At 38.4% G+C, this 288,358-nt stretch overlaps 2 protein-coding genes, 2 long non-coding RNA genes and 2 pseudogenes across 8 annotated transcripts; 1 reads left to right on the top strand and 5 right to left on the bottom strand.

Annotated features, from left to right (window-relative positions):
• Positions 1–42,133: 42,133 nt before the first annotated feature.
• On the bottom strand, positions 42,134–42,988 carry LOC309860997 (HIG1 domain family member 1A, mitochondrial pseudogene; annotated as a pseudogene). The gene has a single exon. The product of its transcript is annotated as an HIG1 domain family member 1A, mitochondrial pseudogene (transcript).
• A 45,954-nt stretch (positions 42,989–88,942) lies between these two features.
• Positions 88,943–103,885, bottom strand: LOC309860994 (uncharacterized protein). The gene is made up of 8 exons (XM_082723390.1): positions 103,842–103,885; positions 102,647–102,719; positions 102,157–102,279; positions 97,063–97,212; positions 95,666–95,815; positions 94,269–94,418; positions 92,011–93,029; positions 88,943–90,870 (listed from the first exon to the last, which is right to left on the bottom strand). The coding sequence occupies exons 3-7, from the start codon at positions 102,230–102,232 to the stop codon at positions 92,401–92,403; spliced, it is 1,155 nt and encodes a 384-aa protein (XP_082579516.1). The 5' UTR covers positions 102,233–102,279; positions 102,647–102,719; positions 103,842–103,885; the 3' UTR covers positions 88,943–90,870; positions 92,011–92,400.
• An 11,184-nt stretch (positions 103,886–115,069) lies between these two features.
• LOC309860995 (uncharacterized protein) lies at positions 115,070–181,023 on the bottom strand. Of its 2 annotated transcripts, XM_082723391.1 has the most exons (9): positions 180,737–181,023; positions 175,836–175,937; positions 173,292–173,417; positions 166,021–166,177; positions 158,146–158,305; positions 157,961–158,045; positions 116,131–116,246; positions 115,998–116,051; positions 115,070–115,580 (listed from the first exon to the last, which is right to left on the bottom strand). In XM_082723391.1, the coding sequence occupies exons 1-6, from the start codon at positions 180,807–180,809 to the stop codon at positions 157,980–157,982; spliced, it is 684 nt and encodes a 227-aa protein (XP_082579517.1). In that variant the 5' UTR covers positions 180,810–181,023; the 3' UTR covers positions 115,070–115,580; positions 115,998–116,051; positions 116,131–116,246; positions 157,961–157,979. The 2 variants fall into 2 exon arrangements, with proteins under 2 accessions (XP_082579517.1, XP_082579518.1); XM_082723392.1 differs by lacking the exons at positions 115,998–116,051; positions 157,961–158,045; positions 158,146–158,305; positions 166,021–166,177.
• Positions 181,024–190,531: 9,508 nt separating this feature from the next.
• On the bottom strand, positions 190,532–191,276 carry LOC309860996 (HIG1 domain family member 1A, mitochondrial pseudogene; annotated as a pseudogene). Its single transcript has one exon. The product of its transcript is annotated as an HIG1 domain family member 1A, mitochondrial pseudogene (transcript).
• Positions 191,277–237,069: 45,793 nt separating this feature from the next.
• On the bottom strand, positions 237,070–283,904 carry LOC309860998. The gene is made up of 2 exons (XR_014309718.1): positions 283,607–283,904; positions 237,070–237,359 (listed from the first exon to the last, which is right to left on the bottom strand). It is a non-coding gene; the product is annotated as an uncharacterized lncRNA (long non-coding RNA).
• LOC309860999 lies at positions 283,873–285,478 on the top strand. Of its 2 annotated transcripts, none has more exons than XR_014309719.1 (2): positions 283,873–283,964; positions 284,666–285,478. It is a non-coding gene; the product is annotated as an uncharacterized lncRNA (long non-coding RNA). The 2 variants fall into 2 exon arrangements; XR_014309720.1 differs by lacking the exon at positions 283,873–283,964 and adding an exon at positions 284,003–284,189.
• The last annotated feature ends 2,880 nt before the right edge of the window (positions 285,479–288,358 follow it).

Here is a 288,358-nt window from a genome sequence, read left to right as displayed (position 1 = left end):
AAATAATTGGCATATTCCTGTCATATTTCTATAGATAAGGAATTTTCTATTACATTTTTGAATAAACAATTCTCAATAAATTCGAGTAAACTTGAATTTACTCGAGTAAACTCTACGTATATATATATTAGTGTGTATCTCTCATGTATTTATGTATGTATATCTCATGTATGTAACATATATACACATGAGATTATTTTAGGAAGAGTATGGTAATTCTGCGGAGTAAGTGACCTATCTGAGAAACTCTAAAGGACTCATGTGAGAATTCAGGTATTTTGTACGTTAATATATTGAATGCTGTAGATTTCACTTAGAATTACTTAAGAGTAACATAGAACTAAAATAATACTGATTAAAGCAAGAAAGAATTTTATGGCTTAATAGGTTAGAGGAAAGTGGTAGCTCTCGTCCATGGAGTCCAAGATCCCTTCCCACTCTTTGCTTTATCATCTTTAGGTTGTAGTCCTCATCTTCATGGTTCACAAGGGACGTTAGAACCCCAGGAATCAGGTCTAAGTTTTGGACAGCAAGAATAAAGAGAGGTAAAAAAAAAATGGAGGAAAGAACCAGCTATTACACATTAGGATTCCCAGAAGTTGCCCCATATTTACATTTAGTTATGCAGTCATTCCTGGCTGCAATGAAGGAAGAAAAATGTTCTTTTTATTCTGACATTTGTCTGCTTCTGCTGAAACATGGGCTTTCTGTGATAGGAGACAAGGGGAGAATGGGCAACAGAAGAGCCTCTGCTGTTTTCTGCCACATCATTTGATTAATTGTGTTATTTAAAAATGCTTTGGTAGTATCAAAATAAACTGAAGACCCATTATTTATAGACAGCAAACTAATAAGACAATCCTGCAGAACGGACAAATTGGGAAATAACAAAGGGAAGAATTAAAACCAACCTCCCCAAGATTGAAGTTAGGAGGCAAAGTGGAGGGGAGAAAATAACATGCTCTCAGTGTGGGAAAAGGAAGGAATATATAGATCTTCATCAGCAGGGAAAACAATCAGATAAAATCAAACCCAATTAGAGAAGGAAGCATGCACTGGGAAAGATGTGACCAAGATTCTTAGTGCTCTAGAAAATCCTAGTGCCCAAATAGAGACTGACAAAGTGAAGATTTCATTTGTAAGTCAAGTTAATATTAAAATATATTTTTGGACTTTACTTAATTTAAAATGAGAACAGTGCTAGGGGCCCTAAAAGGTACCCCCCAAATCTTTTTTGTTTAATGCTCCGTTCCATATAAGACTTTAGAACCTCGTGTGGAAAGCAACACTGGCACTTAACAATGCTAATAGCTCTATAATAAATAAGGAAATAATGGAAGACAATGACATAATGAGTAGCTGTAAAGTGAGCTAGATCTTGTAGGAAAATCTAGACAGGCAACATAGAGACTTAAGCTGGGAACAGGAGACAGGAACGAAACAGGAGAAGCCACTGAGCAACTCGTAATTGGTATGAGATAAAAAGATTTATTTCTATAGGAAACACTGTAGCATCCAACCCATCTTAGACTACTCTTATTTCTGTGCTCATTTCCAAAGCCTTTCTCAATTAGATGGACAGGAAGAAATCATCACTGTTTAGTAGCTGGTCACCACCCATCATTGGTTTGTCCTACCTCATACCTGTAACATATTTTAAACCTCACAACTCTTAGTAAAAAATTACAATGTTACAGCAAAATTCAGACCAAGGACTAGAGATGAGTAATACCAAATAAACTGTAAGTGTGTAAGAGCCCTTATATAGAGTTAATCCCAAACTGGAAGACCAATTCCCGGGACTGTGGATGCCAAGGAGGCATCCATCCCCAGGACTCTGAGGGGTAATTTTAAAGTGTAAAGCTATTTTAGTGATTCACAAGGGCTAACAACTATAAAAAAAGGAAATTGGAAATTTATTGTCAAACCTACCAAATTGACAAATGAGCATATTTCCTTGTTTGAAACCATATCATCAATTTAACATAATAAAACTGATTCTGTTGTGATAATACCAAATGTTAGTATTCAGTTTTACATGCCATTGATTAATTAAAAATGGGAAAGTAAACTATTATTCAATAGGGGCTGCAGGGCCAAAACTTTTTCCAAAAATTAAATTTCTTAAGTTAAAAGAAGAAAAGCAACTAAAGAATTCCTTTAACGGTAATAAAATCTGGGATGCCTGGGTGGCTCAGTGGGTTAAGCCTCTGCCTTCAACTTAGGTCATGATCTCAGGGTCCTGGGGTGGAGTCCTGCATAGGGCTCTCTGCTCAGTGGGGAGCCTGCTTCCCCTTCTCTCTCTGCCTGCCTCTCTACCTACTTGTGATCTCTCTCTCTCTCTCTCTGTGCCAAATAAATAAATAAAATCTTTTTTAAAAAGGTGATAAAATTGGGAAACATTGAGCCAATACTGATAAATGATAGAATGTTACATCTTGAAAAAGTTGTTCCGGTTGCAGATCATTACATTCTTGTGAATCTTGTAGATTCTTCTTCTTCTGAATAGTTGAAAAGCCATCTGTCTATTTTTTAAAGATAAGAATTTTAATGTAAAGGTAATAAAAAATGTCCTTCACGATTTTTCAAAGTAGTCAAAAACTATCTTTCTTCTCTCATTATCTCAAATTGTCCAGAGATCTCTAATAGTATCCTAAAACTAAGAAGATACTAAGATTTTTAAAACAAGAGTTACCTTTACACAGTTATTTCAAAACTTAGCCACAGACTGAGGATAAGCTGGTAATAACATACTAGTAATGACATATCATCTGATTTTTTTTATATTCCTGTCAAAATAAGCATAAACTTATTCCATCAAAAAAAATTAAAAAACAGTGTTGGCTGGAATATTTCTGTCATCATGCATAACTTTGATTCCAAAGTCAAATTTTTACTCTTCTATAGGGAATTACAGAGCAAAGCCAAAGAGACTACATTAGAAATCAGTAATGCCAGATCTAGTTTCAGATAAGACACTGTCTTTTGTAATTAGACCACTTAGAGAATACCAAAGCAAGGGGCATACAGTTCCAGAACTGTGCAGCACAATCAACTGAGTATAGGGAGAAAATAATTGAAAATATTTTGCATAAAACATGATCTAACAGAAGTGAAGTTTTACTGGTAGCTAATATATAAACTGATGGTACTATATGTATCAAATACACATGTACTATAAGCAGAAATTCAAAATATTTCTTTTGTTAATTTATATAAGGATTTATTTATTTATTAGAGAAAGAGAGAGCATGGAGGGGGGTGGAGGGAGGAGGCGCTGAGGGAGAGAGAATCTTAAGCAGACTCCAGGCTGAGCATGGAGCCTGATCCAGGGCTTGATCCCACAACCATGAGATCATGATCTAAACTGAAACCCAAGAGTCAGCTGCTCAACCAACTGCACTACCCAGTTACCCCAAAACATTTCTAAAAAGAGACATTTAGAGACTATTAAAAGAGATGGCTGGAGGGCCTTCCTTAATCTGCAGTTTTCTAACTTACAATTTTAACGTTGTTCCTTAACTTCTCTGATTGAAAGAAACTAAGAAACATGAAGGTAGCATGGTGTTAAAATGAGTAGGTAAGGGAAAGATTAAAGACTACCCAGCATAAGGCAGTAAGGAGTAGAGACACACTGAAAAGCATTCACCTCACCCAAGGGGAAGTAGCTACTTCTCAGCTCTAGATGGTTGCTGCTATGTATGTTCAGAGTATATAAGAGAATACAGAAATTTAACACTTATGTAAACTTCCATGAGTTTTAGAAGAGGAAACAACAAAACAAAGCACTATGGTCATGACACAACTTCAGGCTGCCATTTTGTTCTGGGATAGTGGTACAGAGCATGAACCGGGGATTCGGGGAGAGAGAACTCAATGTTCAATATACAGCTCAATTACCAATCATTTGTTTGATGTGCTCGCCTCCATCTCTAATCAAGCTGAACTTGCTTCTCATCTGTAAAGTGGGAGTAACAGTAGAGCTGCCCCACTGGGTTGTTCTGGGGGTTAAATGAGGAAAAGTATGGAAGGTACTATAGCATCACGCCTAATACACAATCAGTACTCTGTCAATCTCAGTTAAAAGAATAACAACTGAGTTTCTATAATGTGCCAAGCACTTTTAATTATATTTGCATCTTTTCACAAACTTGTGAGAATAGTCTAATCTGTTACAAAAGAGAAAAATGAGATTCAGGGTGAAATAGAACACACCCAAGGTCAGGATTTGATTTTTGAATGTAGTTGAAGGGATTCCAACCCCAACCATCTTTCTCAGGCCACAGTTGTGAGCTCTGCCTGTCAACATGTGTCTATCAGACCAGAGGACCATCTGCAGAGTTGGGATCTTCTGTACTGGACAGTCAGTTGGGTCATTTTAGACTGTGATTTCTTAGTTCTATTAAGAAAATAAAAATATATGTTTATAAAAAATAAAAAAATTAAAAAAAAAACACACTCCCTCTATATCCACCATACACACTCCAAATAAACTAACATAATCTAATAAAAAAAATTATGCATTCAAAAAATAAAAATAAAAAAAATAATAAATAAAACCAAAGCGCTTGGTTTTTCTCTGATGGTTTATGATCTGAAAACCCCACATAATAATGATAAAAATGATTATTATCAAAACTTGTCACATGGAGCCTAGGAGCTTTACTTACTCATGAAAGAAAATTAAAATGAGGATTCTCAATGAAGTAAACAGACCATGAGACATAATCATCAATATTGCCAAATTAATTAAATACTCCACCATCCTCTTTTACTATAAATAATCTTTTTATCTATTAATGTTATAATTTCCTTTTGGCATCATTTCAGATGAATTTGATATGTTTTTTTAAAGAGGAAATCAAGTTTATTTGCACAAGTATGAGGTTTGTCATTTATTATCTATGTAACTGATAAATATTTTTAAATTTTTTAGGAAGGTATTATTTTCTTTAAAGCTTACCAGTTCATCATCATGTTAGAAGCAATTCCTTGTAGCATTTTATGTTTGGTCTCTGAGCAAAGAGATGAAGATAAAACAAAGCTATTTGCTCAGTGGAATTCAAACCTGAACACCCAGCATTCAATTTTCTGTTGCATATTCTATGCCAGGAATTCACAAACCACAGCCTGTGGGTCAGTTTGGGCCTCCGACTTGTTTTTGTACATAAAACTTTATTGGAAGCAACAATTGTGCTCATTTCTCTACATAATATCTATGGCTGCTTCTGCGCTATAATGGCAGAACTGAGTAGGTGTAACGGAGACCAGATTTAATCTTATAAAAAATAGGATGGGGGCACCTGGGCAGCTCAGTCCAGGCTCAGTCTGCCTTTTGGCTGAGGTCAAGATCCTCAGGTCCTGGGATGGAGCTCCGTGTCATGGCCTCCAGCTGAGCAAGTGGTCTGCTTCTCTCTCAATCTCTCTCTCTCTGCCCTCCACCCCCGCCCCCCAACCCCGCCCAACTTGTGCTCTCTCTCACTCTCTGAAAAGAATAAATAAAATCCTAAAAAAAAAAAAGAAGAAGAAGAAAAGAAAAGAAACAGGATGAAGTGAACCTGTCCTCTGAAGTGAACTTTATTTTCTAATTTTTGAGCTCATGGAAAGGTCAAGAGAGATTACTGAAAGCCACATCTACATATAGCATTTACTTGTCTTCAAACTATATAAAAATAATGTTCCAATGATACATTTATAAAGAAATAGAAAATGCAGACTTAGCTAAGGAAAGGCTTTCTTTGAAAATATTATTTCAGGGTGCCTGGGTGGCTCAGTGGGTTAAGCCTCTGCCTTTAGCTCAGGTCATGATTCCAGGGTCCTGGGATCGAGCCCTGCATCGGGCTCTCTGCTCAGCAGGGATCCTGCTTCTCCCCCCCTCTCTGTCTGCCTCTCTGCCTACTTGTGATCTCTCTCTGTCAAATAAATAAATAAAATCTTTAAAAATATATATTATTTCCATGGGGGAGGGAGGCAACCGCGATAGGGAGAAAGCTCTGACATAAGGTGAGCAAGATTCTCAAAAGCTAACAGAAAGGGAGGAATCGATTATCCTAGAAAGAACTAGAGAAAGAGAAACAATAGAATGTATAGAGATAAATAAGAGCAAAAGCTGGACACGAGGAAAGGCAGTGGGGTTATTCAGTCTGAATCTGAAAGCCTGAGAATCCAGGGGCCGCTGGTGCAAGTCCAAAGCCCAAGAAACAGGAGCACCTACGTCCAAGGGCAGAACAGGACAACAGTCTTGTCTGAGCTCAAAGACTGAATTCATCCCCATGTTGCCTTTTTGCTCTATTCAGGCCCTCAGGGATTGGATGATGGCCAAGTGCACTGGTGAGGGATGTCTTCTTTATTCAATCTACTGATTTGAGTACTGATTTTCCAGGGACACAGTTGCAGGAACATCCAGAAATAGTGTTTTACCAGCACTCCGGGCATCCCTTAGCACTGTTAAGTTGACACCTACAAGTAGCCATCACATGTAGGATGAGTGCAGGTGGCATGACCTGATTGTAGTTATGACACGATATTACCTTGTGATCAGCCAATTCTCATGAAAGGCTATGTGCTGGCAGGAGCAGAGAGAGGGTCAAAGTTCAAGGGCCTAGGGGAAGGACAGAAATGCGAGGTGTGATGAACAAGCATTTTTCTTGAAGTTATCTTTGGGGACAAAACAGTTGAGCTAATCACATGTCTGGTCTTGTCACAGGGGCATCCCTGAGTCTGACTTAAGCCATCTGGGCTAGGAGGTTTCTTTGCAGTAAGTCATTCCACAGACATAAACATGGTGTGTGTAAGGGGGCTCCCTTAATTATCCCTGTACTCCAAGATTACGGAGCTCTGATCAAATCCAACCTTATCAGAGCATACAGGAAACAGCAGGAACAAAATATTTTAGGTCATGTGGCAATGCATGACTTCAGCAATATTGCCAGTGCGTGTCACAGGAGAACCGGAATTATTTGAGGTATAGGAAAATAATACTAGTAAGGTTTTAGCCTAAAGGAATAACTTCAAAGCTGTTTTAGTAGTAAAGGTATTTCAGAAGTGAAAATGCCCTCTTAAAATAAGGAGATTGCTAAGTTCTTTATAGATTTTGGACACTAGTCCTTTATCTGATATGTCGTTTGCAAATATCTTCTCCCGTTCTGACATTGGGGAGGGTATGTGCTTTGGTGAGTGCTGTGAAGTGTGTAAACCTGGTGATTCACAGACCTGTACCCCTGGGGATAAAAATATATGTTTATAAAAAATTTAAAAATTAAAAAAAATAAGGAGAAGATAAGCTTTATGTTTTGCTGATATAGCAAGAAAACCTGAGCTGACCTCCAGAAATCTGTAATAATAGTCGCACAGAAAAGGTGACAATGGAAAGAAAAGATAGATACTGCCTGAGCAACACCCACTTATTTTAGGTGATGAGCTTGGAACAAGAAACTTCAAAACTTTACATCATTTTCTGATATTTCTTTATTTTTGCAAATCAGGGGATGCAGCAAAGAGAATTTTAGCAAGGCCAGTAATGAGTAAGTCTTTAGAATGTGGGGGAAATCATGTATCATATTTTTACCTAATGAAACAAATAATTTACATGAAAAATAAAGATCATTGAACAAGTGTTCGGAATCAGGCACTAATCACCAATCCCGAGGGGATGGTGCTAGTGTGAAGAAAGACAGATAAAGCCCTGACTTTGCTGTACTTCTTTCCAGGGAAGAAGAGAGGAGAGGAGAGGAGAGGGGAGAGGAGGAAGGAGGAGGGAAGGAAGGAAGGAATCCAAAAGCAAAGAATCAAATGATAGTTATTAGTTGTTATAGATAGTTGATCGTGTGCCCCCAAAATTCATAGGATTCATGCTGGGAATCCTCACCCTCAGTGCCCTATAATGTGACTGTATTTGGATGTAGGGTCTTTAAGAGGTAATTCAGTTAAAATGACATCATTAGGATGTGCCCTAATCCAGTAAGACTGGAATCCTCACAAGAAGAAAGCTGGACACAGACAGACACAGAAGGAACAATATGTGAGAAGATGCCCATCTACAAGTCAAAGAGAGAGCCTCAGAAGAAGCCATCTCAGAACTCTGAGGCTCCAGAAAATATATTTCTATTGTTTAAGCCACCCAGTCCATGGTACTTTGCTAGGGCAGTGCTAGCAAACAGTAATGAGAGGAGTTCTGTGTAAATAAAACCATGATCTGATACCACATGATTGACGGGAAGAAGTCTGGGGGGAGAAGCGCGGCTTGGTTAGAGAAGTCAGTCCAGTGCCATGTGAAGAGATGCCATTGTGATATGAAAAAACGATGCCAGACCCAGGGTAGCCACATGGCTGGGAAAGAAGACAGAATTGTAAAGTCCCAGAGAACAAAAATGAGGCTAATATGGCTGAAGGAGGAGGTTATACTTAAATTTGGATGCCGGGTACTAGGAATATATAAAAGATCAGGAGAATATGCCACGGCCTACAGATCATGGTTCCACTTTCTTCTCACTTTCGGAATCCATACAAACAAATCTTCTAGGCTGCCGAAGCTAGGTACGAGGCAAAAACTGAACTGAGAGCCGGGCGCCTACCCTTTACTTTCAAAGTGTAAATGATAATAAAAACCACACTGAGACTTTGACAGGTTTCATCACCCAAATAGTGCATTCTATTGTCTATCTCAAGTTGATTACCTTTGAAAGATAGAGAAAATAGAGAGCCATATGGAGGAAGCACAAAATAAAACTTGATTTGGGGAAATACAGGAACAAAGTCATAGAAACACTAAATTAGGTAATTCCTGTTCAAAGGCATATTTCCAGAAATTGTGTTTGTCATCTCAAATAGTATAAGAGAATTAATGCTTAAAAGAAGAAAAAGAAAACTATCACACAAAAATGCCTTTTCATCACCTCAACACCCACATAGAGAGAATCAGACACACCATTAAAAGACAGCCTAATGGCATGTCTAGGAAAACTTTCAACCTTAGAAAATATTTCTCAGGGCAGGTGTATCAAACCCCTTAAGATTATCAGAGGAAATGAAACTTACACTGAAATTATACATAAGCTCTATCAAGGATTGAAAATACATGACAGATTTCTCCATCACTTGTCTCTCTCTTTTAAAAAATTTATTTATTTACTTATTTATTATTTATTTGAAAGAGTGAAAAAGCAAGAGCAGGGGGAGGTGCAGAAGGAGAGGGGTAAGCAGGTCCTGGGCTGACTGTAGAGCCTGACTCAGAGCTTGACCTCACGACCTGAGATCATGACCTGTGCCAAAATCAGGGTCCCACGCTCAATCAACTAAGAGAACCAGGCGCACCCTCCCTCATTTATCCCTAGTCATGTTTGACCCTCTTGTAATGTACTATAGTCATCTTAATGGGGGTTGTAAAATGCAGAATATTTTTTTAACTACTTGAATGTTTTCCTCTTTGACATCCCTAACCATGTGACGTGCCTAGAGTTAGCCTGAAGCCTCTGTCCACCTAAATGGGAATGAAAAGAGGGTGACAACTTGTTACAGCAAGAGTATAAAGAGAAAAAATAGATAACCCACTTCTCTCTGCTCTAAGACAATCATTTTGAAAGACCAATTGTGTACAGGAAAAAAAAAAGAATGCTCTAAAATTTCCATACCTGCAATTTTGGAATTGGGATGTAGACATGGTGGCCTCAATATGGGAATTTTATTTTAAAATGTTGGTCAAAGAGCAAGGAGAAGATGGTAAGATTTCTGTCTTTAGAGAAGCAGATACTCAGACTCGTGCCTGATATCCAACCTCATGGCCAAAACCACAAAAAAGAAGAGTTATGTTAAGAAGTTTGAAGAAGAATGCCTGGGTGGCTCAGTTGGTTTAGCGACTGCCTTCGGCTCAGGTCATAATCCTGGAATCCTGGGATCCAGTCCCACATTGAGCTCCCTGTTTGTTGGGGAGTCTGTTTCCTCCTCTGACCCTATCCCTTCTCAAACTCTCTCTCTCATTCTCTCTCTCTCTCTCAAATAAATAAAATCTTAAAAAAATTTTTTTGAAAAAAAATTGAGGATTCTAAAGTCAGTTGTCCTATAAACTACACTGAAGCAAATCTAGGAGCAGCCATTATCAAAATAAACTAAGCAATGAGGGAAACACCAGACCTCCTTTAATCCCCATGCAGCATGATATACAAAAATTTATACACCCAGTGGGTTCCCAGAAGATAGCTGAGTTGGGATGATGGGTCTGCCCCTGGCTGTCTCCTGTACCAAAAGAGAGGGAGATCCCAAGGCAAAATCTAAGAATCCAACAGACCTGTTTAGAGAGGTTATTGTATAACCAAGAGCCAAGGTTAGCTAGGAAAAATCTTGGAAATGCCTTGACACAACATAGAAACAGACTTGCTGTTATTAGGTAGGTCATAATCCAGATTAGCTAGGTTCAGCAAGATTCCATAAACTGCTACATTAATCTGAAGACTCTTCCTGCCCTTCATCACCAAGAAGACACATGTCATTCCCTTTCCCACATGACCAGATGCCAGCTGGAAAAGTTATAGGAAAGAGGATAGAATTCTAAGACTGAGCATTTATCTAAAAGGGTTCTTTCATTACACCATTAGATTAAATTATCAGTTTGCACTTGAATATTTAGTTGACATCCCCATACACATAATTATTCAGCAAGACATTTATGATGAAAGTACAAATGACTAACTTTTTTATATTATCTCTTTTTTTTAAGATTTTATTTATTTATTTGACAGAGAGAGATCACAAGTAGGCAGAGAGGCAGGCAGAGAGAGAGGAAGGGAAGCAGGCTCCCCTCCAAGCAGAGAGCCAAACATGGGGCCCGATCCCAGGACCCTGGGATCATGACCTGAGCCGAAGTCAGAGGCTTAACCTATTAAGCCATCCAGGCACCCCAAATTTCTTAGTTTTGACAAATTAAAAAAAGAAACTTTATAGAGCAGTATTCAAGAACAAATTGCTTAACTCAAGTAGTATGCAACACCACAGTCATTCAAACTGATGAAGTAGAAAGTGCCATAGACCAAGGACCTTTCCTTGGTCTTAGTTCCATTTCTTCAGAGAACCTTGTTATCTTCACTAATGACCATGTAACTGGTCAGCAGTTGAGTGGAAAAATTAGACTCTGAAAGTCCCTTTCCAAGTCTGTAAACCTGTGGCTCACTACTCCAAACTAATTAATAATGGGAAGAACTACCTAAACAGGACTAGGAGAGTTGGTTACAATGCAAGCAAAAAGAGGGCTTTCTTTTCTCATTTGGATTCTACAACTGAACCTATATATTGGGGGGGGGGGGGGACTGATCATGTAGGGGGCCTGCCTGGTGGCTAAGAAGATAGGCAGGTACCCATGTCCTAATCCTTAGAACCCGAGACTATTATCTTAGTTGGAAAAAGGGCCATTGCAGATGTGATTCAGTTAAAATAGTTGAGAGAAGGAGGTTATTCTGGATGGTCCAGCTGGGCTCTGGATACAATCACAGAAGAGAGAGGCAGAGGGAGTTTGGAGAAGGCACAGAAAAGAGGAGGGGGCCATGAGAAAGACACAAAGACTTGAATAATGTGGCCTCAAGACAAAGAAAGCAAGGCAGATGGAAGAAGTAAGAAATGTTTTCTCTAATGGAGCATCGGAAGGGAGTGTGGCTCTGCCCACACCTTGATTCAGGTTCCTGGCCTCCAGAATTATACGCCACCCCCCAGTCTCTAGTGATTTGTTAGAGCAGCCTCAGGAAACTTCCTCAGATCAGTTCCCCATGAGGAAGACGTTCCCCTTGCTTGACCTTCCACATCCCTTAGGACAACATTCTCCTCTAGGAGCCAGGGTGGCATCCAAGTAACTGATACAGCTAGTTTTGGTCCACACTCCCATCTCTCCCTACACTTGTCTCTTTATTTCTGAACCCTCCTTCTTCAGGCTCTGGTTTTATCCACATTAACAGCAGTGACTCTAATTTTTCAAAGGCTTATCATTCCATGATGAGTGAAGAGGCAATAGGGGCACATTCCCCAGTTTTCAGAGAAAACGTTTAGAAAATTAGTTTCATGTTATTATACGTAATGATTCATACGATACAAATTGAGGAGAAGCAAAATGCAGCGTTTTCCAAGTATCTCAGAGAAGATTTTTGAAAGCTATGCTACTTCTGTTGGCTGTCAACTCAACTCTTTTTTTTTTCTTTTCTTATTTTTTTTTAATTTTTTATTTTTTACAAACATATATTTTTATCCCCAGGGGTACAGGTCTGTGAATCACCAGGTTTACACACTTCACAGCACTCACCAAAGCACATACCCTCCCCAATGTCCATAATCTCACCCCCTTCTCCCAAACCCCCTCCCCCCAGCAACCCTCAGTTTGTTTTGTGAGATTAAGAGTCACTTATGGTTTGTCTCCCTCCCAATCCCATCTTGTTTCATTTATTCTTCTCCTACCCACTTAAGCCTCCATGTTGCATCACCGCTTCCTCATATCAGGGAGATCATATGGAACAGAATAGAGAGCCCAGAAATAGACCCTCAACTCTATGGCCAACTAATCTTCGACAAAGCAGGAAAGAATGTCCAATGGAAAAAAGACAGCCTCTTCAATAAATGGTGCTGGGAAAATTGGACAGCCACATGCAGAAAAATGAAATTGGACCATTTCCTTACACCACACACTAAAATAGACTCAAAATGGATGAAGGACCTCAATGTGCGAAAGGAATCCATCAACTCAACTCTTTTAACTGAACTCTCAGATGTGCTTTTATCTTTCATTTCCTAACCCTTACCCTCTAAATGCATAACTGTACTACTTAATCCTGAATAACAGGATTTGTAACATACACGTTAGCCTTCTCATGAATTGGTTCCTCTTATGTGTTGAATATTGATATTGATTATATTTCATTATCTTTCTTCAGTAGTGGCCTAAACCTCATCAATCAACATATAAGAAAATAAAAAGCAAGATATTAAGTTGGGTTTTCCAGGAGGCTCTGTGTAAATTAATTATGTCTATAAAAGAAATTAAAAATACAGCTTCCCTATGATCCTTCAATTGCACTACTGGGTATTTACCCCAAAAATACAGATGTAGTGAAAAGAAGGGCCATCTGTACCCCGATGTTCATGGCAGCAATGGCCATGGCCACCAAACTGTGGAAAGAACCAAGATGACCTTCAACGGATGAATGGATAAGAAAGGTGTGGTCCATATACACTACGGAGTATTATGCCTCCATCAGAAAGGATGAATACCCAACTTTTGTATCAACATGGAGGGGACTGGAAGAGATTATGCTGAGTGAAATAAGTCAAGCAGAGGGAGTCAGTTATCATATGGTTTCACTTATTTGTGGAGCATAAGAAATAACACCGAGGACATGGGGAGATGGAGAGGAGAAGGCAGTTGAGGGAAATTGGAGGGGGGAGATGAACCATGAGAGACTGTGGACTCTGAAAAACAATCTGAGGGTTTTGAAGGGGTGGGAGGTGGGAAGTTGGGCCAGCCTGGTGGTGGATATTAAGGAGGGCATGTATTGCATGCAGCTCTGGATGTGGTGCATAAACAATGAATTCTAGTACACTGAAAAGTAATTTAAAAAATTTAAAAATTAAATCATAATCTATATACTCTCCATTTCAGGAAAAAAAAATAATAATCACAGGGTGGTGATTCTAAGCAGAATGATCCATCCAAACCAAAAAGTATAGATAGGAAGAGCACATTGGGGCTTGAGAAGCACATTGATGGCTCATTTCCTAGAAGCTGTTAGCCTTACGTTGTTTCATTAATAAACCCAGTAATACTTCTTGGGATAACTACCCCACTCACCCCATCACCACATTGTTTTTCTAAGTGCATTCAATATCGTATACATTTTAAAAGGAATTTAAACGGACTTCTCTCCTAAAAATGGAAAAAAGAAAGGCCTTTAAAACACATCAGAGATGATGTGTTTTTCAATTAGTTTGTTTATATTTGGTTTGGATTGGGAAGAACAGAGCAATGTTCACCAACATAATCTCATTAATCTCCAAGTTTTCTATCTGTGAGAGAAAAGCTAAACAGCAGGCTATTTATTTTCTGTTTAGTGAATTCTTGTGCCATTCCCTAGCAGTTTAATGAACAGTTTCTCCAAATCCTGAGAGGTGCTGAAGTGTTTATTTCAGCAAATAATATGTTTGCAGAAGCACACATCATTACAGAAATCTTTCCTGGGAAACTTCCCTGGTGACATATCGTGTCCTCTTAGTCCACTGGGCAAAAGAAGGTCATAGAAAAGCACATGGATATTTTGCCCAATGCTGCAATTTTTCGTCACTAAAAACAGAGTACTGGAATGTACCACAGCATTTATACCTTTAAATTAATAGAGTTCAAAGCTATGAGTTTTATTTCCAGACAACTTAAATTGATTCATTACTCTTTATTGAAATACATATATTCCAAAAATACGTAGGGCACCTGTGGAGCTTTTCAAATGGTACATATTTGTGTTACCAATGCCCAAATCAAGAAACTGACGATGACTGGTGCCCAGGAGATACCCTCCTGCCCCTCATTCCATCACTACCTCTAAGCTCACTACTCTTCTGACTTCTGTCCCTGTGGGTGGATTTGTTGTGTTCAGACTTTATAAAAATAGGATCATATAAGGTACATTTTGTTGTGTATGGTTTCTCTCCTTCGACATGTTTGTGACATAGTTCCCTATTGCTGCACATTATTATAGAACGTTCATTCTCATTCTACACAACAGCATTCCATTGTGTATATACGCTATGATTTATTTATCCATTATACCATTGACAAACACTTGGGTAACTTTAGGTTTGAAACTACTACAAATTGTGCTTTGATGAACATTCTATACATTTTTTGATAATAATTATGTGTTTCTGTTGGATACCTGCCAAGGAGTGAAACTGCTGGGTCATTATATGTAATTTATATCCATATTTTTTAAAATTTCAAATATATATATTCAAGTATATATGTATATTTTTATATATAGGGGCTGTATGTATTTATATATATGGGTTGTTAGATGTAATTTATATTCATACATATATTTGAATTTAGTGACTAACACTAGTTTTACAAATTGGTTGTACCAATTTTCACTCTGAAGTATTTGAGAGTTCCAGTTGCTTCACATACTTATCAATACTTTGTATTGTTTGTGATGTTCATTTTAGCTGTCCTGATAGTTGTGTCCTGTGATGAAATTGGGTTTGATTGGCTTTCCCTTGATAATTGCATTAGGTCACCTTTCATATGTTAATTTGCCATACCTTCATTGTTGTTCAAGTATCTTGTCAATTTTTCTCCTGGGTCCCTCTCCTTTTTCTCTTTTACTTACAATAGTTCTTGAAAAACCTTGGTGATAAGTACTTTATAAATAAATGTATTGTGAATATTTCTCCCACTCTTGAGCATTGCCTTTTCAATCCTTTTAATATGCTGTCTTTTGATGAATAAAAATTCTTCAATTTTACTAAAGACCACTGTATAAATTCTTACTTCCATAATGGGCACTTTTTGTGTGTGTCCAGTTTAAAAAATCTTTACCCACAAAGGATCATGATGGTTTAAAAAAAAAAAATAGTGGCTTGCCCTTTGCATTTAGATTGCAAGCCATGTGGAACTGATTTACTGTGCACAGTATGATACAGGCTTGAAGATACTTTTTTCTCCATATGAAATCCATCCAGCACTATTTATTGAAAATCATCCTTTTTTCTACTATACTTTGAAAATAGATTTTTTTTTAAATCAACCAGCTATCAATCTAGCCTCTTCCTTTTGAACTCATCCAGAATCACAACTTTAAAACTTAATTTGGAAAAATGTAAACCCACTGATATACAATAAATAACACATTCATTACGTTTCAGAATTGGAAACAGGATTTAAAAATGGGAAGAAGTAATAGTTCTCTAATTATTTTACTATTATGCTTTTTAACATATCTTTGGGGCATCTGGGTGGCACAGTCATCTAAGTGTCTGATTTTTGGTTTCAGCTCAGGTCTAGATCTCAGGATTGTGAGCCTGAGCCCTATGTTGGGCTCTAAGCTTGGCATGGCATCTGCTTAAGATTCTTTCTCCCTATCTCTCTGCTCTTCCCACTCATGCTCTCTCTCTAAAATAAAAAAATATGTCTTTTAAAAATATTTTAAAAGGGGCGCCTGGGTGGCTCAGTAGGTTAAGCCTCTGCATTCCGCTTGGGTCATGGTCTCAGGGTCCTGGGATTGAGCCCCACATAGGGCTCTCTGCTAAGCAGGGAGTCTGTTTCCCCCCTCCTTCCCTCCCTGCCTCTTTGCCTACTTGTGATCTCTCCCTGTCAAATAAACAAAAGCAAAATTTTTTAATGTATTTTAAAAAATGAGAAAGTAAAAAAACAAATAAAATAAAGCATGCCGTTGACCTATAAAATCATCATTATGATCAACAACATTCTCCCATTCCCTTTGTCCTGGAGTGCGACCTGTCCTGAGAACACCTGAAAACAGACAAGATCCTGGACCTCACCCAGGAGTACATGAAGCAATTATCACTTCCTTCAACAGGTACATCTTTTTGCTTTCTCTCATCCATCTATTCAAAATTCGTTTTTATTCTCTTATTTCCAAATGTATTGATACTTCCTCCTTTTCCAAATGATCTTTAGCAGTATTTGCCTTAGCCCTGCCAATGGAAATTTAACTAACGTGTATTGAACATCGATTAGGCAATGTGGTAGTTGTCTCTTAAAATACTGTTTCTAATATGTAGAGTCAAACAGTCTGCAAAAGAGATCATTATCTCAATTTTACAACTGTAATAATTATTAATACTTTTAAAGAGATCAGAGACTTTCATGAGAATTTGATAAAAGCTAAGGTTTTTCTTTCCTGAAAATACACATATACACAAAACGATACATAACATTACAAGAGCCCCTAAGACCACAGGTGGAGAACTTTTCAAGGGAGAATTATTATTCTCTGTTATGAGGACGATTCTCCATGAGCATCTTTGACGGTTACAACGTGCTGCTTTATTAAGGATATTTCTGCAGTTGCTCTTAGGGCTTAATAAATGATTCCAACATAAAAACACATTAAACAGAATATAATAGGTATCTGTGTTTTAAATCTAGACAAATTTAAGTTTCTAAAAATCCTTTTAAAAAGAAGTTTCATCAAGAATAGACATTTTCTTTGGCCATATAATGAAACATTTAGTGGTTGCCCTTCATCTTATCTCTCAGCCACTAGCTAAGAGAAAGACAGAATGCCTTATTACCAGCTTTTTTCAAATAAACAGAAGAACAAAATATAATTGCTTTTGTGTAGTTCCAAGACAGCACCACAGGTGGTCCTTTCTTTAAAGAATAACAATGTATTTAATCAATTTGTGTTACAAAAAATGTATCATTTTGTTATGACATTCAGAAAGGCCACATGGAGCACTCTGTGTGTGGGGGGGGCATATATGGGCACTGACACCCACAGAGCCTCCCACGTCTCAACACTAGGCCAGAACACAAAGCCCGCATGTGGTGTCAACAAGCCAGCTGTGTACTGCAATTAACTGCAACTTCAGTCCCTTGTCCTCAACATCTCCTCACCCAAAAACCTGCTGTTTTTATTTCTTCTTACAGCTCCACGGACGTTAAATCTGTCATCTCTGACTTCTATCTAGCAGGAGTATTCTTTGCTTCCTCAAAAGATAATCAAACTCCAGGAAAAAACACCCTGCTTCGATGGGACACCAAAGAACCAGTGGATTGATCTCCATGAGCATGCCATTTCGGTAGCATGATCAAGATGCCTTCAAGAGGTAAGAGTTATTAAAAAAAAAAAAATCAAAATCAAAAATTTTCAGTGTAGAAATTGCATTCCTAGTACTTTCTAAAACAATCCAGTCTCATGAAAAATCCTCATGATTTGTATATTGAATTGAATAGGGCAATTTCTATTTCCTGAGTGACCCTGTCAACACAGAATCATAGGTCTACTGGACATGAGGATGTTGAGCTGAGTTTTCACTCTGGCTCTTTGCTAGTAAGACTACTTACTACTTTTGTTTTCAAAGAACATACATAGAAGGAAATCAATTAGAGGTCTTACAATCATTTGTAATAAACTGGGTAAATACAAATTATGCCACCGTTTTCATTTTACCCGAGTGGCCTACCCACTATCTATCCTTTTACTCTCACTCACCCTCCATTCTCCTACTCTTCTTTTAGATTTCACACCACCTGGACAAGCCCCAGTTAAGATTAAAGCCAACTCTGATTACCTTGACCTGTTCCTGAGAAACTGAATATGGCTAGAACAAAACCAGCCAACCAATTCTGACTTGAAATTAACAGTGATGAACATTGAGTAGGCTCTTAAAATTGCCTTGCCATCTTACTATTTTCCTTGGTCAATCCACACTGCCTCTCTCTGGGTGGATCATTTACATTCTACCTTCTCCTAGACCTGTCATTTTCCAAAACCTCCTCCCTGTCTGCAAATATTGTTTTCAATATTTCAATGAGAAAATATGAAAAATTGAAAGGGAACTTCCAGATCTTTCCTTTTCTAAAACTGACAACCTACTGACAACTACACTCAGATACTTGGATCTCATTTCTGTCACAGAGGTTTAAAAATAAGCCCTCTGGGTCTTATGACTGGTGGCTCAGTCATTAAGCATCTGCCTTCAGCTCAGGTCATGATCTCGGGGTCCTGAGATTGAGCCCCACATTGGGCTCCCTGCTCAGCGGGGAGTCTGCTTCTCCCTCTCCCTCCTCTCCTACTTGTGTTTCCTCTCTCATTGCCTCCCTCTGTCCAGTAAATAAATAAAATTTTTGAAAAAATAAAAAATAATAAAAATAAGCCCTCCATGGGGCAATTGGGTAACTCAATCAGCTGACCACCCAGCGCTTGATTCTGGCTCAGGTCATGATCTTAGAGTCATTAGATTGAGACCTGTTTGGGGCTCTACTCTCAGTGCAGAGTCTGCTTGAGATTCTCTTTCTCTCCCTCCCTCTCCCTTCTCTGTCCCCCAACTCGTGCTCACTCTCACACTCTCTCTCCCAAAAACAAATAAATCTTAAAAAAAAAAAATCCCTACATTTCAGCAGTGGGCCCAATCCTAGTTTGTCTATCAAGGACTTTACTTCTGCAATCACGTACTCTTTTTTCTGCATCATCGCCTTTTCCACTTGAAGAATTATTTCCGTCTTTATATAAACATATTGTAATATAGTATATCTAAAAAAAATTAGTAAACATTCTTGACTGTTTATCCTTTATTAGCTTCTTCTTCATTTGTCTTCCTGTACAGCAAAATTCTGATAAGGAATAATAATGGCTCTGTGCACTTCCTCTACTGCCCTCGTCCAAAGTTGATGTTCATTTTTACTGCTTCATGAAAAGCACTTACCTAGATGACTACTGATCTCCATGTTGGCAAGCTCATGAATATTTATCTACCCCATCTATCTCTCCTTCTCAGGGCTTTTAGCACGCTTGTTCCTCCTTGAAATTGTTTTGTTCAAATGACTTTTGAGACACCACACGCTCTTTATTACCCTCTTAGCCTTATTAGCTGATCCTTTATGGTCCTCCCTTTCTAAGAACTCTCAGCCTTCATCTCTCCTCTCTTCTCTACACTTACTCTCTTTGTGGTTGCAAATATTCCTGGGGTGAATAAGACTTCTGCATTAATACATTATTTTTTTGTCTGGCCCCAGCCTCTCCTCTGAGCTCTGTTCTTGTACATCCAACAGGTTAATTTGGTATTGACTCTTTGATGTCTAATAGGCATAACACACTTAACATCCAACATCAAATTCTTCATTTCCCCTCAAACCTTCTCTTCTCCAAATTTCTCTATTTCAGTAAATGGCAGCAATATTCTTCCAGGTGCCCAGATCAAAGACCCTGGAGTCATCCTTTACTACTCTCTTCCTTGCTTACCAACATACAATCCAAGAGCAGACTGTGTCATATTTTTCTTCAGGATGTAAGCAGAACTGAACCAATTTTGGCGTAGTTTCTACTAATACTACACCACTCTCAGTCCTTATCCATTTTCACATGAAATAATGTAGTAGACTCAAATTCTCTTTCTCTATATGTCACATAAAATCATAAATAAGCATTGGGATTAGAAAATCAATCCAAATAAGTGTTTAAAATTATGTAAGATTATATGATTCCTAGATATAAAGCCTTCCACAGATGCCCTCCACACTTAAAAATCTAAACCCTTAATCTTGATCTACAATATTAGACATGGTCTAGTCCATGGATACCTCTTGGACCTATTATCTGATAGCTCGCTCCCTTGCTCACCACAGTCTAGTCATTGTTTCTTCCAAGAACTCAACAAGCACATCCTTACAGGACCTTTGTCCTTGCTAGCCCCTCTGCCTAGGTTGCTCTTCCTCCAGACATGCACTTAACCCCTTCAGTTCTCTTAGGTATTGTACCTTCTCAGGGAAGTGATCACTTCTACTGTACTTGCAATCATAGAACTTTGATCCCAATCATAGAAATTTGATCCATTCTCTGCCTGTTAATTTACTTCTTTCATATCACTTACTACTACCTGATACTGTTTCACATGATTATTTTACCCATACTTAAAATATAAGCCTTCTGGCACTGGCGTGGTAGAGTTAAGCATTGGACTCTTGATTTTGGCTCAGGTCATGATCTCACAGTTATAAGTTTGAGCCCACATCAAGCTCCACACACAGCGGGGAGTCCACTCGAGATTCTCTCTCCCTCCCCCTCTACCCGACCACCTTGCACATGTACTACCTCTCTCTGACACTCTCTCTCAAAATATATATTTTTTTGTTACATATAAGCTTTTTAAGTGTAGGGATTATGCTAGTTTTATTTATTGCTATGGTTTCAGTGGCTGTAACCGTGCTCCATTGAAAGCTGATAATCATTCAACATTGGTTAAATGTCCAAATGTATCCTGAACCCTAACATGATGAATTCATTAATTATTATTCAGAACCAAGACTATGTATCTATCTATCATCAGAAACAGTGCAGTCAATAAATAATTTCATTTTTTGGCAAGTCAAACAAATATTAAGAGAGTTTTAGAACAAAAGGGAGTTAACTGCGTTCCTGAAACTTAACTCATTCCAATTAAAGAAAGTGCATGCTGAAATAGTGACTTCAGGGGCAACTGCTGTCAGGAAGTAGCCACCTTCTAGAAATAAAATAAATTCCTTTCCCTAAAGCAAACTGCACAACAAGAAGCTACTTCTAGTTCAATTTTGGGAGTTTCTACTTCCTTGGTGTTAGTTGTGATCTCTCCCTTTTCATTCATAATTTTATGAATTTGGATTTTCTCTCTTTTCTTTCGGATTAGTGTGGCCAATGGTTTATCGGTCTTATTGATTCTTTCAAAAAACCAGCTTCTAGTTTCATTGATACGTTCTACTGTATCTCTGGTTTCTACCTCATTGATCTCAGCTTTAATCTTGATGATTTCCCTTCTTATGTGTGGAGTTGGTTTGATTTGTTGTTGATTCTCCAGTTCTTTAAGGTGTAGAGACAGCTGGTGTATTCTAGATTTTTCTATTTTTTTGAGGGAGGCTTGGATGGCTATGTATTTCCCCCTTAGGACCACCTTTGCTGTATCCCATAGGTTTTGGACCGAAGTGTCTTCATTCTCATTGGTTTCCATGAATTGTTTCAGTTTTTCCTTGATCTCCTGGTTGATGAAGCATTCTTAAGCAAGGTGGTCTTTAGCTTCCAGGTGTTTGAGTTCCTTCTGAACTTTTCCTTGTGATTGAGCTCCAGTTTCAAAGCATTGTGATCTGAGAATATGCAGGGAATAATGTCAGTCTTTGGGGATCGGTTGAGTCCTGATTTGTGACCCAGTATGTGGTCTATTCTAGAGAAGGTTCCATGTGCACTTGAGAAAAATGAGTATTCTGTTGTTTTAGGGTGGAATGTTCTGTATATATCTATGAGGTCCATCTGATCCAATGTGTCATTCAATGCTCTTGTTTCTTTATTGATTTTCTGCTTCGATGATCTGTCTATTTCTGAGAGAGGCATGTTAAGATCTCCTACTATTAGTGTATTCATATCAATATGACTATTTATCTTGATTAACAGTTTTCTTAAGTAATTGGCTGCTTCCATATTGGGAGCTTAGATATTTACAATTGTTAGATCATCTTGGCAGATGGTCCCTTTAAGGATTATGTAGTGTCCTTCTGTATCTCTAACTACAGTCTTTAGTTTAAAGTCTAATTTATCTGATATGAGAATCGCTACCCCAGCCTTCTTTTGAGGCCCATTGGCATGAAAGATGCTTCTCCATCCCTTCACTTTCAGTTTACGTGTATCTTTAGGTTCAAAATGGGTCTCTTGTAGACAACATATGGATGGGTCCTGTCGTTTTATCCAATCTGCAAACCTGTACCATTTTATGGGCGCATTTAGGCCATTCACATTGAGAGTGATTATTGATAGATACATTTTTATTGACATCGAGTTACCTTTGAAGTCTTTCTTTCTGTAGACTGTCTCTATATTTCTTGAATAGACTGATATCTAGTAACGAGATTGAAGCAGTGATCAAAAACCTCCCAAAAAACAAGAGCCCAGGACCTGACGGATTCCCTGGGGAATTCTACCAAACTTTCAAAGAAGAAATAACACCTATTCTCCTGAAGCTGTTCAAAAAATTGAAGCAGAAGGAAACTTCCAGACTTTTTCTATGAATCCAGCATTATCCTGATCCCCAAACCAGGCAAAGACCTTACCAAAAAGGAGAATTTCAGATCAATATCACTGATGAATATGGATGCTAAGATTCTCAACAAGATCCTAGCAAACAGGATCCAACAGCATATTAAAAAGATTATCCACCATGATCAGGTGGGATTCATTCCTGGGCTACAAGGATGGTTCAACATTCACAAATCAATCAAAGTGATGCAACAAATTAATATGAGAAGAGAGAAAAACCACATGGTCCTCTCAATTGATGCAGAAAAAGCATTTGAAAAAATCCAGCATCTGTTCCTGATTAAAACACTTCAAAGTATAGGGATGGAGGGAACATTCCTGAACCTCATCAAATCTATCTATGAAAGACCCACAGCAAATATCATCCTCAATGGGAAAAAGCTTGCAGCCTTCCCATTGAGATCAAGAACAAGACAAGGATGCCCACTTTCACCACTCTTGTTCAACATCATATTAGAAGTCCTAGCAACAGCAATCAGACAACAAACAGAAATAAAATGTATCCAAATTGGCAATGAAGAAGTCAAACTCTCTCTATTCGCAGATGACATGATTCTTTATATGGAAAACCCAAAAAGACTCCACCCCCAACTACTAGAACTCATACAGCAATTCAGCAACGTGGCAGGATACAAAGTCAATGTGCAGAAATCAGTGGCTTTCTTATACACTAACAATGAAAATACAGAAAGGGAAATTAGAGAATCGATTCCATTTACTATAGCACCAAGAACCATAAGATACCTGGGAATAAACCTAACCAAAGAGGTAAAGTATCTGTACTCAAGGAACTACAGAACACTCATGGAAGAAGTTGAAGAAGACACAACAAGACAGAAGACCATTCCATGCTCTTGGATCGGAAGAATAAACATTGTTAAAATTTCTATACTACCTAGAGCAATCTATACTTTTAATGCCATTCCTATCAAAATTCCACCGGTATTCTTCAAAGAGCTGGAGCAAATAATCCAAAAATTTGTATGGAATCCGAAGAGACCCCGAATTGCTAAGGAAATGTTGAAGAACAAAACTAAAGCTGGGGGCATCACATTACCTGATTTCAAGCTTTATTACAAAGCTATGATCACCAAGACAGCATGGTACTGGCATAAAAACAGTCACATAGGCCAGTGGAACAGAGTAGAGAGCCCAGATATGGACCCTCAACTCTATGGTCAATTAATCTTCAACAAAACAGGAAAAAATGTGCAGTGGAAAAAAGACAGTCTCTTCAATAAATGGTGCTGGGAAAACTGGACAGCTATAAGGAGAAGAATGAAACTTGACCATTCTCTTACACTGTAAACAAAGATAAACTCAAAATGGATAAAAGACCTCAACGTGAGACAGGAATCCATCAGAATTCTAGAGGAGAACATAGGCAGTAATCTCTTCAATATCAGCCACAGCAACTTCTTTCAAGATATGTCTCCAAATGCAAAGGAAACAAAAGCAAAAATAAACTTTGGGACTTCATCAAAATCAAAAGCTTCTGCACAGTAAAGGAAACAGTCAACAAAACAAAGAGCCAACCCACGGAATGGGAGAAGATATTTGCAAATGACAATACAGACAAAAGGTTGATATCCAGTATCTATAATGAACTCCTCAAACTCAACACACATGAAACAGGCAAACATATAAAAAAATGGGCAGAAGATATGAACAGACAATTCTCCAATCAAGACATACAAATGGCTATCAGACACATGAAAAAATGTTCATCATCACTAGCCCTCAGGGAGATTCAAATTAAAACCACATTGAGATATCACCTTACACCAGTTAGAATGGCCAAAATTAACAAAGCAGGAAACAACTTGTGTTGGAGAGGATGTGGAGAAAGGGGAACCCTCTTCCACTGTTGGTGGGAATGCAAATTGGTGCAGCCTCTTTGAAGAACGGTGTGAAGATTCCTCAAGAAATTAAAAATAGAACTTCCCATGACCCTGCAATTGCACTCCTGGGTATTTACCCCAAAGATACAGATGTCGTGAAAAGAAGGGCCATCTGTACCCCAATTTTTATAGCAGCAATGGCCACGGTCGCCAAACTGTGGAAAGAACCAAGATGCCCTTCAACGGACAAATGGTAAGGAAGATGTGGTCCATATACACTATGGAGTATTATGCCTTCATCAGAAAGGATGAATACCCAACTTTTGTAGCAACATGGACCGGAATGGAAGAGATTATGCTGAGTGAAATAAGTCAAGCAGAGAGAGTCAACTATCATATGGTTTCATTATTTGTGGAGCATAACAAATATCATGGAGGACAAGGGGTCTTAGAGAGGAGAAGGGAGTTGGAGTAAATTGGAAGGGGAGGTGAATCATGAGAGACTATGGACTCTGAAAAACTACTGAGGGGCTCGAAGTGGTGGGGGGGGTGGGAGGTTGGGGTACCAGGTGGTGGGTATTATAGAGGGCACAGATTGCATGGAGCACTGGGTGTGGTAAAAAAATAATGAATACTGTTTTTCTGAAAATAAAAAAATTAATTTAATTTAAAAATAAAAAAAGAAACTATTTCTAAAGTAGGAATAACATTATCAAAACTTACATAGCAATTTTTTAAAATAAATTTAACTTGATCTCTGCTAAGGGCTCATGACTTCATAAAGTAGAAAAGCCTCGTTTCCTAAGCGAACTGTTTGCGCACAGTGGAGTTACATGGTCAGCACTCAACTGTCACCTAGAAGCATCTATTTGATACACTGTGGGTACCAATGGGAACATTACTAGACATGAGTCTAACTCTTCTGGAAATTTTTCATAATGTCCTTGGTTATTATCTTGCCATAATAAGCTAATAATGGCTTATACTTGTTTGAGTTATTTCAACTCATCCATATAATAATAACAGCACTTTTAAGGTAACTCGGAGTTTTTCCATTATGTAAGAATCTCAAGTATTCTGTTGTAGCCTTCAAATAAACAAGTATCAAAAGTAAGTTAATGTCAAATGTTAATTGATTTTCTAATACTCATTAGTGTTCCTTTCTAAATCACTGCTATCTAGGAATACAAAGCTATGGTCCTATGAACTTTTAAGCACTAATGCTACCGGTCATGTATAACAATGAACTTGCATTTGGGACTAACTGAAAATCCCAACAAATAAATTTCTGAGGGTCAGAGTATATATTCTATGCCAGTTAACAGTATTACTTCAAAGTTAAATTAACCTTATTTGGAAATAAACTTTGCATTTCTACTTTTAACTCTTTACTATGGAGTGTGGCTTCAATAAAAGGGAAGACTCTCAGTTTGGCTGAGGGCTAGGAAAATAAAATGGAGCCATGAGTGGAGATAGAGATGAACTTTGTTCTCTTATAATACTTGACTCATGCCAATATATAAATGCAGACTTGAAAAAGTTTATACAAACATTTCCCTAGGTATGTTCTATGAAATTAGTCATAAAAAGAAAAAAAAAAAAGGATTTGGAAGTACTGGGAAGAAAATCTTCAAGGTAGGACTAAGTCAACATGGGTACTGCACAGGAGAAGGAAAGAGGTAGAAGTGTCAGAGGTGAAATGGGGAAGAGCCATGTGTTCTCAATAATTACTGTGGGGTGTGTGATACATTTTCCCTTGTCTTTCTCCTTTGTGCCATTTTAAGTAGAAGACATATTGTTGCTAATAGTGACACCTGCATGGGATGATTCCTTTGGGAAAATGGGACTGACTGTACCACCCTGGTGAATGAGGGATTAACGGAAGAGGTGAAGAAGGAGGAAGTGCTAATGACTGAATTGGGTATTATTTTCGATTCACCCCTACTTTCAGAATTCAGCAAGGCAGTACCACCTTTCACCAAAAAGCTATTGTCCCAACACAAGATAACCCTGGAACAGTTTGAATATCATGTTCATAAAATTTATTTTAAAAATGAACTTAAGGGGCACCTGGGTGGCTCAGTCGGTGAAGTGTCTGCCTTCTGCTCAGGTCATGACCCCAGGGTCCTGGGATGGAGCCTGGCATTAGGCTCCCTGCTCAGTGGAGAGCCAGCTTTTCCCTCTCCTTCTGCTGTTGCTCCCCCTGCTGATGCTTTCTCTGTGTGTGTGTGTCAAATAAATAAAATCTTAAAAAAAAAAAAAAAAACCCAAAACCAACCAACAAACAAACAAAAAACCCTGAACTTAAAAATGGACTTCATTTCTTGGGGAATTAAGCCCACATTGTAACGTTATAATTTATCCAAGACTTAAAATAAGATTCATTTGAACACATTGTTGAAGAAATTCATTAATGATTTAAATGTATGGTGAATTCTAAGCTACATTTCATCCCATTAGGATAACAAATGGATTTCATGCCAAAAGTCCCTCACATATGGAAGGATGCATACTTCCCTTCCACACGATTCACTTTATGAGGATTTCACCCCTCCAATAAAATTGTGCCAATGATTGATGATTTTGTGATCTAGCAGGGTATGTGTTCTCTTACCCAACAATGAAAACTGCTTCATTGTTGGCAAAATAAAGTTAAACAGAAGAGTCATGTGACTCACAAGAGAAGGCATCCACTGTTCTTCCAACAACTGAATGTCCTAGTCTACATGGATTCAAATAAGGAAGCTACGATATTCAGTTAGCCACCCAAATCCAGATCACCAGCTTAATACACACAGGCATAGGTGGCAAAAGTCATACAGAGGATGGTAGAAAACATGTACAAAAGCATTATCATCTCTCAATTCATTTTTTCTGGAAATAGGATTCATTAGGCACAGGGAACAGCTACTGAGAACTAAACAGCACAGACAGAAATAAGGAACATTCGAAGGACTATCTATTAAAAAAAAAGACTGTCCTTTTTATGACTCACTTGTACCATGGTTTGGAGAGGTATTTCTTTGGGGAAAGGGAGAAAGAAATGGAGAGCCAATATGAATATATAGTTTGAGTCATATAGACAATGTATGTGATGGAGAAAGGGTTTAGGAGAGCAAAGAACAGAGAAGAAGCAGAGTCACGCATATGCACAAATGTAACTGACCAGAAGGGGGAATGTTAAGAGTGACCACCATCCAGTTACATGGATAGAAATAGTCGCTCTTCCCATCCTGTGCTTAAGTTCTACACTTAAAACAATCTTTTAACTCTTAATTCAATAATTGGCAGGATACGTGCTGTCTAAAAACGGTCCGGGACTCAGAGGGACAGCTCTTTCTTCTCGGTTTCCCTTTCTCTCAAATGTATCCCAAATGATACATGTAGAAATCCAAACTACTTTGTCAATGAAGATTACTTCTGTCAACAATTTAAAACAGAAATTCTTAGCTTAGGATACATTTTTTAAAAACTCCACAAAACCATTTCATCTTTACCACCTGTAATCAATTTGTTTCCACATTTTATAGGAGAGAATATTGCTATTAATTGTATGACATTTATTATGGTTAACTGCCATGTTTTATGAGTACCAGAGTTCACAGCTACCACAGGGAGGTACAAATAGGAAGAATGACCGAAGTTAAAGGTAAATAATTTATTTCTCCTCCCACAATAGTAAAGGAAATTCTTCAGGGCCTTCTATAGGTTATTTTAAGGTCAACTTCTGTTCCCATTCTTATAAGACTAGATTTTGTGCCAATATACACAGATTTTATAAAAGACTAGGAGTATTTCCCCAGGTATGTTCTATATAATTTTTCTGTGATATATTAGCAAATGTTCTAGAGATAAATGGACCTTGCTCAGCTAAGTTTGCAAGCACTAAATTAAGTTTTGTTTTTGTTTTTGTTTTTACTTCAGATCTTCTCAGAAGATTTGACATGCTCAAACATTTAGTAAATTTCAAAGGCAATACACTGTGTAAAGTTTCATGTCTTACTTGATCAGGAAACCACTGCAGTGAGTATCCATTCTGTGATATTAGTGTGCTGCAGAACACAGTTGGTAAGTGCCATTCTATTTATTCATGAAACAGATAAAACTTGAACAGGTAAATTTATAACTGCAGACATATACACTTTTTATTTCTAGGATGTGTGTTAGCGATCATGAAACAGAGCAGCTCTACTCTTTTAATCATAACACAGAGATCGTTGGTCTGTGCATGTAGAAATGGAGTTATTCTCTGCAAGTTGATGGAAACTAATGAATGGCAGATACTTTCAACGAAGACTTAACTTTTTGCCTGACAGTTTCTATAGACCAATATGAATAAAGTTCATCAGCCCTTTAATCCACACCTTTTTTAAAAAGGAAAGCTAGGACAGATTTTAGATTATAAGCTCGTGTTGGGGGTCATGATGTAATTTAGAGTGAAGGTTATTTGGAAAAATGCAACACAACCTAGTTTACTGTTCACTGTGAAATTATTCCAATCATAAAATGGGAGTCAAGCATTAAATAAGCCAATCGTCACCTCTAATAGATACAAAATTAGTTAACATACAAAGTATAACCTAAGTGATTTGTAAGGTTTGTCTTCCCATTTAGGGAAACTATTGAAGTATTATTTCCTTAGGTAATACTTAAAAATACAGCCTATAAAATATGTTATCTAGGCAAGCACAATGTATCTTCGTATATGAAGCTTCCACTGAAGTAACTTAGAAGTCTGTGACCTTGGATAAAGTGCTTAACTTCAGATGCATCTCAGAGCCCTTAAAAATAAAAAGTGAAAAATAACAAACACACACACACACAAACACACACACAGAGTTATTTCAAAGATTAAAGGAGTTAACATGCATAAAGCCTTTAGGACAAATCTTGGCATGGAGTAAATTTTAAAACTGCTTCAGACATTGTCATCATTCATTATCATTATTACAGCTAAGTCCTATGCTACTTAGTGGGGATGCATACACCAAGAACATGAAAGAAGTTCTCTGCTCTGGTGGCTCAGTGGGTTAAAGCCTCTGCCTTCCGCTCAGGTCAGGATCCCAGGGTCCTCTCTGCTCAGCAGGGAGCCTGCTGCCCCTCCCCACCCCCCACCTGCCTCTCTGCCTACTTGTGATCTCTATCTGATAAATAAATAAAATCTTAAAAAAAAAATGAAACGAAAGAAAGAAAGAACAAACTTAAAGAACGATAGGTGCCAGCCATGCAAAGAATCTTGGAAAGCATATTCCAAGTAGAACAGGACATAGAAGTGCCTTGAAATAGGAAACACTATGGAGAGTCAGGTCCCAGCAGAAACAAGAGACACAACCAAGCTAGGCTAGCTAATAAGGGAGGAATTAATGAAACAACTGCTGACAAAATTGTGAGCAGGGAATTTCAGCAGCATGGGCCTAATAAGAGAGATACTCTATACACTCCAAGCCAAAAAGATGAGAGAAGGCACATGTTACCAGAACCCAGAAGGAAGGAGACTGTCTTGAGAGGCCTTGACCAATTAAAGACGAGAGCCAGCCAGAGGTGAGTGCACAGGGAGGAAACCAAGCAAGAAATAACCTCTTCCTCAGATCTCCTGCCAAGACACTTTACTAGTTAACCCAGGGACCCCCAAGGCAAGGAAACCACTGATGTAGTCTATAAAGGGCAGCCTCCCAAGGCAGAGAGCAGGTTGGAGAAAGAACAGAAGAACAATTGGCGCAAAGATAAGAAAGATATCCAGCACTGTGACTTGGATTAAGGTGGGAACAGCAGAGATGGAGAGAAGTGGGCACATTCAAGTTGAAGGTAGAACTGAGAGGACCTTCTTATGGATAGGATGTTTGAGTAACAGGAAAGGTGAACCAAAGCCAATTACTAACCTCCAGCTTGACCCACAGGCTAAATGCTCCTCAGTGGGCCAGACTGGGCAGCAACAGATTTGGGAGGCGAAAGTCAGGGGTTCCATCTTGGTTATGCTAAACTTGAGATGACTCAGAGACATCAGGTGAAGATGGCAAATAAGCAACAAAATCCCTAAGCCCTCACTCAAGAGAAGTGGCTTCACCTTGCAGTAGGGTCATCAAAATGTGTTGGTGGTTAACAGCACACCAGGAGAATTGATGAGATGACCTAGAGAGAGTGTGTGAGTGATAAAAGGTTGTCTCTGATTTACTCAGATCATCCCCACATATTTCAACTGAGTTTAAGACAGAAATACTTACAATGCTTTGTGCCGCAGACACCTTTGGTGGTACAAAAAAATGAGAGACCCCCATTTCAGAATAAGTTTTCTAGATGCACAAGGTACAATCCATGGGACAAAAAAAGAAACCAATTATTTTTTTAAAATGCTTATTAAAATATAAAAGTCTGTAATAGAATAGGCTACTTATTTTTTATGCACTAGATATCTACAGAGTTGGGTCTTGGAACTATCATAAATTCAAGATAATGATGAGCATAAAGATATTTTCTAATATCTGTAACTGGAACACGCATATGAAAAATACGTTATTTCTGCTAATGACAAAGGCACTGGCATCCCCATCCTATCAGGAGTGGACCTACACTCAAAATGAAGGCAATATGCACTGTTAGTAGGGGACACCCCCTACCCTCAAGGAGGTCACTGTGTTGGTACTGGGAGTGGGGGAGGGTGGAGAAGCTGTGTAAGTTATCAAATCATCGCACTGTGTGGGGAGAACACTGGTGGGGAAGGAGTGCTCGCTGAGTGAAGGGAGACCATGGAGGCTTCAGGAAGTCTTCTCACAGGTGTCTCTCCAGCCTTAATGGTAAGCAAGTGTGTGTCTGACACTGCATACAAAGTAACAAAGACCATGAAAATGCATATGGAACTGGGGACAGAGCAATCAAACACAGCAACGGCAGTTATTCTATGCACTGGCCTTGTTGCATTATTTCTTCTCTCAGAAAGGCAGAGAAATTGCAGGTGTCTCACAGTTGCCATGTCTTTCTCTCTCTCAAACAGCATCCTGACCTGACCAACAGAACCAGAACATAAAGAGTTTTCTGAACTTGCTAATGGCTCTCTGTGGAACTTACTTCACCTAGATCACTGCATGGTTTGGTTCCCTATTAGATCTTGCTACATATCTACATCTATATCTATATATATATCTATAATATCTTGCTATATATTATATTATAATATTAACATCATATTAATATCTTGCTATATATCTATATCTATATATAGATATCTGTAATATATATCTATATCTATATATATCTTGCTATATCTATCTCTTGCTTAAGAATGTATTTATTTGGGGCACCTGGGTGGCTCAGTGGATTAAGCCTCTGCCTTCAGCTTAGGTCCTGATCTCAGGGTCCTGGGATCAAGCCCTGCATTGGGTTCTCTGCTCCGTGGGTAGCCTGCTTCCCCCTCTCTGCCTGCTGCTCTGCCTACTTGTGATCTCTCTCTGTAAAATAAATAAATAAAATCTTTAAAAAAAAAAGAATATGGAGTCTTTACAATATGGATTAGCTAATGTACTCAGCACATTTAGTGAGTCATTACCATGCACCAGTGGCTTGTCCAGGTCCTGTGGAAATAGCTGTGAATAAGAACGCACAGCGGTTATCCACCTTACTTGTAGTAGAGTCTGACAACAAAGTAGAATTCTCTCCTAGGAGTAGAATTTCAAGCAGTGGTAAGTGCTGGGGAAAAAAAGCATGGAGAGAGTGAGAGAGAGGCTGTTTTGTATTGGGCCATAGGGAAGGTCATTGACAAGATCACACTATGCTAAGCAAAATAATTCAATCAGGAAAAAGACAATTATCATGTGATCTCACTGATAAGTGGAATTTAAGAAACAGGACAGAAGATCTTAGAAGAGAGGAAAAATGAAACAAGATGAAACCAGAGAGGGAGACAAACCACAAGAGACAATTGTAGGAAACGAACTGAGGTTGCTAGAGGGGAGGGAGATGAAGGGATGGGACAACCGGGTGATTGATGGACATTGGGGAGCGTATGTGTTGTAATAAGCACTTTATATAATACCCAGTATTATATAAGACTGATGAATCACAGACCTCTACACATAAACAAATAATACCTTATATGTTAATTGAATTTAAATTTTAAAAAATTAAAAAAAAAGAATGTATTTGTTGAGATATAGAGGGATGAGAGGACTCCAGGTAACAGGCTGAGAACGGTAACGTTAAACAGATAAGTAAGAAATACGGAGAAAAATGTCCCATGGTACATAAATTAATGCAGTTTGGGATTTTTAGAATGCTGAGTGACTGTGGTGTAACCACGTAGATGAGTTGAGAAAGCAGCAAAGAATCTCATTCCAAGAAGTCAAGAGTCATGAACGAATAGGAGGGTGTACATTGGGCCAGGGATATGGATTATGTCTCCCAGGAAAATTAAGGCACACATAGCTGTGGGTTGAGTATAGGATGCTAAAAAACACCAACATGTAGAATTATTATGATCTTGTTATTAACAGTCCAAGTTTTATCTACTATCAATGCAGAGATTTCTGGAAAAGAAGAAAAAAAAAAGAAGTTGACTTAAGGGGGTTACAATTACTATATTTTGCTTTCAAGTGTGTTTCTGTGTAATAGGATAGCAACTGAAGTTCTGCAGTACATTTTATTTTTTTAATAGGATCACTCCTCAGTGTGAAGCCCGACGCAGGGCTTGAACTCGTGACCCTAAGATCAACACCTGACCTGAGATCAAGAGTAGGTGCTTAACCAACTAAGCCACGCAGGCATCCCAGTCTCCAGTCCACTTGAAAATAAACTAATGCCTGAGCTGCCATTACAGGACCATAACACATACTCTTAGATAAGGCAAGGAAAATTCCCATGCTTGTCAGCCAAAATTCCATACCAAGGCAGGACATGGATCAAACTGCATTATATCATCAAGTGTTCAGCACTACTTTTTTGCCAAGAGCTACCTTTTCCAGCCTTGCTTTCAACAGGGAACAGTTTCTAGCAAGGTTGTCAAAATTCATGACTGTAGAAGCTCAAGATTCCAAGATTTCCTGGTGCTTCCAGGCTTTTGCACAAAATGTTCTGTCTGCCTGGAATCTTTCCCCTCCATTTGCTCCTCTCCTCACTGCTTAATCTTCCCTGACCTAGAGGGTCTTGTGTTTTCTGCTATCATCTATGAAACTGAAGCAGGCTATTTGTTAGCTGGCAAGTAAAGTAAAACCTCAGTAAAGTAAAGCTGGCAAGTAAAGTAAAACCTTCAAAGACCATAAGAGAAGAAAAGATCAACAAGTCCAAATACCCTAGCAAAATATCTGCCTGCTTTCTGACATCTGATACTCCATTCCATTCTCTGAATTGACTTTGTACCTCGCTAAACTCCAAACAGCCCCAGAGGGAAAAACATGAAAATAATTATCACATAGGAAAAAGGGGGGTGGGGTGATGCTCCCTGGGTGGTTCAGTCAGTTGAGCATCCATCTCTTTATTTTGACTCAGGTCATGATCTCAGGGTCGTGAGATCAAGCCCCATGTCGGGTTCTGCACTGGGTGTGGAGCTTACCTGAGGGTTCTGCTGCACAGCTCTGCGGGACCAGGAGACTCCAGTAGGATCCCCAAAGCTGACTCCAGGCCACAACTCCCAACATTGGGCACAGCTCCCCTCCGAGGAGCTACTGACTGCCAAATGGCTCAGCTGTCACTTGGCCCAGTTGGTGGTGTCACCCTCCTCACATTCCCACACACTATTCTGATTAATTTTTGCATCTATACCCACTATACACATAAGCCTCCTCTAAACCTTACCAGTGAACAGCGAAATTTTCTGCTGTTGGTTATTTCCCTGGTAAAATATGTGTATTTCTAGAATCATCTAGATCTCTGCCATGAATTTAAACATATCATAAAAATCACAGGTTAGTTTTCTTCCTCCTAAACTACATTTCCAAACTCAACTTTCAGGAAATAGGTCAATTTTTGTTCCTTAGAAAATAACTCAAACATATTACATCTCCTCCTGGGTTTAAAAACTTCAGGAAAGCTTATAACTCAATGTTTACTTCACAAAGTGCACCTACTTTGTCTCTTAGGTTGCTGGAGAGTGTCTAATAGGTCATGTTGGTTTAGGAATGAGACAATTCAGTGGGGGTGCTGTATTTTCTAGGGACTTAGTATGTGTGCCATGTTTGTGAACACAGCCTGATGTGTGTATGTGTCTGTCATGTTTCCTCAACAATTTTATGTAGAGAGTGTAGAGATGACATGGCCATTGCATGGGAAGGTAGCATGAGCGTCGTAGGTGACACTGCAGCATCCTTCTAGAGACATACAGCAGTATGTCTTCCCTGTATTACAAGTGATCTGTGTGTCACATAGTACTAAAGTTTAAGTAGTTGCAGAGTATCTATTTGGTTTGTGAGTGAAGTATGGAGCTGGGTGATTTTGTGATAACTGCTGAGATTGGGAAACCAATACACACTGACCACGTGAACGATGGATGCAGTACTTCATGTGAGCTCCTTGATTGTGGAATTACATGGGGGTTCTAGGGGACTGGAAACGGGAGTTTTATAAAATGTTAAATAACTGTATTGGCTTCGTGAATTGTTAATGTAAAATTACAAAGTCCTACAAGTGTGAGATTATTTGTGTGAGTTCAACATTAGAGTGGCTAAGGAAGGACATTAGAGAGAGCAAACTTGAGGAATGCATATGCGGCAAAAGGAGATGTAAATGTTCAACACATGGGAATCTGAGATTATGAGTGTGCCTGAGAGTGCAAGGATACGGAAGGGGAGAATGAGAAATTCAGGGATGAGTGTAAACAGGGGTAATATGAGAGGACACTGGGTTAAGTCCAGCAGTGGGTGTGATGGAATAAAGATTTCTGTGTGTTTATGAGGGTAGGAGATTGCTAGAGGGAGAAACTTAGGACCCTTTCAAATCTCTGCCCCTTCTTCATGCGTGAAAAAACATATGCTAAGGAGAAAAAAGGGAAATCTACTGGTTTGTCCTTACATGCTCTAGCTGGTCCTTGCTGGCCCATTTCACATGAGTTGTCAGAGGTCTGTCTACATTCTGACCAACAGAGCTCATCTTCAAAACACAGGCTACCAAATAAGAATCCTTTAAATAGTCTTACCATTTTATTTTTTTATTTTTTTTTTAAAGATTTTGTTTACTTATTTGAAAGAGAGAGACTACAGGAAAGAGGGAACAGAAGCCAGGGGAGTGGGAATGGGAGAAGCAAGCTTCCTGCTGAACAGGGAGCCCAATGCAGGGTCCGAACCCAGGACCCCGGGATCATGACCTAAGCTGAAGGCAGATGCTTAATGACTGAGCCTCCCAGATGCCCCAGTGTTACCATTTTAAATGAATGAAATGAACCATGTGTTTTTCTCTATTTGGTCCTGAAATTACACTAGAGATTTAAGGGTGAAAAAAAGGGATAAACAAAAAAGACTAGGAATGAGAAAGATAATCACAAACTGAAATGTGAAATCCAGAAGACAGATATATTGGTAGTACATGACACAGACTTGGGAAAGACAGATTCTAAAGTCTCTACAGAAGAATTACAGGGAAAACTATGTCAAAGAATCACAGAAACACCAGGGAGTATTAGGGATTGTAGTTCTCCAAAGCTGGGTTAGAGATCTCTTCCCCTATCCCAGAAGTAAGGAAACAATTTTATCCCTGTCAGGATAAAGTCAGAATTTTCCTCTCTGGAGAGATTTAGCCAGGGAAAAAGGTAGTGGGAAACATATGGCGCCCACTGAGGAGCTGGAACCTTACTGAAGGAGAAAATCCCTCCAAGACAGAATAACTGAGAAAGACCAGAGAAAGAGAGAGAAAGGAAGGAAGTATAGATGGAAGGAAGAATGGAAGGGAAAGGAAGGGGAAGGGAAGGGAAGGGAAGGAAGGAAGGAATGAAGGAAGGAAGAAAGAGAGATTGATTATTCCTCTCAAGGGGTGAGATGTTCTATCCTCCCTCTATCTAACCTAAGAACAATGGCAGCCTCTTAGGTACTAGGTACCTTACCAGCCCCAGAGAAAAACTCAAAGACACTAACAGTAGGGTATCTGACAATAAAAAAAAGTTCTAGCCCTAATATTCTACAATGAAGCCTTGTAATCCATAAGCAACCACATGCACAATAACTTCCAATCAGCTATTTTAGGGCCCCCTGTATTGTTCTGAGGAAAAAAAAAAAAAAAAAGGACGTTGAAGACTAGTGAAGAGCTATGAACAGAACAAAAGCGTCAAAATGGCTACCGAGCTTCAGAAAGAATAAGGAAAATATAACATCTATAAAATTGAGCGGTATAGAAAGATATAAGAAACAAAACACTGGGTTATGGAAAAGAACACATTCAAGTGAAAAATCTGATGGCGAAAAAGTACCATTTAAATAAAATATTTGGAAAATAAATTTGAGAAGACCCGGAATTCCTCTGTCTTTTTTGTTCACTTAACACTATTTAAGGAACTCTTAGGCTGTATCTGGTGCAGGAGATAAAGTAGTAAAAAGACAAAGTTTCTTGAAGGGTTCCTTTCAAGTGGGAAAGACATAATCAAGGTAAAGAAGTCAAATAGTGCAGAGGCAGTGTTAATAACTAAGGAAAAAAAAAAAACAGAAAGGAGATTATGAAATTTTGGAAGAAGACTAAAGTTGTAGAGTGGGTAGAAAGCTTCACCATGACTTTTGAGAAAAAGACCAGAAGCAAGTAAGTGAGACAGCAAGGGGTGTTGACATGTGAGAGGAAAACATTCCAGCAAAAGAGAACAGCCAAGTCTCTCAAGAGCATGCCTGGTAGGTGCCAAGAACACCAAAGAGCAGCATCCTGGAACTGAGAAAATCAGGGGAAGGGAGGAGGAAACTATGTCAATGGAGATCAAGGAAAGCAAGACTGGGTAAGATCTTATAAATCAAGATAAAGTGGGCTTGGAGCAGAGAGATGATCCAAGACTGACAGAAGTTAGACATAAAAAGACACATATCTCGGGGAATTGAAAACAGTATTGGGCAACACATACATGAAACAGTCATTGTGCAAACATAATTTCAAAAGCAACCAAAACCAAACATAATTAAACAACAAAAGGATTACAGACAGAAGAAGCAGTCCTAGATGGAAACAAGGAAAGACCTTTACTTCATCTTCTTGCTTGGACACACCAACTGTACTGTTACCTGTCAAATAACTCCTTCTGAAATAGACCTGAAAACCAGATAAAAAGCACTTCCACAACAAGGGATAAAAGGGCGACATTAAGATAGGGAGAAAAGGAAGAGATGCAGTCTCACCAAAAATGCCACTCCCAGGGCTATAGAGCTCTCGGGAATATGGACAGAGCTTCTCCCTGAGGAGTAAGGGGTTTGTGCCCCACATAAGGCATGCCAACCCTTGCAACCTGAACCAGAGAGATGCAAACCCCAAAACACCTGACTTTTGAAACCAACTGTCTTACATCTCAAAGACAGAAAGGGCTACAAGAAGCTGAGATTCTGATTTCCAAGGGCTCTAGCATCCCAGACCCCACTGCAAAACCAGCTCTTTGAAAAGTGCCTTAGACTATTCATTTGTTAATCTTTAAACTATCTGACTGAGAGATAGGGCCTCTTGGGATTCTGTCTGGAACACAGGCACTGGCAAGCACCATTTCTGCACTCCCTTCCACCTGGCTAGTGCCAGAAGATTCGCACAGTCACAGCTGTTGCCCCACTAAAGCTGGCAGGCATGCCCCACCCCAGAGCTCTACCACTCCCTCACCAAAACCAGTGGATGTGTCTTAACCCTGTGCTCTCCTCCAGCCTCACTAAAGCTAAAATGAGTGGACCTTTCTGGGTCTTGCACTCAACCTGCCTTGCAAAAGCTGGCAGACCCACATGGTGCACAAAGGATTCCCTGGCTCTGGTGGCCAGGGGTGCTTGCCTCTATGGGCCTCACAGGCCTAAAACAACTGAGCAGACAGTTATTGGCAGGCTATCACCACCAGGCACTGCAAAGACAGTAGACCGAAATGTATCCTGAGCCTTCCTATGAAAAAAATCTGTACTTGTCTTAGAGGTTCAACCTAAAGGGCAGGCTTTCAGTTTGGCACATATGAAGAGGCTACAGAGATGCTCTCAGGGAACATAAGCCATGGAAAGTCATCCTTGCACTTTCCCAGGGACTGGCTACAGCATGGCAGTACCTCTCAGAAAAGAGTTTACACACTCATCAGCTCATCGGGAGACCCAAGTTTTGTGAATGTCAAACACCTCCTGATTTCCTGGACAGGAGGTCAGCAGGATTTACCACTGTGTTCCCATGGGGATTGCAAAGATTTTCATACTTTAAAAGCCGCTAAGGGTATGGCTTCCAATCAGCCTGAAATGGGGTGCTAATGGAGATTCCTTCCATTGGAACAATGACAAGTCTTGGCAAACCTTCAACAATTGGGACCACATGGCTTCACTGGTGATTTCTACTAAAATTCAAAATTCAAAGAAGATTCAATATCGATCCTTCCCAAACTCTTCAAAACAAACAAACAAACAAACAAAACCAAAAAAGAAAACAAAGAAACAAACAAAAAAATGAAGAACTTCCTCTTCCTTGAAGAGGTAGGAATGCTGCCAAACTCATTCTACAAGGCTACCAATACTATTACCAAAACTGGACAAGGACACTAAAAAACGAATGAACAAAAATCAAATGAACATACAAACAAACAAAAACCTATAGGCCAATATTCCTGATAAACATAGATTCAAAAGTCCTCAACAAAACACTGGGAAACCAACAATATGTTTAAAGGATCATATACCATGATCAAGGGGGTATTTATCCCAGTCATGGAAGGACAGCTCAACAGCTGCAAGTCAGTCAACCTGATATAGGACATTAACAAAATAAGAGAAATAGTGAAGACGGTCTCCACAGATGCAGAAAAAGTATGTCACAAAGTCCAACATCCATTTAAGATAAAAACCCTCAACAGGGCAGGTACAGAGAGAAGGCATCTCAGCATAATAAAGGCTATGTATGACAAGCCCACAGTAGACATACTCAATGACGAAATGCTAAAAGCTTTTTCTCTAAGATCCAGAACCAGAAAGAGATGCTCACTCTCGCCACTTCTGTTCAGCAGTATTGGAAATGCTAGCCAGGGAAATTATGCAAGAAAAATAAATAAAAGGCATCCAAATAGGAAGGGAAGAAATCAAAGTGTCACTATTTGCAGAAGACATGATTTCATTGATAGAAAACCCTATAGACTCTAACAAAAATCTGTTCTGATAAATAAAATCAGTATAAGGTTACAAAATCTATACACAAAAGCCAATTGCATTACTATATACTAATAATGAGCTATTAGAGAGACAAATTAAGAAAACAATCTCATTTACGAATGCATCAAAAAGAATGAAATGTCAAGGAATAAACTTGTCCAAGAAGGTGAAAGACCTGTACTCTGAAAACTCCAAGATACTGATGAAACAGACAGAAGATGACACAAACAAATGGAAAGATAAACTGTGCTCATGGATTAGAAGGATTAATATTGTTAAAATGGCCATACTACCCAGAGAAAATTTACAGACTCAGTTCAATCTCTATCAAAATTCCAATGATAATTTTCACAGAAATAGAACAAACAATCTTAAAATGTGTGTTGAACCACAAAAGACCCTGAAAAATCTTGAGGAAAAAAAAAGAAAAAGAACAAAGCTAGAGCCACTATGGTCCCTGATTTCAAATTATATTACAAATCTATAGTAATTAAAACAGTATGGTACTACCATAAAAACATACAAAGATAAATAGAACAGAGAGCCCAGAAATAAACCTATCACTGTATGACCAATAAATTTAAAACAAAGGAGCCAAGAATATACAAGGGGGAAAATGCCATCTCTTCAGTAAATATAATGCAGAGAAAATGGATAGTCACTTGCAAAAGAATAAAACTATCATTACTATCTTATGCCATACGCAAAAATTAACTGGAAATGGGTTAAAATTTTGAAGGTAACATCAGGAACCATAAAATTCTTAGAGGAAACAGTTAATGTACTATAATCAATATAGTCAGGATTCAAAGTAAATCAATTACAACTAAAAAATTGAAGGTGTACTAATATATTTAACAATTTCAAGGAAATAATTATAGAAATATAATATTACTATTTTATATCAGGTGGTAGAGAAAAGGAGAATAGAAGGAAAGAAGAAACTTGCTCATTTTAACATTTCTCATTGTATAGAAATAATATTAAAATTTTTTGTGAAAACATAGATCACTTTCACTAAAAGTGAAAAAAATATTTAATATTACCTTCCATACTAAAACATCCTGAATCATAAACTGAATATAGCGGGCTGGGGCGGGGGGGCGGCAGGCAGGAAATGGACTACTGTGTACTATCAAGTCTAACAAAACAACAGAGGAGGGCTTCCCAACCAATATTTCAGAGCACACTAATGTGGTGCTAGTGGTTATAACCACACTAAGATATCAACCTCATTGGCCTTGTGGATTCAAGAAGGGGCTTAAGTGGGTAGAAGAAGAATCAATGAAACAAGATGGAAATGGGAGGGAGACAAACCATAAGTGACTCTTAATCTCACAAAATAAACTGAGGGTTGCTGGGGGGAGGGGGGTTGGGAGAAGAGGGTGGGATTATGGACATTGGGGAGGGTATGTGTTTTGGTGAATGCTGTGAAGTGTGTAAACCTGGCGATTCACAGACCTGTAACCCTGGGGATAAAAATATATGTTTATAAAAAAAATTAAAAATTAAAAAAAAAAGAAGGGGCTGGACTAGCCAGATTCCCCAAGGGGGATCCCAACCAACAGAAACTAGTCTCTTCTGTTTATACTAGTATGTAGTAAAATATAATCATTTTCAATATAATACAGGGTGAAGAAGGGCACTTAACACTACAGCACAGCATGCATATACAGAATTCTTACACTGTTCTTCATTTTGTCTAAGGGTTTTATTTATTTATTCATGAGAGACAGAGAGAGAGAGAGAGACAGAGGCAGAGGGAAAAGCAGGTTCCCAGAACAACAGGGAGCCTGATGAGAGACATGAGCTGAAGGCAGATGCCTAACCGGCTGAGCCAACCATGGGCCCTCCACTGTCCTTTAGTTACACACTCATCTATTATTTTGTTGTCTGGTAATTTAGTTTAAGAAAACCATAGAAAAGCCCTGGAGAGAATGAAAGTGATAGTCACTAGGTAAAAGGAAATTTGGGGAGGAAAAAATTTGGTTATTTAGGTAGAAATGGTCTCTTTTTTTTAAAGTTTGTTAACATTTATGATTCTTACAGAGAAAATAAACAAGCTTCATACATTTAAAAAGTGTTTTTCACTTAACCTTTGCATTAGTACTTAAAATACACATTTCAACATTTAAAAATTATTCTAATACAACAGCAGCATTAATATAACTCTGCAATTACAAAAGAAGCTAAACTGGGATCCAAGTTAGGTTATTCTCATGTTTACAAGTATGATTCTGAAATAAATATTACTTCTAAATAGCTCTTTATTGGCTTTTTAGGTTTGGATTAAATAAATGTATTTTAGGTTGTGGGGAAGCTTACTATATTCCATGCACTGTTCTGAAAGGATTAAGAGCCAACCAGTCCTAAAAACTGAAGTACCCAATCAATCTGCAAAATAGGCAGAAAAAAGTTAAATGGGATTCCTACATAACATCAAAAGCATGTTTTGATACTAGAATCAAATCAGCAACTAGGAGTACTTCAGGACTGGCACAATGTCCTCTTCATAACTGATTTTATCATAAGAGTTTAAGGAGGAGCATATTTTACCACTGTCTAGTCCATTTAAAAGTGACAGGTTTCTTCTTTTGAGCTAATATGACTCCCCTGAATGACCTAGCTAGTTGACTGGTCATTAGTAATTTGGTAACCAGTCAAATCAAGCCTGCAAGAAAGGAAGCCAATTCTTAAACTACCATATTATCTGACCCATTCAAACGATTTATTTTCAACATAAACATATAAACTCAATATGAGATGCCTAAGTAAAGCAAACACCACCAACAAAACTGAGACAGCTTCTCTTTCTCTAAGGTTTAGGCTTTGCCCAGAATTCCTTATACATGGAATACCCCATACCAAGAGACACTGCTCCCACAACAAAGCCTTGGACTGCCACATGCATGTGGATCAAGTGAACAGACATTTTAGTATTTCCCCTGCTCTTCAATTTATATAATCCATATGTAACAATTGCTGCAAACCTGGCCATTGCAATGGGAACAAACGGTGCCTCTCTAGCTTTTCGGATAAGTTTAGATCCCTGATCTTCATCATATGAAGAAAGAGAAATATCTGTGCCAATTGACATAGTGGCTGAAGAATCCTCCTACAGGGACAGGACTCAGTCTCCAACTGGTTTTCAGAAATGGTCTTAATTATACATTTTTTTCAGACCTGCTAGATTGCAAATAAGATGACTATGATATGCATGAGAAGTAATGGCAAAATTTAAAGAAAGAAGGTAGATAAATAAACTCACTGTTTCTGACGTTTGTTCATTAGATAAAAGCTAATACTTAAATTTAGTTCATGTTGCCACCTGTGAAAGCTGGTATACAAATGGACTACTGGGAAAAATAAAATAGTAACACTAGATATTCAACAAGATAGTAAAATTCAGGATGTTTCTTCTTCAAGGGTAATAGATTTAGCATTCTATGTAGAAGATTTACTTCCAGGACAATTAGACTCCATATCCTCTCTCTAAGTGACCCAAATGGTGTCATTACCACAGCCATATCCCCAAAAGTCTTAACCCCAAAAGTCACCATCACATCAATTCACGAGTCTCTAACTGCAGAGAAGAATGCATTCCAAAGTCCAAGGAAGGATTTTTTTCAAAGTCTAAATGATACAAATGGGAGGACCTGATAGCATAAGCTGTATTTAATGGGAATCTGATATCTCAAGCCATTGGCCAGCCACAATCTCTCTAAAAACAAAAACAAACACCAACAATGACAGGATCAGTAAAAAGCTAGAACTTGTTAAACAAGCTCAAGTTCCATGGCTCCAAGAGGTGCCAAGGTAGTTAAGTGCTATTCATTGGCCCTCTTCTGTATCCTGTTCTACATTTCTTTTTCCCTGCCTCATTACTTTTACTGACCTAGGTTGTTTACCCAGTGGAATGGCCTAGATTTAATCTCTGAGAAGTATGAGCCCCTAGTTATCTTGGATTGCTGCAATTGCACATTTACTGTTTTCCCTGATTGTGGACATACCAAAAGGTATCCTAGCGATGTCCAGCCTCCAGACATACTTGATCCTTTCTGGGGGATCTATTAACAGTCTGAGATCCCTAGATCTTCATACTTATCAGGGTTGATTACATCCAAAAGTACAATAACTTCTTTCTCTGCTGCTCTCTAAGAAAGACTAGATTTTTTTTTTAACTCTTAGAGATATAACACTATTCAATAGCCACCAGTTCAATGCTATATCCTCTACCAAATATACTTTCAGGCTCCCACCCAAAACAATCATCCTTCTGTTTAGTAACTTGGCTGAGAGCCAATGTTTTTTTAGGCAGCAGCTTCCAGGTGATGTGATAGGATTACACGCCTGTCCTACCTGCTTATATCTGGCCCTTGGGTCTAAGGCAGTGATATGATAGATCACATGTAAGGTAGATACATAGAAGCTTTACTCTGATCTCCCTTCCAGGAAAAACTCTTGGCTCACTCTGAGAGGTACCATCAACAGACAGTGCCATGTATCAGTTCTCAGAATCTGCTGAGAGTGGTCAGTATTTAGCAACTTAATGAGGAAGGGGTGTAAATCCCCAGGCATTTCTACTTGGTGCAGGACCACTCTGACAAATAATATTTGCTCCAAAGCTCCCCACCAGTTGTCAATTACTGTAAAATTAATTTCACAGTTCAACTTCTCTCTATACCCAACCCTGCTTTCATTTTCCTCTTTTGATAGGTTTAGTAACTAATTAACACCTTATATTCCTCCAGAAAATCCAATCAAGGATAATTTGTGCTGAAGAAGTAAAAAAGGCAAGATGGCAATTTCTTATCTTGCCCACTAGTCCATATACACAAGGAGTCCACAGAAACCAAGTAGCAGCCACAGTTCAGAGTTCAATAGGACTTTCTATGTGCTTCCTAGAAAAAGACTGACCCTTTGTGGAACTGGGATCTCTAATCAGGCACAGTCTAGAATTTCAGAAACAAGAAACAAAATGTCCCCCAGTGGGTCATCAGGAGTGATGCTAACTTTACCTCTTCCACCCCCTCTACTCTTCCCACTAGGGACAAAGTATAGCATTAAAAGGCTTGCTACAACTAATACACTGCATAGCAGAGGTATTTACAGAGGTTCTGTAAACGTGTAGAGTATGCTCATAACTTGGCATTTTAATTGCACCTTTGGTTGGGTATTCCAATATTCTAGCATCTGTGCATCTCCTGAGCGATTCAGTATGTGGTAAAAAGGGGAGGGATCCCAAAGTCCTACACGCAATTCCATACTTCCATTGAGAGAAAAAGGAACTCCTGGTCTGTTTTGATATGTGATGTCCCATGGTGGCAAACCAAGCACAAAACACTCTGTTTGAAAAATGGTACTAATTGGAACCTTGAGAGGATAAAAATCCATTGCACATTCAGGATGTGTCTTTTCTTACTAAACTAAATATATGACCTTTCCAGAACAGAAAGGATTCAATACATCAACTTGCCGCCCAATGAACAGGAATTCCTGAGGAAGAGTGGCATCTGGTGACAGCAATAACTAAAAGAGCCTTGGTAAAAAGGAGTTCATGCTGTTGGGCCTATTGATAGCCTTCTCTGCCATCATGATCACTACAGAGAGTTCTGGGTTAGAAAACTTGCTCTCCTCTGGGAACTGGATTAGTGTTGGGACTTTTGATGGAAAAGCTAGCACTGAACCCTTAAGATGTCCATCTTACCCTCTTCTGCTGGCACTAACTGAACAGTACCCCTATTGGCTACCCAGTTATTCTTCTCCTAGAGGTGACATACTCTGTTAACCACCTCCATAGCACTCTGTAGCCAACCTCCCCTGGCTGCTGCTCCTCCCCTATGGCCCTTCATGATGATTCCATCCACCAGCTTATGGAGGTTAAGTGATCCTAGGCATCCACTTCCCCAAGCCCACCCCAGGATATACCATCATTCTTATTGTATTTGTGAGCCTGTCTTTATCCTCTTGGCCTTTTTGTAAATACCATCATCTGACAGATTTCCACCTCATTCCCACCAAGTGTTACCATAATGCTGCCAATTCTACTTCACCTAGCATGAGCCATCAGTTTTCCCAAAGGTTTTTACCAGGTGTTTAGTCTGATATCCCAGGAGAGTTGTCCCAAATAAATTAAACTGTGATGGGTCCTGACAATTCATGATGGCTATGTTTTGCAATTCTTAAAGGGTTTAGTTATTTTTTTCCTTGTTAGACCCAGAACACCCCTGGATGTCTTGGGTTATAATTTAAGCTCAACTTAAAATCTAGTGGGAAGAAGGAGCAACAGAAACTAATCCTGAGTGCTGTACATGAGTTATAGAAGAGAAGCATTTGCACCATCTTACAAATGGGCAAAAATCTCTTTTAATAGGGAATAATACACTATGTCTGTGGACTCATAGAGGAATATGAGAATTCTTGATTAGGGGGGACATCAATTACTCCCATTTTTATATATCTGGATCCCATGTTTTCCCAGCTAGGGTCCTTATCTTAGCAAGCAGATCCTGCCTTTATTGAGAATTTGACCTCTTGTGGAAATTGTTTTCTAACATTAGGACCTGATCTGATTCTCAGCAATGATATTCTCTCCCAATGCAGGAGAGATGAGCTTCTTTATATGCTACCAAGGAGGAGTTCCAACTTTCTCACTCCACTCATAAAAAGCAATTAATTAATCTCAGTTTTTTTCCAGAAAACAACAACTTTTCTAAAGCTTCAATGAAAGTGGATGTGTGTGCTCACCACAGGCGGCTCCTACCACACCAGGATATCCGACTGTGGTAAATACCTCCTGATTGGTCAAATGTTTTACGGTTTCATATATTTCCTTATCAGGACCTCCACTGTTAATACAGGATGCATTCAAGGCCATGCATCCCATCTACTACTAGGAGCTCTATCACTCTTAGATTCAAATCCTGGACCAAATGTTTGGCATAATCTCTCCTGCTTCAGGAAATGAAAATAGATTTAGATAAGGCCATAGATGTCTTCTAGCTTTTAGAGCATGCTCTGAGGAAAGAGTTCATGCTCTGATGGTATTGTTCTCACTCTTTTTTTTTTTCCAAAAAATTTTCAGCAGTTAACAAAAGCCAGCAAAGAGCAGAGTCCTTTCAGTTGCTGGAGATATTGATTGTATAAACCCCTACATACCCTTGCATCTAAATGTCATCTCAGTTTATCACTCATGGGGCTTATGGCAAGAAAGATGCTACAGTATTCTTTGGTCATTAACACTCATTCCACTTATTACCAAGAAGCATCCCCTGTTGCCATCCAACTAATGAGTAATTCAGTTCCAGACTAATATTCCACTGTTCTGCTTCTCGGGCCATTTCCATTACAACATTTCCATTTCCATTACAACCACCATGATGTTGGAGAAAGCATTTAAGCAAAGATGAAGAAAGATTCAGAAACTTGACGTGGACAGCTACTAGCCTGCAAATTAAATCAGAGTTACTCAGTTACTCAGAGTTGGGCATCAAAAGTGCCTCCTATAATCATTTAATCACTTATTTTTATTTTTAAGTTTATTTATTTATTTAAGTAATGTCTACAACCAATGTGGGACTTGAACTCACAATCCTGAGATCAAGAGATGCATACTATTCTGACTGAGCCAACCAGGGCCCTATTAATTATTTCTTAAAGGATAAATCCAATAAACTTCTTGAACATGCCTCACCTTTCCTGTCCCATAGTTTTTCAAAGAGTACATCTAAAGATAAAATATACCAATGTGAATACATAGTTAACCCATTGTTTATGCCTGGCTTCATCATCAATTCATAGCACAGGCAAATCTGTGTTATTTGAGCTAGCTCATTCAAAAACAAGCAAACAAAAAAAAAATGCTCTACGAAATCATACCTGTTGCAGCTTCTTAAAATGATTTAACCTGATGTACTTTATATTAAAAGGAGTTTTGGAAGTAGTCCTTTTCATTAAAAGCCAATCTACTACCTTTTCCAAAACGCAGTTGGAAAGACAATGTACAATAAGTAACATCTGAATAATTTTTCACATTCCTAAAAGCAAATTAAATAAAATTGAAAACATAATCAGTGAAATCTAAATGACTGTATGTGGGGTGAATGACAGTGAATCTCAGTGATAAAGAAAAGGAAAAGTAAGTGGGCCACATCATTCTTTGCCATTGTTTCAATCTATTCTTTTCGCAAACTTTTTACTCCCTTTTTCAGGATAGATAGAAAAAGTGAAAGTACTCTAAGATTAGTAAGTTTCACTTTAATTTTTTAAAGATTTATTTATTTGATCGCTTCTTGGGCTTTTGGCTAAGATCAACTGTAAAGATTTATTTATTTGAGAGCATGTGCACCAGAGCATAAGCGGGGGTGGGGGGGATAGGGAGAAGCAGACATCTCGCTGAGCAGGGAACCTGGGGAGAACGAAGCTCCATCCAGGTCTCTGGGATCATGACCTGAGCTTACGGCAGATGCTTAAAGAACTAAGCCACACAGGAACCCAAGTAAGTAAATTTTAGAAGAATAACCCTATAAGCAAGATACCTTCTTGTAGGAAGACGATCTGAAATTCACATGCAAATAATAATAAATTTTTCTTTACAATGACTTGATCAGAGACCACATAAGTAAATGTGTGTATCAATACTACAGGATCAGATAACCTTTTTGCAATGATAAGGATGAAGAAGAGCTATCAATATTCTCCACACATTCATGGAGCCACAGCCATATATCTTATACTTTTATGATGAAAAATGGCATATATCTACTTTCCCAATTGATATTCCAACTTAAAGGAAAGTCCATCATTGTCAGTATAAAAAAAAAGTATGTTATATAACCTGTATTTCATAAATTAGTAAGACTGAAAAAATTAGAATTAATAATTTGTGTGTTATCTTAATAGCTGAAGAATATAAATGAAATGGAATATGGCATAGTTAAAATTTAAACCAAAAGGGAAATTCACAAAAGTCCAATAAAAATAAAAACCCAGCTTCCTAAAAATATTTTTCATTAACACAATCTCCACAAACTTATCCTTTCACTTTCTGTAATTTCTTTGCACATTATTCTCTTCTGATTTCCATAGAAACAGCACACATTATCTCATGCTAAGATAATTGTTGTCTCACATTGGCTTTGGTCACTTGTTGATTTTCCACCAATTTCCATCTGGCCAAAACCAGTATTTTCATAAAATTTTAGATAAAAAATAAAATGAAGCTTATTTTAGCACTTCCCAATGATATTTTGCATTCCCATGATTTAGTGAGTTTCCAGCCAAAGGACAAGAGGAAAGGGTATCTGGGTTCAAGTGAAAAGAAAACATGGATTAGAGATGACTCACATTGCATTTAAAAAACAACAACAACAACAACACATTACATTTAATGACAGTTTATGAAGAACTGAGAAATATCTAAAAATGTTAAATATAAATATTTATAGCATAGACAACTCCCCCCAAAGCTTCAACCCTTCCATTGGCCCTCCCATGAGTAATGAATGGTTTGGGACCACTCTTCTCAACTGTGCCTCCCGAAAACACAGAGTAAGTATGATGATCAATCATTATGTGTATAAACCATGACAACAAAGCTATTACCCCTAATTTGTATTTTAAAAAACAGTCAGAAATAGGTGTTAAATAGCTTTCCCCAGAGTTGGGGTTTTCTAATTCTAAATCTTTATGTAATACCATCTTCAATCTTACATTTCGTCTTGCTTCTCATTCATTCATCAACATCAGCTCTTTATCTCATGGGCCCATAAACCTGCCTTTTACTTTCTTTGCCTTGAGTTCATCCTATACTCAGCCGTCTCTACAGGTGTTGCTGCCATCTGAAAACTTCTGTAGTATAGATTTCCTTTGCCTTAAGGGGGAGAGTAACATTGAGTTCGATGTACTAGCATCAATCATTTCTCTTCTTATATTTTTCCCATTTCTAAAGATAAAATAAATGTATCTTTTGAAGCAGTCCCAATACCCTGATAAATTGTTAAGTTTACAGCAAAGAAAGAGAATTATAAGACTTTGTAAGTCTTATATTTATAAGACTTTCCTTTTCAGCATTTGATATAATACTCAACTCTATCCAAAGCATCTCTGCCACTAAGGTCAGTATCTGTGCCATATTGTGTGGATTCAGAAATACAGGTAAAATGTTGGCCTGAGTTTATGGAAATTAAAAAAAGCTGAACCAAATGTCTATCAAAATTCAACTAAAAACATGAAATTATTTTTTAAAAATTCATGCCATACCGGACTAGAAAAAATAAAAGGCTAGAGAAAATTTATGAACGATAAATATATTAGATATGTTTATATCTAATATATTTATAATATAAATATTAGATATAAACATATCTTAATATTAGATATATAAATATATATAAATATATAAATATAAATATTAGATATAAACATATCTTAATATTAGATATATTAGATATATTAGATATAAACATATCTAATATATTTATAATATATCTATATATCTATATTTATAATGTGATAGATTGATTGGATTGATTTTTCAATTTTAAGTTCTTAACTATAACTGACATGGAAATTATTTTCAAATTATCATTTGAAGCCTCTTGTAAATAAAAACCTTAAAAAGAATTGTGATTTCATTTTCCTTGGCTGTATCATTGTGAAACCTGCAAATATTAATGGACAACCCAGGAAAACCTCAGAGAAATCTGCCAAATAAATGCATATTTAGAGCAGGATTGTCAAAGATAAAGCCCTGAAGGAGACCCAAGCATCAGACCTGTACGTTTCCATATTAAACAAGAATTAATGAACACATAAGGACAAATCCATCAAGGTTAATGTGCAGAGTGATAATGGGGAAACAGATTAATCTCATTCCCAGTCTCAGTCCTTTCCAATGATACCATCACTTTGTAATTTGAAAAGGGAAGAATCAGTGGCATTTGTTTTTATGATAAAGTGGAGAATAGGTCATTAGAGTGCTTGCCCCACTGGAGCGTATAATGTTGACACGGTGTATTTAAAAACTCACAACTACATTCTTTTATTGAAAAAAAAATCATGAAGCCAACTAGATAACTGTCATAAAAAGTAATTTCCCAGAATTTACAAAAGAGACTTATATTCAGATGATCTATACAATGAGATTTTAAGCCAGAAGGTAAATTAGTGAAACATGTAATAGTTAACCCAGCCACAGTCCACACAAACATCAAACTTAATACTGGTTTGGTATTTTTTTCCCCCATTGGTTCTGGTCCTTCCATCATTTATGGCTTTGAAAAAATTTTAGAGCAGCAAGGTTCTGAGGATCACTCTATCAGGGAAAATGGAAATAATGAAGAGGCAAGAGAAACTGAGTGCTGATAGAACAATCTTCCCAAAGTGCAAAACAGCAGTCAAGAAAGATGCAGTTTGAAGAGATAGCCAGGCAAAGAGTACAGTGAATCAAAATATCCTCCAGAGGAGAGCAAAAATTTGGAGAAGATTAAGAAAACTTCACAGAGACATGCACTTCTGCATTTTCTGCATAAGAGAGACCTAAATTCAGAAGAGATTTGAGAAATTACAGAACATTATTTTTTTTAATTAATGTTTTATTTTTTATAAACATATATTTTTATCCTCAGGGGTACAGGTCTGTGAATCACCAGGTTTACACACTTCACAGCACTCATTCTTAATAGGGAAAAAAGGATTGAAAGTCAAGAAGAGAGGAATAAAAGAATGTGACAAATGTAAGTTAAAGTAGTTGTTGATTATTAAGATTTTGTGATTTTTTTCTAGTGGAATTACTTTAAAAAGTTATATAATTCAATGGTTTGTTGTGCTGGCAAATGATGAAATAGCTGAGATGAAGTATCAGTGGATCTGAGGGATTACAAAATTTTCATGTTTCTTGGGTCATCAGTGAGGATGCTGCAGTTATCAAGAAGACAAAATATGACTTGGAAGAAATGAACATTTGAGATTGATATGGAAGCCCTTGAGAAAAGAATTTAGGAAAGAAAGGAATGAGTCGATTCCAGAGGAAATTTAGTTTTGAAAGTTTTAGTAATGTGAAATCTACAAATTAATAGGAAATAAGATTAGGTAAATTTCCCTACCTCTTGCTTGAAGCTAGTGTGATATTTGAGGACTCCTCATTTAAGCTCTTACTGTATTTGCAATGGTTTGAGCAGAGTTAAGGGTAATCATGGCTGTGAAATGTAATATTATGTTAATAATGTTCCTATCTAGAAAATTTGGTGAAATACCTAAAGTGGTGTTCTCATGACACATTATGGCTATTCAATATAAAATATTGGGAGGGCACCCTAATTAGGGTGAATGTAATTAAATAAATGATAAAGACCATTAATTATTGGGTTAGGGGTACCCCCTATGTAGGTCCTCCATTGATGACATCAATAGGAATAAAGAAAGGTGGTGAAGGAGAAAGTAGAAGTGGAAGGGGAAGGAGTTCCACATCAGAAAGGAGCTTCTGAAGACAAAGTTGAACCTTTCTCAAAGGGTTAGATGGAAGGATATGTAAGAACAGGCAAGAATAGGAAAGACATGGGTAGAGTTAAGTCTAGAAATGGAAAAAGTACACAGTGAAGGAGAGAGCCAGATAAGAAGTTTGGGGCTAAGGAGAACTAGCAGTTACCTCTTTGGAGTTCCTTTATTTTTGTTTTTGTTTTTTAAGATACTATGTATGTATTTATGTATGTATTTAAAGAGAGAACACAAGCAGGAAAGAGGAGCAGAAGGAGAGAGAATCTCAAGCAGACTCTGTGCTGAGTGCAGAGGGGCTGACGTGGGGGCTCAATCTCATGACCCAATATCAAGACCTGAGTTGAAACCAAGAGTTGGACACTCAACTGACAGCCATCCTGGCATGCTGATTCATCTTTAATATAAAATTTGACAGTCCTTGCTTAGAATTTATGAAAAATCAATTGGTAATGTTCGATAAAGCATTTAAATTTTGCAATATTTCAAAATACTTCCTGCAAAAGAATTTTTTGTGAAAATATAGTCTTGATTCTGTTACTGAAAATACTTGTATAAAGCCAAATCATTGAGTTTATAGAGCATATAAGTAATTTTCATCCATTTCTCTCACACACACAAACACAAACACAGAAAAGTAAGTAAACAAATTTTTCAATGCCATGATTCTCAGGAAGAATCTTGTGTCTATAGTAATGTATGTATTTTTGAAAGTTGATCGAAAATGTTTCTCTACTTAACAACTTCTAAGAAACATCACACTACATTTCTAAACATCACATTACATGTAAGCAAGATACACTGTGTTCCAGCTTTGATGATGCCTCTATCAAAACACTTTAGAAACAGAAAGTGTGAATTTTATTTAAATAGATTAGTGCAGCTTGAATGGTGCCATGATTTTTCTTTGTGACACTTCTTGCAAATTATCACCTTTTTCTGAGACATGTGGATTAGTAACCAGAGTTCACTTCCTAAGAATGGTGGCTGGAGGGTGCAGACAGGAAGCAGAAATAATAGTCCTGGAAATATCAACTAAACCCAGAGAAACGTACAGCAGATGCTACATATGAAAAAGCTTCAGAAAATTATTTCCATAGTTCTTAGTGTCCTATTTCAAAAACAAACAAACAAAAACCCTTGGTTTTCCATAAAATATTACCAAAGTATAAATATCCAGATTCAGACTCTCTAGCACTGCTCAATTTCCTAAAAATCTAAAACTACTCTAAAATACAAAGTATATTAATTTTTTAAAAATGTATAGAAATAAATGATGCCCCTAGTTTTTATATATTTCTTTTTATGAATCAACAAATAGTTCTGAAAGTGGTTAATGAATTGTAGTTTACATAAATCATTATATAAATATGCTTCCTCTACAGTTTTCAGTAGGACTGGGTATTTAGAAAGAAGCAGAAAAGATTTTTGTTTTACATTATTTTCCAAAAGAGTTTTCAGGTTCCACTGATCTTTTAACCTATTTTTTTTCTGTTTAAAATTTAAAATATTTGGGGGGAGGAGTCAAGATGGCGGAGAAGTAGCAGGCTGAGACTACCTCAGCTAGCCAGAGATCAGCTAGATAGCTTATCTAAAGATTGCAAACACCTGAAAATCCATCGGCAGATCGAAGAGAAGAACAGCAGCAATTCTGGAAACAGAAAAACAACCACTTTCTGAAAGGTAGGACCGGCGGAGAAGTGAATCCAAAGCAACGGGAAGATAGACTCCGGGGGGAGGGGCCGGCTCCCGGCAAGCGGCAGAGCAACCGCGCACAAAATCAGGACTTTTAAAAGTCTGTTCCGCTGAGGGACATTGCTCCAGAGGCTAAACCGGGGCAAAGCCCACACGGGGTCAGTGTGGCCTCAGGTCCCGCAGGGTCACAGAAGGATCGGGGGTGTCTAAGTGTCGCAGAGCTTGCGGGTATTGGAACAGGAAAGCCGGCTACAGAGACAGAGCCGACAGTAAGCTCACAGCTCGGTGTTACCTTGAAGCGGTGGCAGGCTCAGTGAGCTCAGAGCGCGGCCGGAGGTCAGGCAGACGGGAGTAACTGGGCGCTGTTCTCTGAGGGCGCACTGAGGAGTGGGGCCCTGGGCTCTCGGCTCCTCCGGCCCTAGACCAGGAGGCCGCCATTTGTATTCCCGTCCTCCGGAACTCTACGGAAAGCGCTCAGGGAACAAAAGCTCCTGAAAGCAAACCCGAGCGGATTACTCACCCCGGCCATGGGTAAAGGCTGTGTAATTCGGCCTGGGGCGGACACTTGAGAATCACTGCAACAGGCCCCTCCCCCAGAAGATCAACAAGAAATCCAGGCGAGACCAAGTTCCAGTACCAAGGAGTGCGGTTTCAATACCAAGGAGAGCAGCAGAATTCCAGAGGAGGAGAAAGCCAAGCAAGGAACTCATGGCTTTTTCCCTGTGATTTTTTTTAGTCTTGTAGTTAATTTAATTTTTTTTTCATTTTTTGTTTTTTTTTCTCGCCTTTGGGTAAATTTTTTTTTTTAAACTGTTACGTTTTTCTTTTTTAACGATTTTTTACTAGTTTATCTAATATATATATTTTTTCTTTTTTATATTTTTTTAGGTGTTTTCTTTTTTAAAAATTTTTTTCTTTTTTTTTTTTTCTTTCTTTCTTCCTTTTTGAACCTTTTTTTATCCCTTTCTCCCCCCTCACGATTTTGGATCTCTTCTAATTTGGTTAAAGCATATTTTCCTGGGGTTGTTGCCAAACTTTTAGTATTTTACTTGCCCCTTCATATACTCTTATCTGGACAAAATGACAAGACAGAAAAATTCAACACAAAAAAAAGAACAAGAGGCAGTACCGAAGGCTAGGGACCTAATCAATACAGACATTGGTAATATGTCAGTTCTAGAGTTCAGAATGACAATTCTCAAGGTTCTAGCCGGGCTCGAAAAAGGCATGGAAGATGTTAGAGAAACCCTCTCAAGAGATATAAAAGCCCTTTCTGGAGAAATAAAAGAACTAAAATCTAACCAAGTTGAAATCAAAAAAGCTATTAATGAGGTGCAATCAAAAATGGAGGCTCTCACTGCTAGGATAAATGAGGCAGAAGAAAGAATTAGTGATATAGAAGACCAAATGACAGAGAATAAAGAAGCTGAGCAAAAGAGGGACAAAAAGCTACTGGACCACGAGGGGAGAATTTGAGAGATAAGTGACACCATAAGACGAAACAACATTAGAATAATTGGGATTCCAGAAGAAGAAGAAAGAGAGAATGGAGCAGAAGGTATACTGGAGAGAATTATTGGGGAGAATTTCACCAATATGGCAAAGGGAACGAGCATCAAAATTCAGGACGTTCAGAGAATGCCCCTCAAAATCAATAAGAATAGGCCCACACCCCGTTACCTAATAGTAAAATTTACAAGTCTCAGTGACAAAGAGAAAATCCTGAAAGCAGCCCGGGAAAAGAAGTCTGTAACATACAAGGGTAAAAATATTAGATTGGCAGCTGACTTATCCACAGAGACCTGGCAGGCCAGAAAGAGCTGGCATGATATATTCAGAGCACTAAACGAGAAAAATATGCAGCCAAGAATACTATATCCAGCTAGGCTATCATTGAAAATAGAAGGAGAGATTAAAAGCTTCCAGGACAAACAAAAACTGAAAGAATTTGCAAACGCCAAACCAGGTCTACAGGAAATCTTGAAAGGGGTCCTCTAAGCAAAGAGAGAGCCTACAAGTGGTAGATCAGAAAAAAACAGAGACCATATACAGTAACAGTCACCTTACAGGCAATACAATGGCCCTAAATTCATATCTCTCAATAGTTACCCTGAATGTTAATGGGCTAAATGCCCCTGTCAAAAGACACAGGCTATCAGAATGGATAAAAAAACAAAACCCATCTATATGTTGCCTCCAAGAAACTCATTTTAAGCCCGAAGACACCTCCAGATTTAAAGTGAAGGGATGGAAAAGAATTTACCATGCTAATGGACATTAGAAGAAAGCAGGAGTGGCAATCCTTATATCAGATCAATTAGATTTTAAGCCAAAAGCTATAATAAGAGATGAGGAAGGACACTATATCATACTCAAAGGGTCTGTCCAACAAGAAGATTTAACAATTTTAAATATCTATGCCCCCAATGTGGGAGCAGCCATCTATATAAACCAATTAATAACAAAATCAAAGAAACACATCAACAATAATACAATAATAGTAGGGGACTTTAACACTCCCCTCACTGAAATGGACAGATCATCCAAGCAAAAGATCAGCAAGGAAATAAAGGCCTTAAGCGACACACTGGACCAGATGAACATCACAGATATATTCAGAACATTTTATCCCAAAGCAACAGAATACACATTCTTCTCTAGTGCACATGGAACATTCTCCAGAATAGATCACATCCTCGGTCCTAAATCAGGACTCAACCGGTATCAAAAGATTGGGATCATTCCCTGCATATTTTCAGACCACAATGCTCTAAAGCTAGAACTCAACCACAAAAGGAAGTTTGAAAAGAACCAAAATACATGGAGACTAAACAGCATCCTTCTAAAGAATGAATGGGTCAACTGGGAAATTAAAGAAGAATTGAAAAAAATCATGGAAACAAATGATAATGAAAATACAACGGTTCAAAATCAGTGGGACACAACAAAGGCAGTCCTGAGAGGAAAATATATAGCGGTACAAGCCTTTCTCAAGAAACAAGAAAGGTCTCAGGTACACAACCTAACCCTACACCTAAAGGAGCTGGAGAAAGAACAAGAAAGAAACCCTAAGCCCAGCAGGAGAAGAGAAATCATAAAGATCAGAGCAGAAATCAATGAAATAGAAACCAAAAAAACAATAGAACAAATCAACGAAAGTAGGAGCTGGTTCTTTGAAAGAATTAATAAAATTGATAAACCCCTGGCCCGACTTATCAAAAAGAAAAGAGAAAGGACCCAAATAAATAAAATCATCAATGAAAGAGGAGAGATCAAAACTAACACCAAAGAAATACAAACTATTATAAGAACATAGTATGAGCAACTCTACGGCAATAAATTTGACAATCTGGAAGAAATAGATGCATTCCTAGAAACATATAAACTACCACAACTGAACCAGGAAGAAATAGAAAGCCTGAACAGACCCATAACCAGTAAGGAGATTGAAACAGTCATTAAAAATCTCCAAACAAACAAAAGCCCAGGGCCAGACGGCTTCCCGGGGGAATTCTACCAAATATTTAAAGAAGAACTAATTCCTATTCTCCGGAAACTGTTCCAAAAAATAGAATTGGAAGGAAAACTTCCAAACTCATTTTATGAGGCCAGCATCACCTTGATCCCAAAACCAGACAAGGATCCCACCAAAAAAGAGAGCTATAAACCAATATCCTTGATGAACACAGACGCGAAAATACTCAACAAAATACTAGCCAATAGGATTCAACAGTACATTAAAAAGATTATTCACCATGACCAAGTGGGATTTATTCCAGGCCTGCAAAGTTGGTTCAACATCCGCAAATCAGTCAATGTGATACAACGCATCAATAAAAGAAAGAACAAGAACCATATGATACTCTCAATAGATGCTGAAAAAGCATTTGACAAAGTACAGCATCCCTTCCTGATCAAAACTCTTCAAAGTGTATGGATAGAGGGCACATACCTCAATATCATCAAAGCCATCTATGAAAAACCAATCGCAAACATCATTCTCAATGGAGAAAAACTGAAAGCTTTTCCGCTAAGGTCAGGAACATGGCGGGATGTCCATTATCACCCCTGCTATTCAACATAGTACTAGAGGTCCTAGCCTCAGCAATCAGACAACAAAAGGAAATTAAAGGCATCAAAATCGGCAAAGAAGTAGTCAAATTATCACTCTTCGCAGATGATATGATACTATATGTGGAAAACCCAAAAGACTCCACTCCAAAACTGCTAGAACTTATACAGGAATTCAGTAAAGTGTCAGAATATAAAATCAATGCACAGAAATTAGTTGCATTTCTCTACACCAACTGCAAGACAGAAGAAAGAGAAATTAAGGAGTCAATCCCATTTACAATTGCACCCAAAACCATAAGATACCTAGGAATAAACCTAACCAAAGAGACACAGAATCTATACTCAGAAAACTAGAAAGTACTCATGAAAGAAATTGAGGAAGACACAAAGAAATGGAAAAATGTTCCATGCACCTGGATTGGAAGAATAAATATGTCTATGCTACCTAAAGCAATCTACACATTTAATGCAATTCCTATCAAAGTACCATCCATCTTTTTCAAAGAAATGGAACAAATAATCCTAAAATTTATATGGAACCAGAAAAGACCTCGAATAGCCAAAAGGATATGGAAAAAGAAAGCCAACGTTGGTGGCATCACAATTCCGGACTTCAAGCTCTATTACAAAGCTGTCATCATCAAGACAGCATGGTACTGGCACAAAAACAGACACATAGATCAATGGAACAGAATAGAGAGCCCAGAAATAGACCCTCAACTCTGTGGTCAACTAATCTTCGACAAAGCAGGAAAGAATGTCCAATGGAAAAAAGACAGCCTCTTTAATAAATGGTGCTGGGAAAATTGGACAGACACATGCAGAAAAATGAAATTGGACCATTTCCTTACACCACACACAAAAATAGACTCAGAATGGATGAAGGACCTCAATGTGCGAAAGGAATCCATCAAAATCCTTGAGGAGAACACAGGCAGCAACCTCTTCGACCTCAGCCGCAGCAACATCTTCCTAGGAACAACGCCAAAGGCAAGGGAAGCAAGGGCAAAAATGAACTTTTGGGATTTCATCAAGATCAATACTTATTCGTAGGTATCTTATGGTTTTGGGTGCTATTGTAAATGGGATTGACTCCAGTTAACAAAATCAAAAGACAACTGACAGAATGGGAGAAAATATTTGCAAACGACATATCACATAAAGGACTAGTGTCCAGAATCTATAAAGAACTTAGCAAACTCAACACCCAAAGAACAAATAATCCAATCAAGAAATGGGCAGAGGACATGAACAGACATTTCTGCAAAGAAGACATCCAGATGGCCAACAGACACATGAAAAAGTGCTCCATATCACTCAGCATCAGGGAAATACAAATCAAAACCACAATGCGATATCACCTCACACCAGTCAGAATGGCTAAAATCAACAAGTCAAGAAATGACAGATGCTGGCGAGGATGCGGAGAAAGGGGAACCCTCCTACACTGTTGGTGGGAATGCAAGCTGGTGCAGCCACTCTGGAAAACAGCATGGAGGTTCCTCAAAATGTTGAAAATAGAACTGCCCTATGACCCAGCAATTGCACTATTGGGTATTTACCCTAAAGATACAAACGTAGTGATCCAAAGGGGCACGTGCACCCAAATGTTTATAGCAGCAATGTCCACAATAGCCAAACTATGGAAAGAACCTAGATGTCCATCAACAGATGAATGGATCAAGAAGATGTGGTATATATACACAATGGAATACTATGCAGCCATCAAAAGAAATGAAATCTTGCCATTTGCGACAACATGGGTGGAACTAGAGCGTATCATGCTTAGCGAAATAAGTCAAACAGAGAAAGACAACTATCATATGATCTCCCTGATATGAGGAAGTGGTGATGCAACATGGGGGCTTAAGTGGGTAGAAGAAGAATAAATGAAACAAGATGGGATTGGGAGGGAGACAAACCATAAGTGACTCTTAATCTCACAAAGCAAACTGAGGGTTGCTGGGGGGAGGGGTTTTGGGAGAAGGGGGTGGGATTATGGACATTGGGGAGGGTATGTGCTTTGGTGAGTGCTGTGAAGTGTGTAAACCTGGTGATTCACAGACCTGTACCCCTGGGGATAAAAATATATGTTTATAAAATTTAAAATATTTATTGAAATTGCTCCAAGGTAACAGACATCACTTCACATGGCTTTTGGTATTTTCTAAGCAATTTATTTAAGAGAGTCAATGATACTTATTGCTCATATCATGAGACAAACATGATTCCATCCAAGTTTTCAGTAAGAAAAAGTCAGATGAATTAAGAAAAGATGGTGTATTTTTATCCAGTCTGTTTTTTTTTTTTAATTCAATTAGTCAAGCACCTGGGTGGCTCAGTTGGTTAAGCATCTGCCTTCAGTTCAGGTCATGGTCCCAGGGCCCTGGGATCAAGTCCTGTGACAGGCTCCCTACTTAGCAGGGTTTCTACATCTCCCTCTACCTCTGCCGCTCCCCCCTTCTCATGCTCTGCTCTTCCCACACACACATTCTCTCTCTCTCAAATAAAATCTTTTAAAAATAAATTCAGTTACCCAACATATCCTACCTCATATTTCAGATGTACTGTTCAATAATTCATCAGATGCATATGATACCCACTGCTGATCAAATTACATGCCCTCCTTAATGCCCATCACCCAATTACCCCTTCCCCTCACCCACCTCCACTCCAGCAATCCTCAGTTTGTTTCCTATAGTTAAAAGTCTCTCATGGTTTGTCCCCTTCTCTAATGACTTCTCTGATTCACTTTCCCCTCCCTTCCCTATGATCTTCTGCACTTTTTCTTATATTCCACAAATGAGTGAAAGTATATGATAATCTTTCTCTGAATGACTTATTTTGCTCAGCATAATACCCTCCAGTTCCAACGACCTAGATGTAAATGGTAATTATTCATCCATTCTGATGGTGGAGTAATATCCCAATGTAGATATATATATACATAGACATATATAGACATATATATGTCTACATATACATATATACATATACATATATAGACATATATGTCTATATATTCCAATGTAGATATATATATATACATAGATAGACATATATGTATATGTAGACATATATATGTCTATATATGTATCTATCTATGTATATACATATATATCTATATATGTATCTATTTATCTATATATAAAACATCTTTATCCATTCATCTATTGATTGACACCTAGGCTCTTTCTAGTTTGGCTACTGTGGGCATCACTCCCAAAAATGTTGGGGTACAGGTGCCCCTTTAGATCACTGCATTTGTATCTTTAAGGTAAATACCTAGTAGGACAATTGTTGGGTTATAGAGTAGCTCTATTTTTAACTTCTTGAGGAACCTCCATACTGTTTTCCAGAGTGGCTGCACCAGTTTGCATTCCCACCCACAGTGTAAGAGGGTTCCCTTTTCTCCACATCCTCACCAACATGTGCTGTTTCCTGTCTTGTTAATTTTCGCCATTCTGACCGGTGTGAGGTGGTATCTCATTGCGGTTTTGATTTGTATTTTTTACAAGCCAAGTGATGTGGAGAATTTTTGTGTGTCTATTGGTCATTTGCATGTCTTATTTGCAGAAATGTCTGTTCATGTCTTCCACCCATTTCTTGACTGGATTATTTGTTTTTTGGGTGTTGCTTTTGGTACATTCTTTATAGGTCTTGGATTCCAGCATTTGATCTGTTATTTGCAAATACCTTCTCCCATTCCATAGGTTGCCTTTTAGTTTTGTTGATAGTTACCTTTGCTGTGCACAAGCCTTTTATTTTGATGAAGTCCCAACAGTTCATTTTTGCTTCAGTTTCCCTTTCCTTTGGAGACATTTCTAGCAAGAAGTTGCTGCAGCCAAGATCACAGAGGTTTCTGCCTGTGATCTCCTCTAGGATTTTGAGGGATTCAAAAGACCCTCATATTGAGGTCTTTAATCCCTTGGATATCTTTCTGTATGGTGTAAGAATATGGTCCAGTTTTGTTCTTTTATATGTGGCTGTGCAGTTTTTCCAGAACCATTTATTGAAGAGACTGTTCTTTTTCCATTGGATATTCTTTCCTGCTTTGTAGAAGATTAGTTGACTACAGAATTGAGGGTCCTTTTCTGGATTCTCTATTCTGCTCCATTGATCCATGTAGTCTGTTTCTGTGCCACTACCATAATGTCTTGATGATTACCTCAAGCTCTATTTTAAAAGAGAGCTTGAGGTCCAGCATTGTGATGTCCTCATCTTTCGTTCTCTTTTTCAACATTCCTCTGGCTATTCAGGATCATTTTTGGTTGCATACAAAGTTTAGGATTATTTGTTAAAGCTCTGTGAAAAAAGCTGATGGTATGTTGATAGGGATTGCACTGAATATATAGACTGTTAGGAAACACAGGCATTTTAATAATATTTGTTCTCCCAATCCATGAGCATTGAATGCTTTTCCATTTCTTTGTGTCTTCCTCAATTTCTTTCATAAGTGTAGTGTTTAGAGTACAGATCCTTTGCCCCTTTGGTCAGGTTTATTTCTAGGTATCATGGTTTTTGGTACAATTGTAAATGGGATTAATTCCTTCATTTCTCTTTCTTCTGTCTCAGTGTTAGTGTATGGAAATGGAACTGACTTCTGTTCATTGATTTTCTATCCTGCCACATTGCTGAATTTCTGTACAAGTTCTAGGAATTTTGGGGTAGAGTCTTCTGGGTTTTCTGCATAGAATATCATATGGTCTGCAAAGACAGAGAGAGAGAGTTTGACTTCTTGTTGGCCAATATGACTGCCTTTTATTATTTTTTTGTTGTCTGATTGTTGATGCTGGGACTTCTACTACTATATTGAGTAATAGTGGTGAAAGTAGACATAGCCGCCATATTCCTGACCTCAGGGGAAAAGCTCTCAGGATTTCCCCACTGAGAATGATATTCACTGTGGGCTTTTCAAAGATGGCTTTTATGCTATTGAGCTATGTTCTGTTTATCCCAACACTGGAAAGTTGTTTTTTTTTTTTTTTTTTCAAGATTTTACTTATTTAATTGACAGACAGAGATCACAAGCAGGAAGAGAGGCAGGCAAAGAGAGAGGAGGAAGCAGGCTCCCTGCTGAGCAGAGAGCCTGACTTGGGGCTCAATCCATGGGATCCCTGGGATCACAACCTGAGCCGAAGGCAGAGGCTTTAACCCACTGAGCCATCCAGGCGCTCCAACACAGGAAAGTTTTAATCAAGAAAGGATGTTGTACTTTGTCAAATGCCTTTTCTGCATTAATTGAGAGGATCCTAAGGTTCCTGTCTGTTGCTCTCGACCCGCAAGAACGACCCGCAGACGAGGTGAGTGGCAAGCTTCTTTATTGATAATCACGCCGGGACCACGCACTAGTCTAAGACCCCCAGTATATACCCACCGAGTGCAAACTATACCAATCAGTGTACACCACGACTAACATAACTACCAATCAGAAGGGCTACCTATGACCTTATTCGTGTGCATGCGGCACGCTCGTGAGCACCTACGTGACTCCATAGGTTTCCATGGCTCCCCAGACCATGTGCCTATCCTCGGACTCCTGGTATCCATCAAACGTCACCCGTGAATGCACTTACATTCCTAAGGTTAATCTTATATAGCCCTCACTCCTCAGGCCTTGCCTGGTGCCTGGTACGAGACTCCTGCATTTCTTGAGTTAATCTATTACATTCCTCGCTCCTCAGGCCTAGTTTAGTACGTGATTCCTTGCTTCTGCTGCATGGCTCTCCACACCTGTCCTCCTATTAATGACATGTATCACATTGGTTGATTTGCAAATGTTGAACCAACCTTGCAGCTCAGGAATAAATCCTACTTGGTTGTGGTGAATAATCCTTTGAATGTATTGCTGGATCCTACTGGCTAGTAACTTGGCGAGAATGTTGGCATCCATGTTTATCAGAAATACTGGTCTGTAATTCTCCTTTTTGGTGGGATCTTTCTCTGGTTTGGCCCCATAGAAAGAATTTGGAAGTTTTCCTTCCATTTCTATTTTTTGAAATAATTTCAGAACAACAGGTGTTAGTTTTTCTTTAAATGTTTAGTAGAATTCCCCTGGCAAGTCAACCAGCTCTGGACTCATATTTATTGGGAAATTTTTGATTACTGATTCAATTTCCTTGTGGGTTATCAGTTTGTTCAGGTTTTCCATTTCTGCCTGTCTCTGCTTTAATAGTTTATAAGTTTCTAGTAATGCATCCATTCCTTCCACATTGCCTAATCTGTTAACATACAGTTGTTCATAATGTGTCCTTAAAACCATTTTTATTTTTCTGGTGTTGATAGTTTAGGGTTCACAAATTCTTTTAGTTTCTCTTTGTCCTTAAAGCTCTTCATCTCTCCTGCCATTCTGAATGACAGTTTTACTGAATAAAGTATTCTTGGCAGAATTTTTTTCTCATTTAGTACCTTGAATATATCATTCCAGCCCTATCTGACCTGCCAGGTCTCTGTGGATAGGTCTGCTGACAGTTGACTGCTTCTACCCTTGTAACTTAAAGACCTCTTGTCCAAAACTGCCTTCAGGATTTTCTCTTTATCTCTGAAACTGATAAAGTTTCACTATTATATGTCAGGGTGTTGATCTATTCTTATTGATTATGAGGAGGGTTCTCTGTAACTTGAATGCCTATTTCCTTCCCCAGAGTAGGAAAGCTCTCAGCTATGATATGGTCAATTAACCTTTTCTTTCTCTTTCTTCTTCCTCTGGGACCCCAGTAATTCTAATATTGTTTCACTTTATGGTAGCACTGATTTCTTGAAGCCTCCTCTCATGGCTATCTAGTTGTTTTTCTCTCTTTTCCTCGGCTTCCTTCCTTTCCAGCACCTTCTTTTCTTATATGACTGACTGTTCTGCCTCATTTACCCTAGCTGTTAGAGGATCCAGTTTAGACTGCATCTCATTTAAAACATTTTTAATTTAGGACTGGTTAGATTTTTTTTTTCTGCACTAAAAGATTCTCTAGTGTCTTTATGGTTTTTTTTCAGGCCCAGACAGTAACTTTATAATCATTATCCTGAATTCCAGCTCTGATATTTTGCTTATGTGCATATTGATTAGATCTGTGGCCTAGAGTATATTTTTAAAAATTTTTTTTTTTAATCTGATAGAGCAGAGGAAGAGGGAGAAACGGGCTCCTCACTGAGCATGGAGTCTGATATGGAGCTCAAACCTAGGACCCTAGGATCATGACCTAATGTGGCAGGAAGAATTACCACTGGCTCTTTCCTTTGCGGTGAATTCCATTTTGCCCAGAGAAGAATGGATCACTGAGAGAGCAAAATCAAAAATATATGTCACAACCTAATCAAAATACACACTAGACAAGAGGTCAGAAACCAAAAAAGAAAAGAAAAAGAAAAAAGGAGAGGGGGAGAATATAATCTCCTAGGTAGACAAAACAGGATGATCTACATAGTTCTGGGTATATTTTCATTTGTTGTTAGAAGATACTAAATCCCCAAATTGTAAAGAAAGTAAAACTTATACATTACAAAAATAAAATTGAATAGAGTGAACAAAAGCCAAAAATAAAGAATATGTCTATTAAATGTAAATGTAAAAATTAAAGTAAACAAAACTTCCATTAAAATAGTACCTTTTCTTGATGGGGAATTATTTACATCAGTCACTAACAGACCCAATTTTTCAAAGACTATTATCTTATCTACTCATTTTTTTAATAGTGTGTTAGCATAAATATTAATCCAATGAAGTTGAGATTATATTTACATTTTTGATGAGTATATTATTGCTATTCTTGGCATTTACAGAGTGATAATTCTTATGGTGCCAACTTCTTGACTTATATATAATAATTTATATCCAAAAGAAGCTAGAGTTTATTTGAAAATCACAGTTTTTGAACTAGAAGGTAAGTTTCAGTGTGTAATACGTTTTAATGCTTCACCTCATTTCTTCAGAGTATTTAAGATATTCCCCTAAGGAATAGTATTCTGAGATATATATAAAATTTAAAAGCCTTGACTGTGAGACAACATCATTTCAAACACTCTGTATGCCTTTAAGAAATAATAGGATAAGAAAGCATTCTTTGTAAGTGTCAGAATTAATTGAATCCATTTTCCTCTAACATATTCAATAGCTATTAGGTACAATTTCTTCTTTCTGCATCCCCAGTCTCATTTCCTCCCTTTCCCACTTAAATATCCAGAGGCTCTTCTGGCTTCTCACTCCAGAGCTTTGGCCAGCCTTGACTACAATGTGAACTGGCCACTCTCTTCTCAAGTGTAGATGCATCCTCCTCTGTTATTTGTGTACAGAAGACATGCTGTAATCACAATTGCTAGAGAAACCTCATAATAAATGGGAGATAGCAGTAGGAAAGAAAAGCAGAGAAAGGCTTAGACCCATGGTGGGGAAATTATTCCCACCCACCCCCACCCACACACACAGCTTTTCTTCCCTTTAGAAGTCACTGGCAGGAACCATCTCTAGTGATTTCATGTCCTGTGAACATCTGTCTCCTAGACCCTCAGCATGTAGACAGTGCTGGCATCCCAACTGTAAAGATGCATTGCAGCCTGTAGCAGTTAACATTGCCCAACTCTAAAGGTAGACTATGATGCAAACTGGTTTTTGAGAAATATTCTGAAACTAAAGACATATAACTGCATCGATGAGAAGAAAAATCCAAGCCCAAACATATGGCATATAAAACAAACTGCTGTTCATATAGTAACACAGGATTATAAGAGAATCTGTATATTTTAAAACATTCTGCTTTTATAATTGTCAAAACTTGGAAGCAACTGAGATGTCCTTCAGTAGAAGAATGGATCGATATGAATGGTGCATCCAGAAAATGGAATATTAGTCAAGGCTAAAAAGAAATGAACTATTAAGCCACAACAAGACACAGAAGAAACTTAAATGCATATTGCCAAGTGAAAGAAGCCAATCTGAAAAGGCTACATCCAGTATAATTCTAACTATAGGACATTCTGAAGAAGGCAAAATCACAGAGATAATGAAAAAGATCAGTGGCTCCTGGGGAGCCAGTGGGATGGGGGAGAATTGTGAAGTGAGAATATGCAGAGTACAAAGATTTTTAGGGCAGTGAAATAGTCTGTGTCAGAATGGATATATGTCATTAAACATTTGTCCAAATCCATAGAATGTACAACACCAAAAGTGAACCCTAAGGTAAATTATGGACTTTGGGTGATTATAATGTATCACTGTATGTATTCACCCTTGGTAAAAGATCTACCACTCTGGTGGGGGATGCTGATAATAGGTAAGACTACATGTGTAGGGGTGGGAAAGGGAGTATATTGAAAATCTCTGTACCTTCTACTCAATTTTGTGGTAAGTCTAAAAAAAAAAAGTCTTTTAAATTATGTTTTAGGGGTGTCTGGGTGGCTCAGTGGGTTAAAGCCTCTGCCTTCAAATCAGGCTATGATCTTGGCATCCTGGGATCAAGCCCCACATCAGGCTCTCTGCTCAGCAGGGAGCCTGCTTCCTCTTCTCTCTCTGCCTGCTTGTGATCTCTGTCAAATAAATAAATAGAATCTTAAAAAAATTTTAAATAAAAAATATGGTTTAAAATATGTTTTAAAGACTATTTATTTGAGAAAAAGAGAGCATGAGCAGGGGAAGGGCAGAGGGACACGGAGAGAGAATCCTAGAGCAAACTCCCCCACTGAGTACAGAGCCCGATGCAAGGCTTGATCCCAGGACCCCAAGATCATGAACTGAGCCGAAAACAAGAATCACCCGCTCAACCAACAGAGCCATCCAGGTGCCCTCCAAATTTATTTATTTATTTATTTATTTATTTATTTATTTATGAAAACATTTTATTTATTTATTTGACAGACAGAGATCACAAGTAGGCAGAGAGGCAGGCAGAGAGAGAGGGAAGCAGGTTCCCTGCTGAGCAGAGACCCTGATGCGGGGCTCCATCCCAGAATCCTGGGATCATGACCTGAGCTGAAGGCAGAGGTTTAACCCACTGAACCACCCAGGTGCCCCAAAATAACATCATTTTTTAAAAGATACTGCTAAGACTTTTGTCAGAAATTGAAGATGTAAGTTGAGGTAATTTGACATAAGACCTTCAGGTGATTTCTTATTCAAACTATTTTCACTGTTTAATGAAAAGAAAAGTCATCTACTTGGATTCCTTTCCAACCTTTAGAAAAAAGATACAAGCATGTGAAGAATTATCCAGCATGGGGTCGGGGGGTTCACTACACACTTGGACACTGATCAGCTGAGGAGAAAACAACTTTACATCTAGTGTTGAAGGAATTGGTGAAGATATATTGGAAGAGCTAAGTGAAGGAACTCAGCTAAAAGATAAGAAGTTGTTCTTGCAAAGCATAAAGAAAACCAAACAAAAAACCGCAATAACACCACGGTGCATAGGTTCTCAATCAGGCAATATTTTCTCTTCAAGGGCACATCTGGCAATGTACAACAATATTTTTTAAAGATTGTATTTATTTATTTGACAGAGCTCAAGCAGGGAAATGGCAGGGGAGGCAGAAGCAGACTCCCCACTGAGCAGAGATCCTGACTTGATGCTCAATCCCAGGACCTTGAGATCATGACCTGAGCTGAAAGCAGTCACTCAGCTGACTGAGCCACCCAGGCACCCTTGTATTGCACTATTTTTTATCATTGTAACTAGGGCAGTGAGGGAAAGGGAGCACTACTTTCAAGTACTGGTTAGAGGCTAGGGACGCAAACATTCTATAGTGGACAAAAGAGCTCCCCACTGCCCACCCCAACAAAAAATTATTTGGTCCAAAATACTCAAAGTGCCAAAATTGAAAAAAATCTTCTATAGAGGAATAAAACTTCATTAGAGAATAGCAGATGCACATGGCCGTATACCAAGGCCAAAGACAGGATGATGCTTCAAGTCAGAACCTGAAGTGTAATTCACATTAACAGAGGATATGGTGGAGAAAAACGTACTTAGTAGTTGAAGTCAAGAACCAAGGTGTGAGTTCACTGTGGCACAAATAAAGGTAAGAGATCTAAGGACACTGCATATGTTACAAGGTTTTTTTTTTTTAACCCAGTTGTTCACCAAAGATTAACTCCGGTTTCTTGAGAAAGGCTCAAGTGGAAATAAAAGCTAAACAGATAAACTATAAAACTAATGGTATTAAATATGACCAATCCCTAAATTTACCTGGAGACAGAGGAAGTAAAAGAAGGTACACTGAGGTGTCATTGAACATTTTCTTTCTCCTTCTACGTTCTCCAAAGCTATTGTTTTATTATCTTTTTCTGAGTAAAAACAAAAACAAAAACAAAAACAAAAACAAAACGGATTTTTCCCTTACTTTACAAGTGTGAATCATGAATCATGGGCCCTGTTAGCCAGTGTATCTCATCAAAGAATTAAATTTCAACAGAGAAAAAGAACATGACAGATTATTAATGGGGGAAGGGGTTTCAGAAGTAGTTTTGTCATAAGCAAAATAATTTTTCTTGTAAAAGTCAAAACACAGACATCACACCATCTTCTCTTTTTATAAAACTCTAAGTCTTTGTTATTTGGGGAAATATCTGTCTTTGAGTAGATGAAGAAAATCAAGATGTCATGAGAGGGACATCAAAAGGCAGTGGTGAACTATTATGGGAATGACAGCACAGGAAAATGATTATAATGGAGCAAAATAAGCAAGTACAGAGATCACAGCACCTGTATGTTGTATTTAAATTTTAACAAGCCATTATATCCCATATTTTAAACCACTGCCTCTCTGGTCATTTCAACTAAGGAATGAGCAGATGACTGTTATTTTGGGAAAGCAGTGATTTACTGTGCCTGAAATCACACCAACAAGCTATCCTGTACTAATGCAGAAAGGCCATGCTGTGCTCACAAGGGATTATAGCAACAGCATGAATATTTCCAGATCACTAATGGCACTGCATTATTTCTACTGTTCTTGACTATCAGGAAGATTTGCTTCACTATTTTCAACTCTAAGTCTAATTTCATAGATATTAAAGTTTAAAAGAAATCAGAATAAACTGTAACCAGTATTTTTGGCTATCAAAAATATACTATCAAAGTCATATATACAAATAACCCCTATTTTAATCACATCTGAGCACAAAAGATTTAAAAAGTAAGTATTGATATATACTTGTAGAAACTTACGCTTCAAAGAACATAAAGACATATATACATGTGTATGTGTGTGTATACATATATATGTCATGACTTGTGTTTTAAAATTTCATGCTATAGGGAGAGTATTTTTGAAAAGACCATTGGAGACACCTGGATGGTTCAGTTGGTTAAGCATCTGCCTTCTACTCAGGTGAAGATCCCAGGGTCCGAGATCCAGTCCTGCATCAGGTTGCCTGCTCAGCAGGGAGTCTGCTTTTCTCTCTCCCTTTGCTATTCCTGCTGCTTGTGCTCTGTCTCTCAAATAAATAAGGAAAATCTTTAAAAAAAAAAAAAAAGACCACCATTAATGCTACAACAAATGGATAATATAACTTTTTTTACCAGCATTAAAAAAATTATCAAAACCTATGGAAGTTCTGAGTTTTGCATCACTTGAAAGCCAGAAAGTTAACTGCCAGTTCCACTTTCTTTTTAAAATTTTATTATTATATTTTATATTTTTAATTTGACAGAGCAGGAAGCATGCAAGAGCAGGGAGTAGGGAAAGGGAGAGCGAGAAGCAGAATTGTCACTGAGCAGGGAGCCCAATGAAGGGCTGAATCCCAGGACCCCCAGGGATCATGACCAGAGCCAAAGGCAGACCCTTAACACCACCGAGCCACCCAGGCACCCCTCGCCAGTTTCATGAAAGATGGCAGAAGATACAAGACCTGTGGGATAGCAACAAAGGATTTTATTACCGACAAGCAGAGAAGACAACAGGGTTCTGATATTCACATTTGGCCCCCCGGCTCCTTATGTGCTACATGGCTGAGGCACAGCTGCTCAGCTGGATGCTGTGATGGCTAAAAGTTTGCTTTAGGCTAAGTCAACCTGGAATCCCAAATTCAATTACTAGTCACACAAGTTTATCCATAATGATAAGGAAAAGGCTGATGATCTGTTGATGACAAGCAGCCCAGTGGAAGCCCGCTGTGGGCCAGGCTCTGCTCTAAATGTTCATCATTTATCATCTAAAGAAATCTTCACAATCACACCAAGATTTACGATCTATTGAGCTATTCCCAGAATGGATGGCACAAGTTTAGCAGTAGGTTTAATTAGCTTATGTTTATAGAAAACGAATCCTAGAAGCCTGTTGCCAGAGCTCAGATTTGTGATCACTCCACTAAGGTCCCTTTTTGCATGAAGATGTGACCTCTGGCTTGGAATCTGGAACTCTGAGAGACAACTGGTCAAATTTCCCTTTCAAAGACTTAAACCCACCCCAACAGGTAATGGCCCCTCGTTGGAACACATGGGGTGGACAAATTTTGCTACTGTATTTTAATAACACATACTGAGAAACACATGCAAAAGAAATTTTACATTTGTAGGGAAAGAACAGGTAACATTTGCAAGTTTTGTGTAGAGCTGTTTTTCTCCGAATGCAGTCCTTCCACCAGCAACATCAACAGGATGCAAGTTTCAGGTCCCATTACTATTGAATCACAAACTCTGGAAATGTGTCCCTGCTAACTAGGTTATGCACTCGGGATGTTTGTGATGCATGCTAATATTTAAGAACCACTGTTGGAGAACACCCTAGCTGGCTTCCAAAATAGAAAAACCAAAAATAGGACGAATGGGGAGGGAAACATACATTATGAAAATGGGAAAATTGATTAAACTACTTCAGACAGAATTGTTCTTCTTTCTTTTCTTTCAATAATTTGGTTTCAAGAATATTCTGGTAAGCACACATTTTCCCAAGCTGGAAATTTTAAGGTTTTTTTTTGTTTTTTGTTTTTTTGTTTTGTTTTGTTTTTTGTTTTTTCCCACCCTCCTCAAGAAGTGAAATGACACCAAGTGAAATTGCACATCGGTGAAATTGCAAATGGCCAGTACTTTCTCATTTACTCCACGGTCAAGCCATGAGATAGCAAGTCCCGCCTAGAGTCACAGCAGTTACAGCCAACCTTCTAGGCTTTGCTCTAAAACATTTTACAAACCAAACCCTGAGTGACACACAAGTAATAAAGGCATTTGCAGACTTTGAAGTTCTCCACTCTTTTTCTTAGAAAATTCCTGTAAGTTTTACTCCACTAAAGCAATAGAATAGACCCAAAGACAGACAGACCAGGGATCCATCAAGCCTAACTTCCACTAAGAGCACTGAAAATATATCCCATGAGTATATTCATGCAGATATGGCAAGTAACTATTCCAGATTGTTTCTCAGAAAGAAAGGACAGTAGTTGGAATGCCTCAAAGGAAAACATGAGGTTGTTCATCTGATGTTTCAGAATATGTGAAGAGTGGCATTCAGAGAGATTTTTAGATCTGTTGAATAGTCACACAAGAATTCCTGAACAAGAAATGGAAAAAAATGCCAGAAAAAAACAAGTTGTAAACAGAAGACATGTAATTGTAATAATTACATGTTTTCTTAGGGAAGAAAAATTATGGAGCTGTAATAAAGTAAATAATCCTGATTTAGTCAAATCAAGCCTTCAAAGCAAAAGATTAGAGAATTTAAGTTTGCAAAAATGGAACTAAAAGAAATCTGGGAATTTTGTGCATGCATATGTACACATAAAAAGCTTAAGCAAATATTATAAATAATGGATGTTCAAACATGGATGAGTTAATTTATCTATTAACCTAAAATTTTATAAAGATCTGCAAAAGCATATTATCCCAACATATGGCAGCAAGTACCCAAAAAAGCTAAAAGGATTGAAAACAATTGCTTTTTTAGAATAAAATATTATTACTTTCATAATTTTATATAAGATAATTGTTTGTTTTTTTAAAGAGCGGGACTGGAAGGAACATAAAGGAAAGATGGCAGAGGACTAGGGGACTGAAATGACATCAGGTTGCAGGAGTTCAGCTAGATAGTTATCAAACCACTCTGAACACGTACAAACTCAACAGGAGATAGAAGAGAAGAAGAGAAGCAATTCTAGGAACAGAAAATTGACCACTTTCTGAAAGGCAGGACATGTGGAGAAGTGAATCCGAAGGGATGGGAAGACAGACTGTGGGGGGAGGGGCCAGCTCCCAGCAAGCAGTGAAGCAGTGGAGCACAAAATGGGAACTTTTACAAGTCTGCTCTGCTAAGGGACATTGCTCCAGAGGCTCAGTGGGGGTGGTGCCCTCACGGGGACAGTGTGATCTCAGGACCTGTAGGTCACAGAAAGACCAGGGGTGTCTGAGTGTGGCAGAGCTCCCAGGTATTGGAGTAGGGAAGCCGACTACAGAGGCGGAGCCAAGGAGGGGGTTCTCAGCTTGGGGTTACCTTAAACCATGATCTGAGCCACAGTTGGGTCACTGCTCTTTGAGCAGGAACCCCACAAGTGGCAAAGTGGCAGATCCGGGGAGACTCACCTTCCTCTAGAGGTGTAGCATGGCAGGGATCAGCTTGGTTTGGAGACAGCAAAGAGGGCCATGCACCAGAAAGAAATGCTCGGACATAGGCTGGTAAACCCAGAGTGGGGCCGGAGACCAGGGAGATGGAAGGGATTGACTGTTTTTTTCTGAGGGCTTACTGAGAAGTGGGGTCTTGAGCTCTCAGCTCCTCCAGACCAGAGATTGGGAGGCTGCCACATTCATTCCTGTCCTACAAAGCTGTAAGGAAAGTGTTCAGGGAGCAAAAGTTCCTGAGAGTGAACTCTAGTAGATTACTCAGCCCGGCCCCTGGGAAGGGCGGCACAATTCTGCCTCCAGCAAAGACATTAGAGAATCAAGGCAACAGGCCCCTCCTGCAGAATATCCACAAGGACAACCAGCCAAGACCAAGTTCACACATTAACAAGAACTGCAGAACTTCAGAGCTAGGGAAAAGCAATGCATGGAAGAAATGGCTTTCTCCCCATGATCCTTTAATCTTGCAAAGTTACATTAATTTTTTTTAATTTTATTTTTTTCTTATTCTAAACTTTTCCTCTTCCCTCTTTTAATGTTTCTTAACTAGTTTATCTTAACAATACCTTTATTAAAATTTTTTAAACCATTATTATAAACACATTTTATCTTTCATTATATTTAACCTTATCTTTTGTATACTCACAGGGTCTTTTTTTTCTAAAAAATTGGGATACCACTATTTCTAATAGATCAAAATATACCCTAAATCTAGCACAGGGCATATTTCTAGTCTCCAGCCTGAGCACATTCTTTTTTTTCTTTTTCCAAGCAAATTATCAATTCCTTTTTCAGAATTTTTAAAAATTTTTCATCTTTACTATCATATTTCGTCCCTTCATCATGTTTATCCTTATTGTTGTATGTATATATGTTTCTATTTCTTTAAAACTTTGCTATGTAGTTTCTTCTAAGAGACCAAATACACACAAAATCAAATGATCAAATGGGTGGCTCTGTTCTATTCACCAGTCATGTATGTGTGTGTGTGTATGTATATATATATATATATATATATATATATATATATACTCTATTCTTTTCCCCCCAGTTTGGTGTCTCTTCTGATTTGGTTAGCATACATTTTTCTGGGGTCTTTCCCACACATTTTGTATTTTATTCTCTCATTCATATATTCTTATCTGGATAAAATGACAAGGTAGAAAAACTCACCACAAAAAAAAAAAAAAAAAAAAAAAAAAGAACAAGAGGTAATACCAAAGGCTAGGGACCTAATCAATATGGACATTGGTAATGCAGTCCATATCAAAATACCATCAATTTTTTTCAAGCAATAGAATGTATAATCCTAAAATTTATATAGAAAGAGAAAAGACCCCAAATAGCCAGAGGAATGGTGAAAAAAAAAAGCCAAAGTTAGTGGCATCACACTTCCAGTCTTCAAGCTCTATCACAAGGCTATAATCATCAGGACAGTATGGTACTGGCAAAAAACAGACATATAGATCAATGAAACAGAATAAAGAGCCTGGAAATGGACTCTCAACTCTATGGTCAACTGATCTTTGACATAGCAAGAAAGAATGCCCAATGGAAAAAAAGACAGTCTCTTCAACAAATGATGTTGGGAAAATTGGACAGCCACATGCAGAAGAATGAAACTGGACCATTTCCTTATACCACACACCAAAATAGATGAAAGACCTCAATGTGAGACAGGAATCCATCAAAATCCTTGAGGAGAACACAGGCAACAACCTCTTTGACCTCATCCACAGCAACTTCTTCCTAGATACATTGCCAAAGGCAAGGGAAGCAAGGGCAAAAATGAACTATTGGAAATTCATTGAGATCAAAAGCTTTTGCAGAGTAAAGGAAACAGTTAAGAAAACTGAAAGACAACTGACAGAACGGGAGAAGATATTTGCAAATGACATATCAGATAAAGGGCTAGTATCCAAAATCTATAACTTATCAAACTCAACACCCAAGGAACAAATAATCCAGTCAAGAAATGGGCAGAGAACATGAACAGACATTTCTGCAAAGACATCCAGGTGGCCAGCCAGACACATCAAAAAGTGCTCTACATCACTCGGCATCAGGGAAATACAAATCAAAACCACAATGAGATATTACCTCACACCAGTTAGAATGGCTAAAATTAAGTCATGAAATGACAGATGTTGGAGAAGATGTGGAGAAAGTTCCTCAAAAAGCTGAAAATAGAGCTACCCTGTGACCCAGCAATTGCACAATTTACTCTAAAGATATAAATGTAGTGATCCAAAGGGGCACGTACACCTGAATGTTTGTAGCAGCAATGTCCACAATAGCAAAGTTATGAAAAGAAACTAGATGTCCAACAGCAGAAGATAGGATAAAAAAGAGTGGTATATATATACAATGGAATACTATGCAACTATCAAAAGAAATGAAATCTTGCCATTTGCAACAATGTGGATGGAATTAGACGGTATTATGCTGAGTTAAATAAGTCAATCAGAGAAAGACAATTATCAACTGATCTCTCTGATATGAGGAATTTAAGAGTTAGAGTGGGGTTTCTGGGGTATGAAAAAACAGTTGAAACAAGATGGGATCAAAAGTGAGGTAAACTATAAGAGACTCTTAATCTTACCAAACAAACTGAGGGTTGCTGGGTTGTGGGGGGTAGGGAGAGGGTCATTGGGTTTTGGACATTGGGGAATCTATGTGACAAGGTGTGTGCTGTGAAATGTGTAAGCCTGATGATTCACAGACCTGTAGTCCTAGAGCAAAGAATACATTATGTGTTAATAAAAATAATTTTTAAAAAGGGGGGGGAGAGAGAGTAAGGGAAGGAGAGAGATAGGGAAAGAATCTTAAGCAGACTTTATACCCATCGCAGAAACCCACTTGGGGCTGGATCTCACAGCCCTGAGATCAAACCCCGTGGCAGAGCCCAACTGTGGAGCTCGATCTCATAGCCCTGAGATCAGGAAGTGATCGAAATCTCAGCAGGATGCTTAGCTGACTGAGCCACCCAGGCAAACCTTTTCTTTTCTTTTCTTTTCTTTTTAAGAAAGTTATTTTAAATTACTATGGTTTACTTTGATAAAAATAAAATTTACAGTTAAAGTAAGGATTAAAGCAGCCAGATCTCTCATTAAAACAATAATAAAGGGGCAAAATATTTAACAGAGCTTAAAATATCAGGCAGTGTGAATCAGAGATACTTGACAGGAAATTAATTAAGGAAACCCTAAAACTGCTCCAGCCTACATTCTAGAGGAAATTTCAAGGGCAAGGCAATGGGAGGGAAACTCTAGGCAGAGTCTTCTGAAGTCCCTGAAGTTGAGGCAGGATTGGGAGTGAAAGGAATCCAGCGAACCAAGAGTTTGTAAAATATAAGAACAAGAGAAGAGAGCTGCACAGAGAGGGGAGTCTGAATTTATTCAGAAAGTCCCATTCAAATACTGAGCTGAGTACAAATAAGGGAATATATGTGATGAACTTAAACAAGATTAGCAAAAAGAAAAAAAAAATTGCTCTGAAAGTATTAGAGGGAGGAAAGTTTGTAGTTGACACAGCATTGCAAACAATTCCTATACCTAAAAGCTATAGTAGAATATTCTTCCTATACCTAAAAGCTATAGTGAAATATTCATCAATATATGGGCAATGATTGGAGTATAAACTTGTCTTTCCTTAATAGTAGGAAGGGGATAATTTAACCCTACAACCCTACAACAAATGTTGCTTTGGTTCCACCTAACAAAGTTTAAAGGTTAAGCCAAACAGATCAAAGTGTTTCCAGGTAATCTAATCTTATCCTAGAAAAACATTCTACAACATGTATAATATTGATTTAAATATTCAACAGTCAATGTATAATATTTACAATGCCTGATCTTCAAACAAAAATTATCAGGCATGCTGCGATGCAAGAAAATAAAACACATATTAATCAACACTGACCCAAAAATCACACCACACTGAAGGTAGATTAGTAGATAAGGACATTAAAATAATTATACTAGTAATATTCCATATGTTCAAGAAAATAAACAAAATATTGAACAAAGTAGAGACATAGAAGATTTAAGACTAAAAAATCACACATGTTGAGATAAAATCTAAAAAAAAAATACACTGGATGGGATTTACAGCAGTTAGACATAGCAGAGTTCTTTGAATTTTAATTTAACTTTTTAAAAACTTTTTAAAGGTTTTATTTATTTATTTTACAAAGAGAGAAAGAGAGAGAGAGAGATCACAAGTAGGCAGAGAGGCAGGAGAGAGAGAGGTAAAAGCAGACTCCCCACTGAGTGGAGTGCTGGATGTGGGACTAACTTCCAGGACCCTGAGATCATGACCTGAGCCAAAGGTAGAGGATTAACCCACAGAGCCACCCAAGCACCCTGGATTTTTAATTTTAAAGATAAAAATGAAGCAAACTCTTCCTAAGTCATGCTATCAGCAATGGCAAACATTTTTAAAAATCCATGCCACATAAAGAAAAGTTACATGGTGTAAAAAATAGTGTGGACTTCAAATGAAGATATGATACTATAATACAAATAAGTGTTTTATAAGTGAACACAATTTTCACCATGCAGGAAAACTAAAGAGCTCTCCCTATTACACCAAACAGAAATTTTCCATACTTAAGTCACTCTGTGGTAGCCATTGTAGAAAGTAGTAGACTTTAAAAAAAATTATTTTGTTCTGTACTTAACATTAAGTATACTGGAAGTGAGGGGGAAAATAAAGATAAGCATGAGGAGGATTTTTAATTTCAGAACCAAATATAAGTACACTTTTATAAGCAAACGGGAAAAAATCAAGTTGATATAATCTAAATACATATTAGAATTATTAGTCATTGTAAAGGAAATAATAAATAGTAGATGTCAAAAATGGACTTGGGAGCATATAAGAAATTTTTTTTCTTTGCCCATTTAACAAAATCTACTATGGAACTCTAATATTTATGACTTTGCAGAATGCATGCTATGTTCCAGTTGCTAAAGAAATATGCCAGTTGGTTGCAAAGATCAGATTGATAAAAATGGTATATTTTTAAACATCTAAGAATCCTTTAAAATCTACTATTTCCATATGATTTAGCTTCAAATAAGCTGTACTAAAAATTGAAAATGAATGAAAAATATTTTGAATATTTTGTGCCAAGTCCCTAACCCGAGTGGTGCATGTCCCTCAAGAGGGAATAGAGGGAGCATAGCAAAAGCTTTGAAAACTGAACTGACATTGAAACCATCACCCACATATAATGATACAAAACTTGCACTCTGAACTTAGCATTTGCACACAAGAAATATAAAATACATTTACCAGAGAACTTTAATAGCCCTGAGAATCTTTCTCTGTAATACTGAAAATATATCAGATACATCCTAAATTACCCAATAAACAAAGACCAAAGAATATGATCAGCTGTCAAGAGAATGGGTATCCAACAGATGCCCATCTAAGGATGACAGTGATGCTGGAATTTTCAGGAAAAGACTTTACTCCATCTACTATTAACTGTGGTTAATGAGGTAAAGATTAACTTGGAAGGAGTGGAAAATGACAGTATTTAAAAGACTGACAAGCAATAAGAGCCAACTGGAAATTTTAGAACTGAAAATTACCATATTCTAAATTATAAAAATTATGAATGGAGCCAAAGAGCAGGATGGCAATGACAAAGGAAAGAGTCAATGAATGTGAGGGCAGATAAACAAAAATTCAATCCGAAAAAGGGAAAGAACAAAATTTTAAAAGAGTGAACAGAGCCTCTGACAACTGTCAAATAATGTCAATAGCTCTAATATTCAAGCCATTGGTGTCCCAGAAGGAAATAAGAGATTAGTGCAGTAAATATCTCAAGAAATAAGGGCTAAAGATTTTTCAAATTGTGTAAAAGACAAATTTACCAATTCAAGGAGCTTGTGCATGAAACATTTAAAACATGCACAGGATCTGTATAATGAAAAGTACAAGTGCTGATAAAAAAAAAAAAAAAAAAAAAAAACCCTCAAGGGAGGATTCAAGATGGCAGAGTAGTAGCAGACTGATATGAGATCAGGTTGAAAGATAGGGGTCAGTCCTCGGCAAGTGGAGGAGGAAACAGAGCACAAAATTCTAACTTTTAAAAGTCTGCACCACTGAGGGACATTGCTCCAGAGGCCTGGGGGGGTGGAGCCCTTGTGGGGACATTGTGGTCTCAGGTCCCATGGGGTCACAGAAAGATTAGGGTTGTCTGAATATGGCAGAGCTGGCAGGTATCAGAGCAGGGAAGCCGGCTACAGAGACAGAGCTGAGGAGTGAGCTCTCAACTCAGGGTTACCTTAAACTGTGATCGGCACAATCAGGCCACTGCTCTTTGAGCAGGGAAACCACAAGTGGCAGATCCAGGGGAGACTTACCTTCCTTCTCTGAAGGCAGGAATCTGCTGGGTTTGGAGACTCCAAATGGGGCTGTGTGCCACAGATGGAGGAACTCAGTCATAGGCCGGGTCAGCTTGGAGCACGACCAGAGACCAGGGAGACAGGAGTGATTGAGGATTGAGCGCTTTTCCTGAGGGTGCATGCACTGAAGAGTGTCATCTGGGGCTCTCGGCTATTCCAGGCCAGAGATTAAGAGGATGCCATTTTCATTTCCCTTCTCCAGAGCTCTATGTAAAGCGTTCAGGGAACAAAAGCTCCCAAGAGCTAACTCGAGCACATAACGTAGCCCGGCCCCTGGCAGGGGTGGCACAATTCTGCCTCAGGCAAAGACATTTGAGAATCACTACAACAGGCCCCTTCCCAGAAGAACCTCAAGAACACTCAGCTAAGACCAAGCTCACTGATCAAGGAGAACAGAAGGAATTCCAGAGGAGGGGAAAGCAAAGCATGGAATTCATGGGTTTCTCCCCATGAACCTTTAGTCTTGCAAAGTTTATATATTTTTTTTCTTATTCTAATTTATTAAACTTTCCTCTTTCCTCTTTTAATGTTTACCTTGTTTAACTTAACAATACACTCTAAAAATATATTTTTAAACCTTCACTATTATAGTCATTTTTATCCTTCATTGTATCTAACTTTTTCATATACATATTGGGTTTTTCCTTTAAAAAAAATTTGGGATACAATTCTCCTAATAGATCAAAATATAGCCTAAATCTAGCACAAGGTGTTCTAGTTTCCAGACTGAGCAAATTCTCTCCACCTTTTATTTCTTTTCTGAACCAACTTATCAATTCCATTTTAGATTTTTTTAATTTTTTAATTTTCATCTTTACAGTCATATTCCATCCCTTCATCGTGTTTATCCTTTTTATTTTTTTGTATACAATTAAATTTTCCTTTCTTTAAAATTTTGGTATGTAGTTTCTTCTAGGAGACCAAAATACACCCAAAATCAAGTGAGTGACTCTGTTCTATTCACCAGTCTAATATATATATATATATATATATATATATATATATATATACACACAGTTAATTTAAAAAAAAATTTTTTTAGACTTCTTTGTACCCCCTTTCTTCTACCCCCAGTTTGGCAACTCTTCTGATTTGCTTAGCGTACCATTTTCTGTGGTCTTTGCCACCCTTTTAGTATTTTACTCTCTCGTTTATATATTCTTATCTGGATACAATGACAAGGTGGAAAAACTCACCACAAAAAATAAAAAAAAAGAACAAGAGGCAGTACTGAAGTCTAGGGAGCTAATCAATATGGACATTGGTAACATGTTAGATCTAGGGTTCAGAATGATGATTCTCAAGGTGGTAACTGGGCTCAAAAAAGGCATGGGAGATATTAGAGGAACCTGTCTGAAGAAATAAAATCCCTTTTTGGAGAAATAAAAGAACTAAAATCTAATCAAGCTGGAATCAAAAAAGGTATTAATGAGGTGCAATAAAAAATGGAGGCTCTTACTGCTAGGATAAATGAGGCAAAAGAGAATTAGTGATATAGAAGAACAAATAACAGGGAATAAAGCTTAGCAAAAGAGAGACAATTACTGGACCACAAGGGGAGAATTCGAGAGATAAGTGATAGTATAAGAGGAACCAATAACAGAATAATTGGGATCCCAGAAGAAGAGGGAGCAGCACAGAATGTATATTGGAGCTAATTATAGTAGAGAATTTCCCTAATATGATAAAGAGAACAACCATCAAAATCTGGGAAGTACAAAGAACCCCTCCCCAAAATCAACAAAAATAGGCCCACACCCTGTCATCTAATAGTAAAACTTATGTCTTAGCGAAAAAGAGAAAATCCTGAAAGGAGCTCAGGACAAGAGGTCTGTAACATACAATGGTAAAAATATTAGTTGGTATCAGACTTAGCCACAGAGATCTGGCAGGCCAGAAAGAACTGGCATGATATATTCAGAGCACTAAACAAGAAAAACATGCAGCCAAGAATACTATATACAGCTAGGCTATCATTGAAAATAGAAAGAGAGATAAAAACCTTCCAGAACATATAAAAAAAAAAAAAAAAGAATTTGTAAACACCAAACCAGCCCTACAGGAAGTGTTGAAAGGGTTCCTCTAAGCAAAGAGAGAGCCTAAAAGTAGTAGACCAGAAAGGAACATAAACAATATGCAGTAATAGTCACCTTAAAGACAATACAATATCACTAAATTCATATCTTTCAATAGTTACCCTAAATGGAAATGGGCTAAATGCCCCCAATCAGAAGACATAGGGTATTGGGATGGATTAAAACAACAACAACAACAACAACACAACAACAACAACAGAACATCAATATGCTCTCTACGAGAAATTCATTTTAGACCCCAAGTCACCTCCAGATTTAAAGTAAGGGGGTGGATAACAATTTACCACGCTAATGGACATCAAAAGAAAGCTGGGGTGGCAAGCCTTATATCAAATAAATTGGATTTTAAGCTGAAGACTATAATAAGAGACAAGGAAGGACACTATATCATACTCAAAATATCAATTGAACAACAAGATCTAGCAATTTTAAATATCTATGCCCCTAACATGGGAGCAGTCAATTATATAAACCAATTAATAACAAAATCAAAGAAATACATCAACAATAATATGATAATAGTCGGGGATTTTAATACTCCCCTCACTGAAATGGACAGATTATCCAAGCGAAAGATCAGCAAGGAAAGAAAGGCCTTAAATAGCACACTGGACCACATGGACATCACAGATATATTCAGTACATTCCATCCCAAAGCAACAGAATACACATTCTCTCTAGTGCACATGGTATATCGTCCAGGATAGATAACATCCTGGGTCACAAATCAGGTCCTAAGCAGTAAGATCTTCATATTTCGGACCACAATACTCTGAAGCTGGAACTCAATTACAAGAGGAAAATTGGAAACAACCCAAATACACGCAGGCTAAAGAGCATCCTACTAAAGAGTGAGTGGGTAAACCAGGAAATTAAGGAAGAATTGAAAAAAATTCATGGAAACAAATGATAATGAAAACACAATGGTTCAAAATCTGTGGGACACAGCAAAGGCAGTCCTGAGAGGAAAATACATAGCGATACAAGCCTTCCTCAAGAAACAAGAATGGTCTCAAGTACACAACCTAACCCTATACCTAAAGAGGCTGGAGAAAGAACAGCCAAAAAAGCCTAAACCCAGTAGGAGAAGAGAAGTAATAAACATCAGAGCAGAGATCAATGAAATAGAAACAAACAAACAACAACAAAACGGTAGAATAAATCAACAAAACTAGGAGCTAGTTCTTTGAAAGAATTAATAAGATTGATAAACCCCTGGCCAGACTTATCAAAAAGAAAAGAGAAAGGACCCAAACAAATAAAATCATGAACGAAAGAAGAGAGATCACAACCAACACCAAAGAAACACAAACAATTATAAGAACATATTATGAGCAACTCTACACCAGCAAATCTGACAATCTGGAAGAAATGGATGCATCCCTGGATATGTATAAACTACCAAAATTGAACCAGAAAGAAATAGAAAACCTGAACAGACCCATAACCAGTAAGGAGATTGAAGCAGTCATCAGAAATCTCCCAACAAACAAGAGCCCAGGGCCAGAAGGCTTCCCAGGGGAATTCTACCAAACATTTAAAGAAGAACTAATTCCTATTCTCCTGAAAATGTTCCAAAAAATAGAAATGGAAGGAAAACTTCCAAACTCATTTTATGAAGCCAGCATCACCTTGATCCTAAAGCCAGAAAAAGACCCCATCAAAAAAGAGAATTATAGACCCATATCCTTGATGAACATGACATGAAAATTCTCACCAAAATACTAACCAATAGGATCCAACAGTACATTAAAAGGATTATTCACCACAACCAAGCGGGATTTATCCCAGAACTGCAAGGTTCGTTCAACATCTGCAAATCAATCAATGTGATACAATACAAAAATGAAAGAAAGAACAAGAACCATATGATACTCTCAATAGATGCTGTAAAAGCATTTGATAAAGTACAGCATCCTTTCTTGATCAAAACTCTCCACAGTGTAGGAATAGAGGGTACATACCTCAATATCATCAAAGCCATCTCTGAGCAACCCACAGTGAATATCATTCTCAATGGAAAGAAACTGAGAGCTTTTCCACTAAGGTCAATAACACGGCAGGGATGTCCGTTATCACCACTGCTATTCAGCATAGTACTAGAAGTCCTAGCCTCAGCATTCAGACAACAAAAAGAAATTAAGGGCATCCAAATCAGCAAAGAAGTAGTCAAACGATCACTCTTTGCAGGTGATATGATACTTTATGTGGAAAACCCAAATGACTCCACTCCAAAACTGCTAGAACTCATACAGGAATTTAGTACAGTGTCAGGATATAGAATCAATGGACAGTAATCAGTTGCGATTCTATACAGCAACGACAAGACAGAAGAAAGAGAAATTAAGGAGTCGATCCCATTTACAATTGTACCCAAAACCACAAGATACCTAGGAAAAAACCTAATCAAAGAGGCAAAGAATCTGTATGCAGTAAATTATAAAGTATTCCTGAAAGGAATTGAAGAAGACACAAAGAAATGGAAAAATGGTCCACGCTTATGGATTGGAAGAATAATTATTGGGAAGATGTCTATGCTACCTAAAGCAACCTACACATTTAAAGCAATCTGTATCAAAATACCATCAATTTTTTCAATGAAATGGAACATATGATCCTAAAATTTATATGGAACCAGAAAGGACCTGAAATAGTCAGAGGGAATGTTGAAAAAGAAAGCCAAAGTTGGTGGCACCACAATTCCAGACTTTAAGCTCTATTACAAAGCTGTCGTCATCAAGATAGCATGGCACTGGCACAAAAACAGATATATATCAATGTAACAGAATAGAGAGCCTGGAAATGGACCCTAAACTCTATGGTCAACTAATCTTTGACAAAGCAGGAAAGAATGTCCATTGGAAAAAAGACAGTCTCTTCAACAAATGGTGTTGGTAAAATTGGACAGCCACTTGTAGAAGAATGAAACTGTACCATTTCCTTATACCACACATGAAAATAGACTCAAAATGGATGAAAAGAGCTCAGTGTGAGAAAAGAATCCATCAAAATCCTTGAGGACAACACAGGCAGCAACCTCTTTGATGTCAGACGCAGCAACTTCTTCCTAGAAACACTGCCAAAGGCAATGCAAGCAAGGGCAGAAAGGAGCTATTGGGACTTCCTCAAGATCAAAAGCTTTTGCACAGCAAAGGAAACAGTCAAGAAAACGAAAAGACAACTGAGAGTATGGGAGAAGGTGCTTGCAAACACCATATCAGATAAAGGGCTAGTATCCAAAATCTGTAACAAACTTATCAAACTCAACACCCAAGGAACAAATAATCCAATCAAGAAATGGGCAGAGGACATGAACAGATATTTCTGCAAAGACATCCAGACGGCCAGCCAGACACATGAAAAAGTGTTCCACATCACCTGGCATCAGGGAAATACAAATCAAAACCATAAGGAGAAACCACTTCACACCAGTCAGAATGGCTAAAATTATCAAGTCAGGAAACAACAGATGCTAATGAGGATGCAGAGAAAGGGGAAGCCTCCTAAACTCTTTTTGGGAAAGCAAGCTGGTACAACCACTCTGGAAAACAGCGTGGAGGTTTCTCAAAAAGTTGAAAATAGAGCTACCTTATGACCCAGCAATTGCACTGGGTATTTACCCTAAATATTCAAACATAGTGATCCAAAGGGGCACGTGCACCTGAATGTTTATAGCAGCAATATCCACAATAGACAAATTATGGGAAAAAACCTAGATGTCCATCAACAGTGAATGGATAAAGAAACAGTGGTATATATATATAGAATGGAATACTATGTAGCCATTAAAATAAATGAAATCTTGCCATTTGTAATGACATGGATGGAACTAGAGGGTATTATGCTGAGTGAAGTCAGTCAATCAGAGAAAGACAGTTATCATATGATTTCCCTGATATGAGGAATTTGAGAGCAAAGTGGGGGTCTGGGGGGTAGTGAAAGGAAGAGATGAACAAGATGGGATTGGGAGGGAGACAAACTATAAGAGACTCTTAATCTCACAAAACAAACTGAGGGTTTCTGGGGGAGGTGGGAAGGGAGGGGGCATTGGGTTATGGACATTGGAGAGGGTATGTGCTATGGTGAGTGATGGGAAGTGTGTAAGCCTCACGATTCACAGACCTGTACCCTTGGGGTTACTGATACATTATATGTTAATAAGTGGGGGGAAAAGGAAATTTTTTTTAAAAAGCTCAAAGGAGACCGAAATATAATAAGTATAAATGGAGTCACATATAATATTCATGGTTTGGAATGCCTAGCATATTAAAGATGTCAGTTCTTTGATCTACAGATTCAATATAAACCCAAGATTTTTGTGTATATATGTACTGGCTTATGTTAAAATTTACGTGGAAACACAAAAGGACTTAGAATGGCTAAAACAGTTTCAGAAAGAAACATCAAACTGGAAGAACCATACTGTCCATTTTTTTAAAAAGATTTTATTTATTTATTTGAGAGAGATTTATTGAGAGAGATCACAAGCAGGCAGAGAGAGAGGAGGAAGCAGGCTCCCTGCTGAGCAGAGAGCCCAAAGCGGGGCTCGATCCCAGGACCCTGAGATCATGACCTGAGTCGAAGACAGAGGCTTTAACCCACTGAGCCACCCAGGCGCCCCATACTGTCCATTTTTAAGACTTATTCAATATATATAGCAATCAATACAGTAGCAAATCAATATCTAGACACTCCGATCAATGGAACCTGAAATAGGGAACATAGAAAAAGATCCACACAAATGTGATTAGATCATTTGGGGGCAAGATTACAAAATCAATTCTGTGTTGGAATAACATCCCTTTAAAAAAAAATTAAAGATTTTATTTGAGAGAAAGCAAGCATAAGCAGGGGGAGGGGGAGGGCAAAGTGAGAAGCAGGTTCCCTGCTGAGCAGGGGGCAGGATGTGGGGCTGGATCTGAACGTTGGCATCATGACTTGAGATGAAGGCAGGCACTTAACCAAATGAGACACCCATGTGCCCCAAGGAAAAGCTCTTTTTATAAAACAGTATTGGAAAAAATGGACATCAGGGACCATAAATTATCCATCTAAACCTCATACGTTGTATAAGAATGAACTCAACTAGATCATAAATATACATGAAAAATGGAAAGGCCTAAAAATTTTGCAAGAAACACAGAAAATCTTTGGGACTTAGATTTAGAGAACAAGTTTTCAGACATGACACCAAAAGTGTTATCCATAATAAAAAATAGTTGATATATTTGGCTTCCTAAAAATTGGAATTTTTGCTAGGCCTAAGACCCTGTTAAGAGGACAAAAAGACAAGCCACCAGAAGAGAGAGATTTGCAAACCACATAACCCACATACAAATCATTCTCCAAATAATAAAGCAACCTAATTTAAAAAGAAGTAAAAGACCTACACACACAGTTCAAAAAAGGGAATTTGCAAATGTCAATTACATGAACAGAGATAGTCAACATCCTTAGTCACAAGAAAACATGAATTCAAACCACAAATAACTACTGCATATCTCTTAAAATGGCTTAAAAATACTTATATCTATACTTATAATTATATTAATATATTATACTAATACTTGTAATGTATAACACATTATACTAATATTTATACTGTAACACCTTTAGGCATTACACTAGGAGGAAGCAACCTGATACCCACATAAAAACCTTTGCACGAATGTCACAGCAGCTTTTTAGTCATGAATGGCCAAGGACTTTAGAACATGGGATGTGTCGCAATGCTCTACAGAGTTAAATGGAATACTCCTCAGCAATAAAGTAATGAAGTATAGTGTATTCAAACAATTTGGCTGGATCTTAAGAAAATTATGCTTAGTGGAAAATGCCAGTCTCAGAAGTTGACATATAGTATGATTACATTTCCATAAAATCTGTGAAATGAAAACACTACAGAGATGGAGAACAGAAGTGGCGGTCAGGAGTTGGGGCAAGGGACAATTGGGAGGTGGGGGGATGGTGTCCATAAAGACCAGCCTCAGAGAAGTGCTTTGGGATGACAGAACGTTTCTGTATTGTCACTGCAGTGATATGTATATTATAATTCTATACAGGGCATAAGATGGCATGGAATTATAAAAAGACAAAATATAAGCACACACAAAAACAGTAACATCTGAGTAAGGTCTGCAATGTGCTTAGTTGTTTTGTTCCAGTCAATTTCCTTTGTTTGGTAATGAACTATAACTATGCTGAAGAAAAGGGGGTGATGGGTATACATGGGACTTCTCTGATGAGTTTTATCATAATTAACTTTTTTTAAAAGCTCAGCATATCTCAAACAATATTTTTAAAAAATCCTACCCAGACACATCTTACTCAAACTACTGATAATCAAAGGTAAAGCAAATACCAAAAATGAATGAATCTTTTGAGTAGCTAAGCAATGTGTTTTCACTTGCATCTCATTATCCTCCCCACTAGTATTACTTTAGTATTATGAAATCCATTTTTAAGACAGAACATTGACTAAGAAAGTCTGTGAATTTGCTAAGTGGCAGTAAGAGATAAAATCCAGTTTGACTGTTTTGAAGTCTGATCTTTTGCTTATACATCCAAACATTTTTCCTGCACCTTCCTAATTAATCAAGGATATAGTATACCTACTGAGTTTAAGTATATCCCTTACTGTTTCAGTATAAAGTCAGAGAAATATATTATTTCCTTCTAGGCCATACTGTTTCAATAAATAAAATGGAAGAAATGATCATATTGAAGCTAATTTGCATCCAAATTAAGGGACATTTGGTTTCAAACAGTAAATGACTCAGGCTAATGCAAACAAAACAAGAATTTATTGAAGGGTTGGTGGAGATGCTTAGCATATTAAAGTCCTAACGGAAATGGCCAGGTCAGCCGAAAAAGAAGAACTGAAGGAGTGCAGTGCAGGCTCACAGACTTTAATTTGGGTTGCGGACAAAAGATCACTCACCAGGAAACTGCCCAGTATCTAGTTCTTGTTTCAATTGTCTAAGCTATCAGTACAGACTGTTCCAACACAGGTTCTACACCTAGGTAAACTATGTAAGCCAAGTGTTGAAGTAAGGACTTCACTTGGCTAGTCTGACTTGCTTGCCCATATATTTGGCCAGAAAGTGAAGACACTATCACAGGAAGAAGATTAAAGAACTAGGCAGATGAAAGCAAAAACAATTATAATCCTTCTCTTGGCTTCAATGGCACACAGGTGCACATAAACTTCTTATATGTCCATATCCATGGGGACAGCCTCACTATATCTGAGATATATATAGAGAGAAAAGGAAATACGTGTATAGGCCTAGGTATATACAGGTTTGTATATATATACATATATAAACTGTTATACAAACCTGTGTAAATATGTATGTCCCAAACGCCATATAGCAGTCATGAACTTCTGAAACATGCACTTCTGAAAGTGCAAAGCTAAAAGTTACAAATGATCCCATTTCAAAGTTGAACTATTTTAATTTTCCTTATATTATTTGAGAACTATAAAGAACACTTGAAAATTTCCCTGTTTCTGACCTTCTGATTGATTATGGAAGAGTGACAAAAGAAAAATTAAAAATTTATCTTTGAAAATGCACAATTGAAGTGTAAGTGACTTGCAAATAATTGAACACGTAAATTATATTTTTCAAAACTTGGTGTCTTTTATGCTTCTAAAATTAAGTTTAAGGCTGCATTATGACTTCTGTGACACCCTTGTGTAGACATATTTGATCATCCATGATGATTTATTACATGTTCCATCCTCTCTCCTGTGACTGTATAAGAAGTATTTGCACACCTATGTGTGCACAAGCTCAGAGAAGCCAAGTGGGGGGTTTTCTTTGCTTTTGTTTCATTTGTGAAATAGCTTTTTCTCTCTCAATAATAAGAATGTCTATCTGTCAGCCAGATAACTGTGCAAGTGAGTATATTAGAAAAAGATAAGGAGAAAGGTGTATGTTCATATAAAGAAAAGGATATAGAAAAATAAGTATAAGTTAACAGAGACTACAGTGGAGCAAATGTTTGGGTGCAAGTGAAGGGGAGGAAGAATATGGATTACAATCTGGACCATTGATATTTGGAGTGTTCAGGCACATATTCATAGAGAGAAGACGTGGAGGAGTGAAGAGTAAGGGCGGGCCTGGAGAGTAAGACTACAAGCCAGGTCTTCAAACCTACAGTAAATCGAGGGACTTGAGAAGCAACAAGTAGAAGTCAAACGGAGGAAAGAGATCAGAAATATCCTTTTAGATCCTCTGTCAAGCTAACAGTCTTCTCCCTTGAGTTCTGCCAAGCTGTCATCAATCTTCTTATTCCACCAGCCAAAGCTCTAGGAAGGTGTCATGGCCTGATCACAGTACTAACATCTCTCTACCCAAACTGCCCTCTTCCCAACAAGGCAATCTTGCAGGGATTTTCAGTGGTGCCTGCCTCCTGGCAGGGTGGGGAGGGTCAGCAGGAGTTATTCCATGGGGCTCCTGAGTGCCCAGTAATTCCAGCATTCCTTGTACTTCTCACAGTCTAGGCGGATATTTTTTCTAGAGCTGGGCACCGCATTTTACCAGGTCAACTGGGAGCAGCTGCAGAGTATCAGGTATATCTATCTTGAGCCAGCCATCCCTAGATGCTAGGCAGGCTTAGGAGAACTTCTGTGCTCCCATCAGACTGCAGGGTGTGCTGGACACCATCATTTGAAATCTTTGGGCCAGTGGGTCTGTGTTGCTACAAGAACACCAAAACAGGAAAGGAGATCGTTTCAATGAGGAAGGCAGCTTTTCTTATTTTACTGATATACATTCATTCACTCTATGTGATTCAAAGAATTTAGGGCAATTCCCAGGTTCCATTATGACTCTTGGACCCTAGAAGAAGAGCCCTTCTTTTTAAGATATACTCTCATTCATTGTGGTACACAGCTGGTTTTGCTAGTCTTTGCAGTCTCATCTATGTTTAACCCTCCTACTCATCCCTTAGAACAAGCACTTGATGCTATAACAAAAATAAATAATAACGTGCAGGAATCATGAACTTTCATAAAAGAACATGGGGATCCTCAAGAAAGCAACACATTCAAAGTTGCCTGAAACTGGGGCGCCTGGGTGACTCAGTTGGTTAAGCAACCAACTCTTGATTTCAGCTCAGGTCATTATCTCAGGGTCATGAGATTGAGCCCTGAGCCAGGCTCTGCACTGGGTGGGGAGCCTGTTGAAGAATTTTCTCTCCCTCTACTCTTTTCACCTATTTTCTCTTGCTCTTAAAAAAAAAAAAAAGTTGCCAGAAATGGTCCATGACAAAAGGGTAACCTCTATCCCTATTTCTTTCCAGTTGCTTCTGACACTTTAAAGGAAGCAGCCAGAGTTACTGGCTCCTAGTACATATCAAGGGGGGAAGAAAAGGAATCCTCTGATTATAACTCTTCAGCATGTCTTCTAGGTATGAAACTTAGAACATGACATCTGAGATCTCACTCTCACCCAGGAAAAGAGCAGGACTACATCTAGCCTGCATACCAACCCTTCCTCCAACAGACAAAGTTTGTCTCTGCTTTGCCCTGCACCCCTTGGAAATGGAGGCAGGCCAAGGGATGTGACTCCCATGTCATTTGGTTAATCTAAGAATGGTGGGCCCAGGCTTCTCAGCCCTGCTTAACTGCTAGTCAGGTCTTTACTCCTGTCTCCTCAAAGGGCATAGAAAGGAAGCAATCTCCTTAATCTGTCATCAAGCAAGCATTCTACTTCCAAGTATGTATTCCTCTGAAGGAAATTATTCAACACAGTTATCCTGGAACCTTGGGAGGCATCCCCAGCAGAAACCTGAGTCTCAAGAACACTTGAGACGTTTTCTTACTCCTAGGGCCCTCACCTCTTCTACAATCCGGCCCCCAGCAGTTTTCCCTTCAGTCAGTCTCCTTTTTTCAGGTAGAGATGATATGTGAGTGGTCATTGCTCTTTAGTTTGTATGAGACCATCTTGCAGTTCTGCATGGTGTGAACTGCCTTCTTCTCCCTCCTTCTTGGGAGAGCAGTGGAGATAGTTGAAAGGGGTTGTCTGCTCCTGGTGGTGGTGGGCTGGCAGTGGTGGTGGTGGTGGTGGATGTGCATAAACAAAAATGGGTCCTAGGGCTTCTTAGAGAAGATGAAGCCCGTCTCAGTAGAGTCTGGCCTACTCTACTGCTTCTCCCGGAGGGACTAGAAAGAGTTCTGTTTATTTGTATGAAGACAACTTCAGGCCAAAATTTTTCGCTTTCTGGCATCTATATGCCAGTATTCTCAGTATTCTCTGTCTGCCTACTCTTTTCCTTCTCTACCCTTTTCTTTCTCTCCAGCAAAGTCAAGGTCAGATGGAAAGTATGGCAGCTGAAGCCCTCATGGACTCCATGCTTCACGTGTTCCTGGAGGACCTCCAAGCTAGGAAAGACCCGGCAGCAGGCCATGCACCTGAAGCCACTATCCAGGGCCACGAGCCATTCAGGCGTCTTGGCCCTGGGATATTCCTCGGCAGCTGGAGGCACTGGTGGACTGTCAGCCTCTTTCCCTTTCTCCTGCTCTTCTATTGTCTGACTGGATGCACTGCAAGTTGGTGGCTCCTTAGTGCAAGAGGGGGTGACTGCTCCCTGGAGATCAGAAAAGGTCTTTTTTTCTTTTTTTGTTTTTTTGGTAGGAGGCTCCAGGCTTTCTTGCTCATCATCGAGGACAGCCACACCCCTTTTTGTTCTTACATTCATATAGTAGACATTCATGAATGTTTCCTCTTCTGTGTTTGCAGAGGACACAGAAGGCTTAGGATCATTAGCCAGCTGCAAAGTAAAGGAGCTATATAGAAAGTGTGAGAAAGTCTCACATTTCTTGGAACAAGAAACAAGCTGGTCTGTTTGAGGAGCTCCTAGGAAAGAAAATTTCAAGTGTAAGACAAATAGAATAGGTCCGCGGTATCCGGAGGAGGCGAGATGCCCATGAGACTATTCCTATGCAGACATGTGGAGCCTAAGTATATACACATGTGATATTTCAGAATTCTCTTAATGTTTTGCTTTGAGGTGTGTACATGGTCTAGCTATGTGGAAATGAGGGTGTGGTGTGTCTTGTGGAGTTGCAAGTGTGTTTTGGGACACAGTTGGTGAGTGGTGGATTTTTTTCTTTTTCTTTTTTTTTTTCTTCAGTGTTTTGTTTATTTGAGAGAGACAGGAGGGGTGGAGGGAGAGGGACAAGCAGACTCTCTGCTGAACATGGAGCCTGACGCGGGGCTTGATCACATGATGCCGAGATCATGACCTGAGCCAAAACCAAGCGTTGGCTGCCCAAATGACTGAGCCACCCAGGAGACCCTGATGAGTGTTTCTGATGATGGTGCAAGGTGATGGCGGATGAGTGTGTGCATGCGTATTCCACAGTGTGGCAGAGCATATGTACAAGTGCAGGACTGGTGCCGTTTCTTGTCATGAGACAACAGGACTTAGAGTGTTACCAGAAGTGACCTGGGCTCCCCGAACATGCAGCTCTGTAAAGTGCCAATGTCTTTGTGCATGAAGTGGCACATGGATGAGTAAGGCTCTATATGAAGGTGCACCCCTCTCAGGGTGTACCGATTTTCCACAATTTGGCTTAGTGTGAGGTAGTTAAACCAGGTGATTGGTGTGAGGGGATGTAAATTCCGTATGGCATTAGTGTGTAAATGGGTGAGTCTGATTGTGTGAAGGAGTGAGGGTATGAGGGCATAGCTGCACCCTCACATACAAGAGAATGGGAAGATTGATGAAGAATGAAGGCATGTCTAAAAGCAAAGGGAAGGAGAAATGGGACCATAACTGGTAGGAAGGCAGACAGATGCAGGAGTGTGTGTGAGGAGTCTATGCTCACCTGAGGGGGAAGACTATGATGAAAGGCCCACACCAGCACAGTGCTCTTCCCGGCCCCCAGCTGTCCCAGCACTCTCACGAGTAACTGGGTCCTAACCCTGGAGGCACATTCCCATTTGTCCCTCTGCAGAGCCTTCAGTCTTAGTGCCTCTGCCCTGAAGCCCTCTTCAGATTTTTAAGTGGAGACTTAAATAAGAGGGCTTGGGCTGAGCAGCTCAGTTGTACCTCCCATCCATGCTCAGACCCCACCTGTGTATTTCCCTTACCATCCTCATTAGCCCTAATCATTTGAGATAAGGAGGAGAAACAGGTGTAGTAGGATGAGGCAGAGGATTCTTGTTCTGCAGCCTCACCACCAGGAGGGACCACGGCAGAGGACTTAGGATGGGCTGCATCCTCCTGGGTGGTCTTGAATTCTGGTGAATGGAATAAAAATAAAACAATATATTGAGATGCGGCATCTTATGGAGTCTGTATCCTTTCAGAAGAGCCACGCTGAGTAAACACTCTAAGTTAGACAACATTACCACACGTGACATTTGCTCTCACAGAGCAAGTGTCTGAGTGCTATGCTTTGAGGTGTGTACATGGTCTAGCTATGTGGGAATGAGGGTGTGGTGTGTCTTGTGGAGTTGCATGTGTGTTTTGGGACACAGTTGGTGAGTGGTGGATTTTTTTATTTTTCTTTTTTTTTTCTTCAGTGTTTTGTTTATTTGAGAGAGACAGGAGGGGTGGAGGGAGAGGGACAAGCAGACTCTCTGCTGAACATGGAGCCTGACGCGGGGCTTGATCACATGATGCCGAGATCATGACCTGAGCCAAAACCAAGCGTTGGCTGCCCAAATGACTGAGCCACCCAGGAGACCCTGATGAGTGTTTCTGATGATGGTGCAAGGTGATGGCGGATGAGTGTGTGCATGCGTATTCCACAGTGTGGCAGAGCATATGTACAAGTGCAGGACTGGTGCCGTTTCTTGTCATGAGACAACAGGACTTAGAGTGTTACCAGAAGTGACCTGGGCTCCCCGAACATGCAGCTCTGTAAAGTGCCAATGTCTTTGTGCATGAAGTGGCACATGGATGAGTAAGGCTCTATATGAAGGTGCACCCCTCTCAGGGTGTACCGATTTTCCACAATTTGGCTTAGTGTGAGGTAGTTAAACCAGGTGATTGGTGTGAGGGGATGTAAATTCCGTATGGCATTAGTGTGTAAATAGGTGAGTCTGATTGTGTGAAGGAGTGAGGGTATGAGGGCATAGCTGCACCCTCACATACAAGAGAATGGGAAGATTGATGAAGAATGAAGGCATGTCTAAAAGCAAAGGGAAGGAGAAATGGGACCATAACTGGTAGGAAGGCAGACAGATGCAGGAGCGTGTGTGAGGAGTCTATGCTCACCTGAGGGGGAAGACTATGATGAAAGGCCCACACCAGCACAGTGCTCTTCCCGGCCCCCAGCTGTCCCAGCACTCTCACGAGTAACTGGGTCCTAACCCTGGAGGCACATTCCCATTTGTCCCTCTGCAGAGCCTTCAGTCTTAGTGCCTCTGCCCTGAAGCCCTCTTCAGATTTTTAAGTGGAGACTTAAATAAGAGGGCTTGGGCTGAGCAGCTCAGTTGTACCTCCCATCCATGCTCAGACCCCACCTGTGTATTTCCCTTACCATCTTCATTAGCCCTAATCATTTGAGATAAGGAGGAGAAACAGGTGTAGTAGGATGAGGCAGAGGATTCTTGTTCTGCAGCCTCACCACCAGGAGGGACCACGGCAGAGGACTTAGGATGGGCTGCATCCTCCTGGGTGGTCTTGAATTCTGGTGAATGGAATAAAAATAAAACAATATATTGAGATGCGGCATCTTATGGAGTCTGTATCCTCTCAGAAGAGCCACACTGAGTAAACACTCTAAGTTAGACAACATTACCACACGTGACATTTGCTCTCACAGAGCAAGTGTCTGAGTGCTATGCTTTGAGGTGTGTACATGGTCTAGCTATGTGGGAATGAGGGTGTGGTGTGTCTTGTGGAGTTGCATGTGTGTTTTGGGACACAGTTGGTGAGTGGTGGTTTTTTTTCTTTTTCTTTTTTTTTTCTTCAGTGTTTTGTTTATTTGAGAGAGACAGGAGGGGTGGAGGGAGAGGGACAAGCAGACTCTCTGCTGAACATGGAGCCTGACGTGGGGCTTGATCACATGATGCCGAGATCATGACCTGAGCCAAAACCAAGCGTTGGCTGCCCAAATGACTGAGCCACCCAGGAGACCCTGATGAGTGTTTCTGATGATGGTGCAAGGTGATGGCGGATGAGTGTGTGCATGCGTATTCCACAGTGTGGCAGAGCATATGTACAGGTGCAGGACTGGTGCCGTTTCTTGTCATGAGACAACAGGACTTAGAGTGTTACCAGAAGTGACCTGGGCTCCCCGAACATGCAGCTCTGTAAAGTGCCAATGTCTTCGTGCATGAAGTGGCACATGGATGAGTAAGGCTCTATATGAAGGTGCACCCCTCTCAGGGTGTACCGATTTTCCACAATTTGGCTTAGTGTGAGGTAGTTAAACCAGGTGATTGGTGTGAGGGGATGTAAATTCCGTATGGCATTAGTGTGTAAATGGGTGAGTCTGATTGTGTGAAGGAGTGAGGGTATGAGGGCATAGCTGCACCCTCACATACAAGAGAATGGGAAGATTGATGAAGAATGAAGGCATGTCTAAAAGCAAAGGGAAGGAGAAATGGGACCATAACTGGTAGGAAGGCAGACAGATGCAGGAGTGTGTGTGAGGAGTCTATGCTCACCTGAGAGGGAAGACTATGATGAAAGGCCCACACCAGCACAGTGCTCTTCCCGGCCCCCAGCTGTCCCAGCACTCTCACGAGTAACTGGGTCCTAACCCTGGAGGCACATTCCCATTTGTCCCTCTGCAGAGCCTTCAGTCTTAGTGCCTCTGCCCTGAAGCCCTCTTCAGATTTTTAAGTGGAGACTTAAATAAGAGGGCTTGGGCTGAGCAGCTCAGTTGTACCTCCCATCCATGCTCAGACCCCACCTGTGTATTTCCCTTACCATCCTCATTAGCCCTAATCATTTGAGATAAGGAGGTGAAACAGGTGTAGTAGGATGAGGCAGAGGATTCTTGTTCTGCAGCCTCACCACCAGGAGGGACCACGGCAGAGGACTTAGGATGGGCTGCATCCTCCTGGGTGGTCTTGAATTCTGGTGAATGGAATAAAAATAAAACAATATATTGAGATGCGGCATCTTATGGAGTCTGTATCCTTTCAGAAGTGCCACACTGAGTAAACACTCTAAGTTAGACAACATTACCACACATGACATTTGCTCTCACAGAAATTAAGTGATTTTCTCAGTAGAAAACTCTAATATTAAGGTGAGTTTACCTCTTAAAACTTCACTTACTCCAAAAGAGAAGTAAATAACAATGATCAAAATTATGTTTATCGTGGATACCCATAATACTGAGTACCTTGCATGTAGGATTTCTGGAAATGTGTAAAGAGCACTGAAGATGTAGAAAGAACCATGTCTCTGAAACAGTATGGAGTCACTAACATTGGGTATTTTCAGCTTGATTTTCCCTATGAGAAACTGTGTAATTAGGGAGGATGGGGTACAAGTTTTATGAAGAATTCTGCAAGTGTATCTATCTACTTCTATGTTGGTGTCTATCTATACACACATATATATGTAGAGAGAGGATAGATAGATATGATATTATAGATATAGACAAAATAAATTTTCAGGTCTTCCTGGGAATCCTGGTGCTGGAGATGTTCAAATTAAGACTTCACTAACTTTCCCAAAACTCCTCTTCCAGAATTGTATTTCTACATTTCTCTTAGATTTTTAATCTTCCTATTCAGATCCTTTAAGAGCATCTTCCAAAGAAGACCGGGATCCTGACATGGTACATCTCTGCCTATTATTTAAGAACAGAGACCTTGGGCAGTCCTTGAGCAAAGGGGCCATTTATGGCCATAGCTGAGCACGGGCACTTAATTCTAATTTTGAGTTAACATGCTGCCTTACCTCCCTGCCTGATTCCCCCTCAGCCCTACTTCTCCCCCACCACAAACCACGGTGAAAAAGCTTGTCTGCAGACACACAAGAGTATTGTGAGATTGCATCTGCTGCCATCTGGCCATGGCCTTGGGCCAACCCAGAGGGTCCAGATAAAATATTTTCAGATGTGTTTAAAACTTCTGAGAAAGAGAAGGGAGAGCAGATAGGTGACTCTTTCTTAATTTTTTTTTTTTTTTGCTTTCACTAAACATTCAAGAAATAGCATGTATGATATACCACATGGCACTTGTCCCCATGAAAATTATAGTCCAGCTTCTGTTTGAAGTTCTAAAATCTAGGTATCTAAAAACATTTTCTGGAATGAAATGTCTGGTTACCTCTGAAAGCCTTATGTTGTTTTTTGCCATGGATCAGAGGCTCAAATTCTTGCCTAGTACATGGTAATAAGATGCCTGCCCTCTGACTATTCTATTTACCACAAGAATAAATTCGGAGCATGTCAGTAAAGGTCTTTGGTCTGCCAGCTGTGGTTTATGATATGAAAGTCCTGTTGCTTCCTGGGAGGGTTCGAATTTACAGGAAGGAACTGACAGACTTCCACTACTGCTCCTTGGCCTCCTCTTTCAGGTACCTGGATCGGACCTTACCTGAGGGCTCTGCTGCACAGCTCTGCGGGACCAGGAGACTCTAGTAGGTTCCCAAGGCTGACTCTAGGCCACATCTCCCCACATTGGGCACAGCTCCCCTCCTAGGAGGTACTGACTGCCAAATGGCTCAGCTGTCACTTGGCCCAGTTGGTGGTGTCACCCTCCTCACATTCCCACACACTGTTCTGATTAATTTTTGCATCTACACTCACCGTACACATAAGCCTACCTCTAAACCTTACCAATGAACAGCGAAATTCTAGGCTGTTGGTTATTTCCCTGGTAAAATATGTGTATTTCTAGGATCATCTCGAACTCTGCCATGAATTCAAACATATCACAAAAATCACCGGTTAGTTTTTCTTCCTCCTAATCTACATTTCTAAACTCAATGTTCAGGAAATAGGTCCATTTTTGTTCCTTAGAAATTAACTCAAACATATTACATCTTCTCCTTGGTTTAAAAACTTCAGGGAAGCTTATAACTCAATTTTTACTTCACAAAATGCAACTACTTTTTCTCTTAGTTCACTGGAGTGTGTCTGATAGGTCATGTTGGTTTAGAAATGAGACAATTCAGTGGGGGTGGTGTATTTTCTAGGGACTTAGTATGTGTGCCATGTTTGTGAACACAGTCTGCTGTATGTGTCTGTCACGTTTCCTCAACAATTTTATGCAAAGACTGTAGAGGTGACATGGCCATTGCATGTGAAGGTAGCATGAGTGTCATGGGTGACACTGCAGCATCCTTCTAGAGACGTACAGCAGTATGTCTTCCCTTTATTAAAAGTGATCTGTGTGTCACATTATTTATAATTTCTATAACATTATTTTTCACTTCTAAAACTTTAGGTTTTTTAAATATTTTTTTCTTTGTAGTGTTTTATGACTTTACATCTTTATTAACTGTAAACATTCTTATTTACCATCCCTATAGCACTGTTCAATTAAATGATCTTCTTTGATGTTAAACCTTAATATTCACTATGTTTGCAGAACCTTTCTTAGATTGTGTGCTTTGTAGTTTTAGACTGAGTTCACGTTCAGGAAGTCATTAGCATAGGACCCTTTATGTGGATGACTATCAATTTGGAGCTTTTACGTACTCTGCAGTTTGATATTTCTAGAGTACTACAAGCTATGGTTTCATTTTACATTTATTCTTCCCTTTTAGGTTTAACTGACACTACACAAATTGTGAATACTGTGCCTATGAATTCCACTTCTTCCCTCAATAAGTGATATCTTCCCCACAATGTAGGCACACAGTTCCTCTCTACCCGCTAAAAGTGAAGTGCTTGTAATGAGTTCCTATTGATGGTACAGAAACAGGAGACTCATATTCCCAAATCAGGGCAGAGAATAAGATTATAACTGGGCCTCATGTGCACCTTTCTCCCTCTGGCTTTGGAGAGATGCTGAGCAGGATGTCTATAGGTCTATTCAGACCCCCTCTTCCCTCATCTGCCTAGACTTGAAATGCCCTTCCTTTCTTCTTAAGAGAATGAGGAGTAACAGGTGAAGTATTCTGATACAGGTGATTCACTTTTTGCCTCTTGGTCTGGAAGACTGTCTTCCAAAGATTGGCCAGGTTGGGGATAATGTGTGTGTAACTTGATGGTCCTAAAATACTGAATAAGTCATAAAAACTGCTGGTCCCAATCTGTTCCCCTCTTACACTCTTGTCCCTATTCTACTTTCTCCACTCTCTCCACACCCCATGAAAATACTTATTTTGCCCTAAATAGTTATCTTTAGTTTGGGCAAAGAATTGGCCTATTGCACTATCCTGTCTTTCTGTCTGGATGCTGCTACCATGATCCTGATAGTCATTCACTGTGGTTAGGATTTTCAGTACCATTTGCCTTCCTTCACATCTGTTACCCTTTTACCCTCTGCGTTCTGAACTCTGAGAGATTTATAACCTCAAATGAGACAAACAAGTTTTATTTTTGAAGAACATATTCCTCATTGTTATGTCAGTGTTTCTGTTGCCATGGTAACCAAGCTCACTGCTCACGAGTTAACTGTTTAATAATACCATCATTTCCTGTGGGTGTGTCTGATACGTGTACTGGGCACCTGTTGTATCATAATGGTGTGATGGATGTAAGGTGCTTTGTGTGTGAAAGTTCAAACAGGGCCAGGGCCTAATGTGTAACTGCATTGGTGTTTGTGATTCTGAATATGGGGTGAATTTTGTGTGACTGAGAATGGTATGCATGCTTTATGTGTTTTAGTTTTGCACATATCCACATGTGTAGATTCCACATCCTGAGACAACAGATTTGGGGGTGTATATGTTGTTGTAGGATTTAGATGTACCAGATAATTATTAGGAATACTGTCTTTGAGAGTAGAATTGGTGTATTTGTGTAATCTAAGGGAATAATGAAAGAACATTAGAGGACGTAAAAGTCAAAAGTTGTAAGAGAAAGAATATATGAGCTTTGAGACTGCGTAAAGATCTAAAGGAAATGGAGGTATAGAGAAGACTGTGTAAGAAAATATAAATGTATATGCATATATATAATATTAAATTTCACAGATTTAATGATGAAAGGAACTAGACACTAACTATACATTGTATGCATCTATGAAATTTAAAAACAGGGGTAACTTATCTAGAGATTCAGAAGTCAGAGAAATCATCACTGTTTTTATGGTAGGGACAACCACATGGCATAGAGAATTCAGAAGCATGTGGAAGATTACAAGGAATTGAATAATGAGGATGAGGAGTGCAGAGGGTTTGTAAAGGGATGAATGTCAGAACACAGGCTACCAAAGCACATGAAAGGGATGGGTCTCGGACCGGATGTCTCTTACTCCACTCTAAGTCCAACTCTTGAGAATCTGACCGCTTCTGTCCTTCTTAAAGCTGTTGGTACTTTCATGCCTTCCTGATAACATAAATGCTTTGGTGGTTCACACTGACATACCCTTCCATGTTTCTCTGCTAACATTCTCATACCCAGACCCTATCCCAGCATTTCTTCAAGAAAAAGCACTGCTCTCTGCTGACCTTTCTGGGATTATTCCAGTCCTAGTAAGGACTTTTCCCTGGCAACTGATGGTTTCTGTTGATCATGGAAGACCAGGCAGCCTTGTATCAGGCAGCCTTGTATCAAGTGATGGGCAGATCAACACCCACAATGCCTTGATTGCTCTGTTCACTTCTGATGGCCACACATCCACCCAGCCCAGCACCCAGGTCCCAGCAACAACAGGTTGACAGGCCAAGGTGACAGGCCAACCCCCTCTGCTCCCACTACCGCAGCACTCAACACGCCTCAAACCCTGATGGAGGGAGCGCCTCATGCCCACCCTGTCTGCGTCGGGGTGTGCTGTGCTTTATAGATGTCTTGTGTAGAAATTTGACATGGTTGGTGTTTTTACTGAAAGTCGAATAAAAGAAGGTAATTTGGCTGTGCAGTAAGTCACAATTTATTCAACACACTCTCCTTACCAGCACCAGTGAGCTTGTTTTCCAAAGAGTTGATGGAGAAATACTCTGAGGAAGAAGATGAAGCCTTCTTTGTCATCTGGACTGAATTTGAGGCCGCTGCCTTTTGTTGATTCTCCAGATCTTCTTGTAAATTCAATTACATAAAAATAAGAGATATGTGGTCCACATTAAGTGTTTGTGTGCTTATCCACCCATAAAGCAAACAAGAAGAGTCCACAACATGAGATGTTTAGTGAATACACATGGCCTCCATTTTCAGGGCCTGATATGGTTCATTTATTGTGTTTATATCAGGAGTAACTGGCTTTGTATAAGCCGTGCTCTTTGTAAATAGAACAGTAAGTGCAAGCTATCTCCTTTCTACCTGGACATACTACTAGATTGCATTTATTGACAACTCTTGTAGCAATTCTGACCACGTGGTTAAGTTTTCTGAACTGAACAATGAGTGGAATTGACATGTGCCACTTCCAGACAGAATCATAAACACCTCCTCTATGTCCCTCCACACGTTTCACTTTCCCAGCTAAGATGTGGATCACCCAGCATCTATTTGAAAGCTCCTGTTAATGAAAACAAAGTCTCCATCAGCCCAGGAGACTTGCCCTACTATACTCTGAATTGTTACATAAGCAAGAAATAGATTTATTTGTGCGTTCGCTTCAAAGACCAGATCTACTCTAGCTAATGAAGCGGGGATATGATGTGTTTTTGAGAGGCAAATAATTGGACCTGGTACAGAGTAAATGGACAATTATGTTTGATAATAATTACCTTTTCCTGGGGTATTAATGTTCTATACGTGTATCTATGTGAACACATGGTTGTGAGTGCATGTTTACTTTACACTCAGAAACAACTCTCAACATGCACGAACTTTACTGAAGGTGAATTGCAGACAACCTCACTTCCCAGAAACCCCAAACATTATTGGAAATACCAAGTTATCCACCTGGAGTAGGAGACACCACGTGGAACGTTGGGGTTAGCTCTGATCTGTCCCCCTCCCACCACTGAACAATGTTTCTGACTCACAGCAGTTACCTGTTTACTTTTAATCTCCATAGTAACCAGAACTCTTTCAGTTTTCCATTTCTTCAGAAAGAAACAAACTACTTCCTCAATTTAACTTATCATTAAACAGCGGTGTGCGTGTGCTCTGCCCGTTCCTTACAAGTCACATAGGAGCCCCACACTCACTTTCTCATCCTCTGAGACAAAACAATTTTCTTGCTTCTGAGTAAATAAATTCTCACCTTATACTCTCATCCCTGTACAACCAGTTTTAAGTGCTTTTTAAAAGTTATTCCTCACCTCCATGAGTCACATTTTCTTCTTCATTAACAGGAGAATGTACTACTAGAAAGCTTTTAATAACATCATATACTTAACCGATGCCCTTAGGCAGAAATAACATAAAGGAAAACAATTTTCAATAAAACTTGTACTAATCAACCACCATATGATGCAGTAGCCCAGGGAGACATGTATAGATAGCTGCAGAGACAAGGATTTGAACTTTCTCTACTCTCAGACCACCTGAGTCCTCAGAAAGACCAGCATAAACACATCCCTCCCTCTCTTCCCTCTTCCTCTCCCTTTCTGCAGCTACGAATCCTCTCTCCCTCTTTCTTTAGAGGAAATTCCTTCTTACCTTATTCTCAGGGAATATGCTTAACACATACCTCTTGACTTTTTGGCACTTGGGGGGGACGATGGGCTTTCCAGATGTTTCCTTTTTTGTTTCTTCTTCATGATTCACCTCTTCAGAGAGGGACTCCAGACAGTACCTTTCTCTCTGAAATTCTACTTTCAAAAACTCAACTGATGATAACAAAGAATCAAACCAGTATGATCAAGAACAACAAATCACTTGAGAAACTACTTTCTCACTAGACCACTGTCCTGACCAGCACTCAATATACCATCAAGGGCTATTATGATGTAAGTCAGCATCACTATTCTATGACCTAAAGATTACATCATTGCATCCCAGGGGCCCAGCTGGTACTCACAGGACTGAAGGACTGCCACAACCAACAGACTAGAGCAATTGTGTCATCCAGTGGAAACTATCCTCAACTTGAATTTGTATAACTTGCACTTGAGATCCAAACAAGAGAATAGATGACTTGGATTAAACAAAGAACATTCCTTTGTGTTTACAGTGACCACATTACTAAATCTCCCCACAGAGAAGATAAGGTGGTACCTGAGAGAACTAGGCTTAGAACCATGCCTGAATGATAGAAAACAGTTAGTTAGTGTTAGATGTTATTAGTAATACTATGTAACTTGTGTGAAACCGTTACAGCTGAAGTATATATTGTAGGCGTGAATTTGAGGACGTAATTCCATAGAACCCTAAAAATACACTGAATTTCCCCCACTACTGGGAATAGTCTCATATATTTTTACAATAAGCCACTCTTTTGCTACTCTTTTACTAATTATTTTCCCAGAGGTTTGGGGAAAGAGAAAGTCCCTGAATACATTCCCTGGCCCTCATAATGAGTCCTGTTCTTGTCAAGCCTGAAGGTGTCACTCTCCAGGCTTCTGTCCCAGGTCCCAGTCTGTGTCGTCTGGAAACAGCTGGGCTCTGTGCAGGGTCTGAACATGGTATAAATCTGGGTTCCATCCCACCTCCCATCCACCATTGCATACACCCCCTCCCTTAGGGACAATCTGCATTTACTGCCACCTTATCAGCTGTACTAGGACCAGGCCAAGATCTATAGTCTCCTTCAGTCTCCGTTGGCCTTAGTAGGAGCCGCCTCTATACATACCCCTCACTAACTAGGGACTCAGCCTTTTAGAGCTACTGAATGGCAGGCACAATCACCCAGAAACATTCAGCCTTGTTAGCTATCAGAAAAAAATGAAAATAAATATTAAATACTATTTTACATGGACACACCGGTAAAAATTAGGTCAAACTATACAAAGGATTATAAGGATACAGGTTAAGAAAAAAAAAAAAAAAAGAATCTTCATGATCTAAAATGTCTTATGCAGCCATGTGGAAGAATAGTTAGTCAACTATTACAAAATTAAATAAGCATCTAACCCATGACCTATAATCTCATTCCAAAAAGGGATTGTTACAGAGTTATACCTATACCATTATCTATACTAGCAAAGAGCTGTAATTTTAGTTTAGTTTAGTTTCTAACTCAAGAAGAATGGGCAAACATAGTATGGTAGGTACATATGACAGAATTCATTCCTAAAGAGAGAAGTCATGCCCCTTAAAACACATGTCCACAGAGCAGGGCATCAGGAAGGGATTGACAGACAGAGATAAAAAGAATATATAATCAATGAATAATCACAACTGCTTCCTTGACCAGGCTAGTGGCTAAGGAGAATTATGAACTTAATAGTCAATACTCTTAGGAAGGGGAAAAAAAAGAATAATTTCACCCACCAGTAAAATGGTTCAGATGATGTCCAGATCTAAGAGAAAGAATTGTCCTAAGGATCCTTTACTGTATCCATGTCCTATTTCTGCTATAGTAAAGTGGAACAAATTTAGTGGCTTCAAATACAAATTTATTCTTACAGTACTGGAGGTCAGAAGTCCCATCCGGATCTCAGAGCCTGAAATCAAGGTGTTAGGAAGATCGGTTCAGTCTAGAGACTCTAGAGGAGAATCGGTTCTCTTTTCCTTTCCAGGCTTTAGAGGCCACCTGCATTCCTTGGCTCTAGTTCCCTCCCCTCGTCTATAAAACACATCATTTCAACATCTGCTTCCATTGTATCTGCTTCCACTGCTTCTCTGGTGAATCACTCTCCTACATCCCTCTTCTAAGGATTCTTTCAATTATACCAGTGCCACACAGGTAATCCAGAAATAATCTGGGTCTTATCTTCAAAATCCTTAACTTGCTCCCTTCCTGAAGGCTCTTTTGACACTTAAAGTAACATATCCAAAGGCTCTAGGGACTGGGGAGTGGACATCTTCTTCCAGGGCCGAGGTGAGTGAATATTTCAGCTACCACAGCAAGACAAAGACAAAGGATGTCTGAGGAAATTCCCACCTATAGTAAAATATGATGAGGTAAGAATATAAATCCCAAATGAAACAAGAGTGATAGGCACAGAAAAAAGGCACAGTCACTGTATAAATACACTGAGTAAAACAAAAACAGGACAAAATAACGCAACCACCCCCAGTTTGAAATTGAACACAACCCAAGGAATAGAGAATAATTACATGAGAAGTCCTCATGCTACAGAATTTAAGCAACTAGATTCAACAAAACAAGAGCTCTGGGACAAGATGACAAGTCAATGCAAAGATATAAAAGTGGGGAATTTAAAGATGAGGGGAAAATAAAGATTCTAAACAAGGTCAAAACAGGGTAAGTAAACAATGAGAACCAGAAAGAAAGGTTTCAAAATGAAAAAAAAAAAAAAAACCAAAAAACAAAAAACACCTGGCATATTGATTTAACAGGAGTGTAAAGGGAAGAGAGAAATATATAATTATTTAGAAGACAATGAATTTTAAAAAAGGCCAGATGATGATACTTAACAATAAAGAGGTTAACAAATAAACCAGACAATTATCCAAGATATAATCCAGCAAAATATTCCCAGAGTACAGAAAGAACTGAAACCACAAATGAAAGGGTACACATTTTTATTTTCAGGAAAAAAAACGAGAGATGACAACTTAGAGAAATTCATAACCCCCCAATACACGCACGCGTGCATGCGCACATGCACACACACACACACACCGATAAATCTTAAAGGATATAACAGACAAAATTCTTCGGTATTCTAAGAGAAGAAGCAAGTCACTTGTAAGAGCTTAACATTAAGCTGTCTTCACCATTCCATAAAGCAAAATCTATTGCTTGAAAATAGTAGAGTAGATATTGAAAGAAAGAAGGTGTGAAACTGTGATATTATTTGTAGCCAAATTGTTGTCCAGTGCAAAAGCAACTGGCAGACATTGTCAAACGTGTGTCTTTTTTTTTTTTTTTTTTTTTTTTAGGGAATATGTGTGTTATCAGAGCCATTCCTGAAAAAGTCAACTCTGTGATAGAGCCATCTTAAAAATGCCGTGAAAAAAGGACAAATGTAATACTCCGTGCCAAAAGGCAGTTGAATTTCGACAGCATACAACTCAGGGTGGGGTAGGAGCGGAGCTGGAATTGATGGACACAGTTTTGTGATACACCTGCTTATGAAGAAAGTTTGGGTTTCAAGACCTTTAGTTACTGGTCTACACCTTCTGCCCCTGACTTTCAGCCATCCTTCTGGGTCTTACCATGTACTCCCGACACTGTCGAAATTCTGATGATACTTCTACATGACTATTTCTCATCTCTGTGCTTCTGTCCAAACACTTCTTCCCTTTTTGAAAATCCATACAACATCCGGAACATAACTTTTACTGTATTTAGTATAGTATATGGTCAACTGTTCAACTTTAAAGTTTCCCAGGTCAGGAATTTCAAAGTGTACATCTTCTGTACACTTAGTCTAACACAGTAATGAGTGCTCAGTATCCTCTTATGAATAAAAAAAAGCCACAAATAGATAATTATAAAATTTTAAGAGCAAGCAGAAATCCCAACACTGTATCATCTGTGAGTCTTAACTGAAAAGGCATTAAAAAAAATTCCTATGACAATGAAACCCAGCCAAACTGGAGATGGTGTTTTAAAAGTCCCTCAAATATTATGAATGTGAGTGGGGAAAGGCAGTGGATCCATTAAATCCAAAATACAAAAATAAAACAAGTACAGAGATTACGGTTATGAAGTAAATGCAGATTTTAAATATGTTTACAAAACAGAAATAGCTACAAAATCTAAGAGGAAAGAGGTGAGTACAGATGTGTTACTTTCATCTTTAATGGCAGGATTAAACTGATACTATCTAAGAATGAAACTTAAAATTATACCGATCTCAGTATATTTTAACTCCTTACCTTTAATTATAAAGAGTTTTTAAAGAATGAATAAATTTGTGTTTATGAAACACATTTAAAGTTCAGCGCTGCTAGCTTCATTCCCATTTCATTTTTTGGTAAGTTCAAGTATAGTTAAGTTAAATATTTTAAATAATTGTATTGTAATTCAATTTCTACAAAATAGCTTCTGCTCCTCTTTCCATCCATCCATTTACCTGCCCACTTGTACACAGACACAGATGAACATATTCAACTAGCTTGATATTCCACAGATGTTGAAAATGGTTATATTTTAGTAATATGGATTAATTTTTAAACTTACAATTTTCAAGAACTTTTGAATTCCCAGCTTAGTACGTAGTACTTATGCAAAAACACTTACTTCATCCTAAAAGTTAAAACAAAAAAATCATGTAAATCTGGGGAAAACAGTTTGCAAACTTTGGATAATTATGATTCCTTCCTCCTTTTGAAGTACTTTTGCTTAAGAATAAGTAATCACATCTTTCCAAGTTTCCAGGTTTTAAAGAAGTATAAAAGCCTTGATAAAGTTCTATGTGACTGCTCTCTTATAAATACAAGATGCAATTTATGTGATAATGGATTAGGTTGTACTTACGTGAAGTATCAACTAAAAGAAATCCGTGAAAGCACAGCAACACATTCAATAATGTTACTTACGTACTTAACCTGGTACAGGATCTAATGATCGTGAAATGCATATGAACCTAATTATGTAACTGATTGCCCCCTGAGGTACCCTGATCTGAAGACATTCTCACAGGTCAACACAGGTTATTTATTTATTTTTACCCAGACTCTCTAACATTGATAGTAATTCACAAATTCTTCTGAATGGACAGCTATAATTATACATAGAGTTGGGCGAGTCAATGATAAATTGCTTCCTACTGAATTTTTAATAGGAAAAAAATATCCTCCAGAAATAACATGTCCATCCAAATGTAAACCTTATAGAAGCTGGATCTATGATCAACCTTGTTAACTACTCTAACTCTAGTATCAGCAACAGTAGTAGACCTTTGAGATTTACAGAACAAAAATATACATAAATCCATAAATGAGTAAAGATGAATTCAGATAACCAGAAGTGTGATGAGCTTTTCTCTGACTTTAATTAACACAGCATGTGAAGAAACTATGTTTCCAGGCACGGCTGGGTAGCTCAGGCGTTAAGCTTCTGCCTTCTGCTCCAGTCGTGATCCCAGGGTCCTGGAACTGAGCCCCGCATCAGGCTCCCTGCTCAGCAAGAAGCCTGCATCTTCCTCTTCCACTCCCCCCTGCATGTGTTCATTGTGTCTCTGTCAAATAAGTAAATAAAATCTTTTGAAATAAAGAGAAACGTTTCTCATAATCAAACATATCTATTCTGACAAAGAATAGTTTAACTTTAAAACTCATTTATGTGCATAATTTCTTCTCAGAAAAGAAAGGATCTTAGTTATAATTTATCGACAGGAAAGGTTAAGAAAGCCTCTGACAGTTAAGCAATCTGGTCATGTGACTATTGAGTGTGCAAAGTCTTTCTGCTAAATTAACATGAAATTAAATTGGTTTCTTCTTGAACCAGGAGAAGCTGTGGTATGTTTTGAATGCTGCTCTAAATACAGTGTAAGCTTACTAGAGCCACTACTTAGCAGGTTAGTGCATGAGTGGAAATTTTGACTTAAGGAACCGGCTATGGGATTTTTTAACAATGCTTATCTTATTTTTTTTTTTATTTTTAAGATTTTATTTATTTATTTGACAGATAACACAAGTAGGCAGAGAGACAGGAGGAAGCAGGTTCCCTGCCAAGCAGAGAGCCCAATGTGGGGCTCCATTCCAGGACACCGAAATTATGACCCGGGCTGAAGGCAGAGGCTTTAACCCACTGAGCCACCCAGGCGCCGCAACAATGCTTATCTTTTTAACTCCCCCAAAGCAGATTTTATAGGTCAAAAATATAGAGTGGAATGGCACTTTCCTGATGCCAGCTGTCAAGGGGAAATTTAAATAATGTCACACCCTCCTGTTAACAAATCTCCCTACTGCTGCAAAGCTATCCCAGGAGAAGTACAGGGAAAATACAAGGAAAAAAGAAAGCAAAAAAAAAAAAAAAAAAAAAAAAAGGAAAAGGGACAAGTGAGGTTAATTTCTGTAATGGTCTTTCCTAAAATTTCCAGATTTATGACTGTGAGGCAGGGCCGTTTAAGAGCACAGGCTTGAGGTTGAGCTCATAGTGTGAATCCCAAATCTGTCACTTAGTACTTGTTGGAGGTTGAGTAAGCGAGTTGTACCTTCAGTGCCCTGATTTCTTCCTCTTAATATGGTGGCCATCTTATGGAGTTGAAGATTAAGTAATAAAAATCTTAATACACTTCCTGGATGATTGTTAACACTCGATAAATACGCATCAATAGCTAACTGTATGCTGAGTGTTTTTGTACAAGATGGGTATAAAAAATTGCAAATCTAAGTCAAAATGTCAAGATTTAGCACTGAGAGTTGGGCCAGTGCAAACTGAAGACATTTGAAATAGCTAACTTACTTGCAGCACTTACTCTGTGTAAATATTTTCACATCCTACTTAATTTTAATGATGCTAGTCATATAAGTCAATTTTCCTTCTCTCTTCTCCTTTATAAGTCCAAAAGGGCAATTCTCACTTGCCTTTGATAATCTGATGAAAGCGCTGCTTTCGTAAATAAAATTCTCCTGAAAACTGGCATTGGGCTGCTTTGATGAATATGTTTCCACTTTCATTTAAATGCACTTTAAAATGGGTGCTCTGACTGATTAGATGCAAAAGTTACATGTTTTCTGGCAATGGCTGTCTTTCACTACCTGTGGTGATAAAACCATTTCTTCCTATGGTGATAAAAGGATACTTAACATTTCATTTGTCAAATTACCTGTAGTTAAGTTTCTTTATGGGAGTTTGCATAAAAGGAAAAAGTAACGTTCTACAAGTTTTTAATAAACGAACCCAATCACTCCAAGAGAAAGTAGTTACTCACTGACAGATGGTTTGCAAACATAAATCTTTTCACAGAGGCACCGGTGCTAAATGCCTGGTGCCAACATTTGAGATTTCTTGAGGGATTTATTTTATTTATTTTATTTTTTAAACTACACTTAAAAATAATTTTTATTAATATAATTTATTACCTGTATACCCATAATAAAAGTTTTTTTTCCATAATAAAAGTTTATCTTAGTTTGGCTAACAGGCATAACTTAACAAAGGTGATCTATTTTCTATTTTTTTTTTTTAATATTTTGTTTACTTGAGAGAGACAGAGAGAGAACAAGCAGTGGGGAGAGGCAAAGGGAGGAGAGAGGAGGACTCCCCGCTGAGCAGGGAGCCCAGTAAGAGGCTCCACCCCAGGACCCTGGGATCATGACCTAAGTTGAAGGTAGATGCTTAACCTAATGAACTACCCAGAGGCCCTAAAGTTGATCTGTTTTCAATTGCTATAATTTCCTCCAAATAATTTTCTATTATTACTTTGTATTTATCTTGACATTTATTTTCAAGGCAAACACACTAGAGTTGAACCAGTGAAATGTATTTCATGATAAAAACAAATGAAAAATAGGAGACAATTATGAATCCAAAATCATTTCATTTTCATTACTGAAAATGAGTTTAAATATATACTTGGTTTGTGAAAGGCTTACATAAATGTAACTTGAACACACTTAAAAAAGAAAACAGAGACAAAACGAACTTATTTCCAGGACTACTCCAAAGAGGCTGAGTCAAATACATGTTTAAATAATAAGCTAGATCAAGAAGCCAACAGACACATGAAAAAGTGCTCCATATCACTCGGCATCAGGGAAATACAAATCAAAACCACAATGAGATATCACCTCACACCAGTCAGAATGGCTAAAATCAACAAGTCAGGAAATGACAGATGCTGGCGAGGATGCGGAGAAAGGGGAACCCTCCTACACTGTTGGTGGGAATGCAAGCTGGTGCAGCCACTCTGGAAAACAGCATGGAGGTTCCTCAGAATGTTGAAAATAGAACTGCCCTATGACCCAGCAATTGCACTATTGGGTATTTACCCTAAAGATACAAATGTAGTGATCCAAAGGGGCACATGCACCCGAATGTTTATAGCAGCAATGTCCACAATAGCCAAACTATGGAAAGAACCTAGATGTCCATCCACAGATGAATGGATCCAGAAGATGTGGTATATATACACAATGGAATACTATGCAGCCATCAAAAGAAATGAAATCTTGCCATTTGCGACAACATGGATGGAACTAGAGTGTATCATGCTTAGCGAAATAAGTCAAGCAGAGAAAGACAACTATCATATGATCTCCCTGATATGAGGAAGTGGTGATGCAACATGGAGGCTTAAGTGGGTAGGAGAAGAATAAATGAAACAAGATGGGATTGGGAGGGAGACAAACCATAAGTGACTCTTAATCTCACAAAACAAACTGAGGGTTGCTGGGGGGAGGGGGTTTGGGAGAAGGGGGTGGGATTATGGACATTGGGGAGGGTATGTGCTTTGGTGAGTGCTGTGAAGTGTGTAAACCTGGTGATTCACAGACCTGTACCCCTGGGGATAAAAATATATGTTTATAAAAAATAAAAAGTTAAAAAAAAAATAATAAGCTAGATCAAAAGAAATGAAATCTTGCCATTTGCAATGATGTTTCTGATGGGAAGAACTTGAGAGGCAATGTGGGGCGGGGGGGGGGTGGGTTGGGAGGTAGGGAAGGTAAAAATGAAACAAGATGGGATCAGGAGGGAGACAAGCCATAAGAGACTCAATCTCACAAAACAAACTGAAGGTTGCTGGGGGGAAGGGGAATAGGGAGAGGGTGGCTGGGTTATAGACACTGGTAGGGTATGTGCTATGGTGAGTGCTGTGAAATGTGTAAGCCTGATGATTCACAGACCTGTACCCCTGGGGCTAATAATACATTATATGTTAATAAAAAATAAAAAATAAATTAAATAAAGGTTAGTAAAAAAAAAATTTTAGAGGGAAATGTTCATAGAGAATTCACTAATCACTCATCAAATGTACATTCTTCCCCAAAAACAACAATTCTAATTTGTTATTCGAAAGAACAGCAACTCCTGCTTGCTTCCCATAAACCATGAGCTGCAATTGTTTATTTTTAAAGAGACAGATTCTTTTCTTGTTTTTTTTAAAGATTTTATTTATTTGACAGACAGAGATCACAAGTAAGCAGAGAGGCAGGCAGAGAAAGAGGAGGAAGCAGGCTCCCTGCTGGGCAGAGAGCCCTATATGGGACCCTACCCCAGGACCCTGGGATCATGACCTGAATTGAAGGCAGAGGCTTTAACCCACTGAGCCACCCAGGTGCCCCTAAAGAGACAGATTCTTGAACTCAAGTTTATTTTGAGGACAAACTGCCATTTTGCTATTCAGAGCCAGTTTTTCCCCATAATGTCTTTCCAGAGCTCTTGGATCCTGAGAAAGAAGAGGAAAGCATGGATTCAGACTTCCTGTCTTCAATCCTTGAACAGTTTTTACCATTTCCTCTAACTCCATAGGCTTCAAGGATGTCTTTTTAGGGTAATGCTTTTTGGGGCTTCTCTGTTCCTTAACTGAAGAATGGAAACCACTTTCCCTCTTTCGATATGAACAATAATTTTCCCAATGAAGAAACCATCACCACTGTCAAATCACTATCCTCAGGCAGGAAAGATTGTAAAAATTTTTCTTCTTCATATCTTTCTTGCCCATCACTCCTACTGCTAACAGGGCTTTCAGACGTTCTCTCTCTCTTTTTTGTTTGTTTTTTGGTTGTTGTTGTTGTTCACTTAATGTTTTTATGTTGGGGTCAGCTGGTGTCTTCTAGAGTTCAGGGGGAACTACAAAGTCTTTTTCAGAAGGCAATGATGGAAAATTTGAAATGGGCACTCATTTGGGCCCAAGTTCCATCTTGGCTGTTTTTTTTTTTTTTCTTTTAAATGATTTATTGGTTTGTCAATATTATGGCTTCTTTTCATGTTTGCTCACTTCAGATAATTACTTCACATCATCATTTACTTGTATCATAATCATAATCATTATGTTACTTGTCCTTAGAATAATTTTCTTCCAAAGCTTTCTTTAAGGACTTGAGTTCAATAACATTCTGTATTGCATCTTTGAAGCTCTGACAGCAGCCTTTTCATATTTTATGAAAGCCAGTGAATCCTGCTGAAGATAAAACAGAACTTGGATTTTTAGATTTTTAGACAGATAATACCTTGAAGAAGAAAGACCTAGGCAATAAAGCAAACCTAAAGTTTATTTGGGGTGTTTAGGAATTTGAATCAGCGAGTCAGCAATTCAGAAGGAAAATTAAATGTGCTGCAAGGAGGGAGGAGAAAGAGTTTATAAAGGCAAAACCAAATGCTTGTGTAAGTTGTTTTGGAAAAATTATGACAGACATAGGTAGATAGGCCAGGTTACTATGCTAACTGCTAGGCTGGAGTATGGCAAAATAAATCTCATTCTGAGAATACCAACAGGATATGCTATTTGTGGTTGGCAGTCTAAAAAGTTCATGTTCTATCCAAGTACGATTGAGCATAAGCCTAACCTGCTCAGGGCCCCCTGGCTCTAATATATGGCCTCTTGACATTTTTACTTCATTTTAGATGCTTCTGTTCACAATACCAATTCTACTCCCTTCATTTAACTGTCAAATACATAAAATGACTTTTAGTGTCAAAGTGGTAACTATTGTGAAAGTAGAAGATTCCAAATATCTTCATTTTCTATGCTCCTTCTACTGTATCATAACTGCTGCTTAAGGATTCCTTTATATTGTCTAATTATTCATGGAGTTAATCATTTAAAAAAGAATAAAGAAAAGAAAGGAGGAGGAAGAAGAGCAGAAAGAGGAAAGGAAAGATTTCTTACTTTATTGCTTTCCCTCTGTAGTTGACCCTTGAAAAACATGAGTTGGAACTCTGAAGGTCTACTTTCACACAGATTTTTTTTATTAAAAGAGTACAGTATGTAAATGTATTTTCTCCTCCTTATAACTTTAATAACATTTACTTTTCTCTACCTCACTTTACTATAAGAATAGAGTAGAGAATACATCTAACATACAAAATCTGTGTTAACCAACTGTTCATGTTATTGGTAGGGCTTCTAGTCAACAGTGGGCAACTCGTAGGTAAGTTTTGGGGGAGTCAAGTTGTACATGTATTTTCCACTATGAAGAAGGGGTTGGTGTGCCCACGCTTGTGTTGTCTGAATGTCACCAGTACTAGGATTTCTTGATTTTCCTCGAATATCTAATATGCCTGAAGGTTCTAACCCAAGTATATTCTCTTTTTCCGAACTCTTCTGAAAATTCTTTGACTTCATTACTTCAAGCTGCCGGTTGTCACCTCCCACCTCCATGAAGAGAGGTCTCCAGTGTGTATCTGCAGCCCTCTTCTGGCTTTAGCCACTCTTCAGATATCACTTTGGGAGAACAAGCAACACTGCAGATGTCAGACAGCAAAAGAAAACAAGAGTTACAAAGTGTCAGAAAAACACATTGAAGTCCAGGCATCAGGAAGGAAAATGTTATGGGGGTGGGGAGACTACTGCAATTAGAGAATGCACTGGCCATCTGATCCCTAAGTGTCTTAAAGGTCAGACAGAAAGGACATTTTTGGGGAGGAATAAACAAGACCACAAACAACCAGGTGTGGGGGAATGAACAGGTGGCATGATCAGACAGTTGAGCAAGGAATGCTTTTATGTACGTCCGTAAGCTTTCTCTTTGGTCCTCATTCTTGGGAGGGGCCATAAAAGAAGAGCTGTTTTATGTTCCACTGCCTTGGAGAACCTCAGGAGCAAGCCAGAGATCAGAGGGGAGGAGAAGAGTCCAGCTAAACTTTAGTGAAGTCACATGCCTGGGCATTTTGTTCAGGTCCATCAGTGAGAAGAAATAGGGCAGTTAATCTTTCCTGAGACAAAGAATGGGGATTTAGAATTGCTGTGTCTAGACTTGTCAAGGGTAATCGAGGGGAACACTGCAAAACTTACATCATGCAGAGAAGGGTGGTTCTTTGCATCAAGCTGTTTCCCAGAATGCAAAAAGGTAGGGGGATTTCTTAATCATTGCTGTTTTCCAGGAGTACAGAGATCAGCAAACTTGAACACTGCAAAAACAAAACCAGAACTTTCCTTTTACTTCATGAGGTATTATTTTACCTCATGACAATGCTTCCCCATCATACCTTCCCTGTTCTCATCAGTTCGATTACTGAGAGCTCAACAGCTCTGTGACCAGAGTCCACTCAGAGCATTTCTGAAAGTGATTGCCCTTGAGCACATAGTACTCCACATTGATGCAGGTAAGGCTGCCATATGTGCTTAGGTAAGTGATGGGCATTTCCTCCTACTCCACCTTCTTCTTGACAATCATACTGTATCTAGAATAACCCTCAACTTGAGAAGGCTATTCCACATCTCCAGGAGAAGATTATATCCGTAAGAGTTTCTATCATCAGAAATCTCTCTTCCGTACACCATTCAGCATCCTCATACTGGTCCCTATTTGACTTTTTTCTGATATAAATTCCTTATTTCCTAAAATCCCTTTCACTGTGTCTTCAGGACTGCCCCACCGATACCAACTCCCTATGCTGCTCCAACTTCCTCTCAGGGCATTCCCTGTCCATCACCTTGATGACACTACTCTCCCATGGCCTATCAAGTGGACACTGTTTTCTCCCCTACCCAGTGCCCCTTCAGCTTCAATCATGCCAAAGGGGCGGGTGAGAAATGAGAGAATTCTGTTGGTATTTATCATGTTGATATTACATTTATAAATAAATTTATGGATAACTGATATCTTTTTGGTGTTAAATCCTACATATTTCAAAATATTGAAAGCAGTGGCGCCTGGGTGGCTCAGTGGGTTAAGCCTCTGCCTTCAGCTCAGGTCATGATCTCAGGGTCCTGGGATCAAGCCCCCCATCGGGCTCTCTGCTCCCCCCCCCAACCCCCGCCTGCCTCTCTCAGCCTACTTGTGATCTCTGCCTGTCAAATAAATAAACAAACTCTTAAAAAAAAAAAAAAAAAGATCAGGAGACTCCTCCCATGGTGAGATCCTTCTGAGGAAACCATTGGTTATTTGCTAATCTATGTTACATAACCAGGAAAATGTTATCTGAACTATACATTATATTTCATCTACTTAATTCTCACAACTTGAATATTTTAGTTGCAAGACATTCTGACTGAAATATTATCAATACTATATGATATTATTGTCACATGTCTCTTCTTTGGAGCTAAAAGTGCCTTGCAGACAGAAACTTCCTGCCATTCTCTCCATACACTGTCAGACAAGAGATCAACGGCCAAAGGAAGGGCCAAGAACGTGGTGGGTGAGAGACTCCCAAGCTACAAAATCCAAAGAGGTGGTTCCTCTGGGAATTCTGGCAAGTCCAACTCTTCTTGATTTGTGTGTCTGAGGTGCCTCACTCTAATTCTAGCCATGAAAAAGGTGTGGAGAGAAAAGCGTGTCCATAGAGGTGACACCAAAAAGAGGAACCAAGATATGAAAATATAACACCTCTACTTCAATTGAGTGTTTTAACATTTAACAGGCCGCTTGCCAAACATCTACTCACCCACTCAACTGTAAATCAAGATGGTTTCCAGGAAATCCAACTCACCTGAGATTTTGGTCCTAGACATTTTAACCTATCTAGCCTACTGAGTTAAAGAAATTAAAACTAAGTTAGGAAGTTATAAGTGGAAATACCAACTTTCTAATCTCTTGAAACTAGCTATGCATGAAACATTGCAAACACTCACTGGAAGTGTCTGAATCCTGACCCTGGGACTTTTGTTTTCATACAACTGCATGGTTTCAACTTGTGATCGTATGTGACCATGTCTAATGGTGGATGACACTGAGAGCAGAGCCCAGGGATAAAAGAGACCAGAATACTAATGGTGAATCTGGCAATATACTGTGTGTAACCTTTAGTAAAATCTAATATTCTCTGGGAATCAGCTTGTTCTCTAACTAAAGTGTTGAGAAAATAATCTCTGAGGTTTATTCTGACTTGAAAGTTCTTTGAAATCTTGGCCATTCCATGTGATTTCAGTCATGTGACTGACACAATCACTTTTCCTCAAATTCTTCAGGGGAAGCACTATTTTTCCTGTCCTTACCCAAGATGTAATGGTTAGGGTTACCTATAGGCCTTCCAAGGCACGGCCATGATAATACTTCAGAGCCCTAGTAATTTAAATTCAAATATGCATCATTCCTACAATAATCTTTAGAAAAGCAAGCCATCAGCATTCTAGTGCTTCATCCTGTTTTATGAAACTTGTCCCCATATGATAAAACTTGCAAAGAAAAAGATAGTTTGCATTGGTTATTAAATAATTTTCCCGCTCTTTATTTATAAGATCTGACTGGAAATAATTGGAATCAACAGCAAAGACTATTAAGTGCATAAAGCAAAGTGTTATCTCTATTCTCCTGAAGCTGCTTCAAAAAATTGAAGCAGGAGGAAAACTTCCAGACTCTTTCTATGAAGCCAGCATTACCCTGATCCCTAAACCAGGCAAAGACCCTACCAAAAAGGAGAATTTCAGACCAAAATCACTGATGAATATGGATGCCAAGATTCTCAACAAGATCCTAGCAAACAGGATCCAACAGTACATTAAAAAGATTATCCATCATGAACAGGTGGGATTCATCCCTGAGCTACCAGGATGGTTCAACATTCACAAATCAATCAATGTGATAGAGCAAATTAATAAGAGAAGAGAGAAGAACCACATAGTACTCTCCATTGATGCAGAAAAAGCATTTGACAAAATCCAGCATCCATTCCTGATTAAAACACTTCAATGTATAGGGATAGAGGGAACATATCTGAACTTCATAAAACCTATCTATGAAAGACCCACAGCAAATATCATCCTCAATGGGATGACTGCAGCCTTCCCGTTGAGATCAGGAACACGACAAGGATGCCCACTCTCACCATTCTTGTTCAACATAGTATTAGAAGTCCGAGCAACAGCAATCAGACAACAAAGAGAAATAAAGGTATCCAATTGGCAATTAAGAAGTCAAACTCTCTCTCTTTGCAGATGACATGATTCTTTATATGGAAAACCCAAAAGACTCCACCCCCCAACTATTAGAACTCATATAGCAATTCAGCAACGTGGCAGGATACAAAGTCAATGTACAGAAATCAGTGGCTTTCTTATACACTAACAATGAAAATACAGAAAGGGAAATTAGAGAATCGATTCCATTTACTATAGCACCAAGAACCATAAGATACCTGGGAATAAACCTAACCAAAGAGGTAAAGGATCTGTACTCAAGGAACTACAGAACACTCATGAAAGAAGTTGAAGAAGACACAACAAGACAGAAGACCATTCCATGCTCTTGGATCGGAAGAATAAACATTGTTAAAATGTCTATACTGCCTAGAGAAATCTATACTTTTAATGCCATTCCGATCAAAATTCCACTGGCATTTTTCAAAGAGCTGGAACAAACAATCCTAGAATGTGTATGGAATCAGAAGAGACCCAGAATCGCTAAGGAAATGTTGAAAAACAAAAATAAAACTGGGGGCATCACGTTACCTGATTTCAAGCTTTACTACAAAGCTGGGATCACCAAGACAGCATGGTATTGGCATAAAAACAGACACATAGACCAGTGGAACAGAGTAAAGAGCCCAGATATGGACCCTCAACTCTATGGTCAAATGATCTTTGACAAAACAGGAAAAAAAATATACAGTGGAAAAAAGACCGTCTCTTCAATAAATGGTGCTGGGAAAACTGGACAGCTATATGTAGAAGAAAGAAACTCGAGCATTCTCTTACACCGTACACAAAGATAAACTCAAAATGGATAAAAGAACTCAATGTGAGATAGGAATCCATCAGAATCCTAGAAAAGAACATAGGCAGTAACCTCTTCGATATCAGCCACAGCAACTTCTTTCAAGATATGTTTTGAAAGGCAAAGGAAACAAAAGTGAAGATGAACTTTTGGGACTTCATCAAGATCAAAAGCTTCTGCACAGCAAAGGAAAACAGTCAACAAAACAAAGAGGCAACGCATGGAATGGGAGAAAATATTTGCAAATGACAGTACAGACAATGTACTGATACACTGGTATCCAGGATCTATAAAGAACTCCTCAAACCCAACACACACAAAACAGACAATCATATCAAAAAATGGGCTGAAGATATGAACAGTCACTTCTCCAATGAAGACATACAAATAGCTATCAGACACATGAAAAAATGCTTATCATCACTAGTCATCAGGGAGATTCAAATTAAAACCACATTGAGATACCACCTTACACCAGTTAGAATGGCCAAAATTAGCAAGACAGGAAACAACATGTGTTGGAGAGGATGTGGAGAAAGATGAACCCTCTTACACTGTTGGTGGGAATGCAAGTTGGTACAGCCACTTTGGAGAACAGTGTGAAGATTCCTCAAGAAATTAAAAATAGAGCTTCCCTATGATCTTGCAATTACACTATTGGGTATTTACCCCAATGATACAGATGTAGTGAAAAGAAGAGCCATCTGTACCCCAATGTTTATAGCAGCAATGGCTACAGTCACCAAACTGGAAAGAACCAAGATGCCCTTCAGTGGACGAATGGATAAGGAAGATGTGGTCCACATACACTATGGAGTATTATGCCTCCATCAGAAAGGATAAATACCCACCTATTGTAGAAACATGGATGGGACTGGAAGAGATTATGCTGAGTGAAATCAGTCAAGCAGAGAGAGTCAATTATCATATGGTTTCACTTATTTGTGGAGCATAACAAATAACATGAAGGACAAAGGAGGATGGATAGGAGAAGGGAGTTCAGGGAAATTGGAAGGGGAGGTGAACCATGATAGACTATGGACTCTGAAAAACAATCTGAGGGTTTTGAAGGGTCAGGGGGTAGGAGGTTGGGGGAACGAGGTGGTGGGTATTAGGGAGGGCACATATTGCATAGAGCACTGGGTGTGGTGCAAAAACAGTGAATACTGTTATGCTGAAAAGAAATTAAAAAAAAAAGAAATCTTAAAAAAAAACTACTTTTAGGCAAAGAGAGATTACAGAAGATTATCACTGAAAAGTCTTATGTCTTGGATTTAGACAGCTGGAAAGAATATTGTGTTCCCCAAAACAATAAATAAAATAAATAAATAAATAAATAAATAAATAAGAAAAAAGTGGTGAAAAACTTTTTTAAAAATCCTAATTTTTCTCAAACCTGTCAGAAAGATGAATTTGCAAGGTAATCCTAGAGCCTAAAATTCAAGGGAAGACAGATCCTTCCTCAGAGTGATGGGATATAATCTTTGACTCACCTGTGGCACAACAAGGGAGGAAGAAATTCAAGTATCATACAAGTAGGTTGTAAGATTATAAGAATCCATGTAAATTTATTTTAATTGTTCTATCAGTCAGCATCCTCCAGAGAATCAGAAGCAATCGGCAAGTGAGAAGGAGAAAAGACAGAGAGAAAATTTAAGGAGTTGGCTCACACATTTACAGAGACTGGCAAGTCTGGAATCTGTAGGATAAACCAGCCAGATGGAAACACAGGGAAGAACTGATATTTTAGGTCACTACAAAGGCCTCTGATGGCAGAACTCTCCCAGCTCAGAAGAGGTCAGACTTTTGTTTTATTCGGGCCTTCCACTGATTGGATGAGGCCAAGCCATACAGTAGAAGGCAACTGGCCTTACACATAGTTCCCCCATTTAAATGTGAAGCTTGCCCAAAAACACTCTCACAGAAACATCCAGAGGAACACTTGACCACATATGTGGGCACTGTGGCCCAGACAAGTTGACATATAAAATTACCCATCCTGATGGGGCACCTGGATGGCTCAGTGGGTTAAGCCTCTGTCTTTGGCTCAGGTCATGATCTCAGGGTCCTGGGATGGAGCCTCATATTGGGCTCTCTGCTCAACTGGGAGTCTGCCTCTCCCTCTTTCTCTGCCTGCCTCTCTGTCTACTTGTGATCTCTCTATCAAGTAAATTTTGAAAAACAATTACCCATCATGATAGCTAAAGCCGGAATGTGGGTTAGCAGGAGAGAACAGAACCCTGGGAAGCTGTAAGCACAGGCAATTTTGTTCCTACTCTCTTCCAATGACCTCCATTGGTGCTCGTGCACAAGACCAGGGGCAAAGTGGGAGGCTGAGGAGATCCTTCCTTGGTGGGCAGGTCTAGAGGAATAAAGAGATGATCATGGTGAGAAAAGCCTAAAGCTCCAAGCCTAAAAGTCTTGATGAAATAAAATTCTAAAACACCTTAAACATCAAAGGAAATTCTACTACCCTGGGGACTTTTCATTATGGCTAAAAAAGTAAAAGAGAAAATCCTACTCCTGACAGGGGGCAACACACATTCCTGCATCCAGAATTCCATACAGTAGCATCCCATACCAATCCCATATGTACTCATGAGGAAAGGCAGAAAAACTGTTCCAGCACAAAACCTGCAAAATATACAAGGCAGAGGCTGGCTGGCATAGGGACAAGGAGCAGGATCACAGAGGAAACTCCACCCTTGAGAGCCAGGGACATGCAGCCCACTTAGGACTAAGGCTGGATCAGGAGAAGACACAACACCAGCAGGCTAAAAATAGCCAGACATGCAATAACATTTCTGGAGGAGAGGAAAAAATGTGAAGAGATACTCACGCCATGGCACAAGAAAAAATGAAGCCCAAGGGTACAAGAAAATCTCAAGAAAAACTCGGGGCACCTGGGTGGTTCAGATGGTTAAGCATCTGCTTTGGGCTCAGGTCATGATCTCTGGGTCCTGGGTTTGAGCCCTGTGTCAGGTTCCTGGCTCAGCAGAGAGTCTACTTCTCCCTCTCCCTCTGCTTCTCTCCCCTGCTCATGTTCTCTCTGTGTCTCTCTGTCTCAAATGAATAAATAAATAAATAAATAAAATTTTAAAATGAAAGAAAGAAAATCTCTCCAGCACACCAGATTCAACATAAACACAAGGAAACAGTAGAGCAATTTGACTCTAGTCTTGCATCAAGAGTAAATATAGCGACAAAAATTCCAAATTCAGCTCACCTCCTGACTCTATAGACCCTTATACTAAGGACACAGCAGAAGACACCTACACATTTCCAGGCCTAAATCTCATTTCTCTCTGTCCATTCTTACTATACATTATATCCATAGCTTAATAAAAAATTAGGAGATGTACACACAGCAAACAACTCACTGTCAAGAGATACAAAAGTCAGTAGAATTGGGCTCAGAGATTACTCAAATGTTCAATAGTAGAGAATGGTAGAGAGGAAGGAAAAAGAAAGTATAAGAAGCGATTTTTAGTAACCGAAATCCAGGCACAAGCCGTCAGATTTTAAGGGAACTTTACATGCACAGCATAATGAATTTGAAACAACCCAATCCTAGGTTCATCCTAATAAAACTCAGAATGCCAAGTATGAATTAAAATGTATACAATCATCTAAAAAGAAAAATGAGTTTACCTTTCCAAGGATAAAAATAAGATTTGCATTTTCCATCAGCATTACTGGAAACTAGAAAATGTAGCAATGTCTTTAAAATTCAGAAAAAAAAGAGATTTTGAATCTAGAACTCTACATTCAAAAATATCAGATTTGATTTTGAAAGCAATAGGCAGACATTTACAGCTAAAAAACTGTAAAGAGGACCTGAAGGAATATCCAAGAAAAATGTCCTTCTTTTTAAAAGATTTTATTTATTTATCTGGCAGATAGAGATCACAAGCAGGTGGAGAGGCAGGCAGAGAGAGGGGGAAGCAGGCTCCCTGATGAGCAGAGAGCCCGATGTGGGGCTCCATCCCAGAACCCTGAGATCATAACCTGAGCTAAAGGCAGAGGCCTCAACCCACTAAGCTACCCAGGCACCTGAAGAAAAATGTTTTAAAACATGATCATTTTTTCCCATGTTGACAGAGGAATCCAATTCAAACAGACCAAATAATAAGTATGATTAAAATGTTGCATGTCCTAAATTATAATGTGTATTTTAATTAGATCACTAGGTGATCTGTATGCATGTCAAAGCTTGATGAACATTGGTGTGAGTGCTCTAAATGGCTAGTTTACCATATCACAAATCAATTGATAAACTCAAAAGTTGACAAATCAAGAAGTCAAGGTTCAAGAATGACATTTAGGATCACAGGCAGAGGGAGTAACAAGCTGAGCTAAAAATAGAATTTTTTTTTTTTAAGAAAAGAGACAGCTATTACCTCTAAAAAGCAAGAGTATAGGGTGAAGTAGAGGTAAATCTTTACTTTTCAGATTCCATTATGGGTAGAGTTTGTGTTTAAATGTTATTTTTATAGCTATTATAAAGATCAAGGAGTGGGAACCCCAATGATACACAATATTCATAGTTGCAGAGCTGTTCTAAGCCTGTTAACTATTTAATTTGTTTACTTAAATTTGGTGTAATAGACCAGATAATCGTTACATTCAAATCAAGTTTACACAAAATAAACCATATTAAAATGAAGCATAGTATAAGATTTACAACTATAGTCAAAGTTCTATTTGTTTTTAAAGTATTCAATACAATAAAATTCCATTTCAGTTCAACAAAAGTCTTTGACGGTTTCTTAGATTTGATGGGAACAGAATTAGACTTGGAAATGTTTGCCTTTGGGAATAAAAACAATTATTGTTGAAAAATAGCTATTCATTGTTTATATCACAACGTAATAAAGTTCCAAATAATAGACCATTATTTCCATATATTCATAAATTGCAAGTAGTAGCTATCACCCATGAATCCATGTTTAAACCAGAGCAGATCTAAGATGAGATTAATCCCAATGCTCTGCTCTAAACCCTAAAAGGAATTAACCATTTTCTTGTCTTTATTGTTGAAATAAACCCACGCTATTCATAATTTCCTGGAGTGAAAAGTACAAACAACTACTGTTCATTAGTCAGCTGTGCTATGGTAATCAGCAACCTCCAAATCTCAATAGGTTCAGAATGCTATGCTAATGGAAACCCATCCCAACCCAACACCTGCTTATGGGGAAATGTACTCAAGGATGATTTTACGGAAACAGACATTTATTCCTCACTGCTGTTTAACGTTAGCAGCTATGGGTCTCTGCTTCTCAGGTCCTTTTTTTTTTTTTTTAAGATTTTATTTATTTATTTGACAGACAGAGATCACAAGTAGGCAGAGAGGCAGGCAGAGAGAGAGAGGAGGAAGCAGGCTCCCCGCTGAGCAGAGAGCCCAATGCGGGGCTTGATCTCAGGACCCTGAGATCATGACCTGAGCTGAAGGCAGAAACTAAACCCACTGAGCCCCCCAGGTGCCCCTTCTCAGGTCCTTTTATTCAAGGGCCCAGGGTGAAGGTGAGACGTCTACCTGGGACATATAGTTCGCAGAGAAAGGGGGGATAATAACCAGAGAATTGGCAGAAACAGACACAACAGCCATTGAAGATTTGTGCTTGGATGTGATATATTTAACTTCTGATCACACTCCCTTGGCCAAAAGGCCAATGTCTGTGGGGAAGGAATCTCAATTTCAGCAGGACACACAGCAATTTGCATAGAAATGGATAGGAACCAGGACACCTGATTGGCGCTATCACAGTCAGTTTAGTGTCCAACTCTTGGTTTCTACTCAGATCATGATCTCAGGGTCCTGAGATCGAGACCTGTGTTGGGCTCCATGATCAGTGCAGAATCTGCTACAGATTCTCTCTCCCTCTCCCTGCCCCTGCCCCCCCTTTCTCTCCCTTACTCCCTTATTTTATTTGAGAGAGAGAGCCCCAAAGCTCTCTCTCTCAAATAAATAAACCTTAAAAAAATAAAAAAGAAACAGGTAGGAATAATCTTCTTTTACAACAGAGAAGTAAATTTTGGGAAACATTAATATTCTGTAATCCCTTTCTTTTCCTTTAACATGCATGCTCACCCAAGAGATGTTCTGAGGTCATACCTTAGATGATGGAGTATTCCACAGAGGGTTGGGAAAGCTGTATTGAATTCCTGTAGAAAGTATGGCTGAGTAAATTGAATAATGAAACATTTTTAATCTTAACTTGACAAAAATCCTGCATTTTTTGTTAAACTGATGCCATCCCAATTTATCATTTAACTATATGATGAAATAATGGATTTATGAAGATTTTCATGTGGCATATTTCAAAGGACAATAAAAAACAAGAAATATAGGACATGTTTCAATTAATCAGGGGTTAAACTGGGATCCAAATTTGACATCAGTTGAGTTCTAAATATCGATTTTTCAGTTGAGGTGAGAAAGCTTTTTAATTCCCATCAGATCTGTGCAAAATAGAGAGCTCAGGAAAGAATTTTCTATGAAACATTAGCATTTGTCAGACTATGTGATTTTTTCCCATTTATATGCAGAATATATGCTAGCTAGAATGCAGAGTCTAAAACTTTGTCAATATCATTCTGCCACATTTATTAGTTAAGTTGCCCTCTACCTCTTATCCAAAAAGCTATCCGTCTTCAATCAACAGATTGTGTGATGGTAAAATTCTGACAGTACTGAACTAGTGATACAAAGGATAAATACTTTCACCTGGATAGAGGATAGAAAATGGGGAAAAAAAATTGCTACTTGATGGTTTTTATTATAAAATTCAAAGCTTAAAGTGTTGCTCTTTTTATACACCCCCGCCACACACTAATACTGAGAAGGTACTGATTGCTCTATATAAGCAGTAAACCTCTAGGGATAAAACTGTACCCTATTGATAGAAGTGAATAGTCACTTCTTTTTTTTTTTTTTTTTTTTTACTATTTTGTATTCACACACAAAGCTGTACAGTAAGGAAAATACCCCCTTCTTCTTGAATTTTAAGGCAAAATACTAAATAGATGTAAGCTTTCCAATGTAAAAACATTGATACAGAGCTAATTTCATTTTCTTCATCATCATGGATATTATAATAGATGAAATAAACCTCATGTAGAAATATAAAATATATCTCCACCCATGGGGTTTGGGATAGGGACGTACCAAAGTTTTGGAGGCACTAGAAAATAGGGCAGTAAAAATAACACTGTAACTTTTGCCAACTCTATTTCATTTTGTAAAAATCCAGTTCATATATATAGACAACTCTTAAAAAGTTTCTGGCATGAGGAGTTACAAACAGTGCTATATTTGAATCTCAGCTGTGTCACTCTGGGAAAGTCAATTAAGCTGTCTGAGCTTCATGTATTAAGTGGGGAAACAAAGACATACCTTGACATATTTTAAGAATTAGAGAGAATGCATAGCATAGTTTTTAAGCACAATTCCACACAAGTGGAATTCAATTTTTGCAAGTCTTCATTGTTGTGATGGTTGTTTTTAATGTTTATTAATATGTAAAAGAATGAAAACTTCAAGAAGCTACTCTGGTGCTAATTTTAGAGTCCGTTCAAAATATTTTGGGAGTATGCTATAGACAGGGCAATGTGTTAAAGGCTAGGAGAGATACAAAAAAAAAAAAAGGTTGTTGGGGGGACAGGCTTCTTTATTATCTGTTGTAAATGTGAGATTGAAAAGCAAGAAGATGACTTAGCTAGAAAAAAAAAAGGGTTATTTGGTTATCACTTCTGTGATTGAATAAAAAGGAGAGTTCTGTGCATTCTGGATGTTTCAGCAGGCGTGAGAGAAGCAGCAGTCTTTCTCAGGGCTTCTTTTTGATCATAGAAGATGTGGTACAATGAGAAATAGATACCTGGTCTTTCTCCCTAGTTCCTGACACAGAGCTCTCAAATCCTACATAATTTCCTAAGTCACAGGAGCACCTAATCTAGTAAGACAACCCTCGGTGGGACCCTAGATGGCTTTGGGATAGGGCCTGGTCACCAGAAAGACCAAAGCCTGGTCTGAGGCTTTCAGTCCTATCTCTCAGTCTGTGGAGAAGGGAGAGAGAGAGGGAAGATTTAGTCGGCACCTATGGTCCCTGGTTTAATTCATCATGTCTATGTAGTGCAAACTCCAGAACATACACTACATGACCAGGTTTGCAGAGTTTCCAGGTTAGTCAACATATGGAAGGGCTGGCAGGGTGCAACCCTCCCCTCCCATACACCTTGCCCTATACATCTCTTCCATCTGACTTTCTGAGTTGTATCCTTTATAATAAATCAGTAATAGCTTGATAATTCTTTAGAATATCAGTAATAATAAATAAAGGGCTTTCCTGAGATCTGTTAACTGTTCTAGCACATATCAAACTTGAGGCAGGGTGACAAGAACTCCCAATCTTGGGGGAGGAGTCAAGATGGCAGAGAAGTAGCAGGAAATCAGCTAGATAGCTTATCTAAAGATTGCAAACACCCACAAATCCAAAGGGAGATCAAAGAGAAGAAGAACAGCAATTCTAGAAACAGAAAATCAACCACTTTCTGAAAGGTAGGACTGGTGGAGAAGTCAATCCAAAGCGAGGTGAAGATAGACCGCGGAGGGAAGGGCCAGCTCCCGGCAAGCAGCGGAGCAACGTAGCACAAAATCAGGAAGTCTGTTCCGCTGAGGGACATCACTCCACAGGCTAAACCGGGGTGAAGACCATGCAGGGTCAGCAAGGCCTCAGGTCCCGCAAGGCCACAGAAGGACCGGGGGTGTCTGAGTGTTGCAGAGCTTGCAGGTATTAGAACCGAGAAGCTGGTTACAGAGACAGAGCCGAGGAGTGAGCTCTCAGCTCAGGGTTACCTTGAAACAGTCGCAGGCTTGGTGAGCTCTGAGTGCGGCCAGAAGCCAGGGAGATGGGAGTAATTGGGCGCTATTCTCTGAGGGTGCATTGAAGAGCACTCAGTTCCTCTGGGCTGGAGACTGGGAGGCCGCCATTTCCATTCCCATCCTCTGGAACTCTTCGGAAAGCATTCAGGGAACAAAAGCTCCTGAAAGCAAACCCAAGCAGATTACTCAGCCCGGCTGCTGGTAAGGGCTGTGCAATTCTGCCTGGGGAAAAGACACTTGAGAATCACTACAACAGGCCCCTCGTCTAAAAGATCAACAAGAAATCCATCCAGGACCAAGTTCACCTACCAAGGAGTGCAGTTTCAATACAAGGAGAACAGCGGAATTCCAGAGGAGGAGAAAGCAAAGCACGGAACTCAAGATTCTTTAGTCTTGCAGTTAATTTAAATTTTTTTTTCTTCTTCTAAATTTTTTTTAACTTTTAACCTTTTCTTTTTTAACGTTTTTCAAATGGTTTATCATATATATATATATATATTTTTTCTTTTTTTATTTTTCTTTATTCATTTTCTTTTTTTAATTGTTTCTTTTTTTTTTTTTTTTCTGAACCTCTTTTTATCCCTTTTCTCCCACCAAGGATTTGGGATCTCTTATGATTTGGTTAAAGCATATTTTTCTGGGGACTTTCTCACCCTTTTAGTATTTTACTTGCATCTTCATATACTCTTATCTGGACAAAATGACAAGGCAGAAAAATGAACCACAAAAAAAAGAACAAGAGGCAGTACTGAAGGATAGGGACCTAATCAATACAGATATTGATAATATGTCAGATCTAGAGTTCAGAATGATGATTCTCAAGGTTCTAGCCGGGCTCGAAAAAGGTATGGGAGATAGTAGAGAAACCCTCTTGGGAGATATAAAAGCCCTTTCTGGAGAAATAAAAGAACTAAAATCTAACCAAGCTGAAATCAAAAAGGCTACTAATGAGTGCAATAAAAAATGCAGGCTCTCACTGATAGCATAAATGAGGCAGAAGAAAGAATTAGTGATATAGAAGACCAAATGACAGAGAATTAAGAAGCTGAGCAAAAGAGGGACAAACAGCTACTGGACTACGAAGGGAGAATTTGAGATAAGTGACACCATAAGACAAAACAACATTAGAATAATTGGGATTCCAGAAGAAGAAGAAGGAGAGAGGGGAGCAGAAGGTATATTGGAGAGAATTATTGGAGAGAATTTCCCAATTATTGCAAAGGGAACAAGCATCAAAATCCAGGAGGCACAGAGAACGCCCCTCAAAATCAATACGAATAGGTCCACACCCCTTCACCTAATAGTAAAATTTACAAGTCTTAGTGACAAAGAGAAAATCCTGAAAGCAGCCCAGGAAAAGAAGTCTGTAACATACAATGGTAAAAATATTAGATTGGCAACAAACTTATCCACAGAGACCTGGCAGGCCAGAAAGAGCTGGCATGATATATTCAGAGCACTAAATGAGAAAAACATGCAGGCAAGAATACTATATCCAGCTAGGCTATCACTGAAAATAGAAGGAGAGATTAAAAGCTTCCAGGACAAACAATAACTGAAAGAATTTGCAAACGCCAAACCAGCTCTACAGGAAATACTGAAAGGGGGCCTCTAAGCAAAGAGAGAGCCTAAAAGTAGTAGATCAGAAAGGAACAGAGACCATATACAGTAACAGTCATTTTACAGGCAATACAATGGCACTAATTTCATATCTCTCAATAGTTACCCTGAATGTTAATGGGCTAAATGCCTCAATCAAAAGACAGGGTATCAGAATGGATAAAAAAACAAAACCCATCTATATGTTGCCTCCAAGAAACACTTTTTAGACCCGAAGACACCTCCAGATTTAAAGTGAGGGGGTGGAAAAGAATTTACCATGCTAATGGACATCAGAAGAAAGCAGGAGTGCAATCCTTACATCAGATCAATTAGATTTTAAGCCAAACACTATAATAAGAGATGATAAAGGACACTATATCATACTCAAAGGATATGTCCAACAAGAAGATCTAACAATTTTAAATATCTATGCCTCCAACGTGGGAGCAGCCAACTATATAAACCAATTAATAACAAAATCAAAGAAACACATCAACAATAATACAATAACAGTAGGGAACTTTAACACTCCCCTCACTGAAATGGACAGATCATCCAAGCAAAAGATCAACAAGGAAATAAAGATCTTAAATGACACACTGGTCCAGGTGGACATCACAGATATTCTGAACATTTCATCCCAAAGCAACAGAATACACATTCTTCTCTAGTGCACATGGAACATTCACCAAATAGATCACATCCTGGGTCCTAAATCAGGTCTCAACCGGTATCAAAAGATTGGGATCATTCCCTGCATATTTTCAGAACACAATGCTCTGAAGCTAGAACTCAACTACAATAGAAAGTATGGAAAGAACCCCAATACATGGAGACTAAACAGCACCCTTTTAAAGAATGAATGGGTCAACCAGGAAACTAAAGAAGAATTGAAAAAATTCATGGAAACAAATGATAATGAAAACACAACATTTCAAAATCTGTGGGACACAGCAAAGGCAGTCCTGAGAGGAAAATATATAGTGGTACAAGCCTTTCAAAGAAACAAGAAAGGTCTCAAGAAAACAACCTAACCCTTAACCTAAAGAAGCTGGAGAAAGAACAAGAAAGAAACCCTAAACCCAGCAGGAGAAGAGAAATCATAAAGATCAGAGCAGAAGTCAATGAAATAGAAACCAAAAAAACAATAGAACAAATCAATGAAACTAGGAGCTGGTGCTTTGAAACAATTAATAAGATTGATAAACCCCTGGCCAGACATCAAAAAGAAAAGAGAAAGGACCCAAACAAATAAAATCATGCATGTAAGAGGAGAGATCACAACTAACACCAAAGAAATACAAACAATTATAAGAACATATTGTGAGCAACTCTACGCCAACAAACTTGACAATCTGGAAGAAATGGATACATACCTAGAGACATATAAACTACCACAACTGAACCAGGAAGAAACAGAAAACCTGAACAGACCAATAACCAGTAAGGAGATTGAAACAGTCATCAAAAATCTCTAAACAAACAAAAGCCCAGGCCCAGATGGCTTCCCCAGGGAAATTCTACCAAACACTTAAAGAAGAACTAATTCCTAGTATCCTGAAATTATTCCAAAAATTAGAAATGGAAGGAAAACTTCTAAACTCATTTTATGAGGCTAGCATCACCTTGAACCCAAAACCAGACAAAGATCCCATCTATAAAAAAAACTACAGACCAATATCCTTGATGAATACAGATGCGAAAATTCTCACCAAAATACTAGCCAATAGGATTCAACAGTACATTAAAAGGATTATTCACCACGACCAAGTGGGATTTATTCCAGGGCTGCAAGTTCGGTTCAACATCCACATATCAATCCATGTGATACAATACTTTAATAAAAGAAAGAATAAGAACCATATGATGCTCTCAATAGATGCTGAAAAAGCATTTGACAAAGTACAGCATCCCTTCCTGATCAAAACTATTCAAAGTATAGGGATAGAGGGCACATACCTCAATATTATCAAGGCCATCTATGAATAACCCACCGCAAATACCATTGTCAATGGGGAAAAACTGAAAGCATTTCTGTTAAGGTCAGGAACACGGCAGGGATGTCCATTATCACCACTGCTATTCAACATAGTTCTAAAAGTTCTAGCCTCAGCAATCAAACAACAAAAGGAAATTAAAGGCATCCAAATCAGCAAAGAAGAAGTCAAACTATCACTCTTCACAGATGATATGATACTATATGTGGAAAACCGAAAAAACTCCACTCCAAAACTGCTAGAACTTGTACAGGAATTCAGTACAGTGTCAGGATATAAAATCAATGCACAGAAATCAGTTGCATTTCCCTACACGAACAACAAGACAGAAGAAAGGGAACTTAAGGAGTCAATCCCATTTACAATTGCACCAAAAACAATAAGATACCTAGGAATAAACCTAACCAAAGAGGCAAAGAATCTATACTCAGAAAACTATAAAGTACTCATGAAAGAAATTGAGGAAGACACAAAGAAATGGAAAAATGTTCCATGCTCCTGGATTGGAAGAATACATATTGTAAAAATGTCTATGCTACCTAAAGCAATCTATACATTTAATGCATTCCTATCAAAGTACCATCCATCTTTTTCAAAGAAATGGAACGAATAATCCTAAAATTTATATGGAACCAGAAAAGCCCTCGAATAGCCAAAGGAATATAGAAAAAGAAAGCCAAAGCTGGTGGCATCACAATTCCAGACTTCAAGCTCTATTACAAAGCTGTCATCCTCCAGACAGCATGGTAATGGCACAAAAACAGACACATAGATCAATGGAACAGAATAGAGAGCCCAGAAATAGACCCTCAACTCTATGCTCATCTGATCTTCGACAAAGCAGGAAAGAATGTCCAATGGAAAAAAGACAGCCTCTTCAATAAATGGTGATGGGAAAATTCGACAGCCACGTGCAGAGAAATGAAATTGGACCATTTACTTACATCACACATGAAAATAGACTCAAAATGGATGAAGGACCTCAATGTGGGAAAGGAATCCATCAAAATCCTTGAGGAGAACACAGGCAGCAACCTCTTCGACCTTAGCCTCAGCAACATGCTCCTAGGAACATCGCCAAAGGCAAGGGAAGCAAGGGCAAAAATGAACTATTGGGATTTCATCAAGATCAAAAGCTTTTGCACAGCAAAGGGAACAGTTAACAAAACCAAAAGACAACTGTCAGAATGGGAGAAGATATTTGCAAACGACATATCAGATAAGGGGCTAGTGTCCAAAATCTATAAAGAACTTAGGAAACTCAACACCCAAAGAACAAATAATCCAATCAAGTAATGGGCAGAGGACACGAACAGACATTTCTGCAAAGAAGACATCCAGATGGCCAGCAGACACATGAAAACGTGCTCCATATCACTCGGCATCAGGGAAATACAAATCAGAACCACAATGAGATATCACCTCACACCAGTCAGAATGGCTAAAATCAACAAGCCAGGAAATGACAGATGCTGGCGAGAATGTGGAGAAAGGGAACCCTCCTACACTGTTAGTGGGAATGCAAGCTGGTGCAACCACTCTGGAAAGCAGCCTCGAGGTTCCTCAAAATGTTGAAAATAGAACTGCCCTATGACCCAGCAATGGTACTACTTGGTATTTACCCTAAAGATACAAACATAGTGGTCCGAAGGGGCACGTGCACCCGAATGTTTATAGCAGCAATGTCTACAATAGCCAAACTATGGAAAGAACCTAGATGTCCATCAACAGATGAATGGATAAAGAAGATGTGGTATATATACACAATGCAATACTATGAAGCTATCAAAAGAAATGAAATCTTGCCATTTGTGATGATGTTGATGGAAATAGAGGGTATCATGTTTAGCGAAATAAGTCAATTGTAGAAAGACAACTAACATATGATCTCCCTGATATGAGGAAGTAGAGATGCAACATTGGGGGTTAAAAGGGTAGGAGAAGAATAAATGAAACAATATGGGATTGGGAGGGAGACAAACCATAAGTGACTCTTAATCTCACAAACAAACTGAAGATTGCTGGGGGGAGGGGGTTGGGAGGAGGGGGATGGGGTTATGGACATTGGGGAGGGTATGTGCTATGGTGAGTGCTGTGAAGTGTGTAAACCTGGCGATTCACAGACCTGTACCCCTGGGGATAAAAATATATTATATGGCTATAAAAAATAAATGAATAAATAATACAATTTAAAATTAAAAAAAGAAAAAGAACTCCCAATCTCTAGCCACGTGGCCAGGAGCACAGGTAGAAATTTGGGACTTGCAATTTGTATCTGATGTGAGAGTGGTCTTGTGGGACTGAGCTCTTATTCTGTGGGATCGGCATTAACTCTAGATAGTTAATATCAGAATTGAACTGTAGGACACCCTGTTCATGTCCAGACAATTAAGAGCACTCATTGGTATGGGGAAAAACCTCCACATATTTGGCGTCAGAAGTTTTAAAGAGAAAGGAATTAGAAACAGTGTGTAAAAATAAACAAACCAACAAAATAAAACAAACTTGCTGCAGTTATTCCAGGTAAATTCCTAGGTAAATAGGATTCCAAAGCAATTTGATAAACAGGATACAAAATGGTATGTGTATTTTTTTTTTAATTGACTTGGTCATGAAATTTTAATGGTGCTTTGAATTCCCAAGAGGAATTTAACAATAGGATAAATTAAAATTGGAACAGGTATGATGAAAAACAGCTAATGGTTAGTTCAAGGAAGAGTTAAAATCTTATCTAGGGTTTTATATATTTTTTTATTTTTCCTGATATGTTTGTATATGAAGAATCCGTCATTAATCATTACACCGGCTTATATTTTATACTGAAATCGTAATGAGCGACAACTCAAGTTAGAACCACTGAGTGCCTAAGATAGTCAGATTTTCCAATGAGCCCAACAGCACCAATTTTAAAATAAAATGGACAAATGTCAGAAGGGCATATAAGGAATAGTAATAAGAATAGAATTGTCTGCAAAAGAAACGTTTGCCTAATAATGGCTTAAAAAGTTTTATTTTAATTCAGTGATAGAAAAATAATAGATTTTAATTATACTTAGTATTATTGAGTCTAAAGATAGAGATAAAAATCTTGAAAGGTGCTCTTTTACAATTATGTGGAAACATACGGTTTCAAGAATATAGAGACCAAACTTTTGATATTTCTTGATATATGCAACCATTTCATATTTGTCTAATTAACACATAAAACATGACAGAAGACTAAAATCCCACAGTCTACACTCCCATTAACTAAACTGTCATACATTCTATTAAATATATAAACCGCAAATTCTGACCTGGCCATAAATAAAAGATTGTATAATCACTTTCTAAGGAATTGTCAAACTAATGAAGAAAAACAAAATGAAAGAAATAGACCTAATACTAATGTTTGCTTTCCAAAATGGTAAGCCAATAACTATTTTAAAAACTTGTAATTAACACAAAGATCATGCATACACTCATTGAAAGAGCCAAACTATAAATAATAGAAAGCCCATTTGTGTGGGTGCCTTGGAAAAATATTTTTTGGCCATTTACATATTTGGTACCAAAAAAATTCTTAGTCACAGTTTCTAATACAAAGGCAAAATGATTCTTTACATGGCATGAGACGATCCCTAGGAAATGTGACATATAAAGAGAATCAGGTTTTAAAAGCTTAACTCCTGTTTTAAAAGCTTTTTATTAGAACAGACATAAACAGTACTGGACATAAGCAGTATCAGAGAGAAATAGTTTCTTTTATTAGGTTAACATAAGGCCACAAATTCATCATTGGACAGTGTGTTTGTGTCATTCCTTCACTCAGTGTGTGCTATGATTTTCTGTTAATCCCTATTCTTTCCTCTCTTTCTCTCTTCTTCCTGATTTCAAGTGTTCTTTTGCAAACACTCAACTGCTATTTCTAGTAAAAATTCTGTAGTTCATAACTTTTATAAAAAACATTCCCCCTCCAAAGGACAATGAAGGAAATGAAAATACAAAGAGAAAAAAGTGAGTATGTAACTAACAGTCTCATAGTTAAACAGTACCTAAAGTACCATCAAGATCATAGTTCTTGAGGAAGCTGAAAATTAAGAAGGAAAACCATTCTAAATATAAAAATAAAACCTAACAAAGAAGTTTGTTTAATTTATCAATTAAAGTAACTAACAGCTTTGAAGAAGTAATTAAGAACAAAAATCTTCTGTATAATGAAAATAAAAATTGCATACGGAAACCAACTGTTCTAGAAGATTATATAAGGGAAACAAAATTGCACTTTTAAGAATTAATGAACACCTAAGATTTTTTTTGGTACAAAATATGTAAATGGCCAAAAAATATTTTTCCAAGGCACCCACACAAATGGGCTTTCTATTATTTATAGTTTGGCTCTTTCAATGAGTGTATGCATGTTCTTTGTGTTAATTACAACAAGTTAATAAAATAGTTATTGGCTTACCATTTTGGAAAGCAAACATCAAGTATTATGTCAGCAGCAAGGATACTAATTTTGACGATGACAATGGGGTAGCTTTTTGTTTGTTTGGTTCAACCAAGAGAGAATTAATTTGCTAATTGAGAGCACTACATTATAAGGTGTTCTTTTTCTAGAAACTTATTTCCATTTCACTCTTCCGATACTCAAGAGAGTACACAAAACATATCTGGTGACCCAGTTCTTAGTTCACTTCGAAAGATTCCTTAGTCAGAAGTCTCTAACTTCCCACCGGCTCAGAACAAAAGAAGTGATGAGATCATCAAATCTGTATTAGAGAAAAATTTGAGACTATAAACTTTATACCCCACAGAGCTAGCAATAATTGCAACAGAGAGGTGGGGAAAATATTAGGAATCATGAAAAGAGTAATTCCTAATAGTTGAGTTCTCACTAATCACTGTCAGGAAGCCAGTGCTGATTAAAAGTGTTCAGAGGGCCATCAGAACCTGGCAGGCCAGAGGGCACTGATTTTCAATTCACAGCAGTATCATGTGAGCGTTTCATTTGAAAAATGCATGACCCAGTCCTGAAGGAATATTTTACATATTTATTAGCCTTGAACTCAACCCAGCCTTACCCGCCCCCCCTGGTCAAAAACCCCCATGATTTCAGGACATCTTTCTCAAGAAAATGTATTATCCTTTTTGTGTGACAATAAAGAAATCAACACGCTAGGTACATTGTACTTGGAGTATATTGAAATTGGAAATGGTGGTTAAGTCAAAAATATGTAATTAACCCTTGGTTCAATCCATATACTGCAAAAAATGATAATGTACTAAAGAAGGGCTATTCAAATCACAAATAGGAAAAATGATTAGGTGTAGCTCTCAATGAGACCTCGGGTATTATTTAACTCAGAGCATCATTGACAATGTTTTAAAGCTCACGGAAAGACTCTAAGAAATTAAATTAGCCATTAGTAAACCAATGAATAAACCACCATGTAGATAGATTATACAGTGAGATATAAGAAGGTAACATTCATTTGAGAATTAGCACTTAGTGACAAATGATTTCTTTTTTGCATTTTTAAAATTCAAAATAGAACCCAAAGTACCAATCCCAAACATCGTATCTTTAATTAAAACTTGGAAATTCAACACAAATAGTTACCACTGGAACTAAGTTAACATTCATTCAATTTTCAGCAGATCATGTAGCTGAAAATTCGCTATCCTATACCTTACCTTCTTCCTCTGTAAAATGGATAAAAGAATACATAACAAATAAGGTTGCAATGGGGATTAAGTGAGCAAATATATGCAAAGTAATTATTTCGGTACCAAGTAAAAACTGAAATAATAGTACATACCATTACTCCAATTTAAAAAAATAAAAACCACTCTGCCAATACTATACACTGGCTAGACTTGATTACTTTTCATACATTTTCCTTAACCCTCTAGCATCCTTGAAAAATTCATTATCCCTGCTTTATAAAAAACAGGCACAGACAGATCCAATAGCTTAGAGAATTAGTAAGTAGAGAAATTCAGATTAAAATGAATGTTTGGGGCACCTGGATGGCTCAGTGGGTTAAGCCTCTGCCTTTGGCTCAGGTCATGATCTCAGGGTCCTGGGATCAAGCCCCGTATAGGGGTCTCTGCTCAGCAGGGAGCCTGCTTTCCCCTCTCTCTACCTGCTTCTCTGCATGCTTGTGATTTCTGTCTGTCAAACAAATAAAATCTTTAAAATAAATAAATAAATAAAATAAAATGAATGACCACAAAACCCACTTAGCTTCAACTACACCAGTGGTTCCCAAACTTCATGTAATAAAAAGCTTGGAAAGCCTGTCAAAAATAGTTGCTGGATATGATCAACAGAGGTTCTGATTGAGACTAAGGGGATAGCCATGAATTTGCATTTATAACCAGCTTACACGTGATGCTGGTGCCCCTATTCGAAGGACCACATTTTGACTAAACAATACCATACAGTCTCTCTGAAAATTCAGGATAAATTGGTGGTAATTGCACCCCTCTTAGAAGGCCCTTTTTAAAAACCTGTAGACGGATATGTAGAAAGGCTAGATAATGCATCTGTATTCAATTTCATCATTTAAAAATCCAGGCTGAAGACTGGTTATAGGGCAAAATGTATTTCCCTTTATTAAATGGAGTTCTGAATTCCCTCCCTTCAAAAACAAAAACAAAAACACTTCAAAAGAATCATGGTTTCTTAAATTCCCAAGTAAGCCAAATATCAGAATTTTCAGAGAAATCTCTGAACGGAATGATTTTATGAGCTATATAGTTATAACTGAAGAATTGATAAAGTATACAAATGAGCATGATATTCATGTTAGAATGCTACTGTCTGTACTGCTCTAGATAGATAGCACACTCAACACCTGTAATGATTTCAAATGGTACTTGGTCAGGATTTTGCACTAACTATTAATTGATTCCTGTGCAGGCACTGTTATATGGATGAAGATTTCAATTACCCTAATTTAAATACTTGGAGAAAAGTATTCAACAAACTTGCTGAGTAGAAGATATTATCTTAAAAAAAAATACGTATCTAAATATATCTTTGGTCAAAGAACCACTGGGAGGACCAATGAAGAGAAAGTATGCAATTAATTAAATAAACAATGGTTCTTTCTGTGAAATCTGAGACAGGTCATCATGCATCACTCCTACCCACCTGAACTCTTTTGGTGATGGGAAATTCATCAGGCTGTGTATTTTACTTCTATTTATTAGAAAGTTTTCTCATTTATTCTATGCACTTTGTCTGGGGTCCATGCAAACTCCTTCCCCAATGTAGCCTGGAGCTGATCTACAAGGCTGAAATCCTAAGCAAACATTTGCAAACCATTGGTAAGCACATCTGCCATCAACTCAGCAACTCAAAACAGGTCCACAACCATTGATTTACACCATGAATTCTGCCCTCTTGCAAAAACTCATTCCGCCTACTTGTGCCATTGGGAATTTTATAGCCTAAAAATTTGGTACCTCTTCATTATATCAACCTTCTCATTACTTTGAAAGCAGCCATCTTCTCCTCCCCCAACTGACTGGTCTTCTCTTTCACACATTTAACTTTTTTTTTTTTTTTAAGATTTTATTTATTTATTTGACAGAGATCATAAGCAGGCAGAGAGAGAGAGGAGGAAACAGGCTCCCTGCTGAGCAGAGAGCCCGATTCAGGGTTTGATCCCAGGACACTGGGAGCTGAAGGCAGAGGCTTTAACCCACTGAGCCACCCAGGCACCCCTCACACATTTGACTTTTCCAGTTGTCTCACCATTCCAGTTTGATGTGCTTTCCAGACACTTGAATTTTCCTCTTCTCCAGGATCACTAAATATATACTTTGAGGTATCTTAGTAATCACAATATTTTTATGTAACTGAATTTATGTAATTAATTTTTTCTCAATGTAAATCATACCCAGTATAAACTAAAATGCAGCTTATTCTCCCACTAGTATTTATAATAAGTGAAGATAGCACTAGCATATGGTTTCACCTACATGTGAAATAGATAGCATGGAGGACATTAGGAGAGGGGAGGGAAAATGAAGGGGGGGCAGATCTCAGAGGGGGAGAGGATCCATGAGAGACTATGGAATCTGGGAAACAAACAGAGAGTTTTAGAGGGGAGGACTGTCTGGGGATGGGTTAGCCCAGTGATGGGTATTAAGGAGGGCATGTATTACATGGAGCACTGGATGTGTTACACAAAAACAATGAATCATGTAACAGTACATCAAAAACTAATGGTGCAAAAATAAAAAAAAAAAAAACAATGATGTACTCTATGGTGACTAACATAACATAATAAAATTAAATTAAGTAAAACAAAATAAAAGGTAAAATTTTGTGTATTCCCTAACATTAGCACTGCTTTCTTTGGCCTAATGCTTAATTTCATGGCAGAGGTGGGAGGGAAGTCTTTCAACCATTCCAAAAATATTTTGCATTTTTCACTTGCTCTGTGTCAATGTACTTAAATGCACTTCAAAATTAATAATACACCCACAAAAAATAGAAGAGTATACATTAATTGATACACACAGGAGTCTTCATGCTTAATCTAATTACGCATTCTATTGTTCTTGATGGCAAAAAATTTAAAAACCTTTCCTTCTAACTAGAAAGAACTTTCCAGAGAACCTGCAGCAGCAATTTTTAAATCATCTTACTTCTAACCTGCACATTGTGCTATGAGGTTAAGTACAAAAGACACAAAGAAAACAAAAATATAGGAGGGCCCAGGGATGATATTGATGATATTGATTGTAAGAACAGACACAAATAAAGGGAAAAAGGACTCTGAGAACAGAGAGGATAGAAAATACCCAAGTGAACTACAAATTGTCCTGTTTTTAGGGATAGTGATTATAGCCCACGGCCATTTGGGGAATTATCTGTAAGACATTTATTATTTTTAATGTTATTTAAAGGCACTAAAAGTTGATCTGACAAAAAAACAAACAAACAAATAAATAAATAAAAACATATTTAGGTTAACAATCAATAAGGATTACCCATGAATTTCCCAGCTTATTCATCTATTGCTCACTTGGCTAAGGCTCAAAGGAACCCCCAATACAAGTGAATTTTAATGAGGAAAATGAAAGAGCACAACAGTAAACGTTTGATGATGGATCAAACTGAGAATTTTGCTCTGGACTTGACACCTTTGTAAGATCCATAATAACACTAATCATAATTTTACTAAATATAACACATTTACTGAGGACTCATACTGTAACAATGTGTTTAGTATAGAAAGTCAATTACCTCATTTACAACTTGGAGCTATTAGTTAGGTCAGGGGTTGCCAAACTGGATCCTAGTGCCAAATCTGACCTACCATCTGTTTTTGTAAAAAAAAAAAAAAAAGAAAAAAGGAAAAGAAAAAAAAAGTCGTATTGGAATGCAGTCATATTCATTTACATATAGCATCTCTGACTGCTTTCACCCTACAAAGGCAGAGTCGGGTAGTTGTATCAGATCATGTATTCAGCAAAGCCCAAAATATTTGTTTATTTAGCCTGTTACAGGAAAAGTCTGCCAACTCCTGAAGTAGATGCTATCAATTTTACTTTTATTTTCAGTTGAAAAAAACTAAGGTATCCAGTCTATTGCGGTTGACCGGATTATGTTCTATGATTGTCCTTGACTGACAACAAACAGTTCATGGTCCAAGTTACAAGCATATACCAAAATGACCTTCTCAATGAGAAAGAAGATGTGTAGCTCTTCCTTCTACGCCCCACATCCTGCAGCCAACAGTGAAGTCACAATATGTGAATTTTAGAAAGCTTAAATTAATGGATGAAATTTGGATTTTGAAACATATTAATTCAATCTGAAGAACGGGAAAAATAAAGGGGACAGAGTACATTTATCTTACATATCTGCTCCTCAGAAAGTTCTTCCCTGACAGCCTTCTCTGAAGAACTATGGCAATAAATTCTCAGCCCCTGTCTCTGCATAACCCTGGTTATTTAATTAATAGCACTTCCCACAAATGTTAGCTGTCCAGTTTGTCAACTTGTTGTGTATCTTCTCCAATTTAGATGTAAGTTTCATGAGAACAAGGATTGTATCTGTCTTGTCCATCATGGTATCTCCAATGCCTAGTACTGTTAGTGCTCAAGAATACTTGAAGAATGATAGGCAGAGAAAGAGATGGGGGAAGGATAAGAAAAGAGAATAAGTCATATTCTCAATAGATAAAGACTGGGATAAAAACTTTTGGGGCAAAGGAAAAAAATGAACATAGCAAAGAAAATGCTTGCTTTGCTCTTCTATTGTTTATTGCTATAGAGTAGATAATAGAATAGATAATGGAATAGATGATAGAAAGAAAGAAAATAAGGTATCCTCAAAGAAAGACTACAGAAGGAATAATTTGTGAGCAGTATCATTCCTCTACATATCGATCAATTTCTAAATGAGTCATTTACAAGCAAATTCTTGCATAAAACTATCTTACGATGTAGGGGAAAACAAGAAATAGGGTTCTAAACCTATAATTCCTGAATATTAGAATTTTAAGGGACAAATTTCCATTAAGAGCTAACTAAAATTCAACTACTAAATAGGGTTTTGGTCTAAAACTGAGCAAGAGTAAAATGGTTCAATGAGTCATGAAATTTTATGAAACTGGTAAAAATACTCTATCTAAATAGTAGTCCTTGAATCCAAAATGATGCTATCTTGTTTTCAGAAATAATCCAGTTATCTTTGGGCATCATCAAAAGTTGCAAGTTGCATGTTTGGCAACTTCTACATAGAAAAGTATTGAGAAATTTTTTAAGTGTTTTGAGATTAGAGTCTATGTATGCTACCCCCTGATGTCCTACCACTAACACGGTGCTAAGAATGTCCATCCATGGGGTGCCTGGGTGGCTCAGTGGGTTAAAGCCTCTGCCTGCGGCTCAGGTCATGATCCCAGGGTCCTGCATCGGACTCTCTGCTCAGCAGGGAGTTTGCCTCCCCTCTCTCTCTGACTGCCTCTCTGCCTACTTGTGATCTCTGTCTGTCTAATAAATAAATAAAATCTTTAAAAAAGACATTTGATTAAAAAAAAAGGATGTCCATCCATTCAGCAAATAAATGGGTAAGTATTTCTCAGTACTACTACTCTGTAGCCCATGTTGTCACACATTGGAAGGCATGCCTCCTTCTAGGGTATCCCACTCTCATGGGGAAGGCCGGTAAGCAAACATGCTATTTCTTCAATGCAAGAACCATACAGATATAATCTCAGAGTGCTAAGAGAGGAAGAACTAAATAAACAAGGCTGTGAATGAAGATCACACAACCCACAACAAGCAGAGTCTATTCAATTTGCTACAACAAGGGGTCAGCTACCATTACTCATGTTTGGCAGAGTCTCAAAGGCAGGCAGACCGAATAGCTTTCTAGTGGAGAAGAAGGGAAGGCTTCAGGTACGCCATTACTGGAGGCTACTGGCATGGGGCAGTTGTAGAAGGGCTAACTATGTGATTGGTTAGGAGTTATATATTTGGCTTTCTCCAGTTGCCCCTAAGAAGCAAGGGCAAAAATAAGGAAAGCCGTCAGTTACTGGTCACCTGTACTGACTGCTGCTATGCTGACTCTGTGGATCATTTTTATATATGGTGTAGCCTTTGCTATTCGTGTACTCAATCACTCAAATTCATATGATGGTGACAAAGAATTTAATTAACAAGTTGCACTCCCACTCCAAACAATTTGTACCCCAATTTCCTTCTTCTCTTACAAAGTGAATGTATCTTACATTTTTAAGGCTTCATATAAAAAGAGTCATTTGTTAGTGAAAGCTTGTTTGATTTCCAGAAAGACGAGAGTTATAATACAGAAAGATCAGTGTTACTGCAGAGAAAATTGTAAATCAATAGAGTGGACAATTCAGAAGCTTATAATAAAATTATTTTTTAACCTAAATGAACCTGACACCTCAACTCATAATAGTTATACTAGCATATTAAATGATAACATTTTAAATTTAAAAAGATGTTTATATCTCATTGTGGTTTTGATTTGTATTTCCCTGATGCCGAGTGATATGGAGCACTTTTTCATGTGTCTGTTGGCCATCTGGATGTCTTCTTTGCAGAAATGTCTGTTCATGTCCTCTGCCCATTTCTTGATTGGATTATTTGTTCTTTGGGTGTTGAATTTGCTAAGTTCTTTATAGATTCTGGACACTAGTCCTTTATCTGATATGTCGTTTGCAAATATCTTCTCCCATTCTGTCAGTTATCAATGAGATATCACCTCACACCAGTCAGAATGGCTAAAATCAACAAGTCAGGAATTGACAGATGCTGGCGAGGATGCGGAGAAAGGGGAACCCTCCTCCACTGTTGGTGGGAATGCAAGCTGGTGCAGCCACTCTGGAAAACAGCATGGAGGTTCCTCAAAATGTGGAAAATAGAACTGCCCTATGACCCAGCAATTGCACTATTGGGTATTTACCCTAAAGATACAAAGGGGCACGTGCACCCGAATGTTTATAGCAGCAATGTCCACAATAGCCAAACTATGGAACGAACCTAGATGTCCATCAACAGATGAATGGATCAAGAAGATGTGGTATATATACACAATGGAATACTATGCAGCCATCAAAAGAAATGAAATCTTGCCATTTGCGACAACATGGATGGAACTAGAGTGTATCATGCTTAGCGAAATAAGTCAAGCATAGAATGACAACTATCATATGATCTCCCTGATATGAGGAAGTGGTGATGCAACATGGAGGCTTAAGTGGGTAGGAGAAGAATAAATGAAACAAGATGGGATTGGGAGGGAGACAAACCATTAGTGACTCTTAATCTCACAAAACAAACTGAGGGTTGCTGGGGGGAGGGGGTTTGGGAGAAGGGGGTGGGATTATGAACATTGGGGAGGGTATGCGCTTTGGTGAGTGCTGTGAAGTGTGTAAACCTGGAGATTCACAGACCTGTACCCCTGGGGATAAAAATATATGTTTATAAAAAAAATAAAAAATTAAAAAAAAAAGATGATTATAGTTAACAAAGTAGGATGGTCCACCATCATCTAACAATCATAGTCTCATATATCCCCCTTGTTCCTATAATTTCCTTCTGGAAAACCTTCTGTTTTAGGTGCACAAATCTACATTTGTTTTTTATCTTCATTTATCTTAATTCTCAAAGAAACAAGGATTTACAAAAAGAAGAAGAAGAAGAAGAAGAAGAAGAAGAAGAAGAAGAAGAAGAAGAAGAAGAGGAGGAGGAGGAGGAGGAGGAGGAGGAGGAGGAGGAGGAGGAGGAGGAGGAGGAGGAGGAGGAGGAGGAGGAGGAGGAGGAGGAGCACAACAAAAGCCTTGTCAACTACCTAAAAACTACTTGAGCCCAGATGGTAACATGTAGGGGTATGGGGAAAAACAGTTATATGTACCACACACCCTGTTCCTTGCCTCAAGAATACTTAAAATAGCAAATATTTTGCATTTTTGTTACTGAAGATGTTGCTGAAGGCTGATTTACAAGTGACAAAAATAACGCTCAAATATACTCATAGTGTGCCTTAATGCATGTGTCTTCCTCACCACATATATTTTCTTTCTACTGCTCGTGTTTTAAAATGTAAAACACAATTTAATATAAATTTAATGGATCATATTCAATACAGTTTCCCAATTTTATTTATGAATCGTGCCAGTTTTTGCTGTCTTGCCTCAAATAGACTCCAGGAAATGTGTGACTTGCCACAGCTCAAGAACTTAAATAAAAGCAAATGTAGTCTCTGATGCAAAGTCATACACTTCTCAAGTTATTATAAATTCAGAAGAAAATGATTAGTCTTGCTATTGAACAAAATATACCAGCTCATATTCAATGATCTGAGTTTCTCTATGGAATCACTTTAGGATTGCTATAACGGGGGCTCTTAGCACTGATTATGTCATAACTACAAACCTTTATCTACCTCTAATTATCTCATATCTTCATAGTTCTCCAAAACAAGGATTGTTAACTTCAAGTTCACACATATCCTTGAAGGAGTCCATAAACCCTGAAATTTTATAAGAGGGCATATTATTTTCTTTCTTGGAGAAAGGATGCCCATCTATAATTAGATTTAATAATGTATCAGTGACATCCAGTTGGTTGAGATATTGGGATATATCTAAATCATAAAGAAGCTTATCACATAAACAAAAATTTTTGGGATTTATACTAGATAACCAACCTATTAAAAAAATGGCTTTAGGGGTTTTTGAGGATGTCACTAAGAGGTCTCCTCATACATCTGGTGGTGACATTTCTTCTATCTCTGTACATTTCTTTAAGATTTAGAGACACTGGTCATTTCAAATCATATTCTATTACCATACTGAATGTTAAATTTACCAAAATATTTTCTCTTTAGTGTTAACATAATTTTACATTTATCTTATGTTTTAATTTGATATTTTTCAATTTTAAACAAAGTCATAGATTATTTTCATCTATTTATTCTTCCATTCTTTTACTCTTATCATTAGTACACAGGCAGGGTTCTTTGTTTCCAACAACAGAATCCCTTCTAAGAAGAAATAGATTTATTAAGGGTATTAGGTAGTTTAAAGAATTTCTATCTCAGTCAAGGAACCAAATTTGGATGCTAGACAGAAGGAAAACTGCAATCAGAACAGAAATTCATTATTTTATAGTGAAAACACTACTATGGTTTTGCTAACCACTTAATATGCTATGGATCAAATATCTGACAATTACAACAAACTTGAAACAGATTTTCAGCCACGTGCTCTTCCAGACCTACTCTCAGCCCTTTTCCACTTTGCTCTCTGTCTCAAGAGGCTGGTCTACCAAATTCCATTAACAAGCCAAAGACCCATATGGATTCTTCCTGGATGGACCAGAGCAGATACCAGAAGACTGGAGAGAAAAAGAGCGAGTTTATGACATTTATTCATTTGGGTCCCTCTCTCTTCACGTACGTTGCCTCAGGATGGCTGTTTTCCTCTAGGCAACTTGCACTGCACAATTCTTTCTCCCTCTCTACTCCAGTAGAATATCCATTTTTCATTCTCTTGGGATAGGGTTAGAGGGCATCCCTACTGCTGCTAGACCATGGTTTATTTTTTTTTTAAATATTTTATTTATTTGACAGAGAGAGATCACAAGTAGGTGGAGGGGGGGGGTGGTGCAGGTTCCCTGCTGAGCAGAGAGCCCAATGTGGGGCTCAATCCCAGGAACCTGAGATCATGACCCAAGCTGAAGGCAGAGGCTTAACCCACTGAGCCACCCAGGCGCCCCATAGACCATGGTTCTTGCTGCATTCACTAATATCTTCAGAATACTATAACAGACCTTTACCAATGATGCCTTTATAAATAGACAGAGTGTCCTTTGTTTACCAAAACTTACCAAAACAATAATTGTACTTTTGTTATTAAAGACCTGTTTTATAGCTACTCCAGAAAAATCAGAATCCTCCCCTATAGGATGCTCTATTCCTGCACTCAGCTATACATAACGTGATTTTACTTCCAAATTCCAAATCTCAGCTATAAGTCTGCCTGGGAAATCTCAGATAATATGAAGAATATTAGATGCAAAGAGTTCTGGACCTTTAGTTTTATCTTTTAAGCCTCCACAACTTAAGGGAGTACACCAGAAGGGAATAGAGTGGATATTGCATGAGCCAGCATACCATTATCTACTTCAAACACTGATATTTACACATAAAAATTTATGAAAAGTTGACCAGCTATGAAGTGAGTCACAGTATTTTCTACAACATTTGTCATGTATATACTTTGCCTATATTGCTTTATGCAAATATTTAGATTAGTAATCAACGAGAACAACTCAATAGTAACCCAGGACATGCAAGTATTACCAATAGTATATAAAGCTTAAAAGGTCAGGTAAATATTTGCTCTGTTATTTGTAATCAGAATATATTTTTCATATTTGCAATAAATACAGTTGAAGTTTATTCTACCAAATACATCCTCAAGGATGTAGATATGACACAAGTCCCATTTCCTTTGCAAATTTCAGGGGTGCTGAAAATATTAGACAGTGGAAAGTAGACTGTGGTAAAAAAGCATATGTCCAGGATGTGGCAGATTTTTAAAATGGCCACAATCCTTCATTGGAAGAGTAAGCATCTATTTCCCCAGCCCTAAATATGGATGAGCTTTGTGAATTGCTTTGGCCAATAGGATATAAGCAAACTGTGGCACAAGCAAAGATTTGAAAACTGCTCACACACCGGGACTTGCCTATTTGCCACTCCTGGGATCTCCTGCCACCATCATCATGTGAATAAACCTTGGAAAGCCTGCTAAATAACAAGAGACAAGTGACCCAGTCATACCATCTGTTCAAGTAACTCCAGCCAATCACCAGACAAGTGTGTGAGGCCATCCTGGATAAGCTAGCCCCCAACCAACCTGCCAACTAACAGCAGATACATGAGCTACTAGACCAAGTGAGATAAGCCAAGCCCACCTGGATCAAAAGAGCCACCACAAAGCCCAGCCCAAATTGCAGACCCACCGAACTATAAACTGAAAAAGAAACTAAATAAAAATTTTAGAAGGCTAGTTTTTCAAACCACTAAGTTTTGTGGGATTTTTTTTAACACAAACAAGCTAACTGATATATAAAAAGATACCTAGGAGGGGTGTGCTGCTGTTGACTAACCTAAAAATATATAGCATTGGCTGTAGGACTGTGCAGTAAAGTGAAGCTGGAAAAGCAGTGAGGAAACTTGCAAAGGCTGACTCGTGCTACATAGGGGGAAAGCAAGTGGCAAAACTGTCACCTGCAGTAATACAGAAGACAAAGAATTTACCTGATAAGCTGTGGACATGACAAGATGGCTTCTGACCCCAATGTTGCACCAGGGTAAGGTGAAGGAAGAAAGAGTGATGCTAAAAATAAACTGTTATCAGACAGATTTTGTTTTTTTCAGACAATTTTTTTTTAAAGATTTTTATTTATTTGACAGAGAGAGAGAGAGCGCGCGCACAAGTAGGTAGAGAGATAGGCAGAGAGAGAGAGGGGGGAAGCAGGCTCCCCGCCAAGCAGACACCCCGATGTGGGACTTGATCACAGGACCCTGAGATCATGACCTGAGCTAAAGGCAGAGGCTTAACTCACTGAGCCACCCAGGTACCCCCAGACAGAATTTAAAAGGAAAATAAAGGGGTAGGACAAGTTGGGTTGGAAAACCAAATTGCTTCTCATTTCCAGTATCTCCAACTAGCAAATTATTTTCTTTTTCTTCTTTCTTTTTCTCTTTCTTTTGTTTGTTTCAGAAGTATAATTTAGTGATTCATCACTTACATAAAACAACCATTGCTTTTCAGTACAAATGCTCTCCTTAATGGCTATCACCCATTTAAGCCATCCACCCCCAACCCCCGCCCACCTCCCCTCCAGCAACCCTCAGTTTGCACAATACAGCTAAAATTCTGTCTTCTGGGGGTGCCTGGGTGGCTTAGTGGGCTAAGCCTCTGCCTTTGGCTCAGGTCATAGTTTCAGGGTCCTGGGATAGAGCCCCACGTCTGGCTCTCTGCTCAGTGGGGAGCCTGCTTCCCCCCCCCCCTCTCTGCCTGCCTCTCTGCCTACTTGTGATCTCTCTATCTCTCTCTCTCTGTTAAATAAATAAATAAATTAATTAATTAATATATTTAAATTCTGTCTTTTGGTTTGCCTCTTTTTTTCTTTAATCCCCCCAACCATGTTCATTTCTTTTGTTTCTTAAATTCCATGAGTGAAGTCATATGGTATTTGTCTTTATCTGACTTACTTCACTTAGCATAATACACTCTAGCTCCATCCACATCATAGCACATGGCAAGACTATATTCTTTTTCATGGCCAAGTAATAATCCATTATATATGGCATCTTCTTTATCCATTCATCAGTTGATGGACACTTGGGCAGTTTCCATAGTATGGTTACTACAGACAAAGCTGCTATAAACATCAAGGTGCATGGACCCTTTCAAATCAGCGTCTTTATATCCTTTGGGCACATGAACCTAGTAGTGCAATTGCTGGATCATATGGTGGTCCTGTTTTTAACTTTTTGAGAAACCTCCAAGCAGATTAGTAACAAATAAAGTGAAGAAAAAGATAAGAACAAAGATCAAATCAAGGATCTGTCTGTAAAACCCTTTGTTAAAATCCTGCAAGAGGGGCACCTGGATGGCTCAGTGGGTCAAAGCCTCTGCCTTTGGCTCAGGTCATGATCTCAGGGTCCTGGGATTGAGCCCCCCATGGAGCCTCGCATGGGGCTCTCTGCTCATGGCGAGACTGCTTCTCCCTCTCTGCCTGCCTCTCTGCCTACTTGTGATCTCTGTCTGTCAAATAAATAAATAAATAAATCTTTAAAATCCTGAAAGATTCAAGGAGGTACGAAATGGCCTCTCCAGAGCATACAAAAGGCTTCTGATGGGGCGCCTGGGTGGCCCAGTTGGTTAAGCTACTGCCTTCGGCTCAGGTCATGATGCTGGAGTCCTGGGATCGAGCCCCACATCAGGCTCCCTGCTCAGCAAGGAGTCTGCTTCTCCCACTGACCTCTCTCCTCTCATGGCCTATCTCTCTCTCTCAAATAAATAAATAAAATCTTAAAAAAAAAACAGATTTAAAAAAAAATCTTCTGAGAAGAATAAGGGTGTGGTCACATAAAAGCTTAATCCCCCAAAAGGCATCTATTAAGTCAAGAGAGAGGCAGTCTCAAAACATCTGACATTCTGTACTTTGTTGAATAGAGTAGACTAATGTGGTATATGGAAATCCCACAGGTGTTATGGAAGACATATCAGTAAAAGTACCAGTAGATTAGAGGAAAAGGAACAAAGATTGTTAAAATAAAAGAAAAAAAAATCTTCTGTATCTCAACTACGGGAGGAAGCAAGCTTAGAATGCTACTCAGTTGTAATTGGAGGCCATATTTGTAGGGGAAAAAAACATTTCAGAGGACAGAGCCATAAGCCCAAAGGTTGGAGTCAAGATCCATAGAAAACAGTGACCAAGAAACTACTGCCAAGGAAAAGTTAAGAATTTTGTACTGGGAATCCACTTCTATAGGGAACGGAGTCCTAACCAGGACACATTCCCTGGTGCCAGAGGCAGAAGAACTAAGTGTCTGCCCCGAGGGATTCCAGAATTGCAGAAGTCAGCACCTGCTACCTGCCTCCTGTTCCTCCCTTTTTTGAATGGAAAAGTCACTTATAATTATCCTATCCTTTTCTCCCTTTGTAGGTGAGGCACAGACAATGTATGTTTTTTTTTTTAATTTTTTTTTTTTTAAAGATTTTATTTATTTATTTATTTGATAGAGAGAAATCACAAGTAGACGGAGAGGCAGGCAGAGAGAGAGAGAGAGAGGGAAGCAGGCTCCCTGCCGAGCAGAGAGCCCGATGCGGAACTCGATCCCAGGACCCTGAGATCATGACCTGAGCCGAAGGCAGCGGCTTAACCACTGAGCCACCCAGGCGCCCGACAATGTATGTTTTTATTCACTGTTTTCTTTGGTTCACGACTGCAAGAGGAACACATCTAAGGAGTAACATTCAGATCTTATTTAAATCATGAGATACTGGACCTCCAGCCTAAAACTGGAATTAAATGACACTTCTGGGGAAGAGGTACAGGGATTCTGAAGGTGAGAGGAGAGTGAATTAATTGGGATCAAAGGACAAACTACAGTAGTTTATTAAAACGCAATTATCCCTGTTTCGTTCAAAGGCTTTCCACTTTCCCACCCCTTGAATCTAGGTTGGTCGCGTAATTTGACTTGTAAACGAGACATTAACAAAACTGTTACAGGCGCTTACCTACTTGCTGTTTCTGGGCCTTCTGCCACTGCTGCCATGTGAATACGCCCAGATTAGCCTACTGGTTGATGAGCGACATGTGGCTTAATTGCATTTATACCCCATCTGAGAGTGAGACAGCAATCAAACACGAACTAAGTTACGGAGAATCAGCCTGGCCCCACGTGAACTGCCCTGTGACAGCTGAGGAATTAGAAAGCCCAGCCCTGTTCAGCCAAGTCCGACCTTAAAAAACAGCCTGGCACAAACTGACAAACTAAACAAAAAGATGTTTTTTTAAGTCACTCTGTTCATCACACTGGCTTGTTACACAGCAAAGGCAAACCCATAGACAAGACTAATCTATTTCCACGTAGACATCTGGATGTCATCTCGAAAGAACGACATGAAAAGTCTCCTGTACCTCCTATTGAGAAGTCTGGAAATCTAGGATTACTGACGATTAGGCGTTATGTTTGTTTGCTAAAGAGAAGACATTTTCTCGGAAAAAGCTGAAACTTACTTTTAAACTATGTCCATGCTACCTCAGGAAGGACTGTCTTAAAAACTAAAGAAAATAGATTATTACATGGGTAAAAAGAAGCTTCAAATCAGAGTTGAAATTGCATTTATACCCCATAGAACCCAGAGTTCGATAGGGGGAAGGGTGATCATGGGGAGGACATGACCTCTGGTTGACCTGCTTGCTGGCCCAGGGAATCAGAGAGTCCTCACTGCTCTCCTGTCCTTGACATGTATATTTTGCCCACCCTTCCCACAGTGGGAGCCATTTCCAAGGACACAGACTTGGGAGAGCAGTATGTTATTAGAACATCTGCACTGTATTCATGACTTAACCAATTTGAGATCTCTGTATAAACTTGTTAGATTTGGGGGGGCACCTGGGTGGCTCAGTGGGTTAAAGCCTCTGCCTTCGGCTCAGGTCATGATCTCAGGTCCTGGGATCAAATCCCGCATCGAGCCCCACATCAGGCGCTCTGCTCAGCAGAAGCCAGCTCCCCCCGCCCCCGCCGCCTGCCTCTCTGCCTACTTGTGATATTTTTTAAAAATACCAATTACATGTAAAGTATTGCGCTTGACATCTTAGAAAACACAAAAGGTGTTGTATCTAACAATTGCCCCCAAAGACCATACACTTAATTGGAAGAAGAAGGTATTTACTTATTAAAAAGCAAAGTAATGTTAACACGTAATATTCAACATCACATAGGTCAGTGCTGAATGGTGAAGAGTATAGGTTTTGGAGTCATACTGCTGAAATCTGATCCCAGGTACCTCATTTATCTGCTGTATTTTTTTTTTTTTTAACATTTCTGGGGCAATCCCTTACATACCTATGCACAAAATAGGTGTTTCAAAGTACCTATCTCATAGATTATTACAGAGAATTAATATATACCAAGTGCCTACAACAGTTTAAATGTTAGCAAAGTGCTAAGCACACAGGAAATGTTACATAAGTGCTATGTATCTAAATGTAGACAGTAAATGGCTAGGAATAATTAGCGACTCCACATGAACTGCTCTGAGAAGAGACAAATCACAGCCACCTCTAGAAAAGAAGTCAGCCAACTTCCTGGCTTTCATTTCATACTCCATCTGTTTATCGGTTTTCAGAATTGGACAAAGTTTGTGAAAAGTTTTGTTTCCTTGAATATTCAAATTCAGTATTTTATATTAGGGATGAATTTTAATGACAAGGGAATAAGGGCATCTTAATCAGAACCCACATGTTGAGCCTGCCCTGCTTGCAGATGGCTGTGGGAATCAATAAAGCTACAGCAGGTACATTAGTGTGGAAATATGCATGTGAACTCGATCTGTGCAGAACACTAGTGCATCTCTCCTATGATACTGACATATAACATGCGTCGAGTGAACACTCTTAAAATAAATTAATGAACACATTCAAAGTAGTTTTAAATGTAAAATACTCAAGGCAGTATCAAAATGCAAAAGGCGGGGCGCCTGGGTGGCTCAGTGGGTTAAGCCTCTGCCTTCGGCCCAGGTAATGATCCCAGGATCCTGGGATCAAGCCCTGAATCATGCTCTCTGCTCAGCAGGAAGCCTACTTCCCTTCCTCTCTCTCTGCCTGCTTCTCTGCCTACTTGTGATCTCTGTCTGTCGAATAAATAAAGAAAATCTTTAAAAAAGAAATACAAAACTAAGTAGATACTGTTGTTCAGATGAGTTTTCCTTCTTTTTTTTTTTTTTTTTTTTTTTTTTTTGGTCTGCATATACATACAAAGTTCTACAGGTAAAAAATAATAATAATTCATCTCAAACTGTTAGAGATTACATTCATGTAATACTAGATTTTAGGTCGCCAGTATTTTTCTTTTTGAAGTTATTTGGGGTCCAACAGTTTTTAATGCCATGAGTCTTACAAGTGATTTTCTGTGGAGACACCTGGGTGGCTCAGTCAGTTAAGCTTCTGCCTTTGACTCAGGTCACCTTTGGCTCAGGTCATGTTCCTGGGGTCCTGAGATGGAGCTCTGCGTCGGGCTCCCTGAAGGGAGTCTGCTTGTCCCTCGCCCTCTGCCCAGATCCCCCATCTCCCAGCTCATGCTCTCTCTCTCTCTCGCCCTCTCTATAATAAATAGAATCTTTTTTTTTTTTTTTTTAAAGTGACTTTCAGAGAAAGCATACAGCACTTGGTCTTGGTTTTAAAGTGTGTTCTCTGAAGGGCAGCATCAGCATCTCCTGAGTGTTTGTTAAAGTTGCAAATTCTCAGGCCCCATCCCTGACCTGTTGAATCTGAAATTCTGGAAGTGGGAGCAGCAATGTGTTTTACTGAAGTCTGTAGATGCTTCTGTCACATGCTAAATTGGGAGAATCCTGGGGTATAGCAATTTTGTGTTCCTCACTCACTCTTCTAAAGAAATGATACTGTTCTGTCTTCAAAGAAACACAATTCTCGGGTTATTTGAGGAAATTATTCCAATATCACAAAAATCAAAATACAAAAAGGCAAAGCCCACTCTTCTTTTCTGAAAACAATGGAGCAGAACTGTTCTACCAGGGAAATTTTTTCATACACTTGGGCAGTACTTTTTTTATAATACATAGCTTATGCTAAATGTATTTTTGTTCTTTATTTTAGAAACTGTTGACTTAGTGAAGAGAACAAGAAATATCACATAGTACAAAGTGTAAAAGTCACCAAAGAAAAAAAGACAAAAACTAAATAAAGGTTGAAGAAAAGGTTAATGCTGAATTTCATTTCAAATACATAAAAATTAACAAAGACATGAAATTCATCTAAAGAGGAGGCACTTGCATAGAATAAAAAATAATTTAGATGTAAAATGGAAGAAATGATTTTCCCAACTTGACTTCCATTCAGAGACATACTTGTAAATTAAAAGTAGAGATTAGGGGGGAAAAAAAGGCAGAGTGGGAGGTGGTGGCTCCTGGTTGGTTCAGTCAGTTGACCATACAACTCTTGATCTTGGGGTTGTGAGTTTGAGCCCCACATTGTGTGTAAAGGCTGCTTAAAAATAAAACCATTAAGGGGAACCTGGATGGCTCATTTGGTTAAGCAGCTGCTTCCTGATTTTGGCTCAGGTTATGATCTCAGGGTCCTGGGATCGATCCTCCTCTTGGGCTCTGCAGTCTGAGGGAGTCTGCTTGAGGATTCTCTCTCTCTCCCAAAGCCCCTGCCCCAACTCACACATAAAGGCTTTCTCTCTGTCCCTCAAATTTTAAAATTATCTTACAAAATAAAATAAAAAATCTTTAAGAAGAAAAAAAAACACAAAAAGGAATTGAGAATCACAGTCTTAAAATACTGCCAAGGCACTGTCTAAACTATTCTATTTAATGGTAATTGAGTATAGGGAACAGTGTATAGGGAACTGCACTATATTATAATTATATAATTATAATTTAGTTGAATATCGCTCTGGTTTTCACAGAGGACACAATCTGCTGGAAAAAAAAAACATAACCACATTGCAATGAAAGTGCATGTTAAAAGCACTAGGGAGTAAACAGAAATTTCATTCCAACATGGAGAGTTATAACACCACGGTCTCAGGACAAATTCTGTAGGCAGTTTTTCTCAGCTAGGCCACAAAAACAGAGCTCCAGGGAGACAAATGATGTTGGTACAGGTCTAGTACCGTGCCTCAAGTACAGGAGGTACTCTGCAAACAGTTGTTATTCAACCTTACAGTAAATTCTCTTATGTTTACTTCCATCTTTCCTTGGAAATACTGGCTCCTTACGTAGCTGTATTCATGGACCAAAGAAAAGGAGTTAGTGGACAAGAAAAAGTAAAGACACAAGTGGCAATGACAGCAACAACAAAGACTGTGCATTGTAAATGGCTTTCAGTGAGAAACAATGAGAGACTATGGGACACACAATAATGAAACTATTAGTATAAATCAGTGTACCGGGAGAATTTATTGAACTCCAATAGTACGTAAAACTCTAGAACATGTTATCATGCACTGTTAGGGGACACAAAAACCTGCAAGGCTGGGACTGTGTGTCTGCTGAACGAGAGGATAAGACATGTGTAAGAAGTATATGAAAACTGAATACGAGGTGATAAGTGCCCATTTTATGGGGGACAATGAAGACTACAGGGTCAAGATCAATGAAACGAGAGATTTATATTGGCAGGTGGTTTGGGAGTTTTCTAGGTTGGATTGGGATTCCTTGTTATGCTGAATTTTTAGGATAAAATCATTTTTTTTCTTAGAGTTTATTTATTAGAGAGAGAGTGCCCGCATATGTTGGGGGAGGGGCAGAAAGAGTGGGAGAAGCAGGCTCCCCACTGAGCAGGGAGCCTGAGGCGGGCTGATCCCAGGATTCTGAGATCATGATCTGAGCCAAAGGCAGACATTTAATCAACTAAGCCACCCAGGCACCCCTGGGATAAAATCATTACCTCTGTGGCTTCTCCCATTTCCAATTTCTTCCCATGCTCCTTAAACCCCAAATGTCGAAAAGCTCACAGTACTAAGGTGAAAGGTATATGATGGGGAAAATTATGAAAATAGTAAATGAGGAGAGAAAGGGATATCATCCGTTATCCTTGGCAAGAAACAACCAACCAAATAAGTGGGTAAGGGCCAAGCCAGAGGAGGAAGGCAGGAGGAGATTATACTCTACAAGACATCAATGGTTCTTAGTAAAAACAAAACCCAAATCTACAGAACTAACTGCAATTGCCACCTAGTTTTCCAGTGGAACTGTATTTTTTTTCCTACTAACTCACATTCACATATCCTGAATGGTTTAAGAAATGATTTTACATGCATTCTATTATTAATTCGCACAGCAAATAAAGATATCTCCTAACTATATTTAATACCAGAAAAGGAACGTTCCAACAGAGGAGTAACACTCACTACTCAATAGTACCAGCAGCACCAACCGTGCAATCAGTGTTTTCCTGTCTACCTGGACGATCTCCCTGGCCCAGCTGGTGAGTCCTAAGACCTGTATATTATTCTATGGGTTTCTGATGTCAATACTTCAAACCAATACTATAAGGAGAGAAGGACACTCTGGGTCAGCCCAGAAAAGACAATAGCGTTTCCACTTCTCTCTCTCTTTCTCTCCAGCATCCCAACTCCATGGTCTGAGGAATTCTGGCCATATGCAGAAGCCATATAGAATTGTTCTAGAAGACGGTCCCATTGGTCTCCCAGCAGACACCCAGCGTCCTCACCAGATGCTTGAGGGAGCTTTCACCAGGCTCTGACAGCGACATAACAGAGCCTGAGCAGTAATAGGCGAGTTGAATGCAGGCAGCCCTCAGAGCCAAAAAAGCGAAAAAGTGTTACTGTTTTAAGTTATTAAGCTTTAAGGCAATTTGTTGTACAGAAAAATAACAACCAGCAACTCATTTTTTACCTGAGTTGTTTCTTTAGAGAAGGCAATTAGTTCAATTTGTAGGCTCTCTGTGTGAAGCCAGCCAGGAGATAAATATGTAGCACCTGGTCGGGTCTGAGACCTCGTTGTGCAGACAGCTACATCATTTGGGGACCCAGTGCCAAATGAAAATGTGGGGCCCCTTGTGCAGAAAGCAGGAAAGAAGTGCTGTTACTTATAAATAAAATGCCTCCTCCTTCCTGTTACAGTCTGTATCTGTTTGCTTTTGTTGTTCCATGGCATTTTCAGAAGAGCCTAATTTACATTTTAAATTTTGAACATTTTTTTCTTTTTTTTAACTCTTCATCTTTTATTACGCAATGCTCATTTCAAAGGCAAATAAATATCCAAAGACTTAACTTATGGGTGGAATCACCAGGATTACAATTCATATTACTGCGATTCCCACCCAAAGGGTACCACAAGCCCACCAAGGGAGAGCAATACAAGCCAGATTCAGAAAATCTGGAATGTGAGAGTGAGAACCTATCCTTAGGGACAGAGCCAGCCTAGGGAGCGCTCTGCGATGTAAGGACTGTGGCATGAGGGTGGACCCTCACAGGTGGCACAAGCCTGAGACCGTCAAGCAACGGAGACTGCACCCGTGCTCACTGAGCCTGCACAGGTGCTCACTGAGCCTGCGGCAGACAGACACAGGAATGATGCCTCAGAGGGCACAGGGTCTGGAGAAGTCAAGTTCCGTGTCTCACTGCTCGGTGGGCTGTTCCACCAGGATAGATGGGCCACCCCCGAGGATATTTAAACCTTTGTCCTGAGAGGCACTCAAACCTCCACGAGTTGTGGGCACCAAGCCAGTTTCAGCAACCAGCGGATGGACCACTGGGTAAGTGCTGCTAGTCCGGGGTGGGAACTGTTGATGTTCTAACAGGTTCTAGTTACTGTAAGGGCATACATCCACCCTGAGCTTCCCTGCACCCATGACCACGCTCCTGTTGGGGAAAGGCTGGTAGAGGTTACGGGGTGGGGAGTGGGGAAAAGGAGGCTGCAGGGGCCAAGATGCCAGAAAATCAGGGAGCTAGGAAGCAGGGACAACCATCCAGGGAGGCTTCAGAGGAGTTGGGTGGCTGTGAGGCTCCAGGGCCCCATGCTTGCTCCATTGTCCCCTAAGACTTGCAAACCCTGAAAGCAACATGCAGTGTGTGCCATTGGGAAGGGAAACAGTCAGTAAGAAGTTATACATGTAATTAATATCATAACAGAAGTCCAAGGTGCAATGGGGGCCAGTGGAGCTGGGGGGGAGGGGTCATCTTTGAAGTATGTAGAAAGACTACCCCTCTTTCAGATGCGACCAGAAGGAGGAGCTTGTTTCCTGGTATCTTGCTTTGTGGGAGGGACAGGAGCAAGGTTGAGCAGGGACATGGTTGAAAGGGCAGAAGAAGGGAAGGGCATTTCTAGCAGAAACAAGAAGCATGGACCACAGTACTGTCTCTTGAACAGAAGCTACTTTTGTAAGTAACACAAACCCAATGCTCACATACTTAGGAGGAAAAAAGCAGGTTCTGCCTGACAAGAGAATGTGACGACTCTAAAATGCAAACCAGGAGCACTGTCTCAGAAGAACAGAGGAGAAGAATAGAGACAAAACAAGTGTTCTTCCCAAACGCAGAGTCTGAAATGAGGACACACATGCGACCAGTCCTTCTGGAAGTTATTGCAGAAAGCGCCGTGTGGAAATGGGGATGTAAGGCGGAAAAAGAAAGATAAGTAATGAAGTTAGTTTTGCTCTGTGGGTAACTGCCACTTACCCCCCTTCAGCGTGGAGATACAGGACAGAAACCCCCCTCAGAGTTGTCTCCTGTGTGTAAGTAAGGAAGCTCTGGTGTTTTCACAAACTCCCATCCTTCATCAGTGAGGCATTGCCCCAGGGGAGCTAACAGTTCCCCAGCACTGTTGGTCTGTGGCACGTGTGGCAACAGCACACTGCCAGGACCCAGAAATGCCTCTAGCAGAGACCAGGGGTGCTGCTGGCATCCCTCCTGTAGGTGAACTTCTGGGCAGGTGGAGGAGGTGAGGGTGGGCCACTGCTGCCCACCCCTCTGACTGAACTGTTCCCTTAGCTGAGGTAAGGAAATGTAAATGAGAACAGCAGAAAATTCTGAAGAAAACCAGGACCTAAAAAGGGAGAGATACAGGGGTAGCTGGTGCTTCCTTGTTCTCCAATGAAAGTCATGGAATCACAGAGTTTTAGTGTTCAGTATTTCAACCACCACCTTTCATGACAAAACTGTGTTTGCCAAGGGCTAAGTGCCTTGTCAAGAATTTCACAGCCATTATGGGCATGAGTCTTCTCACATTTGTTTCAGCCTACTTTCTACTATTACACACCTGTTCGCAAACATGGCTTTCACCTTGAGAAGAAACAAAAAGAATAAATGGGGATGGCATGATCATCTTCATGCAGACAGGACATAAGCAGCTACTGGAGAGTGGGTTTACAAGGGAAGCCAAAACAGCAGCCAGATGAGAAGACCTCCACCTTCCTGAAATACCCGTAAATATTTATCCCCAAGAACTCACCCTTTCTCCATCTTCATATCCTCTACAATTCTGGAGAACTAGAAGTAACGGAAAATGTTTCACAGAATATTGCTAATGTGCCTTATAAGTACACTGAGGTACATAACACACAAATAAGGAATACGAGATTTTCGCTACTTTAGAAATAAAGAGTGAGACTGAATTATTGAGGGTAGTCAGGTATCAGTAATCTTCCAAGTAATAAGTTAGCATATGCCAGAGGAACAAAACACTACAAAGCCCAGATACATCACGGGCTTCTAAGAAATGACTTAACGAGCTAAAAAAATCAAAAGTAACACAATATTTAATCATTTATAGAAGGACAATGTTCTTGGAACTGTCCTTTAATAGCAGTCTAAAATTATATCCCCTAATGTAAGAACATGGTTTTGGCCACTGGAGTGGTTCTGTAGGCACAATGATTTATCCAGGGAGCAAAAAAAGATTTGAAGTAGTAAAACCTTAAATTTGAAAGGTTATCTTCTCTGCCTGGACAATACCTATATATGAGGGCCAAAATATAACTTGAACAAATAATAGAATATCTACAAATTAAGGACACACTGTAAAGTGACCAAAATTTTTAAAAATAAGGTGAGTACAATTTTTCTTTAACAATACTGACTACATCCCTGAGGGCACATGTAAGAGTAAGTCACTGTAATCACTACCATGAGCAATCTTAAAAAAGAAAAATGCTACAGAGAAGTTATTTTAATGGTAGTTAAGTCTTTTAGAGACACAGGTAAGCTTCTGACATATATTTCAACTGTCCCTAAAAACTTCCCAAAATGATACACCATGCCCAAATCTTTCTATTTAAACAGCTTCAAAAGATCACAGTCAATCTCACACAGCTCATATATTTTTTTAATTCAACTTTTGTCAAATTGATTTATGATTCTGAATTGGACTTATGTCAATTTGATTTATGATTCTGCTCTCGGTCGATGCTATGCGTACTTACTATAACTGAGTTGTCACAGAGGGAAGGGGATCCACATGGACAGAGACGATATACCTCCCTAAGGGCCATTAACTGGAAATAACAGAGCAGGCCTCACCCTTCGCTTTCAATGGCCCCCGAGCTTCCAGAAACATGTATCTTGCAGTACCGGGCACAGATCAGAAGCGTGGAGTCCAGGGAGATAAACTAGTAGATATACACTATTCTTTCAGGGAAGGTAATGTCTCCCATAAAGTTCCTTTTAACTTTTAAGGAATGGCTGAGTTAAGAAACCGTTTAAAACTCATTACCTATGACCATTAAGTGATAGTACATTTTGGTTCAGCTTGTCTTGCTACAGAGCGAGAGCCTTCATGGGTGTCTTAATTTTTCCGACTTTAATATAGACATTTTCCCCATGCCAGGGAGAAATAGTTTGCAAGGTTTTGTGGAGGAAAAAAAAAAAGTGTGAGACAATATTGCACCATCAACACTCACATAAAATGAAGTTCTTAGCCAACAAACTTGAGGACTTGACAATAAATGATCTACCCTTTCAGGAGCAAGATTGTGATTTTGCTATTAACAACTCTTGGCCAAGATGTACAGTCCTATTTTCCACTTGTGATCTGCCATTTTCACACATAATCTCCAATTTATTTGATGTCCTGCTAAGTATAATTTAACTCTCTTCTTTCTTTTTATTGTTAGTTCATTACTATATTTGACTTCTATAAATCTAAACTAAAAAATGAACCATAGCGGTACAAGCCTTTCTCAAGAAACAAGAAAGGTCTCAGGTACACAACCTAACCCTACACCTAAAGGAGCTGGAGAAAGAACAAGAAAGAAACCCTAAGCCCAGCAGGAGAAGAGAAATCATAAAGATCAGAGCAGAAATCAATGAAATAGAAACCAAAAAAACAATAGAACAAATCAACGAAACTAGGAGCTGGTTCTTTGAAAGAATTAATAAAATTGATAAACCCCTGGCCTGACTTATCAAAAAGAAAAGAGAAAGGACCCAAATAAATAAAATCATGAATGAAAGAGGAGAGATCACAACTAACACCAAAGAAATACAAACTATTATAAGAACATACTATGAGCAACTCTATGCCAACAAATTTGACAATCTGGAAGAAATGGATGTATTCCTAGAAACATATAAACTACCACAACTGAACCAGGAAGAAATAGAAAGCCTGAACAGACCCATAACCAGTAAGGAGATTGAAACAGTCATTAAAAATCTCCAAACAAACAAAAGCCCAGGGCCAGACGGCTTCCCGGGGGAATTCTACCAAACATTTAAAGAAGAAATAATTCCTATTCTCCTGAAACTGTTCCAAAAAATAGAAATGGAAGGAAAACTTCCAAACTCATTTTATGAGGCCAGCATCACCTTGATCCCAAAACCAGGCAAGGATCCCACCAAAAAAGAGAGCTATAGACCGATATCCTTGATGAACACAGATGCAAAAATACTCAACAAAATACTAGCCAATAGGATTCAACAGTACATTAAAAGGATTATTCACCACGACCAAGTGGGATTTATTCCAGGGCTGCAAGGTTGGTTCAACATCCGCAAATCAGTCAATGTGATACAACACATCAATAAAAGAAAGAACAAGAACCATATGATACTCTCAATAGATGCTGAAAAAGCATTTGACAAAGTACAGCATCCCTTCCTGATCAAAACTCTTCAAAATGTAGGGATAGAGGGCACATACCTCAATATCATCAAAGCCATCTATGAAAAACCCACCGCAAATATCATTCTCAATGGATAAAAACTGAAAGCTTTTCCGCTAAAGTCAGGAACTCGGCAGGGATGTCCATTATCACCACTGCTATTCAACATAGTACTAGAGGTCCTAGCCTCAGCAATCAGACAACAAAAGGAAATTAAAGGCATCCAAATCGGCAAAGAAGAAGTCAAATTATCACTCTTCGCAGATGATATGATACTATATGTGGAAAACCCAAAAGACTCCACTCCAAAACTGCTAGAACTTATACAGGAATTCAGTAAAGTGTCAGGATATAAAAATCAATGCACAGAAATCAGTTGCATTTCTCTACACCAACAGCAAGACAGAAGAAAGAGAAATTAAGGAGTCAATCCCATTTACAATTGCATCCAAAACCATAAGATACCTAGGAATAAACCTAACCAAAGAGGCACAGAATCTATACTCAGAAAACTATAAAGTACTCATGAAAGAAATTGAGGAAGACACAAAGAAATGGAAAAATGTTCCATGCTCCTGGATTGGAAGAATAAATATTGTGAAAATGTCTATGCTACCTAAAGCAATCTACACATTTAATGCAATTCCTATCAAAGTACCATCCATCTTTTTCAAAGAAATGGAACAAATAATGCTAAAATTTATATGGAACCAGAAAAGACCTCAAATAGCCAAAGGGATATTGAAAAAGAAAGCCAACGTTGGTGGCATCACAATTCCGGACTTCAAGCTCTATTACAAAGCTGTCATCATCAAGACAGCATGGTACTGGCACAAAAACAGACACATAGATCAATGGAACAGAATAGAGAGCCCAGAAATAGACCCTCAAATCTATGGTCAACTCATCTTCGACAAAGCAGGAAAGAATGTCCAATGGAAAAAAGACAGCCTCTTCAATAAATGGTGCTGGGAAAATTGGACAGCCACATGCAGGAAAATGAAATTGGACCATTTCCTTACACCACACACAAAAATAGACTCAAAATGGATGAAGGACCTCAATGTGCGAAAGGAATCCATCATAATCCTTGAGGAGAACACGGGCAGCAACCTCTTTGACCTCTGCCACAGCAACATCTTCCTAGGAACAACGCAAAAGGCAAGGAGCAAGGGAAAAAATGAACTATTGGGATTTCATCAAGATCAAAAGCTTTTGCACAGCAAAGGAAACAGTTAACAAAATCAAAAAGACAACTGACAGAATGGGAGAAGATATTTGCAAACGACATATCAGATAAAGGACTTGTGTCCAGAATATATAAAGAACTTAGCAAACTCAACACCCAAAGAACAAATAATCCAATCAAGAAATGGGCAGAGGACTTGAACAGACATTTCTGCAAAGAAGACATCCAGATGGCCAGCAGACACATGAAAACGTGCTCCATATCACTCGGCATCAGGAAATACAAATCAAAACCACAATGAGATATCACCTCACACCAGTCAGAATGGCTAAAATCAACAAGTCAAGAAATGACAGATGCTGGCGAGGATGCGGAGAAAGGGGAACCCTCCTACACTGTTGGTGGGAATGCAAGCTGGTGCAGCCACTCTGGAAAACAGCATGGAGGTTCCTCAAAATGTTGAAAATAGAACTGCCCTATGACCCAGCAATTGCACTATTGGGTATTTACCCTAAAGATACAAATGTAGTGATCCAAAGGGGCACATGCACCTGAATGTTTATAGCAGCAATGTCCACAATAGCCAAACTATGGAAAGAACCTAGATGTCCATCAACAGATGAATGGATCAAGAAGATGTGGTATATATACACAATGGAATACTATGCAGCCATCAAAAGAAATGAAATCTTGCCATTTGCGACAACATGGATGGAACTAGAGCATATCATGCTTAGTGAAATAAGTCAAGCAGAGAAAGACAACTATCATATGATCTCCCTGATATGAGGAAGTGGTGATGCAACATGGAGGCTTAAGTGGGTACGAGAAGAATAAATGAAACAAGATGGGATTGGGAGGGAGACAAACCATAAGTGACTCTTAATCTCACAAAACAAACTGAGGGTTGCTGGGGGGAGGGGGCTTGGGAGAAGGGGGTGGGATTATGGACATTGGGGAGGGTATGTGCTTTGGTGAGTGCTGTGAAGTGTGTAAACCTGGTGATTCACAGACCTGTACCCCTGGGGATAAAAATATATGTTTATAAAAAATAAAAAATTAAAAAAAAATAAAAATAAAATAAATAAATAAATAAATAAATAAATAAATAAAAAGTGAAGCATAGATGTGTATAGATATACATCAAGTAGAGAGGTCTGTCAATATTTTCTTTGATCACTGCCAAACAGTGCAGTGATAAGATTCCCAAAATGACCTTGTGCTTATATTTAATTTTCAGAAAACACACTCTAACAATTATGGCATAACTTCTACAAATACCCACTGTTGCTACCTCCCAGGAAACCATGAAAAGTCAGCTTGAAAAAAACATGTTTTGGAAATATTTGAAGGGAAAATTGTTTCCACTTAATATCTACAGACAACAGAATCGAACATGATTTTAAGCCCATAACAATGCCAGAAAATGTACTTATCTAAGTAGATTCTCAGGTACAAAACAGGACCATTAAAACTTTACCTTTTTGGAGTACCTGGGTAGCTCAGTGGGTTAAAGCCTCTGTCTTCGGCTTGGGTCATGATTCCAGGGTCCTGGGATGGAGCCTGGCATTGGGCTCTCTGCTCAGCGGGGTCCTGCTTCCCCTCCACTCGGCTGCCTCTCTGCCTACTTATAATCTCTGTCAAACAAAAAAATAAAATCTTTAAAAAAAATAAATAAACTTTACCTTTTCTGTAAACTTAAAGTTGGGACCACTAACCACTCCGTCCACTTTACTCCCTTCAGCGAGCAACTCTTAGAGAATAGGGTATCCAGAAAGTTATGAAAGTTTACTCTTCATAGATCTTCAATCAAGAAAACAGCCTTATCTCTGGCCAGTTTATAAGTAGTTCTCTAATTGTAGAGAATCCCCTAAACCAGCCATAAAGCCTAATCGATCCCTAGAATTTATATAAATTAGATACTGATCTCAGAGGATTTCTGGCAGCCTGAACTATACTTGCCAGTAAGCAGTAAGCTTCTGATACTATGAAACTGATACTATGAAACTAAGGAACTCTGTCCTTCCTCAAATTCCTCAAATTAGCAAATACTATAGCACTCCAAAGCAATACTGAATTCTAGTAAGGACTGCTGAAATTTTCTTGAACTTTCAGTATTAAAACCAGGCAAGGCCCCCAGACAAAAAAAAAGCTGGGGGACTCATTTTCCACAACTTGCACCGTAGGCACACAATTCAAACTTGTGTCTTAATAGAACAACAAATGTTGACAGGTTTTAGACAATGTTGTTAGGGCGACAGTGCCATAGTCCTCTTCTGTGACCTGCCCCATACCTATGGCTTTCAGCAACTCATTGTCCACTGTTCCATCAGGGAGGTAATAAAGGCCGTTAATAGCCTTGGAAGAAAGCAATGATTAGATGCAGAATATTCTGACAAATACATTTTGTTTCATGTTATATCACGAAATTTAATCAGTTATTTAGCTGGCTCTTCTAAGACTACTTCCTCTGACCTTTCCACAGCGCATGCAGTGCCTTAGGATAGAAGGAATTCCTCACTGAGTTTTCCATGTTACTGCAGTACAATAGGTGTCACAGTGAAAGCCGATCAGTCTGCATAGGAAAATGTTTTTCCAAAGGAGTTGAAGGACTCACACTCTGCATGGTGCTTTTCTTTCTCATTAAGCCTGACATTTCAGTGCTTTGTTGCAAATTAAAAACACATGATTGCCCTGGACTGTCAGTGTGAAGTTTTGCTCAATACACAGAACACATTGCAGAAAAAAAAAAAAAAAGAAAGAAAAAAAAAGAAACAGAAAAAGAAAAAGAAAGAAAGAGAGAGAGAAAGAAAGCAAGACCCCACTGAGCAGAGAACCCAATGCCGGGCTCGATCCCAGGACCCTGGAATCATGAGTGGGTGACAGAGTTCTTTAAAGTGTACTTGGGAGCTAAGGTTCACTTTATGACCATGACCAAGTAGCAGCAAGAGCTGAGCCAGTTTTCAGACAGCTGTGGGCAGCTGCTAGACTACTGACTACCAGACCGGCCTACAAGATAGATAGATCTGAGAGGACTTCAACCAGAGCACCAAGCACATTTGCTTTGTCTACTCTTCATTCCAAATTAGCCTGCCTTTTCCACAGGCAAAGGTTTTGTTTAAGTTCTGTGATTTACATTTTGACCCCCATTTCAAACAATTATCTGCTTCATTCTTACAAGTGGGGATCTAACCAGAGAGTGCTGGCAAGCCCCTGGAAAAACAGAACAATGGTCTGTTAGGGGTGGGATGGCTGTTGGATCCAGTGAAACTATCATTATGATGGAAGGCTTGCATTGGCTCTGGAAGTTGAAAGGGTGAGAGCACAGGCACAAGTCACTGGGATCTTTTCATACAGTCTTACATCTCTTTTGTTTTACTGATAGATGTCGAAAATTAGTGTGTATTTTTTGTAAACATAACAGTTGTTGCCCTATTTAGGAACTACACCAGAATCGGGAATGCTACTCTGAAAAAGTACTTGGAGATCGCCCGCGGAAATTATCATAATCAATTTGTCAACATTAATGCTGACATACCTATTAAGTTTCCATTAGGTATACAGATACACATTTAGAAATACAACAAATTTTTGATTCCTATAATTAAAATAGAATTTTCTCATGTAAAATACTCATTTATATGTCACCGAAGCCTCTTGTAGAACGTACTAGGAAATACATTTCTATTTAATTTACTTATTTATTTACCCTTAGAAATAATAGGCATGTGGGGCGCCTGGGTGGCTCAGTGGGTTAAGCCGCTGCCTTCGGCTCAGGTCATGATCTCAGGGTCCTGGGATCGAGTCCCGCATCGGGCTCTCTGCTCAGCAGGAAGCCTGCTTCCCTCTCTCTCTCTGCCTGCCTCTCCATCTACTTGTGATTTCTCTCTGTCAAATAAATAAATAAAATCTTTAAAAAAAAAAAAAAAGAAATAATAGGCATGTATCCAGTGAGGCAAGTTATAAGAGCCAGAAAAATCATGTTCTGAGTATAAATAGCCTATTCTACTATATGTGATAAATAGCTACACCAGATTAATTTAAGAGAGCTCTACAAAGATGGTCTGAGAGATACAATAGTCTCATTATTTTATTTTATTTTTTTTTAATATAATTTATTTTTTATAAACATATATTTTTATCCCCAGGGGTACAGGTCTGTGAATCACCAGGTTTACACACTTCACAGCACTCACCAAAGCACATACCCTCCCCAATGTCCATAATACCACCCCCTTCTCCCAAACCCCCTCCCCCCAGCAACCCTCAGTTTGTTTTGTGAGATTAAGAGTCACTTATGGTTTGTCTCCCTCCCAATCCCATCTTGTTTCATTTATTCTTCTCGTACCCACTTAAGCCCCCATGTTGCATCACCACTTCCTCATATCAGGGAGATCATATGATAGTTGTCTTTCTCCGCTTGACTTATTTCGCTAAGCATGATACGCTCTAGTTCCATCCATGTTGTTGCAAATGGCAAGATTTCATTAGTCTCATTATTTTATAATTAATGGATTTAACATCACTTTATAATTTCTATTTCTACATTTTTCCCCTTCACCTGGATGTAAGTATGCCCAAAATTTAGGAATCAAATTTACTTTAACAAGTATGAGATGTTCCTATTTGTTTTTAAACATAATTGCTCCCTAAAAAACATGTAACATAGTAACACGTAACGTAACACGTAACATAAAAAGAATTCAAATGCTAGGTAGAATATCTGCATTTTGCAATTCATGTCATCTCTGGTAAGAAAGCATTCGCAAATTATATCCGTTAAAATAAAGGAGTGACAGTTTAATAAGCTAATATTATTTAGGGAATTAATCAACATGGTCCATTGGCTACCCATGGCTATGTAGCAAAATGAGTGGCTGAAAGCGATGAACATTTATTACCTCCCAATTTCTGTGGACTGCAGGTGCAGCTTAGCTTGGTGCCTCTGGCTCAGGCTCTTTGATGAAATTATAGTTAAGCTGTTGCCTACGGCCATGTTCTTACCACAAGACTGGATTGGGAAGATGCCCTTTCAGTGTGGATCCTGAGGCTGTTGGCAGGTCTCAGGACACTCACATCCCAGTGCACGTGTCCCTCCCTGCACCTCTGCCTCACAACACAGCGACTTGTTTCTGCACAGAGTAAGTGATCCAAGAAAGAAGAAGAGAATGTCCAAAATGGAAGCCATAGTCTTTTCTCACACAGTCTTGGTAGTGAATCCCATACTGCTTACTATATTCTTTTATTTTTTTTAAGATTTATTTGTGCGAGTAAGACAGAACCCAAGGGAAGAGCAGAGGGAGAACACAGACTCTGCACGCTGCTATGGGTATGGAGCCTGATGCATGGCTTGATCTCAGGACTCTGAGATCATGACCTCAGTGGAAACGAAGAGTTCTGCACTCAGCTGAGTGCCCTACTACGTTCTTTTCATGAGGAAGTCTGTAAGTCCAGCTCACACTCAAGGGAAAGGGGCTGAACTAGAGGGTGTGGATCAGCCACATAATATATATAAATAATATAATATACTATTTATATAAAATATATATTTATATAAAATTATAAAATTTATATAAATTTATATATTATATATAAATTTATGTATTTTATATTTATATGTAAATTTATATGTGTGTTTATATATATTTATATATAAATTTATATATATTTATTTACATAAAATATATAAATGGTATATTATAATATATTATTTATATATTATGTGGCTGAAATATATATTTTATATATATAAATATATAAACAATACATATTATATATATATCAATGATATTTAGTTATTAGCCATGGGATCAGATCCCATGACAAGGGATCATCTGGGTGAAGGCAGAGATGCCTTTCACATAGTGTGTTGAAACTCTCTTGAAAATATATCCCTTAGGTCTTGGTTCTGTTTAATCAGCAGCTATTTCTAGTTTGTAGTAATTTATTCAAATATTCTGTATCAATATGGTATCTCATTAATACCAATACTGGACTGAAGGCTCCACTAAGTACATTTAAATATAATGTTTTACTCCAAATAGAGTAAGTTATGTCTCCTGATGTGGGCCATTTCTCATGCTGTAAAAAATGAATCTGAACTTAATACACTACATACAATTGCCGTCCAGTGGAATTCTTAATTATCAAACACTTGCTAAAGGCCCTTAGATTGTTTGGAAATGAGATTATGAAATCCTCCAGTAAAGTCTTAGTAAGCTCCAGTTTGAATCATAAATCAAAGCTGATGAAGAATAACTTCCATTTCAGTTTGGCAAGAATACTTTTCTGGTTCAGCGGAAGGGGATTAAAGTATGGATGGAAACAGACAGAAAATATAAAAGACCTGGAAAAGTTGATTTGATCTAGATCTACCATTGCCTCAGTTTTTTTTTTAATAAAAGAGGGAAAAACAAAAGCATCAATCAAAAATGGGTTATACCATCTATACTTGCCATTCCGATAGCTGTCATTCAATTGTTATTTCTCAAGGTAGAAAGTTTTACTCAAATCCTCCTCCAAATTACTTATATTGTTTTTATACAGGCATCATCAAGGATTGAATTTCAAATCCAATAATGAGTCACCACTTGTGGCCCTTCACAGTAAATGGAAGGATCTTTTCTATACATTCCATATTGGGCTGTTACATTTTCGGCTCTTACGTGAGACATAACTAATGGTATCAGATCGTCAGAATCACATCGGATCCCAACAGCCAATTTTTTTTTTTAAAGATTTTATTTATTTATTAGACAGAGATCACAAGTAGGTAGAGAGGTAGGCAGAGAGAGAGAGAGGGAAGCAGGCTCCCCACTGAGCAGAGAGCCCAATGTGGGGCTTGATCCCAGGACCCCGAGATCATGACATGAGCCAAAACCAAGTGTTGGCTGCCCAAATGACTGAGCCACCCAGGAGAACCTGATGAGTGTTTCTGACCATGGTGCAAGGTGATGGCAGATGAGTGTGTGCATGCGTATTCCACAGTGTGGCAGAGCATATGTACAAGTGCAGGACTGGTGCCGTTTCTTGTCATGAGACAACAGGACTTAGAGTGTTACCAGAAGTGACCTGAGCTCCCCAAACATGCAGCTCTGTGAAGTGCCAATGTCTTCGTGTATGAAGTGGCACATGGATGAGTAAGGCTCTATATGAAGGTGCACCCCTCTCAGGGTGTACCAATTTTCCACAATTTGGCTTAGTGTGAGGTAATTAAACCAGGTGATTGGTGTGAGGGGATGTAAATTCCGTATGGCATTAGTGTGTAAATGGGTGAGTCTGATTGTGTGAAGGAGTGAGGGTATAAGGGCATAGCTGCACCCTCACATACAAGAGAATGGGAAGATTGATGAAGAATGAAGGCATGTCTAAAAGCAAAGGGAAGGAGAAATGGGACCATAACTGGTAGGAAGGCAGACAGATGCAGGAGTGTGTGTGAGGATAGGAGTTCATGCTCACCTGAGGGGGAAGACTATGATGAAAGGCCCACACCAGCACAGTGCTCTTCCTGACCCCCAGCTGTCCCCATACTCTCACGAGTAACTGGGTCCTAACCCTGGAGGCACATTCCCATTTGTCCCTCTGCAGAGCCTTCAGTCTTAGTGCCTCTGCCCTGAAGCCCTCTTTAGATTTTTAAGTGGAGAATAAATTAGAGGGCTTGGGCTGAACAGCTCAGTTGTACCTCCCATCCATGCTCAGACCCCACCTGTGTATTTCCCTTACCATCCTCATTAGCATGAATCAGCTTAGATAGAGAGGAGACACAGGAGAAGTACTGTGAGGCAGAGGACTTTTCTTCTGCTGCCTCAACACCAGGAGGGACCATGGCAGAGGAGTTAGGCTGAGCCGCATCCTCTTGAGTCTTCCTCTTGAATTCCGGTGAATGGAATAAAAATAAAACAATATATTGAGATGCGGCATTTTCTGGAGTCTGTATCCTTTCAAAAGAGCCACATTGAGCGAACACTCTAAGTTAGACAACATTATCACACATGACACTTGCTCTCACAGAAATTGATTTTCTCAGTAGAAAACTCTAGTATTAAGGTGAGTTTACCTATTAAAACTTCACTTACTCCCAAAGAGAAGTAAATAACAATGATCAAAATTGCATTTATGGTGGATGCCCATAATACTGAATACCTTGCATGTGGGATTTCTGGAGATGTGTAAAGAACACTGAATATGTAGAAAGAACCATGTCTGTAAAATAGTATGGAGTCACTAAAGTTGGATATTTTCAGCTTGATTTTCCTCAGGAGAAACTGTAATTAAGGAGCATGGGGTACAGGTTTTATGAAGAACTCTGCATGTGTATCTATCTACTTCTATGTTGGTGTCTATCTATACACACATATATATGTAGAGAGAGAGGATAGATAAAACGATATTATAGATATAGACAAAATAAATTTTCAGGGCTTCCTGGGAATCCTGGTGCTGGAGATGTTCAAATTAAGACTTCACAAACTTGCCCCAAACTCCTCTTCCAGAATTGTATTTCTATATTTATCTTAGAGTTTTAATCTTCCCATTCAGATCCTTTAAGAGCGCCTTCCAAAGAAGACAGGGATCCTGACATGGTACATTTTTGCCTATTATTTAAGAACAGAGACCTTGGGCAGTCCTTGAGCAAAGGGGTCGTTTATGGCCATAGCTGAGCATGGGCACTTAATTCTAATTTTGAGTTAACATGCTGCCTCACCTCCCTGCCGGATTCCCCTTCAGACCAACCTCTCCCCTACCACATACCACAGCGAACGAGCTTGTCTGCAGGCACACAGGAGTATTGTGAGTTTGCATCTGCTGCCATCTGGGCATGGCCTTGGGCCAACTCAGAGGGTCCAGGTAAAACATCTTCAGATGTGTTTAAAACTTCTGGGAAAGAGAAGGAAAAGCAGACAAGTGACTTTATTTTATTTTTTTCCTTCACTAAACATTCAAGAAATAGCATGTACAATAACCCACACGGCACATGTCCCCATGAAGATTATAGTCCAGCTTCCGTTCAAAGTTCTAAAATCTAGGTATCTGAAAACATTTTCTGGAATGAAATGTCTGGTTACCTCTGAAAGCCTTATGTTGTTTTCTGCCATGGATCAGAGGCTCAAATTCTTGCCTAGGACATGATAATAAGGTGCCGGCACTCTCACTATTCTGTTTATCACAAGAATAAATTCAGAGCATGTCAGTAAAGGTCTTTGGTCTGCCAGCTGTGGTTTATGATATGAAAGTCCTGTTGCTTCCTGAGAGGGTTTGAATTTACAGGAAGGAACTGACAGACTTCCACTGATGCTCCTTGGCCTCCTCTTTCAGGTATCTGGGTCGGACCTTACCTGAGGGCTCTGCTGCACAGCTCTGCGGGACCAGGGTTCCCAAGGCTGACTCCAGGCCACACCTCCCCACTTTGGGCACAGCTCCCCTCTGAGGAGCTATGACTGCCAAATGGCTCAGCTGTCACTTGGCCCACTTGGTGGTGTCACCCTCCTCACATCCTCACACACTATTCTGATTAATTTTTGCATCTATACTCACTGTACACATAAGCCTACCTCTAAACCTTACCAATGAACAGCGAAATTCTCGGCTGTTGGTTATTTCCCTGGTAAAATATGTGTATTTCTAGGATCATCTCGATCTCTGCCATGAATTTAAACATATCACAAAAATCACCGGTTAGTTTTTCTTCCTCCTAATCTACATTTCCAAACTTAACGTTCAGGAAATAGGTCCATTTTTGTTCTTTAGAAAATAACTAAAATATACTAAGTCTTCTCCTGGGTTTAAAAACTTCAGGGAATCTTATAACTCAACTTTATTTCACAAAATGCACCTACTTTTTCTCTTTGGTCACTGGAAAGTGTCTGATAGGTCATGTTGGTTTTGGAATGAGACAATTCAGTGGGGGTGCTGTATTTTCTAGGGACTTAGTATGTGTGCCATGTTAGTGAACACAGTCTGATGTATGTGTCTGTCACGTGTCCTCAACAATTTTATGCAGAGAATATAGAGGTGACATGGCCATTGCATGTGAAGGTAGCATGAGCGTCGTGGGTGACACTGCAGCATCCTTCTAGAGACGTACAGCAGTACGTCTTCCCTGTATGACAAGTGACCTGTGTGTCACATAGTATAAAGTTTAAGTAGTTGCAGAGTATCTATTTGGTTTGTGAGTGAAGTATGGAGCTGGGTGATTTTGTGATAACTGCTGAGATTGGGAAAGCAATACACACTGACCATGTGAACGAAGGATGTGGCACTTCATGTGAGCTCCTTGATTGTGGAATTACATGGGGGTTCTAGGGGACTGGAAACGGGAGTTTTATAAAATGTTAAATGACTGTATTGGCTGTGTGCATTGTTAATGAGAAATTAAAAAGTCCTACAAGAGTGAGATTATTTGTGTGAGTTCAACATTAGAGTGGCTAAGGAAGGACATTAGAGAAAGCAAACTTGAGGAATGCATATGCTGCAAAATGAGATGTAAATGTTCAAGACATGAGGATCTGAGATTATGAGTGTGTCTGAGAGTGCAAGGATATGGGAGTGGAGAAGGAGAAATTCAGGGATGAGTGTAAACGGGTAAATATGAGAGGACACTGGGTTAAGTCCAGCAGTGGGTGTGACGGAATAAAGATTTCTGTGTTTTTATGAGGGTAGGAGGTTACTAGAGGGAGAAAACTAAGGACGCGTTCAAATCTCTCCCCTTCTCCACCCATGAAAGGATATATGCTAAGGAGCTCACTCTTCAGAGAAGAGAAGGGAAATATGGCCCTGTTTTGATAACCTTGCATTTGGGGTATTTGTCTTTTTTGAGACTTCCCTTGAATCGCCAGGCTGCTGTTTTTTGTTTTCTTTTTTTTTGTTTTGTTTTGTTGTTTTTTTTTTCAGTTTTCAAGAATGCACTTTTTATTATTAACATATAATGTATTATTATATGTTTTAACATATAATGTATTATATATAACATATAATGTATTATTTGTACAGGTCTGTGAATCCTCAGGCTTACACATTTCACAGCACCCACCACAGCATATACCCTCCCCAACATTCACAACCCAGCCACCTCATCCCTACCCTCCACCCCCAGCAACCCTCAGTTTGTTATTCAGATGCACTTCCTCCTAGACAAGGAAAAGACCTTGCATTTTCAGTGGGGTCCAGACATGGTTTTGAATCAGCTTACATCTCTCATCTATCAGTGGGTAGACAGCTAATGCTCAGCTGAACCCTCAGCCATACTTACAATTCCCTTGGCCACCCCCGACCTCCAGTTCAGGCCTCTCTACTTACGAGTACTCTTACTGCCTGATACACCTGAGAAAATGGCATTGTTTCCTTCTTGCTGGGTATTAGGACCAGGCTCTGCAGCAGCGTCTGGCTCCGTTATGATTTCTATAAATTGAATTAAAGTTAAGGAGATATATCCAATATTTCATACATCCAATGCAACTGATTGCTCACTCTATGCCAGACACACATGGACACTATGGTCTCTTTTCTAGCCAAAGCTCCAAAGTAAAAGTCCTGGACAATATTTCTTTGTCCCAAGTGTTGATGGCTAGATGGACATAATATATGTACTTTGTCTTTATGGGATCCCGAGAGTGTGTCCTGGATCTGTGCTATCACAGAGCACAGTCAATGTATTTTAATATTTGTTTACCTGACTATACATACATCACTGTATGAGTTTTACTTTAGCTGTTACAGGCTGAATAATGCCTCAACCAAAGATGCCCATATCCTGTCACCAGAATCTGTAATGTTACCTTATAAGAACCAAGGGACTTTGTAGATATTATTAAATTAAGGACCCTGAGATGGGGAGATTATTTCTGATTAGATGGGTGGTTCCATATGCCATATTTTAGACTTCTGACGTCTAGAACTATGACAGAACACATTTTTGTTGTCTTTAATCCACTAAGTTTGTGGTCATTTGTTAAATCATTTGATAGCTAATAATATATTAATAAATAATATTATATATTATAATATATATTATATATATAAATTATATAAAATAATAAGTATATATAAATAATATATAATAAGTATATTAAACTAAGGATCCCCACATAAACCAGATGGGTGGGGAGGTTTTCCAAATAGGTAGGCTCTATTTACCCAATTTTCTTTGTTTTCTGAGTACCAGAATTTGAGCCAATGGTGCTACCCACTCTTTGTGCAAAATAAGGAGCCTGGAACACTTGAACTCCCAGTCATATTGTATGTGATTGTCATCTAGTACTTCAGTTACACCTGTTTTCTTATCATCGCTCAATTAGTGATCACTGATTTGTGTGTAAATCATCAAAACCGATCTACATTCAGAGACTTCTCAGCTCACCTTTTGTTCCTGTGTTCCATTTCATCTTTCTGAAATGATTCAGTGTTTTTAGCACTTTATATTTTATTTTTTCTACTTTTTATCTGAAGAATGTCTTTTTCCACCCTTATTCTTTACGAAGTGACTGTTCTTTGCCTTCAGCACATTATTTTGTATTGTCATTAGGTTTCAACAACTGTTGTCTGACAAATCACTATTCAATTGTGTGCTTCTTTCCGTTTGCTTCTTTGTTACTGAGTTTCTGAATGGTGGTTTTAGTGTACTTAGGTGTGGATTTATTTTTGCCTTTCCTATAATGAGCTTCCAAATGTTTCCTGATTCCAAGGATTCGTATCTTCCGTTGTTTTAGAAAAATTGGCAATTATCTATTTGTCTTACTTTCTTTTACTCTTCACAAATCTCAGTTTGATATGTCATACTTTCACATTTTATCCTCATTTATCCTAATCCCTCTTTCATATTCTATTCATCTCTCTGATTTATATTTGAACGTAATTCCCTAGCTCTATCCTTCCAAGTCATAAATTTTCTTTTCACTTGTGTTGAATGTGATGTTTAACTCATCCACATTTTTTATACTTTCTAGAACATTATTTTTCTCCTCTAAAACTTTAGAATTTTTAAATATTTTTTCTTGGTAGTGTTTTATGACATTACATCTTTAATAACTATAAACATTCTTATCTACCATCCCTATAGTACTGTTCAATTAAATGATCTTCTTTGATGCCAAACCTAAATGCTCAGTGTTTGCATAATCTGACTTAGATTGTGTGCTTTGTAGTTTTAGGCTGAGTTCACGTTCAGGAAGTCATTACCATAGGACACTTAACATGGATGACTATCAATTTGGAGCTTTTACGTATTCTACAGTCAGCTATTTCTAGAGTACCACAAGCTATGGTTTAATTTTACACTTATTCTCCCCTTGTAAGTTGAACTGACACTACAGCAATTGTGAACACCGTGCCTAAGAATTCTCCCTCTTCCCTCAATAAATAATATCGTCCCCCAAAATGTAGGCACACAGTTCCTCTCTACCCACTAAAGGTGAAAAGTGTTTGTAATGAGTTCCTATTGACGGTACAGAATCAGGAGCCTCATATTCCCAAATCAGGGCAGAGAAAAAGATTATAACTGGGCCTCATGTGTACCTTTCTCCCTCTGGCTTTGGAGAGATGTTGAGCTGGATGTCTATAGGTCTATTCAAACCCCCTATACCCTCCTCTGCCTGGACTTGAAATGCCCTTCCTTTCTCCTTACCAGAGAATGAGGAGTGATAGGAATTTTCTGATTCAGAATATTCACTTTCTGACTCATCATCTGAAGGATAGTCTTCCAATTAGTGGCCAGGTTGTGGATATTTGTGGGACTTTGATGGTCCTAAAAAATTGAACAAAAGTCATAAAAACAGCTGGTCCCATTCTGTTCTCCTCTTACACTCTTGTCCCTTATCTACTATCCCCACTCTCCCCATCCCCCATGGAAATACTTATTTTGCCCTAAATAGTTATCTTTAGTATTGGCGAAGAATTGGCCTATTGTACTATCCTGTCTTTCTGTCTGAATGCTGCTACCATGGCTCATGATAGACATTCACTCATGGCTCATGAGGTTAGGATTTTCAGTACCATTTGCCTTCCTTCACATCTGTTATCCTTTTACCCTCTGCGTTCTGAACTCCTAGAGATTTATAACCTCAAATGAGACAAGCAATGAAGTTTTATTTTTGAAGAACCTATTCCTCACTGTTATGTCAGTGTTTCTGTTGCCACGGCAAATAAACAAGCTCACTGCTCCCTAGTTAACTGTTTAATAATACCATCATTTCCTATGGGTGTGTCTGATACGTGTACTGGGCACCTGTTGTATCATGATGGTGTGATGGATGTAAGGTGCTTTGTGTGTGAAAGTTCCTAACACGTTGGTTCAAACAGGGCCAGGGCCTAATGTGTAACAGCTCTGGTGTTTGTGAATCTGAATATGGGGTGAATTTTGTGTGACTGATCATGGTATGCATGCTTTATGTGTTTTAGTTTTGCACATATCCACATGTGTAGATTCCACATCCTGTGACTATGGATTTGTGGGGTATATAGGTTGTTACAGGATTTAGATGTACCAGAAAATTATTAGGAATACTGTCTTTGAGAGTAGAATTGGCATATTTGTGTAATCTCAGGGGAATAATGAAAGAACATTAGAGGACGTAAAAGTCAAAAGTTGTAAGAGAAAGAACATATGAGCTTTGAGACCGTGTAAAGATCTAAAGGAAATGGAGGTGTAGAGAAGATTGTGTAAGAAAATATAAGTATATATGCGTATATATATATATATATTATTTTCACAGATTTAATGATGAAAGGAACTAGACACAAACTATACATTGTATGCTTCCGTGAAACTTAAAAAAACGGGTAACTGATCTAGAGTTTCAGAAGTCAGAGCAATCATCACTTTTTATGGCACATGGCATAGAGAATTCAGAAGCATGTGGAAGATTGTAAGGAACTGAATGATGAGGATGAGGAGTGCAGAGGGTTTGTAAAGGGATGAATGTCAGAACACAGGCTACCAAAGGACATGGACTGGATGTCTATACTCCACCTCAAGTCCAGCTCTTGGGAATCTGACTGCTTCTGGCCTACTTAAAGCTGTTGGTACTTTCATGCCTTCCTGATAACATAAATGCTTTGGTGGTTCACACTGACATACCCTTCCATGTTTCTCTGCTAACATTCTCATACCCAGACCCTCTCCCAGCATTTCTTCAAGAAAGAGCACTGCTCTCTGCTGATCTTTTTGGGATTACTCCGGTCCTAGTAAGGACTATTCCCTAGCAACTGATGGTTTCTGTTGATCACGGAAGAAAACCGAGTTAGAGTCCGTGATCAAAGGACCGAGACTGACGCAAAGCGAAGGTCAAGCAAAGCTTTATTTCTGCCAAGCATCAGAAACCAAACAGACCGGTAGGGGCCGTCTCTCATGAAAAGGCCGCCCCCAAGGAGGCCTGCTCCGGAAGACTATTACTCCAAGGACTACCTTAACGGCTATTCTAAGGGCCATTCTAACGGCTATCCCAACGGCTATTCTAACTGCTATCCCAACAGCTATTCTAACTCCTCCTACGACTCCCCCGCCCCAGCCTCACAGACTAACCTTTATTGAGGTGGTTGAGCCCGGCCTACACACAGGTGGCCAATGAGACTGAAACACACCACAGTAAATATATGCGCACCCCACTGACTGGATGTCTCCATCTGGCCTGACTGGTCCCTGGTCCCTATATCCAGGGGTTGCAAGTAAGCTCCTCGGGGAGGGGTGGGGCCAATCTAAGTTTACAACCAAAGAGATCCCTCTGGCTAACCAGGCCCCTACAGACTGGACATGAGTTTTCGCATCAGGCAGCCGAGTATCAACTGATGGGCAGAATTGGAGAGCTGATAACAAATATATTAACCATAAACTAAGGATCCCCACATACTCTGGATGGATGGGGAGGTTTTACAAATGGGTAGGCTCTATTTACCCAATTCCTGTGAATACTGCACCTATGAATTCCATTTCTTCCCTCAATCAATATCTTCCCCCAAAATGTAGGCACACAGTTCCTCTCTACCCACTAAATGTGAAAAGGGTTTGTAATGAGTTCCTATTGAGGGTACAGAAACAGGAGACTCATATTCCCAAATCAGGGCAGAGAAAAAGATGATAACTGGGCCTCATGTGTACCTTTCTCCCTCTGGCTTTGGAGAGATGCTGTGCTGGATGTCTATAGGTCTATGCAGACCTCCTCAACCCTCCTCTGCCTGGACTTGAAATGCCCTTCCTTTCTCCTTACCAGAGAATGAGGAGTAATAGGAATTTTCTGATTCAGAATATTCACTTTGACTCATAGTCTGAAGGACTGTCATCCAAACAGTGGCCAGGTTGTGGATGTTTTTGTAACATTTATGGTCCTAAAAAATTTAATAAAGTCATAAAAATAGCTGGTCCCATTCTGTTTCCCTCTTATACTCTTGCCCGTAATCTACTTAATCTATCTTGTACCTAATCTACTTAAATAAGAGGGCTTGGGCTGAGCAGCTCAGTTGTACCTCCCATCCATGCTCAGACCCCACCTGTGTATTTCCCTTACCATCCTCATTAGCCCTAATTATTTGCGATATGGAAGAGAAATATGGTAGTAGGATGAGGCAGATGATTCTTCTGCAGCCTCACTACCAGGAGGGACCACGGCAGAGGACTTAGGATGGGCTGCATCCTCCTGGGTCGTCTTGAATTCTGGTGAATGGAATCAAAATAAAACAATATATTGAGATGCGGCATCTTCTGGAGTCTGTATCCTTTCAAAAGAGCCACACTGAGTAAACACTCTAAGTTAGACAACATTACCACATATGACACTTGCTCTCACAGAAATTGATTTCCTCAGTAGAAAACTCTAATATTAAGGTGAGTTTACCTTTGGAAACTTCACTTCCTCCAAAAGAGAAGTAAATAATGATCAAAATTGTGTTTATGGTATATGCCCATAATACTGAGAACCTTGCATGTGGGATTTCTGGAGATGTGTAAAGAACACTGAATATGTAGAAAGAACCATCTCTGTAAAACAGCATGCAGTCACTAAAGTTGGATATTTTCAGCTTGATTTTCCTCATGAGTAACTGTGTAAGTAGGGAGGATGGGGTACAAGTTTTATGAAGAATTCTGCATGTGTATCTATCTAATTCTATGTTGGTGTCTTTCTATACACACATATGTAGAGTGAAAGGACAGACAGATATAACGATATTATAGATATAGACAAAATAAATTTTCAGGGCTTCCTGGGAATCATGGTGCTGGAGATGCTCAAATTAAGACTTCACAAACTTGCCCCAAACTCTTCTAGAATTGTATTTCTATACTTCTCTTAGAGTTTTAATCTTCCCATTCAGATCCTTTAAGAGCGTCTTCCAACGAAGACAGGTATCCCGACATGGTACATTTCTGCCTATTAATTAAGAACAGACACCCTGGGCAGTCCTTGAGCAAAGGGGTCATTTATGGCCATAGCTGAGCACTGGCACTTAATTCTTATTTTTGGTTAACATGTTGCCTCACCTCCCTGCCTGATTCCCCCTCAGACCCACCTCTCACCCACCACATACCATGGGGAATGACACTGTCTGCAGACACACAGGAGTATTCTGAGTTTGCATCTGCTGCCATCTGGCCATGGCCTTGGGGCAACCCAGAGTTTCCAGGTAAAACATCTTCATCTGTGCTTAAAACTTCTGGAAAAGAGAAGGAAAAGCAGACAGGTGACTTTTTTTTTTTTTTTTTTTTTTTTTTTTGCCTTCACTAAACTTTAAAGAAATAGTATGTATAATAACCCACAGGGCACTTGTCCCCATGAAGATTATAGTCTAGCTTCCGTTCAAAGTTCTAAAATCTAGGTATCTAAAAACATTTTCTGGAATGAAATGTCTGGTTACCTCTGAAAGCCTTATGTTGTTTTCTGCCATGGATCAGAGGCTCAAATTCTTGCCTAGTACATGGTAAGGTGCCTGCACTCTCACTATTCTGTTTATCACAAGAATAAATTCAGAGCATGTCAGTAAAGGTCTTTGGTCTGCCAGCTGTGGTTTATGATATGAAAGTCCTGTTGCTTGCGGGTAGGGTTCAAATTTACAGGACGGAACTGACAGACTTCCACTGCAGCTCCTTGGCCTCCTCCTTCAGGTACCAGGGTCGGACCTTACCTGAGGGCTCTGCTGCACAGCTCTGCGGGACCAAGAGACTCCAGTAGGATTCCCAAGGTTGACTCTAGGCCACACCTCCCCACATTAGGCACAGCTCCCCTCTGAGGAGCTATGACTGCCAAATGGCTCAGCTGTCACTTGGCCCAGTTGGTGGTGTCACCCTCCTCACATTCCCACACACTGTTCTGATTAATTTTGCATCTATACTCACTGTACACATAAGCCTACCTCTAAAACTTACCAATGAACAGCGAAATTCTCGGTTGTTGGTTATTTCCCTGGTAAAATATGTGTATTTCTAGGATCATCTCGATCTCTGCCATGAATTTAAACATATCACAAAAATCACCGGTTAGTTTTTCTTCCTCCTAATCTACATTTCCAAACTCAACGTTCAGGAAATAGGTCCATTTTTGTTCCTTAGAAAATAACTAAAACATATTAAGTCTCCTCCTGAGTTTAAAAACTTCAGGGAAGCTTATAACTCAATGTTTACTTCACAAAATGCACCTACATTGTCTCTTGGGTCGTTGGAGAGTGTCTGATAGGTCATGTTGGTTAAGGAATGAGACAGTTCAGTGGGGGTGGTGTATTTTCTAGGGACTTAGTATGTGTGCCATGTTTGTGAACACAGTCTGATGTGTGTATGTGTCTGTCACGTGTCCTCAACAATTTTATGCAGAGAGTGTAGAGGTGACATGGCCATTGTATGTGAGGTAGCATGAGCATCGTGGGTGACACTGCAGCATCCTGCTAGAGACGTACAGCAGAATGTCTTCCCTGTATGACAAGTGACCTGTGTGTCACATAGTATAAAGTTTAAGTAGTTGCAGAGTATCTATTTGGTTTGTGAGTGAAGTATGGAGCTGGGTGATTTTGTGATAACTGCTGAGATTGGGAAAGCAATACACACTGACCACGTGAACGATGGTTGTGGCACTTCATGTGAGCTCCTTGACTGAGGAATTACATGGGGGGTCTAGGGGGCTGGAAACGGGAGTTTTATAAAATGTTAAATGACTGTATTGGCTTCGTGCATTGTTAATGTGAAATTACAAAATCCTACAAGAGTGAGATTATTTGTGTGAGTTCAACATTAGAGTGGCTAAGGAAGGACATTAGAGAGAGCAAACTTGAGGAATGCATATGCTGCAAAATGAGATGTAAATGTTCAAGACATGAGGATCTGAGATTATGAGTGTGTCTGAGAGTGCAAGGATATGGGAGTGGAGAAGGAGAAATTCAGGGATGAGTGTAAACGGGTAAATATGAGAGGACACTGGGTTAAGTCCAGCAGTGGGTGTGACAGAATAAAGATTTCTGTGTTTTTATGAGGGTAGGAGGTTACTAGAGGGAGAAACTAAGGACCCTTTCAAATCTCTCCCCTTCTTCACGCATGAAAGGACATATGCTCAGGAGCTCCTAATCAGAGAAAAAAGGGAAATCTACTGGTTTATCCTTACATGCCCTAGCTGGTCCCTCCTGGCCCATTTCACAAAAGTTGTCAGAGGTCTGTCCACATTCTGACCAACAGACCTCATCTTCAAAACACAGCCTACCCAATAAGAATCCTTTAAATAGTCTTACCATTTTATTTTTTTAATTGTTTTTTTAAAGATTTCATTTACTTATTTGAGAGAGAGAGACTAAGAGAAAGAGGGAACAGAAGCCGGGGGACTGGGAAAGGGCGAAGCAGGTTTCCTGCTGAACAGAGTGCCCAATGCAGGTACCGATCCCAGGACCCTGGATCATGACCTAAGCTGAAGGAAGACGCTTAATGACTGAGCCACCCAGGTGCCCCAGTGTTACCATTTTAAATGAATGAACTGAACCATGTGTTTTTCTCCATTTGGTCCTGAAATTACACTAGAGATTTAAAGGCAAAAAAAGGGATAAACAAAAAGGACCAAGAATGACAAAGATAATCACAAACTGAAATGTGAAATCCACAACAGATATATCGGTAGTGCATGACACAGAATCGGAAAGACCGATTCTAAAGTCTCTACAGAAGAATTACAGGGAAAACTATGTCAAAGAATCTCAGAAACACCAGGGAGTATTAGGGAACGGAGCTCTCGAAGCTGGGTTAGAGATCTCTTCCCCTATCCCAGAAGTAAGGAAACAACTGTACCCCTGTCAGGATAAAGCCAGAATTTTCCTCTCTGGAACGATTTAGCCAGGGAAAGAGGTAGTGGGAAACATATGGTGCCCACTGAGGAGCTGGAACCATACTGAAGGAGAAAATTCTTCCAAGAAAGACAGAAGGACCTAGAAGGAGAGAGAGAGAGAGAAAGGAAGGTAGGATAAATGGAAGGAATAATGGAAGGAAAGGGAAGGGGAAAAGAAGGGAAGGAAGGAAGGAAGGAAGGAAGGAAGGAAGGAAGGAAGGAAGGAAGGAAGGGAAAGAAAGAGAGATTGATTATTCCTCTCAAGGGGTGAGATGTTCTATCCTCCCTCTATCTGACCTAAGAAAAATGGCAGCCTCTTAGGTACTAGGTACCTTACCAGCCCCAGAGAAAAACTCAAAACACTAACAGTTGGATATCTGACAATAAAAAAAGTTCTAGCCCTAATATTTTACAATGAAGCCTTGTAATCCATAAGTAACAACATGCACAATAACTTCCAATCAGCTATTTTAGGGCCCCCTGTATTGTTCTGAGGGAAAAAACAAAAAAAGGAAGTTGAAGCCTAGTGAAGAGCAATGAACAGAACAAAAGCATCAAAATGGCTTCTAAGCTTCGGAAAGAATAAGGAAAATATGACATCCATAAAATTGAGTGGTATAGAAAGGTATAAGAAACAAAACATTGGGTTATGGAAAAGAACACGTTCAAGTGAAAAATCTGATGGTGAAAAAGTACTATTTAAATGAAATATATGGAGAATAAATATGAGAAGACCCGGAATTCTTCTATCTTTTTTGTTCGCTTAACATTATTTAAGAAACTCTTTTGCTGTATCTGGTGTAGGAGATAAAGTAGTAGAAAGGCAAAGTTTCTTGAAGGGTTTCTTTCTAGTGGGAAAGACATAATCAACGTAAAGAAGTCAATAGTGCAGAGGCAGTGTTAATAACTAAGGAGAAAAAACAGGAAGGAGATTATGAGATATTGGAAGAAGACTAAAGTTGTAGAGTGCGTAGAAGGCTTCACCATGACTTTTGAGAAAAAGACCAGAAGCAAGTAAGTGAGACAGCAAGGGGTGTTGACATGTGAGAGGAAAACATTCCAGCAAAAGAGAACAGCCAAGTCTCTCAAGAGCATGCTTGGTAGGTGCCAAGAACACCAAGGAGCAGCATCCTGGAACTGAGAAAATCAGGGGAAGGGAGGAGGAAACTATGTCAATGGAGATCAAGGAAAGCAAGACTGGGTAAGATCTTATAAATCAAGATAAAGTGGGCTTGGAGCAGAGAGATGATCAAAGACTGACAGAAGTTAGACATAAAAAGACACATATCTCGGGGAATTGAAAACAGTATTGGGCAACACATACAAGAAACAGTTATTGTGCAAACTTAATTTCAAAAGCAACCAAAAAGAAACGCAATTAAACAACAAAAGGAATACAGACAGAAGAAGCAGTCCTACATGGTAGCAAGGAAAGACCTTTACTTCAACTTCTTGCTTGAACACACCAACTCACTGTTACTTGTCAAATAACTCCTTCTGAAATAGACCTGAAAACCAGATAAAAAGCTCCTCCACAACAAAAGATAAAAGGGCCACATTAAGATAGGAAGGAGAGGAAGAGATGCAGTCTCACCAAAAGTGCCACTCCCAGGGCTGTAGGGATCTCAGGAATATGGACAGAGCTTTTCCCTGAGGAGTAAGAGGTTTGTGTCCCACATAAGGCATGCCAAACCTTGCAACCTGAACCAGAGAGATGCAAACCCAAAAATACCTGACTTTTGAAACCAACTGTCTCACATCTCAAAGACAGAAAGGGCTGCAAGGCGCTGAGATTCTGATTTCCAAGGGCTCCAGCATCCAGACCCACTGCAAAACCAGCTCTTTGAAAAGTGCCTTCGACTATTCATTTGTTAATCTCTGCCTGAGAGATAGGGCCTCTTGGGATTCTGTCCAGAACACAGGCACTGGCAAGCACCATTTCTGCACTCCCTTCCACCTGGCTAGTGCCAGAAGATTCGCACAGTCACAGCTGTTGCCCCACTAAAGCTGGCAGGCATGCCCCACCCCAGAGCTCTACCACTCCCTCACCAAAACCAGTGGATGTGTCTTAACCCTGTGCTCTCCTCCAGCCTCACTAAAGCTAAAATGAGTGGACCTTTCTGGGTCTTGCACTCAACCTGCTTGCAAAAGCTGGCAGACCCACATGGTGCACAAAGGACACCCTGGCTCTGGTGGCCAAGGGGTGCTTGCCTCTCTGGGCCTCACAGGCCTAAAACAACTGAGCAGACAGTTATTGGCAGGCTATCACCACCAGGCACTGCAAAGACAGTAGACCGAAATGTATCCCGAGCCTTCCTATGAAAAAAATCTGTTTACCTGTCTTAGAGGTTCAGCCTAAAGGGCAGGCTTTCAGTTTGGCACATATGAAGAGGCTACAGAGGTGCTCTCAGGGAATGTAAGCCACGGAAAGCCATCATTCCACTTTCCGAAGGACTGGCTACAGCATGGCAGTACCTCTCAGAAAAGAGTTTACACACTCATCAGCTCATCAGGAGACCCAAGTTTTGTGAATGTCAAACACCTCCTGATCTCCTGGACAGGAGGTCAGCAGGATTTACCACTGTGTTTCCAGGGGATTGCACATATTTTCATGCTTTAAAAGCCGCTAAGGGTATGGCTTCCAATCAGCCTGAAACGGGGTGCTAATTGAGATTCCTTCCATTGGAACAATGACAAGTCTTGGCAAACCTTCAACAATTGGGACCACATGGCTTCACTGGTGATATCTACTAAAATTCAAAATTCAAAGAAGATTCAATATTGATCCTTCCCAAACTCTTCAAAACAAACAAACAAACAAACAAACAAACAAAACCAAAAAAGAAAACAAAGAAACAAACAAAAAAATGAAGAACTTCCTCTTCCTTGAAGAGGAAGGAATGCTGCCAAACTCATTCTACAAGGCTACCAATACTATTAGCAAAACTGGACAAAGACACTAAAAAACAAATGAACAAAAACCAAATGAACATACAAACAAACAAAAAGCTATGGGCCAATATTCCTGATGAATATAGATTCAAAAGTCCTCAACAAAACACTGGGAAACCAACAATATATTTAAAGGATCATATACCATGATCAAGGGGTTATTTATCCCAGGCATGGAAGGACGACTCAACAGCTCCAAGTCAGTCAACCTGATATAGGACATTAACAAAATAAGAGAAATGGTGAAGACGGTCTCCACAGATGCAGAAAAAGTATGTCACAAAGTCCAACACCCATTTAAGATAAAAACCCTCAACAGGGCAGGTACAGAGAGAAGGCATCTCAGCATAATAAAGGCTATGTATGACAAGCCCACAGTAGACATACTCAATGACGAAATGCTAAAAGCTTTTTCTCTAAGATCCAGAACCAGAAAGAGATGCTCACTCTTGCCACTTCTGTTCAGCAGTATTGGAAATCCTAGCCAGGGAAATTATGCAAGAAAAATAAATAAAAGGCATCCAAATAGGAAAGGAAGAAATCAAATTGTCACTATTTGCATAAGACATGATTTCATTGATAGAAAACCCTATAGACTCTAACAAAAATATGTTCTGATAAATAAAATCAGTCAAGGTGTAAAGTTACAAAATCTATTCACAAAAACGAATTGCATTACTATATACTAATAATGAGCTATTAGAGAGACAAATTAAGAAAACAATCTCATTTACAAATGCATCAAAAAGAATGAAATGTCAAGGAATAAATTTGTCCAAGCAGGTGAAAGACCTGTACTCTGAAAACTCCAAGATACTGATGAAACAGACAGAAGATGACACAAACAAATGGAAAGATAAACTGTGCTCATGGATTAGAAGGATTAATATTGTTAAAATGGCCATACTACCCAGAGAAAATTTACAGACTCAGTTCAATCTCTATCAAAATTCCAATGATAATTTTCACAGAAATAGAACAATCTTAAAATTTGCGTTGAACCACAAAAGACCCTGAAAAATCTTGAGGGGAAAACAAAAAAAAAGAACAAAGCTAGAGCCATTGTGGTCCCTGATTTCAAATTATATTACAAATCTATAGTAATTAAAACAGTATGGTACTACCATAAAAACATACAAAGATTAATAGAACAGAAAGATGAGCCCAGAAATGTATGATCAATAAATTTAAAACAAAGGAGCCAAGAATATACAAGGGGGGAAGTGCCATCTCTTCAGTAAATATAATACAGGGAAAATGGACAGTCCCTTGCAAAAGAATAAAACTATCATTAACATCTTATGCCATACATAAAAATTAACTGGAAATGGGTTAAAATTTTGAAGGTAACCATAAAACTCTTAGAGGAAAACAGTTAATGTACTATAACCAATATAGTCAGGATTCAAAGTAAATCATTTACAACTAAAAAATTGAAGGTGTACTAATATATTTAACAATTTCAAGGAAGTAATTATAGAAATATAATATTACTATTTTATATCAGGTGGTAGAGAAAAGGAGAATAGAAGGAAAGAAGAAACTCGCTCATTTTAACATTTCTCATTGTATAGAAATATTACAAATTTTGTGTGAAAAGATAGATCACTTTCACCAAAAGTGAAAAAAGAGAGATTTAATATTACCTTCCACACCTAAAACATCCTGAATCATAAACTGAACATTGCGGGCAGGGGGGCGGCGGGCAGGAAATAGACTACTGTGTCCTATCAAGTCTAACAAAACAACAGAGGAGGGCTTCCCAACCAATATTTCAGAGCACACTACTGTGGTGCTACTGGTTATAACAACACTAAGATATCATCGGCCTTATGGATTCAGGAAGGGGCTGGACTAGCCAGATTCCCCAAGGGGGATCCCAACCAACAGAAACTAGTCTCTTCTGTTTATTCTAGTATGTAGTAAAATATAATCATTTTCAATATAATACAGGGTGAAGAAGGGCACTTAACACTACAGCACTGCATGCATATACAGAATTCTTACACTGTTCTTCATTTTGTCTAAGGGTTTTATTTATTTATTCATGAGAGACAGACAGAGAGAGAGAGAGAGAGACAGAGGCAGAGGAAAAAGCAGGTTCCCAGAACAGCAGGGAGCCTGATGAGGGACATGAGCTGAAGGCAGATGCCTAACCGGCTGAGCCACCCATGGGCCCTCCACTGTCCTTTAGTTACACACTCATCTATTATTTTGTTGTCTGGTAATTTAGTTTAAGAAAACCATAGAAAAGTCCTGTAGAGAATGAAAATGAAACTCACCTAGGTAAAAGGAAATTTGGGGAGGAAAAAAATTTGGTTATTTAGGTAGAAATGGTCTTTTTTTTTTTAATTTGTTAATATTTATGATTCTTACAGAGAAAATAAGCTTCATACATTTAAAAAAGTTTTTCACTTAACCTTTGCTTTAGTACTTAAAATACACATTTCAACATTTAAAAATTATTCTAATACAAGAGCACCATTAATATAACTCTACAATTACAAAAGAAGCTAAACTGGGAACCAGTTAAGTTATTCTCATGTTTACAAGTATGATTCTGAAATAAATATTACTTCTATAAACAGCTCTTTATGGCTTTTTAGGTTTGGCTTAAATAAATGTATTTTAGGTTGTGGGGAAGCTTACTATATTTCATGCACTGTTCTGAAAGGATTAAGAGCGAACCAATCCTAAAAACTGAAGTACCCAATCAATCTGCAAAATAGGCAGAAAAAAGTTAAATGGGATCCCTACATAACATCAAAAGCATGTTTTGATACTAGAATCAAATCAGCAACTAGGAGTACTTCAGGACTGGCACAATGTCCTCTTCATAACTGATTTTATCATAAGAGTTTAAGGAGGAGCATATTTTCCACTGTCCAGTCCATTTAAAAGTGACATGTTTCTTCTTTTGTGCTAATGTGACTCCCCTGAATGACCTAGCTAGTTGATTGGTCACTAGTAATTTGGTAACCAGTCAAATCAAGCCTGTAAGAAAGGAAGCCAATTCTTAAACTACCATATTATCTGACCCATTCAAATAATTTATTTTCAACATAAACATATAAACTCAATATGAGACGCCTAAGTAAAGCAAACACCACCAACAAAACTGAGACAGCTTCTCTTCCTCTAAGGTTTAGGCTTTGCCCAGAATTCCTTATACATGGAATACCCCATATCAAGAGTCATTGCTCCCACAACAAAGTGTTGGGCTGCCACACGCATGTGGATCAAGTGAACAGACATTTTAGTATTTCCCCTGCTCTTCAATTTATATAATCCATATGCAACAATTGCTGCAAACCTGGCCATTGCAATGGGAACAAAAGGTGCCTCTCTAGCTTTTCGGATAAGTTTAGATCCCTGATCTTCATCATATGAAGAAAGAGAAACATCTGTGCCAGTTGACATAGTGGCTGAAGAATCCTCCTACAGGGACAGGACTCAGTCTCCAACTGGTTTCTCAGAAATGGTCTTAATTATACATTTTTTTCAGACCTGCTAGATTGCAAATAAGTTGACTATGATATATTATGCAGTTATGCATGAGAAGTGATGGTAAAATTAAAAAAAAAAAAAGGTAGATAAATAAACTCACTGTTTCTGAGGTTTGTTCATTAGATAAAAGCTAATACTTAAATTTAGTTCATGTTGCCACCTGTGAAAGCTGGTATACAAATGGACTACTGGGGGGAAAAAAAGAGTAACACTAAATATTCAACAAGATAGTCAAATTCAGGATGTTTCTTCTTCAAGGGTAGTAGATTTAGCATTCTATGTAGAAGATTTACTTCCAGGACAATTGGACTCCATATCCTCTCTCTAAATGACCCAAATGGTGTCATTACCACAGCCATATCCCCAAAAGTCACCATCAATTCATGAGTCTCTAACTGCAGAGAAGAATGCATTCCAAAGTCCAAGGAAGGATTTTTTTCAAAGTCTAAATGATACAAATGGGAGGACCTGATAGCATAAGCTGTATTTAATGGGAATCTCTGATATCTCAAGCCATTGGCCAGCCACAATCTCTCTAAAAACAAAAACAAACACCAACAATGACAGAATCAGTAAAAAGCTAGAACTTATTAAACAAGCTCAAGTTCCATGGCTCCAAGAGGTGCCAAGGTAGTTAAGTGCTGTTCATCGGCCCTCTCCTGTATCCTGTTCTACATTTCTTTTTCCCTGCCTCATTACTTTTACTGACCTAGGTTGTTTACCCAGTGGAATGGCCTAGATTTAATCTCTGAGAAGTATGAGCCCCTAGTTATCTTGGATTGCTGCAATTGCACATTTACTGTTTTCCCTGATTGTGGACATACCAAAAGGTATCCTAGCAATGTCCAGCCTCCAGACACACTTGATCCTTTCTGTGGTATCTAGTAACAGTCTTAGGTCCCTAGATCTTCACGCTTATCAGGGCTGATTACATCCAAAAGTGCAATAACTTCTTTCTCTGCTGCTCTGTAAGAAAGACTAGATTTTTCTTTCTTTCTTTTTTTTTTTTTTTTAACTCTTAGAGACATAACACTATTCAATAGCCACCGGATCAATGCTGTGTCCTCTACCAAATATACTTTCAGGCTCCCACCCAAAACAATCATCCCTCTGTTTAGTAACTTGGCTGAGAGCCAATGTTTTCTGAGGCAGCAGCTTCCAGGTGATGTGATAGGATTACACGCCTGTCCTACCTGCTTATCGTAAAACTGGCCCTGGGGTCTAAGGCAGTGATGTGATAGATCACATGTAAGTAGACACATAGATGCTTTACTCTGATCTCCCTTCCAGGAGGAACTCATGGCCCACTCTAGGAGGTACATTCAACAGACAGTGCCATGTATCAGTTCTCAGCATCTGCTGAGAGTGGTCAGTATTTAGCAACTTAATGAGGAAGGGGTGTAAATCCCCAGGCATTTCTACTTGGCGCAGGACCACTCTGACAAATAATATTTGCTCCAAAGCTCCCCACTAGTAGGCAATGGCTGTAAAATAAGTTTCACAGTTCAACTTCTCTCTATACCCAACCCTGCTTTTATTTTCCTCTTTTGATAGGTTTTAGTCACTAATTAACACCTTATATTCCTCCAGAAAATCCAATCAAGGATGATTTGTGCCGAGGAAGTAGAAAAAGGCAAGATGGCAATTTCTCATCTTGCACGCTAGTCCATATACACAAGGAGTCCATAGAAACCAAGTAGCAGCCACAGTTTAGAATTCAATAGGACTTTCTATGTGCTTCCTAGAAAAAGACTGACCCTTTGGGGAACTAGGATCTCTAATCAGGCACAGTATAGAATTTCAGAAAGAAGAAACAAAATGTCCCCCAGTGGGTCATCAGGAGTGATGCTAACTTTACCTCTTCCACCCCCTCTACTCTTCCCACTAGGGACAAAGTATAGCATTAAAGGTTTTGCTACAACTAATACACTGCATAGCAGAGGTATTTACAGAGGTTCTGTAAACGTGCAGAGTACGCTCATAACTTGGCATTTTAATTGCACCTTTGGTTGGGTATTCCAATATTCTAGCATTTGTGCATCTCCTGAGCGATTCAGTATGTGGTAAAAAGGGGAGGGATCACAAAGTCCTACATGCAATTCCATACTTCCATTGAGAGAAAAGGAACTCCTGGTCTGTTTTGATATGTGATATCCCATGGTGGTAAACCAAACACGAAACACTCTGAAAAATGGTACTAACTGGAGCCTTGAGAGGATAAAAATCCAATGCACATTCAGGATGTGTCTCTTCTTACTAAACTAAATATATGACCTTTCTAGAACAGAAAGGATTCCATACATCAACTTGCCGCCCAATGAACAACAGGAATTCCTGAGGAAGAGTGCCATCTGGTGACAGCAATAACTAAAAGAGCCTTGGTAAAAAGGAGTTCATACTGTTGGGCCTATTCATAGCCTTCTCTGCCATCATGACCACTACAGAGAGTTCTGGGTTGGAAAATTTGCTCTCCTCTGGGAACTGGATTAGTGTTGGGGACTTTTGATGGAAAAGCTAGCACACAACCCTTAAGATGTCCATCTTACCCTCTTCTGCTGGCACAAACTGAACAGTACCCCTATTGGCTACCCACTTATTCTTCTCCTAGAGGTGACATACTCTGTTAACCACCTCCATAGCACTCTGTAGCCAACCTCCCCTGGCTGCTGCTCCTCCCCTATGGCCCTTCATGATGATTCCATCCACCAGCTTATGGAGGTTAAGTAATCCTAGGCATCCTCTTTCCCACCCCTGCCCCAGGATATACCATCATTCTTATTGTGCTTTTGAGCCTGTCTTTACCCTCTTGGCCTTTCATAAATATCATCATCTGACAGATTTCCACCTCATTCCATCCACCAAGTGTCACCACAATGCTGCCAATTCTACTTCACCTAGGATGAGCCATTGGTTTTCCCAAAGGTCTTTACCAGGTGTTTAGTCTGAAATCCCAGGAGAGTTGTCCCAAATAAATTAAACTGTGGTGGGTCCTGACAATTCATGATGGCTATGTTTTGCAATTCTTAAAGGGTGTAGTTATTTTTCTTTTCCTTGTTAGACCCAGAACACCCCTGGATGTCTTGGGTTATAATTTAAGCCCAGCGTAAAATCTAGTGAGCAGAAAGGGCAACAGAAACTAATCCTGAGTGCCATACATGAGTTACAGAAGAGAAGCATTTGCACCATCTTACAAAATGGGAAAAATCTCTCTCTTAACAGGGAATAATACACTATGTCTATGGAGTCATAGAGGAATATGAGAATTCTTGATTAGGGGGGACATCAATCACTCCCATTTTTATATATCTAGGTCCCATGTTTTCCCAGCTAGGGTCCTTACCTTAGCAAGCAGATCCTGTCTTTGTTGAATTTGACCTCTTGTGGAAAGTGTCTTCTCCTATAATTAGGACCTGATCTGATTCTCAGCAATGATATTCTCTCCCAATGCAGGAGATATGAGCTTCTTTATATGCTACCAAGGAGGAGTTCCAACTTTCTCACTCCACTCATAAACAGCAATTAATTAATCTCAGTTTTTCCAGAAAACAACAACTTTTCTAAAGCTTCAATGAAAGTGGATGTGTATGCTCACCACAGGCGGCTCCTACCACACCAGGATATCCGACTGTGGTAAATACCTCTTGACTGGTCAAATGTTTTAGGGTTTCATATATTTCCCTATCAGGACCTCCACTGTTAATACAGGATGCATTCAAGGACATGCATCCCATCTCCTACTAAGAGCTCTATCACTCTTAGGATCAAATCCTGGACCTAATTTTTGGCATAATATCTCATAATCTCTCAGGAAATGAGAATAGATTTAGATAAGGCCATAGATGTCTTCTAGCTTTTAGAGCATGCTCTGAGGAAAGAGTTCATACTCTGATGCTATTGTTCTCTTTTTTCAAAAAATTTACAGCTATTAACAAAAGCCAGCAAAGAGCTGAGTCCTTACAATCACCACTGCTCCTTTATCTTTCAGTTGCTGGAGATATTGATTGTATAAACCCCTACATACCCTTGCATCTAAATGACATCTCAGTTTATCACTCATGGGGCTCATGGCAAGAAAGATGCTACAGTATTCATTGGTCATTAACACTCATTCCACTTATTACCAAGAAGCATCCCCTGTTGCCATCCAACTAATGAGTAATTCAGTTCCAGACTAATACTCCACTGTTCTGCTTCTTGGGCCATTTCCATTACAACATTTCCATTTCCATTACAACCACCACGATGTTGGAGAAAGCATTTAAGCAAACATAAAGAAAGATTCAGAAACTTGATGTGGACAGCTACTACCCTGCAAATTAACTCAGAGTTACTCAGTTACTCAGAGTTGAAGTTATATATGGTGGGCATCAAAAGTGCCTTCCAGGGATGCCTGGGTGGCTCAGTTGGTTAAACGGCTGCCTTCAGCTCAGGTCATGATCCCAGCGTCCTGGGATCGAGTCCCAGATCAGACTCCTTGCTCCACAGGGAGCCTGCTTCTTCCTCTGCCACTCTGTCTGCCTGTGCTCTCTCTCCCGCGCCTCTCTCTGACAAATAATTAAATAAAAATCTTTAAAAAAAAAAAAGTGTCTCCCATAATCATTTAAACATTTATTTTTATTTTTAAGTTTATTTATTTATTTACAACCAATGTGGGACTTGAACTCACAACCCTGAGATCAAGAGATGCATGCTCTTCTGACTGAGCCAAGCCAGGGGCCTGTTAATCATTTCTTAAAGGATAAATCCAATGAACTTCTTGAACATGCCTCACCTTTCCTGTCCCATAATTTTTCAAAAAGTACATCTAAAGATAAAATATACCAATATGAATTTATAGTTAACCCATTGTTTATACTTGGCTTCATGATCAATTCATAGCACAGGCAAATCTGTGTTATTTGAGCTAGCTCATTCAAAAACATGCAAACAAAAACAAAAACAAAATGCTCTATGAAATCATACCTGTTGCAGCTTCTTAAAATAATTTAACCTGATGTACTTTATATTAAAATGAGTTTTGGAAGTAGTCCTTTTCATTAAAAGCCAATCTACTACCTTTTTCAAAATGCAGTTGGAAAGACAAGGTACGATGAGTAACACCTGAATGATTTTTGACATTTTTAATAGCAAATTAAATAAAATTGAAAACCTAATCAGTGAAATTTAAATGACTGTTTGTGGGGTGAATGACAGTGAACCTCAGTGATAAAGAAAAGGAAAAGTAAGTGGGCCACATCAATCTTTACCATTGTTTCAACCTATTCTTTCCCCAAACATTTCACTCCCTTTTTCAGGATAGACAGAAAAAGTAAATGAAAGTACTCTAAGATTAGTAAGTTCCACTTTATTTTTTTAAAGATTTGTTTATTTGATCACTTCTTGGGCTTTTGGCTAAGATCAAGTGTAAAGATTTATTTATTTGAGAGCATGTGCACCAGAGCATGAGCAGGGGGAGGGGCAGAGGGATATGGAGAAGCAGACCGCCCGCTGAGCAGGGAACCTGAGGGGACCTGAGGTCCACCCAGGACTCTGGGATCATGACCTGAGCTTATGGCAGATGCTTAAAGGACTGAGCCACACAGGAACCCAAGTTAGTAAATTTCAGAAGAATCATGACCTGAGCTTATGGCAGATGCTTAAAGGACTGAGCCACACAGGAACCCAAGTTAGTAAATTTCAGAAGAATTTCAAGTTAGTATCTCTCCTATAAGCGAGATACGTTTTTGAAGGCAGACAATCTGAAATTCACATGCAAATGATAATAAATTTTTTTTACAATGACTTTGAGAACACATATGTAGAAGCGTGTATCAATACAGGATCAGATAACCTTTTTCAGTGATAAGGATGAAGAAGAGTTATGAATATTCTCCATGCATTCATGGAGCCACAGCCATATATCCTATACTTTTATGATGAAAAATGGCATGTATCTACTTCCCAACTGATATTCCACTTAAAAGGAAAGTCCATCATTGTCAGTAATAAAAAAAAAATATGTCATATAACCTGTGTTTCATAAATTAGTAAGATTGAAAAAGTAAGAATTCATAACTTGTGTGTTATCTTAATAGCTGAAGAATATAAAGGAAATGGAATACAGCATAGTTAAAATTTAAACCAAAAGGGAAATTCACAAAAGTCCAATAAAAATAAAAAAACAGCTTCCTAAAAATATTATTTTTCATTAACACAATCTCCACAAATTTATCCCTTCACTTTTGTAATTTCTTTGCATATTATTTTCTTCTGATTTCCATAGAAACAGTACAAATTATCTCATGCTAAGATAATTGTTGTCTCACACTGGCTTTGGTCACTTCTTGATTTTCTACTGATTTTCCATCTGGCCAAAACCAGTATTTTCATAAAATTTTAGAGAAGATAAAATGAAGCTTATTTTTGCACTTCTCAATGATATCTTGCATTCCCATGATTTAGTGAGTTTCCAGCCAAAAGACAAGAGAAAAGAGTATTTGGGTTCAAGTGAAAAAAAAACAATGGATTAGAGATGACTCACATTGCATTAAAAAACAACAACAACAACACATTACATTTAATGACAGTTTATGAAGAATTGAGAAATATCTAAAAATGTTAAATATAAATATTTATAGCATAGACAACTGCCTCCAAAGCTTCAACCCTTCCATTGGCCCTCCCATCAGTAATGAATGGTTTGGGACCACTCTTCTCAACTGTGCCTCCCGAAAACACAGAGCACAGAGTAAGCATGATGATCAATCATTATGTGTATAAACCACGACAACAAAGGTATTACCCCTAATTTGTATTTTAAAAAACACTCAGAAATAGGTGTTAAATAACTTTCCCCAAAGTTGGGGTTTCTAATTCTAAATCTTTATGAATACCGTCTTCAATCTCCCATTTTGTCCTGCTTCTCATTCATTCATCAACATCAACTCTTATCTCACAGGCCCATAAACCTGCCTTTTACTTTCTTTGCCTTGAGTTCATCCTATACTCAGCCATCTCTACAGGTGTTGCTGCCACCCGAAAACTTCTGTAGTATAGATTTCCTTTGCCTTAAGGGGGACAGTACGTTGAGTTCGATGTACTAGCATCAATCATTTTTCTTCTTATGCTTCTTTTCCCATTTCTAAAGATAAAATCAATGTATCTTTTGAAGTAGTCCCAATACCCTGAAAAACTGTTAAGTTTACAGCAAAGAAAGAGAATTATAAGACTTTACTTACTGAAGCATTTGATTTAATACTGAACTCTATCCAAAGCACCTCTGCCACTAATGTCAATATCTGTGCCATATTGTGTGGATTCAGAAATACAGGTAAAATGTTGGCCTGAGTTTACGGAAATTAAAAAAAGCCAATTATACTCGCTGCTGAACCAAACACCTTTCAAAATTCAACTAAAAACGTGAAATCATTTTTTAAAAATTCATGCCATACCTGACTAGAAAAAATAAAAGGCTAGAGAAAATTGATGAAAGATAAAGATATTAGATATATTTATATCTATAAATTTAAAATATATCTACATATATTTATTTATAATATGATACATTGATTGGATTGATTTTTCAATTTTAAGTTCTTAACTATAACTGACATGGAAATTATTTTCAAATTATCATTTGAAGCCTCTTGTAAATAAAAACCTTAAAAAGAACTGTGATTTCATTTTCCTTGGCTGTATCATTGTGAAACCTGCAAATATTAATGGACAACCCAGGAAAACCTCAGAGAAATCTGCCAAATAAATGCATATTTAGAGCAGGATTGTCAAAGATAAAGCCCTGAAGGAGACCCAAGCATCAGACCTGTATGTTTCCATATTAAACAAGAATTAATGAACACAAAAGAACAAATACATCAAGGTTAATGGTTAATGTGCAGAGTGATAATGGGGAAACAGATTAATTTCATTCCCAGGCTCAGTTCTTTCCAATGATACCATCACTTTGTAATTTGAAAAGGGGAGAATCCAGTGGCATTTGTTTTCATGATAAAGTGGAGAATAGATCATAAGAGTGCTTGCCCCACGGAGCTTATAATGTTGACACGGTGTATTTGCAAAACTCACATCTACATTCTTTTATTGAAAAAAAAATCATGAAGCCAACTAGATAACTGTCATAAAAAGCAATTTCCCAGAATTTATAGAAGAGATTTATATTTGGATGATCTATACAATGAGATTTTAAGTCAGAAGGTAAATTAGTGACACATGTAATAGTCAACCCAGCCACAGTCCACACAAACATCAAACTTAATACTGGTTTGGTATTTTTCTCCCTTGGTTCTGGTCCTTCCATCATTTATGGCTTTCACAAAATTTTAGGACAGCAAGGTTCTGAGGATCACTCTGTCAGAAAAGGAGGAAATAAGGAAGAGGCAAGAAAAACTGAGTATTGATAGAACAATCTTCCCAAAGTGCAAAACAGTAGGCAAGAAAAGCACAGTTTGAAGAGTTAGGCCAAGAAAAGAGTACTATGAATCAAAATAACCTCAGGAGGAGAGCAAAAAGTTGGAGAAGCTTAAGATAACTGCACAGAGCCATATATTAAAATCTTCTGCATAAGAGAGACCTAAATTCCAGAAGAGATTTGAGAAATTACAGGACAATCTTAAGAGGGAAAAAAGAATTGAAAATCAAGAAGAGAGGAATAAAGGAATGTGACAGATGTAAGTTAAATTGGTGTTGATTACTAAGATTCTGTGATTTTTTTTTAGAAGATTTTATTTGTTTATTTGACAGACAGAGATCACAAGTAGACAGAGAGGCAGGCAAAGAGAGAGAAAGGGAAGCAGGCTCCCTGTTGAGAAGAGAGCCCAATGTGGAACTCGATCCCAGGACCCTGAGATCATGACCTGAGCCGAAGGCAGCAGCTTAACGCACTGAGCCACCCAGGTACCCTGTGATTTTTTTTTCTAGTGCAATTCCTTTAAATAATTATAAAATTCAATGGTATGTTGTGCTGGCAAAGGATGAAATAGCTGAGATGAAGTATCAGTGAATCTGAGGGATCATGAAATTTTCACGTTTCATGGATCATCAGTGAGGATGCTGCAGTTATCAAGATGACAAAATATGACCTGGAAGAAATGAACATTTGAGACGGATATGGAAGCCCTTGGGAAAGAGATTAGGAAAGAATGGAATGAGTCAATTCAAGAGGAAATTTAATTTTGAAAGTTTTAGTAATGTGAAGTCTACAAATTAATAGGCAATAAGATTAGGTTAATTTCCCTACCTCTTGCTTTAGGGTGGTATTAGAGGACTCCTCATTTAAGCTCTTACTGTATTGGCAATGGTATTAGCAGAGTTAAGGGTAATCATGGCTGTGAAATTTAATATTATGTGAATAATGTTCCTATCTTGAAAAGTTGGTGAAACACCTAAAGTTGTGTTCTCATGACACATTATGGCTATTCAATATAAAATATTGGGAGGGCATCCTAATTACGGTGAAGGTAATTAAATAAATGATGAAGACCATTAATTATTGGGTTAGGGGTATCTCCCTATGTAGGTCCTCCATTGGTGACATCAGTAGGAATAAAAGGCGGTGAAGGAGAAAGAAGTGGAAGGAAGGAGTTCCACATCAGAAAGGAGTTTCTGAAGACAAAGTTGAACCTTTCTCAAAGGGTTAGATGGAAGGATATGTATGAACGGGCAAGAATAGGAAAGACATGGGTAGAGTTAAGTCTAGAAATGGAAAAAGACACAGTGAAGGAGAGAGCCAGATAAGAAGTTTGGGGCTAAGGAGAACTAGCAGTTACCTCTTGGAGTTCCTTCATTTTTGTTTTTGTTTTTTAAGATACTATGTATGTATTTATGTACGTATTTAAAGAGAGAACACAAGCAGGGAAGAGGAGCAGAAGGAGAGAGAATCTCAAGCAGACCCTGTGCTGAGTGCAGAGCCTGACGTGGGGGCTCAATTTCATGACCCAAGATCATGACCTGAGCTGAAACCACGAGTTGGACACTCAACTGACAGCCATCCTGGCATGCTGATTCATTTTTAATATAAAATTTGACAGTATTTGCTTAGAATTTATGAAAAATCAATTGATAATGTTTGATAAAGCATTTAAATTTTGCAATATTTCAAAATACTTCCTGCAAAAGAATTCTTTTTGACAATATAGTCTTGATTCTGTTACTGAAAATACTTGTATAAAGCCAAATCATTGAGTTTATAGAGCACACACACAAACACACACACAGAAAATTAAGTAAATATTTCAATGCCATGATTCTCAGGAAGAATCTTGTGTCTATAGTAATGTATGTATTTTTGAAAGTTGATTGAAAATGTTTCTCTACTTAACAACTTCTAAGAAACATCACACTACATTTCTAAACATCACATTACATGTAAGCAGGATACACTGTGTTCCAGCTTTGATGATGCCCCTATCAAACCACTTTAGAAACAGAAAGTGTGAATTTTATTTAAATAGATTAGTGCAGCTTGAATGGTGCCATGATTTTTCCTTGTGACACTTCTTGCAAATTATCACCTTTTTTCTGAGACATGTGGATTAGTAACCAGAGTTCACTTCCTAAGAATGGTGGTTGGACGGTAAAGACAGAAAGCAGAAATAAAGGTCCTTGAAATATCAACTAAACCCAGAGAAACGAACAGCAGATGCTCTATATGAAAAAGCCTCAGAAAATTCTTTCCATAGTTCTTAGTGTCCTAGTTCCAAAGAAAAAAGCCTTGGTTTTCCATAAAATATTACCAAAGTATAAATATCCAGATTCAGACTCTCTAGCACTACTCAATTTCCTAAAAATCTAAAATACAAAGTATATTAATTTTTAAAAAATGTATAGAAATAAATGATGCCCCTAGATTCTATATATTTCTTTTTATAAATCAACAAATAGTTCTGAAAGTGGCTAATTCACTGTAGTTTACAGAAAAATCATTATATAAATACACTTCCTCTACAGTTTTCAGTAGGACAGGGTATTCAGAAAGAAGCAGAAAAGATTTTTGTTTTACAATATTTTCCAAAAGAGTTTTCAGGTTCCACTGAGTTTTTATAACCTATTTTTTTCTGTTTAAAATTTAAAATATTTATTGAAATTCCTCCAAGCTAACAGACATCACTTCACGTGGCTTTTGGTATTTTCTAAGCAATTTATTTAAGAGAGTAAATGATATTTATAGCGCATCCCATGAGACAAACATGATTCCATCCATGTTTTAAGAAAAAGTCAGATGAATTAGGAGAAGATGATGCATTTTTATCCAGTCTTTTTTTTTTTTTTTTTTTTTTAATTCAGTTAGTCAGGCACCTGGGTGGCTCAGTTGGTTAAGCAGCTGCCTTCAGTTCAGGTCATGGTCCCAGGGCCCTGGGATCAAGTCCTGTGTCAGGCTCCCTGCTCAGCAGGGCTTCTATGTCTCCCTCTACCTCTGCTCATGCTCTGTTCTTCCCACATACACACTGTCTCTCTCTCTCAAATAAAATATTTTAAAAAATAAATTCAGTTACCCAACATATCCTACTTCATATTTCAGATGTCATGTTCAAAAATTCATCAGATGTATATAACACTCACTGCTGATCAAATTACATGCCCTGCTTAATGCCCATCACCCAATTACCCCTTCCCTTCACCCACCTCCACTCCAGCAATCCTCAGTTTGTTTCCTATAGTTAAAAGTCTCTCATGGTTTTTTCCCCTTCTCTGATGACTTCTCTGATTCACTTTACCCCTCGCTTCCCTATGATCTTCTGCACTGTTTATTATATTCCACAAATGAGTGAAACTAAATGATAATCTTTCTCTGAATGACTTATTTTGCTTAGCCAATACCCTCCAGTTCCAATGACCTAGATGTAAATGGTAATTATTCACCCATTCTGATACCCTCCAGTTCCAACCACCTAGATGTAAATGGCAATTATTCACCCATTCTGATGGCAGAGTAATATTCCAATGCATATATATATATATATACATATATATATGTATATATATATATATCCATTGATCTATTGATTGACACATAGGCTCTTTCTAGTTTGGCTACTGTGGGCATCACTCCCCAAAATGTTGGGGTACAGGTGCCCCTTTGGATCACTGCATTTGTATCTTCGGGGTAAATACCTAGTAGGGCAATTGCTGGGTTATAGAGTAGCTCTATTTTTAACTTCTTGAGGAACCTCTATACTGTTTTCTAGAGTGGCTGCACCAGTTTGCATTCCCACCCAGTGTAAGAGGGTTCCCTTTTCTCCACATCCTCACCAACATTCGTTGTTTCCTGTCTTGTTAATTTTCACCATTCTGACTGGTGGTTTTGATTTGTATTTCCCAGAAGCCAAGTGATGTGGAGCATTTTTTTTGTGTCTGTTAGCCATCTGCATGTCTTCTTTGCAGAAATGTCTGTTCATGTCTTCTGCCCATTTCTTGACTGGATTATTTGTTTTTTGGGTGTTGCATTTGGTACATTCTTTATAGGTCTTGGATTCCAGCATTTGATCTGTTATTTGCAAATACCTTCTCCCATTCCATAAGTTGCCTTTTAGTTTTGTTGATAGCTGCCTTTGCTGTGCAGAAGCTTTTTATTTTGATTAAGTCCCAACAGTTCATTTTTGCTTCAGCTTCCCTTTCCTTTGGAGACATTTCTAGCAAGATAGAGCTTGAGGTCCAGCATTGTGATGTCCTCATCTTTCGTTCTCGTTTCAACATTCCTCTGGCTATTCAGGGTCATTTTTGGTTTCATACAAATTTTAGGATTATTTGTTCCTGCTCTGGAAAAAAGTTGATGGTATTTTGATAGGGATTGCAATGAATATATAGACTGTTAGGTAGCACAGGCATTTTAATAATATTTGTTCTTCCAATCCATGAGCATTGAATGCTTTTCCATTTCTTTGTGTCTTCCTCAGTTTCTTTCATAAGTGTAGTGTTTAGAGTACAGATCCTTTGCCCCTTTGGTCAGGTTTATTCCTAGGTATCTTATGGTTTTTGGTACAATTGTAAATGGGATTGATTCCTTCATTTCTCTTTCTTCTGTCTCAGTGTTAGTGTATGGAAATGCAACTGACTTCTGTTCATTGATTTTCTATCCTGCCACATTGCTGAATTCCTGTACAATTTCTAGAGATTTGAGAATAGAGTCTTTTGGGTTTTCTACATGGAATATCATGTGATCTGCAAAGACAAAGAGAGAGTTTGACTTCTGTTGGCTAATATGAGTGTCTTTTATTACTTTTTGTTGTCTGATTGCTGATGCTAGGACTTCTACTACTATGTTGAGTAACAGTGGTGAGAGTAGATATAACCTGCCATATTCCTGATCTAAGGGGAAAAGCTCTCAGAATTTTCCCCCTGAGAATATTATTCACTGTGGGCTTTTCAAAGATGGCTTTTATGCTATTGAGGTATGTTCTGTTTATCCCAACACTGGAAAGTTTGAATCAAGAAAGGATGTTTTACTTTGTCAAATGCTTTTTCTGCATTAATTGAGAGGATCCTAAGGGTCCTGTCCTATTAATGAGATGTATCACACTGGTTGATTTGCAAATGTTGAACCAACCTTGCAGCTCAGGAATAAATCCTACTTGGTTGTGGTAATAATCCTTTGAATGTACTGCTGGATCCTACTGGCTAGTGACTTGGTGAGAATGTTGGCATCCATGTTCATCAGGAATATTGGTCTGTAATTCTCCTTTGTGGTGTGATATTTCTCTGGTTTGGCCCCATAGAGTTAGGAAGTTTTCCTTCCATTTCTATTTCTTAAAATAGTTGCAGGAGAACAGGTGTTAGTTTTTCTTTAAATGTTTAGTAGAATTCCCCTGGCAAGTCAACCAGCTCTGGACTCATATTTATTGGGAAATTTTTGATTACTACTTCAATTTCCTTGTGGGCTATCAGTTTGTTCAGGTTTTCCATTTCTGCCAGTCTCTGCTTTAATAGTTTATAAGTTTCTAGTAATGCATCCATTTCTTCCACATTGCCTAATCTGTTAACATACAGTTGCTCATAATATGTCCTTAAAATCGTTTTTATTTTCCTAGTGTTCATGGTTTAGGGTCCACAAATTCTTTTAGTTTCTGTTTGTCCTGAAAGCTCTTCATCTCTCCTGCCATTCCGAATGACAGTTTTACTGAGTAAAGTATTCTTGGCAGCATGTTTTTCTCATTTAGTACCTTGAATATATCATTCCAGCCCTTTCTGACCTGCCAGGTCTCTGAGGATAGGTCTGCTGACAATCTATTGTTCCTACCCTTGTACCTTAAGGACCTCTTGTTCCAAACTGCCTTCAGGATTTTCTCTTTATCTCTGAAATAGATACAGTTTCACTATTATATGTCAGGGTGTTGATCTATTCTTATTGATTATGAGGAGGGTTCTCTGTAACTTGAATGCCTGTTTCCTTCCACAGAGTAGGAAAGCTCTCAGCTATGATTTGATCAATTAACCTTTTCTTTCTCTTTCTTCTTCCTCTGGGACCCCAGTAATTCTAATGTTGTTTCACTTTATGGCATCACTGATTTCTTGAAGCCTTCTATCATGGTTCTCTAGTTGTTTTTCTCTCTTTTCCTCAGCTTCCTTCCTTTCCAGCACCTTGTCTTCTTATATGACTGACTCTCTCTTCTACCTCGTTTACCCTAGCTGTTAGAGGATCCATTTTAGACTACACCTCAGTTAAAGCACTTTTAATTTCGGACTAGTTAGATTTTTTTTCTCCACAAAAAGATTCTCTAGTGTCTTTTTTGCTTTTTTTCAAGCCCAGCTAGTAACTTTATAATCATTATCCTGAATTCCAGCTCTGATATTTTACTTATGTGCATATTGATTAGATCTGTGGCCCAGAGTGTATTTTTAAAAGATTTTTTTTTTTTTTTTAATTTACCTGAGAGAGCAGAGGAAGAGGGAGAAACAAGCTCCTCACTGAGCAGGGATATGGAGCTCAAACCTAGGACCCTAGGATCATGACCTGATGTGGCAGGGAGTATTACCACTGGTTCTTTCCTTTGCTGTGAATTCCATTTTGCCCAGAGAAGAATGGAACAATGAGAGAACAAAATCAAAAATATCAATCACAACCTAGGGAAAATACACACTAGACAAGAGGTCAGAAACCGAAAAAGAAAAGAAAAAGAAAAAAGGAGAGGGGGAGAATATAATCTCCTAGGTAGACAAAACAGGATGATCTACATGATCCTGGGTATATTTTCATTTGTCGTTAGAAAATACTAAATCCCCAAATTGTAAAGAAGGTAAAACTTATATATTACAAAAATAAAATTGAATAGAGTGAACAGAAGCCAAAAATGAAGAATATATCTATTAAATTGTAAATATAAAAATTAAAGTAAAAAAAGACTCAACAAAGATTTGATAAAACAGGAAAATAGTTGAAAAGGAAAAAAAGGAAAAATAAAAGGAATATTGTAAGCTAAGAGATAAAAAATCCTGAGAAAGAAATCTCAAAGTCTACATACCCTTTTGCCCTAGCACTGGAGTTTTGCAGTTCTATGTGCTCGGTGAAGTTGGTATTCCCCTGATGTTCAAGCTGTTCATCTGTGGGAGGGGTCTGCTGTGCTCTCAGGCCTAGCTGCCTGGATGGAGCTGCACTGCCCCTTGCTATGGGGCTGGGCTCAGTGTAAGCTGCTTGGGGTTGTTCTGTGTGGCTTTTGTTCTGTGCTGCTTAAGAGGGTGAAAATAAAAATGGCCTGCTCTGATCTCCAATCCTGGAGCTGAAAAAATGGAACCCCCTCTCTTCAGTAAACCCTCAGGGAAGAGCAACCTTCACTTGTGTGTACACCAAACTCTGCAGACTCCTTTGGTGCATACCCATGCCACTCCTCCTGGGGGAAGGCAAGGGTTGCCAGGTTTCTGCCTTTGCAGGGTCCCTGCACAGAAAGCTCTCACCGGATGGAGCCACAGCTTGTAGTTTATGGCAAACTGAGCTGAGAGCCCCCTCCCAGGCTCACTGACCTTAGCTGGTTTCCCTGCTCCAATTTCTCTGCTCCAGAGTTGGGAACTCTGCTGTTTTAGGCACCCCCACTCTTTCTATGATCCCATGGATCCTCAGACCACACTGAACCACCTAGAAGTCTGCCTTGCTTCACCATCTAAGCACCTTTCAGGAAAAGACTTCTATCACTGGAGCGGACGTGGAAAAATTCTGATTTTGTGCTCTGCTGCTCTATCACTTTCTGGTAGCCAGCTTATGGAGGCTCCGTCCACCCCCATTTAGCTTCCCATATATCCCCTCCAATTCACTTCACACCGCCTACCTTGCAAAAAGTGGTTGCTTTTCTATTCATAGAATTTCAATAATTAGGTGTTTTCTTAGATCTCAGGCTGAATTCATAGTTGTTCAGAATGATCTGATAGTTATCCAACCAAATTCAAGGGACCAGATAAAACGAGATCCTCTACTCTTCCACCATCTTGCCTTCCTATTCTCCACTCTTATCCAGTCTTAATGAAACTTTAAAATTAGACATATGGACTTACTGGGAAGCTGAGGATAGTACTATGCCTCTGTGCCTCAACAGTTCTTGTGATGTTGAGGCACTAGTAATTCAAGTTCCTCAAAAAAGAAAACTAAGACTCCACTAAAAACATCTTGTTAAAGAGAATTCTGCTGGGTAAGAAGGAAATGCCTCAAATGATTTTGTTTTTTCCTTAATGATATTGTTGCCTACATCTAGGACTTAACAATAGCAAGGCAAAGGAAAAAAGGAAATTTGTGCCAAGATGTAATCTAGGTTGCTTGTGCTTATGAGCACTTATCTGCCTTTCTTCACCCAACTTGCTTACAAAAAATCATTGATGATGATTACTAAAGAAACAAGAATATAAGAATATGGTGGCAATACTGTATAATTTCATAATCAATAATGTCAGTAATTGGTGCTGAATATATTATCATAGTAACTACATATCACATTCATTTTTAGTGGCTTATTTTTAATTTTTAAGCAATTAAATACAATACAAAATAATGTAAAGCATTCAATGAATTAAAAATGTTATCTTATTTAAATAAGGGTTCCTTTAATAACCCTTTAAATACTAAATTTATTAAGAATATAATTCACATCCTTAAACATCCTGAGAAAGAAGTGGGTTTTTCAGTAAAATATTTTGCATTTTTATTAATTTTTTTGTCTTTAGCAGTGATTGGTGGTGGAGGGAATACTTAGTTTTTGTTTTTACCTACAATGTAAACCATACAGGGGAATATTTTATTACTTGCGTAAATTATTCAGAGTACTTCATGAGTAGCTATGTAAAACTTTTCAAACGGGGTTCTGTTACATGAAATCTTGGAGTACACGCCAGGTGTATGTGAATAAGCTCTTACAGGACAAACAAAGCAGATTTAATAGGAACACCAAACTTATTCAAAGATTTACAGAAGAAAAGTTAGTTAATATACTTCATAAAAAGTTCTTGATGGATCTTTTCAGTTAATAAAAATGTGGTACTCTTCGGAGAAAAATGCAAAGATCAATATGATTTTTTAAGTGTAAATATAGAAATGTAAAGAAATCTTGAAGCAGGCCACTTCTGACCCCAGACCAAGCCCCTGGCTGCCCTTAAAGGTAGGCAGGGAGAACATCTGAGAAACTCAGGTCTAATTAAAGTGGGTTATCAGTATGCTGGTATGGTAAGAATAATGTTACTGTTACCCTGTCCCCACAACGAAACCTTAAAAAAAGTGAGGTCACAGCTTCTAGCATTAAGAAAGGATGATAAAAGTGAATTTATGCCTTCAATCCTTTATGTGTACGGCCACTACATAGGTATTGAGGCTACTATGTGTCTCAAAGTGTCAGTAATGAACAAAATAATCTCAGCTTCTTCCATGGAATTTACATTGTAGATGGCAAATGCATGGCATAAATGGACTTGCCCAGAGAAGACTTTCAGGCAATGAAACAACATTTCAGAATATAATTATACAGCCTGGAAAGACTGATGAGCATGAATACCACAAAGATGGCGGTCTCTTATGCTATTTATTATTAGAAATTTTTTGCAAAATCTTTTTCTGCTTAGACACATGGAATGCACAAACTCAGCTACACCCAGAAACCCATCATCTCTGAACAAAGCAGCCGAAAGGCTACAAACCCAAACCTACTGCTTACTGGGGTTCAGATTTTTCCTCCTGTTAGCTATACATTCCATAATTTATGAGCAAGGGTCTACTGGGAAATAGTTAATAACTGGCTCTCTAGAAAAGAATATACAGCTATAGATCTAGATATGGAATTATATAAATAGAAGTTTATCATAAGTTTCATTAATATAAACAATGGCACAAAATTTATAATTAATAATGAAATGTAAATACTCACCACTGTCATTCCATATAGCCTATTAATTCTCACCAAATGTTTTAGTAGATTTTTGCCAAACTCTTGTATTTGATGTCCACTTACAGTTGCAGCTGATGAGGTGATGTATTTGCAGCATGAATGGTGCTTAATATTTTGTTTCCTTTAAGGAGTACGATGTGAGTGAAACAAAGAAGACTGGAGCTAAAACTGCTCATTTGTTAATTCTGTGAGCTATGTTTTAATTGATAAAGTTAACAATTTCCAAAGACTGAAGAATATTTCCTCTTTATTGAGTGTGCTATACACAATGCACCAGCTTCAGACATCATACACCTTGAAGCTTAACCTGCATTGTTAACATTTTCCTTATCGCTTTCTGGACCAACAACAAAACACCTTCCCTCCTATTTCAAGCTACCAGCACGATGCCCCTGAACATATAACTAGGAAGAGATATGCAGTAGCCCATCATCTGTAGTATTTCTACCATATGGATTAACACAATAAACATAAATAACCTCAAATCATAGGTGTGAGAAAACTACTTCGAAATTAGAAAGGGTGACTTTTGAATTTTTATTAATACTTTAATATAATTAATTGGATATTTATATAATTTTTAATAATGGTTAACCAATGGCTTGAAAAATTCCTAAAAACCTGCCATTCAATTTTGTGCACAGTTGTGAACCAGCTTTGGCATAGGGTGGCTCATGAGCTTCTCATAAGCCCTGAACACCTAAATATCCATAAGTCTCCCTGTTTGCTAGGATTCTGGATTTTAGCACTGGAAGTCCCTGTTCCAAGGAATAGGTCAGTCTGAGGCCATCTGGGGCATTCTATAACCCTAATTCATGGATTCTCCCAAATACTTCTAGAACTGCCTAGCTGCTGATAGAGCTGCCATCTTTCTCAGAACATAGAGTTCTTGCAGTGACCTTTCCCCCTCAGAGTCCTTGACCTCTGCTCCAGCTGTGGGCCAGGAGATAGACTCCATAAAATAAACACTGCCATGTTGCCAGTCACTGTCAGACTGAAGAGCACACTGGAATTCACATTCCGAATTTGTTGTAATTCAGGTAGATACCACCTAAACTCATCTTTTGTTTTATTGTAACCAAGGCTTTGGCATCATTGAGCTCTCTTTTCTTCACGTAATGGGGGCTCCCAAGATTTACTTCAAAGAGTAACTCTGAAGATTAAATGATATTATGTTCACACAATGCCTACTTTAGACATTCAGTACATAGTATTCTTGTAAGTAGTCCTAGTTCCTTTTAAAACCAACCATTTGCTGTCCCTGGTGGTCTCTGCAGAGAACCAGCCTGACTGCTAGCCTTCGAGTATATTTAAGCCTGTCTCCAATCATATCTACCTAAGGATATGAGTCCTATCCCTGGCACTTCACACCAGAGCAGTATCAGCCATGACCTTGTACCAACAATTCAGTCCTTAGTTCTGTACCTTTTATCTAAGCCAGCTCTAAGCATAGCTAAATTCTCTAAATTCTCTGACAGTGAAGGACTAGCAACTTTTATCATCCTGGGCCAAAATTAAATTTGCTCTTTCATGGAAAAAATATAATCTTTGTGTAGAGAAGTAATCATGTGTATATATTAAGAAATTCTTAGCAGAGGCTGGGATTCACATAACAAAATCAAGTATAATTTGTCACTCAAAGACATGTGTTAATCACACCATTATTCTCTCATTTGGTTCTTTGGAAAGTTGTTTAACCCAAAACCAGACAAGGATCCCACCAAAAAAGAGAGCTATAGACCAATATCCTTGATGAACACAGATGTGAAAATACTCAACAAAATACTAGCCAATAGGATTCAACAGTACATTAAAAAGATTATTCACCACGACCAAGTGGGATTTATTCCAGGGCTGCAAGGTTGGTTCAACATCCGCAAATCAGTCAATGTGATACAACACATCAATAAAAGAAAGAACAAGAACCATATGATACTCTCAATAGACGCTGAAAAAGCATTTGACAAAGTACAGCATCCCTTCCTGATCAAAACTCTTCAAAGTGTAGGGATAGAGGGCACATACCTCAATATCATCAAAGCCATCTATGAAAAACCCACCGCAAATATCATTCTCAATGGAGAAAAACTGAAAGCTTTTCCGCTAAGGTCAGGAACACGGCAGGGATGTCCATTATCACCACTGCTATTCAACATAGTACTAGAGGTCCTAGCCTCAGCAATCAGACAACAAAAGGAAATTAAAGGCATCCAAATCGGCAAAGAAGTCAAATTATCACTCTTCGCAGATGATATGATACCATATCTGGAAAACCCAAAAGACTCCACTCCAAAACTGCTAGAACTTACACAGGAATTCAGTAAAGTGTCAGGATATAAAATCAATGCACAGAAATCAGTTGCATTTCTCTACACCAACAAGACAGAAGAAAGAGAAATTAAGGAGTCAATCCCATTTACAATTGCACCCAAAACCATAAGATACCTAGGAATAAACCTAACCAAAGAGACATAGAATCTATACTCCGAAAACTGGAAAGTTGTTTAAATTGGCACCATTTCCTTTTTGGTTGTCACACTGTTTTTCTGTACATATCTTCATAAAATAAAACCAAATAATGATTATTGAATTTTGTGATGTATGTGTCAAGTCATATAGTAGAAAATTAGGTTAGACTGTTTGGATCCTTATTATTCAATGGTTTGTTTTGGGGTTTTGTTTTCAGGATATTTTCTTTGGGGGGGGTCACTTTAAACAAGATGCCAATTCTTGTCTGAACCATTGGCAATAAAAGAAAACTGTTAGAAGTGGAAAGCTCTTGGAAAATTAGCATATCATGACTAATTTTTTTTTAAATGATATTATAAGGTTTCCTGGTTGAGTAGGTGTCCTTTAATTAAGGGCTTTTCATTAGAAACGATGGGATTATTGAGCCAGGCTCTAGGAAGTGGCACATTTCTACATTTCAAAGAGATAGGAGAAGAAAAAAACAAAAAAATGCTAGAAGAGAAGATAGTTTACCTTATGAGCAGATCCTTTTTTTCTGCTGCATTGCACAGGTGTGGGAATGAGGGAGGGAGGAGCAAATTGGCCGGGGTGTCCAGCCAAGCCTGGACAGCTGTGGATAAGTAGCCCTCACCACTGATTCCCTTCCCAGGGCTCACTTTGGGCTTTGTCTTCCTACCATACACATACACACACACATACACACGCTGAGTCATTCATGGGTTCAAGAAAATGAAAAGTAACATAAAAGTAGTCACCCCACAAGTCAGATTTCAGTGTAGTAAGTATGGACTCCATCTAATTTTCCTTCTCTGTACTTGAGAGCCCAGAGCATGATCAGTACATCACTTCTATTCTGTCACTATCAATCTAGTATCTTTATACCACCATTTGATGAATGTTTACTGGATTAATTAACTGTTATAAGCATAACACCTATTTAGTGATATAAAGAAATGCAATCATGAGAGATCCTGTTTGAAAGATTATATTTTTGTTCCCAAATATATAATCTATATAGAAAGATAATGCAGTGACTATTAAATTGAGATAATTTTTTTTCTTTTCTAAAAAAACGCTGTAACTTTCTTCAAACACTGAATAATGTTTTTAAAAAGTCCATGAACCTGGGGCTCCTGCATGGCTCAGTTGCTTAAGCATCTAGATGCCTTCAGTTCAGGTCATGATCTCTGGGTCCCCAGCTTGAGTCCACTGGGCTCCCTGGTCAGCAGGGGTCTGCCTCTTCCTCTGCCCCCGCCCCACTTCCTCTCTCTCTCAAATAAATCTTAAAATAAATAAATAAATAAGGGCGCCTGAGTGGCTCAGTGGTTAAGCCTCTACCTTCGGCTCGGGTCATGATCTCAGGGTCCTGGGATCAAGCCCCGCATCGGGCTCTCTGCTCAGTGGGGAGTCTGTTTCCTCCTCTCTCTGCCTGTCTCTCTCTGCCTACTTGTGATCTCTGTCAAATAAATAAAATATAAAAATTAATTAATTAATTAATTAATTAGAAGTCCATGAACCCATATTGCAGCTAAAATTATATTTGTCGCTTTAGAAACATAATTCTACTAAACATTAAACACTGATATTTCTACATTGAGATAAAGATATACATAGATCTGTGTCATTCATTTTAACTGGTGAATACATACAACACATTCTTTTTCATTCCCCTACTGGATGATTTCTACTGAATAAGGTCTTTATTTCCAGAAAACTTTTTGCTGCCATGTGATCTTGAACTCATGGAGCCAGTACTACCCACTGATCAGGAAGAAAGACAGTGCTTCCTAGAGGGGAAAGACAGTGCTTCCTAGACTTAACCTTCCAAACAGATTTTTAAAATCACTTGTCAGAAATAATAGTCTGGAGGACAATGCACTCATTTGCAAGACCCAGATTCTATTACAAAAAGAAAATATTTAGATTCAAAAATGCAAAAACAATTAGAGAACTGAGAAGGAAAAAGAGGAAGACTCCTGGACTGTAGGGAAGGCTGGGACAGGAGTTCAAAAGAGAACCAGAGTTATATCCTTTTACAATAAACCAGTGATCTAGTATGTAAACTATTTCTCTGAATTCTGTGAGCCATTCTAGCAAAGTAATGAAACCCAGGAAAGGAGGGGTTTGTAGGAACCTCTGAATTCTTTTTGGTTGATCAGAAAGAAGTACAGGAAACAATCTGGACTTGCTACTAGCATCTGAAATCTATGGTGAGAATTGTTGGAACCGCCAATATAGCTGATTGCTCAGGAGCCCAGCCTGTTAACTAGTGTAGGAAGTGTCTTTGGGGGTCAGTCTGGTAGTACTGAACTGTTAACCTAAGAGATCTAATATGAGTAGACAATGTCAGTAGTGAGTTGAATTGTAGGACACCCACCTGGTGTCCAAGAATTGTTTGGTGTTGTCAAGGAAACCAATCCCAATCCTCACTGGAATTGGTTCCAGAACACCCCCAAAGATTTGGTAGGATGTAATCTCAGAGCCCATGAGTGAGAGAAAGAATACATGAAGGAGTGAAGGAAGGAACTCCTGAAATGGCCTCAAGGCCCCCCAGTGGCTGTGGCTTCACAGTAAGCTACTTTCTAAACAAAGGACATCTCTGGACAAACTCCATAGGGAAACTACTTTAGAGAAGGTTTTCAAAGTGACAAAGATCACGTTTAGCTGCATGGCTCCTTAGAATGTTCTGTTTTCTCCACAAGAAGGTCATTACCCCCAATATCAAAGTGTATCATTCTGGCACTTTGGTGGCTTATTGTAAAGCTGGATCTGACAACCAGAATGTACTATTCTGTCTGAGTCTAGAAGGGGCAATCTGTAAGAGCTCTGACTTAGCAGGCAGTGGCAGCTGAGCTGGGCAAATATGCCCACACTCCAGAGGCCCTGGCTGTAACTGGGGATAAGCAAACTGCTCAGTGCTCAAAGGCAGGAGAGGCCAAGAGAATCCAAAAAGTCACTGAGGAGGCTTCCCCTGCCTCCTTAGAAAACCGAGAGCAACTATGCACTTGGACACATGCCACGATGAGTCGGCCACTGTACAACAGACACAATGCTAACATCATCCCATCTTAGTTCATTCACTTTCAGAAAGCCACAGAGGAGACCAAAAAATTTCCTGGGCCCTCTCCTGTTGTCGAAATTGAGATTTCCTAGTGTGTGATTATTGAGAATCAATATTGAGCAATGGCAACTCTTAACTATTGGCCTCTTATATGCAAACTGTTTAAAAGGTGTATCACTAACAAGAAGGTAGTATTCAAGGCCAAGCAATATTCCTAATTATAGACATAGAGAAGGCTGTATTTTTAATTCCTTCATGTGCAATAAGCAGAGATTCCAGTGACTCAAGATGGCAATAGCCAGAAAGCACCTGTCACCAAGATGCACAGGTTAATGAAAGCCTTTTAATTCTTTACTCATTTCCTACAGCCAACTTTCTGTTGTTGCTGCTGTTAATCACCTGAAGATTTTCTATATAAAAAAAGAAGAGGGGCATCTGGGTGGCTCAGTGGATTAAGTCTCCGCCTTCAGCTCAGGTCATGATCTCAGGATCCTGGGATCGATCCCCGTGTTGGGCTCTTAGCGGGAATCCTGCTTCCCATTCTATCTCTGCCTGCCTCTCTGCCTACTTGTGATCTCTCTCTCTGTCAAATAAAGTTTTTGAAAACAAAAAAAAAAAAAGAAGAAGAAGAAGAGATTATACAAAACAAACAGGGTATAATGAAGCCTAACCAATCAACAGAATTGGACTATCTCAACCCCATGGCAGTGTCTGAGCAAATAAGCAATGTAATAACAATATTTTTTTTAAAATAATAAGCACATTGAAGGTAGAGATATCCATTTCCAGATCCATAAACAACTACTTGAAATCTGTCCCTTATATATAGAGAGGGCTAGTTAAAAGACTGACAAGGGTAAAACTATGTATTATCATTGGTTTGCATAAATATTTATATAAATATACATAAACACATATTTATACATATATATGTATATGCACAACAAATGATAAGAAATAGATGGCATCATTTATATCTTTAAAAGAGAAAAAACTGAAACAACAACAAAAACTGAAGATATATCCTCAGAGGTCCTCAGATAATATAACTGGGACACCCAGACTGTGAGGGATGTGCACTTAATTAATTTAGGGAAGAGGCCAGTGTAAGAAGAAATACAAAAGGAAGTATAAGACCAGCAGAGGATAGGCACAGAAACCAATGAAATAAAATTCAGAGTCCACGATAAACATAAACCCATATATCTATGACTGGCTGATTTTTGACAAAAGCACCAAGTCTGTTCAATGGGGAAAGAATAGTCTCTTCAACTAATGGTGTTGGCACAACTGGATCTTCACATTCCAGAGAATGAAACTGGACCCCTACCGTACACTACATTAAAAAACTAACCCAGAATGGATCAGTGACCTAAATATTGAGATAAACCATAAAACCCTTAGAATAAAACAAAAGGATTCATCTTCATTACTTTGGATTTGACAATGGATTCTTAGGTAGGACACTAAAGTATGCCCAACAAAAGAAAAAAAGAGATAAATCTGATTTTATCAATTTTTTTTTTTAAAAGCCTTTTGTGAATCAAAGGACATTATCAAGTAGTAAAAAGAGGCACTCGAGCTGGCTCAGTTAGTCAATCATCTGACTCTTGGTTTTGGCTCAGGTCATGATTTCATGGGTTGTGGGATCAAGCTCTGTGTCAGGCTTCTTGCTCAGCAGGGAGTCAGTTTGAAAGATTTTCTTCCTCTGCCCCTCTCCGGGATTATGCTCTCTGTCTCCCTCTGTCTGTCACTCTCTCAAAATAAAGAAACCTTTAAAAAAAAATTAAAAAGACAATCAACAGAATAGGAAAAATATTTGCATGTCACGCATGTGATAAGGGTTTAATGCCCAAAATATGTATAGAAACCCTAAAACTCAACAACAAAACCCAATGTAAAATGGCACAAAAGAATTAAACAGACCAAAGAGGACAAATTACCAATAAGCACATCAAAATATTCTCACCCTATTGGTTATGAGCGAGTGCAGATCAAAACCACAAGGAGTTACCAGTTCACATCCAGAAGGGGGGTTACAATGAAAATATTGAAACTAAAAAGTGTTGGCTAGGATGTGGGAAATGTAGAACCCTCACACATTCCTGGTTGGAATTTAAAATGATGCAACCACTGTGGTTGCAAATAGTTTGGTGGTTCCTTGTAAAGCTGAAGAGAATTAGCACATGATGCAACAATTTCACTTCTAGACATAAACCCAAAAGAATTGAGAACATGGGCTGAAAGAGACATTTGTACGTCAAAATTAGTTTCAGCTTTACTCACAATAGCTAAAAGGTAGGAAAAAACTCAGCTATCCCTCAACAGATAAACGGGTAGACAAAAATGTTCTATTTACACAATGGAACCATAAAAAGGAACAACATCTGATACATGCTCCAATACAGATGAAGTGTGAAAACATATTAAGTGAAGTAAGTCTGACATAAAAAGATGAATAGTGGATGATTCCACTTATATGAAATACAGATAACAGGAAAATTCATAGAGACAGAAAATAGATTAGAGGTTATTAGGGGCAAGGTTGAGGAAGTACTGGGGAGTCAATGCTTAATAGTATTTCATTACTCCCAACAAATACCCTGAAAGGTTACAGAATTTCTGTTTGGGTGACAAAAAACTTCTGGGAATCGAAAGTGATAATGGCTGTACAACACTGAATATAATGCACGCCTTTGATCTGTACACTAAAAACTAGGTAAAATGACCAATGTTATATTTTAACAACATTTTAAAACTAAATATAATTAACAAAGATCTGAATTTTCTAGCCAAATTACATAGTTGTCCTTCAAGAATTTTTCCATTTTATGTAATATATTTTCAGAAATTAAATAAATATATAATTTTTAAATATAAAAAAAAAAACAAAATAATTTTTTTTTTTTAAATGAAGAGGGAAGAAGGCCCATCCTTTGCTCTTCCTTCTAGGGAAATTATTGAATTGCATTTCACAGATGTGCTTACAGTATGAACCATATATAATCTTTAGAAAATCCCTCAAGGAGCTAAGCACAGGAGTAAACATTTATTTAGAATAAATTAAAAAAAAAAAACTACAACTTCCAAAGCTGACAAATATCACACAAGTCCACACACATAAAATTTATACTAATGGACTGCTTGATACACTTCTATGTTTTTCCTATATCGTTTTGTTCTTTATTCTTTGAAAATCTCTTCTCACGATGATTTGCAAACCACTGCCTAGTGAAGGAAGAGAAAGATGATTTAGGATTTCTTCTAGCATGACCTGTATTGGAAAGTCAGCTGTGTGGTGAGAGAGTTCATTTGCAGAAGCCTCGGTGTCACTTGTGGGAATCTTTCTTATCCTCTAGTCACTGTAGTTTCCTTTTGCTCATCATCAGCTGAACTTCCTGTCGGGCAGGAAGTAAATGCATGTCCTGAAGGCCATGTTCATTATCCCAAGGGACTTAATCTGTATCTCAGACAAAATTCTGAGCATCCCTGGTATATCTTCATGTGGGCTTCCTTGCCATACCTCAGTGGACACTTCAGTCTCTGAGAAGTCTTAGGGTCTCCCAAGAGGAAAGAGATTTCATAAAACCACTGAATGGTGAAGTTCAAAGTGATCAAAAAAGCACCTAGTCTGGAAATGTTTAAACTTCAGCCATCTAAGACCTACCCTCGGTTTTTCCATTTCTATATACCACTTCTGTTACTATTTGCTTACCATTTACTTTCCAATTTTTTACTTAGTCACAAACTTCAGTCTGACCGGACATAATTCTTCCCATAAAATTGTGTGTTTGAATGGCAACATATTCTTTTCCTCAATGGATGTTAAAATACATTTATAGCTCAGAAAAGAAGAGGGAAAAAAAGAGTCTGTCTGGGTCTTGCTAAACCTACTTCATGCCCTGCGCACCCCAGCAGATGCTGAAACAAAAGAATTCACAGGGACTGGAGAAGACTAGTATTGGGGGAGTTAATGACACAGGAATAAAACATCCCTTAAGCGATGGAAACTATGTGGAAACCTTGTTATTTTCCAAAACCAATGTAATTATCCTTTTTATTAAAGTGAAGTGGCAAAAAGAGCTATGCTCACAGATATTTTTTTTCCTCTACAAGTGTGTTTGTGTTTTTTTCCCTCCGCAAAAATAATGCCGTTCATTAGATTATAGCAATGTCTTGTGCGCTCAGGAGTCATTTTTATCAAGTGGGAAAAAAAAAAGGGGGGGGGATTAAATAATAAAGAAAGCCAGTAAGGGAACCAGGACCAGGGTGAATGAGGGGCAGAAAACATCTTGTCTTTTCACTTCCTCCATGAAGCTATGAAAATTTTCCCTCTCATATCCTTCATCTCTACAGATAGAAATAACTGCTCTATAATCCACCTACTACCTTCTCTTCATAGGATCTTTTAAAATTAACATATAATATATTATTTGTTTCAGGGGTACAGGTCTGTGATTCATCAGTCTTACACAATTCACAGCACTCATCATAGCACATAACCTCCCTGATGTCCATCACCCAGCCACCCTATCCCCCCTGCCCCCAGCAACCTTTAGTTTGTTTCCTGAGATTAAGAGTCTCTTATGGTTTTTACATAGGCTTTTATTCATTGTTTCCTCCCATGGTATCTACATTCCACAAGCTCCTGGGAGCACAGAACAAGCCTTAATTCCACAGACACCCCTGACCCCTGGTATCATACCAAGTACAGGGGAGGTGTTTCATGTTGTTGAATAAATTAATGAATAGTATATATAAAAACAGACACCTAAAAATAAATAATTTTAATACTCATCATTAATAATACTTAATAAAATCGACAGCATTCCTAAAATTAGAGCACCCATGATAAGAAATGACTAAATACAGATTTAAGAGAAAGACTGAAAATATTTGTTAACTTATGTGAGATAACTCCTTGGCCTGTATTTCAAGGAGACAAGTGTTACCATATTCAACACTATAATAATGTGGTTTTTGTGTCTGCTAGCCATCAATCAGACAGGTATTATTGTTTGTATTTATATGAGATTAGAAAAGGGGGAGGAAGAGATTTCAAAGTATCTAAAGCCAAGACAGTGTGAGAAGGGCAAGGGTGAGATTAAATTCAACAAGACAGAAGTTTACTTGCGGGCAGCAGGATTTAAAACCTGTCTGAGTATATGCAGAAGCAGGCAAGAAGAACCCCCATGTAATCAACCCAAAGGTCAATGGAAGGATACAGGGAGAGATGTGGCAGTTAAGTCTGACACAGCCCTGACGTGTTGAAAGAGAAGCCTCTTTGCTGAGCCTCGGGCATCTTCCACCACAAGCTCTCCTTAAGGCCTCACCAGATCCACTGTCAGCAGAAGCTGGACGGCTGATCTCAAGGCCAGTGCCATCAGACAAGGATGTGCTGACCTGGAGAATGCATGGTCCACATTCAGACAGCAGGTGCTCCCCAGCAACTACCAAAGCACTGCCACGTAAAACTAGAGGACCCATGTGGCCAGAACTTGCCATCTGCTAAGACTTTTATGTGAAATTTATTGATCCTTCAGTCTTAGTGATTACCTATAATATTTAGGAGCCCCATATAGACCAGACAAGACACATCTGCTATTCCAATCTGACCCTTTATCCTCCAGTTTGTAAATGATAGTTTAACTGCATCTCAATAGGGGCGCCTGGGTGGCTCAGTCAGGTTAAGCATCTGCCTTGGGCTTGGATCATGATCCCAGGGTCCTGGGATGGAGTCGAGTGTCAGGCTCCCTGCTCAGCGGCCAGTCTGCTTGTCCCTCTCTGTCTGCTCATGTTTGCACTCTTTCTCTCTCACTCACTTTCTCCCTCAAATAAATAAAAATCTTTAAAAAAAATTGCATCTCAACAAAATTCAACTTTTTATAGAGATTATGTTTACACGGCTCTAAAAAAGTTTTCTTGGGATTATAGTGCAAAGTATTAACACACTGAAATGTATTAAAATGCTCAGGTGAAGGATCACTTCTAAGCATTATATTATTGTACTGGATGACGGTAGATCTCAAAACTCTTGAATACAGGGCCTACTGACTTTTATATTCTACATAACTGCATTATAATTTAATTAATTATTTTTATAATTTAAAGTTCTCATAATTTACATTCTATCTCTGCCTTCCTCTTTCTCTTTGAAAAAGTTAATCATGCACTTTAATTCATAGCAAATCATTACCATTAGTCCCTTTTCCAATTCAATTATTTGGCATATTTTACCTATTCCCCATTCCCATTCCATACCTCCCTGAAACCGTAAACTATTCCAATGTGTTTGATGAGTATGGTTCTTTTCTATATGGTCTCATAAATTGAACAGCTTTCGTTCTTATCATTTTAACTTATGAAAACGATGCTTATGAGCTAGTTATTTTTACTTTCCTATAAGGTCTGATGTTTTCTTTCTTTTTTTTTTTTTTAAAGATTTTATTTATTTGAGATAGGGCGAACCAGAGAGAGAGCGCGCATGAGCAGTGGGGAAGCAGACTGCCCACTGAGCAGGGAGCTCGATGTGGGGCTCCATCCCAGGACCCTGGGATCACGACCTGAGCTAAAGGCAGATACCCAACCGAGAGAGCCACCAGATGCCCCAAGGCATACTGTTTTCAGCATGTGTGTTTATTTTGCCCACTATCTAATATAACTGCATAGTATTCCACAGGGTACACCCACCACACACGCCTGCCCATCCTGAAGCTATGAATGCCTGGAGAGTCTGCAGTTTGCTGATACCACAAGCAACACTGCACTAATTAACCTGTGCGTGTTGTGTTCCCTCACAGACTTTGGGTTCTATGTCCAGGACTGGGATTGCTGGCCCATCGAACATGTGAGTAATTTAATTTTACTGAGAACTGCTTCAGTGCTTTCCAGGAGTCCTGCAGTAATCGACAGCTCCCAACAGAATGTCAGGATTCCTGGAGTTCACATTCCGCCAAACATGTGGCATTATCCAGGCCCATAATCTTTCCAAAATGGTGCCTCTTTATATAATTTTTATTTTTCCATTCCAGTGGTGGAGCAATGGATGATCTTGCTCCTGGCAAAATGGAGCAGGGGGCCATGAGCAGATAAACCTGCCCAGTGAACCTGGTTGCCTTCCCCCATCTGACCATGGTGCTATTGGCCACTGGCATGTTCTTCACTGCCTGGTTCTTCCGTTAAGAGCTTACTGCCACCAAGAACACTTAGGAATTCTATAAAGAGCTCCTCTGCTCCTTGGTGGCCTTGCTCTTCATGGCTTTGTATTCCTCTTCTTGCTGCTGTGGGTCAGCATATACATTCTGACCTTTCAAAGGCTCAAACCAGGTGACCTCACTGAACCCTTACTTTTGTAAATTAATTTACTATTGCTGGAAATGTCCCAGCTGCTTTTTACAATGAAGGCAGATGTGTGAGAAAAAAAAAAATGTTTTTCTATTTACCAAAGAACATGAACCTCTTCCTATAAGATTACCGATTTTTTTAGTCTTCTGTAGGTCTTGGTTCAACTGTATGCAATCTTAGGTCAAAATGTTATCTTTCTCTTATTGATTTATAGTAATCTCTTCTCTAGTAAAACCTACATAAACCCGTATACACACACACAGAAACACCTTCATAGAGATCACTTGGGGACCTTGATAAAATTCATATTCTGACCCACAAGGTCTGGAGTGAGTCCCAAGAGTCTTGCATAAATTACCAGATCCCACAATATGATGACAATGATGATGTCTGTCCAAGAATCACAATGTTAAGTGGCAAGGGTTAATGCTATATTTAACTACTTGTTAACCTTTATTCTTCCATTTATATTTTAGAGTAAATTTATCATGGTTCTCAAAAGTATCCAAGTGGGGGTTTAAGTAGAATTGATCAAAGTAACTAATATTGAATACTAGGAGTTTTTAAAAATATATTATTGGGGCGCCTGGGTGGCTCAGTGGGTTAAGCCTCTGCCTTCGGCTCAGGTCATGATCCCAGAGCTCTGGAATCAAGCCCTGCATCGGGCTCTCTGCTTGGCAGGGAGCCTGCTTCCCCCTCTCTCTCCACCTGTCTCTCTGCCTACTTGTGATCTCTGTCTATCAAATAAATAAACTTGAAAAAATCTTAAAAAGAAAAAAAAAAAAGAAAAAATACATTATCACTGACTAAAGGCCAGCAATATCTCTCCACTCATCCAGATCACTTTCTACCTTATTACCTTCAGAATTTTTCCATAGATTTTTTGTGTGTGGTTAAGCTAAGTCCTAAATACATCTTAGTTTTTGTGAATTTTCTACAAAGTGTCTTATTTATAGTTGGTTATAACTGGTTTAGAGAGGGATGCTACTGATTTTATTATGTTTGTATTTTACCTGACAACTTTGTGGAAAACTTATTAGTCCAAATACTTTATGATCCTGATTTACTGCGATCATTGTTGTTTTTAGGTACCTAACCACTAAATTTCCCCAAAATCACAATTTTATCTTTTCCTTTTTCAATTATTATTATTACTAATTTTTTAAGATTTTACTTGTTTATTTGACACAGAGAGAGATCACAAGTAAGCATAGACGCAGGCAGAGAGAGAGGAGGAAACAGGCTCCCTGCTTGCTAAGCAGAGAGACCAATGCAGGGCTCGATCCCGGACCCTGAGACCATGACCTGAGCTGAAGGCAGAGGCTTAACCCACTGAGCCACCTAGGCACCCCTTTTCTCTTTCAATTCTTAACAATTATTTCTTCTCAGAGCACTGATCAAGAAGAGCAAATGCTATGTTATAGTAGCTGTGTTAGTCAATGTTCTCATCTTGACCCATCTTTTAAAAAGAGTATCTAAATGTTTTCAGTAGTGTTTGTTGTAGAATTTCAGCAATCATTGCACCTAATGGAAAAACATTTATTTCATGTTTTTAGATAAATTCATTAGGAATGTCTTTATAGGAATATACCTATACATATCATATATAAAAATATACATATATATTTATATGTCCATCTTACATAACAGAAAAACAAGTAATATAAATGTCAGCTCCCACATATCCCTGATTTGTTGAGTTGTTATCAAAACGTTACTAAAGCATTATTTCTGCATCTGAAGATATCAAAAAATTTTTCCCTAGAAATCATTAATACATAAATGGAGTTACATAAAATATATTGATAAATTTCTGATGAATCATTTTCTAACTTATATAACTATTACTTGAAAATTATGTATTATAAGATACATTTTCATTTTATTTAGCCCTTACCTTATTTCTGATTTTCCTTACATAATCATAAGAAGAGCTGGGGCGCCTGGGTGGCTCAGGGGTTAAAGCCTCTGCCTTCGGCTCAGGTCAAGATCTCAGGGTCCTGGGATAAGCCCTGACTCAGGCTCTCTGCTCAGTGGGGAGACTGCTTCCTCCTCTATCTCTCTGCCTGCCTCTCTGCCTACTTGTGATCTCTGTCAAAGAAATAAATAAATCTTTTAAAAAAAAATTATAAGAAGAGCCAATATTTTTCCTCTTTATTGGGATTAGAATTGCACTAGTCTCCTTAAATGAGTTTAGAAGGTTCAGTTTTTCTCTTTTCTTCAACATTTTATGTGGGCACTTTAATTAGTCTTAAAAAGTAGAATTCCTGTGAAAACAGCAGGAACTTGGAATTATTTTATCTCATTTCAAAATTGTATCATTCTTTTATTAATCTTTTCTATGAAATAGCTTTTACCTTTGTAATCTTTAGCAATCTTTATAATTTCCTTTTATTATAAATTATTTAAGAATGCATCATTTGATTTCTAAACATACTGAATTTTTAATAAAGCTTTGGGTTATTAATTTTTTTTTAAATTTTAAAGATTTTATTTATTTGTCACAAAGAGAGAGAGAGCACAAGCAGGGGGAGCAGCAGGCAGAGGGAGAGCGGACTCCCTGCTGAGCAAGAAGCCAGATGCAAGATTTGATCCCAGGACCCTAGGAACACAACCTGAGCTGAAGGCAGGCGCTTTAAACAACTGAGCCACCCAGGTGCCCCTAGGTTATTAAGTCTTAAACGGAGAATTTCCTCTGTATAATATTGATACCACGGATAACTTCAGTTTTTAGTGACATAATCCATAATCTGGTTTTGTAAATGTTCTGGTTCATTCCTTTATAACTAGTAGTCCAAGCAATATTCATACTTTTGCTTTTATCTCAGATGCCTCTCATTATTTCTTACTTGATTTGTCAGTCCCTGAGAAGTGTGTGTTAAAATGGCTGACTTATCAACTATCTTCAGCAGTCCACAGTTTCAGTTTTCTTAAGCTCTGGATTTACATGCATACATATTTATACATATCCACACTTATATCATCTTCTATATTATTCCTTTTTAGATGATAAATTAGTAACTGTCATTCCTTAGGGAAATTAAATCACTGCTTTGCATACAATAAACCTCTAGTAATCTTTTTAATTGAATTAGGTTAGAACTGAATCAGATAAAGTAACCGGTTTTTAAGAGTGGACAAAGAGGGAACAGGGAAGTCGGAGGATGACAAATGAATTAGAATTATCAGTACATTCTTCTTCTGCTCTTGAAATTTGACAGAGATTGAATGTCCCCAAGAGTTTCAAAAGCCAATTTATTTTGAGCTGTAACCTAAGATACTGAGTTTATGAAAAGTGGAACTAGAAACTAGATCTTCTAATTCAGTTTGAAAAAAAGCAAAAGGAAGTCAGAGAGAAAGTCAGAGGCACACACACAACTTAAAAGACCAAGGAATGAGAAAAGTCAGAAATGGAGCCAGTGAGGGAAAGAGAAAGAGACCGAAAGAGATAAAAAGACAGACAGAGACATAAAGACAGGGAGAACTCCCACATTCTCTGAACAATTACTGTGCTGCAGGCACTGGGGTTACGTTCTTTACTATTTTCCTGAAATGCACAAATATACTCCACAGAATCATTTTTAACAAACAAGAAGACAAGAAGACCATTTCCAAGAGACAACACAGATCAGACTTTTTCCAACACAGCTGAAATATTTATGATTTGTCTTCATAGTCAATTTAATTCAGATTTAAAGAGATGACTTTTCATAATCCATGGGCATGATCTATTTTTAGCACATTTTAGCAAATATTTTACTATAATTTTAGCAGAAATAACAAGGTCCAAATTTATGCCATTGGCTAGCTTATTTTTCTGATATTTCCACTCTAATAAACCCCATTATAAAACTACATCTAAATATATAACCAATAACCACATTTGAAAGAAATACACTTAGGATATAATTCATATCTGTTAGTAACAGAAGTAATCAATACTTTCTAACATCATTCAATCTAAAAATCATATAATCGTAGCTGTCTAAAATATGAACAATGTTAAAAATTGTTTTATTATGTATATATAGTGTCTACCATGTTATAATTTTTACACTTTGGTTTTCAGTTTCCTAATAAGGAATCCACTGAAACTTCGGTTTTCAAGTGGCATGTTTTTACCTGATCTTCTTAATTTCTTATTAAAATCAGCTTAAATTGGTTGAGTATTACTTCCACTGGGATAGTTGCCAATACTAAATTGGATTCTAATGAGTAATGTGTGGGGTCTACAAAAACTCTAAAATTATTTGCAAATGCTGTATGTGTGTGTAACATCCTAACTATAAAGGAATTAATAATGGTAATACCTGCTCTGATGAATGACTTATCAGACCACTGATTTTTTTTGTTAATATTTTTTAAAACTTTGAAGATGCTAAATCAAAACTAATTAGAAGTAATTTAACTATTAATACATACCAACTCTTCAATTGTTATAAATTCATCTGTGATTGTTTTTAGGAAGACAAATGTCAGGGAAGTTGTTCAACACTCAATAACCATGGTTGAATGAAAATGTTTATTACTAAACCTTTATCCTCTGAATATGGATTCCATCACAACTATGCAAATAATTTATTATATTGACTTGATTTAGGATAGGTAAATATTTCCTGACTTCAATTTATCTATGGTATAAAAAATTCACATTAAAAGATAAACATAAAACATATGCATTGGTTCATAAAGGAGAATCTAATAGTTTGTAAACGAGCCATCTATTTTAAGAATGTCATCTGGAGATAAGAAATTAATAAGTCTCTTGAGGATAGTAAATTGTTCTAGTCACTTAAAAAGAAGTTGGCCCCGCAAAGGACACTGGATCCAAGTTTTGGGGTTGTATTTCTTGAAACTGTGAGTAATTGTTACACACACATAAGAATTAGGTATTTGAAAAAGCAATAAAATCTTAACATTTATTGGAAAATAACAGTAAAGATGAAACTAACCCTTTGAAAAACTTTATGAAGCTATTTTTTCATAGATCTAAATGTCTTTACAGCTGGACTTTAATATTCATATGTGTAAGAATCAGCTGTTGCTCCTTGACAGTAATAAAGAAATATCAAGTTCAAAATAGTGAAAATAATCTACACTATGCCCTTTATAGTATGATACAATTAAGGTTGTTATAAAATTTGTCATCCAAAGTGAAAACTTTGAGACTGAGAGGGAATACTAACAACAATTACACTGGGCTGAAAACAGAGGCTTTCTAGGACAAACTGAAACATAGGATTACCTTCACTACAAGGAACATTGAATCCTTCCAATTTACTTCTTTTTCCTAGAAGAACCATGTCAGTACATGAAGCACTGAGATGCTGTCCTGAACAGGTTTAGGATGGCGAACTGGTTTCAAGGATCACCTGCCCTGGACTGATCTTAGAGCACTGCACTAAGTGAAAGGCTGTGCTGGGACGCAGGGGAAGATCAGTTCTCAGGGAAAGAGGTGGTGCTACAGGTAGGAAGTATTTTCTGATTTTGATGGAGTCTCCTGTTTTACTAGTTTTAACACTTTATTCTTCTGCTTTCCTCGTTTATTGACAGAATTAACAATAGCTACCCACACAATCTACATTAACAATCTTCAAGAAAACTACCTGATTCCTTAGAACTACTGTGCCCATTTTACTGTTATGGTAGCCAAGATACTGAGCATTTTAAAAACTTCCCAAACTGTTAACTGGCAGGGCTGGGATCCAAAGAGAGGAATTCTAGCTCTAGATACTGTATATTTAACCAGTTTGCTAGAATTCCTTTTGGGTAGTGCTTGAGATTTGTGGAACTCTTAGTTAATAATGTCCAGAATGAATTAAAAATCCAAGTTGAGGGGCACCTGGGTGGCTCAGTGGGTTAAAGCCTCTGCCTTCGGCTCAGGTCATGATCCCAGGGTCTTGGGATCAAGCTCCACATCAGGCTCTCTGCTCTGCAGGAAGCCTGCTTCCTCCTCTCTCTGCCTGCCTCTCTGCCCACTAGTGATCTCTGTCTGTCAAATACATAAATAAAATCTTAAAAAAAAAAATCCAAGTTGAATATTATATGACTACTTATAAATTACATATATACCAATTCACTCTTAAACTAACAAATTCCTGTGATCAGGGAAAAAAAATGAAAGAATATATTTAAGTATGGATAAGACGAGGGTCCACATAAGAGGAGGTCTTAAAATCACCTAAATTTTTTTTTATCCAGTTTGCTTGGAACAATCACTTTTGTATCCACAGCAACTAGAAGGCCCTATTTGGCATATTAAGGTGCTTACTGAATCACTGTAAAATGAGTGAATGAATAGTTACAGATATACCTGTGAGCTTTTTTCCTGTCCTTTATTCCAACTGCGGTCCTTAAAAGCCAAAAGGGGTAAGAGTAAGGGAAGAGTGAGGCTGCTCAACAAGCCACTGGTATATTTCTTTGGAAACAGACAAGTAAAATGCCATGGGTGGTGGCTGGAAAAACCTTGCCCTAAGATGGGAGTCAGGACATCACCATATTCTGCCTCTAACTGGTGGAATTCTTTCTTCAGTCTATTTTGAGAACCGCTACTCAGCCTATTTTGTGTCACTTCTAACGGGTACCACATCATAACTGACCCCATAAATTGTATTGTTAAAAGCTGGCCTCTAAATACTGAAGTGACTTTTACTGGCTAGATACAGTTAACTGTGATCTGAAGAGACAATAACCTCAATGCAATATGAACATTCTTACCCAAAGTTATCAGTTTTACTTCCAAAAATAACCCCCCAAACAAGTGACTGTTTTGTATCTCTTCTTCATTTTTTTTTTCCAAATGTTCTAAAATGTGGATTTGGGTTCCAAATCTGTCTCTATGGATGAATATCACCATGGATTCCTCTCTTAATCTCTGTAAGGTTTGGTCTTCTTTTTTGCAAAATGTAGGGACAGTGATAGTTTCTACATCAAAAGAATGAAATAAAAGCAGATAATGGTTGTAAAAACCTAGTCCCATTAAATAGTCTCAATAAATATTGCTATGAATAATGTCTGAGAAGCCAACTGATATCTATAGAAGGATTATAATGAATCATTTATATCTAAGAAAACATTTGTAATAAAGTTAGAACATGATGGAACTAAAACAAACTGGATTGAATTTAAATAAAATTCGAGGCTAATCCTGCTCTTTTAAATCATGTTACTCATTCCAGCTCTTTCAGAGGACCTGGTTAAAAGATTAAGGAGGGAAGAAGCAATTCTGTGGAAATAAAAGTATTCAGTCGTATAATAAAACATTACATGGTAAGTGTGGATTAGTAAAACTCAAAACAAAACAAAAAAAGAAATAATGGTAGAAATAGAAAAGAAATAATGCTTGTGGAATACATTTAAATTCACTTGATTTGTTAAATTTTTTTTTTGTTTTTACTGTGGTAAGAATACTTAACATGAAAAAAAAAAAAGAATACTTAACATGAAATCTAACCTCTTCAATTTTTTTAAAGATTTTATTTATTTGAGAGACAAAGAGTGAGCTAGAGAGCATGAGCAAGGGAGAGGGAGAAGCAGATTCCCCACTGAGCAGGAAGCGCGCGCCATGTGGGACTCCATCCCAGGACTCTGGGATCATGACCTGAGCCAAAAGCAGACACAACCGAATCAGCCACCCAGGTGCCCTTCAATTTTTAAGTGCACAAGACATACGGTTAAGAATACGTGTGGTGTTGAACAGATATCTGGACTCACTCATCTGAACTAACTGACACCACCTATTGAACAGAAACTTCCTATTTCCCCCGTCCCTCAGTCATTCTGCTCTCTGCTTCTATGATTTTGACGGTCTTGGATATTTGATATAAGTGGAGTCAAGTACTATTTGCTCTGTTACCGCTTATTTCATTTAGTATAACATCCCCCAGATCCATCCATGTTGCCACCTATGGCAGAATTTCCTTCTTGTTCGAGGCTGAATAATATTCCATAATCCGTTTTATGTGTATACCACATTTTCTTTATCTGTACATCTGCAGATGGCCATTTACATCGTTTCCATGTCTTGGTTGTTGTGAATGATGCTGCAATAAACATGGGAGTACAGACATCTCTTTGAGATCCTCATTTCAACACTTTTGAATAAATATCCAGACACGCAATTGCTGGATCAAATGGTAGTTCTATTTTTCTTTTCTTTTTTTTTTTGGGGGGGGGGGGTGGGTGGGCAGGGACAGAGGGACAGGTAGACAGAGAATCTTAAGCAGGCTCCATGTCCAGAGCAGAATTTAATGAGGGGCTCAGTCTCAGGACCTTGATATCATGACCTGAGCCAAAAATCAAGACCTTGATGCTTAACCAGCTGAACCAGCCAGGTGCCCCAGTAGTTCTATTTTTAATTTTTTACGTAAACTCCACAATGTTATCCATAGAGATTGTACCTTTTTAAATTTTTACCAAAAACATACAAAGGTTCGAATTTCTCTACATCTTTCCCAACACCTGCTATTTTTTTTTTAATAATAGCCATCATAACAGGTGCAAGGTATTATCCCACTGTGCTTTTGAATTGCATTTCCCCACTGATTAAATGATGTTGAACATCTTTTTATACACTTCTTGGTCATTCCTATATCTTCTTTGGAGAAATGTCCATTCAAGTTCTTTGACTATTTATTTAATTATTCATTGTTATTTTTTAAAAGGAGATTGAACAACATATTTTATTAAATTTTTTTTCCCCATTATGAAATCTGTAATTGAGAAAGTACCTCATGGGTTGAGGGTAACTCCTGGGAAAGAACACCAGGGAATCGGGATAAAAACACAATGAGAGGAGAAATGAAGAGGCAGGATCAAAACTATTGCCATGCATCCATGAAAAAACAATCTTGTTTTCCGGAACAGCCACAAACAAGCCAAATTTGGGACAGTGAAGCATGTCAGGGCACCAAGTTTGGCTGGTTTATCAAATGTTGATATAACATTGTCTAAGCCTAGTGTGTGTCATCTTTTTTTTTTTCTCTCTTTATTTTTTATTTTTTAATTAACATATAATGTATTATTACCCCCAGGGGTATAGGTCTGTGAAACACCAGGTTTACACACTTCACAGCACATATCTTCCCCAATGTCCATAACCCCATCACCCTCTCCCTAACCCCCTCCCCCACCAGCAACCCTCAGTTTGTTTTGTGAGATTAAGAGTCTCTTATGGTTTGTCTCCCTCCTGATCCCATCTGTTTCATTTATTCTTTTCCTAGCCCGAACCCCATGTTGCCTCTCAAACTTCCTCATATCAGGGAAATATGATAATTGTCTTTCTCTAATTGACATATTTCACTAAGCATAACACCCTCTAATTCCATCTACATCGTCGCAAATGGCCAAGATTTCATTTCTTTTGATGGCTGCATAGTATTTCGTTATATATATATACACCACCTCTTCTTTATTCATTCATCTGCTGATGGCTAATTAGGTTCTTTTCATAGTTTGGCTATTGTGGACATTGCTGCTATAAACAGTCGTGTGCATGTGCCCCTTCAGATCACTACATTTGTATCTTTAGGGTAAATACACAATGGTGAGATTTCTGGGTCATAGGGAGCTCTATTTTCAACTTTCTGAGGAACCTCCATGCTATTGGAGCACTTTTTCACATGTCTGTTGGCCATCTGGATGCCATCTTTGTAGAAATGTCTGTTCATGTCCTCTGCCCATTTCTTGATTGGATTATTTGTTCTTTAGGTGTTGAGTTTGAGAAGCTCTTTATAGATTTTGGATACTAGCCCTTTATCTGATATGTCTTTTACAAATAACTTCTCCCATTCTGTCGCTGTCTTTTGGTTTTGTTAACTGTTTCCTTTGCTGTGTAAAAGCTTTTGATCTTGATGAAGTCCCAATAGTTCATTTTTGCCCTTGCTTCCCTTGCCTTTGGCAATGTTCGTAGGAAGAAGTTGCTGCAGCTGGGACAGAAGAGGTTGCTGCCTGTGTTCTCCTCAAGGATTTTCATAGATTCTTTCCTCATATTGAGGTCCTTTATCCATTTTGAGTCTTTTTTCGTGTTTGGTGTAAGAAAATGGTCCAGGTTCATTTTTCTGCATGTGGCTGGTTGATTTACCCAACACCATTTGTTGAAGAGACTGTCTTTTTTCCACTGGACATTCTTTTCTTTCCTAGTTTGTCAAAGATTAGTTGACCATAGAGTTGGGCGTCTATTTCTGGGCTCTCCATCCTGTTCCATTGATCTATGTGTTTGTTTTTGTGTCAGTACCATACTGTCTTGATGATGACAGCTTTGTAATATACCTTGAAGTCTGGAATTGTGATGCTACTAACTTTGGCTTTCTTTCTCAATATTCCTCTGGCTATTCAAGGACTTTTTGGTTCCATATACATTTTAGAATTATATGTCCCATTTCTTTGAAAAAAAGGGATGGGATTTTGATAGGGATTGCATTAAAAGTGTGGATTGCTTTAAGTAGCATAGACATTTTCACAATATTTGTTCTTCCAATCCAGGAGTATGGAACATTTTTCCATTTCTTTCTGTCTTCCTCAATTACTTTCATGAGTACTTTATAGTTATCTGAGTACAGACTCTTTGCCTCTTTGGTTAGGTTTAGTCCTAGGTACCTTATGGTTTTGGGTGCAATTATAAATGGGATGGACTCCTTAATTTTTCTTTCTTCTGTCTTGTTGTTGGTGTATAAAAGTGCAACTGATTTTTGTACATTGATTTTATAACCCGGCACATTACTGAATTCCTGTTCACGTTCTAGCAGATTTGGAGTGGACTCTTTTGGGTTTTCCACATATAGTATCATATCATCTGAAAAGAGTGATAGTTTGACTTCTTCTTTATTGATTTGAACGCCTTTAATTTCTTTTTGTTGTCTGATTGATGAGGCTAGGACTTCTAGAACTATGTTGAAGAAGATTGGTGATAATGGACATCCCTGCCATGTTCTTCACCTTAGTGGAAAAGCTCTCAGTTCTTCTCCATCGAGAATGATATTCACTGTGGGGTTTTCATAGATGGCTTTGATGATATTGAGGTATGTGCCCTTTATCCCTGCACTTTGAAGTTTTGATCAGGAAGGGATGCTGTACTTTGTCAAATGCTTTTTCAGCATCTATGGAGAGTATCTTATGATTCTTGTTCTTTCTTTTATTATTTATCTATTATATTATATATCTATATATTATAAATCTATTATTTATTGTATCACACTGACTGATCTGCAGAAGTTGAACCAAACTTGTAGCCCTGGGAATAAATCCCAATTGGTAGTGGTGAATAATCCTTTTAATGTACTGTTGGATCCTACTGGCTAGCATTTTGGTGAGAATTTTTGCATCTGTGTTCATCAAGGATATGGGTCTGTAATTCTCTTTTTTGATGGGGTCTTTGTCTGGTTTTGGGATCAAGGTGATGCTGGCCTCATAAAATGAGTCTGGAAGTTTTCCTTCCATTTCTATTTTTTGGAACAGTTTCAGGAGAATAGGAATTAATTCTTCTTTAAAATGTTTGGTAGCATACCCCCGGGAAGCCATTTATCCCTGGGCTCTTGTTTTTTGGGAAATTTTTGATGACTGCTTCAATCTCCTTACTGGTTATGGGTCTGTTCAAATTTTCTATATCTTCCTGGTTCAGTAGTGGTAGTTTATATGTCCCTAGGAATGCATCCATTTCTTCCAGATTGTCAAATTTGTTGGCGTATAGTTGCTCATAATATGTTCTTATTATTGTTTATATTTCTTTGGTGTTGGTTGTGATCTCTCCTCTTTCATTTACGATTTTATTTGGGTCCTTTCTCTTTTATTTTGGATACATCTGGCCAGGGGTTTATCAATCTTATTAATTCTTTCAAAGAACCAGCTCCTACTTTCTTTGATTTGTTCTATTGTTTTTTTGGTTTCTATTTCATTGATTTCTGCTCTCATCTTTATTATTTCTCTTCTCTTGCTGGGTTTAGGCTTTCTTTGTTGTTCTTTCTCCAGCTCCTTTAGGTGCAGGGTTAGGTTGTGTACTTGAGACCTTTCTTGTTTCTTGAGAAAGGCTTGTATTGCTATATATATTTTTTCCTCTCAGGACTGCCGTTGCTGTGTCCCACAGATTTGGAGCTGTTGTGTTTTCATTATCATTTGCTTCCATGAATTTTTTTCAATTCTTCTTTAACTTCCTGGTTGACCCATTCATTTTTTAGAAAGATGCTCTTTAGTCTCCATGTATTTGGGTTCTTTCCAAATTTCCTCTTGTGATTGAGTTCTAGCTTCAGAGCATTGTGGTCTGAAAATATGCAGGGAATGGTCCCAATCTTTTGATACCGGTTGAAACCTGATTTAGGACCCAGGATGTGTTCTATTATGGAGAATGTGCCATGAGCACTACAGAAGAATGTGTAATCTGTTGCTTTGGTTATTCACTGCTATTCAGTGCTAATCACTGATTAGCAGTGCTATTCACTGCTCCTGTGATTAAACAGGAGAACCTTAAACATTCTGGATATTAACTCTTTATCAAATGCAGAGTTTCGAATATTTTTTCCCATTCCACAGGTTGCCTTTTACTTTGTGGATTGTTTGCTTTGCAGCATAGAAGCTTTTCAGTTCGAAATAGTCCTACTTGCCACTTTACTTTTGTTGCTTATGCTTTTGGCATTTTAGCTAAGAAATCATGGCCAACACTACGATGAAGAAGCTCTACTTCTGTTTTCTTATAGGATTTATACAGTTTCAAATCTTTTACTGAACTCTATAATGCATTTTGAGTTGATATTTTTATGTTTGGTATAATATAAGGGTTTAATTTAATAAATACATGAAACAGAGTAGAAAAATTTAAAAATCACCAAAGCTAAGAGTTAATTGTTTGAAGAGAGAAACAAAACTAACAAATTTTAGCTAGGCTAACTAAGAAAAAAGAGAGAGCACTCAAATAAGTAAAATCAAAAATCAAAGAGAAGACATCACAACTGGTGCCAGAGAGATAACAAGAATAAGAGGCTGCTATTAACAATTACATGTCAACAAACTGGATGTCCTAGAAGAAGTGCATAAATTCTAGAAATATACAACCTACCAATATTGAATCCAAAAGAAATTAAAAATCTGAACGAATTAATAAGTAAGGAGATTGAATCAGTAATCAAAACTTCCAGGAAGGGGGAAAAAAAAAAAAGCCCTAGGGGCGCCTGGGTGGCTCAGGGTGGTTAAGCCTCTGCCTTTGCCTCAGGTCATGATCTCGGTCCTGAGATCAAGTCCCACATTGGACTCTGCAAGCACAGAGACTGCTTCCCTCTCATTCTCTCTGCCTGCCTCTTTGCCTATTTGAGATCTCTGTCTGTCAAATAAATAAATAAAATCTTGAAAAAAAAAAATACCCAGGACCAGATGTATTCCCTAGTAAATGTTGCCAAATTTAAAATAAATAAATAAATTACTTAAATAAATAAGGCCAAAACTTTTCAAACTTTCCAAAATTTAGAGGAATAAGCACTCCAAAACTCATCTTATGAGGCCAGCATTACCCTATTGTCAAAGCCAGGTAAAGATACCACAAGAAAGTTATTAGCCAAGATCCCCAAATAAAAAGATACAAAATCCCTTAAAAGTATTAACAAACTGAATTCAACAGCACATTAAAAGGATCATGTACCATGAGTAAGTAGAATTTATACCTGGATAAAAGGATGTTTCAAGATAGATCCATTAATATGAAATATCACATTAAAGAATGAAGAGTAAAAATCATGTGATCATCTCAATAAATGCAGACAAACCATTTGAGAAAATTCAATACCCTTTCATGAAAAAAACCTTCATCATCCTAGGTATACAAGGAATTTACTTTAACATAGTGAAGACCACATATAACAAGCCCAAAGGTAACATCACAATCAACATTTAAAAGCTGGAAGCTTTCACTCTAAAGATCAACAAGTAAAGGATTCTCATTCTTGTTGCTTTTATTCGGTATAGAACTCTAAGTCATAGCCAATGCAATTAGGTAAGAAAAAGAAATAAAGGGCATCCAAGTCACAGAGGAAAAAGTAAAATTATGTTTGCTGATGACATGTTCTTACATGTAGAATAACCTAAATAATCCACAAAAAGCCAAGAGAATAATAAGTATAAAAAATTTCCAGGATAAAAAAAATCAACATACAAAAAAAAACCAGTAATGTTTCTGTATCTTAGCAATAAACTATGCAAAGAGGGAATTAAGAAAATAATCCCACGCACAGTAGCATCACAAAACAAAACCAAACAAAACTTTGGAACAAACTTAACCACGGATGTTGAAACTATGCTGAAAACTATGAAAACTGGTGAAAGATAGTTTATTGTTTTTAAGATTTTATTTATTTATTTGACAGAGAGAGAGATCACAAGTAGGCAGAACAGAAGGCAGATGGAGGGGGGGAAGCAGGCTCCCTGCTGAGCAGAGAACCTGATGTAGGGCTTGATCCCAGGACCCTGAGATCAAGACCTGAGCCGAAGGCAGAGGCTTAACCCACTGAGCCACCCAAATGCCCCAATAAAAGACATTTTTAAATACACCGAAACCTTTTTAAAAATATCAACATTTCACCAGTAATGATTGAAGATGTTGTTAAAAACAATGCCTTTTATTTTATATGTTTATTATTATCCTTAATGACTAGTTTAATATTGCATAAACGATGATTCTAGGAAAAGAGTAAAATTAATTTTCATTAAAATTAAAATAATGAAGGGGTGCCTGGGTCAGTCCTTAAGGTTCAGTCCTTAAGTGCATGCCTTCGGCTCGTGTCACGAGCCCCAGGGTCCTCATGCATTGGGCTCCCTGCTCCGCGGGAAGCCTGCTTCTCTTGTCCCATTCCCCGGGCTTGTGTTCATGGTATCGGTATCTCTCTCTCTGTAAAATAAATAAATAAAACCTTTTTTAAAAAAGTAAAATAATGAAGAATCAGAAAAGGAACACATAAAGATAACCTTTAAATAGGCTCCAAGTTACAAAGTGTATTTAAAATTATCCACTCTGAAAATCCAAATGTCAAAATATAATTAGACTATAGTTTATTTCCAGAAACAGAATTAAACGACTCTAAGAATAGACTTCAAGCAGGTTTTCTTTTTGTATATAATTAAACATTTTCAGAAGATTAATGACAAATCTGCAGAAGCAGGTCATACTGCGAGGTGTTTTCTTTGCAATGTAAACTACAACTGAATCATTTCAATAAAATACCAGTTACAAGGGCAAGGATGAGTCACCTAAAGTACTATATATCCACTATTTTAGAAGCTCACATATATCAATGATCTTTAATTATAATAAGCATCACAACTGTCCCAAAATGCTCATGAGAAAATCATCTGAGAGAAAGTTACTCAAGATAAGTCAGCAACAGAGGCAGCATCCAAACTCATCTCGTCTGAGGTTAGAAGGCACTAGTGGGCTTTAAAATCAGACACATGAGATGTGGAATTTATACCATTAAAATTTTATTTTAAATTTCATTTAATCTGAAATTACTATGGTTCTGTACCCTAATCCTAATGCCCAGTTTTGTTTCTAGACTTTTTTTTTTTTTTTTTTCTTGGTCAATCTCTAACCCCATGCAAACTAATGAAGCTTCAAATTTCCTCCTGAGAAAGTGACAGTAAAAATATTTGACCATTTTCAGGGCCTCGTTGCTACCCAATCAGAACTTGCATCAGGTACAAGATTCAAACCCTGTGAAGAGCCACTTGGTGGATGAATTCAGTATTGCTCCAAGGCATTTGGGTCCTGGCTTTTCCTATTTCCTGTATGCATACTTCCCATTATAGCCACTCTGCTTACTTACCAGGCTGAACCTCCTCTACCATATACACCCTGGGGACAGGGAATGCCAAGAACAATTGTCATGTCAGTTTTAAAATAACACCTTGAAGGACAAAAAACAAAAGATGGATGGGGGTGCCTGACTGCCTCTCAGAAAAGCATGTGAATCCTGACCCCTGGGGTTGTGAGTTTGGTCCCCACATAGAGTACTTTTTTTTTATATATGTCTCCAATTTAGAAAATTAACAGAAGTAGACACTTAATTGAAAAACTAAGATAAAAAGAGAGTATGAGTACAAATGGTTGATATCCAGGATCTATAAAGAACTCCTCAAACTCAACACATACAACACAGACAATCATATCAAAAAATGGGCAGAAGATATGAACAGACATTCCAATGAAGACCTACAAATGGCTATCAGACACATGAAAAAATGTTCAGCTTCACTAGCCCTCAGAGAGATTCAAATTAAAACCACATTGAGATATCACCTTACACCAGTTAGAATGGCCAAAATTAGCAAGACAGGAAACAACAGGTGTTGGAGGGGATGTGGATGTGTAAGAACCCTCTTACACTGTTGGTGAGAATGCAAGTTGGTGAAGCCTCTTTGGAGAAGAGTGTGAAGATTCCTCAAGAAATTAAAAATAGAACTTCCCTATGACCCTGCCATTGCACTCCTGGGTATTTACCCCAAAGATACAGATGTAGTAAAAAGAAGGGCCATCTGTACCCCAATGTTTATAGCAGCAATGGCCACGGTCACCAAACTGTGGAAAGAACCAAGATGCCCTTCAATGGATGAATGGATAAGGAAGATGTGGTCCATATACACTATGGAGCATTATGCCTCCATCAGAAAGGACGAATACCCAACTTTTGTAGCAACATGGATGGGACTGGAAGAGATTATACTGAGTAAAGTAAGTCAAGCAGAGAGAGTCAATTATCATATGGTTTCACTTATTTGTGGAGCATGACGAATAGCATGGAGGACATGTGGAGTTAGAGTGGAGAAAGAAGTTGGGGGAAATTGGAAGGGGAGGTGAACCATGAGAAACTATGGACTCTGAAAAACAATCTGAGGGTTTTGAAGGGATGGGGGGGGTGGGAGGTCGGGGTACCAGGTGGTGGGTATTATAGAGGGCATGGACTGCATGGAGCACTGGGTGGGGTGCAAAAATAATGAATACTGTTATGCTGAAAATAAATAAAAAATAAATTAAAAAAAGACAGTATGACTTAACTAAAAATATTTCAGAGTAGACTCAATTAAAAATATGTAAGTAGAACTATACTTGGTAAAGACAGATATGTTTATTTGCCATGTAAGTTTAAACAACTGAATTTAGCATCTTAAGAAAGACAAAACATTTACCCAGTTCAAAGTTAATACTGAAATTAGAGATGAATCTTCCAAAAGGTAAGACATTTATATAATATACTACATAATACACTATGTGGGGTAAATGTATTGGGAGTTTTTATTCCCAGAATATACAAACTGAAATGTTTTTGACTGGCATTCTGTACACTGTACCAGGTGTTCTTCATGTGCTATTTATATTCTTATCTTGGTAACCATGTATTAAGGTTATTACTAGTTCCCACTTCACAGCAGAAGAAACTGAAGTCCAGAGAGTCTAAATAACTTCCCTAGAGATTTAAGCAGCACATACAGGGCATGTTTTTTTCTCTATATTCTGCACTGCGGGGAGAAATGTTCCTAAGCAGGAACCATTGTTCATTTCGCAAGGGTGTGGGAAGAAAAGAACAATTACTACTGGAAGATATAACTGCAGATATATCTAATTTCCGAGGGTTTCATCTGGCTAAAACAGTGAGTCCCCAAAAGAATAAACATGGAAATGTCTTCACCTACAAATAAATTTTATGTTAGACTATTTCCTTAATAAGTGAACCATTCTCTTTAGGATCCAATTCCTTCCCTCTTCCTCATCCCAACATGTTATTGAAACTGATGGCAATAAAATCACTCCATTCCAAAGGCTGAAAAATGTAATGACTTGTCATTATAAAATAACATATTTATATGCTGAAAAAGGGCTGAAGAGAGTGGTATACACATGCTTCTGGGAACTGTGGTGTCTATGGGAAATCCCATGTTTTGTAGTATGTGGTTAATGACATACACAGTGCCTCCAGAGCAAAATGGGCCACTTCCAAAGGTAAGATTGTTCCATCTTCATCCCATTCTTCTCTTGGGATTTTTTTTTTAAGTTTACAGACCTCTAGTAATTAAAAATAGTATCAGCCTCATTGGCAAAATCTTTGAGCCACAGCTTTCTCTGGGTTCATTCTTTCTAAGCCCCAAATCTCATGAATGCAGTAAAAGGTCTTTAGATAAAGTTATACTTGAAATGCCTCTGGTGTGTTCTGGAGAGTAATGTCATTTCTGAGCTGTACCGATGTTGCATGTCAAAACTACTGGTCTTTTGGTCTTCTTAGCAGATCACGTACTGTAAACAGAAATATGAAGGGAGTGCTTTTCAGTCTCCATTTAACTGTCATTCTTTGAAATATTTTATGTCACCTGCCCAACTTCCGTCTACCCTTCTGAATACTGGGTGACAGAGCCAGAGGGTGGTGCGCAAATGAATGACCTTGGGTTCTGCCAGCCAAGGTCTGGAGTCATCAGCTATCACCTGAAATGATCCTGAAATGCCAGGATCAATATGAGGAGCAGACTGGAAATCTGAGAGCAAAGACCGGAGCTTCACCTGCTGGGCAGGACCTATCTAAAAGGACCAGAGAATAACGGTCATAAATCACAGAGCCAAGAGGTTAGTGATCGGGAAAACAAATTAAAGTGAAAGAAGTCAAGAAATAACTTAGATTAGCTCCACGTAATTTCACCAGAAAAATGACTGGACTTAGCAACTTCCCTTTTGGGATTCTCAGGGGATTTCAACTCAAGTGAAGAGTCCAGTATTGTGTGAACACCCTCTTCCTTGGCATGTATTCCAGAGCTCTCTTGAATCTCCCTGGAAGGAATATGAGGTATGTGTAGAGCTTTCAGAGTTATCATGGCTGCCTTCAAGGCATGTCTTTCCAGTACTGAGACTGGTTTTGGTGCAGATGGGGCCCAATATGTTCTCCACTATGGATTCTGGTTCCTGTCACGGAGAACTGGAGATGGATTAATGGCATGGAAACATGAAGCTACATGCACTCCAATAGAGATGCTAAAGAGCCAGTAGTGGGTACCAACAATTTGGTTTATACAAAACAGTCATTTTTTCCTACTAATATGGAGCAGGTCATATAATATAGAAGTAAGCAGTCTACAGAGCCTGGACCTTGTATGAACTGAAAGGTTTTAAGCTTCTCCAAAGCATCCTGATGCTTTCAAATCTATGATAGTACAAAAGCCAAAAATCCAATGACAACTGTGCATAATTTCCAAATCATACATCCATTCTTCTCTTCCTTTACACATACATGATTTACCATTGAGTGTTCAACAGATGATAGACAAGACTGAGCCAACCCTCAGCTCATTTACACCCAAGCTGACAATAATGGACCTCACTACTGGGGCGGTGATTACAGCTTACAGGTAATGGCTACATAATCATTAAGATTATCATCAATCTTAAGAATTGTAGGGTAGGCTGGTTTCTATTAATGGAATTGGAAATAATGGGGTTAGGGAACAAAGAAGGCTCATGGAAGCCAACTGCTATATGAGAGTATGATCTAAAAGCCAGAGGGGATTTAAGCTTTTTAAGGAGATTCTCATCTTTTGAAGTACTGAATATGCTGCAAATCAGGCCAAGATATTAAAGTCACAACAAAACTGCACAGGGGACTGAATTTCAGTAAGTTTCAGTAAGTCATTTGTCAAATTCAGACCCTTGATAGAAAAAGGAGAAAATGAAGAAATCCAAGATGGGAATATTTATTAGATAAGCATGAAAATCTTGAACCCCGAAATTCTCTATATCTTATGCCTCAATAGGAGTAGCCTCGCCTCATCCCTGATCATCATGTTCCTGACTAGAAATCGTGCAATGGCTTCAGATGACACTGCTGCCTCTGATGACAGTATCTATTTTTTTTCTAGATCTGCCCCAGCTCTCCTCATTCCCTCTGGCCAAGTAATGTCATATCTTTGCCTAACTGAAGTGGTAAGTAACATGAAGTTCCTTGTCCAGGAAAAACTAGCTTACATGCCAAAGAAATCTGAGTACTTGAGTAAGTCAGACAGGCAGGAACCAGGGTATTACACATTTAAGTGGGATCTTAGAGAGCTGGACTGAACTGTGAAGCAGAATATCAGATAGGACAAGGAAGTAGCTATCTTGAGTCCCCTCACTCACAAACTGATACCCAATGTCTGACAACATCTGGAGCAAATCCTGTCTGCTTGTATGACTCCTTGAAGCTGTATACAACACTGAAGCTGTACACAACACTGAGTAGAGATGTTAGTCTTCCTCAGTACAGCCACAGCTGTACTGAAAGGGGGTTAGCAGACAGACGTGGCAACGAAGGCTAAGATATGGTATGAATTTGGAAGAGATACTCTCTCTGGTTTGATCTTTACATATCTGAAAAACAGAAATAACAATACCCCAGATTAGACTTTACATCGCTTCACAGTAGAGCCTGTTGTAATTCACTCTTATATTTCTTGCTCCTTAAAAGAGATCACAAACATTTCTGGACTCCGCAAATAAAGAAAGGCTTTCTGTGGGGATTCAAGTGGCACAATGTAGAAATATACCTCAAATATCTGATATAATGAGGTGCTCACTACATCAAAGATTTCCCTGCTCCATATGCTTTCTTTTATATCTGCTTCGTATCTCTCCATTCTACTCTCCGCAAAGTGAATCGCATGTTCTGCCCTCTTTAGGACAGTTATCATCTTCTGCCATGTCCATTAGAAGGGCCTTTTATCTGTTAATCCCTATCTGTTCGTCCCCCATTATCCACAGAGCTGGTTGTTACAATTTGTTACTAAATCAAAGAACTGATCATGCTAGCACTTGCTTTCCACTTACTTGAGGACAAAGCCAAAATTCCTTCTCCTAGAAAACATTGTCCTTTACTAATATGGCAGAAACTGTATGGGCTAAAAGTTAGCAAATGCTTACTTAGGGAATGGCTGCTAACAAGTGAGTATTTGTTCAATTTAATCTCTTAAACTCGTTCCTTTGTCTGTAGAAGCTGTATACAAATACTAAGGTAGAGATATGCTGTAGTGTAGAACAGAAGAGATAAAATGTGGGAAGCACCTGGGAAAGGATGGGTGCCAGATTAGCTTTAAGTATAAAAGTACTGTTCTCTCTAGCTGTATCTCCTGCCATCTGCTCTTCAACTCAAGGTTGGAATCACCCAAGTATTTCATTTTGAGAAACTCAGTTAATGATGAGACCAGCCAAACCAATTCCCCATTAGTATTTATAAAAGAAATGCTACTAGGTTGTTGTCCCTGTCGCCATTCTTTTAGACTGTCCCAAAACCCTTCTTCTCCCAGAAGATTTTTCCATTTTATCTGAGCTCACTCCCCAAATGCTATATGCAAAAGCAGTAGTTTCTCTTCCTCATTCTAAAAAATGTGCTGCGTTCACTTCATTATACTACAGATCCCACTGTAAAGTTACTGCCTGTGCCACGGCCACCTGTCACTAGACACTGCGCTCTTGGGGACAGATTCCACTGAGTCCTTCCAGAATCCCTCCCCAATCTAAGCAGATTCTGGCTGCCATGCTCATGCCCGACAGACATATGGCAGTGACTGAGCAAACTGATGAAAAAATTCAGATTTCATCAATTAAAAAAAAAATTTAAATACTTAATGACAAAGATCTTTTCGGGTAACACCTCTGTGTAAAACCTCAAGAATTATCTATAAAATAATCAACAGAAATGAATACTATGAAATAGGAGAGCATCATATTTAAAGATATAGTAAATAAATTGTTTGGTTAGGTTCTCCAGGAATTAAGGAAAATCTCCTCGTGGAAAGCTCAGCATTCCACAAAAGTGAAGAAATACATAATGGTAAAATGAAGAAAACAATAGTTTCCTTGGGAAGCTTTAAAATGTTTTATTTTAAAATATTAATGTTTACCACATTCTAACCTGAGAGCTGATGTCTGTTGCTATACCAGTGCCTCTAGTCTATACGTTCGTATTTCGGTTAACAGGAAGTAAGGAAGTAAGAGGAAAAGCGGGAGATGGAGATTTGGAGTTCCTGTCTGTGCCAAGTCACAGTCCAGAAGGAATAAAGTGGGAAAATAATAACAAAAGAAAGAGCAAGGATCAACTGAAATGATACACATCATTATCCCGTAAAGTTTCTGCTGTCACGCACTCAGCAAGCTTTTGCGGAGTTTGACAGTTGTGAAAACAATTCTTAAAACAACAAACAAAAATGTTTCATTTGGCAGGTGGGATAAATTCAGTGCCTGAGCTATTACATGGGGCTGTCGATATGAAGAAAGTAGATGGTTAAAAAGGCACTTTGGGGATTCAGTTAGATGTGAGCTTATTAAAAATTATACAAAGGATCGCAATACAGAGAAAGTCAGTGGGCCTCTTCAGATCAAGGCATCATAAAGAATGTCCGAGATGTAAAGAAAAATGTAGTTCAAAGTAAAGGAAGCAGATTGCAAGTGCTTGAAATGTTACCCATTAAAAAAAATATATAACAATAGAGCCTTCCAGGCTGTTAAATGGTTAACTCCTGCAAGTCTGGGCACTTTGTCTGGTAGACTAGAGTTGGCTTTGCACAGCACCGCCAGGAAACAGACTTAATGAAATATTTTAAGTAATAATTAGAACAGTAGCATAAGACGATAAAATATCCTAAATGTGCTTTCCAGAGTCTCACAGAGAAGGGGGGGAAAAAGGGGGAAAATTTAAAAATACATACAGAAACGGCAAGTTTTCCTTTCTGATCCTTCTCAATTCCAGGAGCAATAACTTGGATAGTACCAAAATTAAAACAGACGGACAAAAGTAGATCAGTGTACTCTCCTGTCCTTCAAATAATGATAAAATTCTGATTTTAATTAAAACTATCTGAGCATAGGAATGCCTGGGTGGCTCAGTTGGTTAAGTCACTGCCTTCAGCTCAGGTCATGGTCCTGGAGTTCTGGGATCCAGTCCCATATCAGGCTCCCAGCTCCATGGGGAGTCTGCTTCTCCCTTCTCATGCTCTCTCTCCCTCTCTCAAATAAATAAATAAAATTAAAAACAAAAAACAAACCTATCTGAGCATATAATACAGGCTGCACTTCATTATTTGTCGTCACTTTACAAAGTACTGCCTACAAGATATGAGTGCTGACCTCTGCTATGAAACACTGATGAGGAAGCAGAAGGCTGGCTGAGGACAAAGCAAAAGCTGGCACCTTATACTCCCCACTTCTCCCCCCACCTCGGTGACATGTGTCACATCCCTCAGGCACCCCTGCCTGCCTTAAAAGGAAAACAAATAATTAACTTGTAGAGATCACAATGCTCCAAGACAGGAGTCTCCCTTGGTTTACAATTGTCCTAGTGATTAACAAGGAAACTATCTTATCAATAGCCTAACTTCCAGAGACAAACAACTCAGTTCCTAAAGCCCTAACACTGCCCTCCTCTCTGTAAAACTGAAGGAGGCTGAGATGAAAGGAAATATAAATAAAGTTAAATTTCTTCTAAATCTAAAGCTCATTGACAAGGAGCTCATTGATAGGAAAAATATGACATTCCACCAGGAAACTCCCAACTGTCTTCATGTTAGTGCCTTATTAGAGGTAAAAAACAGCCTTGGCTTGACAATAACCATGACTTCAGTATCCTGACGGTTTTCTTTACCCTGTTACCCCTTCTGAACAACCCTTTTGTCCTTACCTACCCAACTCCTGTGTATATAATCAGCCACTCCTCAGGATATCGAGGCAGCAGATCTTTCTGCCCACGGGGCCTGTCCCCGTGCTTTAATAAACCACCATTTTGCACCAAAGATGTCTCAAGAATTCTTTCTTGGTCATTGGCTCCCGACCTCACCCCACCGAACCTCACCTATGTTCTAGAACTTCATCAAAACCACCTCAGCCATCAGATTCTCCTTACATATGGGGTTTTACATTATTTTCTGATTTAAGTAAACCAATAAAAGAATAGAAGCATTTGGTTTTCATTTTATTTCCACTGAACTCGACATCATGAACATGCCTAGAAATCTCTAGAACAACAGAGTTCTTCCCCGATTGACATTCAATGATCAGCTCTTCCTATAAGTCCACTGCTCAATGAATCCATCTGTAACAGACATTACATCCCCTCCCCTTTACTTCTGGTGGGAACTAATCTCAGTCATTTTCTTCAGATTTTAAGCCTTTTAGAGAAGGTACAAAATTTTTTTTTTTGCCTCCTAAAAGCTGTTAAGACCTCCATCTGCAACTTCACACACAATAAATCACTTAGATCATCATCTGAAGTCTGTTTGTAAAGCTAATAAGCCTTGAGGCATATCTCTTGAAATGCAATCTAATCTGAAGCAGATGAATTGAGCTCTAGAAAGTACAGTGTGTACCAACCCAAGGTGAAGATACAGACTGAATTACCATGGGCTATTTAAGTAGTTTTTAGAAAAGCATCATCAGTATAAGTAAAAATGACAAACTGCTCGTTTCAGAGAGAAGACCCCCTATGACCTTTAGTCATTCTTATCTATTTGGGGTCCTGTGAGGAACATGGTGTTCTACACATCAGTGATAGGATGAGTGATAATATGCCTACCTACTACAGAATCCACAACAGTAGGTAACTTTCAACACTCACTAAAGTCTATGCTGGGGCCCCTAAGACCTTCTCCCCCACTCCCAAAGATTTTATTTATTTATTTGACAGGCAGAGATCACAGGTAGGCAGAGAAGCAGAGAGAGAGAGAGAGAGAGAGAGGAGGAGCAAACAGGCTTCCTGCTAAGCAGAGAGCCCAATGCTGGGCTCGATCCCAGCATCCTGGGATCATGACCTTAGCTGAAGGCAGAGGCTTTAACCCAGTGAGCTACCCAGGCACCCCACCCCTCAGACATTCTTGGCTCCCTTAAAGAACTGTGGTTATACAAAATCCTAAAGCAAACCTAGTACACCATCAATCTCTGCCCAAACCTATATTTAAACCATAATTCCGGATCGCTGAGAAAACTGGCTCCACAGGCTGTGCGCAGGACGGTTAATTGTCATTGATTCCTTCCTTCCCACTCCACCCCAATACAGAGGCAGGGCTACCTATAAGCTTTACGGATCTTCCATACTCTTATAATGATATTTAAATAAGAGAACTGGTTCCCATGAGAGTTCCCTAAGATACACAGGCTTCTGATCCAAGGATAAAGGATTTTTGCGAGATATACCCAAGTTCACAAAGAATTACAGGGTACCAATGATTCCATATCGTGTCTCATAACATATCTTTACTTATACCTGCCTGCCAAACTAAGGAATTCATAGATTCCAACTGGAATCAGGTCATGTATTTCCATGCAGAGTACTTCCTGTATACAGACATAAGCAGAATAAGGGAAGAAAATCTTTTGGCAGTTTCTCTATTAAGGTAATGAGCTGTGTTTCTGAGAGTGTAGAAGGCATTGCCATTCTTCCCTATTTAAAGTAAGCAGACAATTTCTACTGCAGTCATTAAAAGTTCCCAAACCGGAAGTCTTCAGATCACTCCTAGATTGGCTTACTAGTCTCAATCTTTTGCATAAATATAAAGTGGATAGATTTCCATTTTCTTCTTTCAATCGCTAGTAGACAATTCCAAGCACTTTCCCCTTCACAGTCCTCTAAGAGTGAGGGCCAGGAGAGTGACATTTATCCCTCAGGTGAGCTAGAATCAAAACACATCAGAAGGGGATAAAGGAGAGATTCCCCGCAAAATATTTTTTCCATCTGCAAGAAATATGTAAATGGTAATTATTTCATAGGAATATTCCAAGAATGAATGGTCACCCCAGATAAATAATTAAACCTACTATCATCATTATCTTAATCCCTAGACCAGTTTTGTGCCAGGGTAAAGGCATATTTTTATGAAATGGATCAGACTATCCTTGCTTGGTCTACTGTAATCATTTCACATGTCAGGCCTTAAGAAGACCTTAAATTTTTAAGTGACTCAAAGAAAATGAAGTTACTTCTACAGCAAACTAAAAACTCAGTCAGCAATCCCACGTTCCTGTGGCTAAAATACCAAACTGGCAAATAATCTATTCAGTGATGGGTGGCTTTAAATGGTTTCATAGTCTGAAAAGTTTTATTTATATAAAACTTCTGGTTCATTTATTGTGGTAAATAATCTAAAATTTTTTTTTTTTCGAAATGATCCAGTAACTTCGTATGACATTGTTACAGCAAAAATGCACTTCAGGAGAAAGTGACACCCAAATTATCTGTGATACAGAGACAATTAAAGAGAAGTCAATATTTTGGTAAATAAAGTTAAATTCTATTACAAAAATATAGCTGTCACACTACTAAAAAAATATTTATGCCTTCAGAATCCACCAGCTAAGAAGGTGATTATATAATGATAGAATTTTTAGTATTTACTCCCCCAAATAGACATAGGTCAAATTCCCTTCAATAAAAAAGTAAAAGCCATGATTTCATAGAAATAGTACCCCCAAAGAAAAGCAAACATGAGTTTATAAGCCTTTGGCCTCCAGTGAGAATCTACCTCAGATACCTAACACTGAGTAGCTGAGCCACTGACTTTCGGTGTTATGGGCTCCACAAAACAAAGACATAATGAAAAGTCATTATTTGCTACAATCCAAATGGAAAATACCCCCCTCAAAATTGAGATAATTACTCTTATTTCTACTTATAAAAAAATAAATGTTTCATGGCAGAAAAAATTAAACATATTTGATTACTGAAGCCTCATGACATTAAGAGTTTCTGAACAAAATTATTCAGTGCTATTTGGAAATTTGGGCATAATGCAATCTTCTAGGTATTACTTAAAGCCAGAGGCTGTGGATCCTGATTTTGGCAGTGCGAGTCCCCACAGCCAATGTGGCACAAGCTAACTTCACCTTAGCTTTCCTTGTACATATTAAGGAGATCATGACTACATCATAACTCAATATTCATCAAGTGTATTACAGAGCTGAGGCTGCCAGATTTTCATTTCCTATTGTCTAGACAGTCAGTCTAAACACTGTATTATGAAGCCTCCATGGAACATAATTCCCCAAAGACTTCTTAATTCTTTAACTTGTAAAATCAATAAAGTCTTAACAACCAAGCACCCACTCCCAGCCTACAATGCTCCTGATGGCTTTTAAACTGTGTTCAGCAGTCAGGCTGCGTGGTTTTCAGAAGAGGAAACACTGCATTTTCATGAAATACAGAGTGCATAGAATATTTTGTGAGAGAGAAACTCCTGGAATTAAAATGAATGTTTTTAAATAGATTTTTACATATTATTCAGTGTATTGACATACCTACACAAAATGTTTTATAAAAAATAAAATAACCTTGTCTTCAGTTTTAACACCAAAGTGAGGAGTTATGTAGAATCACTTTTAAAACAAAACTAGAAGAAATGGGTGAAATCTGAAGATAACCAAAGGATGACTGAAAACCGTCAGCCAAACTCAGGGAAGGCTTCCAGAAAAGGGTTTAAAATAAAAATGTAACCGCACAGTCAGGTGCAAAAACTACCATGGGATCAAAAGTCAGAGAAAGAAACTGGTTGGAAAGAATCCAGGCAATTAATTAGTCTGTCAAAAAACCACTCAGAGCTCAGTAAGTGAGCAGTAAATACACCGAAATGTGTGAGCAACAGTTTGACATTGGGAGAGCTTCTAAAACTATTAGGGCAGGTTATACGGAAATGAATAGTTTTGCGTAGGCCTTCCTACAAAACTGTGATCGTATATGCCGTGATCTGTTTTTTTCTAAATCCTTACTATAAAAACTACAGTTCCTGGAACATAACAATATGTTCACAAGAAGCTGAATGACAAGAGGGAAAAACGGCAGATATCAGATATAATTACGAAATGCTTGATACCTGACTCGGCTCTCCTGGTAAGATCTAGAGTTTCTAAGTAAATTAGGCTATACCCTGAAAAGAGGAGATAGGTAGGAGTGCATGACAGAAATGAAACATAAATCCATCAACTTACATTATGTAGAGACTGACATGACCTTTCCAGGTACAATCAGAAGCACAGGCTGCTGGGCTTATGGGATATACAGTACACCAGCTCCCTACACACCAAACACATCAACAATTATAAAATATCTTCTGGTTTTCGGTACTTATGTCTTTACGGTATGCATTTTATTAAACCCATCCCAAAAGAGTTCATGGTGTTAAATGCTATTGTCAATGTGATTACTTTTTTCATTTTATTTTTCAGTTGTTTATTGCCTTTGTAAACAAATACAATTTACTATTTCAATCTCTTAAATGGTTAACATTTGTTTTGTGGCCCAGAGTATGGTCTATCTGGGTGCATGTGTCATGCATGCTTGCAAAGAACTCATGCTCTGCCATTAAGTGGAATGTTTTAGAGATATCAACTAAGCCATGTGGGCTCATGACAGGGTTGTTCAAATATTCTTTTCTCCCTCATAATTTATAGACTACTTTTCTATCAATTTCTAGGACGAGGATGTTAAATCTAATTGTAATTGTTCATTTGTCTGTTTCTGTTCACCTCTGTCAATAGATGCTTCATGTGTTCTGAAACACCTACTTTTAGAATTGAATATGTATGTAGGATTTTTAGGTTTTGATAAACTGACTCATCACTGTGACATGTCTCTCTCTTAATATCCCTTGTCATGAAATCTACTTTTTATGATATTAACAGCAATTCCAAGTTAAGTTTAGTGTTTACATGGTGACTCTTTCTCCATTCTTTCAACTCAACTCTGTATTTATATTTATGTTAATTTTTTCAAAGTATATAGTTATATCTAGACTTTTATTTACTTTTAAGGCTGCTGCCTTAAAATTGGAGATTTTATACCACTTATATTTATAGCATTTATTAATATGGTTGGGTTAAATATACCATCTTGCTATTAGTCTTTTAAATCTTATACTTGTTCTTTCTTCCTTATTTTTCTCTTCTTCTTTCTGCCTTTTGGATTACTTGGGTGTTAGTATTTCATTTAATGTGTGCTTCTGGTTTATTAGCTATACTTCTTTTAAATTTTTAGTACTTTCTCTAAACTTACAATGGGTATTTTTCACTTTTCAGGGTTGGAGGAATTGAGTATGTTTATTATCTTGACTATGGCGATGGGTTTCACAGCATATTTTCGTGTAAAAGATTATCAAACTTATAATTTTAAATGTTCCATGCACTGCATGTCAATTATACCTCGCCAAATCTGTCGTGGAAAAAAAAAAAGGGAGGAGCAAGAACATCAGGGTAATTGGCACCATATTTTAACAAGGTTTTAAGTCCACTACATAGTAAAAAGTGTAGTACTGGACAAAATCCTGTCCAGTATAATAATGTATAACGAGTAATATTATTGAGTTTTTCTTCCGTCTGGAAAATTGGAACATACAGTTCGTTAAAATCCAAGACAAATCTTGAAACATCAAAAGCATTTTTGAAGTCCCTCTAGCTATCTTACCCATAGAGGTCATTTGGAAGAAAAAATATGACCAAAACTTCCTAATTTAAAAGAGTCCCCAAAAAATCAAACCTATAACTGTGAGTATTTCATTCCAAAATGTGCTCATATCTACATTAGATTCATCTATTCCATTTTTTTCTCTTATTTTTTCTCAATTCTGCTTCTGAAGGTAGCTTGGCATAATTTTTTTTTTTTCTGCAAAGGGCCACAGAGTAAATATTTTAGAGTTTGCAGATTACATTCCATCTCTATCTCCTATCTTTCTTTGTTTTTCTTTTTAATAATGCTTTCAAAATGTGAAAACAATTCTTACCTTGAGGACTGAACATAAACAAGCCACAGGCTACAGTCTGCAAATCCTCTGCTTTAAAGTAAATTGCTTTTGACATGATTTGGGACCTTATCAATTGCTATGGACCACAAGCACTCCAAAGTCAGAGAGACACAATAATTGGGTATGGTAAAATACATTCAACATGTTTCCTTCTTATATTTCCCCACAATATGGATGAGGAGAATATTCAAAAACTTTAAGCATCTATTTCAATTGGCATAGAGTGAGAATTGACATGTTAACATTTTAGTGGCTCTCTCGAATTCTAGGCTTGGTTTCTAAGTATTTGTAACTTAATGGAAACCTTGAAAAACCTTTAACTAAGCTAAGTAAGTCAACTGTTTTGTACCTGCAAAAATATTTTGTTTTTTAAAAAGACTTTATTTATTTATTTGACAGACAGAGAGCACAAGCAGGTAGACAGGCAGGCAGAGAGAGAGGAAGAAGCAGGTTCCCGAAGAAGCAGGTTCCCTACCTAATTGTAGGACCCTGGGATTATGACCTGAGCTGAAGCAGACGCTTTAACCCACTGAGCCACCCAGGTACCCCTGCAAAAATATTTTAAATGAATTGGAAATATTTAATCTGTATAGCTTTCTCATTAGGTTAAAAATTCATTATTTCCCAAATAAAAGTCAATATAAATGTTATACTATAATGCATCTTTTTTTTAAACTACTTGATTTTTTAAATTTGCATTAAAGGTATATTTGGAAAGGTGTACAAAAATATATACATTTATTTCCATAGGGCACCAATTCTTAAAACTGTCTCTTCTATCATTTTGTTTGAGTGAATGTTTCAGCATTATTATTCACATATTCGGCAAATGTTTATTCAGCATCTAAGTTTTCTACTTAGAATATACAATGGAAAATAAGATAATCATGGTCCTTACAATGATGGAGTCTATTACCTATGAGGTTGAAAGGTGATAAAAAGGAAATAGACAAAATAATTACAAACCATTCAAAGTGAAGAAAGTAAACAGAACAACTTGGGGTAGACAAAATAGCCTCTAAAAGGAAAGCAGTTTATTGGGGAATCAAAGGTAGAAGAAAATGCAAAATTTTGGAGACAAGTAGCCAAAAAACCTCACGGCTGAGGAGGGACAGTGAAAAGATATTAAATGGAAGTAGTCTAATGTGCTTTAGGAATTATTTAGATGTCAGTTGTCTGAGGCGGTGATCGTGAGCAAGTGCTGTGAAATTAGGATGAGGAGATGGTTCGGAATAAGACTCCTACTGCTACTTTGAGAAAAGACTAGAGGGGAAAACAGTAGAAGGAGAAATACCAGTAAAGAATCAATAGGGACCCTTTCCTCAAGAAAAGACAGGCTTCATTTGAGAAAGGACAGTGGTTTAGAATAGACTGGTGGCAGAAGGATGAAAAAGGGTGAATGGACATGGAGATGTAGATCAAAAGGAAGGCTAAATACCACAGTTCTTTCACATATCTATAGGAATGATCTAGTAGAAAGAGGAAAAGTAATGAGGCACAAACAAGAAGAAAGACAGACTCAGTGCATTTTAGGACTTAAATTACACTGCTTTATTTAGTATGTTTTTAGAATAATAAAAATGAGGGGGAAGTTGTTAATTTTTTTAAAATCCCACAAAATTTCGAAGTGGAGCTTAAAACTCAAACCATAAAGTCACCCCATTCTTAAAAGTTCTCATTCATTAATCATAAATATTTGTCATGTGCCAGACCATATGCTAGATACTGAGAACACAAATATGGAGATATAAGTACATTGACATCTGTGCGCTTCTACTTCTGACACTACTTAGTCATCTCCAGTGTAAATATTTAAGATTTTTCCTTTACACTACACTTTCAGTTGTATTTTAATGAAGCAAAGAGCTATCTTCAAACTGTGCAAGGACTCTTCCTCTTCTTCCTCTTCCTTTCCTTGCTGGAATAAATCATTTATCAAACCATTAAGTGAAGGAAAACAGGGTCTACCTGGACTAGGGCATGGGGATGCTGTGGTAGCTCAGAGCAGCATGTTAGAAGAGAAGCAAGATGACAGACATGGGGTGGGGCTGGAGAGAAGTGGCTAAGTGGCTAGGAGAGGGTGAGGAAGGTTATCCAAGCATGGAGAGGGGGTATCCAGACATGAGATTAGGGTGAGACTACATAGCTAGAAGAGGGCGAGGAGGGTCTCCAGGCATTGGGGAAGCCCAGTGAAGGAAGTCAGATCTTAAGCAGGATGGAGAGAGTCTCCACCAGAGTGCATCTTGCTGCAGGGCTTTAGAGCCAAGTAGGGTAGGAAGGTATCCACACAAGGGGCAGCCCTGTGTATGGAGTCAGAACCAATGCTAAGTAAGGAGGGAATCCATTTCAGAGTGAGCCCAGCAGGGGGTGTCTGAAAGGTTAAGGAAGGAATCCCTGTATGGAGGGCTGCCCAGTGTAGAGATTCAGAGCTTAAATGGGACAAGCAATGTGTCTATGTGGGCTGGCAATCTGGTATAAGGAATCAGAGCCTCAGAGGAGGGAAGGCATCCATGAGACAATACAGCTCAATGCACTGGGAATAAAGGCACGTGTCCAATAGGGTTCAGAGGGCATTCACACGGGAAAGGAGTGGCCATGTAGATGGAGATGGGTGATAAGTTACATACACAGAAATTGATCAACTAAGTATATATTGATAGTAACAAGAGCCAGGATTTTCATTTTCAGAGAAGAAATAGAGAAAAACCTAAAATTATACCCTGAGGTGTTGAACTGGAATCAGAAACATCAGTGTAAACTCATGATACACAATGTTTCTAGGTCAAAAGAGAATACACATAGGGCACCTGTGTGGCTCAGCTGGGTAAGCATCTGCCTTTGGCTCCAGCCATGATCTCAGGGTCCTGGGACTGAGGCCCAGGGCAGGCTTCCTGCTCAGTGAGGAGTCAGATTATACCACTGCCTCATCCCCCGGCTCCTCCCCATGCTTGCATTTTCTCTCTCAAATAAATAAAATCTTAAAAAAAGAGAGAATACACATAAAAGGATGTATAAATGGACAGCTAAGTGTATACAAATGTACTCTAACTCTGTCTACTCAGAGACCCTGAAAGTAGCAACACCCTAATGACAGTAAACCCATCCATCATGTAGAGCATGGCTTCTGAATGCATTCTCCTCTAAAAGACCTAAGGTTCCTTGAAAATATGGTTAATTCCACTAATGGTTCAGGAAAAACAGAAAAGAAACTTGGAATCAACTGCTGTACCAGAAAAAAAGAAGTGCTGAAATACAAAAGTGTATTAGAGGGATTCAAAAACCAATTTAAAACGGCTTCTAGTGGCCAGGACAGCAATCACAGGAGTTATCACTTTAAAAAAAAAAAAAAAAAAAAGAAAGAAAACAAAAAAACACAATGGATTGCAAATCACTTATTAAAATGCCACAAGTTTATACTGACATAAAAAGTACATAATTTTAAATTTTGAAAAGGAAAGAGACAATTATACAATTCTAAAATATATTCCCATAAAATTTATCTTGTTTTAAAAGGAGGGAAAACCTTCACAATAGAGAAGTTAGAAAAATATCCCCTTAATCAATGATCAAGCACCATCATTTTCAGTAATAGGAAATATCAAAATTAGGTACAATCTGGTTGGTTAAATAAGAAGTTTTAGAAAAGTATCACTTCTGTGATATTTCTGCCAAAAGTACATAACCTAAATCAAATCTGGAAGAAACATCAGAAACACACGAATTAAGTAATATCCTAAAGAAGAAAAAACAACAAAGCCGTTTATAATCATAAAAAGTATCAAAGTTACGAAAGACAAACAAATGCTGAGAAAATATTCCAGACTGAAGAAAACTAAGATGAATTACAACTATGCAACACTTGATTCTAAATGGGATCCTTTTTGGAATATGTAATTTTTACTGAAAAAAAAAAATCACTGAAATTTGAGTGGAGTACGTAGGTTGGCTGACAGAAATGAATCAGTGTGAATTTCCTTGATCTGAATGGTAATATTGTGGGTATGAAAGAGCATTCTGGATGGTAGGGCATCAGGTCAGCAATGAACTTTCATGTACTTCAGGAAACAAATGATCTTGTACAACTTTTCTGTTTCAAAATATGAAAAAATTAAATAATAGTATATATGTAGTGGTGAAGTTATGATTTCAGTCTTATCATCCCCAAACTGTACATGTATTATTTTAATTTTGAGTTTACAAATAAAACAGCCTATTTTAATAATGATCCCTCTGTTCTCTCAGTTAATTCATTTATTCATGTATACTGTCATTCCTTATTCATGCAGCAATGTATTTTAACAACTACTCTATGCCAGGTATGGAGTGACATGCTCAGACATTTTATATACATTTTTCCTTTAATCACCATAATATCTCTGCAAGGTATTTGCACATGGCAATAAGGCTCAGGTAGTTACGTTGAGCAAGGCCAAATATAACACAGAAAAGCCTGAGTAAAAGCCCAACCCTTAGAGATGCCACTCACCTGTTAACACTTGACTCAATTAAAGGCATTTAAAGACAAATCCTTATTCCTTTCAATTGAATGACCAATTAATAATTATGGCATTACATACACAAATCTTAAAACCACAGCTTGATTATGTATTCTCACTGCTTTTATTCAACACAGTACTAGAAGTCCTAGCCATAGCAATCTCCCAAGAAAATAAAAGTATCCAAATTGGTAAAGAACTAAAACTGTCACTTTTTGCAAATGACATAATACCACATATGGAAAACCCTAAAGGCACCAGCAAAAATCCAGTAGAACTAAAAAGTGAATTTAGTAAAGACAAAGAATAAAAAATTAATATGCAAAAACCTACTACATTTCTGTATACCAATAACAAAGTACAGAAACAAAAAATTAAGGAAGCAATCTCATTTACAATTGCATTGAAAAAATAAAACACCTAGAAATAAGGTCAAGGATCTGTATACTGAAACCCCAAGACACTGATGAAAAAAACTGAACAAGACACAAATGGAAAGATATTCCATGCTCCTGGACTGAGTAATTAATACAGTTAAAATGCCCACACTACCTAAGGAAGCTACAGATTCTGTGTAATCTGGCAAGGATGTGGAAAAAGGATACACTTGTGTACAGCTGGTGGGAATGTAACTTGGTGTAGCTACTCTGGAAAACAGTGGGACTTCTTCAAAAAATTAAAAATAGAAATACCACATGTTCCAGAAATTCCACTTGTGGATATTTATTTGAAGAAAACCAAAACACTAATTTGAAAAAATATATGCATGCCTACGTTTAGTGCAGCGTTATTTACAATTGGCAAAATATGAAAGCAACCTAAGTGTCTACTTGTCGATGAATGATTAAAAGAGATATGATATACAATCACGATGTAGTATTATTTAACCACGTAAAAGAATGAAACCCTACCATTCAAAACAACATGGGTTATTATAGAGGGTATAATGCTAAGTGAAATATGCCATAAAGACAAAGACAAACACCATATGGATTCACTTATCTGTGGAATCTAAAAAATAAAACAAACAACAACAAAAAAAAAACCAGAAACAGATTTATAAATGCAGACAACAAACTGGTGGTTGCCAAAGGGAAGGGAGTGGTTGTATGGGTAAAAGAGATGAAGGGGTTAAGAGGCAGAAAATTCTAGTTTTAAAATACTCAAAATGATGCAAAATACAGAATAGGGAACAAGGTCAATAAGACTGTAGAAACTCTGTATGACAACAGACAGTAACTACACTTACCACAGTGAGCATTTCATAATGTATGCAATTGCTGAATAACTATTTTGTAGACTTGAATATAATATTGTATGTCAATTATATTTCAATTAAAAAAACAAGTTCTGGGGATGTAATATACACCTTGGTGATTACAGTTAACAATACTGTATTATATATTTAAAAGCTGCTAAAGGAGTAGATTGCTTTTTAAATCTTCACCTATTTAATTTTCCATTCCCCATTCACCTCCCCTCTAACAATCATCAGTTTGTTCACTAAAAAGTCTATTTTTTGGTTTGTCTCTTTTTTTTTTCTTTGTTCATTTTGTTTTTGTTTCTTAAACTCCACATTTGAGTGAAATCATATGCCATTTGTCTTTCTCTGACTGGCTTATTTCACTTAGCATTATACTCTCTAGACCCACGTGGTTGTAAATGGCAAGATTTCATTCTTTTAATCGCTGAATAGATTTCCATTGTATATATATATCACATCTTCTTTATCCATTCATCAATCAATGGACACTTGAGCTGCTTCCATAATTTGCCGATTGTAAATAATGCTGCAATAAACACAAGGATGCATATATACTTTCAAATCGGTCTTTCTGTATTCTTTGGGTAAACAGCAGAGTGATTGCTAGATCACAGGGTAGTTCTATTTTTAATTTTTTGAGGATGCTCCATACTGTTTCCCATAGTGGCCGCACCAGTTTGCATCCCCATCAGGAGTGTACAAGGGTGCCCTTTCCTTACCATCCCTGCCAACACCGGGCCATTCTGACAGGTATGAGGGCTAAGAGAGTAGATTTTAAAAGTGCTCCTCAGGGGCGCCTGGGTGGCTCAGTGGGTTAAGCCGCTGCCTTTGGCTCAGGTCATGATCTCAGGGTCCTGGGATCGAGTCCCGCATCGGGCTCTCTGCTCAGCAGGGAGCCTGCTTCCCTCTCTCTCTCTCTGCCTGCCTCTCCATCTACTTGTGATTTCTCTCTGTCAAATAAATAAATAAAATCTTTAAAAAAAAATAAAAGTGCTCCTCAGAAAAAAATTTAAAAAGTGTAGAAAAAGAAAAGTTCTCATCAGAATGAAAAAACTAAGCTTATAACTATGTAAGTTGATTTATGTTAATTAAGCTTATCGTGGTAATAACTTTACAATATATACATAGAGCATAGCACTATCCTGTATACTTTAAACTCACACAATGTTACATATCAATTATATCTCAATAAAAATGGGGGGAAAATACTCCAGGATGTAGAGTGGGGGACAGAGCAGTGTTATTTTCCTTCATTCGGTATTACTGCTTTACAGTAACTCCTACCAAAGAAACAGAAACATGAAATAAAAATGTAACCGGGGAGGGGCGTCTGGGTGGCTCAGTGGGTTAAGCCTCTGCCTTCAGCTCAGGTCATGACGTCAGGGTCCTGGGATGGAGACCCACATCTGGCTGTCTGCTCAGCAGGGAGCCTGCTTCCCTCTCTCTCTCCATCTGCCTCTCTGCCTACTTGTGATCTCTCTCTCTGTGTAAATAAATAAATAAATAAATAAATAAAAATCTTAAAAAAAAAAAAAAAGTAACAGGGAAAACATATTACTAAGTGAAGAAGTCAATCTGACAATGCTAGACACTGTAAAATATCAGCTCTTAAGACACTGTGAAAAAGGCAAAGCTGAGGAGAGAGTAAAAAGATCTGTGGCTCCCAGGGAAAGAGGGATAAACAAGTAGAGCAGTGAGGAGTTTTAGAGCAGTGCGACTACTGTGATACTGTAATGATGGACATATGTCCTTATTCATGTGTCCAAAGCTACAAAACAGACAACACCAAGAAGGAATCCTAATGTAAATGATGGACGTTGGATGATAATGATGTGTCAATGTAGATTTACTGATTGTAACAAACGTATTACTCCAGGGAAGCTTTGGTAGCTCAGTTGGTTAAACATCTGCCTTAAGTTCAGGTCATGATCCTGGGGTCCTGGGATCGAGTCCTGCGTCTGGCTCCTTGCTCAGCGGGGAATCTGCTTCTCCCTCCCTCTGCTTGTGCACTCTCTCTCTCTCTCTCTCCCTCTCTGACAAATAAATAAACAAATAAACAAAATAAATAAAAAATATAAATAAATTAATTAATTAAAAAACAAAATAAATTTAAAAATAATAAATAAACAAAATCTTAAAAAAAAAAAAGTACCACTCCAGTGGGGTATCATGAGGTGGCTATGCATGTGTGGAGGTAGACAATATACAGGCAATCTCCTTCCACCCACTTTAGCTGTGAAACCAATACTTTTGTAAAATAAAGTCTTAAAAAGAAAAAAAAAAAAAAAGGTGACCAAGAACCCAGCCCTGAGCTTCCATTAGGCCACTTAAGAACTTCAATCCTGATACTTTGGCCCCATAACTGCTACTAGCTGGTAAGTTCCAATTCTGAAACTACTGTTACAATGAACCAGGCAAAGATACCTATAGAGATGAGAAGATTCCCCACTAACTTCCCAAGAAAATTAGGAGAGGAATAGAATGTCACCAAACGCCAAAGGAGGCTGAGCTACCACCCATAAATAGACTTCAGCATTTTCCTTTCTCCACTGAGAAAGAAATTTGGACATCATCTTATTTTCAGGAGATACAAGGGGCTGCTTACCACTGCCACCCCTGAGAATGACTGATTTCCCAGGGAGTCTGAGCAGCAGAGAAAACAAGTGAGGGAGGGCTATTTAGCCCAGAGAAAGAAGGCAAAGATGGGGAACCTGGGGATGAGGGTGCAATGCTGAGTGGGGTAAGAAGAGCTCCCTCCCTGGCTGCCCACTGACCTTCAATAAATAAGCCAAAGAGATCAAGGGACAATTAGTGCTTGAGTTCATGGGGAAGCTAACAAGAGACAAAGAATGGCACCCATCTGCCCTTGGGGTAGAGGGTGTAGGAAGGTATTAGACCTGCACAGTTAGAACACTGTGGTTACAGACCTCACCTCATCTTCCCTCATCTGCAAGGGCCAAGAAAGCCTCAAGGGTCCTTGGGTTGTGTAAAAAGTGGTCCATATTCCATCATAGATTACCATGTTAAATGGAGGGGAAGGCCAGGAGAGAAGCAGAAAATGAAGTCTGCTCATTCGAATATGAAGTGAAATGCAGAATAATAATAATAATTAATAAATAAATAAATCAGCTTTTCTCATTGCGAAGAATTTTCAAAATTTTCCTCATCTGAAATCACTGAACATAACTGAGTAATATCGATATACCTACACATATATATACACACTATCACAGATACCGACTTATTTTCACACATGTAAATGCATACATACCCATATGCAGTAGATTTATATACTGAGAGAGAACAGAAATAATGAAGTCTCATTTTATGATGAAGTAGGTTATACAAGGAATAGTGAAAAGCTCTTGGAAATACTGAAGGAAGTACTGCCACATCATAAAACATAGATCTGCCCTCCTCCAGTATCTGCAAAACAATAAAGATTCCCAAATAAGGAATAAGACGTAATTTATTTGATTGAGGACCACATGATGTTGGCTGACATCTTTGTACCTTTAAACACAGGAATGGCACTTACAATGCTGGATTTATAAGAAGATGTGATCCTCAGAACCGAGGTGGGCTCTAACACAGAATAATCAACTCCCATCTCTCACTGACATATTAAGGAAGCTAAGGTGAGAAGAATCTGTAGTACCTAAATTATAATCATTTTCTTTGGGGGGGGGGAACTATATAGCTATAGATTCACAAGACTATGTGTTCATACAGAGAGTGTCACAAATCAAAGTGAAGATTATAAAAAATCCATTAAAAAAAAAAGAAAACCTTTAAAAATACACCAGGAGGAAAAAAAAAAAAATACACCAGGAGGAAGAGTGGTAAGAGAAGGAATTTTACCTTGCCAGTCACTTCAACAAATAATTACTTTGTGCCAATCCTACTTATTACATGCCATGTACATGAAAAGCCTCTTCCCTAAAGACAGAAGAAAACAAAATTAATTGGGATATGGGGAGCTAACTAAAGGAAAAAAGCTCTACTTTAAAATAAAAAAATACATCTTAACTTTTTTTATCATATTTATAAATTATATCAGATTTTTAAACCCATAGAACTCTTATTAATTCAAAAAAAAGTAGAAATTCTGAAGACTCATTAGGCATTACTATAAATAAAAAAGTCTGTGGGGTGCCTGTGTGGCTCATTTGGTTAAGTGTTACACTCTTGATTTCAGTTCAGGTCATAATCTCAGGGTCCTGGGATTCAGCCCCAAGTAGGGCTCTACATGCAGCAGGGAGTCAGACTGAGAATTTTTCTCCCTCTCTCTCTGCCCCTCCTCCACTCGCAGGCTCTTTCTCTAAAATCAATCAATCAATCAATCAACCCATCAATAATCTGAAAGAAAAATCACATTAGAAAACTGAAAGCACAGGCAGTGGTTTAAATAATGGGTTAAGGAAGATGACATTGAGCATGTCTGAGTCCAGAACTGATGAACAAAGGAAGTTCACTGCTAAATACATGTTTGTATATGTGTAACATAACATCCATACAACCCATGCAGTTTATACTGGAAATACATCTCTTTGAAATTTAACTGTAGAAAAAAAAAAAAAAAACTTTATTCCCTCTCAGAAAACCGTTTTCAAAAAACAAAACAAAACAACAAAAAAAACAAAAACCCTGTAACCCCAACTTGGACCGTTCTGTGAAATCTGATCCATTTCATCTTCCTTCCCCTGCAGGATCACAGAACAATCCCCCAACCGCCCCCCGCCCATGCAAAAGGCCCACCACTGATGTCTGCACGGCAGCAATTGACAGAACAGACCCATATAAATTTTCCACAGGGCAGCAGGATGGTTATTAAATCACTGCTGAGTCACACCTATGTTCATCTTCTAGAAATGCAGAGACAAGTGCTCTGGCTGGTAACTGTGTGTAAGCTCCTGGCTCCAGTTCAGTAATTGCAGGGAAGCCAAATCCATCTTCCTTCCTGGGAGAGGATCAGGATAAAGGAAATTGCTGCCACAGGTCTGCATACAAGCACCTGAAATCTAACAGAGGCTGGGGTCTCTGTAGCCCTTGAAAGGAAGGTCTGGGTGCTAGGAAACCCTGTGTAGAAAAAGCCTCATCTCCTTTTGCTACAATCTGAGAATTACCCTCTATTTCTGGTATCTATAGTTTCATGTGTGTTTCTCTTTCACACTGCGGTGTTTCATTCCTTCCAAATACAGGTGTCCACGAAGTTCTTGAAAAGTGTATAATGTATTTTAGTAAATTTTACCAGCAATGAGAATGTACAGGGGAAGTGGGCCGATGATGTCCTCACTGTGCACTGTGTGCACACCTTTCTGTCTCGTCCCCCCTTTCCATAATACCCTTCTCCCACTCAGAAGTTAACTTAGAAACTTCTTGTCACTTAGAAAATAAATTCATTTTCTTCTCCACAATGCTGGTATTATCTGACATGCAGTCTCACATTGATTCAGAGTCTATCTTAAATGGGCTTATCAAGAAATCACTCTCAAATAAATGTAATGTGCACTGTAGGAGAAATTCTTGTAAATAGAATGTTCTCAACCTTATTATCTCATATACAGAGATATAAAAGTCACAGGTACTCAGTACAAGTATAAAAATCTATACAGTATGCCAATTACCAGGCATTTCCTGGAAAACCAGGTGATATCACAAGGGGTTGAAGAGACTCAAAGAAGTTTAACCCATGACTTCTGCCTCCAATATGCCTACTGATATGTTGGAGTGACATATCTGAACCTAGATTTGGCGGCCAGCTTTTCCCATTTTATTCATTTCCTAATGTAGCTAAATTTACCCAGCCCTTCACTTTCATGACCCAAGAACATTCAGTCTGGACAACACCTATTTGTAAATATTGTTAAAGCTGGGCTGAGCTCCTATATTAAAGGAAAACCTATAATAGCTATGATGTTCAGATGCCCCTTCTGATATTCCAGTGTTTATAAAATATGGTTCCAATGGTCTCCTAGCAATGATCTCCAAATACAATGAGTGTCATGTTAGAGGTGGCCACTCTTACCCTGAAATCATACTTTTTGTAAGATTTCTTCTAAAATAATGCTACTGGCTCCTCTCTCTCTCTGCCCTATTCTGAGATTCTACCCAAGTTTGGAAGAGGGAACTAAATATACCCTGAAAACGACTAAGAACCCTGTGCCATCTCTGCTTCTCCATTGAGAGAGGCTTCCTGTCTCTCTCTCTACACTGCTTGGGACAAGTACCCTGCTCTAAAAAAGCAGACCTGAAATCATCCTGTCATATTGTTTCAGTATGTTTAGAAAAGAGATAAAGCATTAGGAAGCCCATCGTTAGTACACATCTAAAACCACATTCTCCTTTCTATGTATAAAGTGGATAATGTTACCCTTCCTCATCCCTCTCCCATCTCCCCCTTCCTTCTGGTCTTACTCATTCGTATGTTCTAAACTCTGAGTACCAAAGTATAAAGACAAGAATAAGTTCTCTCTCCACAATGCCAACATGGTGTAATGTAGCTTCATGGAAAACATTTATTTTATGATAATTGTGAACTCATCAATGACCTGATGACTGGTTTAAAATAACCTAGAATTCCCTAGGTGTACAGGCTCAGTACAAATATCTTTTATTTGCAACCCCATCCTAGCTTTTTATATGACGTCCCACTGCAAACAACTCCTCAAGTGATCATTTGCCATGTTTTAATTATCCAGTATTTTTAGAAGATCCCTTTTCTGTTTAGAAAATACCCTGAATTCTAATACATCTTCTCTGATGAACCAACACCATCAGCCTCTAAGTCTGGCTCTTCAGCTCTCTTGAAATGCTGAAACTTTGACTGATTCCTTAGCTACCTTAACTATGCTGCCATCTCTTAAATACAGTGAAGAGCCTAAATAAATCCTCTGAACCTTTTCGGGTTAGTCAGAAGTACCCCACCCCGACCAGTGACAATGGCCTTCGTTAACCTATGGCTTTGCTCCTGAGGGTATCATTAAGTTCAAGAGAAGAGTCTCAAACTGAAGTTCAATGTACGTTAGATATTTTTTTCACTTTTCAAGTCTTAAAAAAACTTTCCACCTTCTCTAAAAGCTCCTGCCTACATACATCACCCCTTAAGTTTGTTTCTTATTTCCCAACTCCAAAACACAAACTGTCTCTACAATAAAATTATCCCTATCAAAAATAGATTGCTCTTAAAAGAGAAGAGAGGGAGTTAATCATCACTGAGTATGCATTATGGGACAAACAATAAAATAAATGCTTTATCTATATTATTATCTACATTATATCCTTTGACTTTCCCATTCTAACTCCAAAAATAGTATGAATTTTCTATCTGTTATCTTTTTTTTTTTTTAAAGATTTTATTTATTTATTTGACAGAGATCACAAGTAGGCATAGAGGCATAGAGGCAGGCAGAGAGAGAGAGGAGGAAGCAGGCTCCCTGCCAAGCAGAGAGCCCGATGCGGGACTCGATCCCAGGACCCTGAGATCATGACCTGAGCCGAAGGCAGCGGCTTAACCCACTGAGCCACCCAGGCGCCCTCTATCTGTTATCTTACAGATGAGGAAAGAAAGGTTCACAGAAACGATGTTAACGTGCAGCAGGTCACGCAGCCAGGACCTGCACACAAGACTGCAGAAACCCAGCTATTTTATTTTACTACACACTGGAATACAGAATGCATTTTTAGGTATTTTCTTGACTTACAAAATCATACTGGAGAGGTCTAAAAATTATAAAATTCAAAATTTATTTTCTACATTTTATTTTTTTAAATTTTCTACATTTTAAATATACTTTACTGGGACAAATCTATCATATCTTCCTGCTAATAATATTTGAGAAGAAATAAAACAAAAAACATGGCAGAAGAGCCCACATGTCAGAAGAATAATCCAGAGCGTTCTTCATGAACTGCTTAGCTAGATTTCATCTTCGACTTCAGGGGCTGATACACATCTAAGTTCAACACTAACACTTGGATGACTCTTTGAGGTCGGCATTTAGGGCCTCTAAGATGGGTTTGAAGAAGCCAGACTGCACTTCCAAAGCCCCATCTTTCACAGCAGATGTTAAGTTCAAGACACCCTAGGGAAACATCAAGGCACTTGTTCCAGAGTTGGTACAGAAAAAAGGTACACATTCCATCTTCCAACATCACCCGCAAGGCTCAAGGTCAGTTTTTAACACTTGCTGAGTATTAAACTGCAGACACGTCTACTCTCAAATCCCTAAAATTATATGATGCATCTCTTTATAGGGTGAAAGAAAGCACTGAGGATTTATAGAAGTGGTAGAAGAAATGTGCTGACCTGAAACCTGAAATCCATTTCAAATCGACTCAAAACTATTGTCATATGATTCCTGAGATCTGGAAATAAGTATGTATGAGACCTTGAGGATTCGTTTAGAAAAGAGGTTCTGTCACACTCAGACAAGCACATGTTCTCACATCCTACACTCCTAACTCTGCAACAGTTTCTACATTTTGTACTGAAAGTTAAGATCTATTTTCCAGTAAATCAACTGCACAACACTGGTTGTGGGCCCATTCTGTCTGGTGTCCTTGTTGTGTACTCACAGAACTCACACATTTGTGGGAAGACAGAAAAGAGGAAAAGCATCAATGCACTGCGATACCAGTATAACCAATACAGAACCAAACACCAGACAATATACACTAAGGAAATCTTGTTTAAGGTGAATTCTAGGCAGAATAAAAACCATACCCAGAGACCAAGACATAAAAAGAAAAGAACGTATTGTATTTGGCAACAGTGATAAAAGAGCCTGTTGGGAATGGAAGTTACATGTTTGAGAAATAAGTTGTAAAGTTTATTAGAAGCATTAAGAAGCAAGGAATGGGGGTGCCTGGGTGGCTCAGTGGGTTAAGCTGCTGCCTTTGGCTCAGGTCATGATCTCAGGTTCCTGGGATGGAGTCCCACATCGGGCTCTCTGCTCAGCGGGGAGCCTGCTTCCTTCTCTCTCTCTCTGCCTGCCTCTCAGTGTACTTGTAATTTCTCTCTGTCAAATAAATAAATAAAATCTTTAAAAAAAAAAAAAAAAAAAAAAGAAGCAAGGAATGGCAAACTCTGAATGCCAGAATAAGCATTATGAACTCATTTGGACAAATCTGGCAAAGTGTTAAATTGAGTAAAGAGAAATGAATGGAGCCTGAAACAAATGATCCAGCCAGAACCTTTGTGACTCCAACATGTGGCCCAGAATACCATCAATCAATACGAATAAAACAGATCCACTAAACCTTTAAGACAGAGTGCAGCCTATGAATAGAAAGGCAGATACCACAGCCAAATTCACTAATCATGTATAATTCTCTTCCATTTGGGTTGGAAAAATATAAATCATATTATTATAAAGGTAGTTTTTAAATCTAATAACTAATTCAAAGTGTTTGACCAAAAAGATTATGAATTGTTTATGTAATTCTGCCTTTTTATGAACATTTTGAATGACACAGATCAATAGCAACTGCCAAGAAGAGTAAAAAAACACAGAGAATCTTAAAGTCTTAAATCCTACCATTGAAATGAGCTATTTTTAAAGGCCCGCTCTGTAATTTTTATTCAGCCCTGATAAGAAAAACCATAAGCAATAATAAATAATGTTTATGCAGCACTTACCAAGTGCCAATCACTGTACTAAGCATTTAAATAAATTGGTTTTTATTCCTCACAAAATCCCTTCTCAGTAAAATAAATATTTCTCTCCACATTATAGGATATAAAATAGAATCTAAAAATGATCACAGTCACAAAGTTACTAAGTGGCAAATCCTAAGAAGACACAATCACATCTATTGACAAAATTCTGTCCTTAAACCTTCTATATTCCCCTACATCAATATTTAGCCAATCTTTTGTAGCATTCCTTGCTTGAAAAAGCTGAAAGACCGTAAGACAGGAGTTAAAATGCCTGGGTTTTAATATGATCCAATAATCTCACTACTGGCTATTTACCCAAAGAAAATAAAAACACTAATTTAAAAATTATGTTTACTGAAGCATGTTACCTATAATAGCTAAGATATAGTAGCAACCCAAGTGTCCATCAATAGATGAATGGATAAGGAAGAAAGGTGTGGCATGCATATATGCTACCAATAAATTAATTTCATTATTTATTTATTAATTTTGTTAATCAATAAATTAATATTAGTATTAAGCAGCCTCAAAAAAAGGTTAAAATCTTGCTGTCTACAGCAACATGGATGTCCCTAGAGGGTACAACACTAAGTGAAATTAAGTCAGGCAGAGAAAATCAAATACTATCGTTCACCCACATGTGGAATCTAAAAAATACAAAATGAATAAATAAACAAAAAGCAGAATCAGATCCATAAATACAGAGAACAAGTTGATGGTTGCCAGAAGGGAGGGGTCTCTAGGAATGGGCAAAATGTACAAAGAAAGTGGGAGATACAGGCTTCCTATGAAATAAGTAAGTAATGGGAATAAAAGGGACAACACAGGGAATATAGGGAATGGTACTGTAATATCACTGTATTGTGACAGATGGTAGCGACACCTGTGATGAACACAGCAAAACACAGAGAAAAGTTGAATCACTATGTCATAAAACTAAAACTAATGTAACATTGTGTGTCACCTACAGTTAAAAAATTTAAAAACATGCATAAATTTATATTTATTTCTAATGTATATCTTGATATAATTGCTAAATATTAAAATAAAATTGATAAAAGTTAAAAAAAGTCACTTTTGTCCCTAGGGGAATGCAATTTAGATTGTTGCCCAAATCTGTGCCCCTTGAATTGAACTGAATTGAATTGCAATTCTGACAGCCTAAATAAATAGTTTTGTTTTATTAAAAAAATAAAGTTACCTGGATTTTACACTTTGGTCTGTCACTAACTGGTTCTGTGACCTCAGAAAAGTCAATCTTGCTGGCTTACAATTTTTCCACATATAAAATAGGAGATTGGGGGACTGAGATTCCTTTCAGCATAAATAAATAAAATAAAATAATAATATAAAGATAAAATAATCAAATTATATTTACCATATAATTAAGTTTTCAGAATCACCAAGGGTTTATAATTTCGATTTATCCTGGATTTGGTATTCAGAGCAATGATGATTCCTATTTCTGTTTATAGTCAGAGAGTTAAGAATGCTTGCTGCTTTCAGCCTCAACTTTTAATTACTCAGTTTTATAGTTGTTGATAAATATTTTTTTCAAAGCACATAATCTTACCCTGCTTATTCTGCCAGTTGTGTTTTATTCTAGATTTCATTACATAGAAGAGCTTTGCATCCACACTCTCAGCATTAATATTCAATCAGGAGCTATCACTGCAACTCATGTGATAGAATACCAGTAAATCCATTTAATGCATATATGCATTTAGAAAGCATACATTTAGCAAGGATTACACTAGTACTCTACAATTAAGCTTCAGTCCCTTCCAGATAATTATAACTATGAGAACAGTGACTGGTGAAGTTGGAAAAAGAGTTTAAATTATGGTTTTTAATTTTAAAATCACAGATATGCATACACACATACATAAAATATATTTTTGCTACTCCACATCTGGTAGTAATCTGAGTCACAACTTGGTCTTGCTTGAGTTTGGCAGTACTGTTTTCTTAAAATGTTAAGCATAAGCTCTATGGACAGGATCCACAGGCAAAAAGCAAATCCACTTAGATAAATTAATTGAAGTGTAAATAAATTACTAAGATTAAAGCAAATCTCATGGCATTCTGTTGATTATAATAAAAATTAAAGCTATTTTTTATGTACTCATTTTCTTTTTAAGAAGAAAATGGCAATAAACGACCACAAATCTCATTCAGGTTTTCCCAAAATACCAGGAATAACAAAATATTTTCTGTTTTCCAAAACATGAATATCCAGCATGACTTATTATGATACACCACAACACTAGTGTTTCTTCTATTGTAAGTCGACGGAATTTTTTAAAATCTCCTTCTTTGAAACATGGGAAGCAAAAGTTGCATGAAGCTGAACATACATTTAACTTGTACTAATTCAATTCTGTGTGTTTTTCAGAAAGAAATGAGTAAGATAAAACATATGAATTTTAACAGTTAAAACTATTTCTCCCTAGTTACATAAGCTGAGGCATGAGACAGGAAGCAGAAAACTACTGTTTCTCAAAAGAGTCTTCATCCCACTGTGCATCTCAGTAATAACATCTTACTTTGTTTAATTGTAATGGTTTAATCTAATTTCAGTGTTATAAAAGTATATATATTATATGGTATGTCCCCATATAGAAGCCACATTATTCCAACATATTTTTGACCAAACGAAAACACCAATCTGTCCCCATGGTAGAGAAATAACAAGCTTTGCTGGAGTTATTAAAAGTCTTTATATCTGTGGCACCAGGATGGCTCAGTGGGTTAAGTGTCTGCCTTTGGCTCAGGTCATGATCCTATAGTCCTGGGATCCAGCCCCACACTGGGCTCCCTGCTTCTCCCTTTCCCCCTTCTGCTCTCCCCACTCCGGTGCTCTTTCTTGCTCTCTCTCAAATAAATAAATGAAGTCTTTAAATCTAAAATCTAAACAAAAAAATCTTTATATCTCTAATACAGTACTCTCTCAAGGAATTTTCAATGCTTTTTTTTGTTTGTTTTTGTCTATCAGACTTTTCTTGGGACAAAATTTCTACTAACAAGCAACTCAACTAGAATGTGTTCTTCAATTAGACATCTATGTACTTCAAATGACACTTTAAGATTATTTATTTATTTGACAGAGAGAGAGAGATCACAAGTAGGCAGAGAGGCAGGCAGAGAGAGAGGGGGAAGCAGGCTCCCTGCTGAGCAGTGCCCAATGTGGGGCTCCATTCCAGGACCCTGAGACCATGACCTGAGCCAAAGGCAGAGGCTTAAACCACTGAGCCACCCAGACGCCCCAACACTTTCTAAAGCAAGCTGAGCACACGTTGTTGTTGAGGCCAAGAGCACAGACTCTCATTGCATGCAAGTTCCCAGACTGTGGGTGCAAGGAGACAACTTATATTGCAAAGAAAATTAAAGCATTTGTCTATCTCTTGCATTTAAGTCTTCTGGAAGACCAACATCATTCTAGGCAATGTGGAGTTCTGATGAGCAAAATTTCCAACATATACATGAATAGAACATATCCTGCTCTGACTTCCATCTGACAAGAGCTGAACAACAGAGACCTCAGTGTCTCTCCACTACTTTCACACTCACCTCACTCCTAGCCTTTGCTTCCATATATAACTACTTGAAAATTAACCAGCTGCAAATCAGGACCCTTCTAAATATCTCATGGATGAAAAGAAAAATCAAAACACATTGTAGATTACTTGACGTTAATACAAGTCTATTTCTTACAAAATCTAAGAAAACTGCTCTGTGCATATATTAAGAACTTTGAAATTGCTCAGTAATTGCAGGCAATAGTTACTTCTGGAGAAAGCTTCTAGAACAGAGTTTAAGAGCGAGGATTTTTATAGTCATAAATCTGGAACATTAAAACCCCTCTTGAAGTTTAAAAGAATTCTGCAACAAAGTTTTCTCTAGAGAAGCTGATTCAGAGGACTCTGAATTTGGGGAGCAGGTACAGCTGACAGAGAAGATGGAGTGCAGGACAGAAGCAATTAGGTCTCTGCATAGTGAATGGTGATGTCCAATCAAGAAAAATAAATTTACATTAAAATATATCTATCATATAACATGTGTATCATACACTGTAATGTATGAATTTTACATGTTAATATTTTACTGTAAATATGGGTGGAACATTACCATGTGAAATAATATTTAAATAGAGTTATCTCATATTTGCTGAGTTGAAGTCATAAAATATCTATGATTTTGCACCTTTTTTTTTTCATTTTCTCAATATAAATGTATTTTTGTTGAGGGAGAAGGGTGTAACACTTTTTATTTTGTAGTCTGTTTGCTAAATCTTTAAACTTTTAAATGTGGGCCCACATTTCTATTACTGTAGCAGGTCGTACAAACGTGAAAGGCAGGCCTGTTTTTCTTAGGCTATTTTTCAATCAAAATCTCTTCAGTAAAAGAAACAAAATATGTGTGCTTTGTATGGCTCACAGGTCATATTTTAACTGAAGAACATTTCTTAACCACCAACACTATTACCAAAAGAGAATTCCGGATATAAAGCCAGTAACAGACATAACAAAGGAGAAAGCAGAAATCAGCACTTGGTCTTATTTTTACTTAAATGACTGTCATTAGAGGTGGCTCATTTGAATGAGTCTTCTCCCATTAACTGTAAATGCAGGAAGAATAAATTTAATTTAAATACTGATTTCTTCAGAAGAGAATTCATATGAGTGAAACCTAATATTGGCAAAGGGGCTTTATTCAATACTGATTTCTAAAATGAGATATTAATGTAATGTATTGCTCATAAAAAACAATTTTAATTCTATAAATAGTATTTAAAGGAGTACTTGTGATAATAGCAGGGTGATTATACTGTAATTGTGATATTGGTAATTTCTTAGGAAGTTAAAGGCAGACTAAAAACTTCCTACTATTCTCTATGAAAAAGTGTGCTGTAGGAACTCCATGCATCTATAATTAAACATGTCTACAAAAATAAAGTCATAAAAATGCTCCTCTCCTTTAAAATCAGAACAGGCTCATATGCTAGAGATACGATACCTCAGTCACAGGGATTACAGCCTTTCTAAGACACATGTGGAAATAATGTCTGCCCCACAAACTGACAGACATTTCCTAAGACAGTTGAAATTACTTATGCTAAGAATTTCAGGACACCAACACCCATGTCTGCCAAAGAAAATTTCAAAAGTGTGGTGATCAAACAAATACTATATATGTTCAACAATATCAATCCTAGATATTTCAACCAAACTCAATTTGGGGAAGAAACTAAATCAAATCAGCTTGAGTAGAATTCAACTATTAATAAATATAATGAAAAAGAACATTTGGTTGTTTTTTTATCATCACTCATTTGAGAGATAATAATGTGGCTTAGAATTAAGTGACAAGATGAATAACAAATGTTGCTTTGGAAATTTGCCTAATCACGAGTTCCCTGGTGGAACATAAACATTATTTTATGGTTTGGGCCATTAGGGATGGCCAGATTTTCGTATCTACCTCATAAATGATACCTTTTTTTTTCCCCTTTAAAATGTTGTGATGAAACCAGAAGCTTGTACTGCCCCATTGTGTAACGGCAGCACCTCCAAAGTAGCAGAAAGTCAGGAGAGCACTCCCCACCCTGGTGCCCCACAACAGTAAGTTTCTGTTCGTGTATTTATAGAAAGTCTTGGCAGGAGTCCGTTGCTTAAAAACAGTTGGTAAGATAAATGATGGACACCTGCTTTGGAAGAGAAGATGAAATTTCCAGCAATATGAAATTTTACAAAATGAATGTGATCAATTTACAGTGACATACAGCAAATGGAAAGAACACCATGAACAAAGCCACATACAGACACACAGCTCTACATGAAATAGTGAAAAGTCACTTGAGGTCCAATGTAAATATCCATATTTCTTGAAAAGCTGCTTCAATCTGACTTCACTTTCAGGATCTGGCAAATGTTCTCTTCCTCACTAGTGTCCTAGCATCGGCACAGAAATGACTGCTATCCTTAGGTAAATGCTCACACAACTCATTGGGTCCGCAGTAGGTTCTTTCCTCTATTCCTGTAAATTCCTGCAGCGTCTTTAATCTTGGTATATTTCAGTTAAAGGAGTAACAGATGGTTAGAGTTTTACGTATGCCATTGCTGCTAGCAATAAGTTTTCTTAAAACGATACTTGCATAAAAGTAAATAAAAAATTTAAACACAAAGCAAAAAATAACCTCGATTTAAATCTGTTTTTTGAGGTAGCAGAACTAAAATGGACAAATATCACACACAAGTGATAGCTCAGGCTTCCCTCATGGTTCTGCCCAAGGGAAGATGCAGTCACACAGTGAAAAGGCTCTGCGGTTGTTAGATTAATAGTGTTGCCACAGGGCACCTGGGTGATTCAGTGGGTTAAGCCTCTGCTCAGGTCATGATTCCAGAGACCTAGGATGGAGTCCCGCATCGGGCTCTTTGCTTGGCAGGGAGCCTGCTTCCGCCTCTCTCTCTCTCTCTCTCTCTCTGCCTACTTGTGATCTCTCTCTGTCAAATAAATAAGTAAAATCTTAAAAAAAAAAAAAAAATAGTGCTGCCACAGATAACCTGGCAGATCCAGGAACAGAATGAAGCCAGGAACAGGACAGCACAGTGAATCTTGTTAGCCAGTCTATAAGAGAAAAAAAATGCGAAGAATTGTAGAAACTGTTCAAAAATAAGTGGGGACGATAGAGAAAGAAAACATAGTGAACTGAAAAAATACAGTAGGGTTCAAAGGAGATGCTTTTATGGGGCATGAACAGGTCTATGTGCTTGTGTCTGCCTGGGTGTGCATTTACAGGTATGCTTTGCGTCTGGGTGTCAGGTGTGTGTGTTTTTTGTAAATTATCTACCCTACTGTTAAAAACGTAGAGAGAATATGTGCTATGCTGCTTTTGGTAATTAGTCTTAAATGTTTAAGCATGATTTTTGAAGCTCTTCTTTGGAGCAACATGCTACCTGGAAAATAATTTCTTTCAGGATGTATTGACAAAGGAAATACAAGCTTCCTTATTTCACAATATCTGCTGCTAATTTCTCTTTTATAGCTAATATGATTACACAGGCTCTCTCCAAACATCTGGGACGCTTTTTTCCTTCAATCTGTTCCATTTCAATTTTGAAGAAAACTAAACTGAATATAGAATATTCAGGGTTTTCTTTTTAAAGGCTGGTAATTTCTTGAAATGGACATAGAAATTCTTCAATTACAGTACATGCAATTTAAGTATGCACACACACAAAAGACCTAAGCCAATGCATTTTCAAAGTCAAAATGAAGAAAGACAAAAAAAGGGAATTCTGTGTGGTTACACATTTGAAAGACAAGAACTGGGTCAGAGATAGGTAACAAAGAAGGCAGTAGGAAAGGAATTCTGGAAAGAATGGCAAAAGGCCAGGTTGCTGGACAGAGTGTAGAAATGGCACAAGGAGAGGGAAATGCCTGGGAATGGCAGAGGCAAAAAGGACTTAGGGAAAGCTAAAATGTCTCACAAATATTTAGGTTCATATATGTATTTCTGCCTCATTTCCTCTGTGACATTCTCAGTAGCACCTACACAGCATTCCAAAGCTTTTAGAGTGAACTTATTGGGGAACACTTGAAGTGGTCCTAGGTTTTTGGACTCTAAGTTCGTAGAAGATGAAAGGCAAGAAAGGGATAAGCAAGGAGTGGGCACAGCCAGGATGGGTATGTTCTACTATGTTTCTCTTCCATCCTTTATTGAGATATAATTGACATGACACACTGAATAAATTTAAGATGTACAATGTGATGATTTCATACAGGTATACATTGCACATAACATAACAGAACATTGCACATGTTACCAAAATGTTAGTTAACACCTCTCAGAGAGCATCACATTCATCTTTGCACCCTTGCAATTTAAAACAGAATTTGACCCATAATGGCAGGAATTTACTGAATGTTTGTTACCAAAACCAAATGTGTGAAAGGGATAATATTTTACTTATTTATACAGCAACCCTTTCATTTGTTTCTAATAATAAATTTCAAGCCTAACTTTAAAAGAGATGTGAAAAAACACCAGGGTGCATGCGTACATGCACGCACACTGACAGATGCTTTAAACCATCCCGTTAGACAACAGTGCTGAACTCTGAGACCAAAAAACCCCAGAAAGACTGTCCAAAAAATAGAAATATTCGAATGATGAAGAACTACATGTTATAATAGTACTTAGAACATCAGGATGCTATCATTTTGAATTTATATTTTGTTTGTTGCTATTACTAGTCAAATATCTTATCCTTCCTCCTAGAAAGTTCTTCCCCTTCTCCACTTTAAGGACCACATAAAATTCAGGTAAGATATTCCTGAGAAGTCTTCCAATGACTTCTTCAGATGGAGATAACTCCTCCAACCTTCACACTCCCATTATGCTTTACAGGGACTATCTATCTTACCGTAGTCTCCCTGACTGCTCACATAGCCAACTTCTTTCATAGTCTGGGCACTCCTAGAGATGGGACCTTGTGGTACCGAAATCATTTTTTCTGAGCATTGCTAGAGTGTCTGGCACATACAATCCCTCAAATTCTCCTCGCCAAAATAGCAACATCAACATCATCCTGTTCTTCAAGGCTCTTCCATTTGGCTATAACCCTGTCTCTTACCCTCAGTCTATTTCACCCCCTTAGCTTACAATTTATCTCTGTCCTAACTTTTCCCACCATTCTGGGTGATGTAGATGTCCATGTAATAAAACCTATCTTTTATCATACCCTCACTTGTTGACTTCCTGTCTTCATGACCTAATCTATTCACTCTCAGCACCCACGTCCAAAGTAACACTGTAGTCCTTGTTATCACTCATAAGGGATCCATTTTTATAACCATTACTCTAAACAGTCTACATTGAGATCAAAATGCCTATTTCCTTGTTCAACTTAACTCGCCACCAACATCTTTGACTTCACTGGGACCAATAGCTCACTGACCCCTATAGTTTCTCTCAAATGATTGGTCCTGTTCTTTTCAATTTACCTTTTATTCAGTTTATGTACATGATCAATACTTGCTAATACCTTAAACTGTCCTATCCTTCCTGTTAGCAATTACTCTCGCTAATCCTGGATGAAATAATCATCCTGAGGTTTCGTTTTTGGTTTTTTTTTTTTTGCCCACCCCCAGATTCATTTATTTATTTTAGGGAGAGAGTCAGCAGGGGGAGGGGCAGAAGGAGGAGAGAGAGGATCCTCAAGCACACACTTTGCTAAGCACAGAGCCAGATGAGGGGCTCAATCCCAGGATCGTGACATCATGACCTGAGCTGAAACCAAGAATCAGCCACCGAACCAACTGAGCCACCCAGGACCCCTCATCCCGAGTTCTTCATCACAGCTCTTGCCCCTGCAAGAGCTGGGAAATACTTGAGATATTCTATCTACATTAAATTCATTATAACTAACATGAAATGGGCTCCTATACACTCTTAGGAAACCTGTTATATTTTTTTGTTAAATTCCTTCTACAATGACTATTTTAAACCTCTGCCTGCCTTCTAAAACACCTGACCTTCCTCTTCTCTCTTTTCCAATTTTATGGAGAAAATGAACATGAAAGGGGAACCATCATCTTTCCACTACAATGAATGCAAATTTACTTATATCACCTACTCTCCTCTGTTAACCTGTTCTCCTACCTAATACGTAACATTCATCTTCCGGTTGTATTTTGGATCTCATCTTTTCTGCTTTCTTAGAACCCTTACTACATACTACCCCTTTACTCTTGCACTGTCAATCTCTTACATGGTTGTTTCTATTGATTTTTAATTGTGCTTGACTCATTTTCACCAGAGACAAAATAAACATTCTCACTATGAAGATCACTAGGAGTACCCTCTCTCTACAACTGCCTCAGAGCCAAGCTTTCAGAGAGGCTCAAACTCCCTAACTCCATTTCTACTTACCACATAATCCCGTTAGATTTCCATTCTCATCACTCCACTAAAAGCTATTACAAAGGACATCAATGATTTCCAAAAGTCCCTCAAATCCAACAGGAATTTTTCAGGCTTCACTTTACTTGCAATCTCGGCAGCATCTGACACTGTTGACCACTTTCTCCTTCTAAGGAACACTTAGAATACTCTCCAGGATTTCCTCCATCCTCTCTAGTCACTCTACCTTGCTCTTCTTTGAAGACTCCTCCAACCACTAACCAGTTTTAAGTTCAAAGGGCAGTCCTGAGCCAACTCTTCTTTTCACAACATACTTTTTAGACCTAAGTGATCTTACCTGTGTATATTGTAATTTCCCACCTAAACAAGATGACTCGATAATTTCTTGCCTTCAGCTAAGACTCTCTATTAGCTCCAGACCTATATGTGCAACTGTCTACTCAGTTCAGCAGGCTTTCCTTTTCAGCAGGCTTAAAAATCATCTACCACACACACTTGAACCCATGTTCTTCACTCCCAAATGGATTCCTTTTTTGTTGTTTTATGTTTCAGGGTAAAGAACAATCCTTTTGTTCAATTATAAACCTAGGGCTCATTTTAAGTAGCTTTCTTTTCTAAATCCCTCACAATCAATCTGTTACCAAGTTGTGTCAATTTTACCTCCAATTATATCCCAAATTGTACCACTTTTCCCCCTATCTTGACCTCCTCGTTCTCGTGGGTGAGTTACTGGTAACTGGTTTGTCTACATCCATTCTTGCCCCTCTCCAACCAGTTATTCACAACTCAGAATACTTTTTTCCTATGATTTTATTTATTTGACAGAAAGGGAGAGAAAGAGAAAGGGAGTTAGTGTGCATACACGCACCAAAGGGAGAGAGAGAAGCAGACTCCCCAGTAGGCAGGGAGTCCAATTCAGGACTCAATCCCAGTACTCCAGGATTATGATCTGCGCCAAAAGCAGACGCTTTTGGTAAATGAACCACCAGGCGCCCTAGAATACATTTTTTAATATACAGATCTGATGACAGACCTTTACTTAATTCTCTTTGTTTGCAGTTTGTCTTAGGATGGCCACATGGGCCTACTTTTAATCCTTTATCTCCACCATGCTTCCACCTACACCAAGTCTTTACACTTGCTGTTCTCTCTGGTAGGAATGCGCTTTACCACTCTTTCATCTCATCCTTCTGATTTTGGATCAAATGCCATTTCTCAGTGAAATCTTTTCTGTCTTCAGACAGTGTTAAAATTCCCCTTTATAAAGTACTCAGGAGTGCTTCTAGAACTTGTCATGACAATTACTCTAAGTTAAATATTTTATTTGTAATCTGAATACAATCTGATGTGTCTTCTTCCCAGCAGGTTATAAATTCCATGAAGGTCAAGTGTCTGGTCTTATTCAACATTACATCGTAACACCTAACATAGTGATGGTACAGTATGAGTTTTCAATAAGCATTTGTTAAATAAATGACCAGAAAGACTGTAATACTCACTTTTTCATTCACTTTTTCAAATGCCTAATATATATATATATGTATATATATATATATATATATTTTTTTTTAAGATTTTATTTATTCATTTGACAGAGAGAGATCACAAGCAGGCAGAGAGGTAGGCAGAGAGAGAGAGAGGAGGAAGCAGGCTCCCCACCGAGCAGAGAGCCCGACGCGGGACTCGATCCCAGAACCCTGAGATCATGACCCGAGCCGAAGGCAGCGGCCCAACCCACTGAGCCACCCAGGCACCCTCAAATGCCTAATATATTAACAAAGTGCAGAGTGATCAGGTTTCTTTCCTACCAGATATACTAACCTGTTTGGAATTTATTTTGAAGTTCAAATTCATACTTGCATAATAAAAAGTCATTCAGACTAGGGCGCCTGGGTGGCTCAGTGAGTTAAGCCGCTGCCTTCGGCTCAGGTCATGGTCTCAGGGTCCTGGGATCGAGTCCCGCATCGGGCTCTCTGCTCAGCAGGGAGCCTGCTTCCCTCTCTCTCTCTCTGCCTGCCTCTCCGACTACTTGTGATTTCTCTCTGTCAAATAAATAAATAAAATCTTTAAAAAAATAAAAAAAATAAAAAGTCATTCAGACTAGATTTTCACTGAAAAAAAAAACCTATAATATTTTTAAAAAATTATTTGACAGAGAGAGGGAGAGAGAGAGAGAGCCTGAGCACACAAGCAGGGGGAGAAGCAGGATCTCTGCTGAGCAGGGAGCCAGACATAGGTTCAATCCTAGGACACCAAGATCGTGACCTGAGCCGAAGGCAGACCTTAACTGACTGAGCCACCTATGTGCCAAAATTGCCACATTTCATATGTAGCAAAATGGGGATTTATAACAATTTTTTTGAAGGTCACTTATGAGAAAAATTAATAGTGAGATATAAAGTATGCACTAAAATATATTAGCAACTGTTTCCAATTGTTGTAGCCCAGAGGTACATAAGATGATGATATGCTGTTTGCTAACTGCTGTCAACTGAACTGAACTAATAAACTGCAGTTAGCAGAGTTGCTCCTCAGTTACATTCCAATCATGGGAAAGCTAAACTCCAATTTTAAAATTCCAATTTTACTATGTTTGTCATTACTGCATAAGGGAATTCTAAAAGAAAAGGGAATGCTTTATGTATGTAGTTCCATGCCAAAATCAAAAAAATCCTTTTCAACTTTTTGACTTTTCCAGTATTTGTGTGCAGGCAGTAGGAAAAGTTTATTAAATTTAATATATTAGGGGGACGCCTGGGTGGCTCAGTTGGTTAAGCAGCTGCCTTCGGCTCAGGACATGATCCCAGCGTCCTGGGATCGAGTCCCACATCAGGCTCCTTGCTCGGCGGGGAGCCTGCTTCTCCCTCTGCCTCTGCCTGCCATTCTGTCTGCCTGTGCTCGCTCTCTCCCCCTCTCTCTCTCTGATAAATAAATAAAATCTTAAAAAAAAAATCTAATATATTAGAAAAATAAGTACATCCATTTTATGTAACAATGGAAATATTATTTTATTTTTCTCACAACTGCTCACCCCAAGCACTTACCTTTCTTCAAGTATTTAACTTTATTTTTGCAAAACTGACAAATAGGTATCAAGCGCCATTCAGTTAGGATTCAAAATTCATTTGCACTTAGGAATTAGGAAGTTGGTTTACAGAAAACCCACAAGTCAACAAACAGGCCTAAAACATTCAATACTATCAGAAGGCCAATGTACTACTTAGGGGCAATGTGCTTTGGTTTCCCAACCAAAAGCAAAGAGAACTACCATTGTTAGAAATGTGAAAACAGTAGGATACTGTCTGGAAAGGAAGGAAGGAGGGAAAGAGAAAAGACAGCAAGGAGAAAACAGAGGTATAATAATGGAATGCCATGTGCTGACAAAGAAACAAAATGAAAATAAGTGACAGGGAAGAAAGAAGAAAAAAATGAAGGACAAATCTCTAGTCATCAGTAAGACTGCCAAACCCAAGCTGAAGGCTTCCAAGTAGTAAATAATGCATTTAATCTGTAAGACAGAAGAAAAAGACACACACACACACACAGTGTGAGGCTCAAAAGTGGGGAGGGAGGGTGGGAAGCAGGAGTATACCTTAAGGGGGAGATGAGACTGGCCTTGTTTAGACTGGTCTTTACCAAAAGCAACAGGAAACCATCAAAAAGGCTGTAAGCAAGGGAGTCATAAAATTAGATTTCTCTTTTGAAGACAGAACTCCAGCTGCAGGGTGGACATCAGACTGGAGAGACAGTAGTTGGAAGGCTAGCAGCATAGTGCCGGTGAACGGTGTAGCTTGGACTAGGACGGGACAATAATGAGAAAGTAATGGATCCATTAAAACAGTGAATGTGAACTTTTTTGCAGATACATTTCTCCTATGGAGAAGTTAGTTCATTCCTTTTACCAATGTTCTAAGAGGCAGTTTCTCTTAATTACTATTTTACAGTAATGACATTTGGCACTTATTTGTCATATTTGCTATACATTATTTTCTAACTGGCTTTTTTAAATTTGGGGACGTTTCGCAGTTTTTATGTAGACAAATCTATATTTGTTTTTCCCTTTGTAGATATTTATCTCCCATTATAACACCTTCCATCATTTCCACTTTTGCTGTCCCTTCCCCCCACCTTCATATGAGAACGTGTAAGATTTACTTTAACATGGGATATATACGCTTCCTAATTTGATAAGCTCATCTAGTCGCCAGAAAACATGATCATGAAGCACATACATTGGTAGACAGATGTGTAAAAACAGAGAAAGAGGTAGACAAATGTTACAAGAGTAGAAAGTGGGGCGCCTGGGTAGCTCAGTGAGTTAAGCCTCTGCCTTCAGCTCTGGTCATGATCTTAGGGTCCTTAGATCAAGGCCTGCATTGGGCTCTCTGCTCAGCAGGGAGCCTGCCCTCCCCCACCGCCTGCCTCTCTGCCTACTTGTCATTTCTCTGTCAAATAAATAAATAAAATCTTAAAAAAAAAAAAAAAGTAGAAAGTGGTCGCACAAAAAACAGACATGCAACCCAGACTGAGGTGAATTTGTGAGGAATTCCTAAAGATCAAATTTTAACTGCTTTAAAAAGAGGACTGAGAATTAGCTAAGTGGAAAAAGAAAACACCTTAAGTGAAGAGGGCTAAAGGATTCTCATTAGTACTCTCACGGCAATTTCAAAATTGAATAGGACGCTCCCTCGTATTTCAAAGAATGCCAAGGATTCACTCCAAAGAAGCTGTATTTTACGTTCTAGGCAAACTAAGGAGAAAAAGCCCACCAAATGTTTTCTGGAAGTAGCACACACTTAATCTGTGTTGACGCACGTATGTTAAAAAACTTCACAATTCCCCCGTTCTCTATATTCTGTACTCCACTTTCAAGTGAAATTCTGACTATTTAACTTGGCACCAAGGCAGGAACACCATTTAGTTCATTTTCTACTGAATCCCAGAAGTTCTCATCAATGGAGAGTTATCGAACCCTATACCACCCAACGGGTTTCCTCCTACCACCTCTTCCTGCCTTATACCAGCCCCTGTCTGGAATGCTTTCTATTCCTCCACTAAATCACGGACTGCAAGTAAGTGAGCATAGTTGCTTGGAAACAGAAAGCAGGTCTCCACACACCTGTACGACATGAACAGTATGTCCTGGTCATGGCAAACACTTGAAAAGCCACTGAATAAAGAAGATAAAGAACTTCCTTTGCAGTAGCTGCGAGGGCCTCATCTGATTCTTGCTTTTTCCGCTTACTTTAAGTCTTCAGGTGTCTAACGACTTCCGTAAACAGAACCACAAAGTGGAAAGGGGACCGAGGCAGAAATGGTACCCTAGTGACACCGACATTTTGCTAGCAGTGATAAGGGGAAACACCTGATTTCAGACCGAATTTAAGAAAGAAGGAGAGAAGAGGCATTAGGGAGGGGTAAGGATGAACAACTCTTTCTAAAAACTTTGCGTCCACGGAAGAAAGAAATGGGAGAGTAGCTGGAGTAAGAAACGCGGGCGTCCCTCTTAGAAGCGACACGACCTCACTGAAGATGAGCAGTCCCTTAGTCAAGAGCTCTCAAGCCCTCCGCTTCACCTGCGGCAACCAACATCAGGCAGGAAACGCGTGGAGAGTTTGTTAGCGGTCTGGCACTGTGCAAACGCTTCCCAATTAACTTAAATCTCACAACAACCTTGCAAAGAAGCTACTCTGAGGAGCTTCGTTCTACAGACGAGGGCACTGAATATTAAGATTACATGATCTTCCCAACACCCCACACATAAAAATTCACGCGGCCCGAGGACCAGACACAGGTGTTCTGCTGCAGCCACCTGGGAGCCGTGAGGCGAAGTCACTGTAGCCAGGCTCCGAGTTCCGGGAAAGCCGCCCGGGCCCACCCAGAAGCTGCCCCAGCCGCACTCCCCACCCTCGCCCTCAGGACACCACGGGCTTGTCAGAAAGACCCGCAGAAGCCACTGTGGCGGTCCTGAAGGGCAGCCCCACAGGTTCCCCCGGGCCTCGGCGCCTACCTCGTTATTGAGGTTGAGAGTCTCAGGCTGAGCCATGGTGCGTCTGAGAAGACCCCGCGGCAGCAGGCACGTGAACCGGGAAATCGCGGCTCCGTCACCACGCCCCTCTACGGCAGCATTTGCGGCCCAAAACTCATTCGCGGCGCGTTCGGGCCGATGCTTGAGCAATAAGGAGATCGAGAACGGAAGTGAATGAGAACAACTTCCGGAGGAGAGTGTTAGGAGATGGAACCGCGCGTTCCTGTGGAAACCAGGCGCGGGCAGGTGGCCCGGAGGGCGCCCCGTAGCTGTTGCCAAGTTTAGAAGTTCTTTAAGATGCTGATTTTATTATACTCGTTTGTAGGCGTGGCGCGGCTCTGTAAGGACCGTGTTTTTGTGTGCCAGTGGGGAGGTGAAAGCCCTTTTAGGAAAGTAGAGTTGAGTGACCAAATTTTGCTCTGAATTTTTAATCTAGCGTTTGTGAAGATTCCTGTGCTTTTAACAAGCAGTCCTTGTTGGATACAGCTTTTTCTCTCTAGGCTTCCGTTGTAGCTGAAGCACGAACATATTTTTTCCTGCACAATGTAGTAAGGTTTAAATTTAGGTAATCAATGTTTAAATTTAAAGAAAAACCAAGGGGCCTCCTGGGTGGCTCAGTGGGGTAAGCCTCTGCCTTTGGCTCAGGTCATGATCTCAGAGTCCTGGGATCCGGCCCCTCCTCAGGCTCTCTGCTGGTCAGGGAGCCTGCTTCCCTCTCTATCTACTTGTGATCCCTGTCAAATAAATAAATAAAATCTTAAAAATTAAGGGAAAACCAAGGTGAAAAAGTAGAAACTTTAAAGCAAAAACGTTTACGGCACATTTGCAACTGCCTATGGAAATAGCTGCTTTGAAGTATTAGCCTGTAGAGAGAGGAGACATTCCGGAGTAAATCTGCATTAGGTAATCTTTTAATTAATAGGGAACACCAGTAGTGTTGATCGTTAAAATGGATCAAAGTCTGGGGCAGAAGCTCTGCGTGAATTATCTCCAAAATATTCACAGAAATGTAAGGACATAGGAAATATTCTTATTTTACAGATGGGGAAACTGACTTGCCAGGAGCCAGGTGTCTCACCAATAATTGTCCAGCCGAGGCCAACCACTGCCACAGGACTGCGGGATTGGTGACACAAATCTGCAGAGCCCAGTGCAAAGTGAAACTGCAAGACCCCTCACTCGAAAAGTGGGAAAGAATTTTTTGTTTTGTTCTGTTATGTTTCTTCCATGGTGTGCCTTGACATGCCATGTGTTTTTGTTTGGTATTTAATGTGTTCTCTCAAGTACAGGCATATGGATGGGTCTACTGCAGACCCTTACGGGTACCAGGGACCTGCACCCCAGGACTCAGTGTGGATGCGTGTTTTGGAACAAGATGTCAGCAGTTGCTGGGCAAAGACAAGAAAATAAGAAGGCAGAGTACTCAAGTGGAGGATGTAGGAGGCAGGGCCAAAGATGACCCGAGACTGAACCCTTGAAATAAGTTTCATTGTCTCTCTGGACTTCACATACAAAACTCAGATTCACAGATAAAATGAATAATTTCAGGACCGATGAAAGAACATTTAAGCTAGGCCTCATTATGAGCCTCTATCAGTCATACCCAGAGCCCATTTTCCTAAGTCATGATTCTGTAGTCAAATTACTTGAAATCAGGGGTGCCTGGGTGGCTCAGTGTGTTAAGCCGCTGCCTTTGGCTCAGGTCATGATCTCAGGGTCCTGGGATCGAGTCTCACATCGGGCTCTCTGCTCGGCAGGGAGCCTGCTTCCCCCTCTCTCTCCCTCTCTCTGCCTGCCTCTCCATCTACTTGTGATTTCTCTCTGTCAAATAAATAAATAAAGTCTTAAAAAAAATTACTTTAAATCATACTTGCATTTGGGTAGGTATTCTTTTAGTTAAATGTGTGATTTGGGCACAAATGCCTTGATAGTTGACTTCCTATTTGAAGAATGTTGCACAAAAGCAGTTTTGCCTCTAACAAGCCATACACTACATTGTAATTGTCTTCTTATTCATTTACCTCTCCTTCTTAAAGCTGAGCTTCTGGATTGTAATGGCTTCTTCAACTCAGGTAGGTGGCAGACACTCCATTCATAAATACATGGGAAAGGGCACCTTAAAGATAAGCATAGAGCTTTATGGAAAATGTGTCCTCTCATTGGGGAGAAAGTTGTTATGATTCCCTGATACTTCAGTAAATGTGTTCTTAATGTGATATTTGTCTGTGGCTCTTAAATTCTCTGTGGTGTTTTCTGTGGACCACCCCTCTTATCCAATACCTCACTTCTCCAGCCAGCACAGTCTTCTTATGTCAGTGTTTGTTTTCTCTTTTCTTAGCCCAGGCTCTATCCTTGGCCTTTCCCACTGCCAGCTCTGCATTCTCAATGGCTACTTTTTAAGATTAGGTTAAGTTCCAGCCATCCTTTTAAAGAATCCTTTCTGTAGCTCCAAAGAGAAGTTAATTTCTCATCAGCAGATCATTTTTATATTATTTAAAATAGCTTAACTTTAAGTTTTTTTTTTTTTCTGTATAGACTTTTCTTTTATAATATAAGCTCTTGGCAAACTTAGATGCTTATTTTAAAAGTGAAGAGTAATTTTCGGTTGTCCCTGATATCTTGTTATCTTGATTCTTTGCAAAGATGATTCTATTAACCTGCTCTTAATAAGCTATTCACATTTCCTCTAGTAATAACAATGTTTTTGTATTAAAGAAACTATAGGGGGGCACCTGGGTGGCTCAGTGGGTTAAAGCCTCTGCCTTCAGCTCAGGTCATGATCTCAGGTTCCTGGGATGGAGCCTACTTCCCCTCTCTCTGCCTGCCTTTCTACCTACTTGTGATCTGTGTCATAAAATAAATAATTAAATAAATAAATAAAATCTTAAAAAAAAAAAAAAAGAAACTATAAGTTTCTCTCGAAAGCAACGCATCAAACCACCTTTACCTTTTCCTTCTTAAGAGTTAACCTGGATCAGTTAAATGGTGTCAGATATATGAAACAACAAGTTTATTATCATTAAGAGTAACACCTCTTTCCTCCTTATTACAGTGTTCTTTTAGTGAAAGTAAGGATCCAGCATGTTGAATGGAAATCCAGTTTTCCAGTTTCAGGTTTCTCAAGAGTTTGTCAGATCCCACTCTATTTGGCTACTCAGGCTGCCAAAACAAAATACCACATACTGGGTGGCTCAAACAACAGAAATTTTTTTCTTACAGTTCTGAAGTGTGGAAGTCTGAGTTCAAGGTACCATCATGTTTGCTTCTGGTGAAGGTTCTAATCCTGACGTGCAGACACAGCCTTCATGTGTCCTCAGATGGCCTTTACTGTGTACACACCTAAATAAATAATTCTCTGGTTTCTCTCTCTCTCATGTCCATTGATTTTCATTTAAAAATAATGATTCTTTTGGATTCAGGCTCTACCTTTATGACTTCATTTCATCTTAATTACCTTTCTAAGACTTTATCTCCAAATACCATCACATTGGGGATTTTAGCTTCAGTATAAGGATTGAGGGGGAGGACCCACACACAATTCAGGACACTTTCTTTGAGAAAAGAAAATTATCTCAAAAATAATCTTTTCTTTATCTAACATTCCTGATGACTGCCATTTCTATTGTTAGATATGAAGATATCAATTGATATTAAGACCTTACACTAAGTGAAATAATGAGATACAGAAGGACAAATACTACCTTAAACACTTATATGAATCTAAGGCAGTCAAATTCAGAGAAGGAAGGAGTAGAATGGTGGTTGCCATTGAGGGAAAAATGGGGAGGTATTAATCAAAGGGTAAGGAGTTTCAGCTATTTGGTTGAGTAAGTCCTGGAGATCTACTGCACAGCATAGTGCTTATAGTTAACAATATTGTGTACTTAAAAATTTGCCAAGAGGATAGCTTTTATGTTGAGTGTGTTTTTTTTCTAAGATTGTATTTATTTATTTAACAGAGAGAGAGAGAGAGAGAGAGAGAGAGAGGGAACACACGCAGGGAGAGTGAGAGAGAGAGAAGCTGACTTCCCGTGGAGCAGGGAGCCCGACATGAGGCTAGATCCCAGGACCCTGGGTTCATGACCTGAGCCAAAGGCAGACGCTTAAGGACTGAGCCACCTTGGAGCCCCTTATGTTGAGTGTTTTTATCCTCGAGAGAGAGAGAGAGAGAAAAAAAAGCAGTATGCAATAGGAAAGAGCTGGAAAAAATTGGGAGGTGATGGATATACTAATGGCCTAGATTGTGGTTATGGTTTCCTGATATATAGTTCCCTCCAAAGTTATTAGGTTGAGCATATTAATTGTGTATAGCTTTTTGTATATCATTCTTACCTCAGTAAAGTGCTTTTAAAAGGCAAGTTATGGGCTGGTATTAACAAAGTGATTATAGTTCTACACCTTTCTATTAACTGAATGAGTCGGTGAAAGAGAAGCTTTGGGGAGTCTTGTCATTTTTTTAAGCTGTTGGTGTCATTCGTAATCTCTTGTACTTGAACAGTTAGTAATTCCCTCACAACAGATAGTTATACAGCTGAGTGTTTCAGTGCAGAGAACCACCCTGCTAAGTGTTTCGTTTTCCGGCTCTGCACCTTCAGTTCTCTATCCCTGGATGGCAGTGTTGTTCTCCAAATTTCCCATTACAGTTGAAATTTGGAAGGCTCAAGAAAGCAGTCTGAGTAAATGGCTTATGATAGCATGAAAATCGTTGGATCTATCAGATTTTTGTATTTCTTT

The sequence above is a fragment of the Mustela nivalis genome (genome assembly GCF_964662115.1).
Source record: "Mustela nivalis genome assembly, chromosome: 3".
Classification (NCBI taxonomy): domain Eukaryota; kingdom Metazoa; phylum Chordata; class Mammalia; order Carnivora; family Mustelidae; genus Mustela; species Mustela nivalis.
The sequence above is the reverse complement of the archived record's forward strand: the minus strand, read 5'-3'. Positions and strand labels throughout refer to the sequence as shown.

What these genes read in the sequence shown, in the direction of transcription:
- LOC309860994 (XM_082723390.1), bottom strand. Translation starts at nt 102,232, where the DNA reads ATGACAAAGAAGGCTTCATCTTCTTCCTCAGAGTATTTCTCCATCAAC. An exon ending in AAACAAGCTCACTGGTGCTG is followed by an intron (nt 97,213 to 102,156) that starts GTAAGGAGAGTG and finishes TCCATTCACCAG; the next exon opens with AATTCAAGACCACCCAGGAG. An exon ending in GATTAGGGCTAATGAGGATG is followed by an intron (nt 93,030 to 94,268) that starts GTAAGGGAAATA and finishes TTTCTTTCCTAG; the next exon opens with GAGCTCCTCAAACAGACCAG.
- LOC309860995 (XM_082723391.1), bottom strand. Translation starts at nt 180,809, where the DNA reads ATGACAGTCCTTCAGACTATGAGTCAAAGTGAATATTCTGAATCAGAA. An exon ending in ATCAGGCAGTAAGAGTACTC is followed by an intron (nt 173,418 to 175,835) that starts GTAAGTAGAGAG and finishes TCTCTTTCCCAG; the next exon opens with AAGTTTTAAACACATCTGAA. An exon ending in AGACAAGCTCGTTCGCTGTG is followed by an intron (nt 166,178 to 173,291) that starts GTATGTGGTAGG and finishes TTTGTTTGACAG; the next exon opens with AGATTATAAGTAGGCAGAGA.